Consider the following 288,358-nt stretch of genomic DNA (forward strand, 5'->3'; position numbering starts at 1 on the left):
ACGTGCATCGCCTATTTGGTGCTTCTCATCTCGATTCAAAATCAGACAAGGTCCCCAACTTCCATCTTGCTGTAGTGAGCCATGACCGGCGTATTCAGGGGTCGTTAATGGGGAGACTGTTCAATCAGTAATGCTCTGGCGTCCCATGGAATTAAAGAAGAAGCAATCACTGACAGACAGAAGACTATTACGTGCAGTCAGCAGATTTCATAGAGAGCAATGACTGTAGACTCTTTTCAGACAAGGCATGGGGCATGAGATGATTCCAACTCTGTGAATATGTGTGTGTGTGTTTGTGTTTGTTTGTGTGTGTGTATGTGTGTGTGCGTGTGTGCTAATGCACTGCACTTTCATTTTGAGTGTGTGTATGTGTGAGAGAGAGAAAGGTAAAAAAGAAAGGACACAAGAAAAGAGTGTTAAAGAGTGCTTGCACATTTTGTTAAATTAGAATGGCTGTAAATACTGATTTCCTCAAAGTGGGTAATGGGTCCTAAAGACAGTACCTTAATTGCTATCTGCAAAGACCATGTTTTACATTAAGGACCATTACAGAAGAGCTCTAAAATCAATACAGTTCAATACTGTAAAAAATAAGTACCCAAACACTTGTTGCAGTATTTCACACCCTAGTGATTCAGTGGTCTGTATGGTTTTTGGTGCTGCAACAACATACCCTCTGCAGTTACGTGGTTTTCTAATTCATTAAACAGCAAACTCGACATTGTCTCTTGGTTTTGTATTGTAAAATAAAATGGGTACAAAGCACTGCTTAGAACCTTAAACCGATTTGATGACCTGCTCTTGCACTGTAAATATCAGTCAGCATGGGGCTACAACATGGGGAACAGATTTTTAAACAAATTATCTGTTAATTAGTGGCTCTTGACATTCTACTGCCTTAAAAAGACCTTCTTATGAATAACCTATGTTGCCATGGCACTTTGAGGTTAAGTGTTTTTCTTAATGATTTTCAGTACCTACAGTGAGTGAAATGAGAGTTCCATCTGATCACTGAAGAGTCGTTTGAAGAGCCCTTTCTTTTAAGATCATCTGCCATAGAAATGTATTTTGTTTCCATTATGTCCCTGCTGTTTTATTAGTTGCTTTGTAAAATCCCCCTGAATGAGGTAGTTTACTCTCTTTTTGTTATAGTTTTGTATAGTCACCCTCACATATTGTAACCCTCACTTGGGAAAACAAACCACAACAAACCAATCTACTAAAGTTAGACAGGAGAGATTGAGCAGAGGACAAATTATCCTTTTCCATTTAGTTTTGATAATTATTCTTATTGCAAGATAACAAAAACAGGCCTTTCTGGGTTTTTATAGCCTCTGTAAATTGGTTTGTTATGATGAATTCTTCTCTTTCAGGGCTACGGACATTACTGGGATGGAGCACCCACATTGGTGGTGGACTGACCTGCTTTAGCTACTATGCTTGCATCTGTCTGCTCTAATATCAATCTGAATCTTATCACATGTGCATACAATGAATCTAAAGCAACCTTCTGCAAGATTCTTTACAACTCACTGCATCTTCATAGTAAGGCATCATTAAAAATAACAGCTTTAAACTCATTTTGCTGACACACTGACATATAGTGGAGGATAATGGAGGCTCTAGCATTTCCGATGTCTGCCCAGAATATTGCACTATGTGACATTGTTGTTGCACTATGTGACATTGTTGTTGCAGTAAGGTTTAAGACCTTTCTCATCGGTTTTAGACAAATTGGGGGCCTCCTTCATGTGAAATGGGTACCAAGTGCATTGAAAATTGATGAAAAGGGCAATCACAAAGTGATTTAAGGGAATTGTTGAAGGCTCCACACAGAGCAGTGCAGCATGCTTGTAAGAAATAACAAAACAAAAGCGGCCTCTCTGTAGATATACTTGGGTGGTGCTTCCACAGCCATTTTTAATGCACCCATATGCAAGCCGGGCCTCTCTGTTTCCGGCTACATCTAATCAATAGACAACAACAATTGAAAACACAACAGTACCCTTAGGAGTTACGTTCAAATTATTATACCGCAACACAGTGGAAATCTGTTCAGCGCATAGCACTCTGCCAAACAAATGAGTAGGGGATGCTGATGTCAGTGAGTTGTCAAACAAAGGTGGATTTTTTAAATAATTTCCAGAATATTAGCTGCATTGTGTAAGCTGCAGGACAGTGTTTCATGCTAACAAAAAACAAATACATTTCACATAATGACAGCGTCATGTGACCAGCATAATGCCACTAACACTTTAATGACATGAAAGATAATATAGTCACTGTAGTCACTCATAGAGTTACGGTTACATATGAAATAATAAAATGATGCATGATATGATGCATGATATTTAAAAGCATACACAAAATCATGTTAAAAAGAAGAGATTCAAAATGCAAAATGATAAAGATATTTACAGAGAAAGAGAAAAAAAGAGCACTCAACAGCAACATGTATTTTATACAATAAAGCAACTCATCACACAAGAGGTATGAGATCCAAATATGTCATCTTGACATAAAATCTAAAGTTATTGTAAGACACTTTGCAATACTGGTGACAAGAGATTACACACTAGAAAGAAAGATATCATTCTCTTAGCCTGCACTTATTTTGTCATGACCATCACAACTTTCAGACAGGAGCATAACACCATCAGGCAGTTGACCTGCCACCCACCATTCAAACTCAAAGGGTTCTGGCAGCTGAGGCAAAGCTGCCAACACCACCTCTCAGCTTTTTACCAAAAACTGCTATAATTGAGTGGCAGTGTAGCACAAGTCAAGCGGTGTCACTTTAAGAATGTAAATTCTGTTAAAGACTGTTAGGCCTCCCTGCTGCTGCAGAAGTGTGGGAGACGGCGTCCTGGTTTCTGATGGGGGTTTGTGAGGGACTGGCAGCAAACAGCTTGAAGCATCTGTGGTGCTTGACATCTGAGGTTGAAGATGAATGATGTTTTAACAGCATTTTAACATCCCTCCACACACACACACACACACACACACTCAAGCAACTTATTACTGTGGTAGAGGGGGTTGTAGAGTTATTCCCAGCAGCTTTCACTCTTTGTCGTGCCTGTTTTATTAAGAAGGGCTGACATTAATGAGACAATTTTGGACCTTGGCACCAAATCCTGCTATCTAAGGCTGACACGTTTCATTTACACGAATTTATATTACTTTTGTGTAAGCCACCATAAGAGATCCAACGATTCAATCCCCCATGTACCAACAGTCATTGTTAGACTTAAGACTAGACATAACTTAATATAAAAGAAAGCTTAGAGGATGAGGACATCTCAGACACTAAGGGTCTATCTTATGACTGGCACATCACAGCTCCAGGCAGAACACAATATTTCATTGCTAGTTTGTGACCAACACAGTTATGATCTTCCTGTTCAGCACACACTATGTCTAATGGCCCCATCTTTTGACTGGCGCATTGTGGCATTAGGTGTTACGCAATTGTCTTTGCTAGTTTGTGGCCAACGCAGTCATCTTCATCCTGCCAGGTGGGCAGGTAACCTGCCACAGGTTGTCTTTAAATAGAAAATGAGCCTGTGCACCCACAGGTGTTTCGGTGAAAAAACAAGGTGTGGTCAGGCACATCGATCACAGAGTGCTATTTTGATGCCACTGAAAATGCCACTGATCAAGAAAAAAAAAAGTGCACAGTATTTCCAACCATGTGCTTCAGACCACACATTTCAAGAGCTGTGTGCGAAAAAAAGGACTCAGATACAGGATAGCGTTCCTGCGTTACCCATGCCATTGACAGGCTTCTGTGTGTGCAAGAGTGAGAAAGCGGAGTGGGGGAGGACTGTCAGACTGGCTAAGGAAAAAGTTGCTCCCTCTGAGGCCCATGTTGCAGGAGCAGACACGCCGGGTCCCAGGGGAGCGTTTGAGCTGCTGCTGTTTTGAGATGCAGCCACCAGTCCTGCAGCCACGCTTCCCCTGGATTTAGCCCGAGGGGAGATCAAATGCGAAGCACTGGAGGGACAGTTCTGCTGAGTGAGCCATGGCGCTCACACCAGCACCTTCATCTAAAACCATTAAGCAAGAGTCCGTTTAAACAGATCCCTTGAGCTGTGACTCTTATATGACAAGTGACGATATGGATTTGAACTGACTTGCTGACTCATCCATACATCAGAGCTCAGCTTTGTCCAATCTTTTCACCCAGATTTCCATATTGATCTAATCTCTGTCAGAATACCGCAGTCTGCATTTATCTCACAGATCTGAGTCACTAATCCTGCTTTAGAGCCTTGCATTATTATGCAGATGTAAATCTAACACCGCATGTTGCTGTTAACACACAGGAATTACATTAATTCCATTCATTAATGAGAATACAGGTCTCACCATTGAACGGTAAATGATTACAGACTTCCGTGTTCCATGTTCAGCCTCTTTCTTTAGTGTATGACTCTTACAAGAAGAAAAGATATTCCCCTCCTGGTGAGAAGGTTCTAGACAATGTGATTACCACCCCAAAAAGCTTTGATTTCCCTCAATAGCCTGCTTCTTTGTTCTCTGATGCAGCTTTGATGGAGGGGGTTGCTAGTGAAGCAGGTTCTTGGGTAGCTCTGCTGCAGCAAGTAGATCTCGGCGAGGAGAGGAGTTGTTTGCACCGAGCTGTCAGGAGGAGGTGAGATGTAGAGCACTCCTCTGCCCTCGATGGAGCTCCTCATCAGGGCTTAGCTGAGCTGACACTGGGGCAGGAGAGGCCAGGCCGGTGCGGAAGCACGGAGACGGGGGAGGAGGGATGCAGGAGGAATTCAGATGTACAGCCAGTTAAGACAGGTCAATATTAGTATGTATGGATGGACACACAAACAAGCAAACAAACAAACACAAGGTTCTCTAGGGACGTGCAACCCCTCAGGCAGAACTACACCAGTAGAGTGAACCTCCTGCCCAGATAATTCTCACCCATGTTGGCAATACGGTTGAGAAGTGTATGCCAGACACAAGCAAGTGACAGAACTGTGTCACACACCAAGTCACTTATGGAGATAGCAACACCCCAAAGTCACATCAGTTGTCCACTCCATGCAAACGGAAATGAAATCAGATAGAGGAAGACAGCGTTTCTTTACAATAAAGTTTATTTTCTTTGAATGCTAAACATTTTGTTATCCTGTAGGAGTTAATTACATAAATATAAAAGTACAATCATTAGTATAAATGTGCAACTTGCACCCAGAATCGATTTGCATACATTATAATCAATGGTACATCACAATGCAGGCAACATGGGAACTCTGTCGTGAGAACATGACAGAGGAGATGGGTGAGCCGTGGTCCCAGCCCAAGAAAATCAAGGAGTAGATTGCTGAGCCAAATGAACAAAAATAGTCTCAGGCTCCCCGAAAAAAAAAAAAAAAAAAAAAAAAAAATTGAATAATGCAGACTAAATCCAACAAGGTGACCTGCAAATGGCATCCTATTAGGGATATACAGCAGTGTTGGCCTTCATGCTACAGCTAATGGCGAATCACTGGGACTCTGTGCATGAGGAACAGTAATGGATCATTGGTTGTTCCAACTGCCCTTCCAGCTACAGTTTCAGCGCAACCAAATACTTCAAGGTGCCTCAACCCAATGCCATGCCAACTTCTGATGAGCCATTTAGGCTGTCGCCGAGAGGAACAGCGCATTCAATGACCAATCACATTCAAGGGTAAAACAACAATCAGGACGTGTGGCTGGAAGTTAAATTTAAACATTAAACGCTGATGATATTTGATATGTTCAAAAATAAGACAGACTATTGACATGAAAATTATGACCTGAAATGAAAATCTAGCTACACCTAACTCTTTCGTTCCGACATACTTTTTTCAGGCTTTATTAAGTTGAAACTGCCTTGATGAGTAAACGCTGTATTAATCAATTTACAGTGGGTGTATGATAACATAATTTCCTGTTGCTAGCCAAATCATCCTTAATCATTTTGAATGAAAGGCTATATGAGCAGTGAACAAATGTTACCGGAGAAACTGGCACAACTTACAGATATGCAATATGCAATATGTCCACAGGAACATACTGTAATATACCGTAATCACACTGTCCACCTGCAGGGAATAGCTGATTGTATGGAGTGTTCTTTTCTGGTTATGATAGAAGACATTACAGCATGCAATTTGATTTTATCATTTAGTCAAGAAAAAGGCAATGTTTTGGGATTTTTCCAAATCCAATCTAAGGTTAAGCTACCCAGGTTTGACTAATGAATCTATAAGGAGACTGAATTACATACCACAATCCAAGCTTATTAAAAAATGGAATTTACAATTTTATTTGTAGTCTCTGCAAGTTCATTAAAATCAGAACTTTTTTCAAACCTTAAACCTGCAAACAATAGGCTAACAGATTTAATACTCTATGGCGTTTGCTTTTTCTGGTCATAATGGGTATGACATGCTTATCAAAGCCTAATGAATTGTTTGATCATTCTGTTGGCTCAGGATTTCAGTTTGTCTTCACATCTTTTCTTTCTCACACAATTTCTCATTAACCTGCTTGGTAAATTAAAAAAAAAACTCTGTTTGTCCTGCTACCACCCTGTAGATCATGTTAAATCCTGACAAACTGAATCTAATATTACATTTACATGAAGACATTTGGAAGAACTGTCTCTTGCATTGACAAGACAAAGGGGCTGGGAAGAAGAATTAAGCAATGACATTTTGGACTCTTCTGGCTTTAATATTGCTGTAGTAGACTGGGTGACAACAGGCATGATGTATCTACACTGACTGCTAAGGAATTAGCAGTTGAGAGAAATAAATGCTTGAAATGATATTAAGACCAAGAGCAGAATGGCACTCACAGACATGTACATATTCCCATGCCTCCCCACTCCTTCCACAGAAGAAATGGAGGACCTCAGGACAGTTGTATCCATTGCAATCAATGGAGATAAATTTTGCAAAATGCAAAATGATTGTATTATACAGAATAAACTAACTATACACATAACAAACAGATTCTGGTCAAGGTTTGAGATCTCTCAGTACTGTATATGCAAGGGAGGAAATAAGGCAATTGATAACAAGCCATGCATTTAAATGGACCCTCTTGAATTTAAATATTATGTTTATGCCTAATGTTTTAAAAGGTTTATGCATAAACAGGCTTGTGAACACATGTAGGCTGCTTCTGTGTTGTAATCTAAGGATGTTTACAGTATAGGAATCCATGATGAGATGCATGTAAGTAGTATTCCAGTGGACTGGGTCTAACCGCACTCAACCTAACCCAACTATCATTATGGATGTACTCATTTTCTGTCCCAGTAATCCCTAATTCTTTCTCTCACTCTCTCTCTCTTTTTTCTCACACACACACACACACACACACACACACACACAAGACGTCACACCACATGTCATCTGCAGTGCAGAATCCTGGAGACAATCATCCCCTTACTGCCAGCACATGGCCGGTCACATCATGGGTACTCCATATGGGACAGGAACCAACTGACAGGAACAACGATCAAACTCTCCCTTTTCACAGCAGTCCGACAGGAAACACTTTTGTTGTGGGACACCCCAAGTCAACACACAGGAGCTCTCTCAAACAATCTCACAGGAGCGCAAATCACACCCAGCATGCAGCACGCTGTAATGACCCCACAATAACATGATAAACAGTATCTGAACATTTGTGACAGTGGAGGACCTTTGTCACTGACAGGGGTGTATTGTGAATGCTCCACATGTGATAATCCAAATATAACACACTGGGTACAATGTTCTTCTAAGGGACATGTGTCCATGTGATTTGATATACATGTGTAACTACAAGAAGCATCCATGTTAACCAACATATGTGGTTAAAAACACCAACACTGAGCACAGTGACTGTGCCCCTATCCCTTTTGTCTGATACTTTATACAGGTTTATAAAAATATATACTTATAGGAGCCTTTTTTTTCTAAATATACAAGTATATCTCATATGGCTTAACCATAACTGGCATGCAGGAAACTACACCAAGCCTGAAGTTTCGACTACCTGAGGTTTTTTTTTCATCTTTTCTTTCGTTGCTTTTCTTCCAGTAAGCAAAAAAAGAGTGAAACGTAAATATTCATGTCCGTCTGCGCGGATGCTTAGAAAAACAGAATAGCTATATTTACTCCTTTGGCCTTCTCACAGCGTTCATCATTCTGGTTGCCTCCCCGTGGCTATTTACAATGTCAGTACTGTGGTTCTTTTTCCCTTACTCTCTTCCATTGGCGAGTGATGGTTGATAAGTGTGGCAGGGACTCTGGGGTGGGTGAGTCTGTGAGGGGACTGTTGAGCTTAGGCAGGCAGGCAGGCAGGCAGGGAGAGAGGCGTGGGTGGCTCCAGGGGGAGGAAGGACGGTCGGGGCCCGGGGAAGGCTGAGCTCTTGGCAGAGAGGCTGAAGACTGAGAGAGGGACTGGACTAATGGGAAACTACACAGCCTGCTCCAACTGCTTTCTGGGTCTCTCTCTGTGTGTGTGTCTTAATCTTTTCTTCTCAAAGACAAGCCCTGTGTCTTCTATTCATGCCAATCGCTCCCCTGGTTTTCTTTTAGTCATTCGTTTTTATTCACATCTATTCCTCTCTTTACCACTAACCCAATTTCAACCCCATCCCTTCTTTATCTTTCTCTAATGCTCTCTCTCTCTCTCATCCACTTTCTCCCACTCTCTCTCTCTCTCTCTGACTCTGTGATTCTGCCTGAAATGCTGATTTTCCCTCTCTGCTTGTTGTTATTCTGTGCCGCTTGCCAACCTCACACATCGCATCGTTAGCACATCTCTTGTGTCTGCTGTCTTTCTTTCCTATTTTTACGGCCTGTTTTCTGGCAAAAAGAACAACGCAAGGTCACTGATTGCAGCACGCATCAGACCAGCAGCGCTTCCTATACAGACAGCCTCTATACTACGATGTGCCCACACAGTGGCATGTATATCACAGAGAGGAGAATCACTTTGTGCACATTTAGATCCAAAACACATTCGGATCTTCTTTTTGGTGCCTCTGAACACAATACTCTCTTTTTGAATCTCTTTTTGTCACATAGCAACAGGCCGGACATATTTGGCACTAAATCACTCAAATCTGACTTGTCATTTTCTGTCTCATCTCATTCTGACTCAAGTTTTTAAGATGAATCATTAGCTACATTCATGGAAATGGGTCTCATTTTTTGTATTCTTTCTGAATTATTCTGCTGAATATGAAGCCAAGTAATAGTATAATATGGATTATAGTCATGGGTTGGGAGACATTTTGCCCTGTCCTCAGAAAGGGCTATAAAAGAGGCTTGGGTCACGTTCCCCCTCGCGTCTCTTTCATTTAAAGCCACAATCTTTACAACTTTAGGAAATCATTACTTGGCTCTAAGGACTCCCAGGCAATAACATTTCAATTATAACATTTGTTCCTTTTTCCTAAATTTGGCAAACCTGCTGATTGAACCATATGCTGTGGATTGAGACATATGTTTGAAACATCACAGCTTGCCAAAGCCTGATACAATTCATAAACACTGGATCATTTGTGAAACATAATTACCCATATACCACTTCAAAGATGTCAAAGCCTTTTCTAGCATTTCCTACTGGAAAGTAGAAGCCTGCACTAAGAGCTAATGATCATAGTTATAAAAGGTAAATGAGAGACACCGCATCCCATTAAAATTTAGATTACAACATCGATTCCCCTTTCAGCTGCTTTTGTCAGACCTTTGTAAAAGCAAAGGTGTTTGCCAATTAAAATAAAGGAATGTCTCTGCCATTATAGGAAACCTATTCCCCCATTTCAAAAATTCAAAACGTCCGAGAGAACATCTCCAACCTCTGCCAAGGAATGATAAATAATCTGACCAAAAGTGCAGATGGAATGCAAAATTACAGACAACCTCCTCTCACTGATTGGGGAGAGAGAGAGAGAGAGAGAGAGAGAGATGAGATGGTTAGCTGAGGGAGCTGGAGGACAAGGCGGCTACCTCGTGCCAAATGATTTAATTACTCAGCCTAATCAATTTTATGCTGTGCATAGCAAGAAGGACTCCATGGGGATGCGGTGATCAATGAGTCCGAGATAGGCAATGTGTGTGGGTGTCGCCAATCAGTGTAGAACCTGGACCAAGGCAGCCAGTTAAGTAATATAGCAGCTTGAACTGTGACACTTGTGTTTCCAAAAGTTGTTCAGGTATATGGCTTTAGTGATGGATGTTTGTCTGATATGTATTGAATGTACTTCACTGGACTTGAAGCTTAAACCTTTCTAAATGGTAGTGTGAAACTACTGAAGATTAGGCCATTGTTATTTCGCAATTACGTAAAGCAGTTCATTTTAACTAGCAACTGGGATGGTTTGGGCTGTTTAGATGGCTTGCATGCATAGTCTAAGTAGAAAAGTCTAGTGATGAACCTCTGTGTTTTCAACATGGTGCATGAGAAGAGAACATACTTATACACACCATTGTACACACCATTACCATATCAGCATTATATCATTCTGCCAATATAATCAATGCCATGAGCCTCCATTAATTAAATTAAATGAGTGGAGATAATTGGCTTAGATCAAGTTCCTTTATGTGAACGGACAATGTTATATAAGCACTGGGTGTGTATTGTGGTGGCTTTGAATCGGAGCTGTGATGTATTGGGGGCACCACCATTTTGTCCTGAGGCTATTCCACTGTGCTCTCTTGGTGCTCTTGGGATATGAGAGAATGTGATCATTTCCTCAGGTTACAGGGTTTTGGTAGGATCACACTACCCCACACATCAGTCATAGACACACCAGCAGCATTTTCTAATGAAAGTATCCAAAACAGTTCATGCAGAACATGCTCCACCATTGATCTTTACAAGGCAAACTCAGGATGTATGTTTGTCATGTCTTTCTTTTTTTTTCTTTAAGAAATTAAAAAAGTTCATTACAAAGCTTGGCTCTATCCTTTAGGAGAGGTGTCTACGGTGTTGAGATACAATTGAAACTGTTTTTGTTGTTAGAGTTAGGAATAAATAAATGAATAAATAAACAAATAAATAAGGAATTGTTCCATGCCTGTAGGTTTTTAGGGAGTTCCTCTCGGTCACTAGTTACTGGTCTCAGCCAGTCTGTTGTTCATGATGCCAAGGGCTCCCACCCCACCCGAGAAGCCGTTCTGCCGCGAGCCGCCGCCCACTGTCCGGGGGTAGCCGTTGGCCGTCTCGGACAGCTGCTTCTGCATGAGGGCCAGCGACACCTTGTTGGAGGCAGCCAAGTCCCGCATGGAGATCATCTCCCCCGAGAGCCGCCGGCCCTCCGTGTCGCTGTCGCCGGGCCCGTCCGAGTCGTTGGCGCGGCTGATGTGGCTGCAGCGGATACGCGAGCCGGGCCGTATGGCGTTCCGGCGGCCCAGGAAGGCGTTGGGCTTGTTGCAGCGCTGGCAGCACACCTTGCCCAGGATCCAGTTGAGCACCTGCTTGATGACGATGGAGATGACATTGAAGAGCGAGTAGATGCAGCAGACGCCCAGCAGGATGAAGAGGAAGTTGGCCAGGCGGTAGAGTGCCTGGTGGTCGTACTCCGCGTTCTGGCTACTCACCAAGTCGCCGAAGCCGATGGTGCTGAAGGTGACGAAGCAGAAGTAGAGCGAGTCCAGGTAGGCCCAGCCCTCCACGGGCGTGTACATGGCGGAGGCGCAGCAGGAGATGACGATGGCCGACAGGCCCAGGATCAGCATCACGTAGTAGACGGACGGCTTCCAGCCGGGGAGCGCGCTCACCGCGAAGTCTGTTGAGATGCCCGGCGGCAGGAGGCCGCTGTTGCGCATCCGCCGAAGCCGGATAGCCTTCATGACCACGGCCAGGAGCGTGATGATGCGCTCCAGGAAGAGGTTAAAGAAGAGGATGGTGGCAGCACAGCCCAGCAGGCCGTAGAAGATGAGGAACACCTTGCCGGCCACCGTCACTGGCGTGGTCATCCCGAAGCCTGCAGAAGAAGGGAAGAGGAGGAGGACATGAGGAGGAGAGCAGAGGATAGAAGAAGGAAAAGAGGGGGAGATGACAGGAGAGAAAGAGGAGAATAAAGAAGAGAGAGGAAAAGAGGAGGAGAGCAGAGGAGAGAAGGAGGAAAAGAGGACAGCAGAGGAGACGAGTGTGAGTTAAAACAAGCTTAATCCATGAATGAGCAAGCTGTGTAAGCTTGGGTTCCTGTGGCAACATTGGCAGAGCAACACGCTGGTAATGCCAAAGTCATGAATTCCCAGCTCAGAATCTTAGCACCCAAAACAACATACCTTTTTTGTTGCCTAAAAATCGCCTTCAAAAGGATTAAAGGGTTATGGCTAAATATAGGAAGAGAAAGAAATGGGGGGGGGGCGGCATTGTTATTCATGTAGAAATAAACAACGGTAAACAAATTAAACAAATCTAAAAGAAGCTGAATGTGAGAGTAAACAATTTAGCTAAGCACCCTAAATAATTCAAATATCCTCTGGTGATCCACAAATTAGCTCTCTCTCTCTCTTGCCCACTCTCACTTAGATGAGTTGTGTTTTTGTGACTCAATTAGAGTAAATCAGGCAGTTGAGCAGTGGAACCTGGGCCTGCACTGTGGAGAATGCCGATGAATGTGTGTGTGTGTGTGTGTGTGTGTGTGTGTGTGTGTGTGTGTGTGTGAAGGTGAAGGGAAGATAAGGTCTTAGAGGACTGGTCTATGGGTCTTCAGCTCTGTGAGAGCACCCACCACCATCACCACCACTACCACCAGCATCACCAGCGCCATCACTCTCCTCCCTCCCCAGCAGACAGGGGTCAGAGGAGAACGCCTGACTCTGCAGCTCCGCAGCAGGAACATTAGCTGATGAGCTGAAGTGAGGGGGGTGGAGGTGTTGGGACAGGGGACCTTCAATATCAATCTAAACCAAACAGGAATCTCAGAACACATACAAGAAATAACTATTGAATGTAATGGACTTCTGATCATAAAGGCCTCAAAACATACACCCACCCACCTCAATATGGCACTCTTGGTCTGACCACATGAATCAGATTAAATAATATCTATTTTTAACTGAACAGATTGTATGGAAACATTTGAATATATTTTATCTGTACACAAAAATCTGGAGCTGTACTTGGGCATGATATTTTGAACCTGACCCAAGCGTAGCCGAAACATGTACTGCCTGACCTTCTCCTGACCTCATGACCCCATGTTCTCAACCTTGACATGATTATGGCCTAACAAAGTTTTGTTTAGACACAATTACACACACTCACAAACAAACAAACTCCAAATAACAAATGCATTGCCAAATGACACAACATAATCCTCAACTCTCACATAATCTCACACTCCTCATTCCAAGCTTGTCATCTGGCATCCTGATTCCTGTTTAATTTGTGAAGCATCACTAACTTTGTTAAGCACCCACCAGTGTAAAGCATGCACAATCACCACAGGTACATCACACAGAGCTTTTAAACGGTCTGAAAGATAGCAGACGTACCATAAAAACATCTATCTCTCCCGAAAGGCAATGAGCCTTTATCTCATCTGTTATTGTACACACACTGCATGACGATTGTTGCTGATTACATGGGCTTCGTCATAGCCGCTCGCCTCGCAAACCCAAGCAGGTGCTTCCACATGAATGGCGAGTGCACATGTGCAATCTTTCTGAGCCAGAGGCCAGGCCTCTCCTGTCTAATGACTTGAAATTGCTTCCCAGAATGTCGACTCGAAAATTCGGAGCTTGTCACCTGCCCTGGCCTCGATAAGAGACTCGCTAACCCTGCGTGAGGCGGCTGAATTAAGGCGATGTTTAATAAAGCGCCCCTCTCCTCCGCCTTTCCTCAGGCTTTGCATTTGTTTAAAGGGGGAGGAAAAAAGGTTAAGTTCGAAGGCGCACAAACAACACACCCCTCTGCCCGGGTTCTCATTACAGACTGAGTAACCACTGGCACGAGTCATTGATTTTCGTGTGCCGTTTTCGAAGCCATTACCTCAGACCAAAGTGTCAGGTGATGTTGGGGGAGCGTGAGATGGAAACATGAAGCAAAAGAGACGGCTATGGTCTACACCTGAGCCGGCCAAGGTTGAGAGTTGCATCCCTGGAAGATTTAATTTAGCAGGCTTACTAAACACTTGGTGACATAAAGCCTCACCGCATTTATAAGATCCCATGCTTTATTATATTGTCCCCTCTGTGTCTTCTGAAAAGCAATCACGTGTAACTATTGTTAAAGAGAGAAAGAGCCAATGGCCGGCATAAGGCAAGCCAGGTGACGCAACATAATGCGATCCAGAAAAATGCAACTACACTTGACATCATTTTCCACAAGCTGAAAAAAGACTTTGCTTGTTCAGAACAGTCTTTCCAAACCAGCTGGGATGAATCAAAAGCTGGCATTCAAACAGCAGAAAAGCAAGCCTCCCTCTATTACTAACATTGACGATGAAGGAAAATGTATTTATTAGGGTCCACTTAGGCTTGCAACCAGTACAAATGAAATCAGGCTCTAATGCTTAATGGCTGTCATGAGTATAATTAAACCCTGGAGGATGCAAACAGAAGGAAAAAATGGAAATTATTCCATTATAATTATTAATTATGAGGCCTTTGACTCTGTGTGGAGACTTGAGAGACTTACAACTTCACACACAGGCAGTAGTGAAAAAAAATGAAGAATGATCTGATGTAGATTACAGTTTACATACAGTGTCTCAAGTGTCAATTAAGCAATCGTCTATCCCTACGAAATGAGTAATGCTGAATAATAGTGTGTTATGCCAATAACCAATCGTTAGAACTTCCCTTACACACACAAACACTGGGAACTGACATCACATGACCAAGAGTAGTAATTCTGTAATTCAAATCAAACCCATCTATTCAATTCAGATGGCTGTGGTGTCACAAGATAGCTATTTGTATCCTATGCAGGGAGCAGCAAACAGTGTTAAATGAGTTTCTGAAACTCTGTAAGGAGGAGATGACTTAACTGGAAGATTGTTCTTCAGGGCCCTTTGTAATTGATTGATTATGCCATCTTGAGTCTGTACACTTTGGCTGTGCTGAAAAACCATAGCCAATTGTATTATGTATTGATGGCGTGCACAGACCTGCATGCACTGTGGCTCTTCAATGGCACCTAAATGCTCTTCTTTCTCTGCCGGTCCTCCACTCATTTTCAGCTAAATGGCAGATAAGAGGGCTTTTATGAGCCGCATCTCAATGAAAATGGCTACGCCCCCACAGTTTATCTTCCTGCTTGACTGCATGCAAAAATAATCAGAGTTCAAAAGACAAAATGGCCCTGGGAAAGGGCGTGTACGTGTGTGTGTGTGTGTGTGTGTTGGGGGGCAATAAAGCTACACCTAAAAATAAACAAATGCTATAGAAACCACTGAAGACATGAGCATATTCAGCTCTCTGGTATCGGTGCGGCTGTCAAACTCTCTGAAGACTAGATTTCTCTCAAAAGCAGCAGCCGTGTCATATTGTATCTGGGAGTAACAGTGGGGGGCCCGCCCATCAAAAGTTAACCAGTCCGGAGGAGTTTGCTCTGTGCACCTAAAACAAGAAGAATCTATTTTTAATTGATTTTAACCACCTGTGATAGAGATCAACTTGATTGTGTCGTATCATTTTATTTCTAGCAGCGAGTAAATAATTGGCTGGCAGAAAGCATAAAGGTGGTGTCTTATCAAAGCTGCAATCACAATTGCATTTCCATCGACCTGGAGCGACCCATGGCTCAGCACAGAGACAGAGGCAGTCTGGGGGGAACGCTGCGCTACGGGCTATAAATACAAGAGAGAAACACAAACTGAGGAGAGGGGGCAGAACCAGGCGCAGAGAACTAAGCCTTGGCCTTTATGTTGTGGACTACACACATCAGTGTGTGTGCGTGTGTGTGTGTGTGTGTGTGTGTGTGTGTGTGTGTGTGTGTGTGTGTGTGTGTGTGTGCGTGAATGAGCCTAAAGAGCCTAAAGGTGAGGTGCATGTGTGAGTGTGAGTGTTTGTGTGTGTGTGTGTGTGTGTGTGTGTGTGTGCGTGAGCAAAGGAGAGGGATGTGTGCAGAGAGACTGAGAAACTGATCGCAGTATTCTGACCTGTTGGAGCTATTAACTCACTCTCTCGCTCTCCCTCTCTCTCTCTCTCCCTCTCTGTAAGTGTCTGTCTGTCTCTCCTCACACTGAATGCTTTCCTAGAGCCCAATGAATGCTGAATCAGCAACATGCTAATCTAGTGCCAGATGATAAATTACAGCCCTGCAGAACCACTCCTGTCAGACCCATGAGGACCCTGGTCAAACTACCTTTCTGAAATTGTTATTATTCAACGATTCCATAAAAGCCATCATATATATGCATTAGTTCAGCTCCTTTGCATTGCAGGAATGTAAACGCTCATGCATGTAATCTACATATGTAATGCACTGTATGTCTATACTGTGTATTCACTGTACATTGCGTGTATTGTGCTGTCAGTGATTGAGTGGCTAACATGAGAGGATTTCTCATGGATTTCATGGGCCATGACTCACAAGGCTAGACTGCACTGCTAATAATGTAAGCATTTATGCATGTGACATACACATGTAATGTATGTTAACTACAGTATGTAGTGTGTATGCACACACTTGTGTCCAAGCAGGTCAGTGATTGAGTGGCTAAGATTCAGCATAAGTGGCATTAAGTTTTCATGGGATTGGGGTGCTGTGATCCACATGGAAAAGCAAGGCCAGAGCGGCCTCATAGCATGGTGCTGAAAATAGCACAAGCACTTTAGACTTCCCCACCAGCAGATATTCAAAGGCGCCCAAGGCGAAACAAAACCGTGCAGCACACACACGCACACGCACACACACACATACAAACACACACACACACACACACACACACACACACACACACACACACACACACACACACACTGAACTCACTAACACTGTCATTTAGCCTTTTTCAAAACTTTCCAAAGAAAACAAAGGGAGAAAGAAAACAAACCAAACAAGCCGCAACACACACGCAAGCATGCACACACACACACACACACACACACACACCATATCTAAGCGAAGCAGTTTGTGTCTTTAAAAAAGCTCCCTCATCCATCCCGACTCCCCTGGGTATTCAGAGCTGCAGCCCTGAGAGAGAGAGAGTGTGAGAGAGAGAGAGAGAGTGGGGGGTCAGTACTGATGACTGGGTTCCTCTGACGAGCAGGAAATCATTAGTCACTGACTGGCCTGGCAGGGGTCTGCAGCACGCGGGCACACAGGGCACAGGGTGGCACAGGAGCACCCGGCCGGCGGGCACGTCCTCGCCATCTGCCCATCACAGTATATGCCCATCACTGACATATGTGCATGCACACGGACACACACACACACACACACACACACACACACACACACACACACACACACACACCAGCATGGGCACAGGTACACACACACACACATTATTCATACATCCACACAATGGATGTCATACAGCACACATGCACAAAATTCATACTTTTAAATGCAGCCACCGTCAATGTATCACACTATTCAATACACATAGACAGACAGAAGCACGCGCACACATGCACAGAAGCCTAACCTTACACACACGCAACCATTAGTCATAACACGCAGACAGTTTTCCTCCTGAAAACGAATACACACACGTGATGTTGCTCTTGTCCTCTAACTGTATTTCACGTAGAGTGCCTTGGCACATTCTAAAACGAGCCAGCCCTAATGTCTCCTTCCTGTGCCAGAGCACACGTGCGGTGTCACACGATCTGGAAAAATCCCGACTCCCGTTTGTGTCATGGGTTGCTCTTCTTCAGTCATCCTTCACTCAACCTCAACATGAATCTGCACGTGTGTCAACACAATAGGTCTTAATGGGATTACTATGGTAATCAGATGTGTGCTGTCGTCTCACATATAACACATAATTGACTTTTGAAAGTGTAACAAAAGGCAGCAGAGAAGCGCATATAGCAAGTCAAACACTGAAGGTCCCTGGAGGAGACCGACGATCGACGTTCTGCGTGGTGGGGAGATGAGAGAGGGTGGGTGTGGGGAACGAAGACTGGAGGGAACCAGAGCAGGGGATAAGCAGAGCCTGTCAGGTTTGCTGTGATCGTTGCGTTCAAGAGTCCAAGTAAAAGTGTAGACCATAACTGTGGCACACCAAACAGGTCTCTCTCTCTCTCTCTCTCTCTCTCTCTCTCTCTCTCTCTCACTCTCTCTCTCACTTTTGGTAAGGGTCTGTGAAATTGTTTCAGGCTAGCTTAGTTTTATTATGTGTATTTATAATGTTTATGTATATACTGTATGTTTACTGTATGTATAATGTGTATGTGTATATTATGTGTATAGTAAGTAAGTATGTATATATACTCTTTTGATCCCGTGAGGGAAATTTGGTCTCTGCATTTATCACAATCTGTGAATTAGTGAAACACACTCAGCACACAGTGAGGTGAAGCACACACTAATCCCGGCGCAGTGAGCTGCCTGCAACAACAGCGGCGCTCGGGGAGCAGTGAGGGGTTATGTGCCTTGCTCAAGGGCACTTCAGCCGTGCCTACTGGTCGCGGTTCAAACCAGCAATCCTCCGGTTACAAGTCCGAAGCGCTAACCAGTAGGCCACGGCAGTTTTATTATGTGTATTTATAATGTTTATGTATATACTGTATGTTTACTGTATGTATAATGTGTATGTGTATATTATGTGTATGTTTATGCCTTACATATTAATTCTAATGTAACTTAGAGGAATTCCTGAACATCAGATTTACCTACCAACAAATGTATAGTCTCTGAAATGGCCTGTAAAATACATTGTGTGTATGCAATACAAATCCAGACAATTTCATACAGAATGGAAACAGAGACTGGATGTGCACAGACAGGTGTATTGTATTTTACACTCTCTTCCCCATGTTCCTCACTCTCCAACAGTTATCAAATCCTGCTGGCCTGCGTCTGTCTGATTTTTATTGTCTGTTGGCATTCAATTTGCTATCTGTGAGGACCCTGCTGCAAGTTCTAATGGTCCATGCTATTGCCATTCGAGGAATTGTTTGTTTTTTTTGTAAAGAATGAGCCTTACCTCCAGACATCCATGAACATTCATTTATTTTCAGTTCATTGACATTGTTCCTGTTGCAGTTATGGCTACATATGAAATCATATATATTATATGATTTCACAGGGAGAAATCATATAATATATATGATTTCATTCACAGGGAGAGTGAATATACATTTCCTTACACATTACTGCACCTTTAAACATTATTCCATGGTCCTTTTAATGTCTCATTGTAATATCATATACGTAGATTCTATTGAGTGGGTTTAGCAAACAGGCTTTTCTCAACATAATGGGATCGTTTTCTATGATACAGCATCTGTCTGCTTCTGAAACAAGAGCAACCACTAACAAAAAGAGGCACAACATTACATCTCAATCGATGTGCAAACTAAACACAGTTTGTTTGCCATGTAAGCACAATGCTACAGCACCAAAGTCCATCTCAAATAAACATGTACAGAGGCTATTTGTAAACCTTTATGTCTACCTAACCCAGCTGGGTAAATTCAACAATAACTCCATTAATCTCAACGCCATATCCAAGTTCTGTGTCCTGGCTTTTCATGTACAAACCCAATGCCTGAAGGTGAACTGTCACTCACAAGTGGCAAACTGTCTTTAAAACTGCGGGCTCTACGACCGAAATAAGACACTCCATAAGCCACCGGGTCATGTCTCCGGTACACTGTGCCAGTGTATGCACAGGGTATGTTTAAACAGGCACGCCAAAGTACAAAGGAAGCCAGTGCAGTTGGACAATACAAACACAGCTGCCCAAGGGGTGAGACCTTCTTTGGAGCGTCAACAATCACACTTAAATCAGCACGAGACCCTTTGATGTGGACCAACGGCCGTGGTCTATCATAACTCTGGGTGGCAGGCAGAGCAATCACGCTCATTCAAACCACTGCCGTACAGAATAATAGAGGCTGCAGGCACTTTTGAAAAGAGCAAAATAAAAAAGAATGCGCATGAAATATGTTCTTTATTTTAGCACGTCCTCTTGTGTGATATGTGGAGCTGGACTCTGCAGCGCGGCTACTGGTGTGAGTGATGGAACAGAGACAGGGGGGTAAATATCCTCTGACAGGAAACTGCAGGCTCCTTGGTGCCAGTCCAAAACAAGAGGGCTACCAAGCAAATTCACACCCGCTGCAGATATGAGGGATCATCTTATTGGAAAGGGGAGAGGAGGAGGGGGAGGAGGAAGAGGAGGAGGAAAAAGCAAATGCCAAACGGCAAATATCTCACACCAAGCCACGGGAAAGGGGGAGAATGCGGACTATCGATCAGGAATCTCTCGGCAATAGAAGGGTTGGAGTCACCCATCAGCAGTTTGTGCAGACACTTTCACCACCCTCCCGCACTGAGACGCCGTCAGAGGAAGATGCTTCAGGGCGTCCTAAAAAACAGAATCTATATTCCTGCAACCCGCTGAAATCTGCAAAGTACCATTAACGGTGTGGCGTGCCAGGACCCTTGGGCGAAAATGAGAGAAAAAAGTTTTGTGAATAAAAGGCAAATATGCTGACAGGTCTTGGAAACGTCCACTCTAACCCTCCAGGCTATCAGTTATGAAGTTAAAGGTTCTTTTTTATAACAACGTAATTTAATGATTTATGTCCCTAAGTAAAGGGGTCTGAAAAGTAATCTATGCAGACTTGTGAGAATAGAGAACACTTTCTCTATTCTTACACACGTACACTCACACTGACACAATTAAACACATACACACACTCACTTCTCTCTCTCTCTCTCTCTCTCTCTCTCTCACACACACTCACAAACACACACACACACACCCACACAAAGACAACTACATACACCCAGAGAATAAACTGCAGTCTCAGAAGAGGGACCTTGGCACTGTGCCCTGTCACTTCTCATCAGATTATGTAGTAGCAGCCCGCGTTACGGGAAGAGCTCCTTCAGCAGCTCTGCCGGCTCCTGTGCGAGCTCCCAAACCCTCTGGAGCCTTTCCCACGGCCTCATGTTGTTGCTCTTTCAAACGATATTGCAACAAGGCTCATTGGATATAAAATGATAGGACAACTTGTCTAATTAAGGGACCCCCCTTAATTGATACTTTATTTTTTTTTATACTGGCTTACAGTTTTTCACCATCATTTTCACGCTTGTTCAATGTTCTATCCACTTTAAAACTTGCACCTGTGCGCATTTGGTTTCTGTGCGAAATGTGATACAAAACATCTCATACTTCAACGAAAAAAAAGCGATGCAGCAAATGCCATCACCAAGCAAGGTGTGGTGAATTCTGTACTAACACAAACTACTGTAAACTGCACTACTGAAACTTAGAGGCTTGACTGAAGCAATTTAAAAAATACAGTATTTGAAACTACTGAAAATAGACACAGCTGAACTGCATTATGTGAGCCATAATGCATCTGTGAGCCTCACAGCAGTGGTCAGTCGGAATGAAAATCAGTGCAGGTTGGAGGGAGGTCCCCATGAATATGCCGAGTCTGGTGAAACACTTGCCATCTCTGATGACTCCACAGAGTTGGGGAATGGATCAGAGCAGAGCCAAGAAAAAAGGGGTGGAGGACAAGGCAGAAGGAGAGGCAGTCTAGATCAATTTAAATGGCCTTTAAAGCTTGGGTGGCACTTTGTTTGTGTGGGCGCAGAGGGTCACCTGTACTTAACCAAGCGAGACTCTGTTTAACCTTCAGACCCAGGATGGTACAGCCAATAGTTCATTTAGTGTACAAATGCTGAGTATCCTCGCTAGAGACAAACTACCTGACTAAGACTAAGGAAGAGAGACGTAGCTTTCCCCTTCCTGCTGTTGTTTGGGTCCTGTTATTATTGTATTATTGTAGCTGTCCCACCCAAGGCTTTGTATACAAATAGAGTTCAGGAAAACATGGCTCTTTACACCCTAGCTTGTATAGCTTGGTTGAGTGACAACTCCAACATCACTGTCATCCAATTAGGGTGTCCTAGATAAGGGCGTGTCTTTTTTTGTAAATGTTTTGCACTTTTTCACTGGGTCGCATTTTTCACCATTGTATTTCTTAAACAATTCTACAACATTAAATCGTCAGTGTTTGGTACGCAAGTTCATTCTGGTTTTTTGTGTGCTCCGGTCCTTCCCTGGGTTCAGTCACCCGAAGTGACCCAGGACCTGCTGCTGATTCTGTGGTCCTGCTCCGTGAGACCCGATGGGCTAGAGTGTGAGTGTTGCTCATTTCCATCTACTTAGAGTATTTAAACTTAGTTGTGTTTTTGGCACCAGACAGATGTCAGTGCTGACAACTCCCAGATAATGTCCCTTATTTCTCTAAGGCATAATAATCAGAAATAGAAAATAGAATTTACAAGGGAGTGCAGTCAACAAGATGATACGTCATTAAATATGTAATTCACTGTCAAACAAAAAAAAAAGAATGACAGCCAAGTCAATTATTTCAAGCAAACCCAAAGGCATTCTGTAGCCAATTTGACTGAATAATAATAAAAAGAACAGTTCCTTAGGTGCCAACGGGACCTGTTATCTCTCTTCATCATTTAGATTTTTTTGAAGTGTTTATTAAAGTGCCACCTGTTTTCAGGAGCATATGCCCTGAGTTGTTAATTTAATAACGATTGCAGCAATCTGTAGCTTGTGTGATTATACCAGTCTCTCTCTCTCTCTCACACAAAGACACACACACTCTCCCTCTGAACACAGTCATCATTTCTAATTAATGCAGCGATAGGCTGGGCACAGAGAAGTGCCCTTTCTCACAGAGAGAGAGAGAGAGAGAGAGAGAGAGAGAGAGAGAGAGAAAGCAGAAGCTGATCTGTTTGCCCCGGAGCAGGTCTGGCCATGGGAGGCACCCCTGGGCAGTCTGTGACATCTAGGGGGGTCAGGAGAAATGGAGACCAGCAGTTACATCTTTCCACCAACACTATCTATCTCTCTCTCTTTCTCTCTCTCTCTCTCATTCAGCCATACTTGCTCTTCAGCTTTCTCTCGATCCCCACCTTTCCATTTTTAACTGGTGACATTTACAAGTCCACTGTTTGAACAGCGCATCCCAGGAGACGTGGGAACAGGTGGGGAGAGGGCACGGGACGCTGGCACACTGGCACAGGCCTGACGAGACGCAGCCGATCAGCAGAACCAACTCCACACTCCTCTATCCAGACACAGACAGAGCTTCCATTTTTACAATACAAAATATACATACCTTGTCAGATATAACACAACACTCTGCACTCATTGCAAGACAAACGACCAGTCATAGTTTCTTTATTGATGCCCATCACGTTCCATGTCCCATACGTGTCCAGGCAGAAGGAATCATACCCTCCTGAGAACCAAGAAAAAAAAGTGTCCAACAATTTTTTGTTGTGTTTTCCTTTCTATTTAGGATTTTAAAAAACATCTTACAATTTTTATTTTTTTTAAAATTATTTTTATTTTAAATTTTATAGCATGTCCCCTGTGGTGGACAAAAGGACCGTTTTAGTATGAAAAGGTAGCCATGAAATGGACAAATTATGCTTTTAGTGGTATTAAATTAAGGGTAAACTTAACCAAATATAAGGGAAAAGGTTATTTATCCTTCTAGACTACTTTATTTGCCTTTTTGGACAGTTTTATCTTTTTTCTGGATTGTTCATTTTATTTTCATGTTTTTCTTTCATCTGCGATAATTCATTTTTTAGTCTTACTCTTCCTCGCTATCTTCTTGAGGCACAGGTTCATAGTCCTCATCTCTGTTTCACTCACTCATCACCTGAGAGCTCCAAATCCCCCTCATTCATCCTATACAAATGATCTCCTAAATTTCCCAAAAAATCTAAATATTTTGGTCCTGGTGTCCATTATAATGGACATTCATAAAGTCACTATTATTTCAAAATGTAAATAACTTAACTTCTTTCAAAATTAATCATATGATTCCTGGCATTTTCATTAACAAGACCATATATTGCCATCATAATGAATGCTTAATAAGAAGACACTATTTGACTTATCTCTCCTCCTTCCATTAAATGTGCTTGTTTTGATGTCAACTATTTCTGAGAACAAGAAAGAGGAGGTTCCCAGCAACCCAGCCAATAACATGATATATCATTAGAAAGCCCAGGATCCTCTTTAAAAGACCACAGGAATTGATAGAATAGCTCAAAGGGGTAAAGGGGTATGCATCTAGAACTTATGTCCACTACAGAGGACATAGGTCTATGGATTCATCTCAGGAGGATGTGGTGTCCTATTGATGTCCTTTAAGCAGTGGACAACTTAAAAACAGATGGAATTATTCACTGTCGTTAAGAAAGCATCCCTGATGATCCACTGGCAATACCTAACAGCATCCAGCCCCCAGCCTCATCAGGTTTTTATTGAGCAGAGTTTAAAGAGATGGCAGTGTAGTCACAGATGTCATTCAATCTGTCTGTCTGTCTGTCTGTCTGTCTGTCTGTCTTCATACTTCTTGGAAGGAGAAGCTTTGGACCACTTCTATAGGCAAAACCCTGTATTGAGTTAAGAAGCACTCCCTAGAGCTATTTCTGAATGAATTAATCCTCAAATACAGCCTACAGTTGGAGAGTCAGACTATCTGAGCTTCCTTTAAAGAGGCTTTGACTGCATGGTATGGATGTCTCATGTGTTTCGAGGACCAGGCATACTTTCTTTATAAGACCCTCAGTTGTGTTCAAATGGGTAGTTCATATTTGCACAATTTAATGATATAAGATACATTTTTCAGAGAAAATGTATTATGTATATGTGGATATTTTAGTAAAACTAGCTCATAGAAATCCCTTTTCCAGATCATAGCATAAACTGGCTTACATTTAACACATGTAAGAGTCAACAATTTTGCCTGGGTGAAGGTTAGCAAATTTTAATTTGGTTCTGCAGATTGGTCTGGAAAGAAGTCCTTTGATGTTTTCTTTAGAATTGAGGAAACAACTGCATTTAAGACCTTCCTTTACAAGAAAGCTATGTTTGCTGCACTTCTGAAACAATTTGGTAAGACTTTATGCTGCGTTCCATTTGTCCACCTGAGTTGATTGGATAAATCTGTCTAGACGGGCCAAATCCACCAATCAGATTAACAAAGCGTTCTTCTAATGCCATCTTTTAACATACAAGTTAGGTAAGTAGCTAACGTTAACGTTTTTAAACTTACCATTTGTATGTGACATGAACCTCATCAACGACAATCCCCACCAAGTTTTCATGGTAGGCTACACTTCTGAAGAAAGCATATTCCTTCCTGTTAAGCATATTCCTCCCATTAAGTAACTAAGATTCAGGGCTACCAAACACTAACTGGAATTGGCTGTGTCTGTGTCCTTCATTCCTCCCAGCTACACTGCAGAGACTTCTAGATTCCTAGCTCCCCATGAGTACTTGAATATTCGGATAAAACTTCAGCGATAGCTACTTTATGCTCATCTCATCCGTGGACGTCGCCATGTTGTTTAGATTCAACAGTAGCTTCTCGTTGCGTCACACCTATACCTGCCTCAAAACTAACGCTGGACGTTCGTTTGGTGAACTGCTCCAAATTTTCTCTATCGGAGAGATGCCACAAATTTTACAAAGGCATCGAACAAGATTCAGCCAATCATAATCAAGGACCGGAACTATCCATTTTAGAATACCAAGTTGTTTTTCCGAGCTACTAACAGGAAGTTGCAAATGGAACGCCCCCTGAAGTTCTATCCCGACTCATCAACTTGTTCAAACCCCGAGTACCCCTGTTCGAATTTCCAAGATGACTGCGCCCATTACTGTAACAATAAATGAGAGCCATAGATATGCACTGTTTATTAGCAGTTCTGTCCGATTTGTGTCTCATTAAAGCTGCAGTTGGCAAGTCTGACAGATTAAGGGGACTTTAGCCAAAATCTTTAATGTTTAAATTAAAGGCTCTGGGTGGAGGTAGAAATGCTATTTTTTTTCTAAAACCGGTTGATTTATGTTGTTCTGGCGGAGCATAGTGTCAGTTTCAGTGAATATGATCAAAAAAATCTTGCCAACTGTAGCTTTAAATCAGTTGTAGAAACAATAGTGTCCAACCTTTATACGTGGCTATGTTGCTATGATGTTTGTTTGTGTAAAATACTGTGTAATGCTTTGTTACAAACTGGTATTGCTATATCTGGTAAAAACTGCTAACAACAGACAACTGATAACAAACAATAGCATTTTGTTTTGTTTTTCTTGTTGACAACTGAAACGCAACCAGCTCCGGTGTTTACATGAATGGAACATCATTCTGAATCACTTGTCATTTTATGAGACAACTGGAACATGCATTAATGCCCAAATTTATGTTTAATTTCACAGCTGGTTCTCCCTGTAGAAGTCATAAAACAGGCGTTTGGACATTTGGAAACGGGTGCCAATGGGATCCTTTCAAAACGTTAGCAGCATCTATGAAAGGACAACTGGGAAGTATACCCAATCATTACATTGTATCAAACTGACGAAATAACTAGAAACAACACTCCACTATTTTTCCACTAGATTTTTATCCACTAGATTTTTACTGCATTTACTTTTGCTCTCTTTTCGGTTTGTGCAGAGAAGAAACTTGCAAGAATAAAAAAGAAATAGCAATTTAGACCAATGTCCATCCACCCTACACAGAGTTCTCATATGCAGGATGTCACTTATTTTCACAGAACTGGTGTTTACAAACACTACAAATACATTTACAGTAATCTTTTCCCATATGTGCTTTGCACATTTTGGATACATTTTATATCAATTCAAGTCTTCCCTACTTCAAGCTTTGTGCAAATCTTTGTTCTGTTTTAGAGCTTTCCCCTCTGCCTCTGCAGTGCTCCCAAACATGCTCTCTCTTTAGCATGAATCTCAGCAGCCTAATTAATTCGTTCTCATGAAACGCAATGATACCCGCATGCATGTGTTACTATTCCATGAATGGTAATGTGCCGAGTTTTCATTAAAAGGGTCAGCACACTGAAATCAGCGTGATGGATTAAAATGAAATGAGAGTGAAGGAGAGGGAATAAGTCAGGCAGGCAGGCAGGCAGAGAGAAGTGCAGGTTCAGATCCATCCCTCTGATTTGGAGCGATGGAGAGAGTGTCCAAGCTGAGACCAGGGGGGGAGGACAGAGGGAGAGAGGGAGAAAGGGAGAGGAAAAAGGAGAGAGAACAATGATGCATGATCCAATCACAGGGTGATGTTCACACCGCCGTGACCAAGTGGCTACTATAAAAGAATGAGAAGGGGGAAGGAACAGGGAGAGAGAAAGAGAAAGAGTGTGTGTGTGTGTGTGTGTGTGTGTGTGTGTGTGTGTGTGTGTGTGTGTGTGTGTGTGTGTGTGTGTGCATGTGTGAGTGAGAGAGAGACAGAGAGAGTATGTGTGTGTGTGAGCAAGAGAGTGAGTGTGTTTGTTTGTGTGTGTGTGTGTGTACGTGTGTGTGTGTGAGAGAGAGAGAGAGAGAGAAACAGAGAGTGAGAGAGACAGGCAGGGAGGGAGACAAGAAGACGAAGTGAATTTTGACTGTGGTGGTTACAGAGATAGAATCTTGGATATATATTTGTGGCCCTGGACCCGGCGGCCATAACAAAAACATTGCTCCAAACCAGCAGCCTCAGGCTTGCTCAAGACCTGCACACAGTAGCATTTGCCACCCTGCAGTTTCACTGACGTTCAGCTCAGGCTGCGCTGCCAAGTATCCAGTATATGGGAAGTATACTCGAGAATAGAGGTATTGTTAACGCTAATGCTTTACAGTTGACTGCACCAGTGTTCCTGTTATACATAATATAATAAATAATGTCATTTTGGAGAGTATGTGAACTCAGTTCCTTGACTCAGAACTTCCAGCATGACAAGGTACGTCGACATAAGGGATGCCAAAAAGGCAATGAAATGGAATGAGGATTACATGCACAACCAAACGAAAATGACCACTACAGTCCTTAAATTTGGACCCTACATGACACTGATGAAATGATTTCGAACAAGCTGTTTTGACGCAAGAATCAGTTTCGCCCCTTTCTTGTACAACAACAAGTCTCTCAAGCAGTAAACAGAAACAAGTTTAAACTGAGAAGGTTTTTATACCTGCTGTGCTAGCCAGGGCTCCAGCAAATCAGGTGCTCACAGCCCATGGACTCTACCACAGCCGGCTGAGGACTAAGCACCTGTAAAAGCCTGCAAAATCCTGCCTGTGGTAAGACAGGTGTATCAAACACGTTCCCGTTCCACCTGGTTAAGTCTCTCACCCTGGTCATGCCAAAGGGAATGCCGGCTCCTCAAAGGGGAAAAAAGCACCTTGGCCATGCGGGCTTAGAGGGAGAACTGCCCGAATGTCTTTCTTCATTTCACAGCAATTCACTGCAGAGCTGACTGACAAGCATTCCTTTGGGAGTTAGAAGAGAAGAGAATGAGAGAGAGAGAGAGAGAGAGAGAGAGAGAGAGAGAGAGAGAGAGAGAGAGCTGTCATTAATTCTGGGCGAGGTAAATATGGAGCTACGTCAAATCTAAGAGTAAGTTTGGAGCCAGAGGATTTTCTCCTCAGCCGCCAGCTGAGTTAGGAGAGCCTCCTTCCCCCATTTCAAAGTTAATCTACACCTTTCCACTTTTATAGACTGCTGATGAAAATAGGCTGTGCACAGCGAGGAACTGCTCTGTCTCTACATACGGCGTGAGATACATTTTGGAGCTGTACTAATTTTTGTCTGAAGGCTCACCAGGACCACCCTCCCCCTGAGCACCTAAAACTCTCACCCAGACCAAACTATGACAGGATACGGCAATGGATGTACCTCACCAATTATTCTCCCTGTCACAATGTCAAAGCACTGCGTAGTGGGAGAGGCAATGAAAAAAAAAGCATTCCACCCCCCTCTATTTGTCTGATTGTGGTGGTGACAGCAGGAGCAATAAAACACGTGGCCAGACTACAAGGCTAGCTGGACACAATGCCAGACAGCCGTGAGCATTCTGTGAGAGAGTGTGAGAGAGAGAGTGAGAGAGAGAGAGGGAGAGAGAGTAACAAAGCCTCAGACATCTGTGGTCAAGGGGCGCAGGAGATAGGGCACAGGGCTCGAAGAGATAAGAAACAACGCGGCCTTGGGTCGGCCACAGGACAAGCAGCACACTGACATACAGAGCCGAGCAGAGCAGGGAGGAGCAGGGGGAGGGCAACCGAGGCTTTCATCTTTATCTCCCAAACACACTTGCCCGGTGTATCTGGGAATGGATGTGTGGGGATTCTTTTAAGCACTTGAGTTTGGGGTCTGCTTTTAAAAACGTGGCAGAAGAGGTCCAGGAAAGATGTGATCACTGGGCAATTCAGATAGCTTTGTAAGAAACAGTGCACAAGGTTGTGTTTGTGTGTGTTTGTGTGTGTTTGTCTGTGTTTGTGTGAGTGTGTGTGAGTGTGTGTGTTTGTCTGTGTTTGTGTGTGTGTGTGTGTGTGTGTGTGTGTGTGTGTGTGTGTGTGTGTGTGTGTGTGTGTGTGTGTGACAGAGAAAGAATGTATGTGTCTATCTGTGTCATCCTTTCAGTTTGACTTGAGTTGCCTGTAAACAGTGTTTGTACAAGCATTGCGTTTGTGTCGAGGTCACCTACACAAATTCTCTTGACACTTTATTTCATCAGCCGGTATAGGCTGCCATAAGTGACAATGTTACAAATATTCAACAAATCTTCAGCTTATCACATCAGCCTACAGTAACTCTGAACTACACCCTGGTTATCTGTCAACTAACCCTCCCTAACCCAGAACTGAAGCCTATCTCCACTGCTCTCTGTCAGCAGAGCATCCACAGATGGCTTGTCGATTGCCTTTGGTGGGGCATCCAAATAAAGTAGGCCCCAAACTCCAGAGAGTACTGTATGTCTCAAGCACTGTGTCTATTAATAGACATGTTGTTGCTTCGCAGTCGCAGTAATTAGCCTCTGGACATTAATGACGTTTCCCAGTTTGACAGTCTTGTGTGCTCCAGCATGATTGATAGAGGGAGCCTGGTACAACACGATTGGACTGGATACATAATTCCCAGAAATGGGATTCTGACTGCATGCAGCATTGTCCGCATCTCCTTTTAGTGACGTCCTACTGTCGACTAATCCAGTGGACAAGACAAACAAGGGACGTATTTGGTGATTTTACACAAAAATAAAAACACAGGAAGAAAAAGGGTTCACATGTTGATTGAGCAGACACTAGCCGCCATATAAATGCATATTTTATGCTCTGTCAGCTGCTATTAAACGCACAGAGCAAAAGCTCCCGGAGAAGATTTACATAGCAAGGCTATACACACTCATGATCGCATCATGAGTAAATACTAGGCCAATCGATCACTTCAAACACACACCACTTTCAACAGGAAGCATATTAAACGCACTCAGCCACTCTTCTCAGAGCTGTGCATGGTGCACAAACGCTGTGTATGTCACCAGAATATCTGCCCAGGGAAATGGAAATGTGAATGTGACCCCATAACTTCAGATTACCAACACATTATTTTAGCAGTTGATCTATAGTAGGAAGACAGGGCACAAACTCAGCTCAATCTCCCAAATCTTCCATTGTTTAAGTGGGAGTGGAATAGTCTGGACTCTTAAAAAGTCATCATGAGAGGCGAAAGCATTAATCTGACATGGATGATGGTGTGTTCTGGAACAGACTGTACTGAGGCAGACTTAAGAGGTTGTTGGGTTCGGGTTTTTACGGCTGTAGATTGTAAAGATGTCACTCTCTAAAGTTGTGGATGAAGGTAGTTTTCTGCAGGGTGCGGTGTACCAAGGGCAGCATATGCAGCACTGAGAAAGCCTCCCTTGTACCCTCACATACCATATGCACACACACACACATGCACACACACACACACACACACACACACAGAATACACTCTCATCCTGGAGAGCGAAGAATTGCTCTCCTATGGTGTTATCAGATGAAGATGCAAATTAACACTGAAATCCATGCATCAGAACAAAGCAATTGAAATAGGAGGCTCTAATTTTGGCTTTGTTTGTCCAGGACACACCATTCGCTACACCACTAAGAAGAATGGCTCCCCACCAGCTCAGAAGAATCCAGAAGCATCTCAGCACAACACCCACCCACACATATCCTTAACCCCCCTCCCTCAAAGCATCCCCAAAACAACAATATGCAATGGACCAGCTAACACATGTCAAGGCTAGCTGACACATTCACTCACAGTCTCGTGTGCACTTGCAAACACACACACACACACACACACACATACACACACACACACACACGCACACACACACATGCACAGTGCGTAGTGTGTTCACACATGTCAGTCCAGAGGAACTGCATGGCATCAGCACCTCTGGGGAGTGACTCCTGCCCGTTTGTTCAGCCAGTCACGGTTTGACAAGGCCCCTGTGTTTCACTTTCCCATCTCTCTCTCCACTATCATTCTATTCTTATCTCGCGCTTTGTCCATTTTTTCCAAAACGCTGAATGTCAGTTTTATGAGTATACAGGGTTCATGTCAGCTGTCTCTAGGAGTGTGTGTGTGTGTGTGTGTGTGTGTGTGTGTGTGTGTGTGTGTGTGTGTGTGTGTGTGTGTGTGTGCACGCGTGCACATTTGTGCCTGTCTACTGTGAAGTGAGTCTGCTGTCAATTTCACTGGCAGTAAAAAAAAAGCCAAAAACCCTTTCCCTTCTGCAGGCACAGTAAGAGCACACAATCCCCTCCACCTACTACAGACACAGATAGGGTGAAAACAAGGGGGAAGAGAGAGAATATGTTTCAGAAAGGCTGCCAGTGTTTCTCTCTCACACACACATAGACAAATAGGTGCGCGCACACACACACACACACACACAGTTAATAGTCTACTCCTACTATTCCATTCCCACTACTCAAATCTCCTGCACTTGATCATTCATCAGTTCTCAGAGGAGGGACAAATTGCCGTCTGTGGACTGGGTTGGAAATAGACCACTTGAGTCCAGCTGACCAGGCAGAAGGCCTAGGATTGCCTCAGCTACTGTTAACCATCACTGGCAGACGTTTTGAGAGCTGGCCTGACCTGGGACTACTAAGACCGATTGCTCTTTTGTGACCTATTGCACGAGAATTGTAAATGCTACGCAAGCAGACCAGGGGAATGAATAATGACCCTGTTCCAGGACCTGAAGCACGGTGCCAGCTCTGCAGCTATGATAGGCCACAGGAGGTAATGGAACCCAAGCCCAGACCATGGGCTGCCAGATTAACCAGAGAACTGCGCTGCCAAACGAGCGGCAATGCAAGGGAAATAGCACAGCAACAGGAAATCATCATGTATCCTGGTGTAAAGCCAGTGGGGAAAGTAAACATGTAAACCGGGATCTGTTGTCTTTTGTACCACTCCAGCACTCTGCATATGAAAGAAAACATAAGAAATGTTGGAGAACACATCTTTGAAGAGGGGATGTGATATACATGGCGGATCAACAAAAACAACTGTGCTTGCTTAAAAAATGCCTAGCCACTACAACTCCCGGACCACCTAGCACAGAGAAGCAAAAGCCTGAGGAACCACCTTGAAGAGATGGTAGTTCTGGGGGAAACCTGTGTGCTCTCCCCCATCTCTCAGGTGTAGCCCAAAGGGGCATTCATATCAGGATAAGGAGACTGATGGCAGAGGACATCTCCTGTGGACAGAGTGGGATGGTACTGAGAGAGAGAGAGTAAGAGAGTGAGGTGGATGCCTCAGCTGTGCTGTAATGATTAGGGTCCATCCGCTCAATGGTCCCCCTGGGATTCAATTTAATTCACACTGATGTAAGCCCACCGAGTCCACAATGTTTGTACGTCCTCCTGCTATATTTAGAGAGGCCATGTCTTGAATGAAGGTTGAGAAATCCCAAGGACATACTTGCCTTAATTTTCGTAATGTGCTAAAAATCATTAATGTGATTTCACGGAAGAGCCTGGAGACCAAGGTGGAAGGAAGGACACTGTGCAATGCATTGTGCAACACCTGCCATTCAATACAACAGTCCTTCCTTAAATGATATAACCATTAGAGATAGCTGTAATCAGATGAGCTTATTATTCAGTTTCCGAATCATATAAATTCAAATAACCCGGGCTGTTCAGGCAACATCTTAAAAGTAACGAAAAGAATGATTGATGAAACATGGTGTATGAAGATTGTAACTCACCTATAGTTGACACCACTGTCCCAACAAAGTAAAAAGCTCCTGTAAAATCCCATCTTGGTCTTAAAGAATCAACTCGAATGCCGGCGGCGATAGCAGCCTCGTAGTCCCGGAGGAGAGCGTTCAGATCCTGCAGGCTGATGTTGAATGTCTCGCTGAAGTTGAAAAGTGCCTTGTTCCAGCGCCCGTGGGCTTGGAGCTCCGAGGGCCTCTCGACTGCGGAAAACACCGCAGCACCGCAAAGCAAGTAGAGTATAATTAGGATGGCAAGAAGCAAGAAGCGGCCGTTGTCTTCGTTTAGGTGAAGGGAACGGCAGCCTTGCAGTCGCAGTCCAGGCATTATCCAAATTTCAGCACCACCAGCGCAGGGGACAGCGACCAGCTCAGCACAGACGGAGGGAACGACATTCGCTTGGATCGCACTTAAGTAGCTTACCTTGTTCCTCCCCAAAGTGTTATGGCTATAGACAGTACAATAATAGTACAGTACACTTACTATTAGTTGTACTACTATTAGTATTACTACTTAGTCTTAGATTGCTTAGTCTACATTATAATTTAGTAAGCCTAAGTCATACCGCTATGGGGGAAAGCTCACACCACTTGTAGGTTTATTTTTTTTAAATCAATACTTTTCTCGCATGCCGGAAAGAGTCCTATCACATCCTTAGTTATCCCTCGGTTCCAGATGATCACCGAACAATGCAAAATTGTTCGTGATGGTTACATATCCAAGAGGAATTTCAAAGTGTTGTCTATTAAATCCACTATGAATAAAAACAAAGGATCCTCGCAATGTTATTGAAGTCAGCTGAGTTGATGTCTTTACCATCTAGCATGCCACCGATGAATTGACCGCCAGCTCATCCTTTGCTTCGCTGCACCAAATAGTCTCCTCAGAAATCATGTCACTTTTGGTCGCAAGCCTTGTATTCAACCCGTTCGATTAAAAGGTTTGTTGAGGGGGAAAGAAAAAATAGTTGCGCTTCACTGATCCGGGTACGTCATATTTATTATTCACATTTGTTAATTCTTCTCTTTTCCCACAAACTCACTGTGTATCTCTGGCGGGATCTATGATGCGGATATAATGCGCAGCCTGGTATCCAAATGTAGACGAATTCGTCTGTTGCATTAAATATTACATCTCGTAACAAAACTCATCGTCATCCGGAGTCCAGTGCCAGGCTTGCCTCTCCCATACCAGTCAACAAGGCAAGCGGTGAAAAACACCAAAAAGAGCGAGACTTTCTTAAAAATTCAATTCAGCACGCATGTGTTCGGATACTTGTGTCTGATTGCAAAGCAACACAATCGCGCCCCTTGCTTCCATGAAGTGAAGTGAATTCGTTGGAGAAAGCGAGTAATCTCACACGGTGTAGGGTACGAAAGATCGCCTTTCCTCCTACCGCTCCAAATGTGTGTCTTGACCGAAATCCAAGGGAACTCACAGTAGAGCGACATGGTTCATGGTAGCCTATCGCTAGTTTGAATCAACTCTTCTGTTGTTTCCGATAATAGGTGTTAATGTGACACCGTGCTACTGCACCTTGTCTTCTGAGTTGTGTGGGACTGATATGATTCAGATGACAGACCCTGCGCTCCCAGAAGACAGAATCAACGTGTTGCGTTGTCCCTCATATCTCTGTCAGACTTTCTCTCCAGAAAAACCGTTCTGAAATAAGTAAAACTGATGAAGGCGCATCTCTCTCTCTCTCTCTCTCTCGTGTTCAGAGCCAAAGGCGTTCCCAAATGCGCAAAAAGACGCTTAGCTGGCAAGAGTGGCAACCATTTGAAATCATTGTATTGGCCTATGAAAAAAGGTAAAAATTGAGAGTGTGGGACACCAATACAAAGACACAGAAGTAAGAATATCAAAATGGTTTGACCAATTTCACAAATAGGCTCATCAAGTGGGTCCGACCGTGTTAGGTTACAATGTCATTTTAGTGATCTGCAGTTATTTGATTTACCGTGTCTGACGGTGGAATACTTTCAATAGAATAGACGTCAGTTGACAAGACTCATTTAGGCTATTTTTTTAAATGAAAGTTACAATGATCAATAGTCAATGGTCAATTTAAATGGTAACATATATAAACCCAAGCATAACTGTCCAGTGCTTTCAGCGCAGATCAATGTCATGCATTGGCAGGTAATTTAGAACATACACACAATTATATCTATAGGTCATCGAAAAATACGGGATAGTTTGACAGGGACATTGGATAAAAAGTACTCCGGAGAATAAAACCTTACATAACCCCCCCACCCACCCCCTGCAAAACATGCCTGTGTTCTGCAGCCTTTTCTCAAGGAGGGAAATAATTGTAGATCACAGGAGTGCAATCCAGCAAGTTAATGAAAATAGCTGAATCAATTATGTAATTAAAATGCCTTATCTAATAAACAACACAAGCACTGTGAGACTACTTGCTCTACTTCTTTAGATGCAGTATATTACTCAGAGGGTGTGAAATTAGCCTTGGATGCCCAGCCATATTACAGGCTTAACAGTACTAAAAGGAATGGCTGGAGGTGGAGATGGCAGAGGGCATTTCAAAGCAGACTCCTATGCCAGGATACCTTGGGCCAGGCTTTTGTTTGGGGCTGGAGGGGGAATTAATTAGACTGCTGAGGGATGATAGGCACAAGAGCTACAACAAGGAGCGAGTCCTCTCTGATTGGTCCCCAGACCACGGTCTCATTACCCCATACCACCTTATCTCGCTCCCATTGACTGCTCATGAGGAAAAGCCCATCACCAGGCAAAGAGAGACGCCTTTGAAGAACAAATACAGATATCAAATGGCTGGGCAGACGGTAATTACCCTATTCGTTTATCACTTCACATCTTTCAGGTAAGATAACCACACACGCACGCACACACTCACACACACACACACACACACACACACACACACACACACACACACACACACACACTTTAATGGACAGTGGTGTATGCAGACTGAGGTGAATTATGTGATAATGTTTGTGTACTGGACAGTGCTGATTCAACAGAATATTTGCTAACTCCAGCCTGTGCATATCACCAGCAACTCAGAGATGATGGATGACAAAAACCCTCTGACAAATCCAAAGTATGAGAGTATCAATGCATCATCACCATTCAATTACAAAAACTACATGTATATATTGTAATGCTTGTATATAAGATTTCAAAATAATCAAATAAATGCCATTTATGATGATAGTGGAATTACCTATAAAAATACAAACGCTGAAATGGTGCAGCTGAAGAGTTCTGGCGCAGCATATGGAGCAGATGCCTAGAGATCAGAGCCTAGTTCACGTCAGGCTGATTTTGGCTGCAGGTTACAAAACACTGAACCATCAACGGCTCCCACTGGAAGGAGATAATGCCCTGCATGGCAGCCTCCACCACCGGCAGATGAGGAGGCATAAAAGTTCAGTCATTATAGTGCTCTCAGTGGAGAAGTACTGTGTAAATGTGGGCCATTCACCATTTACCTGCCAAGAGGTCCACATGGTGTTATCTAGAGAAGAGGGAAATCTCACCTTGTGGAGTGAGTTGATGGGACAGTTAGCAGCCTCTGAAGAAAGAACCAATATGCATACAGAATCCATGGATGAACATCATCTGCAATCTGAAAAAAGAGAAAACAAACATCTATTTACATCCTGCCCCCATGTGTTTGGGGCTGCCAGACTCCAAACTTGTCTGGTGTCAGTTTTTGTCTCTATGCTTTTGTCTTTGTTCATGTGGCAGAGTTGTCAGAATGGACTCCTAGCATATGTCAGCATCAATCACCTGTCAAGCATCACTCCACAAGATGCACTTCCTTATTAATTACATAAGAAGAAAGCGTCACACCCCCTGAGACAGACAGCGAGAGAGAGAGAGAGAACTGTGGAGACTACTGCAGAGAGAGAGAGAGAAAGAGAGAGAGAGACAGAGAGAGAAGAATATTGATCCAGGAGCTGTTGTGAAGTGTCCGGTGGTGTGGAAATAACCCTTGGCGTGGGGCCATGGTGAGAAAGAGAGAGTAACAGAGCCTGAGGCAAATGATTTGCCGTTCACCAGCTGAGCGCCACGTCTAAGGACTCGCCGTGGACTCATCCTCATGGGGTCAAGGGTCAGTGTAGCGTGAAGACATCAATGAGTTGCTGAAGTCCTGTGCGTGTCAATACATTTGTGTTCTTGCTGAGGGAACCAAATTCAACTGCCTTTTATATTAGTAGTTAGTAATAGTTTAACATAAATCAAAATTATTATATATTCAACTATTAATGAATCTTTCGAAGTAGTATTTCCCTACTGTCAGCAAGCTGTTTCTGGTGGATGTATAATGGTTCATTCAATTAGGCTTGAGTACTTTCAATCTGTTTTACTCTCCATGATAGTGGACATGCACATGCACATGTAAAAACATAATGTGTGTACACAGTGTGAATGTTAATTGCTATGTTAATCACTTCTTACACTTACTTTATTTTCATACTTCAACACTCATCAATTATCCATGAGATGTCTTCTGTACACAAGATGCCAGGAATAGGGAGGTTCTGACTGGCATCTTTAATGTGACAAAAAAAACCTTAGATATTATCTTCACCTTAGATATTATCTTCACCATATTTCTTAGAATTCACTAAATCTGAACTGAACAGACTGTTCAGTTCAGATTTAATGAATTCTAAGAAATATGGCTGTCCAAAACTGCAACCATTTATGAGGGATGGAGGTACAAGATATATTTCATTGCAGGTGATCAGGGTCAAACCTGCTCAAACCATCCACACCCTCCGGCAAGTGGAGGTCGAGGAGTGCATTTCCTTTCCAGGGAATTGGTGACAATTCTGGCCAAATTGGGATTCGGTCGTCTTGAGGGCCAATTAAGCTTGTTTCACTCTTTTTTTGTCAATAACATGCTAGAGCAAGCTGCAGATGGGTGTGATGGCACCTCAGGCAGAAGGGGATGTGCTGGAATTCAGCCTCTTGATTAGACATATTGATCAGTATTCTTTGATTTCTCTGTGCTTACTTGGAAGTGCACATCTACTAAGGAAGAGTGGGGGTGATCAACTCCCTGGGGGGCAAGTTCCTTCTGTGTCATTTGTCTTGCTTGCAGATAGATAATTTAACAGTGGCCTCCACCATGACACACTGACATTCAAACTGATATATGCTCACATCGTTCAAAAATGTATGAAATATCATATGGACATTTTAATAATGACCTTTCAAGCATACATGGATATGAGAACATGGTCTTTGCCATTACTGTTTCATTTTGAAATTCTATACCGGATTGAAGCAAGCCTGAGGCAGCCTTTAATGAAAAACATGAAATGTACACTAACTGCACACACACACACACACACACACACACATGGACGGACAGACGCACAGACGCACGCACACGCACACAATATTCAATATTCTAGATATAACACTAGCATTTAAAGCAACTCTTGGAGCAGCCTAGTGCAAACACATCAGCCCAGTCAATGCACAGCCTTACACAGCCTGGTGATGTGCTGTACTGTTCTGTGGCTTTATCAAAGAGCTGCCCCAGAAAGCAAATTTATCAGTGGAGCAAGTGAGAGAAAAATGTGCTCTCGTTCTCTCTCCAAGCTCACGTGGTTAGGTCACACAGTGTTCCCTCGATTTGAATTGAGGCTTTTGGAGAGCCACCATTACCCAAAAGCACCTTGCTTGCCCTAGCTGCAGCATATGTGTGATGTATGTCATTAGGACCAGGTCGTCCTGTCTAGTGCCTGTTCTAAAAGCAATGAATGACAAACTACTGACAACACCCTGCTTAGAGTTGTCTCTTCTTCTTCTAACAAAAGTATCTACTTGGAAATAGAGTACACGCCACTGCTGCATACTGTGTATTTACATAAAATCATTTTTATATTTTATACACATTATATACTGTAAGTATATACGACATGAATGACATGATACACCACTTTGTGGTGATCTAAAGAGGCCATCAGATGTTTAGGAACCTTTCATGGTGTCATGTCTGCGGTTCAGCCCCTGGCTTCAGCGACTCATCTGTCATGGGGGTATCCCAGGGCTGGACCTCACTGGATATGATAATCACATGGTGGACTGCTCCACTAACCACACCACTCAGGGAGCTGTGCGGCTGCCTCATCAGCACCACTCACTCTTTTTTCAAATAAGGGAGCATTTAATCTCAGAATGAAAGACAGAGGCCATGGGAGAAATAAGGCAGGATATTCAAGCACCTGAAACGGCAACGGAAACATTTGTCGAGAGCTTTTTGCGACAGCAACTGGACGTTAAAATGTCGGTGAGGAATTATCGGTGGAATGTCTTAGAGGAAAAGGCGATAAAGGCCACTGGTGCCATTTTTTCCAGACCTTACATCAAACTGTTATCTGGAAAACAAAACTTCAGTGGCTTTTGTTTTTTGTTCTGCCAGTACCACAAGGAACACTTAATGTGCAGTGTAGCCACTTCATGTGTGGAGCACAGTAGCATTATATACAACAGACCTCCCCAGAACAGAGAGGCAATAACCTGTCCAACCAGCTGACTTTCCAGGATCAATTATCATCCGAGGGTTGAGGTGACCAGATTCCTATAGCACCGAATAAAGCTATACATCCCATTATAAAATCCTGTCTCAGCTCTTTGAAACTATTGTTTATCTGGTAAATGTTTTACTCTAAAGAATGTAGTTTCCTCTTATGTAGTCCCTGTTTACCAGATATCTTTGTACTGTTGTCTTTTTGCATTTGTAATATTTTGCTACTTTCTTAGTCCTACACAAATAAATTGAGGATATTAAATCAATGAAGACACAGATGCCCCCCCCCCGTCAGCACAGATAAATACATCATTAGGTGAACCTGCTTTGAGTTTTACTACAGAATAAAACCAGCAGGCTCCAGGGCTAAAGCATTTCTTGTTGAACACTGTGGACAGAGGCCTCCTCTTAGACTTCAACAGCTTCTAAACCTGCCACATCTGTTCACTGAGATGAAGCAGGAGTCCCAAGAGAGACGTGGCAGAATAAAGTGCTAGACAAACAAAGCATTACTTCCTGACAAGCCAAATGCCTACAACACAACCAAGCATGCTTTGGCTGTCTAATGGGCACACGTACGGCTGGCTGAGCTCTCCATATAGAGCTCTCTAGGAAAAACCTAGCTTCTTTACTATGTCATCTGTAATCTAATATACTGTGTGTGTGTGTGTGTGTGTTTGTGTGTGTCAGTATCTGTGGTATAATTAGAAATGTGAGAATGTTACTCTTTATTGCCTCTCTGCCTCTTTTGATGTTTGCCTTCATTAACGTCACGATCTAAAACTTCCACACAAAACCCCCCAGCTATTTAGCATCTTACACCATCAGCATCATCGTTGTGCATATTTTTGTACATCCCGACAGACCCTCACTCACTCTCAATCAAAAACAGCTCAAGAACAGATGAGGATCCCTGGGTCTGAACAAGAAGGGATACCTACCCAGGATAAAACTCCAACAAGGGACGGGATTATGTTCGCGTGACGGCTGGCTGAGCTTCTGCACTTCCTTCCTCACATCCTCCTGACCGAGGCCCCATGTATCTAAGGCTCCCTAAAGAGGCACATTTCACGGTCCACTAGCGCTACCCTAAACCGCGCCTATGTATGCGGGACTGGAGGCAGTGTTCCCTGTACCGGAGAGTTTATCACTCCGCAAATGTCGATTCTCAATTACGCCACCAGCAGCAAGCTTCAGATGCTACAACAATGAGTCTCTACAGAGCTAGCACCTTATCTACCGCCTGTGAGAAATAGAAGGGCATAGGGAAGCAGGGTAATTGAAGTCACTTCATTGAGCCAATATCATAATAAGGTTTTTACTTACTGGATAATCACTAGTTTCCTTTATAACTAAAGAATGTATATGCACCATGTGACATAATATGCTATATTATAGCATTGTCAACATAATATTTCGACACTAGCCTATAAAGAGTAGAGGTCAAATGATCAACATGCTTCCCATACCTCATCTCCTTTCTCTATTCTTTTTGTACATTTTTATACAAATTCTTTAATCCAAACTACCTACTTTTTTAAAAGAAATACTGTTTGTAACATTCCTTATACAGTTGCATAGTTTACAAATTTTTGTAGTTATGTGCATGTATGTTGTGTTTGTAGACAGATGTTGTATAGGGTGTGTGTGTGTGTGTGTGTGTATGTGTGTGTGCTTGCAGTGTAAGTGTGAGTGTCCCTTTCTCTGCTCCACTGGGAATACCAGAGATTCACTGTCACCCCCTACTCCTGTCCCCACTTCTCTTTCCATTATGCTCTTCTACATCCTCTGTCTTTCTCTCTCTGCTCTCCTCTCTTTCCCTGTCTATGTCTCTTTTTCCTCTCCACTTTCTTGTCCTCCTTGTCCTCCTCCCCTCTCCTCCCGTGCTCAGCTGTCTAAGGGCCTCTCCAATTTAGATGCAGGTTAAAGATAGCTGCCCGACTAGCGTGTGCCAGCAAAAGATCTGAAAAAAAAAGAGCCATATCTGGAAACAGCAGGGCTGCAAGCGTCCAGCAGCACAAACAGGATCAGGGCAGTACAGATCTGTGTCTGGAGCTCTCCGCGGTGTGGGCTGCCGGAGACTGGCTTTCATCCTGACGCAAGGGTGACTGAGAGTGGTGAATTCTGGGACAGCTGGAGGTCCAGGTCAATGCTTTGGATCCAGTGTTCAGATATGCTCTGTGACCACACTGATGACATTTTTTGGAAATAGAACATTTTTTGTTCTGTTAGCTAAATGCACCACTTTTGCCTAGTTTGAAGAGTTTGAACAGCAAGGCTAAAGACAGCATATGACTTGCAAGAAAAAAATCAAATTAAGACAGCGAATTCAAATAAAGGAGAATGTTTTTTCATAGTTTGTGTTCCCTTTTAACTTAATCAGTGACAGGATAACTCTATTATTAGTACTCCCGCCCATGAGAAGGAGAAGGTATTGTAACTGTCCATCTGTCTGTCTGTGTGTGTGTGTGTGTCCGCTTACATAGCTAACACTACTGGTCCGATTAACTTTGCACTTTCAGTGGTGCTGCATTTCACCGTTTCGTAGATCTTCCAAGGCTTTACCGTCCTATCCGTTTTTCATTTTTGAGAAGTTTATACTTTTTGAGATATTTGTAATTAAAAGTGTATTTTTCCCCCATAGACTTGAATGGGGGCTGTGATGTCATAATAGAGCCAGCTGCGCTCGTTAAGTAGTTCTCAGAGCAGTTCCCAGGCTAATCAGAACACTGGCACAGGTGTCACCTGTGAGGACTCCAACTGTCTCAGCTTCTAAGCATACAATCTAGCTCTACCTGAACTACACATCCTGTTAAAGTGTTTCCTGTGTGTCAAAATGAAAGTCCCAGCCATATCTCATGCATTCAGCATTATATCTCCAGAACGGCTTGACGTATATGCTTCAAATTTGGTACGAGTGTTTTTATGGACTCAAAGATAAAGTGAGTTGATGTTGGAGGTTGAAGGTCAAATGTCAAGGTCAAAAACACCTTGAGTGTGATATCTCAAGAATGCCATGTCACACAAGATTCAAATTTGGTTACTCCAAAAGCACCTTTGCAGGTATCACAATTACCCTACCAACCAGCTAGCATCAAGCTCAACAGCCCCACCAACACCCTAACCAGCAGATTGCATCCCCTCGTGTAATTCCTCGGAATTGCATTTCTAGTTAAGACACATTTAATTTCCTCTGTTAAAGAGACAGATCCTCTGAACTTATTGTATGAAGGGGCATTCTAGAGGACACTGAATATATATTTCCCATGAGAAGGCCAGCCAGGCCTAACCCAGTCCATAGTATAGTATAGTATAGTATAGTATAGTATAGTATATAGTATATAGTATAGAATCTTGATTGTCCTATAAGGATATTCTTTTTCACACACATCATTTACATTCCATGCAGGATATACACAGCCTCAGACATATCACATATAACATAACACGATTGTCACAGGAGTTTGTTAAGTGCAGTGATAGCTGAGGGTACAAAACTTTTCTTAAAGTGCGCATAATATTGGTGCTATAGGACATGATAGTGATTTCTACAGATAGTCTGAGCTTGATCACCACAGGCCAACTGAACCAACATCACTGTGTGAGTAAAAATATCTTTACAGTACAGTGGCAGGGGAGACTGGCGACTTCCACCAACTTAACTGCATGCCCACTGTAAACCCTCAAAATCTCTCTCCCCACTCATGACATTATGCTAATCAGACACCACTCAGTCCTAGCATTATTATACTCCAAGACAGAGAACAATGTAGACTATATTTGGTGAATGCAACGCAGTTTGAGGATTAAAACTGACTTGACATTTTATATTCCACTGGAGCCTGTTAATGTTTTGTGACAGAAAACCATAATCCCACCCCCTAAATAATTTCAACAACGGCAATGCTGCCAGTGTTTGTCTGGGTGTTGCTTAACTCAGAGAGAGTGGAGAGAGAGAGAGAGAGAAGGTGGGAGATTTGTTTGTGAGCAAAAGAAAGAGGCAGAGGAGGTTGAGAGAGAGAGAGAGGTGTTGAGAGTGTTACAGAGAGATGTGCAAAAATATTGAGCTTCATTGTTGGGATTGGCAGTTTTGGAATACATTGGGGAAGAGAGCAGTCAATAGTGTAGAAATCCATCCTAACTCACACCATGTGTTTATGCATCTCAGTAGGGGGAGGATGCACTGGCTGTTCTCACAGTCAGACCCCTGCAAGGACACTGTGCACATCTCATAAATATCAGAAAGAGACAAGACAAGAGGAAAACAGAGAAAGCCGAAAACGGCATAACATACTGTATAAGAAAACACGTTTGTCTTGGGAGAGGGAAACTGCAGAAACCTGCATGACATATAAGAAAACACGTTTGTCTTGGGAGAGGGATACTGCAGAAACCTGCATGACATATAAGAAAACATGTTTGTCTTGGGAGAGGGAAACTGCAGAAACCTGCATGACATATAAGAAAACATGTTTGTCTTGGGACAACTAGAAATGTAGAAATGAAACTGCAGGTGCTTTATCTGCATGCTTGGCATGTTGCTTTTTCATATAATTCAGAAACAAGGCTAGAAGAAATGCTATGGGAGGTGTTGCCTTGAGCAATGCATGCTCGAGTAGACACATGCTCCAGGTGACAAATTGTAGAATGCAGAATGCATTTCTTCTGCTGATGACACAACAGATAGTGCTTGAGGTCCATTATCATCATGTATTCCTTTGTCATTGATTCACTGGTAGAAACACACATACGCCTTTTGGTGTTATAAGCCCCCAACGTTGTCTTCCAGGCAGCGCTGCATCGAAGGCACTTGGGTTAGGGTTAGGGTTAAGGTTAGGGTTAGGGTTAGGTGCCTTGAAGTTGACGGTCGCAGCACTGCCTTGAAGTCGACGGTGGGGGCTTAAAACACCATCGAGCCACACATACACACCCACACATACATACATACACACACACACACACACACACACACACACACAAACAGTATAAGTATATATATATATATATACACTCTTTTGATCCTGTGAGGGAAATTTGGTCTCTGCATTTATCCCAATCCGTGAATTAGTGAAACACACTCAGCACACAGTGAACACACAGTGAGGTGAAGCACACACTAATCCCGGCGCAGTTAGCTGCCTGCTACAAAAGCGGCGCTCGGGGAGCAGTGAGGGGTTAGGTGCTTTGCTCAAGGGCATTTCAGCCGTTCTTACTGGTCGGGGTTTGAACTGGCTACCCTCCGGTTACAAGTCCGAAGCGCTAACCAGTAGGCCACAGCTGCCCCCAAGTAGGCCACGGCTGCCCCCATACAGTGGTGTCGGTGAAATGAGGATTAATAAAACTGTTCATTGCCAAGATGCTACAAACAGCAAACACATTAGATTGGTCCTATGTTCTTTCAAATACCCATGCCTACGCTTTCTGAGATGGCCATTGGAATGTAATGCTTGTGTGGATTTGAATTTCACAGTATAGAGAGCACAAAGGGGTCAGTTTAATTAGCCACAGTTGAAGGGATCTTCTCTGCACCACATGGAAGTCAGTAATCTATTCCCAACCATGTGACCTTCCTAATCAAAACCCATCACCCACTCGCCACACACAAAACACACACATGCACATGCACAACCTTACACATACACATTTTCCAATGACTACAAAAAATATTAACTGAATGAAAATGTCTGCCCACTCAAGCAGGTACTTAAGGTTTTGCATAAGGTATTTGCATTTGGTTATAAAATATATAGTGATTGCTCCTTATAACAAACTTAAAATAAGGGGATTTATATTGTGCATATAATTATATGGTAAGGAACAATCTAGTGCACAAATTGATTAATTTAACAGATAAAACTGCCTCCCCATGCAGTGGCATTACAAATGCATTATCTGTATAAATAGAACAATTTGCAGGCCAATAGAATATCTAATCATGTTTAATAATAAGCTTTTATACAATTGTTGTGCTACTCACAAATGCTGCCCTTGGCTAATGTGTCAAAATTTAAAAGGGGGAAATAAATATCAGCCACATAAAGCTAATTGGGTGTGTAAACACAGACACAAAAACAGGCATTCCCTCTTTCAAATTTTTTCTCTGGATTTCTTCCCACCCTTTCTCTGTCTCTAACAAACACAGGCACCACTGTTCGAGATGAACCCAGTGAACATACACACTCACAGACACACCAACACACAGATCCCGTCTCGTCATGTTTTCACCTTCCGCTGCTGGGGTGGCTAGCGCTAGCGCTGCAGTGCACAGCAGTGTTAGCCTCTGGGACGTTGTCAGATTACTTTCCTCTCACGTCTACTAATGGGATCTACCCTCCATACCCCCCCTCCCACCCTGAGGAAGGCGAGCAGATAAAAGTTATCATTCTCCACAGCCAACAGCACTACTTTTAATTACCACACCTGCACAGAGCAGCCCCACAGCAGCCGACAGGATAGGCGCGACAGTGGCTCTAAAATACCCGCCCCCCAGCGTCCTAAACTTTGAGGAATGACTGGAACGCACGGGCCCCATAGTGACTGCGAGGTTTAAACACTAGATGCAAGAATGTTTTGCTCGACAGTGTTTCTAGGCAGCGAACTCTGTTTTTAATGAGCTCAGGTCAAGGCAGAGGTGTACTGTAATTAGGGGGAGAGCGAGCCTGGAGAGGAGTGACATGACAGATCCGTTTTGAAGGCGAGGTGTTTTGAGGTTTGTTATACTCGAGGCCTTATCGAAGCATCTGTCTGACAACAATTTGACTAATTAAAAGTGGCAGGGTACTACTCACACAGGTGTAACCAGACACAGATACACATACACACACAAACACGCACAGTATAAGCACAAATGATCCAGAGATATTGATACGGCTCTAATTATGCAGTACAACCTCCTGAATCAATATTTAGATTGCAACACATCACACACATTATCACACATTACCCTAGACGGCTCACAGCGTGGCTGCCTGCCCAGAGACGACATTCAGACTGTTTTATAAAACAAGAGTGGGAAGGCAGTTAGAGGATGTTTACTGAAGAATGATTTCATATGGATTACGGTACGATTCAACCCCATCCACTGGATGGCCTGTTCCTTGATGTCTCCCTCCCCATCCCCATCCCCACCCCACTCCTATGTGTCGTCCACCCCAAACCCTCCCCTGGTGTCGTCTCCTCTCTCCTGCCACCGCTGATCTGAAGGGCAAACGTGGACATGTTCTGATCTGCATGGACGGCACGGTTTGCCGTGCGCTATCACGGAGCACAACCTTTTGACAAGCGGAGCCGAAACGACGTCACGGCAGAGATGTTTCACCAGATGGCCCGGCAGCTGCCACGAGCTCCAACACGCTCCGCCTGATTTTCAGTAACGAAAGGATGTTGAAAAAGACTGAAAAGAGATAGAGGAGGTGAGAGACAGAAATAAAGCGAGAGAGAGGAGGATATATAGATAGATGGAGTGATAGAGAGAGAGAGGGAGACGGAGAGAAGATCACCCGGTCGTAACGAAATTTAACCTCCCTTGACGTGATGAATCTTTAATGGCGTGGCTTTGATACCCTCACACTCTCACGCTGCCTGTCGGAGGGGCCCGTGAATTATTGCCATTAAACATTTCATTCAGAGCAGAGTCATCTTTCTGCCACAGACACCCTGTTTAATCCAGTTTGCTTTTGTTTGCCTGAGGTAGCTGTGGAGGGGTAAATACGTGCGCGTAGGCATAAAATAAATCGATGCGGCGAAGTCAGTCTATCCGCAGGGCCAAATTCATCATCGCTTGGGGTTCCAGCTCAGACGCTGCAGGTGGAAAGAAAAACTACGTATCCCAGGAGGGAGATAGAGGGAGGAAAAAAGAGGAGGAATGTGTTTTTAAAGAAGGAGGTGGGATCCTCCAGTCAGAAGCTGGTGCTTCCTGAGTGAATCATGGCCGCAAGGTAATGCATTGCGATAGCCTTGCACCTCAGCAGGGGGAGTGGACTTTAATGGGCTTACTGGTCACCCCCAGCACACAGAGCAATCCTTACTACTCATTTGTATCCGTGTGTGTGTGTGTGTGTGTGTGTGTGGTGGTGGTGGTGGTGGGTGTTTGACCTTGGCCACAGTGGCGCAGGAGCCAGTAACGGGTCTCGTGACTGCCGTTAAGCGTGAGTCCTATGCGCAATGTGAGCGTAGCGTACGTGATGCACAGCGGGCTCAGACGGATTGTTGTCATTACGCGCAGGGCTCCCCGGGGCGCCGTTTCAATCGCTGTGCTAAAGTATTACCTCACAATGGATTGGGGCTATCGCTCCCACGCACCCCTGGGCATTGAAAGGGAAGTGTCACAGGGAGGCTATCTACCTTCCCCGTTATTCCACACAAGAGATTTCATGTGACTGCTGACCGCACTATCAGACAGTATGTCGATTCAAAACAGCAATCTTTGGAATCACTGAATTATGAAGTCATAAGCTTTACCAAGCAGTGTTTGTTCTACGTCTTTACTCCATCCTCTCACACCATCTCCTTCCCCCTCTGTCCCTCCAGGGGGGCAGTGGAGGTTGGGGGGTAAGATGGCAGGGCAGGGGTGGGGGTAACATTCTGTTTCAAACGGATGAGTCCACTGTGAGATTTTTGGTCTGTATGACAGTTTCATTTTGTTGTTTCATCCAATGGAACAGTTTCATTAGTGTGTGTGTGTGTGTGTGTGTGTGTGTGTGTGTGTACATTGTGGAGGGATGGCCATGACTGCCATATCCTGAACACTACTACACACAGCAACACACACTCTTTGTGTGCAGGGACATTCTCCTTTCCACTCACTGCAGGCCTTCTCTCAGGGTTCCATTTCTCGACGTTCCAAACTTCTGTAATTAGACTATGGCTATCAAGATCATATTAGAAGGAGTGGAATGGTGACATTGGTCTGTGTAAAACGTGTATAAAAACGTCCAATTTTGCAGGGGACATCTGTTATGGTCAGCTTGTGTGACCACACCATGAAGAGCAGAAAGTTTTAGAAAAGGTTAGTCAGTGAACACTTCCATCTGTTTGTCAATGTGATACATCCAGGCCTATAGACAACATAAACACAATTGAAAATACCTGAGGAGCCTGAGAAAATACAGTATCAGAGGTGACCATTGGTCCAGTCCCACTAGCTTTGTCCAGGTATTTGAGATTGGTGGTGCTCTAAAGAAAAATAAAACACTTCCTTTTCAACATACACTCATGAGAATGATTTGAATGTTTTGTCCATAGACTGTGTTCTAGATATACAGTCTATGGTGTTGTCATTAAGTAGCTATTTTTTATCCAACACAACAGTTAAATGGGAAACAAAAAGGCTTCTGTCTTACCTTTCTGGCCATCAGGTCTTTCATCATCTTTTCACTGCTGATAGCCACAGACATAAACGCAGACTGCAGGGCCTCCTCTCTCTCCCTCATCTGCCTCTCCCACTCCATTCTCTCCTGGATCCTATTCCTCTCATGGGATAAAGATTCCATTGTTTATCCAGATTTCTACAATGGCAGAACACGGAACTGTCATAACAAATTCATACCACAGACTCATAATAAAGATTCACATCCATTAGCCTAAGAGTTCTTTACAGTAGCCTGCAATGCATCGATGTAGATGGCAGGCTATTTTATGGTATTCCGAAGTTACATTTCTTTTCAGTACTTAAGGCTTTATTTGTATTGTTTCGTATTGAATCAATTGTTTGAAATGAAGTTGGGTTGTGTCTATTAACCATTAACTGTTCGCATCAGGTTGCCTTCTACGTAGTCTACAACTTCAAAGAAGCCCAGTTCAGGTCCTCAGAGATGTGTACTCCCAGATACTAACTCTCTCTACCTTTATTCCATCAATCAAGAGAGGGGTGTAAGTCTGCAGCTGCCTCCTTCTGAAGTCTACAATTACCTCTTTGGTTTTGCTGACATCTACTGTAACTGGAAACAGTTTGCCTGACACCAGGCAATCAGCCTCGTCACCTCCTCCAAGAAGGCAGTCTCAACGTTGTTGGGAGATGAGGCCCAGGACTACTGTATCACCAGCAAACTTAAGGATGGAAGTTGTAAGATGACACAGTCATAGGTGTAGAGAGAGTAGAGCAGTGGGCTCAAGGCACAGCCCATCCTGTATTCAGAATGATGGAATTAGAGGTGAGATGGCCTATTCTCATTACCTGGGGTCAGCCAATAAGAAAGTTCAAAACCCAGTCACAGAGGAGGTGTTCAGTCCAAGGTCTTTGAGCTTAGAGTCCAGCATGTGAGGAACAATGGTGTTGAAAGCTGAACTATAATCATTAATAGCAGCCTCACATAATTCCCTTTTCCACTATCAATATGCCTAAGGGTGGTATGAAGGACATGAGAGATGGCATCCTCAGTAGATCTATTAGATCGGTAAGCAAATTGCTTTGTGTACTATCATACTTCCAGTGAAATGAGAGGTCTAGGCTAACAGCAAAGACATGATTGGAGGGCTAGTTATGTTGCCAATGGTGTACAGATAGGAGATAATGAACAGGCCAGCAGCTCACCAGCACCTTGGACAGCGACCAAACCACAGCCCATAACAAAAGCACACAGACAGACGCAGACTTAACAACAGGTCTAGGGGTGCATGGATGCAATGTGTACAGAGCATATCTGAGATCTGAGGGAGAAGTGCAGATTGTGAACAATCATCTAATCAGCTCCTCTGCACTGCCCGCAGTCCACACACAACCACGGCACTGCAGTGGGTCGCAACACCTCAGTAACACTTATGGCTGTGGATACCAGTAGTGCACTAACGAATCAGTCTCATACCCATGTTTTCATTTAACAGCACACGGAACTTTGTGTCCCTGGGGAGTCTCCATTCTACGCTTTCTGATTATTTGGCTACACCTCGGTGAGCTCACTGCCGCTATGTTATGGAGACGGTCTCTTTCCTACTGTGCCCCATGTACTCTGACTGTACTCTGACTAGAAAGAGCTTGAAGGCAATCTGTGGGGATCTGCAGGCTGTCTGGCAGCCCCCAGCGCCGGGAGAGGAGGATGGCCACCACATGGGATCATTAGAGAGGCAGAGCTCAGTCCTCTTGAGCTAATATGTGTCAAGGAGGAGTTGAGATTGTTGGAGGGATGAAGATAAGGGAGAGAGAGAGAGAGAGAGAGAGAGAGAGAGATGGAGAAAGAGAAAGGATGGAGAGAGAACGGGATTCTTTCCTGAGGAGGTGGCACTTTAGTAATCACCATACACTCTAGTATGTCTTACTCCTCTGTCTTATAATTACAGAGGTATTTGATGTTGCTCTTTCTTCCATCTTTCTCTCAATTGCCCTTGACAATACATGTGTTGAATACCATATTGTCAACTGGGATCTGCAGTCTTGCTTTTATATAAAGACTTAGTCACAGAGCAGCTTCATCCCAATACCAAGACATTACATTATTTAGAACAGTCATAGAGAAGTTAATTCATTTTTTCATTTATGGAACACTCAACCTAAATGCACAAAAACAGTTGTGTTTGGAGCTCTCGGTTAAAAGTGAAATAAAACATCCACATTTACAAAGGGTGCTCTTTTAGACATGTCTAACTTGGGTAAATGATACACAATGAACAAGATTCAAGATTGAAAATGAATCACCACATTAGAAAGGGTGCCTATCTAAGAGGAATTTAAAGATAGACATCTGTGGGGGCTTGATAAACACATGTCTAATGCAGTGGTCAGGGCAGTTGACCAAAGGTGTACACTGCAAACACTCAAGCTTGTTCGAGAGGAGATAGAAGAACAATGTCACCCCATGATGGGAGTTCAGACTAGTCAGAAGAGTCTAAACATCCACATTCACAAACATTCACATGCTGAACCTAACATTGTCCATCTATACATAACCCCCAACCTACCGCAATGCCCCATAAAGTCTGCAAGACTTTTCCCCCCTCAACCCATTACTAAAGCCCCCCACAGTGTGCCACTAGGTGCAATCTAAAGGGCACGGCCCACTGCTGTCAGTTTAAGCCTGTGCTCCATCATGTGCCCCAACAACGACCAGGGCAGAGAATGACAGCTCCCATTACGGACACAGCTAAGGACACAGCTGAACAACAGACAGCGACGTTGGAGGGAGCCAACACCACACATTAGGGGAGAGAGGAACGAGATAGAGAGAGCTGCCTTCCACAGATAAAAGAGCAGCTGTGACAATTCCTCTCTGGATCGATCGCCTCTGTCTCAGTTTGAGACTTTAAAGATCCTGACAAAGGACTCAGGCACCTCCTTTGAGCCACCCCCCTACTGATTATAGCACCCCTCGAGCCCTGGCTTCTGCTTGCCTGTGGCTTTTCAGACAACTTTTTTTACAGCATGTGGGGAAAGGTATCTATTTATGTCTCTATATAAAGACTCTCAAATACCCTGAGGCTCTGAGATGGACAGGTGGCCTAAGTGGGACTAAGTAAGAACAGTAAGAAAGTGATAGAGGTCGATGCACTCCTGAAGGCCACTTTTACCGCTGAGACTAAGATACTAAATACTCATTCCGTGCCGAGCAACTTGCTGAGCTGGCATGACTTCCAAAGTCACTGATCTTTAAAGACCATTGTCAGGTGAGGTTTGGATAGGCTCTGGTTCAACCCCAGTTAGGAAAGAGTCAAGCTTGACCTTCCTTACAGGGCCCATCACTAGTCTGTGGAGACATTTCTAATAATTTATTGCTCATGCTGCTTCAGTGCAAGCAGCTCTCTCCTCATTATGCATGATCATCCTCACGTTGTGCTCATTAGCAACGTGTCCACATACACTTCATCATCCGGACACAGCCATTTATTAAGTCCGTAAACAAGGAGTGGACAAGAGACTGGTTCCATAAACCACTCAACTCCACAAGCACCCACCGTGCAGTAGCCATCCAATTTCCTACTATAGTTTCGTTACATATTTTACTGCCAAGATAGACCTGCACCAAGTATTTAAAATGCACTTCTTAGAGCAGCATCATGATATATTATGTTTTGGAGTGCTGAGACACAAAGAGAGAGAAAAAGGTAAAAAAAGGAAGTGCATGAGAGAGAGAGAGAGAGAAACATAAAAATGAAGGAAATGTTGTATGAAGATTAACACTGTCCTCAGCTCTGACTGTGCACCGTCCATTTCACAGCTTTTACAATATGTGCATACACTTGCAGCTACCGCCAAATCCCCTAAAAAGGTGCCCTGGAGGGCCTTCAGAAGCACAGAGCCTCTGAGACATGGACCACGCTCCTCTGAATCACACACGTCCGATCACCACAAAGCACTGAAAATAATGACACCACTCAAGAACATTACACAACAGACTGGCCCAAGAATATGAACCATGATGTTGTTCTTGGTTATTGTTAACATTCATCATCAGCATGCTGTTTTGTTCCAGGGGCCAGTGTTTGGCTGTTTTGAACACGTGTAGTCGTTTAACCGTATTCGACCTGCTTGTCCCTCTTCATCATCTCTGATGTGTCTGCTGGAAAAAAGAAAACGTCAAATGTCCCCATGGCAAAGGGTACGGCATCAATCAATAACTTACCTTCAGCTTGGAAAAAAACAAGGTCCACCCCCACCACCGAGACAAATGTGGGTTTGAGTTTAATGTTATTAGGCAATGTCATTAGAGACTAAATACTTAACCGTGTTTTTGAGATGTGGCTGTTCGGATTATTGCACTAGGAATGATATGACAAATTGTGCTGACAGTGATGAAGCGGAGCAAACCCACTCGCTTGCTCGAGAGACTCCCTGTGGGTAGAAAAAAAACATTTTTTTCCCCTCTTCCAAAAACAATCCTTGAGAAAAGAAAATAAATTTGGACACTGGCCGGGCACTCCAGTGTCTGGCTGATGCATTGATGTGGACACCCCAATGCATTACGTAACTGACTGCTGCGTGGCTCTCGAAAAAAGCACGTGCTTGACGGCGAGTGGCATCCACATCCATTTTCCACCGCACAGCTGTTCATGTGATTAGAGTAGATCGGAAACCCATGAAAGGAAGCCTTGGTAAGAAGGTGTGATTCCTAAGTAGAGGTGATACCTTTGCTAAGCACCTTAAGCTGTTAAGCTGCCTCTGACAGCACCTCCTGAATTCATCGCAGAGTGACTCAACTGCATCAATTAAGAGGTAGTGTTCCCATCTGTGAGTCTTTTGTTAGTGTCAAGGGGAAAAGGGCTCTGTTAGAACCGAGCCGGGGGGAAAAGCCTACTAAGGGGAAGAAGAAAAAGAAATCAATAAGGCAAGACCAGCTCCCTGCTATGTATAGCGTGTCCTCACTCCACCTCCCAAACTCCAACTCCTCCTTCGCTCTCCTGATTAACTTTGTTTCTCCGGCACCTTTGGGGAGGTGCTCTGGAGTTTGCTAATGATGAAGGCTTCAGCTCTCTCCCTCTCTCTTTTTTTCTTTCTTTCTCTCTCTCTCTCTCTCTCTCTCTCTTTCTCCCTCTCATCTGGTGGGGAGTGAGCCATTTTAAGAGCTGTTACCTAATGCCCATCTAACTCCTGAATTCATTACTTGAATGGCTTGATGAAGAGTCATTCAATAGCTTTGTTTTTTTTCATAACCTCTGCCTTCCTGTGGAGATGGCGGTGGTGAGTTCCAGACAGCTAATGTGTAATGTGAAGTAAAAAACTGTAAAAGTAATGTGTTCAGGGTGGCTTCAGGTACATTTGGTGAAATGAACAACAATTACCACAGGGAGTAAAGTGCATTTGGCATGAGACAAAAAAAAGTTTCAGACACTCTCCGCTAAAACCTCACCTCACCTCCCCTCACAAAGCTCAAATGGAGGAACACCCTCTCTTCTACTACCAAGGGGAAAGTCATGAGAGAAAGATTTCCCATGCTCTCCCAAGGCATCTTGTCCAATCACACATTTTTCAAACAGTGTGAAATCTGCTTAGAGAAACAGTGTATGTCAGAGTAAGATTGTTGCCACTTTTCATAGTCTCTCTTAGGACTGAGGACAAAAAGGATTACGAGTACACCAATAATGTAAAAAGACAGGAGCAAGGCTCAGTATAGAAAAAAAGACATTTGATGAGGCCATATAGACTTAAATATCCAATAATCAAACAAACGGTCCACTGGTTTTCCAGTAATTGGGATAGGAATTGTGTTTAAATTATTCACACTTAATTAGTGATTTCTGCCGTAGTGAATGTAATGCTCAAATATTGCAGGATTTGTCATTTTCCCGAAATACTGTTCTTCAATGAACCTTAATGATTAATACGTCTGCTGTTTACAGAATTGTTTTTAAAGTGCTGACTGGACAAAAATGATTCATCCATACTCCACAGTGTTTCCAGGGCTCCCTGTATCTTCAAAACATGTATCACAAGACCCAGATTCAGTCTCTTTCTCAGCTGCTCCTATACCATTCAAGATGAGTTACAAGTTCACTGAACTCTGTTGGAGAAGAACTGCAGGGATCTACTGTAAGATTGTATGGCATGTGTGCAAGTAGAAATGTACAGCTAAGATAGGCAGAGGATGGAGCCAAACTGCTGTTTGGTTGTCCTTGAGTAATATATTGCAGTCTCCTACAGGCTCAGCATGATAAATAACCTACAAAATATAAGCTATAAACCACTATATTTTAAAGTATGGTGATCCAGTTCAGGATGTTTCTGACCTCACTCTATAAGGACAAACATTATGGATTTATCTGAACTAATTATTGTAGAGAGTGCGCAAACAGATGATGCATCCTGCACAGAAATGTGCGATCAGGAGGTCTTGGCTATTAATTTGCTAAGGAGACGCCTACTCAGCAAAAAATGGGGAAAGGATGAAGTACCATAATTTCTCCATTATTGATAATATATTCGCCGCGGGCGAGTGGTTCACACAAGGACGTCTCTATTCAAGTGCTTCAGGCCGGGGGGTTACTAAGGTGAGAGGGAGGTATGTGCTGGAAGGTAAGAGGACACAATTAGATTGTCAAGAGATATTCTGCCTGCCTGTCCATGCCTAAACACATATGCAATGACATGCAGTACAGCGTATGCACACATAAGCAGAGAGCAGCCTGTTGCAGAATCCCCACGATGGACCAATTTAATTGGGCCTTTTTTACAATAATTCACAAAATCCCTTCTTCAATGTCAAAGTGAAAGCAGATTTCTACAAAGTAATGTAAATTAATTAGAAATATATAATACAAAATAAGCAATTCCATAAATACTCATCCCCTTCAAGTGAGCATTTAGTAGATGCAAATTTGGCGGCAATTAAAGCTTGGAGCCTGCATGATATAGGTCTCAATTACATGTAGGCTTGCACATCTGCTGGATACTGCAATTTTACTCCATTTTTCTTTGCAAAACTGCTCAAGCTCTGTCAGGTTGGAAGGGGATCGAGTGTGAACAGCCATTTTCAAGTCCAGCCACAGATTTTCTAAAGGATTGAGGTCTGGGCTTTGACTCGACCACTCCAGAACATTCACCTTGTTGTCTTTAAACCATACTGTATGCTTCGGCTCATTGTCTTGCCAGAAAAGTAAATCTTTGTAAGTTGTAGTTCTCTTGCAGACTGAATCAGATTGTCCTCCAGGATTTCCATATATTTTGCTGAATTTATTTGCCTTCCAGGGCCTGCTATCGAGAAGTATCCCCACAGCATGATGCTACCACCACCATGCTTCAAGTTAGGGATGGTGCATTTTTGGTGATGTGCAGTGTTTGGTGTCCGCCAAACATAGCATCTAGTCTGATGGTCAATAGCTCAATTTTGGTCTCATCAGACCAAAGAACCTTCTACCATCTGACCTTGGAGTCTCCTACATGTCTTTGGCCGAACTTTAGCCAAGATTTAATAACAGCTTTGGCTTTGACTGGTGAAGAACTCTGCTGCTGAAGCTTTCAACTTCTTCAGAGCTGTCATAGGTGCCTTGGTGGCCTTCCCCACCATTATTCTTCTTGAACGGTCACTCAGTTTGTGGTGACGACCTGCTCTTGATTTGTACATTTGCCATATTCCTTACATTATATGGATTTCAATGAACTCCAAGGGATGTTCAGTGACTTGAACATTTTTTTGTATCCATCCCCTTACTTATGCTTTTCAATAACCTTTTCTCTGAGTTGTTCATGGTGGAATTATAGCCAGGAATACTGACTGACCAGTGACTGGACCTTCCAGACACAGGTGTCTTTATATTACTATACTATCAACATTCACTGCACTCAGGCAATCTCCATTTCACTAATTGTGAGACTACTAGCACCAATTGGCTGGACCGCTATTGATTAAGGTCAGTCACTTTAAGGCTGGTGAATATTTATGCAATCGCTTATTTTCCATTTTATATTTTGAATTAATTAACATTATTTTATAAATTTGCTTTCGCTTTGACATTAAAAAGGGATTTTTGTAAATTATTGTAAAAAAAAAGCCAAATTAAATTATTCAAGATTCCATTTATAAAAGCAGTAAGGGGAAATATCCAGCAGGGTGAAGACTTTTGTGTGATCATGTTGATTATGCCATTGCATAAAAGACCCTTAACAGAAAACATCTATTCTCCGAGACTCTGCAGCTGTGGTGATACAAATCTCATAAATGCTCTGTCTGAGTGGTGAGTGGTGACATCAGTCTTTAAAGGCTGATCCTTATATTAGCATGCTTCAGGGTGATGGAAATCACAATCCCTGGCTAACACTGGCTCCCCATTAAGCTCCTATTCACTACCTGTCTAGATCTCCTATTGATTACGGTACTCAAATACCATGGCAACAACTTCATTTTGTTTTAACCTCTATTGTTAACATTCTAAATGTAAATGAAACTAAACTCAGAAATTGGAGCATACCAGGAAAAAGAAAATGAATACTCAGTAGGCTTTAGAACAATCATTTTTTCTCAGAAACACCACTGAAATAGTGCTAAACCAGATTGGAATACAAATTTGAATGAATTAGTTGAATGAATGGGAACCACACATGACGGGTTACAATTTACATTAAAGGAAATGTGTTTTTTTACATTAAAGGAAAAGTATTTCTGTCAAATGAAAGTTTCTGGATGTTCTCAAAAATTGACCAATCATAAACTATCATTGGATGACTGAGATCGTGAAATCCTGAATAGTCGAAAGCAAGAACACTCAGATAAGCACTGCATACATTTAGACATCATGTCACAGTTAGGTGACCAAGGCCGAAATCTTCATCAGAACACCATTCTTTGACTCAGCAGGGGAATATTATACATATTACATTTTGTTTGTTATAATATTGTAACCTTATGTTGCAATATAGAGAAGAAAGCTCAAGGTGAGAAGCTGTTTAAATGGCAAAATTTTAATGTGCCATGAAGCAATTTCCAAATAAGTGACAGTAACAGGACGCGCACACACACACACGCACACACACACACACGCGCATACTCACATGCACACACACACATAAGCAAATAAGAAAATCTAATGCCTTTACTGACAGACTATGTTTTTCTATTAATAAAACAGCCTGTAATTTAAAACTGGTCTTTGTTGTGTTGTGCTGTTATCTCCTCGTTGCTATTTTAGTATCTTGCTGATCCACTGTATGCATGAACACCAAATTCTAATGAAGTGTGGAATAAGGCCAATTTGGCTCAGTGTCCTCTTTACTAACTGATAGAGAATGATGCAGTCAAATATGTGAATATGGGAACAAATGACATACACTTCATAAGGAAAGTAAAAATATAGTGATTATGGACCAACACCAAGCGACCACAACTATACGCACAATTCATCCAACTTAATGACAGAGCTTATCAGCTTGGACAATGGCAATGTCTGTGAGCTAAGATAAGTGCCGCCATGCAAGCATCAATCAATCAGCCCCGTTTCACCAGTCCCACTGATGCCCTCTTACATGACCGACTTCAAGATTTCGGTTCCTATATCATTAGCGGTGGGTGTCACTGTAGCCACACCACCACCCAGCACACCATTTAAGAAACACTGCTTTACAACTAACAGCAGGCTGAGAAGTCGTTTATCATCTAAAATTAATAGTCTGTCTGACCTTGTGGCCTCTGAGCTGACTTTCAAATGTCTTTTAGTGGGGGGAGATCTTTAAAGTAGAGCCCTGCGTTTTACATAGAAAGCAGAATGGGAGATGAAGCTTTTTGCATTTTATTTTGCAAAGGTTCATTGTGCTTCCTTATCCTGTCACAGGATTCACAGCCTTAGCTGTGTCTTTAAATCCCCTGTCAATATTGTGTCTGGATGACAAGAAAGTCCTCATTAAGAGCACATAGGCAGAGCTAACAGGGCCATCTCGAGGCCTCATTAGCAGAGCGAACCCTGCTGTCTAGCATTCAACAGAAAAAAAAAACTCCCAAAAAAACTGTCCCATCTTCTTGTCCACCCCATCGCACTTGAGATTCGGCCAGCCCCTGGACCGTGGACAGTTCCATCTTGGAGGAAATGAGCGAGCCAGGGGCCTTAATGCCTCAGAGAGCCACAACAACCAGGGACTATGAAAATGGAACGCATGCATCAGCTGCAGCGGTGACAGACAGACATGGAGTGGGTGAGGAGGAGGGGGAGGTGGCTTCTGGCCTCCAGAATAGCCAGTGCCTGTCTTCTCATCAAGGAAAGAGAAGAGCAGCGGCTTAATGAAGGCTTGGGAGGTCAGCCAGCATATATGGCAAAGCAGGTCTGCCAACTGTCCAGAGCCAGCCTTTAGTAACCATGCTGCAGTATTCTCTTTTTTGCCATCCCCATGTTTTTCACAGTTTTTTTAAAAAACGTACAAAGTACACAGTACATTATATATGCCTACCTACCTCGGTCTAAAAGGCAGTGTGCTGTCCATCGACGAGTGCAGGAAAGAGCATGAATAATGGTAAGCCTTCTTACACATGCTTTTAGCTGGAATTAAAAAAGCTGTAGAATATGTGAAAGCCAATTATGCCACCTTCCAAGGCCACAACCCATTGTGGAGGTATTAAATTTGCATTTATTTAAACCGCTCAAAGGCGGATTTAGTATATCTGGAACTCACAGAAGTATGGAAGAATATTAGACTCAAAAGTTTTGTACGTGTGTATCACGTTTTGAAACTGTAGAAATTATTTGTAACTGTAAAATGTATCTGTACAAGTAATTGTCAATATCACAAATATGCCCTACAGTTACAAATCTATTCTCACAGTGCGGATGGGTTTTACAGCTACAAATCATCCTACAGTTAAAAATATTTTACAATTACAAATATATTCTACAATTACACATCAATATTCTACGCACAAAAAGCTGCTCTACAGTTACAAATCTTTTCTACAGGTGTACAGACTTTTGCACCACCTTAGGGATGAGAAGTGTCTCATATGTATTGTGTGTGTGTGTAACAGGATTTGTAACTGTAAAAATGATTTGTGATTTAACAAAAAAATAACACGAACAATTTTAAGTATTACTCATATGTCGTTCACTTACAAATATATTCCACAGGTATGAAATATTCCACAGTTGCTGTCTTTCAATTACGAAACTATTCTGCCATTACAAATCTTTGCTGCTTGCACAAGTATTTTCTACAAGTATACAAATCATTTTGAGACTGTTCTGGCGCTTCCTGTTGAATAGCCAATGGCGATCCTCAGGTTTGGCTAGCCAACCATGAATCTCAGTTCACTAACCAATCACAGAGCAGGAGCAGCGCCGTCGTTGTCTGTGGGTGCAACCAAACCTGGAGTCAACGTTTGGAGCACGCAATTTTCCTGTATTCCTTGAGGTATGTTGGTAGCCTACACCACACAGACATGTTCTATGTCCACTATTCCTTGTTAATACAGCCAGTGTACCTGATATACGGGGCAACGAGGTGAGATCAATCAATGGCAACTAATGTGGGCAACAGACAAATAACTATTATATATAGCAAGCTACCGCTAGTTAGCCAAATCCCACTCAATCAGTCTGTCAGTTTAAGCAGCATACAAGTGCTAATGGAAATGTAGTGTGTGGATGGAAATAAATAACAACACTCAACATACTTTTGAAGACATTTTGTTTCAAGTTTGTAACAAATGCGGTCAAAGTTTTAAGGGAGTTTGTCAGTCGGTCATAAGGGAGGCTCAGCAAAAGCGAGGCAGGTGACTAGCATTATTATCAAGAGGTGTGCTAACCATTAGGCCTCATTATGCCAGGTCTACCTCAGATTGTGAGGTGCTACTTTGGACTTGGCGAACTCTTATAGTAGGCAACAGAAACTCTTTACTGCAGAAAAACCCTAGTAGGGTTGATGCTCAACAGATTGCTCTGGAGTTAGTTATAAGTTAATAATAAGTATCCATTGATATGTGTGACAAAACATACCAACTGGTGTCAACATCAGCTAGGCTATGTTGGCATTTTCTGATGGTTCTTCATGACTGATCATAAGGTACAAAATAAATAATACAGAAATATAGTGCTGGGCATTGGTAGACAATCATATTAATCTGTCTATGTATCTATTTCTTCTGTGTAAGCAGTTTCTTATGGATCCCCAGTTGCTGCCTCCTTCTGAAGCACAGGTGGGTCATAAAATATATTTTACTGTCTATGAAAATAGGTGCAGCCCGATGTGAGTTTCAAAAGCATACCTTTTGAACTTGTTGACGGCAGTATTCCTACTTAAAACAACATCCTCGGATGTGTATGTTTTATATTTTGTAAAAGTTAAAGAGAAATCACTACTATTCTATCTTAAAAAGTCAGTTTATTTTCAAACGTTTTTGTTGGTTCCTGTCAGTGATAGATCATTATCTATGATAAATTTATAGTTACTCTCTACACTGGTAGGTTATTAGAGGCTGAAAACCAGACTGGAACAGGCTCTTCAAAGGCAGCCTCTGGACCTGGACTATTTAGAGTTCCTCTGTACCAGTGAGTTGAGCCTAGTTCACTGAGTACTCGCATGCCATTTCAGAAGAGGTAAGCAAAGTCTGTTTGTTTTTGTGCAAAATAAGTACAAACATTACCCCTGTTTTCAGAATACTTTCAGAAGGTGCCATTGAGTCCTGCCGTCCTGCTAAAATAAACTTCACTGACAGTTTTTACATATTTTTCCCCTCACAAACTATTAGATACCAGAATACAGTTGTTTTGTACTGTAAAAATAGTATTAAGTGTTGATTTATATATATTTAAAACAAAAGAGGAGACGGCAGAGCCTCATGCTTATAATCATTAATTAATTGTAAAATAAATCATGGACCTACACCAGTAATCCTCACTATTTTTCTCACAAGAGACACATTGGCAGGGCAAAATCAAAAGGAGAGCCTCTTTTACGACAACGTACTAAGTCACCTTTGCAAATGTGCATTTCTATATATAAATTGGACATCCCACAAAAAAGAAATAACACAGCCAATACATTTTCATTTAAGACCAATCATCTAATACTGGGATGAGTGGAAGCTGGCATGCGTGTCCTCGACTTTCTTCATGCTGTAATTTTAGTAGCAGGTTTGACAATACCCCCTTTAGGAAGCACCATTAAGGCTTAATAACTTCCTTTCACCTTCATTATTGTATTTGGGTGAAGGGAGATGTATAATTAAGATGTTTTTTGTTTTCACAGTGCAGGATTGTATGTTTATGAAGCACATTTGAAAAAAAATATTGACTGTTACCACATACAGTGGGTCCCATTCAGAAGTGGCCACTTCTTTCGCGTTTTCTGTGATTCATGCAGCTGTGTGAAATGTATTACAACTTATCGCCACAAGGTGGCAGTTTAAGTCCACTGTAGCATTTGTAAACAGGGCAGCGGAGTGCATTCAAAGGTGTTGCAGTGGCAGTGAGATACTGTAAGCAGAACGAAACTGAAGATCACCTCGTTGAAGTCATACAGTAGACTAGGCTAAATCAGAGCTTGCTTTTGTTTTTATCAACCTGGGGCCAGAGATGATGGCCTTTGGCGAACAGTTTAGGCATACTCAAAATGAGTAAAATCAAAAGCACTATACAGATGACATGAAAAAGGTTATGATGTATGGATTCCCAAGTGTCCAAGCTTCCAAATGGTGTATAACATAACTATGCTTCATAGCAATATGGGATTTAGAATGTTGGGGGAAGGAGGGTAGGTGTTCTTCATAAGGTTAAAATATTGTTATGATACATTTAACAGGTCATAGGCAGACGGGAAAAGCAGGCCATAAAAGAGGGCTACAGGATACTGGGGTGCTCCCAATGATAACAGAACGGCCAGAACTGGCTAGAGTTCTGTTCCCACAAGGTGTCTCATCTCTGATGGATCCTAAGGTATTAATGTTCAAGCATGTAAATGGAGGAAAACAACTGACAGAATAAAGTACATCATGACTATGGTACAGTGCACAATAGTATTCCAAACAGGGCACACTGTTTTTGTTGCAGATGATTTTTTGAAAAAGAGTGGTTTGACCAGATGCGAGGAGGTTGGCCGAAGATGAAATGGAAGACTGCCGTGTCACAGCCTACCTCAGACAATACGTTGCCGTGCCTACCTCAGACAATACGTTGCCGTGCCTACCTCAGACAATACGTTGTAAGTGGTATGACAAATATTTCCTAAGACCCCCAGATTTTGAAACCTGGCTGATCAGAGTGATTTGGATTTGATGAGCGATCTGTACTTGAACCAATCGCAGACTGAAAAATATGTGAAAGTATTTTTTCAAAAGTATCTTTTGTGATTGTGATGACTACATTTGCCATACACTCTATTCAGTAATATAGCTTACAGTGCCCTCCACATTTGTTAGCTCCCAGGAATCACAGATGTATGAAATGTTATAACTTTGTTCAGTAAATCACAAATATTATTTTCTTGTGGTATTATAAGTATATAGTATAAGTATATATACTCTTTTGATCCCTTGAGGGATCTATGCATGTATCCCAATCCGTGAATTAGTGAAACACACTCAGCACACAGTGAGGTGAAGCACACACTAATCCAGGCACAGTGAGCTGCCTGCAACAGCGGCGCTCGGGGAACAGTGAGGGGTTAGGTGCCTGGTCAAGGGCACTTCAGCCGTGCCTACTGGTCGGGACTCAAACCGGCAACCCTCGGTTACAAGTCCGAAGCTAACCAGGCTAGCATTGTATAACAAACAAACTACTACTAAAAGTATTTTCTGATATTGTCTTTTAATTCTTACAGTTTCTTTAGAGACATTGAAAGACTGGTGGTCTTCTGGACGGGATGGTCTGTTGGCAGGGGCAATGCTGACTGTACTTTGAAACTCCCCCTAGGGACAAGAATGTATGACACCTTCAAAGAAGCTATGAAAGCAGCGCTGAAATAAAGCAATTATGGTTTTGGCTTGATCTAGTGTTGTTTTCTGCAAGTTCAATGCAGTATAGTCAACAATTTCAGTGTTTCAGACGGTGACCAGAGTTCCAGTTGTTCAATGAATAAACTATGCAATGAGAAACTGTATGACGATTGCTATTTTTCCTAGTTGTATATTTAACTACAATGTGTGCACCATATGCAGTAGCCAGAAAAGTTGTGATTTTGTTTCTCAGCTGCCACAAGGCACCTATCCCCAACTTGCTCTGAGAAACTGGCTCTGGTAAGAATTGATGTCTAAGTTGCTTTGGATAAAAACGTAAGCCTAATGAATAAAATTATTTATTGAAGTTCACATATCCCAGCATTAGGGAGTAATATTTAAAAATGCAATTTTAAATTTATCAGACAGGACAGGGGAGAAGTCTACAATAATGGTGTTCAAAGACTAGAATACAATAGACCTAAGAAACACATTTTAAAGAACAAATATAGGAGGGAAGGAGATGTATTTTCTATTCAGTGGTAGGCTACATGTTCTCCATGTTGATGTAAATAATGGTCCAGTGATCCAGTGGAGTGATCTTGAAGGCCCTTGATAAGAGATATTACATCAGAAAATACAAAAAAATAGTAGGCCTACTCATTGCTTATTACCTTGCTTATTGTCAGAGGATTCAAACAACGATGCATATTTACATGCACACTGAAACACTGTAGAAAGAGAGCATTCTGGAAAAGCATGATTGTATTTGTAGTAGCTTATCTGCACAGGTACAGTTGGCAAATTATCAAAGTTAACAAACCATCAGAAATGTAAAACGATGACTGTAATTAACATAGCTGAAGTCGCCCATTTGAAATGTAAATAAATTGATAACTTAATTACCTAGGAACAGCCGAAAGATAACTGATATAGATAGAGAGGGGAAACATTTTGTTAACGACTTGCCCCCTGTATCAGGTACACTGGCTGTATTAACTATCAATGTACCTCAAGGAATATAGGAAACTAGCATCGGAGCCCGTTCCTTAATTAGACATTCTCTGCTAGCGTGCTCCAAGCGTAGACTCCAAGTTTGGTTGCACCCACACAACTATCCACGACGATGGCGCTGCTCCTGCTCTGTGATTGGTTAGTGAACTGAGATTCATGGTTGGCTAGCCAAACCTGAGGATCGCCATTGGCTATTCAACAGGAAGCGCCAGAACAGGCTCAAAATGATTTGTATACTTGTAGAAAATACTTGTGCAAGCAGCAAAGATTTGTAATGGCAGAATAGTTTCGTAATTGAAAGACAGCAACTGTGGAATATTTCATACCTGTGGAATATATTTGTAAGTGAACGACATATGAGTAATACTTAACATTTTTCGTGTTATTTTTTTGTTAAATCACAAATCATTTTTACAGTTACAAATCCTGTTACACACACACACAATACATATGAGACACTTCTCATCCCTAAGGTGGTGCAAAAGTCTGTACACCTGTAGAAAAGATTTGTAACTGTAGAGCAGCTTTTTGTGTGTAGAATATTGATGTGTAATTGTAGAATATATTTGTAATTGTAAAATATTTTTAACTGTAGGATGATTTGTAGCTGTAAAACATCCGTAGAATAGATTTGTAACTGTAGGGCATATTTGTGATATTGACAATTACTTGTACAGATAATTTTTACAGTTACAAATAATTTCTACAGTTTCAAAACGTGATACACACGTACAAAACTTTTGAGTCTAATATTCTTCCATACAGAAGCGGATGTAATTGTTGCAATAATTGTCCTGGGATGTATGAATGTCACAGTGCTAACTATCATAACATTTTCAACATACATGCATCACAAGCACATGCCTCCTGTCCAGTTGTGATTACTGAATGTTTTATGAGCTACTTTACACTGGATGTAGCCAGTGTACAAAGGACTTAAAGAAAATGACCACAAAAGCTTTCACTATTTTGTTTGTCTTTATTTGATTTTCCACTGCAACTATTTACTATTAGCTAGCTTAGAAATGTTAAACATGTTGAGGCCTATGAACAGGCATTGGTACTGTTACAGTTAGAGAATTATTTATTACAATATTATAATTTTAGCATATTGCCTGTCGCATTGCGCATAATTCAAATTAGGGCCCTTAATGATGTTCATGGTATTCACTACAAGATTCAGATGTAATTGTATTTAAATGTAGACAGCTTGGCTGAGTTAAAAGTGTTATTCCATTTATCATCACACTTTGAATATTTTCTATGGCATACCTCATGTTAATGCCAAACTGAGTTTTAGCCTACGTATTCTCCTTAATGAGAGACGGCAGGGGGATGCACAGTATAAGTATGCCACCTAACCAGAGTAATAAGGCGATAAGCAGAGGCTTTGGTGCCTTTGTTTAGCATCTAGAAGATCATTTGTTGGGTAAATGGTGTGTGGGTCAAGCGGAGCATACATCCTCATTAGGCAGAGTCTATGTGTCCTCGCCTCTGGGTAAACCACGAAGAAGCAGTGGGGTGTTTAAGGCCATCAGTCCAGCTTTGGATGCCAACTTCATCACATTGGAACCAGCAATGTTATTATGGCTAGATTACCTGGGGAAATAAGCAGGAAATCCAGTGGACACATAGCAAGTTCTATGCGATGCCTGAAACAGCTCTCTGGACGGGCACTTCATCCATACCTGCTGCCTGCCAGGCCGCAGTGGGAAGCGATTCTGAGCAACATGAGAGCATAATTGCTGTGTTTCTGCCTGCCTGTTCGCAGGTTTGTTCTTGTTAAACTTAAACTAACCCATTATTCACTGGGAGATCAACCCTGAAGTGCACTGCAGTGCATAGAGAAGAGATTATTTTCAGGTGGCACTCGAAATCCCCTTGAAACAACCACTCATAGAGAAACAGCTGGTGCAATTTTCAAGATATTAAAGGGTGGAGCATGTGAAGTGTTTGGAAAAAGATCCAGTCATACTGGAGGAGAGATCCAGGACGTGTTTATCATTACATATGGGCATGAAACAATGGTCTACCTGATTCTAATTACAACACTATACTAATCTTTTTTTATTAGTTCCTCATAAGCATAGATGACTCAAATGTTTTGTTAAACACATCCTCAGTGCTCCTAACTTCTTCCTAATTGGCATTCCCAATTGAAGCAGGGTTGTGTTTTGTTTTATATATAAATTTTATTTTTTGTCTCCCTCAAGGTTCACTCACACCCTTCTCAGCATATTTAAAGGGCTGCTGAGGAAAACCATGTCAGAACAAAGTGTGAATAATTACCCGTGTGTCTTTGTATCAAAGTGTGTGTGTGTGTGTGTGTACAGTACACTAGAGAGAGAGTGATAGATGTAGAAAAAGGGAGAGAGAGATGTGGAAAAGAGAGAGCAAGCGAGAGAAAGAGAAAGAGAGAGGGAGAGAGAGAAAGAGTTTCATAGTTGGTTTCATATGCCTACCTGATCTGATCTGCATAGGCTGCATTGATGGAATTCCTTCCAAATGAAGGTGATTGGATTTTCTCCAGAGGCCCTCTTCCCCCAGACCATGGAGTGAATCCCAATGAGTCCCCTTCATCAGAATAGTCTAATTTCTCCCGTTTTCAATTTGTGGTCTGACGTCTGCCCCTCAGCTTCTTACTCTAGACCGGTGTCATGAGACTTCGCTGAAAGGCTGGATGAGAAAGGAAGGAGTGGACACAGTCACAAACAGGAAAATTGGGCCGGTAGTTTTTGCATAATCATGTGCATATAGACAGACAAACTGCACTGACAACAAGTCCTCCTTCACAGAGATAATTAATGGCAAAAGTGAAATCAGAGTTTGAAGAACAGGATCAACAAAAAAAAATGCATATAACTGAGACATCGAAACACTGGGCCCCTTCTCTGCAGGGTTAGTTTTCATTGGGTCTTCCGTCTGTGGTCATCATTGGGACTTTGACTGATCCTTGGTCCTTTGGCCCGTGTTTTATTCTCATCCTCGTTCACTCCAGCTGCCCATTGCAGCACTGATTCTGGTAGATTAAATTATACATAACGGATTACAATATTACACTTCCTAGCATTGTGGCTTTTTATTTAGCCAGCTAGAGGATAAAAAATGACAGCCTCTGGAAGTAGCTTTATGGCAGTGGGGAAGGCCTGGGAGGTGGTCAGCCAGATAAGCCCAGCAGATTTGTGATCTATGACACACACACACTCTCTCTCTCTGACAGCCTGGTGATAATGGGTTTAAAGGCCTAACGAGCATCAGAGCAAACTGTGATCAGGGGAACGGTGCCTAAGGGAATAGGAGGACATGAGGTGACAGCCAAGAGCCCTCGGCAGAGGCAAATCCAAACGCCAGAGCAGCAGTCGAAGATTTTACTGTGTCAAAATAGACAAGCGACAACGACATCACACAACTGTTCAAAATCATTCAGCAAGCATTTTTTCCTTAAACTTATTTTATTTTAATGTTTGCGTTTGTTTACATACACAGGACGGTGCTGTTGTGCCAGTCAAATTTCTATACTTTCTATTGACTGTGCCAGTCAAATTTCAATCAAAAGTATTTCTTATTCTTATTACATTTGCAAAAACTATTACAAAAGCTACTCTTGTTAGTACAGTGGCTAAGGCCAGATTTTTACCTGAATCGTTCAGTTTTTGCAGAAAGCACGAAACTTGGTACAGGTATAGTACTACCCCTAGTGATCAAAAATTGAAACGGACCCCAACACATAGCGCCCCCTAGTGGCCCCTATCTTGACTTCAAATACGGCCACCAAAATATGCCCTTTTTTTCTACATTTATAATGCTATGCTGCTTTTAACACATACTATGACGTGTCTATAGCCATCTTTCAGCATTATGAAATGCATAATGAGACAATCATGCATAATTAAAATGGCAGACATGTTGGATTTTAAGGAAGTAGCCATACATTCTGACACCGAGTCAAAAACTGGGGTGTGCGTTTAGGCTATGTGTGAAGTTTCGACTGTGTGACTAAACCCTGCACTTCCCTGGGCTCAATCCTTCTAATTTGCCCCCTAGAGGCTGGCATGCTAGCAAGGAGGCTAAAACCCATGGAGGCTAGCGTCTGTCAAGTCTCTTAAAGAAACATATGCTGCCTTTTGGGAAATTAGCTATTTTGTCTTCTAGCCTAGAGTTAGATAAATTAGTACATACACCCAGTCATAGTTAGATAAATTAGTACATAACCCAGTCCAACACATCCTACTGTTAGCCTAATTCAATTGAGGTGGGTGGGGCCAATTAGCATATACTAAAGTTTCTTTTAAGGCTTATTGTGATTGTTTGAAAAGGTCTATTTTGTTTTATTGTAGTTTAACATTTTGCATCCCATAAAATGATTATGCCTGTCAATGAAGCTAATTTAAATACGTAATACCTTATGACTTTAGCTCCCTCCTGGCACATTAGGACTCATGCTAGTCAGTGAACCAGCACTTTTAGGACACTTGCTAGTGCATTCAGCAGTGCATTGGGTGTGCTTTGTGGTGGAAACACCAAAAGCTCAAGACAGGTAAATTTGAGTATCGTCTGCATAGCAGTGATAATCAAATTCATGGGAGCGAATGGTCTCACCCAAGGAAGTTTGTAAATAAAGAAAAGTAGGGGCCCTAATACTGATCCCTGAGGCACGCCTGTGGTGAGGTCATGTGCCGTTTAAGGTAGGATTTAAACCAGTCAAGGGCTTTCCTAGACATCCCAGTTCAGTTAGTGTAGAAAGGAGAATGTCATGGTTAACAGTATCGAAGGCTGCAGATAAGTCTAGTAGAATGAATACTAATGACTTAGCAACTTAGATGAGGACTTAGCTACTCTCGGTCACAGACAGAAAAGCAGTTTCAGCATAATGACTCTTGAAAACAGACTGCATAGGGTCTAGCAGGTTGTTCTGATATAGTCCAAGACTTGCTTGAAGACCACTTTCTCCAAAAACTTTGACAAGAAAGGAAGAAGGGAGATATGTCTGTAAAAACAGGAATGTTAGAGGTGGTGGCAAATGATACATTTTGCATCTTTATCCTCCTTGACTAATTTTTCACTAGTTTCACATTTGGCTAGGGTCAGTGTCACTACTGGTAGCATAAGCCAGTACCTGGAGCCTACAAACGTTGCACAGGTAGTCCAATCCCTCCAGAATGGCACACCAATACATTCCATTGCCAGAAGGATTGCTGTGTCTCCCAGCGCAGTCTCAAGAGCATGTAGGAGATTCCAGGAGACAGTTGCTCTAGAAGAGCTGGGAAGGATGGTAGAGGGTCCTTAACCCAGCAGCAGGACCAGTATCTGCTCCTTTGTGCAACAACAAACAATAGTCTGCCAGAGCCCTACAAAATGACCTCCTCCAGGCCGCTGGTGTGAATGTCTCTCACCACACTGTCAGACTTCATGAAGGTGGTCTGAGGGCCCCGATGGCCTTTGGAAGGACCTATGCTCACTGCCCAGCACTGTGCAGCTCAATTGGCATTTTGCCATAGAATACAAAATTGGCAGGTTCGCCCTGTGCTTTTCACAAATGAGACCAGGTTCACCCTGAGCACATGTGACGTCTAAAGATGTCTTGGAGAATGTAATTCTGCCTACAACATCATTCAGCATGACTGGTTTGGTGGTGGACCAGTGATGGTTTTGGGAGGGATATCCTTGGAAGGACGCACACACTTCTACGGGCAAGACAACTGCACCCTGCTCTTAGGCATCAGGATGAAAACTTCAGACCCATTGTCTGACCCTGTATTGGTGCAGTGGGCCCCACACTCCCCTGACTTAAATCCGATTGAACACCTCTGGGACATTATATTTTGGTCCATCCAACACCGCCAGGTTGTACCACCGACTGTCTAGGAGCTCAGTGATGGCCATGTCCACATCTGGGAGCAGATCCCCTAGGACACCATCCGCCGTTTCATTAGGAGCATGCCCCGATGCCATCAAGCATGTCGGGGCCATACAAACTACTGAGTACCATCATGAGTTGCTGCGCTGAAATTCAAGCAAAATAGACTAGCTTGCTGCATCATTTTTTCCACTTAGATTTTCGGGGGGTCTTTGATTTCAGTCCTCTGTGGATTGATCATTTTCATTCCCAAATAACGAAGTGCCATCCTTTTGTTCCTAACATATTACCCAGTCCATATCAGTTTGAATCCTAGAGCCTCTAAAACTGTAACTCGGGAATATCCCAATACTCTTTCAGTAAATATTGAAACAATAGAGTGTTTCAATGAAATGTGTGCAGTGTCAAATGTTTTGAGGAAATTGTCACATAACCAGAGCTGCTTACTTCCTGGTTGCACCTTGAGAAGAGGATGACGGCCTCACAGCTCCCAAATAAAAGGTTTTTAAAGTATGTTAAAATAAACATAGGACAAATATTTTTTGTACACATGGTCTTTAAGGTGTCTAGTTATGATATATACATTTATAATTATTCAAATGTCTTTGGTGTGTTTGCAGAATGAGTAAACATGTTAACGGTCACAATAGTGACCGGTGGGATAGAATGTTGTATCTAGATGCACACATACTTCTACACCTACAAACACACACACATACATACACACATACAGAGACATACATACACACACTCACACACAGATACACACACACACACACATACATACTCACACACACATACACACAGATATACACACTCACACACACATATTCACACACACACACTCACAGACATACACAGACATACACACACACACACACACACACACACACACACATACACATATTCACACACACAGACATACACACACACTCACATACACACTCACACACACACAAATATACACACTCACACACACACATACATACACACTCAAACATACACACACACACACAAATACACACACACTCACAGACATACACACACACACACACACACACACACATTCACACACACATACACATATTCACACACACAGACATACACACACACTCACATACACACTCACACACACACAAATATACACACTCACACACACACATACATACACACTCAAACATACACACACACACACACACACACACACAAATACACACATACACACACAAATACACACACACACACACAGACATTCACACTCAAGGGGACTTCACATTGCACGCGACATGCACTTTGCCTGCTGCTCTCAAACACCCACCTGCAGATACACACACACACATATATATATATATATATATACACTGTCATAAGAAATGTTTACATTATTACTAGGAATTCTGTTCTGAGGCATCACAAGCCTCAAAGTTCATGTACTGTATTGTTTGCGTGTTTGGAGGTATAACTGAGAGGTCAAGACAGACCTGACTGCAGCTGACGTCATCTTTGAAAAATGTTGAACTCCACTGAATGATCATTTGCTTATTAGTACTGGAATGACAGCTAAAACATTTTGCTCCAAAGCTACATGTATTTTCAAGATCTGTTTACAGACTCCGAAGTCGCAGACCCAGAGACATCCTAACGACGCATGTCTCACTTCCCCCGCTGGGTTCTCATGGGACAGAAGTGTGATGGATGGGACAGAAGTGTGATGGTGGAAGACACAGCTTATCGAAAGGGGGACAGCCCTTTGATCTGATATCCAACACCACCCCTGAAGACCCCAGCAGCACAGTGTTCCTGGGAGAGCAGCATTTGGAAGTCTTGACGAGTTGGGAGAAGCAGGGGATTCGGTTGATGAAATGTAAGATTTGGTGGATGAAATGGAAGAGGAGCCATTGAAAGATCCTGGGGGTGCTACTGTTAATATAACTATCAACAGTATTGAGATAGGGGATAGGCTGGCAGTGGTGTATGATGATCACTGGTGGTTAGGAAAGTCCATTGATGTAGATATAGAACACCAAGATGTGAAAGTTGAGTTTTTGCATTCTTGTGGTCCTACTGCCAATTTTCACCCTAAATATAGGAGGAGGGTAGCCTAGAAATCTAGACGTACCCTAGCAGCTGCAAATGTAATTTGTAGCCAGGGTAGTCTAGCAACTCTCTGTTGGCTTGTGAGCTGGAAAATCAAACTTCGATCAGGCCAATCATATCGTGTGTAGAGTCGGTGGGCGGGCTTAACATTATGATGACAGAGTTGCGACGGTTCCACATGAATTCCTTGCTACTTGAAAACAAAGAAGATGGGTGCTGGAAAACAGCGGTCTTTGAATCGCGACTGGAGTTAAGCTTTTTTTTTTAAGTTGGCAAAAGTTTGATCAACTAGCCAACTAGCTCCACTGGTGGGAAAGCGCATGGGACTCATGAGATGTAGGCAGTGTTGGGAAGGATACTTTCAAAAAGTATTCTGTTACAGAATACAGAATACATGCCCAAATAATTTATTTTTGTAAAGTATTCAATCTGAGTAACATATTCTGAATACTTGGATTACTTCCGCATTGAATTGCAATGCAGCCATCAAATCCTGCTTACTAAGCAGGCCTATTCTGGTGTGTTCTTCTGTTCCAAATGGCTGAAGTGTTAGGCCCACATAGGATAATGTAAAGTCAACTATAAAGTCAAAGTCAACCTGATACAACTATAAAATAGCAAGGTGACCAGTAAAACTACAGCAGGCGACTAGGCTAGGAGGAGGGATGTCGGTTTCTGTCCAGTGAAAGATTTTGAAACAGCAGGGATAGCTTGTCCCCTCCAAGCAAGCCAGACCAGCTCTATGCCATAGCCCCTGATGTTATGGACTTCATAGAGCGTAGGCATGTTCAACACCTCTTGTCCAATGCCCAAGTCCCGCAGGTTAGACAAACTATTATATATAAATATTTAATACTTGGCTCTACACCAAAGGCAGTAATGATTTACTTACTTGCTGAGAGAAATTGGAGCAAATCATAGAACTTACTTGCCTGAGGTCCTGTAGAAACTCTTTCTTTGAAGTTTGATACCATTTCCCTTGATACTGCCATGTCAAAACTAGGTAAATATCTTTAATCAGTTTGATTCTCGATTAGTTTGTCAACACCGTCAATTGTGTGTCAACCCCGTAAGATGGAGGTTTTTCATCTTTATGAAAAAAAAAAAATTTATGTTTCTTTTGTTCAATTGAGTGTGTTCATACATTAAAACACCAACTTATCTACATGCATCAGTGTCGTGTGTGCACAAAAGCACTGATTAAAAAAATAGTGAACTAAATTAAGGTAATTTAAAATGGCTTATTCCAAAACAATGTAAAACTAGATGTACCGCATAGCGGTACAAAATATGACCGCCGCGCAGTCCTGTACATCCGTTCCGCGAAAATAAATCACACTTCAATTTGTCTCCATATTTTACTCCATCCCCCACTCTTGAAACTTTTGTGTATGCTTGTTTGGCATGCCTGAGTGTGTGTGTCTTGGCTGCACAGAGAGTAGCCTACTGGTGCTGAAAAGGTGAATAGATTGTAGAATAGCCAAAGAAGATGTAGCATTGTTATAAAACCTTTAACATCTCTAAACAATCACAAGTAGGGCAGTTCATCACAGTTCATCCATTGCAACTGGATTGATGAAAGGTCACTTACACCTGTAGGCTGTACACATTGTATTTGGGAAAAGCAAAAGGTATCAGCATAATGTTATTTATTTATTTATTTATAAACAAAAACATCTCTATCAGTTCCGTGCCGTTTTCAACAGCTATCAAAAACAAAGGTCGTTTTTGGATGAATGGATTTTTTGTGAATGTTTCTTCTTCTACATAAGATTTTAGTCATCTTTAGTTCATGTAATACTTTATTGTCAATGCACAAATTAAGTAACAGTAGTCTGAAACGTTATTGTTAATGCACAAATTAAGTAACAGTAGTCTGAAACGAAATGCTGTTTTACATCTAGTGGTGCAAATAACTGACATGTCCAAATGGGCCTTGATGAAATGCGTCGCTAGACTGTTCATACACATTTTAACGGGCCAAAGTTGAAGAGCTGTTGTCCGTTATTGTTCGTGCAAATATAGGCTGATTCATGTTCCCTTGCATTGTGTAACTGAGGTCCAAATAAATAGCGGGCAGATCAGGCTGGGTTCACCAAGCCTAGTCCATAGGCACCCGATATTGTTCACGCTCTGGCTATTCTAAATGCAAAAATGCATCAGGGAGTTATGACAAAACTGTAACTAACACACTATCCTAATAGAAAGCTGTTAGCTTCCCTAAGCTACAGGTAGGCTTATAAGGTAGGCCTATTTACAACATAAATGGTCAATAGGCTATGCTGGCGACACAAATAAAATCTCCTTTGGAAACCAATGGCTTACGCCTTACAGTATCAAGCGGACTTAAACTGCCATATCGTGGCGAAAAGTTGTAATAAAATTCACGCAGCTCCATGAGTCAAGGAAAGCGCGAATGAAGTAGCCACTTCTAAATGGGACCCACTACACAGTAGCTTAAGGTGTGTTGCTAAAGCAGCCATAATGAAATGAAGGTGTCATTGTTTGGATACTTCACACACACGTGCTTTTTAATTTCACAGACTACAACTACCAAGCTGGAATCAAAGCACATTGATTCCCCTCTCACACCCTGCACGCACTTAAAACAAAATAAACAGGCGTCTCAGTCTCACTCATGTATAGGCAAAACTGTATCAGACCGGTGTAACGTTGGTAAATCTTCCAATGAACAGATTTTTTTTGTAGCACATGCAACAAATGACAGTCGAAAGATACAATTACAGTGCTGCTATCAATTTGCTTGGTATAACCGCATTTATAGTTTTCTACAAATGCAATCAATCAAATTGGCCTCCATCACTCAACCAACGCTAACGGTAACATTACCTAGGTCCTTATTGATATTATAAGATTAACGTACCTGCAGTAAAAACCAAGCATGTCCGATAAACATCCTCAGATTTATTTCGGCTTCATGAAGAAATGGGAATTACATTTCATGTGAACATCATCCTATCCTTATTAGACGTTCTCTGCGGTAAACTATAGTCCTTGTAGGAAGCGTCCATTGTTATTCCAACCCACGTTTAACTTCTAACAAAATTACGTCTTACTGCAACGATGCGCCATCTAGTGGACAAACGACTACTTGAAATGCAGCCATGATGATGATTGTTATGTATGTAGCTAAATGTTGTGCTATATAAATAGTGACCACTAGGGCGCATCAGTGTTCTGTAATTGGTTGAGTTCTTGTATGCAATAAACCAGTCTAGAAGAAGTGAGTGAACCAGCAAAAGCGTGTGAGTGTTGCTCTGGTGCGAATATAGAATTGTCTATATAAAGACATTAGGAAGCAACATAACATAAATTGGCGACGAGTTGTGTAGTCCTGAAGACTTTTCACTGCATCGGCGAGTGAACTGCCGATGTTGGTCACGCGTTTGGACAAAGAAAAAGAACAACCACGCTGGAAGCACCTAGCTAGTGAGCTTAGTGCTAGCTGTTAGGAGGTGATGAGTCGGTCTTCTTCCGAAGAGTCTAACGTTACAGTGCAAGCCACTAGAAGCAGACACATCATGGCGGGAATAATTGGACATATGGATCCCTTTGATGAAACCGGTGAGCAGTGGGCAACGTATATTGAACGTTTTGAACATTACATCCTGGCAAATGAGATTAGGGATGCAAAGAAAGTGCCTGTGCTGTTTAGTGTGCTGGGACCGGCATTATGGACTACTTCGAAGTTTGGTTGCTCCTAACAAGCCTGGGGAGATGGACTATGACCGTATTGTGAGGGTGTTGCAGGCCCATTTCGATCCAAAGCCGCTCGTGATTGCGGAGAGATTCCGGTTTCACAAGCGAAATCAGGGGGAAGGGGAAACAGTTGCACAATATGTCGCGGTATTGAAAAGACTTTCGGAACATTGTGAGTTCGGTGCTTACTTGGAAGACGCACTAAGGGACAGATTTGTCTGTGGACTTAAGAGTGAAACTGTACAGAAGCCTTTGACTGAGAAAGATCTCACGTTTCAGAAAGCACTCGATTATGCTGTATCTGCAGAGACAGCGGCGCGCGACGTGCAGCAGTTAAGTGGCTCGCTCAAAGTGAACGCGGTGTTTTCCCCAAAATGCCGCCGTTGCGGGAAAACTAACCATACTGATGAGGACTGCTGGTACAAATATCGTGACTGCCACCAGTGTGGGAGGAAAGGCCACACTAAGCTCATGTGTAAGAGCAAAGCCAAAAGCAACCGAGACAGAGAATGGAAACAGAAAGTGGAAAAACCTGAACAGAAAGGTAATGCAATTAAGCGCAGTCTAAAAGATAGAAAGAAGAAAATTTATCACGTTGAGGCAAGAGAAGATCAAAGCGAAAGTGAGGAAAATAAATCTGACACTGACTGTGAGTTGGGACTGTATTCCATGTCACAAAAAGGGAAATATTCACGAATATCAGTGCTGCCTGTAGTAAATGGAAAGAAAATGGAGATGGAACTGGATACAGGGGCTGCTGTGTCTCTGATTCCACGGGAACAGTACAGAAGCATGCTGGGCCAACTGCCACTGCAGCCCACTGATATCATGCTCAAGACATACACTGGAGAGCCTTTGGCACCAGAAGGGGTCATCAAGGTGCAAGTAAAGTTAAACAAGCAATGTGCTGATTTGCCCTTGTATGTAGTTAAAGTTGATGCACCCGCACTGTTTGGTAGAGAGTGGCTGAGAGTTATTAAACTGAACTGGAAAGACTTAAAGACTGTGCATGCAATTGAGCAGAGAGAGAAAGACAACTTGGAGACGGTGTTAAAGAGACACTCTGCTGTTTTCTCTAAAAAGCTAGGCACAATGAAGGGAATTAAGGCCACATTGACTATTAGACCTAACAGTGTACCCAAATTCTGTCCACCACGAATAGCGTGCCATATGCTCTTCGACCCTCGAAGTTGAGGCCGAACTAAAACGACTGACTGAGCTTGGGGTGATCTCACCAGTGGAGCATAGTGATTGGGCCACGCCCGTGGTGCCTGTCAGCAAAAAGGATGGCACAGTGAGACTTTGTGGAGATTTCAAGGTCACCCTCAACCCAGCTCTGTGCGTGGATAAGTATCCAATTCCACGTATTGAAGACCTTTTTGCCTCTCTAGCAGGAGGTCAACGATTCAGTAAGTTAGACTTATCAAATGCCTATCTACAGATGGAGGTAGAAGAGAAGTCTAGGGAGCTGCTGACTATCTCTACACAAAAAGGGCTATTTCGTTTTAACCGCTTACCGTTTGGAGTAGCATCATCGCCCGCTTTATTTCACAAAGGCTATGGACCAAGTGCTTCTCGGACTGCCGTACACGCACTGTTACCTGGACGACATCCTGATCAGTGGTCCTGACGAACAGACTCACCTAAAAACTCTGGATGCAGTCCTGGGCAGGCTAGAGGAACAGGGTCTGCATCTCAAGTCAGAGAAGTGCCTGTTTTTCCAGGAGTCCGTGGAATACTTGGGCCATATCATTGACGCAGCTGGACTCCACAAATCACCAGAGAAGGTACGTGCCATTGTGGAAGCACCTGCACCAGGTGATCTCAGTCAGCTACGTTCGTTCCTAGGGATGCTGAACTATTACGGACGTTTCATTCCCGACTTAGCCACTGTCATGAAACCACTGAATGAACTGTTAAATAAAGGGAAGAAATGGCAGTGGACGTCAGCCTGTGAGTCAGCATTCCAGACATCTAAAGCACTACTTGTATCACAGGAGGTATTGACCCACTACAATCCTAAGCTGCCAGCCAAGGCGTGTGATGCTTAAGCCTTTATGGGGTCGGAGCTGTGCTCTCGCACGTCATGCCTGATGGTGAGGAAAGACCAATAGCCTATGCATCTCGAACGCTCAGCAAGGCGGAACAAAACTACGCCCAGATCGAGAAGGAGGCGCTAGCGATAGTCTTTGAGTAACGCATAAAGTTCCACCAGTACCTCTATGGTAACAAGTTCACCTACTCACTGACCATCGCCCGCTGACCTCCATCCTGAGTCCATTGAAAAGTACACCGTCAATGGCTGCCGCCGAATGCTGGCGCTGGGCTCCTCCTGTCAGCACATGATTATACCATTCAATACCGGAAAGGTACATTACATGCAAATGCCGATGGACTGTCACGGTTACCACTCTCCTACACTCATAAAGAGAAGTGGGGCGCAGTAGAGGTATTCTACACATCTCAGTTGGACACACTACCAGTCAGTAGTACCGAGATCAGATGTGACACCTTGTCTGACCCCACCTTGTCTCGTGTCTTAGAAATGGTCTCAACTGGTCGTTTTCCAGCTGCAAAGGGAGCAGGTGAAGAGATGTCGCCCTATCTGTTGCGCCGTCATGATCTCACAATACAACAGGGATGCCTTATGTGGGGTGTGAGAGTGGTCGTGCCACCTAAACTGCACCCCCGGGTTCTGGAAGAGCTACACTTAGCACATCCAGGTGTAGTGAGGATGAAGAGCTTGGCACACAGTTATGTTTGGTGGCCTGGCATAGACTCTCAAATTGAGCTCAAGGCCAAATCTTGCCACTCCTGTCAGAGCGTACAAAAAGAGCCTAGGCTAGCACCTCTACACCCTTGGATGTGGCCCTCCAGTCCTTGGGAAAGGATACATGTGGACTTTGCAGGTCCATTTGCAGGTCCATGGACCAGGACAAATGTACTTGGTCGCTGTGGATGCACATTCTAAGTGGCCTGAGGTGCACATCATGGACAGCACCACTGCCAGCATGACCATTCAAGTGCTCAGGGGCCTTTTTAGTCGCTATGGCATTCCACACATTCTTGTGAGTGACAACGGACCACAGTTCTATGCTGAAGAATTCAGTGTGTTCCTGAAGTCCAATGGAGTCAAGCACATCCGGCTCCAGCCATACCATCCTGCCACCAATGGCTTGGCCGAACGCTTTGTGCAGACGTTCAAACATGCCTTAAAAGCATCCAAAGGCATAGCACGTGTGCGTCAGCGACTTGATGCGTTTCTACTGACTTACCGAGTCACCCCTCACGCAACAACGAAAGAAACGCCGGCTATGTTGTTCCTCGGGCGCAGGCTGCGTTCTCGACTGGATTTCCTGAAACCCAGTGTTGCTGGAGCAGTTCACAGGTCACAGGATGCCCAACAACAACGCCGCCAACGTCACTCTAGGGCCAGACAGTTTGATGTTGGGGAGCCGGTCCTTGTGCGTGATTATAGGAAAGGGGAGGAAAAGTGGGCACAAGGTGTTAGAAAAGACAGGACCGGTGTCGTACAAGGTAAATGTGGGATCACCAGGGGTATGGAAACGTCATGTGGACCAGATGCTGACACGCCCGGAGCCTGAGCCTCAGCAGACTGCGGTGAACCTTCCTGTAATCCCACAGGTGTTACTACCCCAGAGTGATAGTTGTACCACAATGCACCCTTATACACCTCCACCAGAAAAGAATGATGATCAAGTTCCTGAGATCATCAAACCATCAAATACACACCATTCCCCTGAACCACCACCCACGGGACATAACGCAGGTAACAGAGACTGTGAAACGCTTATCCTGTGAGGATCACAAAACCACCAGTACGTTACCGTGATGAGTGAACAGTGATTAGCTCACAGAAGTTTGTAGTACAGGTTGAGTTTTGGAACATATTGTTTTCAACATAGTTATACCGAAAGTAAGATAACTCCTCATTGTTATTTTGTTGTACAAAGAAAAAGAAAACTGTACAAATGTACTTTTTATGTTGTGCACGGAAAAGTGTAACATTTAGGTTGTGTTAAAGAAAATATATTTTGTGTTAAGGGACAACCTATCTTAGTGGGGAGGAAATGTTATGTATGTAGCTAAATGTTGTGCTATATAAATAGTGACCACTAGGGCGCATCAGTGTTCTGTAATTGGTTGAGTTCTCGTATGCAATAAACCAGTCTAGAAGAAGTGAGTGAACCAGCAAAAGCGTGTGAGTGTTGCTCTGGTGCGAATATAGAATTGTCTATATAAAGCCATTAGGAAGCAACATAACAATGATGAATATATATTTTGGCTTTCTTTTAATCCTACTGAATTTGTAATTATGTAATGGCCGTTCTAATACCGATAGTATGTGGGTGCCTGTGTGTGTGTGCATGTGTATATGTGTGCACCGCCATCTACAGGCCAATGAGTGTACAGTCACTAAATGTACACATAATCAATTTTTTAAGACCCCCATGGATGAAATTCTATTTTAAACTTGGCATACCCCCAGAGAATGCCAGGTCAATCATACAAATAAAATTTGGTGCAGTTCTGAACATCTTAACTGAAGATAGGGGCGATTAAAGCAGAATAATATTGCATTTTCATTTTTTACCGGGAGGGGGCAAATCACAAATGAGTGATTATGGGCCAGATTGATGTGGGCCCTTGAGACCAACATACCATAAAAGATTCTTCATCCTCGGTGCCACGGTTCAGGTAGTTATTTAGGAAAAACTGCTTTTTTTGCGGTTCGGGGCCCAGCACGGGGAGGGGGGACTAAACTATTTTTTTCCGAAAAGTCTAGTGGGGCTACATACCCACCAAATTTCATGTGTCCCGGTGGTTGGGTGTCCCGGTATCGTTGACCAAAAATTCAGGAAGTAGATGACGAAAAAAAAAACAACAAAAAAAAAACGTTGACAATCCCTATATGATCATTTTCGCTAGCTTCGCTAGCGGCGGTCATAATGATATTAAAAGTGTATACAATGCAATTTATCACTAAACCTTGCTAAAGCACACCATTTCTACACACTTAAAGACTTTACAGTGTTGTTGAATTGATCAAACACACACAAAAACATATTTTCATGTATTAGACGGAGTTGACAAATGACAAGTTACTAAGTCAGTAAATGTCAATTTTCATAAAAAGTGGTTAATAAAAAAACCTGTTCCTTTTCAGGCATGATAGATGAGATCTATGTTTATGATGATATCCAATTCAAATTAATGTAGTATCGATTTTTTGTTTGTCACTTTTCAAAAGTGCTTTTGTCCCGTATCTCAAGGGACAAAATAGCCTATATATATACGCACACACACACACACACACACAATATGCACACTAACTCTTACACCCCATGCAGATACACACACACAGACCATATATACACTAACTCTCACAACTACATGCAGACACACACGCACGCACAGACATACACATTCAGGGTTCTATTTTAACGAGCTGAAGCTCCTGGTAAATAAACAAAGTTTACATATTTTTCATTATTGCCATTGGTCTCAGTGTTCATATCAGTTTGAAAACTCCTGTCAGAATACCTTTATTTTAAACAAAAAAGCAATTTGAGCAACCTTTAATTGAGTATTCGCATATTATCCCACCGGTCACAATTGTAAAGTGATAAAATTGAAAATCTACTTTTCTACATTTAAAAAAAAAAAAAAAAATATTGATTACTTCAAAGGGTTGCTAATAACACATGATTTGCATATTTGCATGTCTGGGAAAAATGTGGGCTTAAATGGGTTAAGCAGCTGCCAATTAACCAGGGATGCTGCTAAATAAAAATAAACACTGCAAAGCACCCCTATGCCAAATTAAATACTACCTACCACCACCATCCTGCTCACTGGAGCTCTTGCGCCGGTACTGTGCCAAGGGAAATGGCGAATTGCTGATGGAGAATTGCAGATCTCAGGAGAAATGAGAGTTAGAGATAATCTTAAGAGGACATTTATTCTGTGCCATCACTGTAAGTTCCAGTATGCTGACGACACCTTGTCCTCCCATGCCCTTCAAGGCCTCTGCAAAATGGCTTTCCAGGAAATTCTGAAGTTTGTTTTCAGCCTAACTCTCACTTACTGTGTGTGTGTGTGAGAAAGAGTGATAGAGAGAGAGAGAGAGAGAGAAGGGGGTAATCACTTTCCTTGTTTAGCCTTTATTCTATTTCATGTGCACAAAATCTAATAGCACCAGTCATGAGGACAATGTGTCATTTCACACTGAACTCTTGAAATGCCAGCATGTGCCCATGTTATCTCTTGTCTCTGACATGACTTTCTTGTGAAGATAATGCATATTTCCCTATTCAGATTCCTCCGAAGCCTGGCCAATTCTAGGTGCTCCCCTTTTTAACATCTGATTTATACATACCACTCTTAAAGGTCTAATGGCTCCTTTATCTTTTTTTCTCCTCTTGCTCCCTTGGATCTCCCCCATGGCTACTGCAACACAACACCATACGACCCACTGAGGTCCTATTTATACAACTGTGTGATATTGCATTGCTGACAGATGCTACCCCAACAATGCAAAGAAACACTGCAGATGAAAACACAAGCCCCACAGCTCACAGGGCTACATGCATATTGTAGCACACAGTGTGTGTACTGTACATCGTGTCATGATTCATCCTAGAGACAATGGTGACTCAACATCTCAAACACTGCTTGTGTTATTTTTATCCAGTTTTGAGTTCATGTTGATTGGGCCTTCTTCCATATGTGCTTGCAAACATATTCGTTCAGAAAGTGAGAAAAGCTGTGTCATTTTCATAAATGAACAGAAACAATACTGTTGCTGTAATATCTAGGAGTGTAAGCTTTGTCAGACAGCACATGTAGCCCACATGTGTTAGAGACAGCATGAGTGAATATGTGGTCAGGAGAGAGAGAGAGGCAGAGGGGGGCCATATAGATCAGTATTAAATAAATAAATAAATAAATAAATAAATAAATACATCCACAATCTGAAAAAAGGATATTTTATCTGAAAAAATACAGAGACCTAACATAGGCGTGCATAATTATACAATGACTCACAGTATTTTTAGCTGTGTCCCGTTTCAGGAGTATGGTTAAGAATAAATACAATATTTACATCTGTACATTGCGGCTGGGGATGTCCGCCTCCTTGTTGTCCCTGTCAAGCTTGCCAAGTCGTGGACACCTCAACAGGCACAGGCCAGATGAAATATACAATTGAAAAGAGGGTGGGAATAGTGCAATATCATATACTGTAGACTGAGGTTTAAGATTAAATCTAAATATAGTGCAAGGCAGTTCAGTGCAATGATAATGTATTAATAACAATATTGTAACTGTAAGATTGAAGTACACATGAGGTAGATATGCAGAACAATGTTGATGACTTTGTTCAGTGCAAGGGTGGGGGCTGTTTCTGAGTGTTCAACAGAGTGACTGCTTGGGGGAAGAAGCTGTCTTTGTGTCGTGCTACCTAGCACTGGTCTTCTGTGACCGCATAGACCGGACTTGGCTGGACCAACATTTTTTTAAATGAGAGCCCAAAAGAACGGAATAAGAGGTAAAAGATAACTGAGGAGATGGACACCTGAGCTCTCTGACATTCACTGATGTGCTGTCCAAAGAGCATAGACAATCCGTTAACAAATATAAGGCTAATGAAAACCAGAGTAGGTTATATTATTTCCAGAAGTTACAATCACAATCACACCACTAAAGGCCTCCATGTTGCCCCCCTTCTCCATAGGCCTATACCAGGTCCTTGTTTTGCACAAGAACATTTGTTTCCCTGGCTGGAAACTTCATGTGAAGTTTTTATATATATAAGAAAACACTTTTAACATTTGACATAAGGTGATCTTCACCTACATTTCTTTGTTCTTTGTCATCTTCAAAGAATGTTATTGACAGACAAACCAGACTTTGGACATCAACATCAGCAACAAGACGACGTCTGCTCTCTGCCGGTCAATGTTGGAAGTTCGGGAAACGTCATTATAAGGGACCTATGTAAAAGACATGGAAACATTCGTTATTTTAAAACTTACCCTCACTTAAATGCATTCAAACCATGTAACTAAAAACAACAGTGCGATTACTTGTTCAACTGTGAGAAAGGTTCATCAGGTCAGGAGCTCAACAGACAGTGCCAGTGCGTCTAAAATGTTTCCGGTGTGTTCAAAGGAAATCCAGACTCTCATTGGCTAAAAAAAGCCGATGACCGAAGGAGTCCATCCCACATCCGTTTCACTCTGGTGGCAGATTTCCCGCGAAGACTGTAGCATGCTTGCATGTTGTCGAGAGTGGGCTAACCTGCATTATGCAAGATCTTCTTAACGTATATCCTCGAAATAGCTATTAGAGAATATACGCAAAATGGCGAAACAGAGTTCACTTTTCAACTTTTTTACTAAATCACCGCCTGCTGCTAAAAGTAAGCCAAGTCCATCACCTGTCGAGGCTGATTTGCCTTCCTCGGTGCAGAAGTCTAACACATCTCCAAAAGAGGAGGCCAAACAAGCAGCAAAATCCGGCAAAAAGACGCCGGCAAAGCCCAAGGCAACCTCAACAAAAGCAGGCTTAAATAACTTGTTCGGGAAAACAACTCCTTCAAATGTTGTTCGAAAAAGGTGAGTTTTTCAATTGTGCTATTCGTGATAATTTAGCGATGGAGTGTGGGGATTGGCACAATTTACTTTAGCAGTTTTGTTGCACACCTGGTCGTAAGATAACCAGTAGTGCTAACCTGGTTGCTGCCTATGTTGTTTACTCGTGAAGTGATTAATATTGCTTTTTGAACTGAACGTTTTGTTGGTGCGGTTGTATGAAAGTTATTGTTTACGTGTGTCACCCATGTGTGGTGGGTAGCATAGTGACCTTGTTGACTTGTAGATGGCAAGTTAATGTACGAAATGTCGATTGCAATGTTGGTCAATAGATAGCTAAGTGCCTTGCTAACGATGTCGCAGAACCAGATGGCTGCACAGTGACCCATATTGAGCATTTCCTCCTGAGGCCTGAGCCGATTTGCTGGCGGGAATTTTAGGAAAATTTAGAAGAGGGAGGGGGCTTAGTGCTGTGGTCTGGCCATGAGTTGTATTTTTTGATTGCACGGCCCTTCTCTTAATGACTGCGTTACCTGGTTGGCACGGCACATTTGAGACATGTTTAGTTGTTTTACTTTGTGTTCGATCAAGTAATGTTTGTGTTGCACTTGGTCTTTTCGAGGGGCGTTATCATTTTCTTTGCACGTCTTGTCATTCTTGTGCAATCTTGTGATGGTGGCAAAAATACACTTGTTTGTTGATCATGATTTCTCTGTTTTACAGCTGCAAAATTCAGGAGTTTAAGCTACATCAAACTAGTAGATATATGGCACTTACGAATACAATATGCTTGAGTGTAGCTGTAATGTTTCTAAGAATGCATCTTGCTTGTTCGTCTACATTCAGAGTTGTAGTCCTCTGTAGGTCCTCTCAATCCTCTCAGGCCCAGTCTGGTCTCTAACACATTGTTCTTGTGTAGTCCATCATGCACCTTCAGTGCCGGTGGTCTGGTGTGGACAAAGCTGGAAGGGCACCCCTGGTGGCCCTGTATGGTGGTGCCCCAGCCTTTAAGCGGCCAACAGATGCGGGGCAAGGGCCGAGACCAGCGCCTCCATGTCCACTTCTTTGATGAGCCCCCAACCCGAGGCTGGGTCAGCACCAAATATGTGCGAGAATATCAAGGTAAGTGTGCTGAAGTGTACAGCAGCATTGGAGTACATTTGTGTAATCTACCAGTTTATAAATCCAAAAACTCACTGTAGATGTGTGACTGACTGAAAATATAATCTTGGGTGTAGGTTTGTACCACTGCTTTTATGATTAGTAAAGTATCAGGTAAGTATGGCGTGTTAAGGGTTAATCTGAGAGTGTTGTTGACCTTCAACAAGATAACGATAACCGTTGTTTACCGTTTTGTCCATGCCAGGTTCAAACAGCACTGAGGCTAAATCAGGAGGCTTGTTCTTCAGTGGGAAGCCTGTGATTCGGCGCGCCATGGAGCTGGCAGACGCTGCCATGGCCAAAAGTACAGAGGAGAGACTGAAGATGCCACTGTGCACAGATCCATCTGATGATGAGGAAGATGAGGAAGATGAGATGGAGGTGAGGCACTTCAAAGAACAGGTGGATGGAGGTGGTGGTGATAAATAACTTAGTACTACATGATGGTGCTATTAATAAAAAAATATATAACACGATTTTTCACGTAGATCTCCGTTTCTCGAGGTCACCGGGTACTGTCGTTACGAAACGATCGGTTTTACGTAGCTCGAGTTACTGCAGCAAACAGCTAAAGTAGCCAGCTACAGCGCTACACTCTGGGGGCATGAACATGGGGGCTCATGAACATTAGTGTAGCAACGTAGCTGGCTGGAAGCTCTAACTGTTGGCTGCAGCAACTCAAGCTAGTTAAAACCAATTGTTTTCATACCGACAGTACTTGGTGACCTTGAGAAACGGAGATCTATGTGAAAAAAAATTACTAGACTTTGCTATAGTATACCATAAGTAGTAGCAATACATACAATATGTACTTATACGTTGCATGTAGCAAAGACTCCAACTTGAGATGTTGGCATATACACATTAAATGTTTTGTTGAATTTAAGTAGACCACTTTATACTGCAGGTTGACAACTCCACCGTGAGTGATGAGGCGGAGTCTGAGGAAGAGGAGGTGAAGTCCGGGCGACGCTCATCCCGGGTGGCCACTGAGAAAGGCCAGAAGTCCAAACGGCGCCGCATCGTGGTGGCATCCGACAGCGAAGACTCTGGCGACGAGTTCAAGCCCGACAAGGCGGAAGGCAGCAGCGAAGAGGATGAGGACGGTGCTAGCAGCGGTGAGGAAGAGGTTGAGGAGGAGGAAGAGGAGAGCGAGCCAGAGACCGAACCGGACAGCCCCGTCAAGCCCCTAAAGCGCAAGCGTCCCACGGAAAAGCCCGCGAAAGCCAAGCCCAAGGCGCTGTCTCCCTCAGAACCACCCAAGAGAAACGTCTCAGCCGCCTCATCTGCGTCGGCAGGTGCCAAGTCCAAACTCTCGGCCTTCTCAGCGCCGACCACCTTTGACAGTGAGAGCAGCGGTGCCGGAGGAATGGAAGGCGCCGTGACCGTGTGGGACCACGAGAAGCTGGAGTGGCTGCAGGAGGGCCGCAGGAAGGACACGCGGCGGCGGCGGCAGTCCGAGGAGGACTACGACCCCACCACGCTCTACGTGCCGGACGACTTCCTGAACCGCACCACGCCGGGCATGCGCCGCTGGTGGGAGCTCAAGTCGAAGATGTTCGACGCCGTGCTCTTCTACAAGGTGGGCAAGTTCTACGAGCTCTACCACATGGACGCGGTCATCGGCGTCAACGAGCTGGGCCTCACCTTCATGAAGGGCGCGTGGGCGCACTCGGGCTTCCCCGAGATCGCCTTCGGCCGTTTCTCGGACGTGCTGGTGCAGAAGGGCTACAAGGTGGCCCGCGTGGAGCAGACGGAGACGCCCGACATGATGGAGGCGCGCTGCAAGAAAATGGCGCGGCCCACCAAGTTCGACCGAGTGGTGCGCCGCGAGGTGTGCCGCGTGATCACGCGCGGCACGCAGACCTACAGCGTGCTGGACGGCGAGCCGTCCGAGAGCCACAGCAAGTGCCTGCTGAGCATAAAGGAACGGGCTGAGGGCGAGGGCGGCAGCGGGCAGTCGCACACCTACGGCGTGTGCTTTGTGGACACCTCGGTGGGCCAGTTCTATGTGGGCCAGTTCCGCGACGACCGGCACTGCTCACGCCTGCGCACGCTGGCGGCCCACTACACACCGGCGCAGGTGCTCTTCGAGAAGGGCAACCCGTCGGCCGAGACACGCAAAATCCTCAAGGCCTCGCTGTCTTCGGCCATCCAGGAGGGACTCAGCGCCAGCTCGCAGTTCTGGGATGCCCAGAAAACTCTGAAAGCCCTGGCCGAGGAGAACTACTTCAAAGAGAGCGCTGAGAAGAGCGAAGACTCTGGAGGCGCCGCCCTCCCGTCCACACTGAAAAGCATGACCTCCGAGAGCGATTCGTTATGCCTTACCCCTAAAGAGGGCTATGAGCTCGCCCTCTCGGCTCTTGGAGGTTGCATCTTCTACCTGAAGAAGTGTCTCGTGGACCACGAGCTGCTCTCCATGGCCAACTTCGAGGAGTACGTTCCAGTGGATGTGGAGATGGAGAAGTCGGAGGGATCGTCCAGCTTTTTCGCCAAGACCCGCCAGCGAATGGTCCTAGATGGGGTGACCTTGGCCAACCTGGAGATTCTCCAGAATGGATCCACAGGTGGTCTGGAAGGTACTCTGTTGGAGCGTCTGGACACCTGTTGCACACCTTTCGGCAAAAGACTTCTGAAGCAGTGGCTGTGTGCTCCACTGTGCAACCCGTCCTCCATCTCGGATCGACTGGATGCCTTGGAAGATCTCATGGGCGTTCCGGCCCAGGCGTCGGAGGTGACCGATCTCCTCAAGAAGCTTCCGGATCTTGAGAGACTCCTAAGCAAGATTCACAGCATCGGCATGCCTGCGAAGGGCCAAGACCACCCCGATAGCCGGGCCGTCATGTACGAGGAGGTGGTCTACAGCAAGCGCAAGATCGTTGACTTCCTCGCCGCGCTCGAAGGGTTCAAGGCCATGCAGGAGATCGTGGCCGTCCTGTCGGCTGTGACCGAGGGGTTCCGCTCCAAGATGCTCCGCCAGGTGCTGGTCCTGAAGACGGACGATGGCGAGGGACTCTTCCCGGACCTCTCCCCCGAGCTGAAGCGCTGGGACACGGCCTTCGACCACCAGAAGGCTCGCAACACCGGCGTCATAACCCCCAAGGCCGGCTTCGATCCGGAGTACGATCAGGCCTTGAGTGGGGTCAAAGACTGCGAGAGGAACCTGCAAGAGTACCTGGACCGTCAGAAGAAGAGGCTCGGCTGCAAGACTCTCTCCTACTGGGGCACCGGCAGGAACCGCTACCAGATGGAGGTCCCGGACAGCGTGTCTGAGCGGAACATCCCGGAGGAGTACGAGGTGAGGTCCACGAAGAAGGGCTGGAAGCGCTACTCCACCAGGGAGATCGAGCGCTGGTTCTCCGAGCTGCAGAGCTGGGAGGAGAAGAGGGACGCCGCACTCAAGGACTGCATGAGGAGGCTCTTCTACAACTTCGACAAGAACTACAGGGACTGGCAGTCGGCCGTGGAGTGCATGTCTGTGCTCGGTATGATAAAAACGTCCGATCTTTTACACACACACACACACACACACTCCTACACTCCTACTCAGACACTGAGAGAAAGTGGAACACACTCACTCGCGGTCTCATTCTCACAGTCCAAAGATTCTAAGAGATGGTCACGGTGGTGAATTTAATTAGCTCTTCCAAGTGTGGAGTAATTACTCCATAATGAGGTCAAGCATAAGTGTATGAGTATGCAATCCATCTGTGTGGAGGAGGAGGACGGGGACAAAACTGTTTGAATGGGCAGATAGGGGAAGGGTCATAAATATATTATGGAATTTGCCCCAGCTGTGTCAATAAGTGTTTGTTTGGCCCGAATGATTTCCCACCTCTTGGCCCTCGGCCTCTTTCTGTTTAGTGCCCTCCAATGGGCTGTTAATGCGGTTCTAGAACAGGCCATCGCTAGCAGAGAGGCTTTCCTTTGAATAATTGATATTGCCACACTGGCGCCCTTCATTCAGAATGCAAAGAGTGCACTGTAGCCTTCAGTGCGGCGCTACTAGTGGAAGCCGGGCTGTATTTGCCCAGATGATGATGATGATGATGATGATGATGGTGATTTATCTCGGTGAGCTATCGAAAGCGGCCTTTGGCCATTAATTAGCTCTGCAGATGAAGCGAAGAATAAGCGCAAGGGGGAAGACGTGTGTAGTCATGTCTTCGATCCTGAGAGTTTAAAATGAGAGCTGTCGACAGTCGAGAGCGGGAGTCTCTTTTATGAAACTGATCATTAGCCTCGTCCCCGTCTTCGCTCATCTGTTCTCATTTAACACAGAGACTTTAAATATTCAAAAGCTCCTTCCGCCTCCAGGTAGAGGAATTATGGCAGCACATTCTATGGTGACTGTTGATTGCGCTGATCTCTAATCTAACTCGGGCTGCCTCTTTCGTGTCTTATTAGTCTGAATTGAGTAGACATGGCTGGGGCTAAAAGGATACGTGCTCCATTAGTTGGTGAGAGAGCAGTGCAAGTCAAGGGGGTATTTGCTCAGCGCATGCAGAGAGAAGGGCCTTTATGTGGTCTGTTAATTAGTTTGGATATATATATTTATACTCTTTTGATCCCGTGAGGGAAATTTGGTCTCTGCATTTATCCCAATCCGTGAATTAGTGAAACACACTCAGCACACAGTGAACACAGTGAGGTGAAGCACACACTAATCCCGGCGCAGTGAGCTGCCTGCAACAACAGGATGTATGTGCGTGGGATTTCTCATTTGTCAAGTTTAAAGTCAGTGTAAAATGTGGCTACATGTGTTGGTTCAAATGGTGTTCACGTTGCTGAAGGATAAGCCTGTATGTACATTGTGTGTGTGGCAGATGTGCTCCTGAGCTTGTCGCGGTACAGCCAGGCAGGAGACGGGCCCATGGCCCGGCCGGAGGTGCTGCTCCCGGGGAGCGACCAGGACGCCTCCCCCTTCCTGGACCTGCGGGGGTCCCGGCACCCATGCGTCACCAAGACCTTCTTCGGGGACGACTTCATCCCCAACGACATCTTCATCGGCTGCCCGGGCGCGGAGGAGGACGAGGGCCATTGGGCAGGGAAGGAGAGTGCAACCTGTGTGTTGGTCACTGGACCCAACATGGGGGGCAAATCCACACTCATGAGACAGGTGGGTCTCCACAGACAGGACTGTTAGTGAGATGCTGTGGTTGGAAATTAGTTTGCTAGTATGTAGACATTCTTTGTTGGCTATGCTTTTGATACGTAATTATGCAGCTTTTGTGCAAGTTTCTTACTAACCCTGTTGCTCTCACTCAGTTGAAGTTACACAGTAAACAAAGTTACACAGTAAACAAACATCTCTCACCACCCATACCTTTCAGATGTCCCCAAAAGTAAAGTATTTGTGTTGAATAATAAGGCTAGGTTATCAGTCATTGGTACCATATTTAAAAACATGTTTTCCTATCAATACAACTTTTCACTGGTTGGTTTTTGTCAACCTTCATGCTTGATTGTTGCATACCCTACACCCACCACCTGTGCCAACAGTTTGTTTGGTGAGGCAGGAAGGAGACTGTGGTTTAACACAGGCACACTGCTTATCTTAGTTGTACCACAACAGGCAACAGCTCTATAGTAAAATATATACAGTTCATATTGACAGTTAGGAACAGTCAGTTGCTAGTTATTTTCATAGCTTCAAAATGATGAAACACTAGCCTGGCGAGCCAGACCCACATTAAAATGTAGGGTCTGGGCACTCACCGTTCGCAGTGCTCAGTCCGAGGGGCGGGATAATCAGTTGTCTTTCAAATTCCCTCTGCACGCAATAGGATATTTGTTTTCAAGTAGCAGGGAATTCAAGCCAAACCGTTGCAACTCTGCCATCAATCATTATGTTAAGCCCACCAAACGACTCTATACACGATTTCAATGCCCTGATTAAGTTTCGATTTCTGGAGCTCACAAGCCAACGGAGAGTTGCTAGACTAGCCCTGGCAGCAAAATTTGCTGCCGCTAGGGGCGCGTCTAGATTTCTAGGCTAATGAAACACATTTGCCTTAAACATTTTATCCCTATGATGTATTCGTCTCATGTTGAATCCCTATTCTTCTCTGCGTATGATAAAATTTAATTCATTATGAAATCAGTTTAATATTAACTCTTCATGTAGCTTCCAAATGAACGTTCAGTCGGTAGGACCAATGTACCTTCCGCAAGAGTGGTGTTCCCCCTGCCATTGGTTGATTCCCTCTCTACACATCAAACTGGTGTGAGCTTTCTGACACAAAATGGCTGCCATGTGTCACCCAGATGGGTGCTACACATTGGTGGTGGTTGTAGTGAGAGACCCCCCTTCACAGCAAAGCGCTTTGGGTAGAAAAGTGCTTTATCAATGAAATCAGGGATGTAGTGGTAAAATAAGAGGTGGGTAAACTATGATTTCTGTGATCACGAGGTGGACTGCGCCATGCTTTATTGGATTTTTAAAAAAGGCATTCAGAACATGTTTGATGATGGTGGAGGTTATTGTCCAATGTTTATAACAATATCAGTGGTGGGCAATTCCATGCAAAACTGTCACGTCCATAACGGCAACTAAATACCATGGCATTGTGTTGGTGTTATGGGTGTGACGGTTTTGCGTGGAATTGCCCTGGTATTAAATGGTTCCTAGAGTATACATATCGTGAATGTGGATAATACAGTTTTTGAATGTTAAAAGTTGCAATTGGTGAATAAACTCTTGAGGTAAGAGGTAGATAAACTCTTTCTGAAACTTCAGAGGTGGTTAAACTGTGTTTTCTTGCGTTTAGCCTCCACTACATCCCTGAATGAAATGTGTTGTTGTTGTTGTTTACCAACCTGCTGACTCCTTCTCTCCTTCCCGTCCAGTGTGGGCTGATGGTCATCCTGGGCCAGCTGGGCTGCTACGTGCCTGCCGAGTCCCTGCGCTTCACCCCCGTGGACAGAGTCTTCACCCGCCTGGGGGCCTCCGACCGCATCATGGCTGGTGAGTTAAAAAAAACACAAGCCGGTGGTTGTGCATCAAAGCATGGTACTGGCAGTGCCACATACAGATCAGATCACTCTGCTGTCTCTCTGCTGGTTTGATTCCACTATCGTGATGTTCACCAACTACACAATGATTGAATGTAAGTCTTAATATTGTTAATATTGTCAGTCACTGCCTTTGGGAGACGTCATTTAACTGTTAATTATAACTATTGTAAGGTTCATTTTCTGTAAGTCACTTTGGACAAAAGCGTCTGCTACATATAATAACCATAACCATGTAGTTGTAGCTGCGTCACATTTCATGTCTGGGTCCTGCTCAAGGTTTAACTTACCATTCAGGCTTTTGGCTTTCAACAATTATTAGCGCTATAAAGGAAATTAAATTGAAATTGAACATGCACATCAGTGATGCGTGGCTGTCAACAATGATTGAATGTAAGTCTTCTGACTGAGTTGGAATGGCCTGTGGGAGAGCAACTCTGACTCATTTCTGTGTTCCAGGGGAGAGTACCTTCTTTGTGGAGCTGAGCGAGACGGCCAGCATCCTCCTGCACGGCACCAGACACTCCCTCGTGCTCCTCGACGAGCTGGGTGAGGCCATTAGCAGTCATCCTGGCTAACCTCTGTCCTGCCTAGATACAGTCCTGTTTCCGTGTGTGTGTGTCCTAACGCCATTGTTTGTGCCTTCTGTGCAGGTAGGGGCACAGCCACGTATGACGGCACGGCGATTGCCAGTGCTGTGGTGAAGGAGCTGGCCGAACGGATCTGCTGCCGCACGCTCTTCTCCACCCACTACCACTCCCTGGTGGAGGACCGCGCCCAGGACCCCTCTGTCAGACTAGGCCACATGGTGAGTGCTGACTGGCCTGGAGGGGACACCAAGGACATGGTTTAATGACAAACCTGACGGAGTTAATTAGGTACTCCTTTGGTAAACCTCTTACACGAGGAGCCCTGCAGGATTGTCCTTTCAAAACAAAGCCGTAGGGCTCTTCTATTTGGTTTACCCATTTGGGTCTACCTACTCAGGTTTGTCATAAAACCACATACTTGGAATTCCCCACAGTTCACTAATGTCAGGGGACCACATTCAGATATTATGGTAACATATTCATAATGATGAGATTTTATATTTCAAAATCATGATTATATATGATTACAGTAATTTGGTCAGACTCGCCATTCCACGTATCCCTCATTCTGGATGTGTACTTATTGGTAAACTTTTGTCACATTACTGTAATTCTGAATCCAGACAGCCAGCCCTTGTGTTAATGTGCAATGACCAAATGGCGCATTTGAATGCAGTTGCACCAACATGTCCTTTTTTTGGTTGTTTTGTTTACACTAGTTGTACATGTTTGCCACAAGGGGGCATCATAATGTAGGTTATTGGCCAGGGATCAATTTGATATTTTGCATTGAACAAGTTGATTGAACAACGATTGAAGGCTGCTAATAGTATTTTAAGTGGTAATCAAATAATCATAGTTAAGGATAAGGTGTTTTCTAGTATTAAAAGAATCTCCATCATCCAAATATTTCTGGAAATGCATGTCGAAATTGACATCCTGCAGCATACTTTCTTTTTTGCCACTGGAGGGCAGTATTTTGTGATCATATACAATTACTGGTATGCAAGTGTTGAAGGACTGTTTGTCTCAAATAATCCATCACCAGAACGTGTCTAAGTGAACAAGCCCTAAGAACAAACTTATACAGTCATAGGGCTCTTTGGGTAAATCTAGAAGTTGGCTGTAGATCATTTGTCAACTCTTGCCAATTGCAGATTTGTCTCTGAACCATGTACTTGGAATACCCCACTGGGTTGTAAGCCCAATATTGACATCATGGCATCTTCGGTCTTGTCTTCCCCCTTTCCGCTACCTTGACAGGCTTGCATGGTCGAGAATGAGTGCGAAGACTCCAGTCAGGAGACTATCACGTTCCTCTACAAGTTCATCGGCGGTGCTTGTCCCAAGAGCTATGGCTTCAATGCTGCCAGACTGGCCAGCCTCCCAGAGGCGGTCATCCAATCTGGCCACAGGAAGGCCAAAGAGTTTGAGAAGAGCACGGTCACCCTCCGGCTCTTCAGGTAAGAACTATGTGTGGATTCTCAGTAGTAGACAACAGTGTGATTTGCTTCTGAACTTATCACATATTATATATAGATTGATTGTATGATTGCAATTTTGAACAGTTCAACCACTCATTAATTTGCCAAATCATGCCCCACTTCTCACACTAACCCCCCCCCCCCCACCCCCTTTCTTCTCTCGCAACAGGAAGCTCTGTGCATTTGCTGAGGATCCCTCTGCCGGCTTGGAGCAGTTCAACCCCCTAGTTGAGATGATTGGCAGTCTGTGATGGAAGCATGCTTGCTTCCTTCCACTGACCCCACCCCTCCCATGAGTTCTGTTTCCATACTGTTTTTCTACCCCCATGTATCACAACATTCACTACTGAAATGATCTAATAAAGTTTATTTTTAAAAATGAAACACTTTCCTCTTTGCCTAGGAAATTATACCCTTTTTGATTAATACTAACATCTACATAATGGTTATTGAATACTCCACAATATATTAAGTCTAGATGTTATGGAACATGCATACAATTCAGGCTGTATGAGAACCCACAGTCACCAAATACACTTGGATTGGGGGAGGAAAACCAAAAAGAGGAAAACAAAAAAAAAAGCAAAAAAATAAAACAGCTGTCTAGATATTCGTCTCAGCTTCACTGGAGCAGAAGCTTCTCTTTGTAAGAAGACAAAAAAGAGAAATATCTCCAGCAATGTGTACACCAATGGGAACCGACGCCATTTTGGCCAGCCCAGTTGAGGCTAGATCAAGGCTTGGTTCTGACATCAGTGCTTCCACGAGACTGGCCCTCAAAAGTTGACTACACAGTCAGGCTGATCTTTAATCACAGTCAATTCTGGAGGATAATCTCACTTTGGGCATTTCAGAGGAGTGTTCTAAACACACGCACACACATCAGTTCACCAAAAACCAGGAAATGAAAGGAACAGGATTGGGGACAGGGCAAAGGGTGGGCATTTTTTTTTTACTAAATCTAAACACACTACAAAAATGTTTATAGGGCCAAGAAAAGTGTCACACCACCAGTCTCGTGAAAACACTGTATTATGCTAAAACGGTTAAAATCCAACGTCTCTTTTTCTTAACACCCCCCCCCTCCCCTCCCTTTTCCTTCTATACCAATAAATTCAACATTGCTGGAGGGCAATTAGTGTTATCCATTGCTTCCCTCCCCTTACCCCCAATAATCTCTTTCACAGAAAGAACTTACACCCTGCAGCATGAGTACAATTACAGCAAGTCTAAAGTATAGTAACCCCACCCTCCCTCCCTCCCAACCCACCCACAAATTAATATATTTAATAAAATAAAAGATATTCAAGTACATTAAGATTTTTGCTTGAAAATACAAAACTACATGAGAAAGCGTTAAAATCAAAATCTCAATAACATCTTTTCTTTTTAAAAAAAAAAAAAAAAAATGATGAACCAAAAAAAAAAAAAAAAAAAGTGAAAAAGCTGAAGTGCTGGGTCATCTGTCCGTACTTGTACACACACACGCTCACACACACTTGTCCATACTTGTACACACAACAGGGCTGCTGCTCGGAGGGCCGGCGGCACACGCATCCTCGGGAGATTCCACTTCCTGTCGGGAACCATCTCCCAAGTGACTTGGGGACAGGACTTTGGGGTGGGTGTGAAGGGAAGGGGGGGATAAGGAATCTCTCTCTTTCTCTCCCTCTCCCATATACCCCTCAGCCTCCAGGAGGGGAGGGAGGGCGGGCGGGCGGGGTGGGTGGTGGGGGTGCTGAGCGCCGGTTACACACCCAGTTCTGCATGCTGACAGCTCCATCCCATTGGAAATCTTTTTTTTTTTTTTTTAAACTTGGGGTCGCAAGAAAAGAAACAGAAAAAAAGCCAAGTCCACAGCAGAATGCATTCTTTTTTCTCCCCATGACTTCTGTTTTGTTTTAAATATAAATGTCCCCTCTGCTTGCTTTGTCCAAGTGGACATTTTCTTTTTTTTTTCTCTCTCTCATTAATTTTTACGTTGAACAAGTCCAAGTGACGTGTAACTGTTTTACATCTAGCTTGTTAAGCCCTGTGAGCTGGGTTTGGAGCACGCGCATGATGGGCTGGGGAGAGGCGGGGTGTGTGTGTGTGTGTGTGTCTGTCTGTCTGTCTGTGTGTGTGCGTATGTGGTGGGGGAGCGGGGGAAGAGTCTTGGAGAGGCGTCAGGGGGCCAAGGCCTCGGGAGCTCAGTTGTGCTGCAGGGTGTTGGACTCGATAGGGGGCGCCGAGTCATAGAGTGTGTCCGTGTCGTGCGTGGGCTCTCCGGCCAGTGTGCACGGGTTTGACAACGTCCCTGCGCCGCAGTCACAGAAAAACCTGGCAATAGAGACAAGGCAGGTGAGTGACTATAGCACTAAAGTCAATCAGGGGAAAACATTTTTACTAGTTACTTTACTTTCAACATAATTTCACTTTCAATTAACTTAAATGTTTATTTAACTTTGAAAGTGTGAAGCATAAGGCCTTGTTCACTTTATTTGAGGATACCACTGGAACCACTTGCTGAACATCATTTGAGGAAGTAGGGGAGAGGACACTAACCTATCATGCCTAATAAACTCTACATCATGCCCTTGGTGGCACTTCTTGATGCAGTTCACACAGATGGCGTTGCGGTCTGTCGTGTTACAGGTGTGACACCTGCAGGGAGAGGAGATGAACATGAGGTAGGGCCAAATTCTGCCAACATTTAGAAGAGGTTGACCAGAAGAAGACAAGGGTGGTTACCTGTAAAAATCGTGCATTGGATAGCTGGTGTAACTGGAAATCTTGTACAGGCACTGACCTCTGCTCACAGCCTTCTCGATAGCATCTTGATTGTTCATTATTTTATTATCTGCAGAGATGGAGACAGTGAAGCAAGCGGGACATTAACGTCTGCTCACTCAAGATATGCACGTCTCATTACTTTCAGCATTTCTACGTAAATATACAGAGAAAATAATCTTTGCTTTTTACCTTTCATAGTAACATTGACACCAGATGCTAGAAACAACCCTCCAAAGCGATTATTGAAAATCTGATTGCCCTCTAACGTCGCCGTAGCATGATTTGTAATCTCGATACCTGTTCAGGGAACACAATGCCAGCTTTTACTTACAAATCAATCATTTATTAGATACAAGTGACATCACCATGTTTAATCTCATTCCATCCTACCTGCGGCGAAGCCATCAAATATCCGATTTTTCCGTAATACGGGATGACTGTTGGTACTAATAAGAACTCCGGCCTGAGCGTTCCTGAAGATGTCATTCTCCTCGAGCAAACCTGAACACACACAAAAAAGTATCAGTACTACTCCATCCAGTAGGTTTCTAATCTCTCCCAATAGATCCATTTGCTCCCTGCGAGAGTGTGCCAAGCCATCTTTGCAGACAAATGGAGAGAAGTGGCTTGAATCTTCAAGTCAGAGAGACCAGCCGGATGTCTCCAGACACTGGGAGAGCTGACTAGGCTAGTTGAAGACTAGAGGGCACACTTAGATAGGGGACCAGAGGCACGTTCAAATTTGGCAAACAGTGGCGAACGTTTGTGGTGAACATGTTTTCTCTGAACAGTTCAATTCGAATGATTTGGTGTTAACATTATATTGTAACGGTAATTGCATTGTTACCTTCATTAAGCTCACTCCCAGTTCCACTGTATGTTCGTAGAGAACTACCTCCGCAGATTGTGTTCAATTGTTCGCAAACGTTCGCATCTACGGTCACCCTGGAAGCTCACCTCTTCCGCCGTTGAATATGCAGATGCCTCCATCCCTCCCGTCGTGGATTTTATTCCTCCGTAGCGTGGGGTTGCTGTCCGTTTTGATCCACACCCCAGCCATGGCGTTGTCAAAGATCTCATTGTCTTCAATGAAACCCAAACCTAAGTTGAAGAAAAGTTAAGATATTCATCGACGGTGGCATTGGTGAAATGGCACAAAGCAGAAATGATTCTTACCAGATTCTTCCCAAGGCCAGGGGCAAGACTTTTTGAGCACTGACAAGAGTGTTTGGGCTCCAGGGGAAAATAAATTCAGAGACTAATATGATAGTACTCACCAGAGTTGTAAACAAGGATGCCACCATTTTGCCCTCCCCAGATCTTGTTTCGTCTGATCTTGGGGTTACTGCCAGTTCTGTTTATTGAGGAAGAGCAGACAGGCATTAGCAATCGATCGGCAGCAAAACAGATATTTATGATGAAGTAAAAATCCTCATTATGACTGTTGCAGGATCATCACTCACCTGATCTGGACACCAGAATACATATGATTGTAGATGTCGTTGTCCTCTAAGACACCATGGCCGTTGTCATAGAAGTAAACACCAACCTGCGTGTTTACATACAAAAACAAATATTTAGCATGCAAATTCATTAGTGCACTACAGATAATTCCTTTGAATGAAACACAAACATGGCACACACACACACACACCTGTTTCCCACTGTGGATACGGTTCCTCCTCAGGACTGGTGTACTTCCTGTGGTCACCCACACCCCGGCTAGCGTGTTACTGTACACTTCATTCTCCTCGATCACACCCTGGCCCTTCTCATGCTTCAGAGACACAAGAAAATCAGTCTTTACAATCTTACGACAAATTAAAAACAGATCTTCCATACATAGTATAGTAAAGTTATGGTAAAGCTTGCTTTTTACCCCATGCTGAAGCGGAGGCAAACTAAATTTCTAGATTGCATGTTTACATACCACGTAGATGCCTCCATGCTGTCCATCGTGGATCTTGTTGTGCCGGACAATGGGGCAGCTGTTAGTCCTAATCTGGATACCAGCTAAGGCATTGCCATAGATATCATTGCTTTCTATAAGCCCCCGTCCATCGCCAAATATGTAAACTCCGCCTTGGTTCCCATTGAAGATGGCATTACCCCTGTGTATAGTAGACCAACTTTAGTCTTCCAAAGCGCCATAAAGTACCATTCATACTTCTTGAACAAACCCATACATGTTGTACTAGACGGAAACATATGGAAGCAGTGCCATTCCTCTACATGAATTAAGCCCAGTCCTGAATTAAAGATGAACTTCAATAGAAATCTCCATTGAAAGAAACAAATCTAGAACTAAGCCTTGGACTAGGCATTATCCATGTATGGGAAAATCAAACATCAGTCATGCATATACAACAGAGCATAAAAGATGATGTTATACTAAGCACCTGATGGTGGGGTCGCTGTTGGAGGTGATCCAGACCCCAGCAAAGTTGTTTGCATAGATCTTGTTCTCAATGAACTGGCCCCGGCCCTTCTCGTGCACGTAGATGCCACCTGTCTGACCGTGGTGGATCTCACAGCGTACGACCGTAGGGTTGGCGTAGGCCTTCACCTCGAAGCCCGCTATCCGGTTCCGGTGGATGTTGCAGCTCTCGAAGTAGCCCTGTGAGGGGGAGAGTGTGGTTTAGTTTTCAGAGGTGACTTTCTTTTAGGGAAAGGGGGGGGGGGGTGTTCATCCAAAACTTCAAAGTAACAAAACAGCACTTGGCGGATCTCCATAAATTTACAATTTACTCCTTTTTGGAGGAGTTGAATTTTCCGGCACAGGATTAAGACACTTATGTAACTGCTGTGGTAGAGGGGTCCGTCAGTGATGAGGATTAAGCTTCAGGATAGCAATGCTTGCCTCTTCAAGGCGATTAAGCAGTATACTACACACACACAAACAAACAAACAAACAAACAAACAAACAAACATGTTCATACACAGCCCCATGTCCCCACACACACGCTTTGTGCATCTACTGCTTTCTGAATGAAGAAGAGGGAAAACGCCACTCAAGATCCTAAAGTCTAAAGCCGTTTGTTGTCCGCCGTTGTACGCACCATGCCATGGTCAAAGGTGAACACGCCCACGTCTCGGCCGTGGTGGATGTGGTTCCGTCTAATGATTGGGTTGCCATGGTTTTTCACCCAGATGCCAGCTAAAGCATTGTTGGAGATCTCATTGTCTTCATATATACCCTAGAATAAGAGAGGAGGGGCAATTATTAGCTTGAAAATGGTGTTCTACTGTGGCCATTTAATACAATACATCGTAAACACAACACACATTTGACTGTGGAAAGGAATTCAAAACCTTTCAAATTTTTAAATGTTTTCGTATGCATCTAATTTTTCTTTGTGAGAAAAAGAATGAGTTTGTCTTACCTGTGCGTGGTCTGTGATGTATAGGCCAACGTTCTCACAGTCGCTGATGTTGCAGTGTTTGATGGTTGGACAAGCGCCCTGGCCGCTTACGCACACGGCTGAGCCCACTGCAGGGACACCAGAGCACACACACACACACACAGAGCTTTGGCAAAGGGCTCACACCAGTATGTTACAGGGGATATGGCCAACACTCACACTAGCATAACCAAAAATCTGTCCTAACCAAATGCTCAAATGACACAGTATACCTGACACAAATGAAATAGATCTGGGTTTAATGCAGAAGTTATATCGCACAATAAAATTATAGAGAAGAATTCAGTTTAGGCTGTAAACAATATGGTATTCCAATCTGGTCTAGGCTCCAGACTGCTTCAAACTTAAATAGTCAAGGTCAGCTAGGACAGACACAGAGAGTAGTTGTTATTCATACCGGTGCAGGTGCTACGGATGATACAGTGGTCGATGATGGGACTACAGTTGACCGTGATCTCCAGGCAGTGATGAGCGTTGTGGTGCTGAGCTGACTTGTCATCAGGGTTAAACTACAGAAAAGACAGACAGTCACACACAGACAGATCAGGATTTAGCGCATAGAGGCACAGCCTTATTTACCTACTGTTTATTACCACAGACGAGGATAAAAACATCAATTCTGTAACATCCAATGATGTTCACAACCTACCTTTATGGTCATATAGCCCACGTACGCGTCCTCAGATCCCTCCATAAACACAAATGTGGAGTCTCTTGTGTTTTCAATGATGACTTTATCAGCTACTTTGCCTGGGGCTAAAATTAGGGACAATAAATAATTGTGAAATTAATTAAATTAAAGTAGTGCGTGTACAGAGGCAGTGTATTTACAGACCAGGAAATGATGTCATGAATGACTATGTCCAGGCCACACCACATACCAGCTCCTATCATTGTGATTGGTGACTCAATATAAATCCACTCATCCGTGTAGATCCCCGAGTGGACAAATATCAGGCCATCAAAGTGGGCCTCCTGGACCCCTCCAAGGGCATCCTCGATGGTGTCGTAATACTGGAACAGCAAGATAGGGAGTGGTGTTAGTTAACAAGTTACTGACCAGTATGAGCTTCAGAAGACCACGACGACCAAATACCACAACTCACCAGCATGTTCTCCCTGCCTTTGTATCTGGCTGGGTTGCTGTAAAAATGTTCAGCGAAGCCTGGCTTAACATGTGCTCCTTTGTACTGCACAAACAAACAAACAAACAAACAAACAAACAAACAAGCCTGTTAGTTGTAAATAATGTTACTTGAGAGCAACTGTGAAACCCTCCACCTGTAAGGCTCCACCTGGCTTTTAGATCACCTCCACAAATGAGGAAACTAGCAGGCTGATCAGGTCTATAACTGAGCAGAAGCAAAACTAGTGGGTGTTTACAGAGACGCATACCAGCTGCTGAAAGCTCTCCTTCCAGGGGTTGGGCTGTTCGTACTCATCGGGGTTGATCTGGTAGAACTTTCCAGACTCGGGGTGCATCATGGGACGTGTGTACTCAAACACATCCATGTAAAGCCTCTTCCTGTAATGTGTGTGCGGACAGACAGACAAACACAAGGTAACAAAGAATAGAGATATGAGAATAGAAATAAGCATCTGGAGATATGAACACGTACAACGAACAAGTAAAGCAGAGTAAATGATACTGCAGTCAAGCAGAAGTCTCACCATAGGATGGGGTCGTTGGCCAGCTCAGTGAAACGCTTGCAGACACAGGCAGCCCGACAGAGGTCCTGCTCCAACAGGTACGAGAAGATCTTCAGGACCACCTCGTCAGGTAGTCTCACCTGGAGATACTGCTCTGCTGGTGCAGCTGAGACGGGGAGGGGAATCATTCAATTGGACTTTGCAAACAAGGGCTGACTCGTATGCTATGGATTTATTGGCCCCTATCCTTACAGAAACTTTAATATTTATCATAACTGTTTTGTTATGATAAATTTTTACAGTTCATTGACAGAGATATGACGGAGATTTTGCATGATGACTGGACTGTATATCTGTAGCAGCACTGGTTTGATGTTGGTGTAAATTGTGAGAATTTTTTTTTCTGTGTGTGACAGCTAACACTAATCCTAGCTCCTTACCTGGCAGGTCTTGCGATTTTCCACATACTCTGGCACGTTTGGCTCTGTGACCAAAGTTCTCTGTGGTTGAAGTCGAGGCACCCTGTGAACACAAAATATGATTAGCTACAAACATCCCTTTATCCATCGCCATATGTTCCATATGTTCAGCCTACTTGGATTGACATGACCAGGCCTTCCATTCAAAAAAGAATTCATGAGGTGATGCGATCACCGCTAAGTTAACGGATTCAAAATGGTGCAGGTGCTGACTGATTTTGTCGGACCAAATTAGGCCATTACCTCAAATGGCCTTTATCTAAATGTCAGTTGGTTTTAATGAAGCGGGGACTCCAAATGAGTTAAATAACAGATTGAAACATCACCTTTGCAATGAGAGAGATAAATCACCATGGCAGCTGAGTCTGGCTCTCTCTCAGACACCAACAGTAATGAATTCAGGAGGATAGGGAGAAGGGGGTTAATTCCACTCTCCATGTTATCAAAGGCCCGAGTTTTTCTAACAGGACTTCACATTTATCTGAGGCCAGAATATGTTCTAAAAGGATATTTCAACCGTTAAAGGCTACAAACGGTTCCGGATTTGTAATCCCTGTGCAGTTAACACAGAAGCTAGTTGGAGCGGGACTATAGTGGCCTTTGCCTGAACTCAGACTTGCCTCCATGCTCGTTTTGCTCATGGGACAGGCTGTTCTCTTCGGTAGCAGTGACTTCCTTCGTAGCTGGTACGGACTATTTTGAGCTGCCGGATTCCCAGATTCCTCTGCCACCATATCTGCTGGAACCTCTTCATCTGTGAACAAAAAGCATGAAGCTCATCCTGTGTGTTCAGCAAAGATCTGATGATCATCACTGTGCTCCATAGTTAGGTCTTAACCTCGGTGTAGTCATGACTGGTGTAAACCCTCTCCCTCAGTCCTCAAGCTAAAAACCAAACAAGCATGAACATGGCTTAGTCACAGAAATTGTTACAGACAACAAACGGTACATTTACATGTTGGGGGAGGGGATTAAATGATTGTATTAGTAACTAAAACCGCCTTACACATTACTATCAGGGCTCTACAGTGCACCCATTTTACGCATGGCGTGAGTGCAAAAAGATATTTAGGCGCAGTGGCACTGGTTAATGACTTCTAAACATGTCAATCTTTGTCTGCAAAATACACCGCAACATCGATGCAGCATAACAACTACACCTCCCATCAACGTTAGCAGTTTCGCAAAACCTTAAGTGTCTCACTCGCTAGTCGCTTCTATCAAATTCAAGGGTGCGCGGAAAAAGTTTGGCGGAACGTTAGGCTAGCCAGCCAAGTAGATCTAATTTCTTCAATCCACTTAATTCATCTGGAAAATGTAAATGTACCAACAACGAAGAAAGATATAGGAGCAGCAGGATGAGATTCTGAAAATGCAGTGAGAGAAGGAAAGGAAATATGCCTTTTAGCCCAGTTGAGGGATTGACTGCAATATGCAAAATATAGCTGTAGTGAACAGAGACAAAAGTAGCCTCCGATAATACTCCCGTTTTCTTCAAAGGTAGAAAGCTACAGACAACTCCAGGCTTCCATGCATGCTTGTTTACACCGAATAAAAGCTAAAGTACAAGTAACATTTGCCTTCTGTCCCCCATCAATGCAGATATTTCAAATAAATATAAATATCCTTGATTAGGCTACGTTTTGTGGAAGAGAAAATGGGCTGTTTTAGTAGTAGTTTCGGGCAGTATGCAGATAGGTCACCATGGTCATATTCAGATTTACAGATGGAATCACAAATAAATAAATTACATTTTGCAGGATACTTGATATACAAGCTAAATGCAAATATGGCAATGCATTATATAATTTGGAGAAATCCGGACGATTTTTACATGGGTCTTTCATAGATCGCTAGACGTCACTAGGTACTGTCGATAGTAGTGTTGTCACGATACCAAAATTAAGACTTCGATACGATACCTGCCATAAATATCACAATGCTCGATACTGAAACGATACGATGGCGAAATCCTAAGATATCTGGAAAAGAAAGGACTCATACCTCCTCCAAGTGTATTGAGTCATTTGTGTTGAATTCGGTGCACTTTTGTAGTGTGCAGGTCAATTCTGGGTTCTAAACTTCCTACATAATTATTATTTTTTATAGTCAGTAAAATAGTAGGCCTACTTTGTGTAATTAAGTCCTTTATTGTTTGTTATAGTTCATTTACATTGTGTTGTGGCAATAAAGTAGCTTTAAATAGCCAAACTAGGCTAGATCAAGGTCCTTGTTGAAATTACTGCATGCAAATCACTGAATGCTATGCAGAGGGGCCTAATCTTTAGGCCATCTGATGTACAGTATAGGCTACCCTAGGCCTTCCCGTGTTCATGGGATTTTTTTGACAGTTGCAAAGGGATAAATGTGAGGATAGTCTTCTTTGCGCCCAGTGTACAAGTATGACGTTCCAACCACTCAGGTCTTTGTCAGATAGGCCTACACCATTACCTGTTGCAATATATCTGTGTGCATTCCTACATTACGTCTATTTCTTTGATAACATGATTTGCTACCACGTAACAATAAGCCGCTATTATTATTAGGACTCAACAGGCTTTGGTGGTATTATATGCTGTGGGCTTTAATTAGCGCATTTAGGTAGCCGTATCACACCGTATACCGGTGTATATTTTCGTTATGATACGAATTTTTAATATACCACCATACCGGTATATTTGATTACACAATGTTTGGAGCAGCTGCGCCCGTAGCGACAGTGTTTCAGGCGGGACTTTTCCTGCCTTACGCATGGTGCCACTCGCGAGGCATAGTGAGGGGAAACACAAAACACAATAAGTTTTTCCCCTGAAGTATGACCCTTAAGGCTTAATTTCTCCTTAGGTAAGGGATTTATTTAAGGGTTTTGCACAGGATACCTTAAATTGTTTCTTTAGTTAAGGAAAAATGTTAAGGGATACTGCATTGAAAGGGATTTACCAAAGATCCTTGATTACTAGCTCCCCTTTAACCCTTTCTGGATTTACCGTCACGAAAATTCTATTGTGATTGTTCAACAACTAGCTGGCTAGTAGGTGATGTCATTAGTTAGCAACCAACCGAACATAGTGAAGTTTAATGTTCTTATCATTCATCTCACCTTAAGAATATTCGCTGAACAAAGCATGTTATAGACATGCACTGAGCAATACTATCTGGCTAGTTAGAAATTATCCTGACTCATCAGTGCACCAAAACAAACTTTTTTTGTTAATGTTTTGCCTAGCGAACCGAACCGAAGCTCATGGCAGGCTAACAAGACATCCACATGAAGTTAACGTTAGCCTACCACTAACGTCATGTAAACCACACAATAACAATAAGGCATGTTTCTGATAGGCCTATTTGACAGAGTAAGCATATTAGCAGAGAGGTTTTATTTTAAATTGTATCATTTTCAAAAAAGTATAATTATTGCAAGTTGCACTACTTTTTGTATTGGTTTGATACAAGATGTTTGTGAAATTTGCACAGTAAACGTTCTGTATTTTGACTGCAATTGTCTTTGCATTCTGATTAGATTCTTAATTAGAATCATGAGTGGCTCTTTGTAAACAGCATCATTTTCTGGGGCCATGCAAAACTGCATTACCACTAGAGAGGAGTTATTCTACATCATGACAGTAAAATAGACCATCCTTAGTCAGTGTACTGCAGCAATACCGTGATATACATTTTTGGTCATACCGCCCAGCACTAATCTGGGCAATAATTATTGAGCAAATAAACAAAGTTATGGCAATGTTATTCTGGCGTGAACATTGCGCTTTCATCACGTTAGCACATGATAACAGCTCATTATGTCTCGTCAAAATTCATTGATGAAGGAAGGTTCGCTTTATCCCAGAGAACCATACTCGTTTAACTTAGGCTAGACTAAAACAGAAGAAGAACTTGGCACTAACCATGTAGTCGTGTTTTCTATAGCATATTCGTTAACCTGTCGTTCTTTGAACTCTTTAAAAATGTTGGGATATGTCTGCGAAGTGTTCAGCCAAGTTCCATGCGTAGCCTACTGCTTTTAAATGACTTTGAAACATATTTTACAAACGGGCCTCTGTGTACCTGATGACTTGCCTTCACTATTCGCGATGTATCCGAAATAGTTCCAGATTTCACCTTTTGTTTTATCCACGCGCACTCACTCACTCAGAGCTGCCTGCTTGACACGCCCACTTGCCTAGATGCGTGCAAGGAGCAGTGAGAGCAGCACAGAATGTTATTATTTTAATAAAGTATCGATTCTAAAAACGTAGGAAATCGTATCGTTTTTTTGCGTGAAGGCATCGTGATATCCCTTTTTAGTATCGATACACCGTGCAACACTAGTCGATAGGAAATAATACAACCAAAATCGGTGCTACCGAACTGGAGTAGCTGCAGCTAATAGCCAGTGCTCCCAGTAAGCTACAATGCTAGGTGTGGGGGCATCATCTAAATGCCTCTTAACAGACTCAAAATGTCATTTTTCTTTTTTTTTTTTGTCTGTGTTCCTACATTTTTGAGCTTGGGTGCTCAAGTGCTACTGGAAAAAATGTCCTTTCCAATTTTTTCCTACATGTATGCGTTCAATTGGACCCATACTGGACTAGGCACTCACAATTCTCTCCCTGGGCTTTGACCTGGAATAACAGAAGAAATGATGGCGTCTGGCTTTGGTAACACCACTACCACAAGGGATAACGTAAAGAGTAAAGCATACAGCATGTACGAAATGTACAGAGCTGTAAAGTTATCCAATTTACTGTGACATGGCCAGCTAATTTGTTTGTCAATAGTTTTGATTTGCGATGTAAAAGGTCAACTGTAAAGAGCCCTTTTATCAACAAGCTGAAAAGAGCTCAACTTAAACTGTGCATAAACATACTGTGTCCTAAACTTATAGTGCTCTGTAATGCTCAACCCCCTCAATTCTTGCCATGAACTGTGTGTGTGTGTGTGTGTGTGTGTGTGTCTGTGTGTGTGAGTTTCAAAAGCAGCCTTCCGGAGGCCCCTGACTGACAGCAGTAATATTTGCCCACATTCCTTCCTTGCACAATGGCAGTTATGAGTAAGTGCCGCCCACGCTGACTGTCAGTGACTGGGAGGGCTGTCACTCCTTCAGCCCCAAGGACAAATGTCGGCTGCCCCCACCTCCTCCTAACGCACTCACGCACAAGTGGCCGGGTCATCGCAGGCCTACCCACGTGCCTTCACCTCAATAACAGAGCAGAGACAGCGTGTAAACACCGCAGGCCTTGTTAAGAGAGTGAGCCACAAAGACACAAAGCATCTTTCATCATTGCTGATTACATGAAAAGAACTCTTCAATGACACTAGGGGAGGGGATAGGACAAGTGTTCCTGTAGACGTCCTCATCAAATGCTCCAGGCCGGGTGAGACACAGGCATGGGAGTGCAGGGTTGGATTTCCCAGCTCTTCCCTGAAGAAGCCCTTCATGCCAGCTGGAGGCTCCGCGTCGCTCGGCAGCTGCGTGGGAAGAAGCAGGTGAGGGACAACCCTAAAGGGCTCTGTAGAGGCCCAGGGGTTGTTTTTGGAGAGGGGGGGATGGGGGCCGTAGTCTGGACACTACACTGGCATGCCTTTGATGACCGCAGAGTGCTCAACTCAGCCGGACACCATTCCTTCAACGTGCTAGGTGACTACCTTTAGGGAGCAGTCGCATTACGAATGTCCGCACTCATTCAACTCCCTTCAATCAAAAGCAGACAGAAGACAGACCAGTTGGCTACTTCCGTTTTCACATGGGCCCATATGCGTTTCTGATGTGAGGGCAAACTGCAGCAGCTGGTAATGGAACGTGGTTAATCACAATCAACCAAGAGCTCATCATAACAATGAGCCTGATGTAACAATAAATCCACTTGATGAAGGGCTAGAAATGACTAAGTGCCGGTGCAATTAGTGCTCAAAACACTCAGTCTGGGGTATAAATAGGCTATATGTTTTCCTGAGAACTCCTTGATAAATCTCATGACAAAGACAGCAAGGCAATCACTGAGGAGCAGAGGAGCTACAGGCCTTCATACTGCCATTTCTATGCACTGGCAATCCTCTGCACTAAACAGCACTGCACCCTATTATGATTAGGCCATTTACACAATTATGTGTGTGAAGGGGAGTTCTAGCCTTGATTGTGGGATACTCTCTGCCAGTTTGCCGATGTTGCTTCCATCTCTAGCTTCTGTTCTGCCTCCCGATCCCATCAACCAGTGGGGTAGGAACAGCAATCACTCTAATCACCTCTGAACAATGGGGCAGCGGTTTCATTAACCAAGATGGCATACAAAAACACCAAGTGGGGTGACGAAAGCATCGGAATTATCACCGAAAAAAAAAAACGGGTTGCTTGCTTTTTCACAAATGTTCATTTTCTTCCTCCCGTGTTGTCGGTGAAAGCAAAACCGCCTGTGTGTTTCCTTCAGTAAGAAATCATTTCACGGAGGACAAAACTCATCAGGCCGGGAGGAGAGAGCTGATGAACTCCCGCTCTGCTTCTCTGCAGAGCTAATAGAGAGAGCAAAAAAGAGTCCAGAGAGGGAGGGAGAGGGAGAGAGAGAGAGAGAGAGAGAGAGAGAGAGAGAGAGAGAGAGAGAGAGAACATGTCTAGGCCTACTCTAGCAGACTTGCGGCCATTTTGACTTCATTGAGACCATTTGCAAGCGCGAGAAGAGACACGAGGCCACCATGCCTCCGAGCTGCCTGCTATCAGAAATCAATGTAATTACTCAGGAGAGGCGCACAGCTAACCAGGTTAAAGCGGCATACAGTTTCACAAGGTCACTCGCTAAAGTGGACGAGGTGACCCCGTTTTTAAGTGCTGAGCTGCACCTCTGTAGGAAGCCACTGATGATCAAGGAGAGGCAAGCACACAGCTGTTCTTGACTGAAAGGGAATCCCCAAATAAAAACTGCATTCCCATTTCCAATCTAACACCCTTGAGCATGCATGTTTCCAGTCCACTGGAGATGTATTGCATTCTCTGCTCCAAACAAATCACAAAAAGAATCATTAACTGTTAAGTCATTCTAGGCTATTCTCTACTATTTATGAAGTAGCCTAGGCATATATATTTGTTTTAGTATTGTCATTTCCTTAGCAGCCTTATCTATAGTCAAATCCATTCCATAGTAAGCGCTCTCAATGGAGAGCTTGTTCAGCTCCTTTAGAATGCTGTAATTATGCAAAATGCCATAATTCCATCCAGTCTGGTTCACGCTTGCCTGCATCCTGGAACGCCGACTGCACAGCAACCGGCTGCCGTCACCCGGAGAGGGGACGGACTGGCTTGCTGTCACTACTTAGGGTTAAAGCCAGTGGGATAAAACAGTAAGCCGTGAAGAAGCATCCCAGACAGCTGCCTAACCTCTGACCACTACAGTGCAGCAAACGCAAACCTAAATCATTGCCGTTCACAGAGCAGCGACAGAGAGAGTGAGCGCGAGAGAGAGAGCAGAGGAGAGAGGGGGCAACCACAGATGACGAGGTGGCTCACTGCCAGGCACTGGAAAGCAACACCACTTCACGGAGAAAAAAAAAAATGAAGGCAGACAGCGGAGAGGGAACAACTGAGTCAAGCAGTGATGCACTGAAGTGCTTAGCATGTGTGAGTCACTGCCGTACTACACAACTGGCTACACGGCCAAAAAGGTATGGGGATGTGTGTAAAGAGCAAGCACTGGTGTGAATGAATCAGATATCCAAATGGCCACCACAACTGAGAAAGGAAACTTCTAAAAGGGGATGAATTCGACATACCAGATTCTAACCCCTACACTAGAAGTCATCAGTCACAATATTATAACACACCACCATCTCCAGGCAATTCTCTCAGGTGATGCCCAGAGTTGCAGGAAATTATAGCAACATACACAATTGGTGTTTGTAACTGGACCTATAAGTTGTACCTAAACATGTGCAATAAATCAAATTAATCAATTAATCATCAATTATGACAATCAACAATATAATTGAAAATTATCGCATTCCTGCATTCTATTTTGCAACAACGCATTTTGTCTTGAGTTATAAATCCAGTTTATCTTCAATAGAGCCTATATTTTTATCACATTTAGAAAATGGATGATGGATCATTATTGATTCAAATAATTATGATGATTTTTCCAATAATCGATCAACCCTACATAAAACACACTCCACCTGCAGACACATTACTTATTTGTTCACATGCCATTCTTCCAGTCCTTTAATAGCAGTCAAACAAATCACTGAATGCAGACCTGAGAGCCAATCACAGGATTTAGTATGCATTATTCTTGACCAAGCATCATAACCTGCCATTATAACCAGAGGTGCTCTTAGCAAATGGTTTCTAATTACAAGCCTAAATGTACACTATCCACCATACATTTTTTTAAACTCCTGGCAACTCCCACAAAGGCTTTTGACCAAATATAGGCTAACGCACATTTATAATTGTACTAGCACTAGCTCTATGTATAGCAGACATTTCATTAGTACAGGGCTTCCTAAAAGGCAGGTTGGGATTGAAAGGTTACCTGGCTGGGAATTAAAGGAATTATCCGGAGTAAAATGCACTTTAGATCAATTTACGGATGATTGGGAGTACATACGTTGAGGTGACATCCAAATCGTGTCATTCGGATGTGTTTTGAGAAAGTTCGATGTTACCGTTTTTAGTCAAAGCTCGTTAGCGTGGAAGTGAGAAGGGCATATTATTTAGCCGCTACAAAACGCTATTTTTATACCTCTTCTACAGTTCCAAACAACATTGCACTTACGTGGTAGTGAGTAGAGGGTCCCTAAAGTCCGTAGGAGTCGATTGCCAAGTGTGCTCTGGAAATTCACAATTTCGTCACAGTTTAAAAAAAAAAAAAAAAGTCCAGTCCATACAACTTCATTTAAATTTCAAAAGAAATACTGGACTTTTTTTAAACGGGCGTAATTTTAAATTGTGAATTTCCAGAACACTTGGCAATCTCCTCGGACTTTCCCCTAAAGCTGGCAGCAAAGATGGCAACATTTCGAGGAAAGGTACTGGCTTGATGAAATTCATTCTGGACTCGCTATCCGACCACATAAAGACCTCGGGATACTTCGGTTTGGCTTTAGGGACCCTCTACTCACTACCACGTAAGTGCAATGTTGTTTGGAACTGTAGAAGAGGTATAAAAATAGCGTTTTTGTAGCGGCGAAATAATATGCCCTTCTCACTTCCACGCTAACGACCTTTGACTAAAAACGGTAACATCGAACTTTCTCAAAACACATCCGAATGACATGATTTGGATGTCAACTCAACGTATGTACTCCCAATCATCCGTAAATTGATCTAAAGTGCCTTTTACTCTGGATAATTCCTTTAAGATATCACAGTTGTTTACTTTATGAAACCACTAGCCTACTAGATTCAAATTAAAGCTGACAGTGGCTCAAACAGAAGGGAATACTGCAATGCTAAAGTGCAACCCAGACATAGCAAAACAACCTTACAACTCAGATGTCCTTTCCAAACCTGCTCAGCATCCAGTGTGGACAAAAGAAACGTCATCTAAAACCACCCATTCAGTTAATTATGACCGACACCACGCTGTCTGAGCTGAGGCGAGAGATGATGAAGCAGAACACACAAAAACACTCTTTTCCAGGCCAGGCAGCGCTTAGCTTCCTGCAGCAAAAGAAATTGCATTCCTGACCTATATTAAGAACAATGATATGGCATACTTCTAACCCACTTTCAACTTTTTTTTTAAATAGCAATCATTCAAACAGGATGACTTGAGATCTTTCATCATCTGCTTGCCTCCATGTATACTACTTATCAACAGAAACTCAAATCAAAAAGAATCCTAATACTGTTCCACCTGTCTGTCCCTCACTAACATAACACTAGAGCACGTGTACCAAAGCAGACATACATAGACCAGGCGCGCTCAGATCATCGAGGTGTACGGGCGCCGTGATCCCATTTTACCTGCAGGTGAGCAGGGGGACGCCATCCATAAGGCAAACAGGCGACCATGCAAACCCCCACCGGTGGAGTCACCAAACGCCAGCCTGTTGCTCAGGCAGCAAAGGTGCTCTCCCAGGCTACTCGTCCAGTAACCACTACAAACACTACACACCACACCACAGCACAACACAGGGCCTCATCACAACAGAGACAACAGAGAGCTCCACGTAAACATACGTATGCATCACCTGGGAATGGGTGATTTTTGGTGACTGACCTAATGAACTACCTAACAGGCATAAAAGTCTGCATTCCCAGCACATTATTTAAAGCACAATAGTGCCAATAGAAATTCTGGGCTGCCCTCAAAACATCATAGTCTGTGAAAGCTACCCCTCATCCAAAATGCATGATTCTAGGCAGTTGGGGATATTCCGAGTCAATTTTTTTTTTCGGGTAGAAGAAAACTGAACAGTGTTTCAAGAAGTCTTGCCTTAAGGTCTTACTTTCGTTCGATCTGGTTTTGTCTCTCAATGTGAGAGGGTAGTCTGTGCAGCTGCCCTGTCTGACAAAAGCAGGCAATCCTCCAAGAATGGACAGGGGTAGAACACAGAAGACGGCAGGGCTTGAGATGACAAAGGGGCTTGGTGCTGTGCTGAGCCCCTCGGTGGCTCCCTATTGTTTTAGCCACAGGAGTACATCATAAAGCTGATCAATGAGGGGAGGTGCATGCACTAAGGGCTCTGCTACCATCTACAACTGAATAGACCTGTCTCTCTTTCTGTTAGAGTGTGTGTGTGTGTACATTAGGGTAGACTAGTCAGTTGTCAACAAAAACAAAGATTTTCTGAAGGGACTGGTAAGACAACATCAAAAAAAAAATAAATAAGTAACAGTTCATATCATCCCACTTCTGTCTACATAAGTCTAATGAAATGTGTCAATTTCATAGTGGACAGTAATTCCAACCAAAACTACCTGTAACGGCATAACAACGAATCAGTGAACTACAAATGTCTTTTAAACAGTGTTCATTTTGTTGCTCGCTTGCTCGCTCATGAAACAAACACTAGAGCTGGGGTGGGCAAACTGCGGCCCGCGGGCCGGATCCGGCCCGCCAAGCACTTTCATCCGGCCCACCAAGCATTTCATTTGGTTATCAGGCTGCTCCCCATTTTTTTCCTGCGATAGAGACGACGTTGGTTAGCTTTACTGCAAACTGCTTTTCACTCGCCTTAGAGAACATTATGTCAATGTCAAAACATCATGTCAACATCATTACAATCTTTTAATTAACAAGGGCCCTAAACCTACATTAACAATGGCACTATGGCAAACTTCATTCATTCTTCATCATACATTTCAATGACACCGAGTGACATTATCTAAACTCTTACAATTTTGTCACCGAAGTACTGTCTTTTTAGACTTCATTATCTGAGGAAGATCCCAGTTAATCTGCATAACCCATGGTCTCCAGTTTCCACACAACAACAACAGTCTTAAAATCACAGTTAACAATTATTTTTTTAATAAACGAAGAGTCTATCGGAGTCGGTGTTGATGGGTCAACTAGACCAGCGTCCGTCCAGTGAGCATGACCCTAATCCAGACTAATTTTACATGGCTTTCTTTGGAGCGATTAGCCTGATACATTATTCAACCCAATGACTACTCCATTTCAAAATATATACTTCCACCCATTCCTAATTATATCAATCAATGTCTGCACTATTTCCAGGACATGGACAGACATTGTATTTTACACAAAAGCTCACAAAAGCTCATATTTGCATCCAAGCCTTAATCCACATTACCTTCTGAGCAGCGCAGGGATCAGTCAGTTGCATGCCAGAGACAACCCCATCAGTGGCTGAGAAAGCTGCTTTTTGGTCAGTGTTGGCACAAACCTGGCTTGGTTGGGGATGGCAAGACACGCCACTTCAACTAGGGCTGAACTGAGAGTGGGAATCAGGGGACTAAATCAATATCAAAGAGGGCTAGCCTACACACAGAACTGAATGCACACCTAGTCCACCAAAGAACATTAAGGAAGTCATCAATGCCTGAAGCCTTTTAGATGGACTTCATCAAATAGTAGCCATGTCTTCTTTCTCGCACAGTAGCCAGTTTAAGACAACACTTTTTGCCAACATAAGGCTCTTTAGAAGTTCTGAAATGTTAAATTCATATTTGTTTGTTTAGCAGATGTTTTCATCTCAAGAGACTTACCGCACAAGGCAGTCACTAGGGCTGCATGATTTGGCGGGTGACAATTGTGCAGCCCTGGCAGCAACACATTTCATTAGAATGCTGACTGAGGGCACTGCTAGCACTGTGGTCTAGCCATTAGGATACATGAGCAACATTGTTCACCAGTATTCCACACACAATCAGGTGTGCATTACAAACAAATCTACAAATGGCAAAACACAGCATTCTATAGCATGAGACATCACGCTCACTTAAACTTTATGCTGTCAAGAACGAGATACAGTCCTGTCTGTATTACAGAAACATAGGTCTATCCTTTGCGTATTTGAAAAGATTAGGCTATACAACAACCTACTACTGATTTCCCTCTCTCTTAAAACGATAAACCACAATTTTCCTCACCCTAAAAATACTCATTACATAGGCTGAGCCCTACTTGACAGCTGTATGTAATCCTGTCAAAACGGAGCATGGCTGGAAAAGAATACAGGGGCATAACGTCACAATGAGGGTTCCAGTTTTGAGAGTAGAAGACTCATGTATATTCAAATTAGTCTGGCCTATCCCAAAGGATGTATGAAATTCAAATTTGCATGATAAGCAACCAGGGAAGAAAGACTGGTGTGGAGGTACCTACCCTTCATCACCATAACCTTCTTTGTATTATCAATGTATACCAATGACAAAATTACACGTTGTTTTGGTCTGTCATTTGACTAAAAAAATGCCCCACACCAACCTTGATGAGGTGACCTGTTATACTTGTAAAACAACAATCAGCAACCAGATAACACCGCTTTGTATACATATTTTAACATGGAAACTATACACACACTGAGTGGCAAACAATATGTCAATAGACCTCTGAAACCCCTTACATACCTCTAAAAAAAGGGTAATGGGACTTCTTGCATAACGTGCTTGTCTTCAGTTGCGACTTAAACGAGTGAGTTAGGTCATGAGATTTTTTTTTTTTAGGTTTACTAACTTCCAACTCACAAACGTTTACACACAGTAACCATGGTCTAGCGGACACCAATTTGCCTTTGATCAAGTTGTGCATCATGCACAAAAATCTGTCTGGATGATTACTATCCAAGATTACCTGTAGCATACCATGTTGCATTAAGACAACATTTTAAGACGAATGGAGCTATGGAGTTATGACGGACTTTCAGCAGCGTATTTATGGAGACTAACAACATTTCCAATGTCCCGTGTAACATTAACATTAAGCTACTTGTAAATAATAATTTACAGAAGTTGTGACAGTTGCCTTACTTTAAAATGTAGCGAAGGCATATAGACCAATTCAATTGACGATTAAATTTTATTAAAATAACCACTGTTAACATTTGTTTGACAAAACGTTTAGTTACTGGGAGTCAACACAGCTTCTCCAGGTTAGATCATTGCTGACGTTTATTGGCACCCAAAAGCAACGTTAGCAAATTAGCTAACGACGTACGTTAAGTGAAAACTGATTAATGTAACATTACGACTAGATGCACAACATAGGTGACTGCTGTGTTAACTGGCTACTTGGCAATGTAGCAGACAAATGGCAAAAATGAATAAAATGTGGCTAAATAAACCATTTTAAATCACAGAAGAATTATCGTTAACCTTAGCAAACATAATGGTGGCCAGCTTCTGCATGTTCCGTCAACTATCCGAAGTTAGCCATCCTAGCTGACCGACGTGAGCTAATAACGTTAACGTTAACTGGGTAAAATAACGTTAGGTGACAGTGATGTTCCATGTAATTAGGCAACTTTCGGTATGCAGTGCGTAAACGGGTTAACTGCGTGTTGCTTAACGGCTGATCGTCGTTACCTAGTTTGATCATTGCACCGGTTGGGCATGCTAATTCGTTAGCATAGTAAATTAGCAGACTGATCAACGTTACAGCAGTGCGAAATGTTTGACTAGCATAGAAACTAAGGAGTCAATCCATCAAGTCGTTATGCTATTTAAGTTGACGTTACAGACACTGTGCATCGCCCAACAAAAAACAACAAACGTCCGCTCTGAAACCTAATTCACGTAACTGACCAGACCACTGCTTTTCCAATTACACTTTTTACACTCCATCCTCGCTAAAAAATGGCAGCTCTTTCCTCAGACCCAGCGCAGTAAAAGCAGATTTTCAATGGCTACAGCTCGGTGGCTAGCATAGCTTCTAGGGTTGCGCACCGGCTAACATTAGCAATATGCTAGGGCAGGTCTACGAGTCAATGTTACTGTTCATAACCATTCAAAAAAGGAAAGATTTGAGGAACGCTGTATATAGTTATGTGACAGTTCAAACTCGTGAATGAGAAAGGGGCAATTAAAACATACAAACATGAATCAGAAAAATACCAGATCAGTAAGGATTAAGAGCAAACCAAGCCAAACAAAGCGCGGCCTACGCTAACGTCCGATTATGGAGAAGCCTCGGTGTTTCCTACTGACTCCAGATTAAGATTAATGGTTTGTCAACCCGCAATATACACACATTGTAATGTATAATCTGTACACACATGACAAGACGCAATCTGTCAAAGTACTAAAACTGTTAAATTCCGAATCAGACATAAAGCGAAATGTTAAAATCTGTGCTGGTTTGGCTACCTCTTTCCTGGTTGTTCCTTTCCGGCTGCACCGGGCGCGGCCTCGACACTCGCCTGGGTCTTCGGTTGGTAGCTCTGACGGAGTTCATTTGAGGGTTTTAGAATTTGAAAGAAAACAGAACCCTTGCCAATGATTAAGACCAAGCTCAATTTTTTAAGTGAAGATTAGAAAAGGTATAACATTGCACTAAAACGCCCCGTTGTAAATTTAAGGAAGATTTGATCAAAGTGTTTTTCCTAACACTACCCCCGTAACACTCCGCTCAACCCAATCTTAGCCTTGCAGGAGGAGCCATTTACTCTGAAGCACCAAAAGACTGAAAAAAAAATCACATGGGAAGAATCTCCACCAATTGCAAAGCGCAATTCATGCTCCTCTCTGGCGACTGCAAATAAAAACGAGACTCTTGGATCATGATTCTCGTGAGATTGGGACAGAAATAAAATGCAGAAATATTGTGGGACCATGTCAGTGAGGTATGTTGGTTTTGTCTGAATGGTAAACTAGTCTTTTTAAACAAAACGTTGCAATGCCTTTTTCGCCTCTTTGACGATGTGAAAATACCGGAAACTGGCCATACAAATAGTTAAAAAGGGAGTCATCTGGTTAAATCTGTGGACAGGTTCTGACCATTGTTAGGTGTCTCACATTCACAGGGTCTACTCGAGATAGTGTTGAGTGTGCTTTGTTCATGTACAATTAAGCAGGTGTTACACGAAATAAGCTGTTGTTTATCGTGTGTGTGTGTGTGTGTGTATGTGTATATATATATATATATATATATATATATATATATATATATATATATATATATATATATATAATATACACATTGCACAAGATAATATGTTTAAGCCATGTATATAGTGAAAACCTGAAATTAGCCCAAATAATTTCTGACTGTAAAAGGGGGCCATCTGACTGCAAGGTTCACATGTTGACCAGCTGATTTAGCTACCCTCGTAGGCAGCAGAACATTGCACTTGGTGGATGGCATGCAACCACAACCCCATACATAGGCCTACTCTGACCTAAAATGACTACTGGAAATGACTAAATGTTTGTGTGTAAGTGGATGATTGTTTTTTTTGTTTTTGTCAGACAATGGGTTGGAAAAGTTCTGATCACACTGAAAACAAAAACCTACTACCTGATTGTGCCCTTTTTGCTCTTCCCTGTCAAATAAATGACCACATTTCCAGAGTGTTGAGATATTTGAGAGCAAGCCCCACATCTTTTAAGACTGAAAATTCCTTAATTGGTGTGTGTCTGTGTGTGTGTGTGTGTGTGTGTGTGTGTGTGTGTGTGTGTGTGTGTGTGGCAGTTTAACAAATCTTTCTTTGAAGAATCGATAAACTACAAACTACAGATAAAGCCTCTGAATTTCATCTTTCACTATGTGTAAATATATCAAATACCCTAATTTTACCTCCTTTTTGTTTGCATACTGTATTTTATCGCCTCCATAACTAAGTCAATCTAAATAGGAACCTAATATTTCATCATTTTGTTTTTTATTTTATTGACAGCAATAGTGTTTTGCCAGACCTACATTGTTATATGTGGATTATGTTGACATAAAATTGTTTGTTGTTTCTCTGGAAAACTTTTACATAATTTCAGACCAATATTATTATAATACTCACTTGATTATTTTATCACATAAATGCGTTAATCAGTTATGCACAGTGATGTTCCCTCACTGGTCTTTATTTCAATAATGGTAGTCATGCTTTTATCCTCTAGATTGTATACAATTCACTAGTTCTGTTATTGCTGCTAATGCAGCAATATTAAGTAACTGACAAAATAATGATTGATTGAATGAATGGATGTTGATGATCTCAATGATTTGCTAGAAAAACATAAAGGACAGACACACACATGCTAACCACTTTAAAGTTACAAACCCCAGGAACTGATAAAACATAAATGTGGTTCCATGTTGGTGGAATGAGTTGCCCAGTTCCCTGTTCAATTTCCCTGTTCAATTTTAAATTTTATGTTGTTTTGTATTTGTGTGTCGCTTTGGACAAAGGCATCTGCCAAATCCATAACCATAATCATGTGCCTTATGCGTATGCATGTTCCTTCTGCAAAGGTCAGTGGGGTAGGCCCCACTGCATTGTTCTGTAGTTGTAATTCTCAATTTTGCCACTAGATGTCATAATGTAACAATGTAATCTGAAGAGACATAAACAACTTTTGCTGTTCAACGAGGTTTAACCTTTTTTTTTCTTTTCAGAAAATGATGTGACCAGCTTGAATGGTTGTAGTAAAAAAAAATGGCATTATCCAAAAGGTTTTTGTTATGCTTATACAGTCCTTAGAAAGAAAATTAAAGTTTGTAGCGGTTAATGACTCCACTTGTACACTTGCACACTTTGCAACTTGTTGTTGTCCTGAAAACACAACACTTCTGCTGCTCTTACATAACTTGCACCACTATGTCACTTGCTTACTTAGGTCAAACAGAACTACCTCAGCCATTTATTGGCCTGACTTTGCACTAATATATTGACTGTCTATGCACAATTTCAACCCAATTTTGCTGCTCTTATTTCTTCATTGTATGTGCCTTCTTATTTACTCATTTATCGTTTACTTGAATGTTATGTTGGTCTGTGTACTTAATTGGTAAAATATGTCTTGTCTTCACCGTGGGATAGTGAGAAACATAATTTCGATCTCTTTGTATGTCTGGGCATGTGAAGAAATTGACAATAAAGCAGACTTTGACTTTGACTTTAACTTTGACACAATGGCATCAGAGCAGTAACAGGGAGGTGTGTCTGTCTGTCTGTGCGTGAGTGAGTGTACACGAACACACAAAGGCATGCATACAAGCGTGGGATTGCACACACAGCAGGATGTGGCCAAATGACAACCGTCAGAAGAAAGAACTTCCCATGATTGAGAAAAGAAGAACTGAAAGTTATTGTTCCAAAACATGGCCACTAAGATAAAGAATTGTGCTAACATGTGTGGGTTGTTTGATCTAAAGGCCAAGATCATGCCTCTGGCAATACCGTAGGCTCATGGTTTGTCATAACAGTTTAGCTTTCTTTACTCACAATCACAATTTAAAGGCCTTCAGTATAAGGACATAATTGTGCAATGCTTCAGTTGCCATAACCAGCCAGCTAGGTGAATCAATATTTAGGCTAACAAAATGTTTCCTGTAACATTCTCAACCATTCACAGCAGTGCTTTAAACAGTATTTGTACATAAAATCCTTCCACATATACAACCAGCCTACCGTCACTCTATATATCAACTAACATCTCTGTGATCAGAATTGCTGCCATGGCAACGCTTTTACCCAGTCATCTTAGGCATGTGTCCAGGTCACAATGTCAAACATCATCACAGGAGTCATGTTATATGAGGAGGATGTGGCTAAGGTGGTGCCCAATGTTTATTGTGTGATGATCGCACACTCCATGGTGTGATCTTTGTGAAACCACAAGACCATGGAGGCCACAGGGTGAATAGACAGGGATGTCTTTGGCCAGTGGCAGTGAGTTGAAGCTCCCTTGTTTGCTGAGTGCAATTGCACAGTTATATAGAAGATCCTGTATACCTATCTCTCTCATGTCTCCACCAGTCTTTCACACACATAGATGTATCACATTTGTCCTAGGCTTTTTTTCAAATTCAGGAATAGACTATATTTTTCTGAAAGGTTAACCTAGAAACCAGAGGCCTATGCAGAAAGGCAAACCGTAGTTCCCAACTTTCCAATTTAGGAGGCACTTTTTCAAGATAATGGGCATGTCAGTTCTATGGCTGATAGACTTGTATGTCTTGGCAAACTTTGGTTTAGGCTCCACAATTGCTGGTCTCAAAATCTTTAATACTGATTGCTTTAGTATTTCTGTAACACCAGAATTCCTGTCACTCATTAACTCGAACACCTCTGAGTTTATGTGTGTCATAATAGTCTTTGTGTGCACCCCAGTGGCTTCCTTCTCACCCCAAAAGGCCATCTGTCCTGAGATATAGGCTAGTAGCCATAAACTCATGGAGGATGCCCTTCTGAGTGCTCAGTGCTCTTTCACCCCACACACGAAAGTTACTGGGGTCATCTCAGGTCACTCGCCCCTGGACATTACCCACTAGGCTATTGTATCATGTGAAACCTGAAACTTAAACTGCATCCATAAAGGGGTGGGTCAGTGTGGGTAATATTTTAAATGTGTTCAATTCCATCCTAGGGACTTTTTGAAACCATGATATTGTGGTCTCTTTCACTCTCTCTTTCTCTTCCTGTTTAAAGTGAATGTGTGTGTGTGTGTGTGTATGTGCACTTATGTGTGTGTGAACAGCTGCTTACCTTTCATCGTCCAGTGTGATTAGACTGGTGGTAGTCTGTGATGATGGCAGTCTTAATGACAGTTAGGCCAGCAGGTGACTGAACACAGGTGGAGGGAACTCACTCACTATCACTGTCTGTCTCTCTCTCTCTCTCTCACACTCTCTCTCACACACACACACACACACACACACACACACACACACACAGTCAAGCACACTCCCTGTCTTACACATACTCTCTCTTTCTCTCTCTCTCTCTCTCTCTCTCTCTCTCTCTCTGTCCACGTGATTTGTGGGTCACCTCTACTACCACTCTTTCTCATTCCTTACATCTGAGTGGCTCTCTTCAGTGTGCGTCGCCGCCGCCACCACCACCAGCGGTAAGGGACAGAAGCAGTCGCTCACTGTGCCCTTGTGTCCCGCCAGCCTGGACCTGGCCTCCCAACGCCCTCCCTGTTTGGGCGGCTGTCAGAGCAAGGGCAGATGGCTCATTACCATAAATAGGACAGATAGAGAGAGAGAGAGAGTGCATGAAGGGAGTGAGAGAGGGAGGAGTGGAGGGAAGCTCGCGCACCAGCCATAAGGACCCTGCCATCCAAACCCGAGGAAGTGGGAGGCCGTTGCTAGGAGCGAGTGAAAACAGCTCTGTGATCATACAAAGCAAACCAACCCTCCCCACCCCACCCCACCCTAACACACCCTGCTCCAAGCCTGATTCTAACCCCTGCCCCCACACACACACGCCTGCATGCACACACACACACACACACACACACACACACACACACACACACACACACACACACACACACAGCAGCCACGTTTTTACTGCCTCCTCTCACCGTGCACTTGGAGTCGGTGCCCGTTGCTGCTGGTTGTGGACAGATGGCCAATGGGCCCCACTGGCCCTGCAGCTGGGTGTGGTGTGATCCAACACAGTGGGATCTGGCGCAGGGGGAAGTCACACCTTCTCCGGTCTGTGCCGCTCAGTAGCAGGCGGGAGCCACCCAGCACCGCGGCCGCTCTCACTACAGCTAAGAATAGAACCACACTTGTTGCCTCCTAGGTTTTATGACATGTCAGCGTCAAAACAAACACACAAACAAAATGACACTCACTCTTTCATGCACTGATGACAGCAAATGAATCAGATTTTGAAAGGTTGTATAACACAAATCAGAGTGACAAACTACCTGTGTAAACTCTCATTTCAAAGCATTCAAAATAATTTATTAATGTACCAATTATGTAGTGTAAGACAGCAAAGCTAGATTTAAGTTAGTCTCTTACTAAATATAACAGCACACACATACTATATCATCAATATAACACCTAAATAGTCATTGTTCTGATTGGTAATGATTGCTACACATTTGAATAAACAGATCCCACAGAGAAACAGACGGTGTTTGCTAACTGCTCCCAACTGTGTGTGCATTGGTGCGCTGGAGGAAAACCACAGCGTTCCTACTGTTGTAGCCAGCTCATTTAATCCACATTGATCGTGTTTTGTTTGTGGTGTAATGCATTCATGCCTCGTGCTTCAACAAATCGCCCTGAAAATCATGATAGCAAATGTGAAGACATTAACTAATGGATGAGAAACAGAAAAACAGCCAACGGGTGGCGGAGTAAAATTGCGGAGTGGCGGAGTTGCTGCTCACTCTGGGGCAGGAGAAGCGGCGACGGCAGAGAAAGTACAACTCAGCAAAAGCCCACAAGAGAGAGGGACGCCACAGGACGACAGTGAGGCCATGTGGAAATGTGGGAAGAAAGGATGAACGAGGCAAGAGGAGGGGAAGGGAGTGCATGGGGTGGGGATGGGGCCGAGGGAGGCAGAAGAAGAGCAGCGGCTCCACTCTCTCTCTCTCCCTCCCTCCCTCCCTCCCTCTCTCTCTCTCTCTTTCCCTCCCTCCCTCTCTCTCTCTCTCTCTCTCTGTCCCTCTGCCTTGCCTGAACACCTCCCGTTCAGTGGTGGTTGCGTAGGAACATGGGGCCCAGGCTAACCTGCGGCCACGCACAGTCCTCGCTTCATTAGCCCGGGCTCAACCAGGCGGAGAGAGAGGAGCACACGCTCAAGTGCAGCTCCTCACACACACACACACACACACACACACACACACACACACACACACACACACACACACACACACACACACACAGATACAGCAGCAGCAGCGGGACTCACACCCTCCACGCACAGCCAGGGTCCCCTTAGTCCTCCCTTAGTGCCCACAGCTCACTGAGACCACAGATAGAGTGAGAGAGGGGGGGAACAGAACAGGAGGGCTCTTTCATTCATTTGCTTTTTAAATCTTCATCTTATTCAGTCAGTATTTATTGCTCTATCACAAGTTTAATGTTGGACATAAAATCCCTTGGGGATCTTGTATTGATCATGCAAATCTGACTCTTAAATTGCACGCAGTTTTGTATTATCATGCTCCCTGCACATGAGAAAATACTGCCGTCACTACATTGGCCAGATTTGCATTCTTAACTCTAAATACATTCTAAAATGTAAAATGAGTCGAGATTCTACGCACACAAACACATGCGCTCATATACATTTACCCAGTGTTATTATTCTTGCATATGGGGTTGGGTGCCGGTTGCTGAGACAATGGGCTGCCTTCGCATGTTCCCCAGCCCACGCCAGGGCTGATGGTGCCAGATGACATTGCCAGGCACAACATCTCGATTGTCCCCCAAGACAACAGTGTTCTTATGCTGGAGGCAGAAGGGTGGGGGGTGGGTGGCGGTGAGAAGTAGTGTGTGTGTGTGTGTGTGGGGTGGGGGGGTGGAGGAGGGTCGAGTGCACAAAGTAATCAGTGTTGCTCTGACCGACTGCTGCCATTTAAAACTGTGTGGCTTCAGAGCTCCTATTTAGGGGAAGATGGCTCCCAAGTATAGCATAACTTTAAAGTGGGCCACAGGGGTCCTGCCGCAAGGCAAGACGAGGACATATTTTGCTGTTACCGCAGAGCTTGCATCTTTAAAATTAATGTTGGGGAAGATAAAAGGAGTCTCATCAATGAGTAAAGTGTCTCCTCCCCCCCACTCTGTTTTTTCACAGTTGATCTTTTCAGGTAATTGACTTCCAGAGGTGTTCATTTGCCTGCATGGGGCAGTCATTACTGGTGAAAAACATAATTTACAGGGGCCATAAACTACTGCAGGATCAATGGGCTAATTGAATCGGCCCTGCAAGTGCTGTATTGTGTTGCAGAGCTGTTTGCGAGGTCTTTTGTTAGGGACACACTCTAGAGTGATGCAGTTTTAGTGTCCTACTAATGACAGAGGATCATTTTAAAGAAAAATAGCCAAGAGTTTGAAAGACTTGAGATAAAGTGAACTGTATTCTCAGAACTGTGTTGCACAGAATTGTCTCACATAACTTTTTTGGGGTTGTAAAGCTAGGTTAATGGTTTGCCCAGTAGATAAGGGTCCACCTATAATACTGATAATAATATAATAATAATTGTGAAATGTGATATAGTTAATTTACCCTTTACACTTTAATTGAACACTTCCCCACCCCATCTCATTGACAGAAGATCAAACAACGCAAATCACAAGAGATAACCTGGTTGAGATACAATGCATTTACAACATGTGTGGTTAAAGCTCAACTACTTTTAGGGTGTCACATAGTTCTGTGAATGCTATCATCAGATGATGTTTTCATCTACAATAGTTGAATTACACAAACAAACAAACATGCACACACTCTCTGTCACGCACACACACACACACACACACGCACACGCACACGCACACGCACACGCACACGCACACGCACACGCACACACACACACACACACACACACACACACACACAGTAAAAAGTGTGATCCAAATAGCAAAGTGTTCTGTGTTGGTTTTGGTTGAATCGGGAAGATTGGGATGCTGGGTCCAAGGAGTGGTCTGGTGATGCCTGGTCACTAGCAGAGGTTCTCCTGCATACGAGGCAGATCAGAGTCGGACCGTCCTTCAGTCCATCCGTCTGTCCGTCCATCCCTCCAGTGTGCTCATGTTAGGAAAGGTGGCGGCTGGACGGTCTGGTATCCCACACACACACACACACACACACACACACACACACATAATGACCAGCCCAAACAAAAGTGACATGATACACAGACAAACTAAAAGAGTGAATAATAAATAAAGCGTATTCCTAGCTCTTAAACTCATTCTTCCTCATTCTTTTATACCCCCATGCTTATCTTGTGCATCTCTGATTTCCTGAGCCAGTGTCTGAATGTCCTTCGCTTGCAACAGAGACTCTAGGAGCTTCACTAGTAAACGTAGTGTGAATTTCCCACCACACAACAAATGAATGTGATAAGCAACAGGTCATGCCTTAAATTAAGTGTTCAATTTCACACCCTGGCCTTCAAAGACTGAGGCAGGCTTATTAAGGTCTTTTTTTAATGCTGTGCACTTCACATGATTTTGTTTTTTGAGAAAAAAAAACTGAGTCATAAACACAGCACTCTGTTTATTTTTAATCTGACTAAGTAGGTCAAATCGATATGAAATTGCCCTTAATTAAGAGGGATGGCTCATAGTATTTCCTCTTAGTCTGTACTCATTGAGCATTTTATTGCACCAGCATTGAGAAGGACCTCTATCAGCCTACAGATAAGGGAGAACCCAAGCCTGTTGACACAATTCATAAGGCCTCGACACTCACAAAGGCCTGTCAAACAAGGTGCTTCTGTAAGCAAACACACTCGACAGCGTTGTTTAATATTACTCTCTGTGGGCTGTGGGCTGCCCGGGGATATCAGTCCACTCTTTACGAGGAGAAACAGTGGGGCTGTTGATGAGAGTCAGTTCAAACAGTGGGGCTCTCAAGAGAGTCAGTTCAAACATGGCCATGATCCTGGTCTCCCATACTTGACTGGCTTTTGGAGTTATATTCATCCACAAGGTTTTGGTTATTTAGGATTACATGAGATGTGTCAGGGGTTCGATCTCTACCTTCAATCCCACAATACCTCATGTGGAATGGAATGTGATGATAATACAAGAGAAGGATCTCTCAAATTACCTCAGTCATATTTCTAATTCTACAAGTAAAAAAAGCGAACAAACAAAAAAAAACATTAAATATGAAATATCCAAAAGAAACATGAAATACCCAAAAGATTTGAATTGGGAGGCAGAGCACTCATTTGTGTCCTGACATGTCATTACGCTTGATAGCTTTGAAGCTCTTGCCAGTGGGTAAATGCAAATAGTGCCTGTTTACCCAGTCTGACACCCCTGAGACCTTTATCTATGAAAATGGACCTGCTAGGGCATCCAGCAGGTATATAGGTATGTATGGAGTATGAATGGGTATGGGTGTCCTAGGTATATACAGGTGCATGGGTGTATGAGTAACAGAATGTGAATACCATGCCTGAGTAGGATTGTAAATTGATAATAGTTAATATGTCTGTACTGGTATAAGCAATTTCTGTTACATGTATGAAATCAAATAAATATAATTACATAAAAAAAAAGAAAATGGACCCAACCGCTGGAGAAGTGAGGAGTGGTGGGTGTGTACCTGGCAGCTTATAACACATCAGAGCTGTGCTTTCAATTTCAGTGCACACTACTCTATAAAACTATTTGTGATTCCAAAGGCACACTAAATAAAATTAGAGCACCTTTGTGTATAAAACCTTCAGTAGATGTATATCATACTTTGACCAAAACAGAAACCTTGAAGTGAGAATATCTCATTTCCTTACTGTATATCCAATTTTGCTAAATAAATAATAATAATAATAAAATACATGAATTTAAATGCCTGGATGGATGTAGGGCTTTGTGTCTTATCCAGTTTTCCCAAAGCACACACAATGGCCATTCGACAGAGTAGCTCTGACTCAGAAGATGCTGAAGACAGCTGATGAGCAATATAACCCTCACCTGTCCAAAAAGATGGATGGACAGGCAAGGGGTAATGTCAGAGTGTGTGGATGAGTGCATGTGAGTGGCAGGGGAATACATGCATCATGCAGACAACACACACACACACACACACACACACACACACACACACACACAGAAACATCATCCTAACCGAGGCCAGACAATCTTGAAATGCAATCACTTTCACAATCACTCCCTGTTGGGATCTCAGTTACACCCCTGCATAGAGGGATTAAATGGACCTTTCTTATGATTAAAGAATGCAAGAAAAAGACAGAATTGGCATGACAGAAAAAACTCATTGCATTGTACATAATTACCACAGAGTGTTGGATAAATACACATTGTCTGTGGGGAGGAATGCTGGTTTTCTAAATTATTGTTTTCATCTTACAACTACATTAAAAGGTTGTTTTGAGTCATTAGTTTGAAACCACTGGACAAAGTGACTTAGTAGTTAAAAGAAGGGTGTCATTGATGTATGTGTTTGTGAGTGAGTGAGTGTGTTTGCGGGGAAGAGAGAGAGAGAGAGAGAGAGAGAGAGTGTGTTTGTGTGTGTATGTGTGTGTATGGAGGGAGGGTAGCAGTGCCTGTGTTCTCACTCCAAGAAGGCTAGCAGAGCCAATAGGCAAACGATAATGAGAGCGAGCGAACAAACACAACTTGTCAGTAATGAAGTGTTTTACAAGCTTGAAGTGCAGTGTGTGTGTGTGTGTGTGTGCCGTCTGTGGATGTGAGTCTTATCTATCGAGCCCGGACAGAGGTGTGTGTGTGTGTGTGTGTGTGTGTGTGTGTGTTTGTGTGTGCGATCCCCGGTGCTGGCGCTCCCGTTAAAACAGCCTGATTCATTTTCTGCATCAGAGGGTCTCAGTGGGGTGGCGTCAGCGCAGCCAGTCCAGCTCTGATTTATGGACCATTAAAGCAGCAGGGGCACCTGACCACAGCACCACCACAGCCCGCCCACTCCACACACACACACACACACACACTGATCTGCTCACGAGCTGGCCCATAGAAAAGAGGAACTGCTCCTCAAGAAAAGATGGGCTCTCCTGGCAGTCAATATCTTCATTCATTCATTCATTCATTCATTCATTTGTTCATTCATTCACTCCGTTTGCAGGTCTATTTGATTTGAAACCTCTCTATTCCAACTCACTGCGGACACCTGTAATGCTATACAATAGCCTATCCAATTGTAATTGGACATTTGTTAAAAGGTTCTGTTCATTTATGCCATCTATTTCACTGCACTATGCATTTACAGTCTGTTCTCTTTCCATTTGTGTTATTAAACACAAACAGGTTTCTCTGTACATGTCTCTGTTCTCACAGTCACAAAACATATGGACCATATCTTTATTGACCACTTGTTCACCTGAATTCCTGTTTTGGTCTGAATAGGGCTGCATTGAAGAGGGCAGGTACAGAGGCAATGCCTTTCTTTCTGATGACACCTTAACCACTGTTGCCACGGCGATCACTGTGTCTTGTCCTTCTCCCTTATCTGCTGGCGCTGCAGTTTCATCTCTCTGATGGAATGATCCGGAGAGTGACAATGGAAGTGCCCTACACAGTATGGTGCTATCTTGCCAGGTACCGCAATAACATTGAGGAGGCATTAAGCAAATTGAACAGAAGATAAATGCCATGGAGCAAGGTTTTTTTATTTATTATTAATTACATCAAATATCAATACATTTATCACAAGTATAGACACATGTTCCTATTGACAAGCATTCACACACAAATAGATCTTAGTGAGATTTTACATTACATACAGACATGGCCTAAACCTGGACACACAAGATGTCACACATACTGGTATGTGCAAACAAAAGCACCTGCAGGCCTCCTGAGAAATTCTTCTAAGCTTCATTTACTGAAGTCATCTCTGCTTAGGCACTGTCCAGACCCTGTTTAACCTGTTCAACAACAAAATGTAACTTCTGGTAAAACAGGGTGTGTGCAAACTGAGAAACACACAACAAAGTGCCAGCCTAGGCTAAATGTCATGGCATTTAATTTGCTGCTGACTTTAAGAGAATGGGTGAAAACTTCAAAAATTAGATCATTCAGAAAAAATGAGGAGAAATCAGGAGGTAAATTATGTTGGATTACTATAGGCTGTGAGGTTTTTGACTCCACTGGACAGCTGGGTAAGCTATGTAGGCTACAGAGTCACATATCACTCTGCTGTTGAAGTGACAGTTTAGTGTGAAATCACAGATGCTCCACACCAGTAAGGCCAACATACGCAAGAATGTGTAAAATAGAAAGATATCTGCCTCAGTCAATAATGACAACAATGGAAGATTTTTTGTGCGTGTTTACTATTTCTTTCTTTCTTATTTTGCTTTAAAATAGTATTTGTTTTCCTTTTACTCATCAATGGCTTTGTTTCGAAAGACAGTGAGTCCAGGGGGTCTGACATAAGGCTTCAAAACTGGGTTTACCCATTTTCAGCAGTAAGATTACATAAGGGAGAAATGGAAATGCTTGGATTAAAAGCGTTTGACGTCACACGTAGGCCTTGGCTGTGGTTACCCTAAATGGATTCCCCAGCAAACGTGGAACAAAAACCCAGTGATTGTCATCAATCTGATATTGCTTATTACATTATTTTATCTTGCTAAATCCCAAATTAGCCAATGCAGACATACTATTCAGTCTATCATCGCCTCCACTTTAATGCATTTGCAATGCATAGGGCAATCCACATTTGCTTAATGAATTGTTATTTTACATTTCTAAAACAACTGAAACACTATCACGGGAGAAATGTATAATTGAGCCGTAATGGCGTGCAGTGAACATTTCACCAGTAGTTGTGCTGTGCTGCGGCAGTTGCCAGGGGGATGTCAGAAGGGAGGGGGTTTGATTGGCTGAAGTAGGTCTGTTGCCTTGGCGACGGCGCAGGGTTTGGTAGCGTTGCCGTGCGGCTCGAGCGGCGTGATCTGTTCGCCGCGCGGATGGAGGAAGCAGCTGCTGCTCTCTGATTCAGTCCAAGCAGACAGGCATCTAAACGAGAGCACACTAAGTACACAACCTGAATTACATTGCTTCACGGGACAGCGTGTATGAATGTAAGTACATAAACCATTGTTTTTAATAGAGTTTTGAAGTCAGTAAACCAAACACAATTTATTTTAGTTGTACGATAACTGTTAGTGCTAAGGGGAAAAGTGACTCATAATAACGCAACCAGTTCTGTCGTTGTAGCAAGCATGGTAGCCCGGACGGACATTTCCTACATTTCTTTTATTCAAGACAGTGACCTGGGGTTACATTTAAAGATTTATCTATAGTAACACATAGGCAATGTAGTTGAGTATCCATTGTTTAACGTTTGAATAACAAACAAGTGAAAATAAACCACTTTCCCGAAGTGTCCATGTGGTTCGTCGGTCGTAGCTAGTTAGCTGTGGTGCTGCTAGCGAAGGAAAACTTCTTTTGTGGTCAGTAGTGGTGGCGGAAAGCACGAAAGCGTTGACTCATTTGAGTGTTCGTGTGGCATACGTTATTCTTTGCACTTGGAACAGACAGTAATGTTACTGCTTCACCACATTTCGTGTTTCAGATTTTTTTAGCATATCCTACCTACCCAACGCGTAACTGGCTCGCCAAGCGCAGCGTGCTGTAAAACTGTTTCAAGTGAAATAAATAACGTTAGGCTTTTCTATAATCATTGGTCCTGCACACCCATATATCAAGGCTTATCAAGTAATGGTCATTTAAAATATGGAACATCCAACCGCAACTTGCATACTTGGACTTTATGTCGTCTTTCAAATTGTTCATCTTGTATAGCGCCTGTCTAACTGTTTGAAATGTCTTCTCGTCTAATCCAAGCCCGACAGATGTGTGGTGCATCTGGTGTTATAAAACTGACAATGTAACCAGCTCAGCTGATCACTGGAGCCAAACTGGGGCAACTTTGTAGCTAGTAGCCTATGTGGTCGGGCAGAAATGCGAATTTATATGACTGATTTGTTCGTATGATGTGGCTGTTGTGGACGTGTTGTTGTAAACCACGGCATTCGGTCATAACAACTTTGACGATGCCCTTGCTATGGTGATTTTAAAGTATGGTTATTTCTCCTTAGAGAAAATCAAGTGTTTGGAGTAGTTTCTCAAAAGAAAATGTCAGGGATTTTGGTTCGCTTCCAAAAAAGTACCAATTTGATGCGCTACCTAATTTTCATGGAGTGCCTGTGTTGTAGGCTACACAGTTTATCGACATCTAAACTCAGGCTTGCATGCACTAGGTCTAGCGAACCCTGCTCATCATTTATGAATTAACTTAATTTATGATTAGTTGTTATTTTCGAAGCATTTAATTTAATGCAGGTTGAAACTGTCTATAATGGTGGTAGTTTTTTTTAAACATTCTTGATGAAGAGAATGCTCTGTATCTCTCAACTAAGTCATTGCAGTCACTGTAGCAGCTGATTTTTCCCTCCCTGGTTTAGGCAGATGACCCTTGACCTGAAGCAATCTGTCACTCTGATAACTTTCAACTAACGCAGGTTTTCGCTAAAGTTACCAAAGCAATCGCCACAGATTTAGAGCTAACTGGCCATAGAACTACTTGATCAGTAGGCCCCAGTTCTATCTGTTATGAAATCTGTTAAGACATTGGCATCCTGTTTTGTCAGTTACTATTAATTACCATACAGAATGTATTTGAGAAATGTCAATGATTACAATGTTAATATGTGGAATTTAGGTGTATGACACGTCATCATAACACCGCAATATTACAATTAGTTTCTTCTTTTTTGTATCATTGCCACTGTGTGTTTGTTCAGTTAAGTTTAATTCACCACTCCCACCCCAACCACTGCCAACCCTGAAAGGTTTTCTGATATAACTGATGTATGAATGTATGAAAGTCCAAAAGGTTAATGGCTGGGTTCACTGGGGGAAACAGAGGAAATAGTAGGCAAGTCCTTATGGAATGGATTTACAGGATTGCCCTAGATACTAAGCAACGTTTGAATGAAACTGCCTCTTTGTCATTCCGTTGTCTAGTTGGTTTGACAGAGGTGGAGCAGGATGGGGGAGAGGCTAATGGCAGAAGAGATGGCCCCAGTTATCCTGTTTCATTCAACAGATGTTGTTTGCTGACAACTCTGCTCCAGATAAACGGCAAACAGAGGAGAGCAAAGATAAAAGAGGAGAAACCCAAATGATCAACCTGTCGTCCTTTTTACTGCCAGAAATTCAGGCCCTGGGCAGTCCCTGTGTTTGTGTGTTGTGTGAAGTCTTCAAACCATCTGCTGGGCTTTCTGTGTGTGTATGTGTGTACGAGAGTGTGCACGTGCACGCATGCACTGATGCACATATTATATTCACATGCAAATGCTATGATGCCGTCGGGGTAATTATTTGAGATCATTCCTTAACTCAAGATTCACCCTTATCAGGGGTTGAGTCATGGGAATTGCCCCCTGCAAAACATTGTTTACAGCCACACGCTTTTCATTGCCACAGACCTTTAGACCTTTACAACATCTGAAGACGGGAAAAAAGCTGTCATAAGCAAAAGGGGTCACTTCCACCAGAGCTTGAGAGAGCAAGGTTAATTGGGTAACCAGCATAGGAGCGTTAATTGCACTAGGCTTTTGCCTCACATGCAATATGGTGAGTCGTGCAATTTCTGGAATGGGGGGTGGTTGAGTTAAGGGGGTTGGTTGCAAGACCCGCAGGTCGAAAGCCTGTGGCCATCCACATCTGGGTGCCTCAGTGCACCCTTGGAAGACCACCTCATCATTTGAAGGTCGCTACAGCATGCCTGCTTAGCCTCTCTCTCTCTCTCGCTGAAGTGGTTGGTTGGGAAAGCTACTTGCTTGAGAACCTGGCCACTCAGTGACTCGAGATTGCAAGGCCTCTCTTCATTCTGTCCCCTTTCAAAGCAGTGGGGAGGATCAGTGCCCTTTAAAAGCAATTAGCACTTTGGGGCAGCATGGGGAAGTGTCCACTGGTCAGAATGTGGAGTGATTTTTTTGGGGGGGGGAGTTAGTGACTGGTACTGCTGGGGGAGGCTGCTGGTTTGCAGCCCTTTTTGTGTTGTTGGCATTGAAAAATGAGATGAGCCTGCAGGAGGAGGGAGAAAAGCCTCCCGTTTCACTCCAGGTGAAGTGGCAGCACTGACCTCTCTAACCCCTCTTTGCTTGATTTAGTTAACGGGAAATCTTGGAGAGAGATTTTTTCCTCCTGCCTCAGTCAGTCGTCACATTGCCCCAAGATGTAATGTTCTCAGGCTATACCTTGTTTACCTATGGATGCATAGATGAATGTCTCCTTTCAGGAGAAAGAATGGAAACATTATTTTGACCTTTATTGAATTTCTGACGATGGGTTGTCATTTATGTCTTTACGTGACAAAATGTTTTGACGGGAAGACTATTGTTTACCTCATGAGAAACATGTTTTGTTGTTGTAGTTTAATTTGCATAACCTATGCTGTATGGCTACCTGTTTTTGTTTATTTGTTCCCACATTTTAAAAAATCTGTTAATCTGAGAAGTGTTTGTGGAGGGATGCAACAAAGCCAGCACATTTCTGCAGACGCACCTGTGTCTAGGTTTTGATAGACAGTCGAGCCACTGGATTGGGGATCGTTCTTTTGAAGTCTGTTTTCATCACTGAGGTGCCACTGCAGAATTTGAACAAAGAAACCTGTCTCTACCATGTTATTGGGGGAAAATTGGATCGTTTTTTATAAAGAAAGTGGAAAAAATGAAGAAATTATTTTTTAGAAAATAGTTGTGGTGCTTTATTTGAAGAACCACAGTGGTTACTCGTCTACTGTGTGTTCAAGATAGGGGTGGGCGTAGTGCAAGCGGTGTCTCCTGACGTCCATGTCAGGTTTCTCTGGTGACCACTCTGAGCCTAAACTGCAGCCTCTGTTCAGCCTCCATCAAGGCCCCAGCGCTCATCTGCTGATATTATCTGGCCTTTGTTGCGAGGTGACTGCTCTTAATGACTGCAGCTGCACACATTTTTCATCGTCTAGCCCGCCCCCCTCCCCTCATCCCCATTATATATTTTTTTGCCCAGAGCAACGGACCAGGGGGAGGGACATCCCCATGAGCTTGCAACGCTTTAGTTGTCTTGGTTACGTGACATCAGCGTGCTGTAATTCAATATAGGTGGCTGTGCTCTGAATTTGGGTTGCAAATTTTGCACTGCTCCCCCCCCCAAAACCTCACCCTGCTTCCTGCTAAAGAGCACATGTAATTTTGGATCTGATATTTTTTTGTTAAAAATTGCTCCTCATCATCACAGTGAAAGTTCACTGCGTTAGCGATTCCTCATTGATTATGGGGGCAGTTTGTTTTCCTCTGAGAGGTCTTTGGGGTGTGTGTGTGTGTGTGTGTGTGTGCGCTTGTCTGTGTTTAGTTTATCAGTGTTTTTCCCAGTCACATGGGTCGTTTGTATGGCGAGCGCGAGGAGGGTCAGCTTGTTTGGTGGCGCCCGTGAGGCGACTTCATAGTGTGTGTTTTGCATCTCCGAATTGGTCACAGTCCCTGTGCATTGAGCCTCTTGCAGCCTGTCACAACTCTGCCCTGGACCCCTCCCATCCCTTCTCCCTCAGTTTCCCTCCCTTTTCTGTGCGCATCCGTCCCCCTGTCTGAGCATGGCCGAGAGGATTTAAGATGTGTGCTAGCAGCCAGCGCTCTCACTCTCTCCCATTGTAAGCAATGCTAATGTGACCGTTGGCTTGATTGAAAGAGAGGGAGAAAGCGCGAGGGAGAGGACCTAGACTGCGCCTTATGTCACAGGCAACAATGGCTCTTTGTTTGGACCGCGCTTGGCCGAGTGAACGGGTCTTGTTTAATTGAGATGGCAGTGTGACAGCGGACTGCCTCACTTGCCTAGCGTGGGTGATGCAGGTCAGGAGGGGAATGGTCGGGATGTGGTGGTGGAGATCCCACATCCCACAGAAAATTAGATGTAACCACCAGGGGGAAGATGTGATGGACAACAATCAACTACTAAAACAAGCAATTTGTTCAATTGCCACATTTTTTTTCATCCTGTTGACTTCAGTTGTGCAGTTACGTAGGTATTCTGTTTGAGGTCCAATAGACAAACTCAGGTGTGGCTTTGGGGTAAACATGCTACCACAGATATTATATTTTTTCATAAAATAAGAAAAGATATTGGATAGTTTTGCTGAGCAGACTGTTTAACTGGCAGACATTGCCTGTTTGGTAGTGAACAATCTTTTAGTTATAGTGTATAATGTTATATTATATTATATTATATATTGTGGAAGGTTTGTTCAATTTAATTTATCTTTATTTGAATAGAAAGACTGGAGGAAACTGAAAGAATCAGATTGGAAGCCATTCAGACAGTGGCATTTTCAGAAATGAAAACATCACACTCACACACGCATCTCGTGCTTGGCCACAGCTGACTCCGAGGCAGTCGGTTAAACAACTTTGATGGGATTCGAAAGGCTGTTGTTTTTCAGTGACATGTTTTGAGACGTACTGCGCCTGTATTGAATTCTGCCCTTAATCCCTAAATCCTGAGCTCTAAAAGGAGAGGCCGCTGGAACTATGGACCCTTTCAAGAGAGTTCCATTATCAGCATCATAGTTGGCCCCACAAGGCTTCCTTTTTAACATTCCATATGTTATCTTAATGCAGAGGAAGTAGATTGGGGCCCAAATAGAACGTTCAAGCATTGTTTTTGTTTTTATTGTTGAAAGGGTCTATATGTTATCGGAATCCCTCTAATATTAAAATGCATCAGTTTGGGGCATAGCAGGATGCAACACTTGCCTGTGTGACACATGTTTTAGTCAGAAGATGAGAGCGGGGAGGATCGAGCAGGTGCGTCGTCGGTGTGTCACGCTCTGATTACTAGGCTCGGGGCGTGCTCCACAGTGGGGGAAAGTTGGTGGTTTCACAGCTCAGAGGACCTACTTTTTTAACCTTCTCTTCACATGTGTACGTGTGTTGAGCACAGCTTCTTCTAGTGTGTGCGTACAGGCGCGTGCGCGCGCCATGTGTGTGTTGACAGATTTTCAGTGCTCTTGCTGTGTGTGTAAGCGGCACCCGTTCTGCCTCTGCTGGAGAGCTGCTTGTGTCCCAGAAGCACACCGCTCCGAGGCACGCAGCCCGCCTGAATCTCTCCACATTCCTGACCTCAGTGCCTGGAACCCTCTATTCTCAGCTGTGATCTCGCTCCAAGATGACTGTCATCATCTCTCAGGATGCATAAACATGTTGTGTGTGGTAACGTATCACGTTTAAGTGACATAGAAGTATTTGGATTGCATTTGTTCTCTTTTCAGGAGTAAATTGCAGGGTCTATGGCTAAGTGGGACTTGTGTGAGTGTTTCAGAGTCCATTCGTTGTTGCCCCATGTATTAGCCGAGTCTGGAATGCGGCCAGTGGACTCGTCCAGAGAGAAGCTGTAGTGCTTTTAGGAAGAATTACCAGAAAATCCCCCCCTCAGAGTAAATGGAGCCCTGTTTGAGGGGGCAGGTCCTCCCCTGGATCAGTACGCAGGCCAACACGCTCGGTCAGTCTCCATGAGGTGCTTAGAGGGGAGGTTTACTTGTTTGAAAGGGGGGGGGGTGGAAGACAAAACAAACACTCACGGGGGGGTATTGAACTTCCTCAAAGATATGGTTGACGTTTCCTCTTGTTTTTCAGCCTCTCTGGAACACCCTCACCACCATATTGTGCAGTGAGATAAAAATTAAAACAACAGCTCTTTTTTTCTTTATCTGGGCTGAGCGAAGGGGGAGCGTACTGGGCCTGAATGTCATGTCAGCTTGCTGGCTGGCCTGTTCTACCCATGCTGCAGATGCAGAGAAGGCCCATTCCTCAATGTAAGCAGGAGGGCTATTTTAGTGCCGGCTAAGTCAAGGGGCTGCCATTAGATAAATGTGAGGGGTGAGGAAAAAAGCAAAGGCTCTCTGTTGATTATGAATAATGAGGCTCCAAATAGTTTTGTCACAGACTGTCGCTCGACCTTTCTGTCCATGTGTTTGGTGTTGTTGATCAGAGCCCCCAGTTGTCCCATTTAGCATGTGGTGGTGGCGGTGTGCGTGTGTGTTTATGGGGATGGGGATGGGGGTGGGTGGGGGGGTTTGTGGTGGCCCTCCTGGTGAGTCACATGACCTCCTGCAGTCCTCATCCGGTGCATAGACCCAGCTGACACACAGCGCTGGGTGCCTCAGCAGCAGGCCTGCACTGGAGTTCTTCGAAATCACCAGGCTTGTTTATCTAGGGTTGAACACGCACAAGTTTGGCCTTGGGGTGGTGGTTTGTATGCGTGGGTTGGGGTAGTAGTTGGGTGGTTGCTATATTCAGTCCCTAACTGTGACATGGGGGGTGGGGGTAGGATGGGGAGTAACCTTCTCTTCGTGTCAGTGTCAGGCGACCCATGAGTGCGTATCTGAGCCTCCTCGGTGTGACGTTTACATAACCAGTCGAGAGGAGAAGAGCACGCAGAATCTGACCTCGCGGGTCAACGTGAAACCACCACACACCACCCTGTTGATCTAGGCCAAAGTTAAACAGCTCCAGACACAAAGCCTGCGTAGTCCACTGCTGAGATGATAAAGATATCACACTGGAATGTGAGTAGTAGTCATTGTTTCTCTGTTGCAGGGGAGTTTTTTTTTTTTTTTAGGCAGTCTGTGTTGATTGGGGAGAAAGGCATGTCTTTGCAGAGCAAGACGTCACTTCAGCTCACTTGGTGTGTTTATCTTGTGAATTTCCGCATGTGTGCGTAAGGGTTATGACTAAAAAGTGTGGTTACTGTTTCCAAAAGTGAGTGTTATTTAAACTTGTTAAACTTGTTCAAAGTTTTTAAAGTTTAGCGGTTTTGTTCCGTTAGCGTAGTCCTGGCGCGTTCCTTCGCTTTCTCTCTCTCTCTCTCTCTCTCTCTCTCTCTTTCTCTCTCTCTCCCCCTCTCTGTCACTGTCTCTCTCTGTCCTTGTGTATTGTGTTAGGTCAGGGCTGCTGTTGGGACGGACGAGCTACGCTGCGTATCGCTAGCCTCAGCACTTCTAGACAGTATTGATCTCACTCCATTATCTGCTCTCTCTGCAGCAGACTGGAATCACACCCGCTCTGTGGGGAGCCGGGGTCGCCGCGCATCCAGTCCAACGCCCCTGTTATGATAACCTTGTGAGGGTTGGATAACTTTCTGTAGGCTGCGCTGTGCGTTGTCTGCATGTCTCTGTCTGTGTCTCTCTCTCTCTCTCTCTCTCTCTCTCTCTCTCTCTCTCTCTCTATCTCTCTCTCTCTCTTTATCTCTTTATCTCCTCTCTCTCTCTCTTTATCTCCTCTCTCTCTCTTTATCTCTTTATCTCCTCTCTCTCTCTCTCTCTCTATCCTCTCTCTCTCTCTCTCTGTCTATATTATACATGCTTTTTCTTCCTGTAGTCTCCTGGATGTTGTGTCAGAGGTTACTTTTCCACCACTTTTATTTTCAGTCTGTCAGTTCCTGTCTCGTCTCTCTGTCTGTATCTGTCATTGTCTCTCTGTCTTTCTTTCCTCACTATTGTCCTCTCTCACTCTCACACTGACTGTCACTCTTTCTCTCACACGCTCTTTTTATCTGTCGGTCTGCCTCTATCTCTCATTGTGAATTTCTCTCTGTGTGTGTTATTGGATATGATGGCTCAGCTCATAAGTAGATCCTGTCACTGATTAATTGACCACCCAGTAATGAGTTCTAATGTCTTAAATGAGACAATTAAAGCATGTGGGCACATTGTTGTTTTTTGTCACATGCGCTTGAACCTGTTGCTGAAGAGGAGCCGAGCTAAAAAGGGTCGTCATTTCATTTCCCCAGTTCTTTGTTTTCCCACACGCAAGCAAGGGGTGCCAGATGCAGCCGTGTGTGTGTGTGTGTGTGTGTGTGTGTGTGTGTGTGTGTGTGTGTGTGTGTGTGTGTGTTCGTTCGTTCCCAGGCTCTCAACAGACAGAGACGCTCCTCGTCTCCTTCATCAGCTCACTGCTCTCCCCTACCCAAACCCCCACTACCACTCTTTTGCTCTCTGTCACAAGTGGCCCATTATGGTGTGCCTGTCGGGTGGCGGCGGCACCCACTTTGATGCCTTTTGATAAGAGCGATGATAATGACGATAATCATAACAAAGCTGATAATTGACTGGCGGTAATCGCGTAAAAAGCACTTTGCCGCTTCGCAGACGGCCCGGGTGGCGGCTCCGTCTCTCCCACCCCTCTTCATCTCGTGCCTATTCAAATGCCAAGAAGGTGTGTGTGTGTGTGTGTGTGTGTGTTTTAAATGGGCAGAGAGCTCTGTTCTACCCCTGGCTCGACACGTGTTAATATGTCAGGGCCTGTGTGGATGAGCCAAGGTGAGGGGGGTTTTATGTCGCTAATCGGGATTAATATACCCCGCGCTGGTTGCTTAGCAGCTGTTGGATACACTGGGAGGCGGCGCTCATATCGCTCATTTGTGCATTTGTGTGTGTGTGTGTGTGTGTGCGTGTGTGTGTGCGTTGGTGTGTTGGGGGTGTACACGTGTTTGTGTATGTGTGTTGAGTTTAAGATTCTATGACACTCTTTCACTATCTCCTATTCTTGCCAGCCTGATGAGAATATGCTGCTCTAATAAAGTCAGACACTTAGTCATGCTTGTAAACTTGAACGCACGCGTCTCACCAGTTAGTCATTTGTTGTCACATTTTGACATGGAGCGCGCCACTCTACCGAAACGCCACTCTACCGAAACGCGCTGCTGACGCGCAGGAGCTCAGTGGAGACGGGTGATGTCTCTTTCTCTGCGCTGGAGCCAAGCTGCAGCCATGTTTACCCCTGTAGAGAGAGATTGACTGTGGGTTGTTCTCTTGTGTGTGTGTGTGTGTGTGTGTGTGAGAGAGTGTGAGTGTTTTTTTCTTCCATGTCTGAGGGAAGCTCTTTGTGAAGCATCGCTTTAACGAAATCGGGCAGTTCTGTTGCCGCCTGACATGTCTGATCGCTCCTTTTTTCTGAGAGTTGTGATTCATCGTAGGCTCAGGACGACTTATTTATTAAAATACTGTTTCCATGGCTCCTCTCACTTCTTGCACTTACCATCTCTCGCTCCCTCTCTCTTTCTCTTACTCTCTCTCACCCTTCCTCTGCCTCTCTCAGGCCTCATTGCATTGATTTCAATGGGCACTCCTTCCTTTAAAGGCAGACACTCTTCCCTCTATCCCCCGGGGCCAGCCGTCCTGGAAGCCTCAGGCCCTTCCTGCTCCCTGTCTGAGTATATCTAGTGTCTGCCTGAGTGTATGTAGTCAGGGCTGCAGACCCTCTCCAGAGTTCTGCCTTTCCCTCCAGTGGTTTAAGACTCTCAGTCGGGACGTTGGCTGGGAACCAGGAGACGGTGGTGGGAGACCTGGTGTACCCCTCTCTCTCTCTCTCTCTTGGTCTCATCCATTTTTTCCTGCACCCCTCTCGTTTTTTTTTTCTCTCTGTGTCCCTCGTCTGTCTTTTTCTTTCCCTCTCCCTCTTGTTCCCTCTAGCATGCAGTAGGTTACGTCCTTAGCATGACCCACTTATGCATTGAAAAGCCAGTGAAAAAAGCCTTCCGAGGTTCAAAATGTGTGCCCCCCTCCCCTCCCCCAAATCCAGCCCAGACAGGGACGTCTGGTGCCCATGCTGGGTGTGCCAGTGAGGGGGTGGCCTGCCCGCTTGGCTGGCTGGGTGAGCATTCAGGGAGGTGTGGATGCTGATAGTCAGAATGAGGGCAGGGTGGAGGACCCCTTAGCTCACTCGCTGCTGTCTGTCACTGAGTGTCTGTTTGTGGTTCGCTCTCGCTCTCTCGCTTTTTTTCCCTCTCTGTCTCTCTGCTTCCCCCCCTTAATTGAAGTGACAGCATGGTTGTCATGGTGACATGCAGGGCATAGATTACAGCTTGGTGTGAGCAGACAGGAGGGGCATCACACTGTACTGCCGGTTCATTTGACCAACAGCTCTTTCTTTCTCTCTATTCATCCATTCATCTTTCCCCCTCTCTCTATCTCTCTCTCACTTTCTTCCTACCCTATTTCACCATTTTTTTTCTCAGTCACTCTCACTTATTCTTTTTATTTCTTATGCCATGTGAGAACACAAGCAACAGTATGACTTGGTTGGCTTCGTGCAAACTCAAGTGCTACATCATTATTTTGACTTTTCTGAAGTACAGTGCTGAGGAATGCCAGTGATTTTCTACAGAATCCCCCTCTATGAATGGGCCCCCCTTTTGTCTGTAATGACTTAATGGCTTAAAATTAGCCAAGGCTGCCGGCAGCATTCAGACTGTCAAGCACTCCTCTTATTTAGCCTCATTCATTTCACACCTAGACGGGAACCGCGTCAGCTGGCCTGCATTTGTTTTTTAAATCCCATCTTCTCACTGGCTGTCTTCTGATCCTTTGGTTTCTGTGCTGAGGAGGCCTTTTTCTTTTCCTCACCCAGAGGCAGCTGGCTGACCTCTCCTACTCGTACAGTGGAGACGGAGAAAGGGAGAGCACGAGGCTTGTCTCTGGAAACCCCTCCATTAAAGTGAAGCATCCCCCCCCTCTCCATCTCTCAGCCTCACCCACCCACCCACCCCTCTCCTCTTGGTTACGGCCTCTCAGTTACAGCGGCTCGTTTCATGCTCGTCAGAGGCTAACGAGCAGCTGCGCGGAGACTCGAGAAACGAGGTAGGCGGCGATGAGAGGCCGCACGAGCGCACGAGAGAGTCATCCCGGGCCACTCGAGCAGGACTCCTCAAAGAGAGCTGTCTGCTTCAGACTGGAGCACCAGAAGGAGGGGAGAAGGGAGGAGTGGAGAGAGGAGGCTCTTCATCAGATGCTTCCTAGATGCTGAAGGGGGAGGGGGGGAGGCAAAAGAACAGGGGGGCAGAATCGGATGTCACTGATACCAAGTCATAACAGGAGTGTCGCTCCCTAATCAGTTACCTTAGTTAGTCCAATGCAAATCATGTTTTCAGTGTCTTAATAACAAAATACCTTGCTGTGCAGTTGTTTGCTCCCATTTCTTCAAGTTGTCACGGTCATTAATTCTTTTCTTTGCTTTCCTGTGCTCCTGTAGACCGTCTTGGTTTAATGGGTCCAATCATCGGGATGTCTCCGGATAAGAAAGCCGAGAGCCCTGGGGTGGTGGCGGAGGAGCGTGCGGGGAGGCAGGCCCCGTGGGGCGGTGCGGGCACCCTGCCTGAGGCCCAGTGCGGCGCGTCCAGCCCGCTGGCCACGCGATTGGACCAAGCAGCGGCCGACGAGGAGCTGACCAACCTCAACTGGCTCCACGAGAACCTTCTGCAGAACTTCACGCTGGGCGGGCCCGGTGGTGAAGCTGCACCTGGAGGGGGCGGCAGCCCGCTCTTCGACATCGAGGGCGAGCCTGCGCTCGGCCCGTTGGCGTCGGCGTCCTCGTCGTCCTCGGGAGGGGCAGGCCAGAGCGGGGAGCGGGACTCGGTGAAGTCCAAGCCGCCCTTCTCGTTCTCGCTGCTCATCTACATGGCTATCGAGCAGTCACCCAGCAAGTCACTCCCCGTCAAGGACATCTACGGCTGGATCCTTGAGCACTTCCCCTATTTCTCCAGCGCCCCCACTGGCTGGAAGAACTCGGTGCGCCACAACCTGTCCCTCAACAAGTGCTTCCGTAAAGTGGAGAAGAATCTTGGGAAGGTGAGTTGAAGCCAAAGAGTTCTGGAGAAAAAGAAATGTTTTTAGAATCTACAGCAGAATGTTAGTGATCCGATTCCTGTTCTAAAACTCTACCTAGTGTAATACCTCTATTGATTGCCACATACCACAAACAAGGGCCCTCCTTTAATATTTATTCAGTGAGATAGCCGGCCAAACTGTACTTTGTTTAGTGTTCTAGTAGATGAGGTTTGTGTTAAACCACTTAATCACTTACGATGCAACGGGAAGGCTTTTTTCTCCTATTCTTTTTTGGTGACCTTTTTATTGGGAGGAATTGTAAGAGGTGTTGCTTTGAGAATGACTCATTTGTTGCTGTAAGCGTAGTGGGTCTGAGTGTTGCAGAGGGGCGTGACATAGTGACACAGTCTCACAGCAATGACTGTACAGAATTCTCTCATGCTGCTGCTGAGGTCTTTAGAGGTCATCATGGTCTATGTTGGTGCACCTGTAATGGATAGCATGCAAACATTCACATGACTAGAATGTAGTGCTGCAAATATCTATCTATGAATAGTTTGTGGCATCTATTTCACGCTGTCACGAAAAGAAAAGGTAATCGTCAGATTAACCGACTGAAAATAATTGCTAGTTGCAGCCCTACTTTGTACATGTGTGTTCATATGTTCGCGCTTATGGTTATAGTGTGTTCGCCACTGGACATAAATTAGCACTGTGGCTATGGTGTGTTTGTTTGTGTCCATATGTTAGTACTGTGGTGTGGTTATGGTGGGTTCACCACTACATAAATTAACCCTGCGATTGTGATATGTTTGCCAGTGTCCAAATGTCAGTGCTGTGGTAGTGGTTTGTTTACTAGTGTCTATACAGTTTGTCTTGGTGTGTTTGCCAGGGTTAATACTGTGTTTGTTGTCTGTTAGGTGTGTGTGTGTGTGAGAGAGAGAATATGTGTGTGTGTGTGTGTGTGCCACTAGTCACTGTGTTCCAGTGTGGGGGCAGTGAGTGCCAGTAGGCCCCTCAATGGCCCTCCTCCTGATAAGGCTGGAATCTGGTCAAGGTCGCACAGCCTCCTGCTCTCAGAGGAAACACAAACACAACCGTGCAAGAGCAGCCTCTCTCTGAGCAGCCACGCTGGCTAAGGGTCAACTCGACAGATATGCACTTTTAAGGTGCTAATATCGATATCTAATTGCTCTGGATGGCCGACAACTATTTATTTACATGAAAGGAATCAATGTTTGCAAATTCCTTCTATATGAGAAGCAACAGGCAATATAGTAGCACCATTGAGTAGCCTAGTTAATCATTCATCAAGTAGGAAAAAAACATGTGAAAAAAAAACTGAAGTGAAAAAATACTGTCCACTGTCTGTCCAGACATCACAAAACAGTTGAATGTTGTAGTTGTAATGCAAGAGGCAGACAATTGTCAGACAGCTGCATGTGCCATGCAATTTGACCAGTGCACATACTCACTGACACAAAAACAAACAAATACACACGCTCACACACAGCACTGGCACTGTAATAATGAGAAGGCAGCGGATCAGTTGATCAGTAGCACACACACTCGTTGACTGCAGGTGGCTGATGGTGAAGTCAACCTTTAAAAAGGCCAAAGAATAAAAACAAACCAGCCCCACTCTTCCCCCAGCTGCATGTGCAGCGCTTCCCACAGACGGTTAACCTCTGTGGCTTTGCTTCAGCCCAGTTCTCACAATTAGGGAGAACTTTGTAGGTTGCTCCATGAGTAAAGTACAAAGTCAAAGTTCATGGCTCAAAGTCCCAGAGAACACAACAAGTTGTTTTTTAGCCCAGAGCTTCTGGAAATGTGATTAAACAACAGTGACTTATCACCCCCAACTTCACTGATCAATATTGATCATTGATTCCTGATCATAGTGAGTGAGTCAATGTGGGGGGTGGGGGGTCTTGGCTCCATTAATTTGCTTAGCGGTGGACTTTTGAGTGACAGTAGGATGGGTGGGAGATAGATACTGTGTGGTCTGGGTTGGCTAGTCATGTAAACAGGGGAGTAGTGTAGCTATTGGACCGGAGCATCGAAGGCGTTTGAGCACCAGTTTTGTGGTAGCACAGCAGACAGCAGCACAATGCTTCTCCTCTCCCCCTGGGCTTTTGGAGAGAGGCAGGTCTTTTTGTGAAGGCACCAACTGAAACCAGAGCGCTTGTGGGCCAATTGTGAGCTGGTGAATGCACTCGGCCTGGCCACAGCGCCCGGTACTGAGTCACCAAGAAGCACAGCGGGGCTGCCCGCACCACACCGCACACAGACCCGCCAGGGGGACAGCTTTTTTTCCAGCCCAGGAGGTGTTGGTGGCTAGCGCTGTAGCAGCCTCACTGTGTGGCGGGCGGCGTGCGCTGTGCTATACCGCACCATCCCAGCCAGCCCCATCCGTCTGCCTGCCGAGCGAGCACTGCTGTGGGTTTCAAATGACACTGCCTGGTTTTGGTTGCCGCGGCAACGCTTCCTCCTTCCTGTTTATGAGTCGACCGGTAATCTGAGTCAAGGTTATATTCCTCTCTCAGTCACTCACTCTCTCTCTCTCTCTCTCTCTCTCTCTCTCTCTCTCTCTCTCTAGTTGTCTTTAATCCTTTCTCATTCGGTGGCATCTCTGTCCATCTCCCTTGCGTGGGTCCTTGTCTCATCCCCTTCATGTGTCTTCTTTTTCACTCATCCATCCATCCTCCCTCTCTGTCTTCATCTCATCCTCCCTCTCCCTCCCTCCCTCCCTTTCTTTCTGTTTCCCTCCCTCAACCTCCCACTCCTTGCAGACAGGACTGGAAAAGCACAGAGAGATAAATGATAAGAACACTGTGCACTCCCTCAGACACACACACACACACACACACCTCTGAAAAAACACAGTTTCCAACCACAAAGCCCTTTTCTCCTCCTGAGCCTCAGCATATATTCCCCATACATTTGCAACAGAGGCCACTCTCTTCCGTTCCAGCACAGTCATACATCATGTGTCTGAAACACACCTAAGATGCACAAGAGAGCCGATGCAGGCTTGGCCGCTGTCCAGCCCTCTGCTATTTCTCTGCCTAAACAGTGGATCGAGCAGAAGCATGAGTCTCTGAGCCTTTTGATCCCGAGATGAGGACATAAAGCGTGACCTGTGTCCATCTCGGCTCATTTATTCATTAACATTTATGTCACGCTATCATTTTGAAGCATGGAACATTCATGATCGATTCAGTAATATTGATACATTTGTTTTTCTTGAAATTTCAATATAAATGCCTTTGAATGGGGAAAGCACAGTTATGGCAACTGCATGACAGCTGTTACTCCACTCTTAACAGCACAGAGGTAGCTAAGCATGTAGTAGGTCACTGTTTTCTATTAGCATAATTGCTTCTGCATTCCAAAAATATCTTCTTGCAGCATTCACAGGTATGCCTGCACGTATAATCAAAATCCATTCTTCATGTTGGTCATATTCATATTGTTTATATTTTCAAATTCATATTGTTTATAACGTACGCATACCTGGTATACCACCCACCTCTAATTTCGGCGCGCAAACCCTTAAGTATCCGCTGCAGGCATGCAGGCAGTGGCTGGATTTTCACCCACGTCTCGCCCGCTCAGGTGACCACATGGTGAGTCACTTGGCTGCGGCTGCAGTCCCCCTCCATAAGGTTCACACCGCTCGTGCTCCTCCATTTGTATGCTCTGAGCGTCTGCAGCCACCAGCGCGCAGAGGAGAGCCCCCTGTACATTCACGCTACCTTTGGGGGTAAAGATTGTGTTTTTTTTGCTGTAGCCTGCCGCCAATGCCTTTGCCTCGCAGTTGAGAGGGTGACATTATCGGCTGTCATCAGCACTGAGCTGCCAGGGTGACGAGAGAGACGTTTGAATGGTTGAGCATGCGCTAAAGGGCTTTTTGGGATTTGGTGATTTTATTTGTCAGGGTGGGAAATGGAATTCTGTGTTTTGAATGAATCAATTATGTTTGATGCATCGCCAAACCATAAACATGTACATGTATATGTTTGCCTGAGCAACAACAACACCTTCTATATGTGTATCTATGCAGGGTCATTAAATAGCAATCATGTGATGTACATTTGTCTAAAAAATACCTTCACTTTCACAAAGTATTATTTTGGATGTTTATGTAGTTTCAATACTTTGCAATACGCTTGAATTTTGGGATTTTTGTTTTTTAAAGGGCAATATTTTTTTTTGGGATTTTGGTCATGGTGATTTTATTTGTCAGGGTGGGAAATGGAATTCTGTGTTGAAAAAATGCTGTGAGTAGAAGTGAATCAATTATGTTTGGATATGCACATCACATAAACCATAAACATGTACATGTATATGTTTGCCTGACAACAACACCTTCTATATGTGTATCTATGCAGGGTCATTAAATAGCAATCATGTGATGTACATTTTTGTCTGAATAGAAAAAATTTCAACCTTCACTTTCACAAAGTTATCAGTTTTTTGGATGTTTATGTAGTTTCAATACTTTGCAATACTATGAAAGGAAATGGTTGTTTTGTAAAAAAACAATCATTCCATGTCATATTTGGGGCTAAAGACCGTGGCCCACTGGTTAGCACTCCGGACCTGTAACCGGAGGGTTGCCGGTTCGAGCCACGGCTGAAGTGCCCTTGAGCAAGGCACCCAACCCCACCGTTGTAGCAGGCAGTTCACTGCGTCGGGATTAGTGTGTGCTTCACCTCACTGTGTGTTCACTGTGTGCTGAGTGTGTTTCACTAATTCACGGATTGGGATAAATGCAGAGACCAAATTTCCCTCACAGGATCAAAAGAGTGTGTGTATATATATACTTATACTTATGTCTGCTTTCTCTCCCTTCCTCCCTCTCTCTCTCCCTCTCTCTCTGTGTGCACACTCGCTCCCTCAGGTGAACGGGAAGGGCTCTCTGTGGTGTGTTGACCCAGAGTACCGGCCCAACCTGATCCAGGCCTTGAAAAAGCAGCACTTCCCTACCGCACACGCCTTCTGTACACCACCCGCCTCCCCGCCCAGGTAAGTCAAATGCACACAATCCAATAGTACTTATTAATGCCTATTTACACAGGAACAACCCAAGAGGTGCGTGTGTGACGGAGTGTTAGTTTTTTGAATGAGGGAAAATGTCTGGTCTGCTAGTTAAACACCTTGGAAAATAAATGCCTTGAGAGCTTCATGTGTGTGAATTCCTGTTTCTTTATGAATTTACCGACTTCAAATACAGTCACACACAGAGTAAATACGCACACACACACACACACACTTTTTTGTTCAAACAGGCTGGAATGGTCCAAAGATGTCATGGTACTGTCTTGACAACAAAGCTGGTGTGCTTTGATCCTTATCCTCTGTTGCCCTCGAGTGCTCACTCTTTCTCTTTGTCTCTGTCTCTCTCTGTGTGTGCATATGTGTGTGTTTGTGTTTGTGTGTGTGTGTGCGTGTGCGTGTGTGCGTGCGTGTTATTTTGACAGTGCCTCCTCGCCCCCGCGCCACCTCCTCCTGCAGGGCTGCTCCCTCAAAGGTGAGTCTCTCCTCCCTCCCTCCTTCTCTCCTTCATCTTCACCTCTGTCTCCCTTCTTCTTCTTTCAGTCCTTTCATTCCTCTACCATCTCTCCTCTTTTTCTTCCTTTTTGTCCTCTCCCTCTCAATGTTCTCTCTCCCTCTCTCTTTTTCTCTCTTCTCTCTCTCTCTCTTCTCTCTCATCTCCACTCCTCTCTCCTCTCCTCCTTAGCTCAGGTGTTTGGGAGCGTTGGGCCGAAGCTCCCGCTTGCGTTTGCTAATTAAGACACACAGCATGTAGATCCGTGCATCTGTGCCCGTTCTGGAAGCGAATGCACGTGGCCTCATTTACACCGAGCTGACGATACAGTCACGAGCAGCACACACACACACACACACACACACACACACACACACACACACACACACACACACACACATACATTCTAACAGTACGCTCAGTTTGGAGATGGGGGGGGGGGGGTTGGGCTATGTTGATCTGTGCATATGATTGTTCACATTTGCTGTGTCGTATGTGCTTACAGTATGTTCACTGTGGGTTCATGTTTCAGCATTGCAGGTCATGTTTGCCACTGTACACAGCCATACCACTCATGTATATATACCATACACATGACGCTGCGCCTGCATATATATACCATACACATGACTCTGTTCCTGCATATACCATACACATGACGCTGTTCCTGCATATATATACATATACCATACACATGACCCTGTTCCTCTTTGGTCTTGTTCAGTACAGGGCTAATGTTTAATTTAGAGCACTGGGAGGAATGCTGTCTGTCTCCGTTTCCCGCTGTTGCGTTCTCCATCCTTACACATCTTTGTCACTCTCACTCTCTCTTTCTTTCTTTTTCTTTTCTCTCTCTCGCTCTCACTCTCTCTCTCTCCCCCTTACTTTCTCCCCTCTGCTGTAACCTTGACTACGGAGGCTGTGGTGTTCTGCTCTCCACTCTTGTCTTGTTGCCGATGAATAATTCAGGTGCCTTGAAGTGTGGCATGGGAGTTCAGAAAACCTGCCCCCTTTGCACACACACACACGCGCAAGCACTCACACACATCAGTTATGTCAAGCATGCATACCCAAGAAGCTGTGCAAATGTATACATATGTGTGTGTTTACACACATTCTTGAAGTGAGAAGATAGGCGTGCGCAGTCTCCCACATGTGCAAGACAACACACACACACACACACACACACACACACACATTTTTTCTCTCACAGAGTAGAAGCCTGACCGCCATGCATGTTCTCTCCTTTTCCAGAGTCTGACATTGATGCTGCCACTGCCATGATGCTCTTAAACTCGGCCCCCGGGCACCATGCTGACCGATGTAAGAGAAGCCATCCTCTCCTCTCTCTCTCTCGCTCTTTGCCACCTCACACTCTGCTACCTCCTTGCCTGCATTAAACGCATGGCCCCATGTTTTTTTTGTTTATTTTTTTTAAACATTTCACATCCTTTATCCACTCAAGTTTTTTTTTCAGAGTTACTGCAGATACACTGGGGAGTCTCTGTCTGTCTGTGTGTGTGTGTGTGTGTGTGTGTGTGTGTGTGTGTGTGTGTGTGTGGTGCCAAAGAGTTTTTATATTTACTACCAGTCAAAAGTTTGGAGACCAAACCACTTCCATTCCACTCCATTATAGACAGAATACCAGCTGACATAATTTGCATAATTTTTTTACTCAGGGCAGCAGTTTTCAGATTACATTATGTGCTTACATAATTGTAAAAGGGTTCTCCAATGTTTTCTCAGTTAGCCTTTTAAAATGATATCAGATTAGTAAACAGAATGTGCCTTTGCAACATTGGACGAATGGTTGCTGATCATGGGCAATGTAAATATTGCATTAAAGATCAGCCATTTCTTTCTACAACAGCCGAGAACCCTTTTGCAATTATGTAAGCACATAATGTAATCTGAAAACTGCTGCCCTGATTAAAAAACAATGCAAATGATCTCAGCCTGGTATTCTGTCTATAATGGAGTGGAATGGAAATTTCTAAGTGTCTCCAAACTTTTGACTGGTAGTGTGCACTACTCACAAAAAGTTAGGGATATCTGGCTTTTGGGTGAAATGTAATGTTTCAGTACAGAAAGTACTGAAACATTGAACTGTTGGACATACGCATTCAAAAGTTTAGAGAAGGTCACATTAAGTTCACTTGTAAAGGTTATAGTGGATTTAGGTTCATCCTGAAATTTTACCCGAAAGCCGAATATCCCTGACATTTTGTGAGTAGTGTATAGACACCTGCCTGTGTCTGCAGATGCCTCTAAGCATAACTGTATGTCCTGGTGTCAAAGCCCCTTCACGTCACAAGTGGCCTCATTAAGCACGACACATGCTAATAGGTCTCAGAGTCATAGGTGTTCATCAGGCTTAATCTCCCTGTTATGGAGCCACATGTTGATGACTACATCCTGAGCCAAAAGCAGGCATGCACACAGCTCTTGCAGCTGATGGCATATATTGATTGGCACCATCGCCCTGCGAAGCCGAAGCTGGTGCCAGGCTGGCATATTCGGTTACAGATGATGGATTTATTCAGAGGGAATGTCAGGGTTCCCAACAGAGTTCATGACTGAGGATCATTTGTGTGATGGTTTCTAATCAACCGCTGATGCCTTGTCTCTTTGTTCTCTCTCTCTCTCTCTCTCTCTCTCTCTCTCTCTCTCTCTCTCTCTCTCTCTCTCTCCTTTTCTCTTTGACCCCTCTGTCTCAGGTGGTCCTGACAGTCCACTGGACCTGTCTCGTCCCGACTCAGTGCTGGTGAGCAGCGACCCTAAGCAGGACCACAACTACAGCAGCGTTCCCGTGCAGCGCTGCGCCTCTCCCGCCTCATCCTCCTCTTCCTCCTCCTCGCTCTCCTCCTGGACGAGGGTGGCCGCCGTGCCCACCGGCAGCCCCGCCGCGCCGGGAGCGAGGGCTTCCACAGCGATGAAGACTCGGACGCCGAGCCGGACACGTACCCCGAGAGCCCAGAGCAGCGGAGGGGCCCCCACGGGCGGCCTTCGTCTTCGCCTCCGCCGCCCTCGCTGAAGGCGCCGGCCAACAAGCGGGCGCGGCGCGAGGCCAAAGCCGAGCTGGACGAGGAGCTCAAGGAGGCGGCCGGCTCCCTGCTGCACCTGGCCGGCATCCGCACCTGCCTGGAGGCCACCTCCAAACATGCCGCCAGGAGCAAAAAACTGGGCAGGAAGTGAGGCGCGTGGAAGGTGTGCGTGTGTGTGTAGCGTGGCGTGGCGCCCGTCTTTTGTGGGAAAAGAAAAAGGAGAGGCTAAGGCCTCCTCTACAAGACGCAGCCTCTTCCCACCCTCCCTCCCTCACTCTCTTTCTCTAGTTCTCTCTCTCACTCTCACTCTGTGCTCCTGTGAACACTCCACAGATTGCCCTTGACTTTGTGTCCTGGTGTGCATCCTTCCCTCTCCTCTGATCCGTGAATTGTCCCATTTTTTTTTTTGGACCATCATGACTAAAAATCAAGAAAAACAGAAAAAAGTGACAAAATGGAAAACGGTCCCTCACTCTCAGCCTCACCTAGCTCGACCATAATGACAACAAAGGCAATAGAACCATTCCCACAGGAGAACAAAGCCATACGGGGACTTATGTGAGGGACCGTAAAAGACATTGATGCCTATCCAACACAGACCATCTGCCTTGCAGTGGGTTTCGCGTCGTGTCAGAGTTCAAGGATAGTGTTTTTTTTTTTTTTTTTTTTTTTTTTCTTTTGGTTTCATTTTGTTTCCTCGAAAAAGATGGACTACAAGATGTTGCATGCTTCCTCTTCAAATCGGTGTCCTCTTCCACGTGAATCTATTTATACAGAGAATGAGTGCATGTCTGTGTTATATAAAGCTAACTTCTCCTGGCCACTGTTCATTCCCCATTACCCACGCTAAAGAAGCGAAAAGACAAAAAAAAATGTAAAAAAAAAGAAAACAAACAAAAAGTGAAAAGTGACCACCTCTTTTTTCGTCTGAAGTGTACTGCCTCACCTTCCCTACATCCCCCCTACAATATGAGATGCAATAATTATAATCACAAAAAACCTTTTAACCCTCGATACTGGTCTGGGTTGAGAATGTCACTGTCCTGGACTGTTGATGTCAGAAAAAAAAAATGTCTTTTTGTGGCGGTTTTGTTTCTGTTTTGTTTTGTCTGGTTCTTGCTTTGGATCTCCAGCTCCCTTTCGGTGGCTACGGGTCCGTCTCATGGCTGCCAACAATCACAGTGTATCCATGGAGAGGGGCCTCTGCTCTCAACTACTCAATGGACTTGATGGGTGAAATAAAAAAAATAAAAAAAAAAGTGGCAAAGACACTCAATGAACAGCCACTGCCTGGAGAGCTCGCTTGGGGGAGCAGGGGAAACGGAGAGGAGAGGGCCGATTCTCCCCGCTCCAGCTGAGAAGATCCTTACCCCCCTCACCCCTCCCTCTTGCCCCCTCTGGATGGGAATCCACTGTCTGTGCTCTTTCTCTCTCTCTCTCTCTCTCTCTTTCTCTCTTTCTCTCTCTTCTTGTTACTGTTGTCACAGTTTCTTCTCAGTTATTTTGTTTCTATGTGCAAACTGAGACTGATATTCGTGGCAAACCTCTTAATTTGGTTTTCTGTGTTAAACCTATGCAAAAAGAAAAGGCAACCGTGGTAGCTCTTGTTCAAAAAGTATGACCAATTAACCTTCTGTGTGTGTGTGTGTGTGTGTGTGTGTACAGTACAGTCCCAGAGCTAGAGCTGTGGTGCTGTGTCAGAGACGGAGAGGGCCGACACACACAGGTGCACAGCTCCTCTCTGGGAGGGGAGCTGGGAGGAGGAGCAAGAGCATCTGCTTTCCCGTTTCCAAATGGGACCTCATCTCTGGGACCCCAGGGATGTGCACCACACAGTGTTTAGAGCTCAGTTGTGGGACGTGTGTGTGTGTGTGTGTGAGAGAGAGAGATCCATGGCCGGCAGCCTGGACTCATGTCTCCCTCTTTTTAATATTCGACGCGTTTATTTTTGGTTTCACTGTGCTTTCTCCGCTCATCACACTGGGTCAGGATGGAGCTTGTTTAATAATAATAATGATGAGGTGATGGATCACTGCCAATGGATCACATTTGATTAGATGAAAGTTAGAGAGGAATGTGTGTAGTGAGAGAAGAAGAACGGAACAGTTCTGTAAGCAGAGCAAAAAAGGTGGATCTAGTGATAGGTACAGTAAGAGTAGATTGCACGTGCCACAGTGAAGTGGGGTGGAGAGTGAGAGGGAACTTTAGACTCTCAAGGATCAGGGCTTCAGAAGGGTGTTGTCACTCATTAGCCAAGTAATTAGCCCATCTGAGTGTCTATCAGCAACACAAGTCCCACTGAGAAGCATTATAGTGTCAAATAAATCCCAGTAGTCATGGTTTATTTTGTGCCATAAAGACCCTTTTTAAAATTCATTATTGTTGCCAAAACATTTTGATTTGCTGCCATGTACATTTTCTCTGCAAAGGCTTTCTGATTTGTGGATCAAACTGAAGACAACTGTGCACTTGGTGATGAGCTTTAGAGTGATGGAGTGTGATCTGCTCAGTTCATGGTCTCTACATTGAGATTCTGACTTCTGAATTATTGTCAGATCCTGTTCTGTCGCATAGGTTTGTCTTGGCAATGATTTGCAAGTGAAGCCTAGTTATGCTGGTCAGGACAAATTGTATTTTCTCTCAGCATCACAATGGCCATACTGCCACAGATCAATGGTTTTGCTTGTCATTACATGATGTTTTGTCAGATGCACTGTTTGGGTGGGTCTTCCTAACCGAAACCATTACTGCCAGGCCTCCTGTGTGTCAATAAGCAGGTGTGCTAGATTATTAAAGAAGCTATTGTTTTCAAACCTTTTTTTCTTCTAATTATTCAGTTATTTGCCAACATTTTACAAATTAATTCATGTGACCTGATCATCCTGAATCGACTAATTCCAGAATGACGTCTGGGTTTTTGCTCATTAAGCTCATTATAGCTTAATTTCTGACCATTGTTTGTCATTTGATGTTATTTAAGTCAAAGCTAGTTTAACTGCCAACTATTCATTTGTTTGTGCTGCCACATTGCAAACATATGTTTGCAAGTCTGTCAACTTCCACAGAAGTCTGTTAGCCAGAGTTGATTAGGACGAATAATAAATAATGTTCATTCATAGTACATGGGTCTGTGTGGAGATGGCCTCACATTGGTCTTGCCAGTCTTTATGATTGCTTGATGGAGTGATTGAGATTAGGGTGTGTATTTTGTGAGTTGAGACAGTGCTGTTCTTGTAGATGATGTAAGCACCCCCATTTGCAAGGACCCTTTGCCACTCACTCATTAATTGCTTTAATTAAATTAAAACAATGCTTTGAGTTTTATCAAATGCCCATTCACCATTATGAGTATCATTACCTTATCTCCCTCTTGTTTTTGTCATGTTGAACTAACTTGAGCTGCCAATCCAGTATCAGTTTGCGTCTGTTGTCCAATGTCTGTCAGACAGACATACCCTTGAGTTTTGTATGCTAACCTCTGTTAATAAAATGTTTATAAAGTTTATTTTCGCCAAAGATATGCAATTGCATTATATATGGTATTACTGAATAAAAATGTTCTTGTTTTAACAGAGTTGCTACTTTGTCTGTCCATGTAAAGTGTATATATTTATATAATCAAGTCATTAAAGCTACAGTGTATTCATTTTATTTGGATACAATTTGATATCCAGGGGGCATCTTTAAGCCATGGCAGTCATAGTGGCTGGTCTTCATTCCAGATATTCTTTTTAAAAAATAATTTAAGTCCAGGGGTTGGACCCTTATGCTATTGGTCAGGCAGAAGGCAGGTGAGGAACTAAATGATGGAGTCATCAACAGCAAAAAACAAAACAAAAAAGTCTGTTTTTTTTTTTTATATATCAGCCTTGAATATTAATACAATATTACTACAATAGAAATATGTGGCTTTACATCATTTACAGCAATTTCCTAAATTGAGGTAAATTTGCACTTGTTGCAAGCCGTCTAATGTGCAATTGTTTATAATGCATAAGCTATTCATCTATTCAATTAATTCAATACAATCTATTCATTCTAATAGCCAAAGTAAAATCTTTGAGACTTTGAGAAGACGAGACTGTAAAAACGGTTGGGAATCTTGGGATTTATTATCCTGACCTGTATGTCTAACCATCAACTACATCCACTTAGACATTGTAAGATGTTGAGGTTTAGTTATAAAAGACTGCTCCAGTGCACTACTGCTCACCCGACCGTCTCCTCGTTATTTTGTGTGGACATGTCCACACTCGAGGCTTGTGTCAAATCTGGGCACCAGCCACTCCTATTTTGTTTTCTGAATGGTGCAAATACAAACATGGAACAGACGTTAGTGAGGCCACTGCTGTGGTGGGCAGTGTGCTGCTGCAGCTGCGCCCATGATAGATGTCCCATCACATGTCCCAACAAAGGCTTCCCCTTTCGGCTAATTAGTCATAGAGGGGCCCTACTCTGACAAAAACACGCGACCCTGAACGCGAGCCTAGTCTCTGCCTAGCCCGGAGGCGCAGTCAGCCCTGTCTATTGTTCATTAGCGCTGTGTGTCTGGTGCAAACGGGGGCCTCCCCTCTCCCTTTCCCTCCTGACTAGAAATCAGAGCACCCGTCCCACCCGCGACCCCCTCCCCTCTCGCTTGCCACGCTGCCCTGGCAACCACACCACGCCAACAGTTACCAAGCAACCATGACTGGGCTGGATCCCCAGGCTGCGTGCTGCTGGTGAGTACAAGTGTGTGTAAGTGGAAACCGTGCAATGCTCTGTATGTGTGTATCTGTAAGAGGACACTGCACAAGGCAGTGGAAGAGAGGTTTGGAAGTGAAGGAATGTGAAATATTTTACATACGTTGGCATGCTCATGTTTTTTTTTTTGGCAGAGAGAAAGGCTACTACGAAGCTCATCCATACATTGGCTGGAATATCTTGTAGGAAAAGTTGCAAAAGCATAGCAACATGATATTTGTATATTTCTATTCCAAACATTTTCACTGTGAACTGCTTTTGTACAGTTCATGTTCAAAAGGAAACACTGCTAGTGTGTGATATTTACACATTCAACCTGAAACATTAGGTCTCAGCTGAATCAGATGAGTGAAGGTCTATGAATGGAGCACCAATCTCCCTGGCCTCACAATCAGATGAACTCAGTGGGGAGAATCTCTGACGTTCCAAATCTGCCATCGTGGCGCAATAACTCCTCCTTAGTCAAAGTGAGACACCTAGTGGCTAAAATGACACTGCATTTTTGTCAAAACTAAACTGTGTTGACGTGAAATTACATTTCCCCTTTTTAGAAAACAAATCTACCAGTCAAAGGAGTGATCATGTTTTGTATAACTTTATTAGACATAAAATACAATGCTGTATAAAATCATATATGGGTGTTACAGGAATAAATGACAGACATAATTTAGCTTGGAAACAGCTGACCAGTAAAGAGAAACAGAACACATACAACACATAAAAAGACATGAAACAGACAGAGAATGGAGACACTTATTGTATTGTATGGAGCAGGTTATTTATTAGTTGGCCAGGATCTGTCGCTGTTTCTTGATCTTGGCCTTGTCCTGGGCTTTCTGACCGGGTCCTTTCCCCTCCTGCACCTGGGCTGTGCGGGACACTGTCGACACGCCGTCCACAAACTTGGTCTTGTAGAGCACGTTAGCGTTGGTGAACATGCCGTCCTTCAGCGACACTACAACAAACTACAAAGACACAGGAGAATGTAAGTTTCCCTCTCAGTCATATTAGAAGGTCATAAAAACAGAGGAATACTGTATTGGTCTTGAATAATACCAGGCTCCAGACACACCAGATGGCCGATTCCCATTACATCTAACTTTATCTGCATCAATTCCAGCTAAGTGGTTTATTGTGAACGCAAAGCATCAATTTGCTTCAAGTGCCACTCACAGAGGTATCTAATCATGTGGTCTTCGACTCCCTTAAATGGGAAATCTGACTTGTACTCACAATGACAATGCACTGTGGTCTTGATGCCGCCCGAGTACCACCTGTCAAACTGTGCTGGCTAGATTCTCCGGACTCACGCCTCAAGTCTTACGGTCAGTCCTGACATGACAGAGCCTGTCTGAGTTCAGTGTTTGAGACAGTGGACAGTCTCCCAGCTGTGACACGGGTGCCAAAGAGTGTGCGAGGAAGAGTGTGAACGTGCGAGACGAGGCGGCACGCACCTGTGAGTGTGTGAAGTGTGTGCGCAGCATCTGGCCGATGTTCTGTGTGTGAGAGAGGTCCAGAGCGGCGTCCACCTCGTCCAGGATGTAGATGGGAGCCGGCTTGAACAGCAGCATGGCCAGGATGAGAGACAGGGCCACTAGAGACCTGCAGGATTACAGCATAGAAGAGGAAGACATGAGTAAACCTTTTTTTATTATTATGAAATTATTACATTTCATTGATTCAGCCTCTGGCTCCCCGAGTCTAGAGGCAGTAGGATTTGAGAGGAAATCTCTGTAAATATATATTTTTGTCCCTAATAATGTCCAATTCTTATAGACATAATTAATGTTTCTCTTCTTCAGTTTCTCTTCAAAGGTCTATATAGCTGGTAGACACTACACGATTTTGGCTCAATTTTATCCCTGATTCAGTCTAACCCAGTCGGACCAAATTCCCGTCCTATTTGTTGTGCAGTTTGAGCAGGTTCACAAAGCCCATCAATGTTCAATGTACCAGTTCTGGACTGTTAAGAATGTCAGAATTTGTGTTGGCTGTGTTACAGTGTTATAAGCTTGAACACAGTAACCGCAACAGATTGAAACGATTATTGCAAGTTACCGTGTAGTTGTAGTCCTCGACTGCTGTTAAGCCAGTCTGACGCTTAGTTTTGACATACTGACATCATTTTATCCTTGACATAAAGAGTTTAACATTTATTTATTGAGGCTCATTAGCTCACCTCTGTCCCCCACTGAGTTCTGTCAGGTTCTCCTTCCAGGTGTTGCCCAGAGCCACCTTAAACTCCAGCCCGTCCAGAACCCCACAGCCCTCAGGCGGGGCGAGCCGCGCGTCAGAACCGGGCAGCAGCATGGAGAAGATGGAGCCAAAGTCCTTATTCACCTTGTCATCAAAACACCACAACAGAGCACATCCATTACCTGAATCAGCCTAATCAAACCTTCAGTAATATCACTGATCCTGGCTAGAGTATCTTCTTCGGAGTATCACAAAGTAAAAAAAGCAAGACGACGGACATTAAATCTGCCACACCTTTTGCCAGGCCACATTCAGAGCCTCATTCTTCTTCTCATCCAGTTCCTGAATGGTCTCAAGGATCTTGGCCTTGTCATTCTCCACAATTCTCTTCTTTTTCTTCAGGTCATTGTACTAAAAGGGGAGAAATTAAAACAATTTTAATTTAAAATGACAAAAAGACAATTAAAAGGCAAAATGTTCCTTGTGCGTACTTCTTTGGCTATTTTGTAACAGCTTTTATGCAACAATACAGTGTAGCGCTGTAGCTGCCTGGCTACTTTAGCTGTTGGAACTAGCAACTCGAGCTAGGCAAAACCTGATTGTTTTTGTTCGTACCGACAGAGTGACCTCGAGAAACGGAGATCTATGTGAAAAATCCAATATCTCCTTTAAGATGATCAAAGCTTTACAAAATTCACCAAGTGTTTTTGTTTTGTGGGCTTGATTGTGTTTCAATTCTTTCTGAGTGCAGTCTGATGACTCTGATGAGTCAAGAGTGCACTGTACTGACTTTGGCCAGCAACAATTAATTAAAAACAAACAAACAAACAAACAAACAAACAAACAAAAGGAGTGAAGAGTGGCGGTGCTCCTCACCCTCTCCTCGGCCTCGCTCAGCATGTTCATGGCGCGGCGGTTGACGTTCCTCTCCAGCTTCTCCTTGGTCTCCTCCAGCTTCCTCAGGCGCTGGCCCGCCTCCTTGGGGTTGTTGGCCTTGAAGTCGTAGGCCGAGTTGGGCTGGCCAAACAGGTGCCGTTCCGAGGTGATCCACTCGTGCTCCGCCAGCATCCGAGCGACCTGTCCACCAAGGTCAAAGGTCAGGAGTCATGTAACTGAAGTAACGTCTCCCAGCATCTGAACTAAAGTAATGAACTGCTGATCTGCCAACAAAATGATCATCCTAAATACAGGAGCCAAAGGCTACCAGCAAGACGGTACAGGCGCTATCCGCAGCTTCCATTTCACATCACCATCCATGTTAAAGGGTAGCACCTGACTAGAAGTAGGTGAGCAGAAATTATACCCAAGTGTGTACAGAGCTAATGTGGTCAATGTGCATGTGTGTGCCTGTGCCTGTGTGCATGTGTGCGCGCGCGTGTGTGTGTGTGTGTGTGTACGGACCCTGGCCTCAGCGTCGGCGCTGTCCTTCTTGTGCTTGCTGATGTTGTGCTCCAGCTCCTTGATCTTGAGCTGGGCCTCGTTGTTGTGCTCGCGCAGGCGGTTGGCCTCGCTCGTCTTGCCCTTGATCTCACGCTCCTGGCCCAGGATCACCTCCTTCTGCTGGCTCAGCTGCTCCTGGGCCTTCTTCACCGCGTCCTGCACATGCATGCACACACAGTAGTTTTACCATAGAGGAAGCAGCATTTCACTCTGTTGTATCATGGGAATTATGACAGTAAAAAAATAAATCAATAAATAAAAATCAAGACTTCAATTTGATGATTATAATGTTTGTGTCTGTACTTTAAGATGGCCATCAGCCTAATGCAAGTTCATCATCTATGGTATTATGGGTTTAGTCTCCCACTAAAGGCGCCTCCTTCAGGAATTCTATTTTAATATTTCAGCTGTTTGAGAATCAGTTTCCTCTCTTTTCATTTGGAGTGAACACTCCACTCAGTGCTTTGTCCTCCTGCTGTGGTCTGTACCTTATTATCAGCGACCGCCTCGGACATGGCATCGATCTGCTCCTGGATGGCCTTCATGGCCTCGTCCACGGCCTCAATCTGCTGCTGGTAACCGGCCTGCTCCCGCTTCAGGTCCTCCAGCTCCAGAGACGCAGTTTCCACTTCCTACAGAGAAGGCGAGAGACAGGGCCAGCCAGACAGAGAGACATTGAGAGAGAGAGAGGGAGGGGAAGGAGGGGGTGTGGAGAGAGACAGAAAAAGTAAAAGAGACAAAACAAAATGAGAGAACCGGTCAGTCTGCTGTGGACATGATGGACTGGGAACAGGAAAGAAATAAACTGCCCCTCACAAATTTGTTTGCCTGGCCTGCAATATTGATTTTTCCTTTCAAAGTGCTTTTTCAAGACCCCATGAGGGTTTCTCAAAGAGCATGAAGAATGGGGGGGAGCCAGTTTGAGGCTAAAGTTGTAAATAACAGCATGAAGAAGCCCTAAACACACAGCATTTTTAAATGCATCAACACAAGAGCAGCAGGGTTTCGCCATGCCTACAGCTCCAACAACCCTCAAGGCTGAACATCACCACCTTAATAGGACCCAGGTGATTTACTAATGTCTGAAAACACTTTTAACAGGAGAGAGTTATGCCAATGGGTGAAGTCCTTCATGGGAACAAATAACAATAATACACCCCCCCCCCCACTATGTGATAGCTGAAGAGGTCGGAGAGTGACTGGTGGAGCAGATGAAGTCTACCTGCTGTTGCTCTTTGAGCTTCTTGTTGTAGGCGTCCGCCTTGCTCTTGGCCTCGTTGAGCTTCTTCTGGGCTGCCTTCAGCTCCTTCTCCCGCTCAGCCTCCTTGTTCTTCATCTTGTTCTCCAGCACCTTGTACTTCTCCTCGGACTTCTTCTGGACCTCTTTAGTCTTCTGCAGAGTGGCCTCGCTCTCCTCTATAGGACCACAAACATGGCCTCGGTCACTTAGAGCCAATTTTTTAAATGCCAGATATTTTTTAATAAAAAAGGCCTGTTAACATAGTATTATGTGCACAGTATTAGATCAATGATGTTTTTTTATTTCAAATTGGTTGTCAAAGAGAGAGGTCTGAATATGCAAGATAATACTACTGAAATATTACAGGGTAACATATTTTTGTAATTTTAGTTACATCTCCAAATAAGATTTAGTGAAATCATGTTCTCAGATTTTGAGACAAATCTGAGATGGTCAAACAGAAAGCATTTGCTGAACTGGCAAAGAACGACCAGCTTCAGATATGTGAAGAATAGGCCTAACGCTAATGGATTAAGGAAAACAGTGGGAGGGTGCTGCTTGAGAGTCTGTACAGTACCGATGGTCTTCTGGAGAGCATCCAGCTCCTCCTGCTGCTGGTGGAAGGAACTCTGCTGGAGTTTAGTCTCCAGGATCTGAGCCTCTTCGGTCTTCAGGTCGAGCTGCTGCTTCAGGTTGCGGTACCTGCAGGGCAGATGTGGTCATTCAAACTTCACCGCATGCCAGCGCAGCTCAACAACAAACTGAAGACTAGAGAATATGACGTCATCCCTTTCCAGTTGCTTAAGAGGTCAGCAGCCAGTCTCCAAATCATAAATATGATTGCTAGCAAAATTCATAAAGATATGCATTTATAGTACAGGTAGATCTTTATTTTTATTTCCTTCACTGTATCCCCTGTAGTTGGATCTGAACAACTGGGGTAAAAAAAAGCTCATAAAACACTCACTTATCTGCAGTGCCTCTGAGGCCAGCGATCTCCTTCTCCACACTGGTCAGCTCGGCCTCCTTAGCGGTCAGATCATCCTGGACGTCCTTCACTTCAGCCAGTTTAGACAACACAGAGGCCATCTGGGGCCGCGCTCCTACAACACAATATCCAACTTTAGAAGACAGAGGGTACCGAGAGAAAAGTCCCTCTCTACAAAACCAAAACGTGTTTTAAACACTTCCTGAGTGTGGCCATCGGACATCTGAAGAAGCCTCTGACTACATATAATTGTTTCGGAATGAACACCGCACTATGTTCTATTAAGATTTAAAAATAGGTGAAAGGCTAAGCGTCAGGGCAACAAATACACTGTACTCTCTCTAAAGTTTCAAACTCTGAATTATATTTGAACACAGAGGGGATGGAGGGTTTGGGTCACACCTCCAGTCAGTGTTCCCTGTGGGTCAAACACGTCTCCTCCGAGGGTAACGGTTTTGGTGGTGACACGCTTGTCAAAGGCCACCTTTTTAGCGTTGTCCAGAGTGTCGCACACCAGCGTGGTACCAAAGACATACTCCATGGCCTTCTGGAGTTCAGACTCGTAGCCCACCAGGGACAAAGCTGTGTGGACGTTATCCGGACCCACCTGAAGCAAAGCACACAGGATTAAGAAAACATTAGTCATTTGGATGGAAGCATGTGAATGTGGCATAAATAAAATCAAGTAATAAAGTCAAGTTGTTGTTTAAAAAAAAAAAAAAAAAAAAAAAAAGACCATAGAGTGACCATATTTTGCAGCATAATTTTCAGTACTTAATTCATTGACCGTTACTATAAACAAACATTGTGCAAACATACCAGGTCCTTTGCGTTTTTCACGACATTTGCATTCAGAGTCCTGGCTGCTATTTTGTTGAGGGGAATAATTGTGTAGCGCCGCTTCAGTTCCCCCTTTTCCAGAAGTTTCTTGCCAGTGACCTAAAAGGAGAACATTCACCCACATGTTCATGGTTTCTGTTGGGCTGGTGCACTGACGAGGCACAAACAGAACTGATCAAAGTATTTGCAGTGACAGGATTATGAGGAACTGGTATGCCAAGACTCTATGAGTTGGCCAGTTATTATATTAAAGCTATATTGCCTTCACAGCAAATTTGAAGAATATTATTCGAAGTGGATGCTTTAACACCTGCATTAAGGCCCTTTCACACCAAATCCAAATTTTCAGATGAAATGTTTGCACGAAATCACACAGGTAATTAAATATGTTTTTTTTATTAGTCTTTAAACACCAAGGGCGAAATTCATTCAGCCTCAAATTTATTTTTTAATTGCAACGAATTTGTGTAAAGTCTAAACAGAACACATGTATTTTATTACCAACCTTTATTATGATTATGATTTATAATGATTAAGGGCCTTTATTTGACAAGACCCCAATTCACTTTTGACTGGAGAAAGATACTGGAGAAGGATAGGCCCTACTGGCTTAGAGTTTTCCATAGACTGACCTCATTGTCGACAACAACGTTGTAAAGCCTGCCTCCGGCAACAACCTCCAGCGCTGTGGCAGTGGACACATCTTTAACCGAGAACAGGCTTGCCACCAGACCCTTCACCTTGCTCCTGTCCCAGCCCCGCTCTGGGTCTCTGCACAACACAGACATAACACATCCTCAACCAACACAGACATGAAAAGACATCCTCAACCAACACAGCCATGATCAGACAACCTCAACCAACAGACATGATCAGACATCCTCAACCAACACAGACATGGAAAGACAACCTCAACCAACAGACATGATCAGACAACCTCAACCAACACAACAGACATGATCAGACATGATCAGACAACCTCAACCAACACAACAGACATGATCAGACAACCTCAACCAACAGACATAATCAGACAACCTCAACCAACACAGATATGAAAAGACAACCTCAACCAGCAGACATCAAGAAGACATGTTCAGCCGACACAGATATGCTATGCATGCTCAATCTAAACAAATATGATGACATGCTCAACCAACACAGACATGAAGACATGCTCAACCAACTGATCTTTCAATGATGGTAATTTAAAGGTGGTACAGAGTGCAATATTGCAGTCATGAGCTATTCATCCTGTGCAATAGTAAAAGGGACAGACTTACGTGTACTCAAAGCGGAGGTTAGGGAACTGGCCCATCAGAGACTCATACTTCTCCCTCAGGTGAAGGACTTCTTTGGACAGCTGTCTCTTCCTCTCAATCAAACCCTCCTCTTTGCCATCTGTCCAAAAGCAGAGACAGTCAACAATTAATAAGGATAGATTCCAATTTCAATTCACCATTGGAAATTGTGTGAAAGTAAACATTTTGCCACTTTTGTGTATGTACTTTGTACTTTTATTTAGTGTTAAAGCTAACATACCACCCTGTGCTCTTACTAACTGGATGGCACATTATTGTTCGGGATAAAATCTCTGTCTTTTTCTATTGGCATTTTATCATGGTAAAACGCCTCATTTACTTACAACCAGCAATAGTCAGGAGCCAGGGCTTGACTGTTTTAATACAGACCTTCATAGTTGAGCTTTTTCATTTCAGCTTCAAGCTTGTCCTTGGATTTCTTGACCGCTTCGAATGAGTCCTGGTCTTTCTTGTAGCCGCTGTCCATCTTCTTCACCTGGGCCTGCTTGGTCTTCAGCTCCTGCTGCGCATGCTTCAGACGCATCTGGGCCTGGACACACAACGCACGCCAGAGCAAGAAGAGCAATTAGCATAGAAGCGCTCATGGCTCCACACACAAATATAACAAATATAGCGGCCAAACCAATATCAAAGAGTAGTTACTTCTATACTCTTTGCCAATATTCAGTGTGGTCATTCAAAATAAACCTTTATTGACAGGAATACTACTTAGAGATTTGCTATATTATATATCGTTAACAATATACTGGTAGAATTCCTCCCCATGATAGATCATATCACAATATTAATGATATAGTTTAGGACATGTGTATGACAAGGTGGGCTTGAACAAGCATGACTAAATGTGAATGAAGAGTTTAAACTAGAGATGAGGAAGAGGAGTTCATTGATGATGGTCAGGATCTAGTTTTACTTTTTTGTGTTTGCACAGCTCTCAAGACTGTAAGCGGACATGACTTGGCCAAGAAAACAGTGATGAATAGTACTATTTTCATATTGTCATTTGTAGTTTCAAGTCTACATCGCCCATCCCCTAGCACCTGTGTGACGCACCTGTTTGGACTCCGTGTCTGCTTTGCTCATGTCGTTCTTGCAGGCCATCATCTGGCCCTGCAGCGTGGCCTCCTCTCCGTCCTCGTTGGTGGACAGGCCGGCAGAGACGGCGCGGAAGTGCTGCTGGGCGGCCTCCAAAGCCTCGGCATCCTTCTGGCCCTTCTCCTGCACTGCCTTCAGACCCTCCGTCGCCTTGGAAACCTCCTTCTCCTTGGAGGCAAGCATCTTTTTGTCCTGTGGGTGGCGAGGAAATGCCAGAGTTCGAAATAACATGCAAAAAAACAAAAAAACACTCGAGGAAGCCAGAGTGTCTAGCAAGTACCATAAACCATTAGGTGGCTTCAACTTGTAATGGCCACCTATTAAAATGATGTGTTTTCTAAGTACTTTGCAATAGTGTATATACCGGTAAATGGAAATGACGCTCATTGAGCCTGGCAAGATACTGCCGCAAAAGTACTTGCTGTTAAAGGCTGACTTTCACACAGAAGTTGGCATCAGCAATAGCCTAGAAATCTAGACGCGCCCCTAGCAGCAGCAAATTACATTTGCTCCCAGGGCTAGTCTAGCAACCCTACATTTTAATGTGGGTCTGGCTCGTCAGCAACAAAAATATCTAGAATGTTTGTGTTTTACTGTGATTTACACAAGCTGTGCATGAATGAACCTGTATTTTACAAATGGTAATTGGGATTGGGAATAATTAGCCTGACGAGCCAGACCCACATTAAAATGTAGGTTCTGGGCACTCACCGTTCGCAGTGCTCAGTCCGAGGGACGGGATAATCAGTTGTCTTTCAGATTCCCTCTGCACGCAATAGGACAGCGGCAGCGCTATAAGTCCCATGCGTTTCCCACCAGCGGAGCTAGTTGGCTAGTTCAAACGTTTGCCAACTTAATAAAAGCTTAACTCGTGTCACACTGTTCGCCAACAGCAACATCCATCTTATTTGTTTTCAAGTAGCAGGGAATTCAAGCCAAACCGTTGCCAATCATTATGTTGAGCCCACCTAACGACTCTATACACGATTTCATTGGCCTGATTGAGTTTCGATTTCTGGAGCTCACAAGCTAACGGAGAGTTGCTAGACTAGCCCTGGCAGCAAATGTAAATGTAAATTTCTAGGCTAGGGAATAATACCATGAAAAGCAAAAAAACTATGTATGGGCAGAGGGCCAAAGACACATCGTGTGGTGTGTGTGTGTGCGTGCGTGCGTGAGCCTTTGGTCACTCACCTCCTCCATGCTCTTCACCAGCTCCTTCCTCTTCTTGGTCTCGTCCTTGAGGTTCTGCTTCTTCATGTCCAGCGCGCTCTGAGCCTTGGCGTCCACCCTCTGCACCTCAGACAGGTTATCCTCCAGAGACTTCAGAATGTCCGCCCACCTCCTAAAAACACCAACAACAAAAAAGACAGGACAGTGAGTTTGAGTTCCAGTCACTAATACTGCTTCCTTAAACTAACACTTTGAACTTTGGTTTATCGTGACGAAAGTCCCATGTCAGTTTAGAGTTTCAAAGATACGCAAGACCAGCCTGACCTTATCTCGGTTGTTCTCCAGCTCCTGGATCTCCAGGGAGAGTGCCTTGACTTTGCCCTCGTTCTCCAGCATGCTCTCCTTCAGTTTGCCGATGGCATCCTGCATGCTCTGGAGGTCCTCAGACGACTTCAGCTTGGTCTCCTCAGCGCACACAAACTGGTAGGCCACATACAACCTGCTCAAGTGTTCAATCTCACGCATGAGCTTCTGGTACTCCAGGTAAGATGATCTTTCCTGAAAAGACATTCAGAGAAGAGGTATAAAGGTTGTCTTGGACTAAGTCTTAACTTTGTCACAATATGTTGTAGTGTGCTGTGTTCATGTCTGAGGATTCAAAAGAGGATTTCCCCACCTCCTTCAGTTTCTGCATTGCTGGAGTAATCTCCTCATCCAATATCTGGGGAGCAATCAATCACAATGCCAAATTAGGGGCATAGCCAAAACAAAGGCAAAGTAAGCATAGGAGACTGGTGCTTTTCTGATACAGGCATAACTTGCAAATGGATGTAGAATGATAATGCATTTCCAGGCATAACAAAAGACGCAGATCTGGAAAATCATTTGAAAACTAAACTCTTTGTTTTTGACCACAGATTTGTCAGAAATCGCACCGTCTGGATTTCCTTGAGTTTGGCCTCTTTCTTCTCAATGGTTTTCTGTGCGCTGATCTTCTTGCATTCATACATGCGTGTTCCAGCCGCCTCCTCAATCATGGCAAGAATCTAACAGAGAAAAAACATTTATATGAAATGATAAGTCCTGGTCATGGCTTTCATGGACCATTGCTTAAATGAGAAGGCATGACTCACCTCAGGTGGCTTCATGTTCAGGACCTTAGTGATTCTCCCCTGAGAGAGAGATGCAACATACATTATGTTATGCTGTCAACAAAGGGTATGTAGTGACATGAGGATTGTTTGTGGAAGCTTATATCTTGCCTGCATGATAAGGAAATGCGGGTTGTTCACGTTGAGGCCAATGGAGCAAAACAGATCCTGGACTCGAGTATTGTTGGCGTTCACCCCATTGATGAGATATTTGTTTCTTCCCCCGATTACCACCTACATAACACAACATAGAATGATATAGAACACACACCATCTGATGAACTAGGGTTAACTTAATGTCTACGGTCATATTTTACACCAATGTTTCTTCTTATGACTACTTTACTACTCTTACCTGTCTGGTTATAGTGATTTCATCATGTGTCTCAAATCCAAGTGGACTCTGCTTTTTGTCTGAATTGTCAAAAGTGATTGACACAGTGGCTTTCGTGATTCCAGCCAGTCCATTCTTGTACACCAGATCTTGAAGGTTGGTTGCTCTCACCTAAAACATAGAAAATAGCAGGTGTTTGAAATATAAATACACAGTTTTTCTCCCCATTGCTGACCATCAACAATGACACTTACAAGAGAAAATAACATCTTATTTCCTTATCTGCAAACTTGTAAATCAACAACATTGCTGTCTAATATTATCACTTTTCTAAGTTGCTTTGGTGATGCCAGTGATGGTGGGGTCTCGAAGAGCATTTCTCGAAATAAAACAATTTATACAAATCGAACCGCAATCATGATTTTGAGTCCATCAGAACAGGTTGTTTTTGTAGAAATGTTGACGCACATGACCACACCGTACTCAATTTGGCATGCTACTACGAAACCCCTCACATAATGAATATTTATTTTACATTAGTAAACATTTTGTGCTCTGTAGAGCCCAATTCTTTCACACAAACATACGGGTATTTGTGGGCGTTCGAGGGCGTTTTTGGAAGGTAACCAGGTACGCCATGCTGTTGGAGGTGCAAACAAACGCTGCATCGCCATTGAGATCACATAGTAAGGAACTGGCTCAAGGGTTATAATTTTTGTCATGTTTAGCTGTATAATGAAAGCACCGTTTTATAGCTATCCATGTGTGTTCACTTTGCTGGCTTACAACAACTTGCACCACTATCAATTTGGTCAAACTATTTTACAACGGGTATTTGACGTCTTTAGAACAAAAAAATTTTGCTGCTCTTATTTTAAACTTATTTACTTACTTTTTGTTTTTACTTGAATATCGGAGGTGTCAAATGTTGACCGTGGGTTACGTAATTTCCAGTCTATTTTTGAGGTGAATCTTTGACTTTGACTTTGACTTTGACTTTAGAACACTAAACATATATCGGATGATAGTTTTCTATTTTATATCTCCTATGATATGCCAACCAAAAATCCGATATTGTTTGCACCTCCAAGTGATCTGTGACGTACGTGTGTGTGACAAAAAAGGTGAAGTCACAGATGAAGCATAATGGTTGTCAAACAAGAACAACTGCTGTAACTCATGAAAGGACCTAATCAGAGCTATCTATATGGCTCTGGACCTAATGTTACATAAAGAATATACATCTACATATCACACGTTTGTAACGTTAGGCCCTAACGTTACTCCATTTACAGGAATGCGCAAAGGCATTGCCAAAGTGCTCAAAAAAAGAATAACAAATTGCTAATGTAATGTGACTAGATAATGTTTGAACAAACAGGTTTGAGAAATTCAATTTTGAGAATGTAATATTACCAAAGTGAGTGCGGTATCACACAACTCACGTTGGGCTAGTAAACCAACGAGTGACAAGTGAATCGGCTAGCCAGCGATAGCATTATTGTGCCTCCCAATAACGTTAGCCACATTGCCATATCGATACAGACTAAGGTTGACGTAAGTGTAAAATCAAAACTTACCTGAGATAAATTGGATATTCCAAGGAGAAAGCATATTGAGTCCAAAATGTTAGATTTCCCGCTGCCATTTAACCCAGTGATTGCATTAAAAAGTGGATCAAATCCGTTGATTTCTGTCCTCTCTGCGTAGGATTTGAACCCCTCTAAAATAATAGATTTTATGTACATTTTGATACGAGCTTTTTAGTTCCGTATTGAGTCCGTTGTAGCTCACCAAAGACAGGTTAAACCTTTCATCCAAATCCTCATAAATATATGATCAAAAGACAATATTGTAACCACACTTGTGCAACAACTACGTAAACACACCGTCCTAAAGCTAACTTTTTTCGAACTTGAATTTTGGCGCCAGGCGGCATGAAGCTTCAGTGCGGTCCTGTCTCCGCCTGCTTTAAAATTAATTAAAATCTTATCTCAGTGAACATTATTTCGGAAAAACACATTTAATTTCGATATAGAGAATATTTACATGTAATGTAATTCAAAGTAGTCAGTAATATCATAAAGTTTTAAAATACTCTATTTTTAAGCAGGCCCATTTGTCTGAGCAAAAAGGGGCTTGAATGGCAAAATATTGCTCCAGACTGCCACCTGTTGACAGCATGAGAGACTGAAAAATTATTAATTAAGCCAAGGGCTACTTGCTGCAGTGTAACTGTGCATCTTTTTAAAAACGTCGACAGATGTACATTTTATGCATGCTGAACATTTATTTAACAATACATAAGCCTATTTTACTATGCATTCTTTATTTCTTCTTTTGAATACACACATTTACAAGTAAGTAGGCCTTTTTGTATTTACAGTACATTTTCAAGGATGAGAAGCAACTTGCTGTATAATTAATAAATAAATAATTAAATAAATGTAAATTTGTAGGACAACAGTAAATGTAAGCAATTACACAAAGCCTAAACTGAGCTTGTACAGATTATCAGGTTGGACACGAACAATGTTCTATGGCAGTTTTCATGATTGACTGTGTACATGATTGCATCACATGTAATATGTTCTGTTTTTTCTAACTTAACAAGGTTCATACAAACAATGTACAGTACTATTTTATTATAAAACACATTCTTACAGTGTAAAAATACAGCAATGGCCAGGTCCAGTGTCCAAGTCAAGGAGAAAGGTTTGAACCCTGTATAATGCTAATATTCTGCTCTAGATTTCTGACACCTTTTCATCAGTGGTGTAACAGAAACATTAAGGAGCAGGGCACATGGAGAGCCACACAAGGTTGACAGCATAAAAGCAGACTCTCATAAGCACTGTGCAGTCTCCCTGGTCAGAGCAGACGAAGGCTGGTTGGATGTAATTCTGGTCAAAGTTCTTCAAGGTGACTGGAGACTGGTCATGTGAGCTGCTTAGGGCAACCAGAGAGCGTGCAAAGGAATACTTTGCAGCACAGCTGACTGCCCTGACAAAACGAATGGAAGTAAAATGCATAAGGAAGCATGGGTCATCCTAAAAAGAGAGCAAAGGGAGGAAGAAAAGTATATTTAATGGACAGTTTGATTTTTCAGTACTATTTTCAGTGCTATCTGAGTCACAAATAAAGTGTGGCACAGTCTAATACAGTTGAATAAATTCACTGTTTAAAACATATCAATAAATAGAAAGACAGATAGATAAATAGATAGATAGACAGACAAGTTGAGGCACTCACTATGTCAGGATTCCTTCCATCAAGCAGTACAAGGTCCTGCAAAAGCCACACCTCAATTTTCTGGTAGAAGTCCACGAAATGAGACCGTCTCAATCTTTTAGAGTTACATGACTGATGTTTCTGGCATTGCACCACAGACAGCTGGACCTCCTTGTTCTTCAACACTTTAGCCACCATAAAGACATTAACATTTTCATTCCTGTCTATTTCTACATTATTATATAGACATACTCTACATTTATGAATTTCTGAATACATTTTTCCTAAAAGATATACTAAACAATTCATGTCAAAACAAATTCACACAATTGCTAGAAAGTTTTTTTTTTCCTGAACCTTTTATGATAGTTAATATAGTCACTGACTGCCTTTACTATGGGCATTATAAATAAAAGTGATAATTTACCTGAGACACAGAGGAAATGTCTGCACTGCACTGGTTCCTCGATCTCTATGAAGTCTTTCAACGTCTGTCCCTCTGGCGAGAACAGACGCTTCTGCAACTCCTCTTTTAACAAGGAAGACATTTCTAAAAAAGAATGAGACACAACCAACAAAAAGGGACTATTCGCCTTCAAGAGGACACAGTTGTTTCTGAGTCAGGATCTTTTTTGTGGAGGTTCTCTGTCTGCCTTCCTCTTTTTCTCTCCCTCTCTATAATTTTCTCTCTCTCTCTGTCATGGATTCATGAATATTTATTAAATTCCCCCAGAGGACCAGGAGAGAACTTTGGCAATCAAACGTTTCTTCCATCTATAGCTTTATTGCAACCTCAATTAGGGTGCATTACAATCATTTTTATCATGGCAGGATACAGAGACGTGACCTCCATTAAGAATTTACTGCCATTAGCCTGCATTTTGGCAGTGAAATTCAAGACAACAGAAGCAAGTGCACATGAGTTTGTTTGAAGGATGCACAAGCATCATGCCGGAGAACATTAACTCATTAAAAATATCTATGGACACCTTTGACACCATTATTCAATTGTACACTCTGGTGTCAAATAATTGAATATCTGCTTTCAGGGTGAAAGCACTTTGGGTATAATGTGTTTTACCTGACTGTGTGTGTGTGTGTGTGTGTGTATTTTCTTTTCTCTCCACAAAACATGTAAATAAATCACATAACTATCAAACAGGCTGATATGTCACCTTAATATTGATCTTATTCAACTATGGCCTAGTTAAGTTTGTCAGGTGGCTATTGAATGCAAGATTTGTCATATTGAAGATTTTGTGATCACAGTATAGTCCATTGTCAACAAATGAGGCTAAGAAATGGTTTGTTTGGGTGTTTGTGTACTTCTAGCACTGAAGGCCAGTTTACATGTGTTACATTTGTTAAAAAAAATGGTGAAAAGCTGAGAATCTACGTTTACACATGTATCCAATACAGCCAGAGACGTTGCCCACTTGTGTTAAGATTCCATTGCATCACATTCATTAGAACTCCCATTGTGCATTCCTGACGACCTTGGGAAGTGGTTTAATCGGCACTGTGCTTTTTTACACCTGTTTAGAACTGACCACTTGTGATCTGATTACCCAAGATGCATGTTAAAAACAAAAACAGTGTCTGAGAGAGACCAAAGGGACAAAACAAGTTGATGATTGTTCAAACAAAATATTGTTGTGCTTGTTTTATATCTGTTGCCATAACAGAATTCAGAATTCATCACTTTGGAATTATGGAAATAATGCCATAATTTAGAAGTAAACAACTATTTCATTTATAAGTAATCATTGCTATACTAGGCTACAAAAGTGTCTGAGGAACTGAAAAAACATTTGGGAACAATGCAGGTGAGTGAATTTAGACCAATATTATTTGTAAACAATGAAAAGAAATGTCTTGCCAACATTTGTTTTAATTACAGAAAATAATGCTGATGGTTTAGGCTACTTTTTATTTTGTTGCGAATCACTCTTGACAGTAAACGTTCATTATTTATTTATTTTTTTTTTTTTTTTTTTTTTAAATAACCAACTAACGCTGAATAAGGAAGAGGAGGGAGAACATTGTTCACTGATTTCCAAAGGACCAACACATGGAAATGAATATCTAGACCCAGTAACTGATAAACTGGATGGAACAAATTATGGTATTTTTAGAATACACTTGACACATGGACACAAAAATAAACTCACACATTTTATCTGTACTTCAGACCTGCATTAGACCTAAATGTTTTCCGAATTACGTAAATCAATTCTAATTATTTTAATGGGAAAGTTGTGGAGGACTATATAAGACCAGATGTCGAGGAAGAATTAGGATATGATGAAGAGGAGGAAGCGGAGGAGGAGGAGGAGGATGGCATCTACGATGACAACTATGATGATGACATCGTTAGCAAGTATGGGAGGAGACAAAATATTTAGATTGAAAAAATATATAGCTAGGTATCATTGATTTATTTTATTTTTTGCCAGGTTTAGTCACTGTCAGGTGTGGCAGCCGAAAAGAAAGAAAAGAGAGACATTTGGGCAGCTGAGAGAGATAACAGGAGAAGACTATGTAAAAGAGGTTACCCATGCAGGGAGAGGGGTCAAAGTTTTACTTTTCCTCTACAGGCCAGGGTCTGTATTCATGAGGCAAACAACACCTATAGCTAAAGCAATATTAACAGTTAAATTACTTTTTAAAGTCCATAATTCTGTTTTAAGTTATATGATCACTCTTTTGCATTTCGGTCCTCTCTTCTTCCTATTATGGTTTGTTCTGCTGAGAATGATATTCTCTCTCTCTCTCTCTCTCAGGATTCCATTGTGCTTCCTCATGAATCACCACTTCTTAAGACTGGCTCCCAAATTCCCTGACACCAAGTTCCTCAGAATTCTTGACAGCAGCTGTGTCCCAAACTATCCAGAGAGGCACCTCCCTACGGTGTTTATCTATGAAAATGGCTGCCTGAGGAATAGTATGATAGGTGAACAAGAATGTGGAGGCAGAAATGTTCTTGAGGAAGGTAAGAACACTATTGGTAGTGGAAAAGTAAGAGATTATCCACAAGTGACAATTCTGATTAGAACTGAAATAAATAAAATTATGTTACATTCATTTGGAGTCAATGTCTTTCTCCCTAGAACTGAAATGGCTTCTGTATTTTGTGGGGGCCATAGACTGAGAGCTGTTTTCTTCTTGGTTTGGTAATATACTGCAGCACTTTTTCAAATAAACAAATACATAATTCAAAGAGGACTCCGTCTCTCATGATGCAATTTGAGACAGCTATAAATGTATGGGTCAGGGAGTGAAAGTTTTACTTAGGCCGACATTTTGTCCACCCGCTCTAAAGGTGAGGTAAAGTAAAACAACACAGTATCCCATTTTCGTTTCCAATTCCCACTGTCATTCACAAAGCACAGCTGATTGGACTGCATTCATGTCTGCTGAGTGTAGGCCTACTGCTCCAGATGTGCATCAGATATGACAATGACAGAGAGAATAATTATTATTAGAATTATTTTTACATCATCAATAGCATAACAGCATAAATAGGCCTTCTGAACCCTGGTTCATTGACCTGTGGACCCAAAGTGAACTACCAGAGGGCATCCTCATCTTAAAAATGCATCAACTTCAAAATAGTGGAGTGAGGATGTCACTTCACCCTATCAAAACTCTCATAAACCTAAACAGAAATAGGCCCCAACTGAGTTAATTACATCATCTTAATAAACCATTTCCATTTTCGTTTTCAGTATTATATCTTCTTGGAGAAAGATAGTGCTGACATCATTGAATATGGCCCTCCCAATATGAACTTTGAACTTCAATGAATTACAGCGGGATATGCCAGTTAGCTTGCTAGCTGGATAGCTGCTAGCATAACAAAATCTGATGGGAGCTACGAGGATAGGATAGGATAGGTGGTACAGGAGCCACCGACATCGGCATTTGACCCATTGTCTGCCAAGACAACCAACATTACAGTTCTGTCACGGCGAATACTTGTGAATGATGGAATGCAATTGTGGATTAAGACATCGAAAAGATCGATGGTATTACTGCCATACCTGTCAGATACAGGGACACTGAGATCAATTTGTTGGCTCTCTAACAAATGTCGATGTACTTCTAGCGATTCTAACTAGCTATAACTAAGCAGGCTAGCCGTCGCAAGATAGACAGGCTGCTAGCATTCATATCTGTCTCTATAATGTTAGCTTGCTAGCCATTCTAAACTTTCTTGTCATTACCAGAGAAAACGGGCTCTGTCATTACCATTTCAGAATTTCTCGCTTATTATTCGTACCCCTCTTCTAAGCGGCTAACAGGTGATAGCTGTCATTCACAAGATGACCGCAAGCTAACACTAATCCAGCTGCCCAGGTAGTTTGGTTGGGACCTTAACGCGTTAATACGCTGACTTTACAGAGAAAATGGGTTGCAACGTTAGCAAGCAATCTGAGATAGTTGTGTAAACCTATTAGCCGGACGATTCTTCCTACCTTTAACGTTACTTTATTTTCATAGCAGCAGCATTTTGTTAGTCGGGCAGACATAATTTATGTTTGGACATCACTAATGTTAACTCCTCTTACAGTCACACTGTAATGTTAACTTAACATTTCGTTTCGGTTAAGATTTGCTCACCCTAATTTGTGTTAAACGCGAACGTTAGGCTGACTAGTCCGACATTACTAGAACTAACTGTTAGCAATTTGATAATACTCCACATATCTAATGTTAGTTAGCATAGCGAACTGGCTACCGTTAAATTATCCACCATAACGTAACGTCAGATCATCTTGCTTCCTTTTAGTCAAATGATGTGGATATGCTGTATCTAGTTAAGAAACGTTAAATCCATTTTCACAAATCGTCGGTTATTTCAACCTCCGAAGAAAGGAAGATAACATTAGCTACACAGCCAACGTTTAACAACGTGTTAGACAGCAAAATAGTCAAGTTAACAGTAACAATAGCGAGCTAGCTTCACTAGCCAGGGTGCCGTGCAGAAGATATGGCAGCAGACCTTCAATCAAAATATACCAAACTGGCCCAGGAGTATTCAAAGGTGAGAACCTGACTATTCCCCCCCGTTCGAGCTTGCTATTGCTATCGTAGTTTGTTCTGCAGACCTTCTAGCCCTGGCTGCATATTTAGAAAATATCACACCTAACGTTAACGTTACTGATTGGCGCAACAGCGTGGCTGGGATAAAGGATTGTTATTTTGTAACAGTATAGTTAAAATAATGCAAAATACAATATGTATATATGGATATAAATTAATTATAACTTAACTGTCTAAAAAGTAATTGGTAAACCATAAAACGTGGCGAATGTGCTTGCTCTGCAGAGACTGAAACGGTCAGCTGACATCACGGGAATTCAGAGCGTTTCCTTTTGACTTTTGAGCTTAGCTTTTATTCAAGTTGCTAGAGAGTTGAAGACAAGGCCCTCTAGCACAAGACTGTAGACCCAATAAAAAAAGCTTGTGGGAACTCAGTTTTTAGCTTTTTAAATATGATTTATTGTGTTACACACTTTAACTCTCAATGTTGCTGTAGACTTTCTCTCTATCACACACACACACACACACACACACACACACACACACACACATCCTTCCACTTACTTGAGACAGGAAGAAGGATCAGTTGTGCAGGCTGATGTGTCAGCATAATATACCGGTAGTCATAATTGTTAATGTTTCTCAATGGTTGTAGCTCCGGGCCCAGAACCAAGTCCTGAAGAAAGCTGTGGTGGATGAGCAGGCCACCTCTGCTTCAGTGAAGGTATTTTCATTCCAGACAGCTCACTGTCATGACAATTTTATAAACATCCTCAGTGTAGACAAATATATATCATTATTTTTTCAATTTCTTTCTTTAAAGAGCTGTTTGTTCAAAAAGTAAGACATGAACACACAATGTTTAAATTCATTAAATGTGTTGTGAGAGTGAATAAAATCTTATTAGACCCTGTTGTCATGTTGTATTTACATTTTATAAATATGTCTATTGGACCACCGCCATCACTCTCTGTGTGGATGTACTCGTTGTCTACAGGATGAGCTGAAGCAGAGGGAGCAGAGCCTGAGGAAGGTGGAGCAGGAGATGGACAGCCTCAGCTTCAGGAACCAGCAGCTGGCCAAACGGGTGGAGCTGCTCCAAGAGGAGCTGTTGGCCTCTGAGGCAAAGGGCAAGAAGAGCAAGGTGAGGAGGAACTGGTGGTGGAGGAGGAGGAGGAATAACCCTGAGTTGATATAGACATGTCACCAATCAGGTCAGAAAGCTTAGCATGACTGCTTATGGAACTAGGTTTATACTTTTTTTTTTTTTGCTTCCCCCCCAAAAGAGTAAAGGAGACTCACCCTCCCAGCCGAACATGCAGACTCAGATTGTGTTTGATGAGGACCTACAGAAGAAGATTCAGGAGAATGAGAGGCTCCACATTCAGGTGTGCACAGTTAAAGTAGTACAATCCCAGTAAACCGGTATCAGTTACTTTGCATTATCGAAGTAGAGTCTCGCACTAGCCCTGCGGTGTGCAGTGATACCGGTTGGTTCTGTGTGCAGTTCTATGAGGCCGATGAGCAGCACCGGAGGCAGGAAGCCCAGCTGAAAGCTCGCTTGGAGCAGCTGGAGAAAGGCTCCGAGCAACACCAGGCTGTGGTTGACGGCCTCACCAGCAAGTACATGGAGACCATCGAGAAGCTGCAGAGTGACAAGGCGCGATTAGAGGTGAGAGGAAGAAAAGAGAGGTTGGGCGTGATGAGGCGGGCGGGCAGGCAGGCAGGCAGGTTTTGAGGAAGATGGAGAGTGATTCATACACATATATCAAAAGATTTTAGTGAGAAAAAGAGTATCTTGTGAATCTTTTTATAACCACATTGTTCCTGGACGGTGTGAGTGGAAATTCTGTTTGCGGTTTGAATATCTATAAGACTAGTATCAGCACTGAGAAGTGTGTCACATGATCTAGTTCAGTGATATGGAGATGAGGATACGTCTTTGAAGAGGATGAATGGAAACTGAATCCTCTGTAATATGATGTCTGATGCTTTGCTGCTTCCGTCTTTGGCAGGTTAACGCACAGACATTGGAAAGGGAGGCCAAGGACTGTCGAATACGCACAGAGGAGTGGTAAGAAATATTTGGTCTCAAGTAAATACATTGCAGAGCTAAAATGAATTTAGGTGTGGGCAAGGTTGTTTAAGATTTGAAAATAGATATTTGATGCTGAAAATGGTTAAGTGACTTTATATGAGTTTCTGATAACTTCAGGCACAGCAATTGTCCTTGCTTTGAGCCATGACATTGTAATGATAATGTTTCAGAAAGCGATCCATGTTGTGTTTGTCCTCTTGAACGGTTATCCATTTATATTTTATTTTTGTGGTGGTTTGCTACCCCCACCCCATCTCTCCCTCTCCCTCTCCTGTGTCATCTCTGTCTTTCCCCTCCCCAGTCAGCAGCAGCTGAGAAAGTACCAGATGGAGCTGAACCGGCAGCTGAAACAAAGCAGCAGTGTCATCCAGGAGAAAGTGCCCTTCAACGACACCAGTCAGTGGTTTAGCTCTGCATGACAGTGCTCTCTTGTGTACAGTATGCGGTGTGAAGCTTGCATGGTCAAACCTGTAGTAGCTTTTTTCAGTGGCATTTCGGGAGTTCTTAAACTGCTCTGTTGTTGTGCATTTCGGGAGTTCTTAAACTGCTCTGTTGTTGTTTTGGAGTGAATAAGTGGAACTGAGCAGAAAACCGTGCTTAAAGTGTGTGTGATAAGCATGTGTTTTGTGTTTTTATTTGTGGTTTTCCTCCCTTCATTAGAATTTAGTGATTACAACAGCTTGAACGTTCCTCCACACAACCGGAGGCACCAGGTGAGTTTGTGTCTCTCTTCTTCTCCTCAGCAATAGCAATGGCAGATTGTACCATATGTACTGCATGCAGAGGGAAAATTGATATTGACTGACCGACCATGGTGTCCTTGGCTGTGATCACCATGTTCAAATGTTATTGCCTCGTATTCAAACTTGGAAGTCTTTGTTATTTACGGAATTGAGGTCATATTAAAGACCCTAATCAGAATATCCCTGGTGGTGATGGAGGCTCTTTGAATATTTGTATTGGTCCATATAGAAATCAAATAGGCAGGAGATATTTAAATCCCTCAATCCCTGTTTTAGTTCCTGTTATCTGGGAGGAACTAAAGAGACAATAAGTAGATTAATAGTAGTATAATAATAAGTAGACTTTTTAGTTATTTTCCTGTTGGGATGTAATGATGGAAGATTATGTTGCTGGCAGTTCCTGTAATCCTAATGGTGATGCTGGTGATTGCATTTGTCTTGCAGCTGAAGGCTCGTGATGTGGCGGGACAGGCCCTTGGGTTCGTCCAGAACCTGGTGGCGGCCCTTCTCAACCTCCACTCCTACACTGACCAGAGGGTGCACATCTACCCCCTGGACTCGTCCATAGAGACCATCTCCCCCCTCAACCAGAAGGTGAGCAGACTCTAACCAAAACATCCCGCTGTTGTAGTTCAGTGCAAGAGTATCTGATTCTGATCTGTTGTTATATCCTTTTTGTCTGTTCATTTTCCAGTTCTCACACTACCTGAACGAGAACGCGGCCTACGTGCGCCCACTTGAAGACGGCCTTTTGCAGCTGCACCAAAGCATCACGGAAGACACTGTAACCATGCTGGTGAGTCCTGTCATCACATGCTTTTTTTTTACGGTGCACTAGGGGGAAATGGAGCTTTATCTCTGGTACACATGCTCTTTTTATCTGTAGGAGACGGTTAACAAACTGCAGGACTTCTCAAAGTACTTCACCGCCTACACACACTTCCTTCAGAAGATCTTGCCCTACCAACTCAAAAGGTAAGCAGATTTGGCAGAGTGATCTGTGTGTGTGTGTGTGTGTGTGTGTGTGTGTGTGTGTGTGTGTGTGTGTGTGTGTGTGTGTGTGTGTGTGTGTGTGTGTGTGTGTGTGTGTGTGTGTGGGGTGTGTGTGGTGTGTGTGTGGGGGTGTGGTGTGTGTTTGTGTTAGTGATCCTTTCCTCCGCCCTTTCCCCCAGCCTTGAGGAAGAGTGTGAAGCCCCTCTCTGCAGCACCTCCCTCACTTCCAAAAACCAGGAGCTGCAGAATGACATGAAGAGAGTTACCTCTGTATTTGAGAAACTTCAGACCTACATCAGTTTACTGGCCTTACCGAGTAAGTCACAGTGCGATGGGTGAACCCCTTGGCCTTCTTCATGACACCAGTTTTGTTTGTCTCTTTGCCATTTTATATTCATATACTTAAAATGAAAAATGCATCAGCTGTACTGAATTTAGCATTTTGTTCTGTTCATTTTAAATTACTTCTCTTTACCAGATGGATCCTGTTCCATGCATAGATCCCATTCATTGAAAACACCATAAGTGCATCAGAAGAGACTTTCTTTTATATATAGCAAAAAGGAGTCGTACTGAATATTGAGGCAGCTGTACCAAGTGCGAGTGTTAAAGTGTGTTTGTTGTTGCTGACAGGTTTGCAGGAGGATGCCATGCCTCAGAGCAGCTCCAGCGCGGTGTTCACCCAGCTAGCTGCCTCCCTTCACAGCCTTCACGACGCCATTAAAGGCAAGTCAGCGTGCAGAAGCACTTAAGCCCAGTGGCTCCCCTGTCAATCACAAGACCTCCTCATACACAGCAGGGCATTTTGGGTAGTGTGGTAGTGCTCTCGTAAGTCCTGTATAAGCTCTATGCACGACTCCATTTTGGATTTGCTTGTGCTGGCATATCAACTTCCTGTTTACATTAAAACATTGGCAAATATGGCTTTTTTTCTATAGTCATTGTCTTCAGGACCTCGTCTCACAGTAATGTAGACCGACTTTGTGAAAATGTTGTGTGCCATTCTCTCCAGCAAATGGGAAAAGGGTGTAAAATGTTCTTAACCATAATCAAGCAACTGATATTACTGAACTGGTTAGATAAATTGAGCTATGTTATTCAACTAGCAATAGCCTACTATATTAAAACTGACAGGCCAGTAATCTGTAATTTTCTGTCATAGCCTACTGTGTACAGTGTAAACAGGAAGTTGATTGCCCAGTAGGAAGCGAATCCCAAATGGAGTTGTGCATAGAGCCCATTGATGCTTTTAGGGATTGCACATACATCTTATCTCTAGTTGAGCAGATGTATAATTTAATCAACATTTGCACTGTGTTCAACACCTTAACAGAAACCAATTGCTTTTCTCATGGATGTTTTTATTTGGGTGAATGACTTTTGTTTTAAAAACAGCTACTGTAAATAAATCACGAACTAAAACACATAGACCCCCATCCTCTTGAAACCTCCAGTCAGTGCAGTTTTGACACATTTTGTTGAACCAGGCCAAATCGGAGGAAGGAGAGTTCTTTGTCTCTCCATGATATGACTTCCATAAACAGATGGTTATTGTGTCGTTGGCCATCAGTGAGTGTGCCAACCGGAGAGCCCCACAGTGACATTTGAAACAAGCGCTGGCTGCAGACGTCAAAGGGACACTACTCTGTGGGTTCTGAATGCAGCTGCTGGACATTGCTGGCATAGTGGCCCGTTTGGCCTTCCTTGATCCCAGCCGGATGTAGTATTATTACTGATGATTCTACTCAACCTGCATCAGATTTCTACTCCACTTCCAGTTTGTTTGCCTTCTAGTAATTGTAATTCTTCTAAAGACACACACACACACACACACACACACACACACACACACACATATATATATATTAGTATTTGTCACCCGCCCAATACATTATGTGCTAGGGGGCATTTCATTCAGCTGACTGACTGAGTTCCCTCTGTTCCCGGCTCCCTCCCTCTCCACCATTCTCTTCTGTTCCGGGCCGACCCCAGAGATGTCAAAGCATTACAGCCAGAAGGCCAGCCTGGAGCAGGAGCTGCCCACGGTCACCCAGAAGCTGCGCACCACCAACGAGTGCCTGCTGTCCTCACTGGGCTCCCTCACAAACAGCACCCAAAAGGTACGCCCAGGACATCGGTCAGCGGCAGTTGAGTAACGACAGTGTTTGGTGGAGTGGTCACTGTGAATGGCAGACTGGCTGACACGTGCGGGAGAAGAATTGACGTAGCAATAGCGTGTTTGTGACAATGGACAAAAGAGAATTGTTGAGTCTGTAATTGTGTCACAGTATTGTGCAGATTTTAGCCACTAGACTGAGGAACTGTAGCAGCTAAGTTTGGCCAATGGCATTGGCTGTTGGTTTATTTCTCACAATAGAAAGGCCCTTTATTGCTCTCCATTTACGCTCTGTGTAAACCACGTAGGTTTCTCCTTGAAGGATTACGATCTGCCATATAGATACTAGCGTTTTGTGGAGACTTTTACAGGGTCAGAGGAGAGACTAATGTTCAGAGTGGTGTTTTATGGGAGGCCTTTTCCCCCGAGGAGGTTTTTACATCCGAGAGCTGAGAGAAGTCGTGACCTTCACCTGACCTCCACCTAGGTCAGCTGTGGAACGCACCCTCAGTGGAGCAGTGCAGTCAGCGACCGCTAATGTGTATGCTGCTACAATTAGCTTCTACTGTAATCATTGGAACTGACTATACCAGATGTGATGGCTGTGCACACATTCGAAAAACAATTAGACCAATCTTTTAAAACAATTTTTACGCCTTGTGAACGTAGTGCTTCAGTTGTGCGCCCGGTGTAGTCCGACGGTAATAGTCAACGGCCCAGTCTCAGCAAGTGGTCCAGTCTGAAAATGGCAAATGCACCACAGACTCAATAAGTGACCAGCTTATACTGCACTTTTAGCATGCTGTCCAAAACCTTCTATAATCTCTATGCATTTCCTATAGTCTCAACATACTGTAACGTGTGCGTGACTGCTTTAGTTCCACTTTGTTGCATAAGGATAGCGGTCGTGATATTGACGTGGCCAGTTTGGAAAGTTTCCCTCTGCCTTTTCTGGGAATGAGGTCCTACGTGTAAACAGCTGGCTTTGTTCAAGATTTTATAATTTATGAGTCTGCACCACAGCTGCTGTTTTTTGTCGTAGCTCCATGTGTTTCAGAGGTAGAATGGTATGTGTGGACAGAAAGGTGACTCTTTGTTTTGATCTGTGGGTGGGTGTGTGTGTGTGTGTGTGTGTGAGAGAGAGAGAGTGTGAGTGAGTCCCTTTGCCAGGTCCAACGCTGGCTTTTTGATACAGTGATATTCCAGACAAGAGACTCCCAGCAGCAGAGAGAGCAAGGAAAACAGTGTTTATCTGAGAAGGGAGTTAACGGCTGCAGGGGGAGGATGGCTGCCAAGACTCCACTTGGAGTGTGTGTGTGTGTGTGTGCGTGTGTGTGCTCTGCATCTATGTTCAGGTTGTTAGTCCTGAAAGATAATACTGCTATTGCACATGAATGCACAGAGAAGCAGATACTTTTTGCGTCAATTAAATTTAACAGCCATTTATGTTGAAAGTCCATAAAGTCCTTCCCACAGTTGAAAACACTGCGGTGAAGTGCATGCGTGGTAGAGTTAGTACATCGCTGACTGATGACGTGTGTTTCCTGCAGATTGCGACCTTCTTCAGCAACAACCTGGACTTCTTCACCTCGTCCACCGGCTACGGCCCCAGGGGGGGCTCGGGGACCCTCAACCCGGTACAGGCAGAGAGCATGCTGGGTAACAAGAAGCAGGCATCAGCCTACATGCAAGCTGTCAGGAAGGTCAGCTCGCCCTGAACCACTTTCCATTTGTCTCCCCCGCACTCGACCCCTCTCTTGTTGACGGGGACAAACACACAGTCTCATTTACCGGCTCAGGGATGTAATTAACCGCCTCTCCCCTGGCTCCCTTACAACTGGCCCACACATGTCGGCCACTCTTCAAGGGGCTTTCACCATCCTCCTTTGTTTTTGTTTAATTCCTCATTGACGTTAACAGCTCTTCTAGATCAGCTGTTTTATTAGCTGCTGCCGCTGCCGCCTTGGCTGATTAGTTTATGGTTCACTGCTTTGCCTTTCGTTTACGTAACAGCAACAGTGACCAGAAGGGCAGAGAATTTGTGTTGTCACGTTCCGTTATTCTAGCAGGTTGTTGAGTGGAGTGTTTTTTTGTGGCTGGTGTGTGAAAGCATCGTGGGTGTTTTCCTCCAGGCCAGGCCGCAGTCTGTCCCCTACACCGAGGCCCTAACCAACCGCCACGTGCTGACCAGCTCCACGGAGAGTCGAGAGGGACTCACACAGCAGGTACGGTGACCAGCGTTCAGCTCCCCTGACCTCTGATGGTGTTTGTCACCACAGGGGTGCTGCTAAAGATTGCCTGGTGTTTAGTGTTGTATTTTACTGCAGAGTCCTCTCACGTGGCCTGATGGCATGCCACCATATTATTGACGGGACCACATTACTAATGGTATTGATCATCTTGTTGGGGTTTTACTCCCCCCCTCATTTTGCATGGAGTGGCCCAGTAAAACGTTGTTCATCATACCAGCGGTGTTCATGGCATGCCAGCTTGTTTACATAAACATGTGTGCTTTTTTGTCATTCGTTTTTATTTTGTGTTATATATGCAGCCTGTATTTGAATGTACGTGTGTGTGTGTGTATATGTATGTACTGTATCGTAAACGTGCTAATTACCAACCATTTTGTTCGAAAATTCTAAAACAACGATGCTTTTTAATACTTCAAAATAACATTTGTTAAATGAACCTTATATTTTTCAGTAGCCATAGGTGTGTAGATTTGAACAAAATCTAGTTTGGTTGAGTTTAGTGCTGGGCTAGTGGGTACTTATTACCAACCTTTCTCACTGCACATCAACGGTTAGCCCGAGAATTCTCGTCGTCGCAATTCAAAATTCCACTGGAGGAATTGTACGCGGATTTGTACGCAGCCTTACAACACTGTTTACAGCTCTTGAGTCACGGTAAAATTTAATTTTTGGTACATAGCTAATTTAGATAAAATTAGCCATCTTGGTTTGTATAGAAATGAATATTAAGTGACACATACACGTAAGAGGTTGGACATACATGACGGTTGGTAATATGTGACGTTCCTATGTGTATGAATACACTGATTCCAGCACAGTGCAGTGATTTTTGTGTGTGTGTGTGTGTGTGTGTGTTTGTGCAGGTGCTGCAGTCTCAGGAGAAGATTGCTCGTCTGGAGCAGGAGAAGGAGCACTGGCTGCTGGAGGCCCAGCTGGGCCGCGTGCGGCTGGAGAAGGAGACCCAGCGCATCACCGATCTTGAGGCCCAGCTCTCCGCCGCGATGGGGGGTGCTGCTCCCACCGCCCAGGCCCCCGTCACCCCCGCACCCCACGACAGCCCCGGCTCGTCAGGGTTTCAGGACCAGGACTGTGAGGAGAGAGGAGCTAGCAAGGAGGCCACCCAGAGCACGAGCCTGGTTTGTGTTACACTGGCACAGACACATGATTGAGGAAAGACAGGATACCATCACCACAGTGCATTGCTCCTGTCTCCACTGCTAGACAGGGCAGTATATGCTGCCTGCTTAATTGGTCTGCATGCAAACATAGAACCGTAATGCCCTTCATTGCTGTCCTGAGAGCACGGCAGTTATTGCTGTGTTGTGTTTCTGTGCCTGGCGGGTGCCTGGGTGTCTGTGGATGACAGCAGTTCCTGAGTCCTCACTGGATGCTAGGGGAGATGGAATCATGTGGTAGTTCTGTTTATGAGCCCCAGGATTGTGATGTGCAAGCACTTACAAGAGTAATACCATGCATTTCCTCTGCTATTGGCCTGTAATTTGCTGTTATAGATTTCATGTGTTATTGGTGTTTCCTGTTTAAGAGTAGTTGGAGTTGACCGTCTTTTCTTCCTTTGGTCTCTACAGGTCGGCATGCTGACCACGACGACTTGCAGTGAAGATGTAAGTCTGTAATTATTTTGAAAACAAAGCTATTTGGCTAGTGGTGAAGTGACCTGGGAACATATTTGGGCATATTCAGCTTTGACCTAGTATTTTCATAATGTAACAAAACAAAAAAGCCAGAGATATCTCCGGTGTCTATTGTCTACTACAGTGGTCTACAGAATTGTAACTGGTCCTGTGCTGACACCCCTGTGTGTGTGTGTGTGTGTGTGTGTGTGTGTGTGCGTGCGTGCAGGTGAGTGAAGAGGAGTCACGAGAGCATCTGATTAAGTCCCATTACATGTCGCGAGTGGCCGAGCTCACCTCCCAGCTGCAGATGGCCGACAGCAAAGCCGTGCACTTCCACGCCGAGGTAAGGGCACTGCCATGCTTTTTCATTTTCTTTTTAAAATCCTCTTAATGTTTTATTGCTTGTCAGCTTTTTTTTTTTTGGTTGCCTCACTCACACCCCTAATATTACACCTTGCTTCCGTATGGAGTCCAGTTGACTTTTGTAATAAATATTTTTTAAACTTCTGTTTTCCCCTTTTGTTCCTCTTCCTTTTTCCGCTCCGTCTTTGTCCCATCCTCTGACTCAGCGGAGGAAAGACTCTGGTGCATGAGCTCAGAAGTAGGCCAGGTGCTGCCACGGCTTTTGTCTAAGCTGTTGTCTTTGGAACGTGCGCTCACTAGGCCATGGCCCTTTGGCAGCATGGATGTTTTTCCTTTTGTGCGCGGTGGCCAGCCAGAAGGTCTGACCTCATAGTATCCCCAAAACAAACAAAAGAAATCACCCAGGGTGTAGGCAGTACTCTTGTAGCAATAATGACGACTGGTAATGACTGTGAGTAAGAGGCGTGGCGCATTCTTCTGTCTGTGGTGTGGTGTTGTGGATGTCAGGGCCGGCTGATTCTGAGTCAGCCACTGTGGCTTCTCTGATGAGTAGCTCAGGCGACAGGTACTGCATCTCCATGCAGAACTAGGGCTCTGACTTTATAACATACTGCTTTAAAAGCAACACTATGTAACAGTTTGCCCTTTTTTTGAATTTTTGTAAGTAGCTCATTGTATGATCTGTAAATTAATTTTGACTGTATATGGTCATATGAAGGACAGATGTACATGCCTGTCAATACAAAATGGTGGAGCATGTCTGTGTTGGTTCATTGGTCTTTCTTATGTGATGTATATGTTTTTGTAAATCATAATGAATGATTGTTTAGTGTTGAGATGTGCTTATGTGTCGTGTCCCATAGTGTCGTGCCCTGGCCAAACGGCTGACCATCGCTGAGAAATCTCGTGAGGCCATGACGGAAGAGTTGAAGGTGGCCAATCAAAACATTTCACGACTGCAGGTACAAACACGTGTGTCCGTAGGAGAACAAAACACCCAAGTTCCCACTCAACTCACATAACACCATCTCCCTCATCAGATATCACACACACAGACATTCTTACAGAATGAAACACTATGGGTCTGAAGTCTAATGGTGTGTGTTGTGCCTGCAGGATGAGCTGGCCACGACTAAGCGCAGTTATGAGGATCAACTGAGCATGATGAGTGATCACCTGTGCAGCATGAACGAGACCCTGAGCAAGCAGCGCGAGGAGATCGACACACTCAAACTGGGCAGCAAGGTCAGCCAGTCACCAAGTGCACATAGATGGAAGAGGGAAACCACATTTCATGTTTCAATGTTTAGTAAAAACACCTGCATTTAAAGTGTTATTGAAGTTTTCATAAGAATCGATTTGAACACACCAACCTGTATAAAATGAAAGACATTTTTTGAAATTGCAAAAAGCGTGACATAATGTTGCCCACGTGTTATCAATGTGAATTACCAAATCTGGGGTTGTGCTTGTGGAGCCATGAAGGCATACAGCCGGTGTCGTATTTCTGGTGCCAGAGTGGGGCATTACTGCGCGGGCTGCTTCCGCACTGATGGGAAAATCACCTGCCTGCAGGCTCTGGGAAAGCCATTAGACCAGTGGCAACTTAAGTGACAGGGGCTGTTGTTACAACCATTCAGATGAAAGGGTGTGTGTTAGTGAGTGTGCTGGTGTTTCAGCCAGCTTTCATGTTGACGATCTGAGTGAGGTGAGTTGCCTGTGCCCCAGCTCACATAAAAAAAGCTGGCAGCTGTGTTGGCCAAGGAGTTTTTAGGGATTATTGAAGTTTTGGGTGGAGTATCATTACATGTTCTATTCTGTAGATACTTTCATCCATAGCTACTGCTTAAACCCCCATTACCTGTGTTTACTTAATAGACTTTAGGGTAGTCACAAAATTATACTTGCACAAATACCAATATGGAAAAATGGGGACAATTATGCGCTGAATCAAGTTTTGGTTTGTAAAGCTTTTCATTGACAGATCCTAATTCCTTTAGTCTCATATGACTGTTCTCATACATTTTCTTTGTGTATCCATTTACAGGGAAATTCTAAGAAGAATAAGGGCCGGTAGTGATGCACCCGGTCCCAAGGACACCGCGAGGGAAACTGGAGGGATAAGCTATGGGGCCATCCAGCACTGTCCTGCCATCGGCAACGAAGAGAAAGAGAGAGAGAGAGCGAGAGAAGGAGAAAGAGTGCGAGAGCCCACTCTCCTGCAATTCTCTCTATCTTGCTGGGGTGCTCTGGGGAGTGAGTGTGTGTGCTGCTCTGCTCTCTTCTAGAGGAAACCTGATTTATTTTTTCTTTTCTATTTCTCCCATCCGGTTCCATACACGTGTATGAACTGTATTTGTGAAGTGCTTCCTGGAGCTGGCAGGAAGCAGCTGCCCACTGCTCAGCACATGACGCCCAGCACAGGAGGGGCCGAGCCTGAGGAAGTGCTTATAGATTCAGGGGCCCCAACGCTTTACTTACTTACTGTTTGAACGTGTGTGTGTGTGTGAGAGAGGGGGAGTGAGTGTGTGTGTGTGTGTGAGAGAGAGGGAGGTGTGCGTACATGTGTGTGTGACTGAGAGAAGAGAAGGAAAATTGTATGAATTGTGTGGCTACACACACACACACACACACACACACACACAAACGTGGGATAAATTCATGTCAAACACAAGGACTTTTGTCTTGGGCATTGGGTGTGGGATCATTTTAATCATGTGAGCTTGTGGTGAGAATTCATTTGTTCATTTACATGCGTGACGGAGGCACTGTTAAGGGACTGGCAGTGACAGTTTTTTTGTATTAATGTATAACTTGTATAAATTTTATATGCAAAGATAGTTGTAGATGAGAGCAAATATGTACAATGAATATAAATGCACCAGTAAGTTCATGAAAAAAAAAAAGAATAGATTTGCCTTTATCTAGTTGGTATGACAGAGAGGAGACTGATTTGGACACACACACTTACAGTACCTTCCAATTGTTTCTCTCAGTGTGTCTGGAGAAAGCTCAAATAGCCATTTGGTATTTGAGGACTAGAGGCCAAGGGAATCTGGAGAAAAAGAATTGATGGGCCTGTTATTCAAAGTACTTTTAAAGTAGCGCTCTCATAACTCAACTGTTAATGGCTGTGCACTGACTTCTGTCTTTAGAGAGGCAGTTTGAAAATAAAATAGGGATCACCAATGGATCAAAAAGGGTTACGTATGAATATACACCTCTTGGGAGGGGGGATCATGTTTAATATGTGTCGTTCAGTGTGCTTTTTCTTTCTTTAAAAAATGTACGTGCTACATAGGCATTTTATTCAAAAGGCTCTGAATGTTTCACTGAACCAATGAAGTTGTTTCATGTTGACGTGTCGGAAAACAAACACCATCACTAGATGTGCAAAGGAAGCAGTGAAAGAGTCGTTGGAGCTGCAATGCTGCCGATAGTTTTTTACACCAGTGGTGATCTGACGTTTGGAATAGAAATACATCTATTCCATTTCATTTTCTGTGTGGCTTATCAATGCTAATTTGTGTGATGGTGTGTTGGCAAACTGCACATTCTCCCCCAGTTAATTGAAAGAGTTTCCTAACAACTCATATCATCGTTTACATGTGAAGTCAGATTACTGGCAAGATAGTTTACAGATGACATTTTCCAGTGAATTTCCATGCTATTCTTTTTTTTATAGGCACAGAAAAAGTTAACCACTGTGAGAACACAAAATGTGAATAGATTGCCAACACACCTCCTTTGAGTGTCTGTGCAGAGAAAATGTATGTCATTCAACTAAAATTTCCAAAATTAAATTAAAAGTGCTACTCAAAATCTAATCTACTTTGTTTTTGTTCATCAAACGTAAGAAACCCTCTTTCCATTTTAAGTCTAAAATAAGGTTCCACTCCTCAGCCTGTTCAATGTGGGAGTGTTTACTTTGAGTGAGCTTGTTCATCACAACTGCCTTTATTAGACGTTAAATGGCCAGTCAGCATGTGAGAACAGGGAGAGTAGAGAGGGGGCTCTTGATTCCCCATACTGATCACATTTGCATGGCAGACTGCCAGCGCTGTGCTAACTCTCTCACCCCTCTGGCTCTTCTGTGTTTGTTTTTGTGTTTGTTTTGGGCATGCTCCCAAGGGGGCTCTACACTGACTGTGTTGTGGGGTTGGCAGGGATTCCCTCCCTCCCCTCCCACTCCCCACTTTGCTTTTCTGTGGGAAAGAAGGTCCAAGGAAGGCCCCCGGTACCTTACCATCATGGGCACACTCTTGTAATGCTGTGGCCATGATGTTTGCTTTCAGAGACTGGTTTGTGGTTAGTTAAAGGATGATAATGATTGAACTGTGCTCAATGGTTACACTTCAGGAGTTCAAAATCACTTTTCTTTTGTACTTTGTTAGTATATGTACATAGGAAGTTGTGTATATATATAACCTATATATGATATATTGTTGTGGCTCATGTTTGAGACTGACTGATGTCTGTAAATGTGTGCAACACGGTAGAGACTTGTGGTGAAGCGCCACGTAGCACCACACCAATACAAAAATTACTACTTTGATTTAAATTAATGGAATGGTAGGACATTGTATCTGTGGACTAGAAGCTTCTGTGTTGATATTTGTCTATTTGACTTCTAACATGCTCTGCTGAAGATCAGATGGGATGGGATGGGGAAAACCCCATCTGTATTCCCAACCCCACCCCGGCAGTGACCGTGGTTATTGGGCCCTCTAATTAGTTCTTGCCGTTCAGCCGTCTCTTCTCTAATGAATTACAGTAATACTTAGATACTCTCATTCCTTGTCCCCCACTCATTCCGTACTTTTAATTGCTGCTGTATTTTGACTTTGGAGTGTGGTGAGGGCAACAGTATTTGACGGTCTGGATCATTAAACTGTCCTCTACTGTGGGGTAGATGAAGTGAACTGTTCATCTGTCAAACTAATGAAAGTAGGCTGAAATAAAGAAAGGCGAAGAAACTGAAAGTAGGCTGAAATAAAGAAAGGCGAAGAAACACCTCTGGAACAAACAATAGCAGACAGCCAACGCAAACCCTGCAAATCCACCCTATGCCATTGCCTATGCAATTTGCAACCTCTTGAGATCTAGCTGGAAAATGTTTTTTTTGGAGGATAACAATCACTGCTTCACTCTAATGAGATGAAAAAGAAGAGACAGACCGTGTCCACATTGTTTGTCTAGATGCTAGTCGGTCCACTAGGGAAGTTTCACACAGCTTTCTGGTGGATTCCGCTAGACAGTCGTCACCAGTTGGGAGGGGGAGGTTGATAGGGTTGTGCTACGTTGGCTACAGTCATTCCATCGCAGAGCCTCTTGTTTGGCTGGGCCTCTCGTCAGCCCTGGTTAGCGAGGAGAGACGGAATTGCGAACAGCATTGCAGCAGCTGGCCAGACTATCTCTGCCATTTTGTTTGAATCCGGTCAATTTCGGACCAGGAGCATCCGCACGAGGAGTTGGCAACAACAGCGGGACAATGACTTGAATTGTACTTCGGTTCAAGCTCGGCATTTTTTATATTAAGTAAGTTGATGTCTCGTTTTTCTTGAAAAGTTAAATGACCCACTTGAAGTAAAGAAAACTTATAACTGACTGCGCTGTGGACCGCACTCCACACGCATTGCCTACCGTTAGGTTACTTTGTTTCGTTACTGGTTGACGACTAAACAAATGTCTCTTCTCACTTTTATTTACCTAGCGTAGCACAGCTTGGGGCGTCTGAGGATTGCAATAGCCTACTTGATATAATATTCCTTCTATTCCTTCCGTATTATTCCTTCCTCAGTCTTGAGTTTTGGGTGTGTTTTTTTTAGTAACGGTAGCCTATCCCGTATTGAAGCAAGTATACTTTCGTATTAGCTTACAGACGTCATGGTGTTATTTGTTTTAACAGCTGTTTTGTGCTCTATCATCGAGGGGAGAGAAGTTGTAACGCTGGCCATGACGAGCATCATTATCCTTTCGTGACCGTTTTCTCCTCCATCAGTGTTGCGTGGGTTGTTTTTGCCCCGGCTCAGTGAATCCAAGCATGCCTGAGTTGTTTATACCACAGTCCGTTCTAGAGTAGCCTAGCCTAGGTAATGGTAATAGTTTCCATGCTTGGGGGATGTTGGGATTTGGGATGGTTGTTAATCTCAATATTTAGGCCATCAGTGCCATTTATCTACTGAATATGGTCCCAATCAGGCACGGTCAGCTGTTAGCAGTCGTCTTTAGTTTATTTTCACATTAGCAGGTTTCTGCCAAGCACCAAATATAATCTTTATGGGTAGTTTTGGAATTAGTCGCAGGATCACAAAAGCACAGCATTTCAACCTTAACCTCAACCTTTTAAAAAAAATTCAGTTCAGGCCTAATCGGTATAGTGTAGCCTAATAAAGGAATAATGTAACTTTGCTCTTCTCCAGGATTTTGAATTGTCATATCTTACAAAATTTGGCCTATGCCAAATACAAGTCTATTAAGTCGTGTAGTCCATGATGTCTAAGTGTTTAAAATGACCAGATGAATCAGGCTACTGGCAATGAACTCTTAAGGCTTCAGTTACTGTATGAGGAATTTTAGCTGCTTGGAAACAAGCAATTACAGGACTATACTTAGCTAGTTGGCTTTTATAGACTTAGGTAGGCCACCATTAATCAGAGTATTTGAAAATCTACAGAGAGGAAAATAAACATCCTCCCCTGGTGCAGGGTCACACTCAGTTCATCTGAATTTAGAGAGGGGATGTAGTTGCACGCTGCAATGTTGTTGGCATGTTGTCCTTTGTAATTATCTAACAGGGCAGATCTGACGTGGCTTTTGAAGATGGCAATTTTATAAAAAAAATGGTTTAGAAATACAAATGTAACAGCTTGTGTAGATATGTAGGCCTTATATCTGACCCTGGTTTCATACTCTTGGACATTCTTCATGGACATTTACTTTATATCAGTTCCATGGGATTTTCCCATTTCATGTCTTAATAGAACAATATCCATCACTGACCAGTAATTGTTGTCATGCGGACGTAAATAGAGACAAATGTAAGATGGGAGGGCCATTCTTGCTGAAATTGGCTAGAAGATGAAGGCAGAAGTATGAATATACTGTGGGGGAGTTATCACAGATTGAGGCATGAAGCACATCCCATGATGGAGATGTCACACAACAATATTTGGCCATTAATACAAAGCTACTCATCCATGACAAATAAAGGGAGTTGTTCTTGTTGTTGATGTTATTAATTTAGGCCCTACTAATCCTTCTCTTTTGTAGGACATACCTTAATGCCTAGTAGGCCAACTGACAAAACATCCAGGGCCAGTTCCCTTTGCATCGATTAAGCCTGTTGTAGTCCTAGTCTAAAAGCTTTTCATCAATGAAGTTTTCTTTTTATTGAAGGACACATCTTAACCCATGTATAGGAAACCCACAATGTTACACCTGCACTTTTCAAATGTCTACTCTATTTCCCCTCCCATATGGAGTAGACAGAACCAAATAATGGCAATTTGACTTAACTTTGTGGCAAAGCTTAAGCTCTCTGAGTTTGTGAGCAGAGGGGCACATGGGTTTATTCAGAACTATTATTAACTGTAAGATGAACTATTTGTTTCATGTGCAAATGTGCAGTAGTGAGAAGAACTGGCATTTCCTGTGCGCTTGGTGCTCGTCCCAGCGGAATGTGAGGAATGTCTGTTTTGGTCTCTAAAGATTCTGTAACCTCTCATTTATCTGCCCTCCCTGTTCAGGAGAGCGGCAACTGGCAGCTGTGGAACTGGGTCAGTGCTATTCCCTCCTCTGTTTTCACTCTGGGGAAGGTCTGTTGGTTTTTCCTCAGAGAGAAACATTTTTCCCCTCCTCCAATAAAGGCTTTGCATCACACTAGGCCACAGTCTCTCCATGAGTTTTGAGGAGATTTGAAAGATCTTTGCTGCTTAGGGGTTAAGGTCATAGTTCAACATCCATAGTACACTTGCTTATTTATAGTCCCGTCTTGTAATGTGACCTTATCTAGCAGAGTGGCAGTAGTAAAGGAGAGGGTTTAATACTACAATGCAACTCTTTATTTGTTTATGCGGAAGCACATTTTATAGGGATTTTCTTACAGTAAATAGCCCTTTTAGGAACTTCTGTTTATAGTTTGTTGTGCCCCTATACGGAGAGCACAAAGATTAAAGGATGTACACAACTCACACTTTGGACATATTTTCTTCCATCATTGATAATCATCATAATTACTGCCTTATATTTTTGTGCAACTCAGTGAAGCTTGGTGTGCTGTACACAAAACAGGAAAGACATTTTGTACTTTCCAACCAAGCACCTATCTCTTTGGGTTTAAATGGGCTGAATCTCCTATCTGTACTGTATTCCATGCTTGTATGTTAGATTTCCTTCTGTTCTTTGTGCTGATATTTCCAGTGGTTTTCTTTTTTGATGGCACCATTCAGACATTACTCAGCAGTCACCAGCTGATTCCAGCGGCTATTTTTAAACACTTCCACAATCTGCCGAGTTGAACTCACGGAATGCGGTGGCATTGGGCATTTTCCCCCTCTCTCCTTCTCATTTTTTTCCACGCCTGGCCTCTGAGAAAGAACAGTCCTCTGGTCCTCCAGATGTTTTCACTTAGGCCTGCTTGGAGAAAACTGGTTCAAATAAAATATTAACATGAAGGGCAGACAAAGGGAGCAAAGGCTAATGCTGTGCCATTGAATAATTAAATGTAGTTAAACCAGCAGTCATAGGAGAATAGGTCAGAGCTGGCAGAGTAACAGAAGCCAGTTGGTCTCCTGGTATGAAAAACTGCAGTTGAAAGGCCCAGAAATGTGCAGAGGGGCACATGTGCAAACATAATATCCCTCTGTGACGAATCTGGTCTTTGCTTATTTTAAAGTGGCCTGTAGTTCATTCTATGGCATTACCAATCAGATGTATTTAAGGGATAGAAACAGTAAACATGGTGTATGAAATAATCATGTCTCTAAGCAGACTACTACACTTTGAGATTTGTCTTTTTATGCTGAAGCACTGTGGATTTCACCACTGCCAGCAGACTGTATGCATATGGTGTGACATCATACACTTGTAAAGAATGGCCTCATACTTTAGACACCTACTTGAGGAAAGCACTTAAATAAGGGAGTGTGCACACAGTGTACACAGTTTATTCACCATTCTATGATTAGCAGGGTCCATTGTGTATGAATACACACATCAAGCACATAAAAGACCAGTGATGTTAGAGGCTTTGTACCTAAGTCAGCCAAAACATTTATTTTGGATTTTGGTTTTCAAGGACAATCACTGAAAGATCCTTTAAAGGAGTTGTTTGAAGCTACTGAAAAGGCAAGCCAATGGTTATGGCTGAGGTGCTCTCACTACTTGGGGTCAGGTAACCCTGCTAAAACCTCATTTGACTGTTTGATATGCGAGTTCTTGTCACTGTGTTTCTGGTATTTGTTGACGTCTGGTTGTGACGTGTCCTAATAACCCATGATGAGTGTGGAGTGGGGTGGGTCTGGGATGCCAGACACTGTTGAGCCTTGACTGTTGAAGGTCTGGTGGGGTCTGATTTAACAAAACAAAGATGAAGGAACATCCATGCCTGCTTGAAAACACCAGGTCTTGAAGGCTGCTCTGTAGATGATGTACGTCTTTGCTGCTTTGGCTCTTTGGTTGGGCTTTCAGGCTGTTGGCTTTGCTTAGAGTGCGCTTCACCAAGGTATTTATATCTTTGGGCATTTTGCGGATCCCGGGTAAAACATGCTGTGTGTTTGCGACTGCCACCAGCCAACTGTGCATTGCTGTTGTATCCTGCATCAGATTGTGTAATGATATAGGCTGGGTTGTTGATCGGCCACTGTGAGAACCGTGTTTCCCACAGAATTGAATTAGCGCAATATGGTTATGATGCAGATTTAAGCATGATTTAGCCAGTCGACTTTTATGCCAACAATTGCAGGATTGTTAATGTTTTCTTTAAACATGCATGTAGGTTTGTTGAGACAAGGGAAGGTTGTGCAAAGGTGCGCATAGCTCTACAATGAACGAATTCCATCCAATTTAAATAGTACAACATGGAAAATCATTGTGTGGTGGTCAATGTTGATATTGTGGTGGGCCGCCACAAAATAAGTCAATAAGTCAAGGAAACACCAGATAAATCCCCTACCCTATCCTTTGTATCTGAAATATGGACCCTTTCAACAAGGTAAACAAAAACAATGCTTGAACATTCTATTTGGGCCCCAATCTACTTCCTCTGCATTAAGATAACATATGGAATGTTAAAAAGGAAGTCTTGTGGGGCCAACTATGATGCTGATAATGGAACTCTCTTGAAAGGGTCCATACATGTGGATATTGAATTTGTGGATTTCACTTATTATGCTGCCTAATGCCCATATGCCAATCTAACATAGACTCAACCATAGGTTTAACAAAAAAAAAAAACACTTTTCTGACATGTATCTGACAAAATCATTACTGTGTGGTTTTAATGTGGTGCCTGTTCTCTCTACAGATTATCATACAGACTACAAGCATACGTCACTGGTTGCCACACAGTGCTGATGCCAACGGACCAAGAATGTGCTCAATGAACCATCCCAACTGGGTCACCTTTGAGGATGAGGGAACCCCTGTCTCCTCGCCTCCAAAACCGCTACAGACCTCATCCTCCACCCCCAGGTCCTTGCCACGCCCCAATGGCCTCAAATTAGTGCTCCCGCCCCCGGGAGATCAATCATGGAGCTTTAGCGGTGCCCTTGAATCCCCCCAAATAAACTTTGGCCTGAATGGCAGCATGTGTGTCCCTAGTAACACTCCTATGTGCACACCTGTCAGAGAGACTCCTACTAGTGCCTCCCCTTTCAATTTTGGCCCTCGGGGACAAGACCTCTTCAGCAATGTTTCCAGCTCCCCCTCGACAGTTTTATCGTCCTCAGGACTAGGTCAAAGTACAACTCACCCCTCCTCAGAGAGCTCCACCAGCCCTTTCCCCTCATTTCAGAATGACCTGGGACACTGTAATCCCTTCTGGGGCGAAACTAGTCACAATGCTGACTCTGGTAGCTCTTCGTCGGATTCAGAGTCTGGCTCAACGTTGCCGCGGTTCTTCATCAGGACCAAGGAGGGCTATGAGCCACCCCCCGCCTCCCACCTTCAGAGCTCCTATTCGTACATCTGCCATAAACTGGAGCGTTTACGCGCTGTCGAGGGAGATGGAGAGCAGGAAGACGACACAGAGGACAGTAAGAGGACAGAGCCAAGTGTGGAAGAGCAGAGAGATGAGGGAACTGGGGGGAAGCCAGTGCTTTCTGTTCCTCAGGGATTGTTCCGCAGCCAGAGGAGACATGGCTGGCCGCTGATGCTGAGGATCCCAGAGAAGAAAAATCGGATGTCTTCCCGTCAGTGGGGACCCATCTACCTGCAGCTGTTGCCTGGTGGAGTCCTGCAGCTTTACTACGAGAAGGGCCTGGATAAACCCTTCAAGGAGTTTCAGCTCCTGCCTCACTGCCGACTCTCCGGGCCCAAGCTGGAGAGTTACGGCGAGCCCCGCAAAATTCACGCTGTGAAGATCGAGCATGTGACTTACACTGAGCGCAAACGCTACCACCCCAAGCCCGAGGTGAGTCACGAGGCAGAGGTGGAACAGCTACTGAAGTTTGGCACCACAGACCACGCAGACATGGAGGACCTCATTGTGTCTCTCGAGGAGGAGTTGCTGAGGCTTCCACCCCTGCACCAACCTAGGAAACACTATGAAGAGCAGGAGATGTCATTGCAGATAGCTGATGACATTTGGATGAAGTTTGATAAGGATGGAGCCACACTGGAGAAGGCAGCCATCACAAGTATCCACTGTCTGGCCTTCCTGAACGGTCCTGGTGAATGCTTCATGGCGCTGAACGACGAAAAGCTGCTGCTGAGGGACTCGAGCTACGGGTCTGAAGAAGAAGATGATGTTTGGATGGAAATCACAGACTGCCACTTCCACAGCTGCGTAAAAGAAGCTGAATTTAACAACACACGACTGGTGAAGTTCTCACCTCCGGATGCTTGCAGAGTGGAGCTGATGCGTTACAAGACGTTATCGTTTGCGTGCAGTGACCTCCCCTTTTCCATAAAGGCCTTAGTTACCGTCCAAGGGGCTTATGTGGAGCTGCAGGCCTTCCTTAATACGTCGTCATCTTTCCCATCCATAGGAGTAACAACTGAGGGTCAGCCTTTATGTGAAAACGTAATGATCCGGGTGCCTGTGCCAGGGGACTGGATCAAGGTGTCCCGCACTGTGTCCTTGCTACGGCAGAGGTCCCTAAAGTCTCGTATGAACAGAAACACCTGTCTTGGCTCTGTCAATATGCCTGAGTCTCATCCTGTCATGCAAGTGTCTGTTGGCACTGTCAAGTATGAGAATGTGTATGGAGCAATTGTTTGGAGAATTGACAGACTACCTGCTAAGAATATGGGTAAGACACTTTCCCTCATTGTTGGTCTTGACAGCGTGATCTTTGTTTTCATCACTCGCTTTACATTACTTTAGTTGTTTCTACATTACATTGTTCACCACTGTTCACAAAAGGAGGAGATATGATGTTTTTTATTTCTTATTCTTAATGAAAATATTTCCAACAAGCGTGTCAACTCTGAAAGAACACTGAAAAGATAATTTGCCTAATGTCAGGTTTGTAAGCATTTAATTTCTGTTGTATTACCTGAAGAATTTATAGAAAGTAAATATAGAAAGCAATATAATCTTGAAACAGAAGATCAAGATGCAGAGAATGCAGAAAAAGCTTGTTTTAAAATAAAGCTGACAGATTTTGTTGTTGCATAAATAACACATTACCCCATTAAAACACTAGACGTCCTCCCATTACCCTTCCCACCGCCTCTGTTATTATATCCGTTGTTGTTATTATATCCTTGAGGCCTAATCTCTTTTCAGAATTAGTGACTGTCACTGAAATAGACAAGACTTGCTGAAAGAAATTGCTGCATCCCTAGTTGTTCACTTATTCTGACAAAATGGAAATCTAAGAGGTTATTTGTCCACATATCAAAAAAAGTGAAAACCCCTGGCATAACCATATGTGAAATAATTTGGCATAAAATGCTATTGTACACCCCCTGCTGGTTTTAAGGCATTACTACAACTCAAAACATGCTTGCTTCTTGCAGCACTGAACCACCCACATTCCCTCTCCTGCAAGCTGGAGCTTGGGTCTGACCAGGAGATCCCAACTGACTGGTACCCCTTTGCCACTGTGGAATGTGAAGTTGCTGACGTAGTTGCGTCCCAAACGAGGGTGAGATCTCTTGGCACAGAGAGTGACATTCAACCACAGAAGCATGTGAGCAGTCGAGCTTACTATCACTGCCAGGTAAGTGTGCACGATGAAGTACAGTAATGGTTGCATAAGTTGTTGAACATGGTAAGTTACATTACTGCTAACAAAAAAAAAAATGAAAATTGAATTTACTAATTCAATGTAGTAAATTTACTATCATTGAAATACTACTTAACTATACTACTTCACTCAAGTTCAAGTGTCATCAGCTGGGTTGTGAAATAATAAAGACTAATGCATAGATGAGGAAAATATGGCAGGGATAGCAAAAAGAAGCCATTGTTAGAGGATCCATACTGATGTTCATTAAAGCTATGCTTTTTTCCCTTTGCAGGTGGAGATAGAGAAGAAATGGATCGAAACAGAGTCTCAGAGACAGTCAAATTGCATGATGCAGTAAAGATTCAGGAGCAAGAGAATCTCTGGAGCAAAGATGGAGGACTCTTTAAGCTGGCTCTAATATATTCTTTCTGATAACTGACGAAATTGGACCCAGAGAAACATAGCTGTAAAGGCTTTAGAATCATGTCTCTTGGGCGCATCGTGTTATTTAACACCTCAACAACATCCAACAGAATTCTGCCTATTCTTGAACCAACCATATTACTCCAGCATGAATACAAACTGTATTTTACATGAAGACGCCACAAACTGGTGATATTTTTGATGCATGTTATGCAAAGTTTATATCCCCACTCTTGCAGCTGCATTGCACTTTACATTCCTCTTTAAGACATTTGATTGCTTACTGACAGGGAACTTGAATTATTTTTTATATGAAGCCTAGAAATAATGTACAATGCAATAACAGTATCACTAACTGACAATAATCTTTAGAGACCAATTGGCTTGTATTTAGACACAGGTTGTTTTTAAACATCTTCTCCTACATTTTAAATGCACTATGTTAACCATTCTTTCTGCAAGTACTGATAAAATTAGCAACTGAAAGTCCATAGTCTACATGAACTTGTGTATAGTGCTAAACATAGTAAAGCCAACAGAATTGATCTATTGTATTGTATGAAATTAGACTACAATGTTTATTCTCAATAACTCAAAGAAGCTAATAAATTTTTTATTTGCAATTGTGTTATTTTAATCATGCATCACAAAATGCCTTAGAGTGGGGGCAAAATTAGTATCAGTGAATTAATTTGCATAACTTTTAATGCAACCTCTGTCCTCTGAATACTGAGAAATCCTCAAATTTCATATAATCAATTTCATCCTAAGAATACAAGGCATTTTATCAGCGTTATGGATGTGACATGAAATGGACACACTTTTGTGATCTGTGAATTCTAAAGGAAACTGCCGAAACTATGATTATATGTACCATGGAGGAGACTTGAATGAACACAAAAAGTGTGTTTTTGAAACTATGCGTCATTTTCGTAATGCATTATGAAGGAAAAACTGGCGTTATGGATGTGACTGTTTCACGTTATGGATGTGACGTGTCTGAACCGGTCCTCGACAAACTACATAAAACATATAATTAAGTAGTGAATTTTGATATGAAACAATTGAAATAGTAATCATGAAAAACTAGCGATGAAATTATTGCTTCCTCAGTGCCCACTAAGATCCACAGGAAGAATCAGGACAACAAGTCATAAAAAATATAAAAAGAAATACATTTTTTTTTTTTTACCGTCATCAATTTTGGTCAGTGATTCGGGGTTACTGAAACACCAGGGAACATGAAACTTGGTGGCCACTCCCCCTAAATAACTAGCCCTACCTGAACCAAGGTAACCTAAGATGACAAAATATTTATGGTATGTTAGTCTCAAGAGCCCACATGAACCTAACCCATACCCACTCATTTGTGATTTGCACACATAAAGTACATGCACGCGCACGTGCACACACGCACGCACAGTCGCACACATACAGACAGGCAAGCACACACACACATGCACAAACACCCACCCACATGAATGCAGACACATAAACACACACACACACACACAGGCCCGCATACGCATGTGGGCATGCAAACACATACGCACGCACACACACACACATAAACACACAGGCACGCATACGCACATGCACACACACAGACACACACACACACTCTTATAAACAAAAGCAAACTCACATATGCACACACTCATTTACATGCACATGAGTTGCAGGAGTAGGAGATGGAGACAAATTGACAAGCGTGATTTATTTTTGCGAAGAGAATATGCAGGACTGAGAGGCGGTCATATTTTGTACTGCTATGCGGTACATCTAGTTTATTGCTGCCCTTACTCATGTTACTCTGTGGGTATTAGCTACAGAGGACCTGACACTTCAAATGCTGTCATATCGCGTCACATTTAAAATTAAACTGTGTTAAGCAGACGTGAACGGCAGGCTGAACAGATCTGCAACAGAAGGAGGTTGCTATGTTAACTCCAGCTGCAAAGTCAGCCATCTTCACCAGCTAACACGATAATCCAGTTACTGTACAACATTAGTATGACAGTTATAGGAAGATAATCGCTCAGATTTTCGTTATTAGGCCACTTGAAAATAGGCTATGGCTAATCACTGGAGGTATTTTAATATTATGTTTGTTTTGCTAATGGTTAGGCAAGGCCTCCCTGTGGTTTTGATCAACCTAATAATCTTTGAAATATCAATTGTAAACACTAAGTTGAAATGCGTTGAAACTGACATGCCACCAGAACAGACGTTTTATCGGCTTTGAGGTATAATAAAGTCCCCAGTCTTGTAAATTCACATCATGTAACATAACCTCACATCCATAACGCACCATTAAAGGTTTTAAAAGTAAGTAAGGGGCACAATTTGGTCATCACACTTTACATTGATATAAATCAGCTTTGCACAGACATTATGGACATTGTCGCATCAACACTGTATGTGTAGCATAAACTTTTCCTATAAAACGTTATGGATGTGACATGGCCATGGAACTTGCTGACTTAAAAAAACAAAAGCCTTACAAATGTAAGGAGTTGTGCTCTTAAAGGCAAGCTGAGCATAGACATTGCTCTATCATTCCCTTGTCAATCTGGAATTTGTAAAATGACACAATTTGTTTGAACATTGGGTCCATTTATCCACTTTTGAAATATGTATAATATTACCATGTAAAAAAAGTTGTTTCTGTATGGTTGCACACCATATTTATGATGTAAAAAGAGTGTCATTCTCCATCAAATTCAATCAGATCAGTTACAAACAATAAAATATAGACCTAAATGAAGATTTTAACAACAGTTCTATTTGCGTATGCACAACTTTTTTTTTCCATGGTAAGAATGACCTTTGCATGGAATTGCCCATATTCAGATATTCTTGGAAAATGAGAGATTAGGCAAAGTGAGGATCCATTGATTAGCTCTCTAGCAGTGAAAGGTGAACAGAGGAGTTTAAAACGGAAGCCTAAAGCAACACATAGCAGACCTAAATGAAATTTGATGAAGCACTGACATCACCAAACAAAGAGATTTCTCCTACATTAAATGAGCATTGGCCCACTAATAACTCTATCACGTTTCTGGGCTTTAAGAGATCTGCTTGTATAAAAAGATTTGTGAAATCACAATTGTTATTAGAGAAGCTTTAGTTTGGGGTAGCCTATGCTCCTATAATTCATGAAGGCTCCTTTTCATTGAAATGGTTTCTCAACCTGAAGCAGCCGTTTACAGATAAAGTTATATCCTTAAAGACTAATTGAATTGATTTATTTTTGTATTACAATTCACGAGGAGAGCAGTCATACAGCAAAATATGTAGGCCTAAGGCAAAAAAGAAAGACCAAAACTGGGAGTAAGTCATATCTGACTAGCAATGTTCCCTGTATGGGCTATGCAGTAAATGCAGAAAACTTTTAGAGTAATTTGTAAAGTGAGTGCAATATTCTCATCAAATGGGAAATGTGCTTACAGGACGTTTTGCTGTCACAGGGAAGTCTTCAAATAAAAATCTTCATCAAAATCCAGCTGACTACAAACTTTCTGTAGCTTGTTTTATGTCTACCAATTAAGTTAGGATCTCGTGGGCCTAGGCCTCAGCGGATGTGACCTAGCCTAGGCTACCACCCACACCTGCGAAAACCCAGGTTTCTACACCTGATGTTAATGCTGCAGCAGATACCATAAACCTAGCTTACTTGGTGAATGCCTCAGAGTAAAGACCAATGTGTGAGACCCTTTATTTAAACCATATTACAGTTGTACAAAATATTGTTGGACAATACGATAAGTTAATGTTATGAATGTCAGAATTAGCACCTCAGATCAGAATCTGAAGATTAACTAGCTGCCTTCAGCCGAAAATTTGCTAGATAGCAATTTATCAAACATTTGGGTCAACTCTAGGTAGACTATTATAGGTAAACTTACTACCTACTAATGTTACATTTGGACCATCGCCAAGGTGTTGGAGGACACTTCCAGTAGTCATGCATTCAAGCGCGAATGCATTGGTAAGTAAGCTTCGGATAACGTTAACAGTATCGCTAGGTTACATTCCATGTTCGCCTTTGAGAAGTTAGCAGTAGCAACAACCTCAAATTCATGGATCCCTATCAGCTCATAATGTTAACGTTAAATATAACACATTCAAAGTGACTTCTTATAAAGTCTCAGCCTACAACACAGTAGCAAACTATATTGACAGGGATAGACGTGTGCCCCCTCAAATTCTTTGTTTCCCTAGAAGCTATCTGTTTATGTTCCCGTTAATGTCACTCACCAAAATGTCAAAGGCTGTGCTCAGCGAAATAACTTTATCTAGCTGTTTGTAGGCCTATAGTAATTTAATCCCTCCCAGCTGTTCCCTTATTTCGCATTACGTTAATGATGCTCAATCAATATTCTTCAGTGCAAACTTTATCTTTCGGTTATCGACGATGTCATCGAAAATGTGCGAGAGACGTTTCTGGATGAAGGAGTGGAAGAGAGTGTCCTGAATGAACTTCGTCAGGTTGGTGATTTATGCATTTTGTCATTTGCCATAGTCCTACTTGAATGTTTTTAGCAAGGACAGGCTACCTATTGATTGCTTGGGGCCAATAGGCAGACCCCGAATTCAGACATTCTGTCTGCAGATTGAATAGCCCAGTAAATCAATTATGTTTTGGAATAAGGCTTACAACATGCTCAAAAAATACAAGGCCACTTCACTTTTCTTCTTTTGTAGTTGTGGGTGTCAAAGGTCATGCAGTCTAAAGCAGTCGAGGGTTTCCGAAAGGATACCATAAATCCATCAAACTTTGTTCTTCAGCTTCCTGCCAACTACACTCAAACCCTTCAAAAACAGTCTGGTTTGTGACACACCTTTGTCCACAGCTTGTATGCAATTTTAGACTTTTGTACATTGACTGCAGTGAACAATGTGAGAATCCAATACCTTACATTTTACATGTATTCATTTGCTGATTTGTGATCCAAAGTAACAGAAAGAGGCATACCATTCAAGCTACAGTGCAATAAGAGACCTTAGTGTAACAAAACATTTATTATTATTATTATTATTATTATTATTATTATTATTATCATTGTTATTATTATTACATTCAATACAAAATAACCAGATAATCACCATCCAGAGTTCAGTAAACCAAGGGAAGATTTCAAGATGGTAGTAAACCTAATATAGTGGCGTAGTGCAATCTTTAGTACTTTATGTACTTATTTTTTTTTTTTTTTAATTAATGTACTTATTAAAGACATTTGGACCATTTTAGTGGACTCCTGTTTATTCTGCAGTGTGTGTCAGGCTGGATTTGTATGAAAGACTTTCTGTGAGCACGTTTTCCATTTGATCAGAGTAACCCACTCACCCCTCTGTACTTGTGTAGACAAATTTTTTTGGCATGATTTGTATTGTTTTTCTCTACTGTATCTTTGCAGCCTCAATCATCCTTCCACCTGGACAGAATGTGCAGAACTACACAGCTAAGGCGGTATGTTCCATAAATTCCTATGAATCTTCTGGGAGAAGGTACAGTATGAGTATGCTTCTTGTTCTGGATGGCCCTTTATTGTTCTCTTGGTGGAATTTTTTATTTTCACTAAAACTTTTGTTTTCTGAAAATTAACCCAAATACAGCAGAAAAGGGCCTGCAAATGATCAGCACTGGCTGCCTGACTTGGTGTATCATACTGCTGCACAGCTTGCCTTCGGTCCAGTTTCCTAGTCTACTGTTAAAGACATGGTTGAAGTAGCCTTCTTTTACTATGCTTCATGTACTATGATTAATGACGAGAGTGGTCACCTGTTACTCAAGACTGCTATGTATGGTTTGCCGTTATGTAGGTTAGATGGAAATGTACATATGTATATCAAGATTGTTTCTAATAAGATAAGCATGGCTTTTGATAGATAAGCAGGGCTTTTGATATTAGCATTGTTGGTTTTAGAGTTGTATAAACCTTTGTCCGTGTTGCCGTTATCCATTAATACATGGATTGCCAGTGGATACCATGTCTTTGCCAGTCATGTCGAGTCCCTTGATCACAGTACATCCATGTTACTCGGGTTGAAATGCTTTATCTTTATTTTTCCACAATTTCATCCCATGTCTGATTGAGCCAGTGCAAGGTGTAATCTCAGATTATACAATTAGTTATTGGATATTATGTTGCATATTATTGGATATTATGAGCAGTGACCTGTTGGTTGCACACCACTCTTGACTATACCTACCTGATTCTGTTGTGTGTGTGTTGAGTGATGACGTGGGAGAGAGGTGCAGGGGTGCAGACCTAGTCAGTGCATGAATTCTGACCTCATGCTACCAGCCCCCTCTTCAGGAGCGAGCTCCAGGAGAGCCTCTGTTATGACTACAAGCAAGACGGGTCAGCCTGACACTGTATTAAACATACAAAGGAAACAACACCATTTAATTTAGATAAGGTTTGAAGAAAGCTGGAGAGAAAGAGACAAGAAAGCAGGTGGAAAATAAATTTAGCCCAAGAATATCCTCTGTCTTTGAAAACCAGGGATAATTTTTCTCTACTTTACCTCAGACATATACACACATGCATGTACACACAGTGGGGAAAAAGACTAATTCAGAAGCCTTTTGTCACACACCTGAGATTTGGACAATGGAGACTGTTAGGTGGGAAGCTTTACTCGTGTGCCCGTGACCTGTCAGCTGTCAAAGTGATCCCTGAGCATAATTATATGTCTGGCAGCAATATGACTAAGGGATTCAAGCATGTGGCTTCTGGTCCCCATTGTATTTCTCATGCTGGTGAGTGTCTAGGAAGATAAACCTGTAAGGGCTGCAAAGAGTAAAACCTGGCTTGAAGGTTCAAAAACACATTGACTTCTCATGGAAGTGCAATGACTTAGACCAGCCAGTAGGTGGGGGTGTAATAGGAGAACTGTCCGGTTCATTTGTCTGTAATAGTTCAGGGTATAATTGGAAGAATCTTAATCTCAGAAGAGCCTACTACTTGTAGTGTTAGGAAATCATATTTGTATAATTTTCAGACCAGGCTGACCAAGTGAGATTTAACATCAAACCATTCGGTAGATTAAGCACCAAATAATTTGTAGGGTGTGATTTACAACCACAACATGTGGTATCTGTTCTGCCTTCAAAATCTTGTATTGATCAATGCCCACTTTGTTTTTCTCAATCTCCATACTTGTGTCCCAGCAAATGCAGCTGGTTTGCTTATTCTTGCAATTAATGACCTTGCTTGTAATTTGTTTCTGCTTATGGCAGTTACAGATTATAGTGACTATGTCATTAGCAGTGCCTTGGGACTCGAGATGGATGGTAGCAGAGCTACTTGTGGTGCTGCTTACCTCATGTTGTTGTGTGCTAATATATCCTAGAGCGGCGCTGGTGCTGTCACTACGTTCTCTCTTCCACCTGGAGTTACGTATCCAGTACACATCCCAGCAGGAGTCACACTACAAACTGCCTCAGGTAAGAGGTGCATAAGATAACCTTCATTTAAATTCTATGTATAACCAACCCCTCCTTTGATTGTAGAAAAACATAAAATACTCGAAGGAGTTTTTGTGCACATCTCCCTCCTGTCTGTGAGGACCCTCACATTCTGTCTGACCCCTTTACACTGATTTTAGGAACAATAATAACAGAACCATATGGTCTTCAATTCAGAATGGATCCTGTTCTACTGTGTTGTTTATGCCAGCAGCAGCATCCATCTTTCTTTTCAAATAGCAGGGAATTCACACGGAACTGTCTCAACTCTGCCGTCATTATGTTAAGCCCGTCCACCGATTCTATACACAATGTGATTGGCCTGACCGAAGTTTGTTTTTTCCAGCTCGCAAGCCAATGGAGAGTTGCTAGACTACCCTGGCTGCAAATTACAGTAAACTGTTATTTTGCCTCTAAATAGTGATTTCACAGTTGTATGACTGGTCCTTTTGCCATGGTTTTGTTTGTGTCCTGCCAGGCCATTTCTACAAAGTAAATGTACCTGTGGTGGTGACTCAGGCCCCCAGATCCAACCGTGTATTCACTCAGCCCGCCGCGCAGCGAGCCCCCCCTCGTCTGCCCCCTCCTCAGCCAGACCCCAGCCAAGCCCGCCCCACCATCCAGCAGGCACCCACCCAGACCTCTAACCCGAAGTCCACTCCAGCAGCCTCATCATCTACCGCCTCTGGGACCCAGCCTGATGGTCAGGCAAGCCAGCCGCCACAGGAGCCTCCAGCACCTGTGGATGATATCCAACAGGCTCCAGTTCCTCAGTCCGCCCCACCACCGCCTCCTGTCAGTCCCCAACCAGTGCCGGAGAGCCCCGGGGACTTCACCCTGGAGGGCATCGAGTTTAGCCCTCACCCCGAGGGGACTCTCAAACAGGAGCAGGGCCAGCTGTTGGCCTGTGAGGTGGGGGAGGGGGCCAGCAACAGCCTGGACACACCTGAGAAAGAGGTGAAGGAGGAGGCTCCCGACGGACTTCCTGTGTCAGACGGCACAGCGTTCTCCAGCCTTGGGAGCCAACTGGATGAAGCCATTAAGGTAAAAGATATTTTTTTTTATTTTATGCTAAACTGACTTCACACAGTGACCGGGTCATGACCTATAAGCGGAACAGTTGCTAGAGGTTATACCATGTCATGTGAAGTTATACTTAGTAGGACAAGTCCTTATAAGTGATTCACTAGCAGCTAAAAAAAAAAAATCATTACAACAAAGCTGAAGGGAGGTATAGCTGGTTGTTTTGGTGCTCATCTTTGTTGAAGGTACAGTCAGCGATTGCACAGGAAGTTGTGTTTGTTTGTGTTTATGTTTATATTTTCAACTTATTAGCAAACACTTTTGTCCAAAACAACGCACATATTTTACCCAAGGACCAAACAAAACATGCCAGAGAGGTATCTCACCCCTACCTTCAGTGTTCCTAGAGAAACTCCAGGCAGGGTTTTGTGTTTTGTGCGGGGGCAGGCTGCCTCCACTTTGTTTCCAATTTGTTTTTTTTTGTTCTCCTCAAGGAATGGGCAGCTAGCGGCCGTGAGATAATGATGATTGCTAGGGGGGTGACGACATCTCGCGTTATAAAAAATGTCACAATGTTTCTCGTCAAAGTAAAAATCTGACAAGATCTCGTGCCACAAGATCTGGCAATACGAGAATATGACGAGTCTGACTAGCATGGAAGATGCTCCAGCCACTTTTACTTTTTTTTGTGTGTAGCAGCATTTTGGGTACCTGCTGGAAACCTAATATCACTCATTTACACCGTTTTCCCTAAAACACTGTAGCAAAACCGCTACTTGAGCTGCCACTGCGCTTATTTCAGTCTTGCACAGCTAACTTAAATGTACAAGGTTCCTGGATCTGTGTTGAATCTACACAGCCTAATACCCTCACACAAATGGTTCTCCATTGAAACTAAACCAGTGGAAGTGTCTCACACTTGGTGGCCAGTGGGTTACAGTAGCTCGGCACGGCACTTCAATGGGAGTTGAAGGAAAAGTAAACAAAACTACATAGAGGGAGTGATATCACACTCTTAAAAAGAGCCACACCACTTTTTCTTTAGGGAAAATGGCTGCTACACAAAAAAAGTAAAAGTGGCTGGGGCATATTCTATGCTAATTTAGTCAGACTCGTCAGTCATGCTGGCTACAGCTGGATACTTCACCACAAGACAGATTTTAACCTTGACGAAAAATATCTTGACATTTTTGTATCGCCAGATCTCATGGCGCAAGATCTTGTCACACCCCCTTTCTCCACGGGACAGAGTTTTATCTTGACGAGAAATATAGTGACATTTTTGTATTGCCAGATCTCGTCGTACCCCTAATGATTGCTGAATGTGACAAAAAAAAAATGTATGGGTTTGAAATCGCTGACTGCGCCTTTAAGTGGTCTCTGCTTCATCTGTGTTAAGTGGTCCGTCCTGGTGTGTGTTGATGTTCAGATGGAACTCTTGAGGGACTTCAACTACAGTGGGCTGGAAGACATAGTGCAGTTGGACGGGGCTGGTGATGGCAGCTCCGAGGATGAGGACGTGGACATCGGGGGGCCGGTGGGAGAGAACGACTTTCTGGGCATGATCAGTGCGGAGGCCCTGCATGTACTCGAGGAGGCTGGTGGCAGCGATGACGGCAGCAGCACCTCGAGCAGTGACATAGAGAAGCAAGAGATTATAGAGGAGGTAATAGATAATTAGTGTGTATGGGGAGTGGACCTATTGAAATGAAATGAAAAAGGAAATGGGTAGTAACAGACAACTATTATCATAAGGTAGGGTTTGAGTGTATGCTCTGGCACAAAGCATTAATAGGGCCAGAATTAGAACAAAAGTGCATACTTTCATATTTTACATATATTTTCCATGATTGCCTTATAGGGTCTTGGCAAGATGTTTTTTGTATTCTGACTTGATTGATTGATTGTGGGCTTGCATCATCCTCAGTCATTTTTTTTAATATAGTTTTACAATGTTTTGCCTCATAGCATATCAGAACAGCCCAGCCTTCATTCATGCAGGCCAGTGTGATTTCATAACCGTGACATAATATATATAATCCTAGCTAAAGTCAACGTATTCAGATGGTATTTTGTCTGTTTCATGAATAAGCTAAAGATACAAAAGATGCTACTGATGAATGTGTCATGGATTTGGCCAATATGCTGATTTTTTCCATTAAGCAATATATACTGTTAGTTGAGATGAATCACTTAATATATCTCTATATATGAAATGGAAAGTTATTACTTTTGCAACTAAATGCAGAGATATCAGTACATTCTCCTGGATATTCTTTAACCTTATCCATTTCTTTTTGTAGCTTTTAGCATTAGCTCAACAATCCAGTCATACATTATTCTAGAGGGCAAATTACCATGAGGTGCAGGTTTTGCACACAGACATGAAGTTAGACGTTTTAGATGTGAAGGCTGTTTGTGTTGTGTTAAATATATCATGTAGATCCAGAATTGCATATTACGTATTACATTAATACACAGGATTAGATGTTAAAATCCCTTGTGCCAAAATCCAAGGTAAAAACACATTCAGAAGCCCCTGCTCAAGTTTAACTTTAAAAAGCACGCTACCCACAAATCCGCCAACAAATGGTCACAAACACAAGACAAATGGCCCATCCAACAGCAGTATATAGTATGCGGCATGTCATTGGGGTTCAATGGGCACCCTCATTCACCAATGTTTCGTTAAGTTTCGACACCTCATGAAGGCTTAACAGTGAAACCAGCGTCCTGGAGACACTCCCCTCCATGCTGCCATCATATTACCACATTGAAATATCCAATACCCAAAATACTCTTAACCAGCCCAGGCATGGTTAAGGTTGGCTAGGTTGGTCCGTCCCGTTGATATGGACTGAACCATAACCATAAAAACCCTGGCCAACCAACCATCTAGCCACAGCCCATCACAAACACAAAACAAATTAGCCAGTTAGCTTAGGCCCCATCACAAACACAAAACAAATTAGCCAGTTAGCTTACCCCCCATGTTGCCACTATATTACCACAATAAACAAATACCCTTAACCAACCTAGGCATGGTCTAGGTCGGCTAGGTTGGTCCGTCCCGTTGATGTGGACTGAACCATAACCATAAAAACCTTAGCCAACCACCATCAACCTAGGCACAGTCCATCACAAACACAAAACAATCGTATAAACTATCTATCGTATTAGTAAACTATCTATCGTATGTGCTAATGGGTAAGAACATGTTATTCCAAGATCGTAACATGATTGTTGTCAGCTTCTCTGCCCATGCTGTTGTTGCATGTGGAAAGCCTACATAGAACGGCAGTTATTCACACACAAGGAATGAGCTGTCACACTGCTTCAGCTACAAGCACTCCTAATGTGATCATCCAAACCTTCAATCTAACCACAGCTGGACCCCCTGAACTCAGGAGACGACGTGAGTGAACAGGACATCCCAGATCTTTTTGACACCGAGAATGTCATTGTTTGCCAGTATGAAAAGGTAAGTACCATGGCTCTGGCATTGAAATGTGGAAAATGTTGTGTGAGGTGTATGTATTGTATGTGGCTGTAGTCATGCGTGTCTTAAGTGTAATACAGACACACATTCTATATTTGTGTTTCAAATTGTACAGTCTGTCTACCATTAATAAATGATCTGCTGTTTACAAAGTCTATCATTTCTGGACCAGATTCATCGCAGCAAGAACCGTTGGAAGTTCAACCTGAGGGACGGAGTCATGTGTTATGGGGGAAAGGATTATGTGTTCTCCCGTGCCATTGGAGAAGCAGAGTGGTAAGGGTTTACCGAAGACATCATAACAGCAGCGAGGCCTTTGTAGATCAACACTCTGAAAGCGTGACCAGGAAAATACGTATCTGTAATAAGCAGAAATTCAGAAAATTTGCCAATTTATGAATGACTAGTTAAAGTGGTGCAGCCTTAAATGAACATTAACTAAATACATTATTTACGTATTTATTAACTTTAACTTATATTTTGTTAAGAAACTATTTATTTTTGGGAGCTCACTCTGTATAAGCTATCACCTAAGTTCTACAATATGTGATTCAGAGAGCCAGCGTGATTGAGACTGATGAGAAGAATGTTTATTTGTGTATGTTTTGTTTATTTATTTACATTTATTTTTGTGCTTATGGTCTTATTCATGAGTGTTTTTCTAAATGAACTATTTGCTGCTCTCAATTCCTTGTGGTCTGTTTATGAGTGTGTGATTTCTGGTAAAGACCTTTGTCATACACTGATTATTAAGCTTTTCAGAACGCGCACACACTTGTGGATGTGGTTGTTTGAGTTCTATTTTCATAAACATCCCATATTCCCACTCCTTAACCCTGCTCAACCGTTGAATCCTTACCAAGATGTTGCTCCCTCAACCCATACTCTTCATCCCTGCATGAAAATAAATTCCAACTATTAAGTCCTAAACTGAAAGAAAATGTAAATGAAAACCCCCATTGAACAAAATCTTTTAATCTACAGTAGGACATGGCTCAACATATGGGAAACTGATGACGTATGGGATTATTAAGTAGCACCTTGCAGGAGCCTACCATGAAGGGTCATTAGTAGTAACCAACCATAAACAGGACAGGTGATGGGGTGCTCCTTTATGTGGATACCTGCATGGTTGTTTGTATTCTGTGCTCCAGTGCAGATGACCTGAGTCACCTGACTTACAGAGTTCCTATTTGGTTACCTGCTGTTGTTTTTTTTTTTTGTGTTGATTTGCCTTCATGACTTGGTGACGAATCAGCAATTTGTCTTAATGTGCACAAATAGTTAAATACTACTATGCTTTCAGTCCGCCCGTTTGTGCATCACTAAACAATTAAACAAAAACGTCCTTTAAAGCACCATAATTGGTACCAATTTACCTTTACCTACCATGAACAGCGTAGTTCAGAACAGTTATTTGTGTGTGTGTGTGTGTGTGGCTCTGGCTCTGAGGATGTTGTGGAGTTATACATGGCTGACCATGAGCTCTCTGTGGCCCTGGCAGATTAAGTTGGTCAGGTTGTTCTGCAGTATCTCACTGCTGATTGTTAAAAGCTGCTCTTCCGTGGAGGAGGTTTCCCTCTTGCCAGACATGTCTGACTGTAGGCCAGGCAGTGTGTGCTAACGGGCCTGTGGAAGCCCCATTTATCATGCATATGAAGACAGACTTCCAAAAACACTTTGGATGTTGTTTCTCAAATGCTAATTTAGCTGTGTGCAAAAGATGTGTATAGAAAAATGATTAGACTACTTAGACTTTCCTAAGATTTAGAAAGTCAAGCTAGCTCCCCTTATGTTTTGTATTTAAGAATCTACAGATGTATGGAACACTGGTCATTTTTTTCAATACCATATTACAAAAATAGTATACAGAAAAAGATAGCTACATATATACATTGTATTGACAGCACCAACGTAGAAAACATTCATTTCAGTAGATTATGTCCATAGCTTTGTCAGTAGAGGCTCATAGTCATGTTGGCCCTTTGCTGAGGAAGCAGCCCTGCATCTTGATGTGGTATGCATAAAACTGTAGAGAGTGGTGCTTCTTGGATGGAGTCTTGCATTTGGGTATACTTGGGTGAGGACTGAAGCCCTTAGCCTGGTACAAACAGGCCTTGTCTTGACAGCAGCCACAGCGGCTGAGCAGTTGGCAAATGTCCTGCCGGAACGCCCGCGTGAAGATGGTGTAAAGAAAAGGGTTGCACAGCGAGTTGATGGGGTAGAACAGGACCAGCAGGATCTTGGAGTGGGAGACGGTGATGAGGGGCATCCACAGCGCCGCTGAAATGGCGAAGAAGGAGATGGGCGCCATGCACAGGAAATTCGTGAATATCAACACGGCCATTCGCTTGGCGATCTTAGTGTCCCCGCTGCGGCCCGCCAGCTCTGGGTTGCGCACGCTAACATAGATGCGAATGTAGCACGTGCACACCACCAGGAAGGCCACCACGTTAAGCAGGAGCACCATCACCACGTAGCCCTGAGCGGCCGGGGTCTCGATGTCCATGGGCAGGCAGATGCTCACTTTGGTGTAGCTGCTGACGCCCAGTATGGGCAGGAGGGCCACCAGGAGGGAGAACACCCAGCCGCCGGCGATCATCAGGGCCACGTGCCGCAGCTTGAGCCTCCGGTCCATCTCCATGGCGTGGGTGATGGTGTGCCAGCGCTCCAGGGTGATCATCGTGAGCGTGTAGACGGAAAGCTCGCTCGCAAAGACTGTGAGGAAGCCGGCCACTTGGCAGCCAGGACCCGTTTGCCAGTCGGTGGCGTGGTTGTAGTACTCCTGGCGCGAGTGGTAATCCATGGCGGCGATGAGGAGCAGGTACAGACCCATGCAGAGGTCAGCAAAGGCCAGGTTGCACATCAGGAAGCGGGACACGGTCAGCTTCTGGTGACTGGACAGCAGGATGAACAACACAGCCAGGTTGCCCGCCACAGCAAATATGGTGACCACCCAGGTGACGGAGCGGAGGAAGCCATAGCCCAGCAGGTCCTCGCAGGGATTGAAGGCATCAGGCTCCGGGGTACATGTGATGGGAACACTGCTGCTGACACACAGCTCCAGGTCTGGGTAGTAGAAGCTGATGTCATCGGGATCAACCAAACCGTCAGTGGCAGTCTCCCTGTGGAGAACATGATTAGATGTGTCAACAAAAAGGTTATAGGGTATTTCATGAAGTGAATTATTGTATATCTAAAAAAGGAAATGGTGAGACAACAAATCACTGTTCTACTGTTTGACAAAAGTCACAGACAAATATATGTACATACAGTACATACACCAACATGAGTAGCAAGAAAAATGGAAGAAATGTAACATGCACTTCTATGGTAAGGGCTTGTTAATTGTTTGTATTATTTGCTGCCACCATCCTGGTATTATTTTTTTCAATTCCATCTACAATTAAATACATTGCTTACATGTCTGCTCCAGCATCTTCATTACAGAGCCTTGTCAGGTTGAAGAAGGCTTTTAGAGGATTTTCTCTGTGAGGAGGAAAAGGGAAGTATTAAGCAGCAGACGGAGTAAAATGTGGAACAATCTAATGCAAAACCAGTTTTTTTTCTCTCACCTTGACTCATAGGATGAGTGAAATTGAAATGTTTGGTAGAAGATGACAAACTAATGAGCCACTAGGTTGTACCAAAATGATACACTTCAAAAATCATAGAACAGGTATTTACAACAGACTTATTTACACTTTTGTGTGTTTATTTGTAAAACAATTGCATAATAATTTCAACATAAAAATGGTCTCTCGTCCCTTTCCATTGTTTACTGGTGTATTTAGGATCATCTGGGCCTACTTGGAGACCTGTGTAAGCGGTCAGTGGCCTTAGGGACTTGAAGGAGACCTGTGTAAGTGGTCAGTGGCCTTAGGGACTTCCGTGTACGTGGTCAGTGGCTCACCTGTTCCGTCGCCAGGTGTGGAAGGCGCAGCAGTGGCTCGAGTAGGTGAGCTGGGCCTCCTGTAGGTTCTGTAGGTTCTCCAGTGGGGGCAGGGTCTTAAGAGCAGGTGTGGAACGTGCCGTCAGCTTCTTCACAAGCGTCAAACCACGTGCAGGGAGTGAACTCAGAGCGGTGGAGGACACGTCACTGTACGAAACACACACACACACACACACACACACACACACACACACACACACACACACACACACACACACCATGTACATTATAACCACAGCTATATGTGGGTAGGCTGATGGCCAGAACCTAGGCCAATATGAAATTTGGATAAGGCAGAAACAATGGAGAGTGGAGTGATAAATGTAAACTACCAGCATTGCCTGTGGCACTATCTTTGTGCGACCATGGTTATCATTGTTTTTACAGAACCAATGACACTAACAAAGACTTGAATATGACCTTGCCACCTTTTATGTATCATATTTTTTATAATACTGATTATGAACTCATAACAGGCGTATTCATACAGATTCTACAGTAGGCTATGTTAGGGACTTCACTGTAATTTCATGATCCCTGTAACCCTGAGCGTAATTGGACACAAATTAATTGAATATTCATTGAATATTCAGAAGCACATTTGAGGTTCATTGCATCCATGCTGTGTGCTTCTCATAAAATCACTATTTCCTTACAGAGCTGTTGGTCCACTTGCTCCCTCAAAGGCATCTTCATGGATTTTGTGAAGATACCGGTTATCTCTCAGAATCCTAAAGAAGAGACACAAAACACAAGCCACAATTACACACAGTATACAAGACATGTCAGAGTTTATATATGGGTCATTCCATATCAGTTCAAACCGCCTTGACATTTCTGGTCTAAATTTCTTCACCATGTACCTTCCTTATAGACTGTTCCACATTCAAAATCCCTTTTGCCAAATGTTTCAATGGGACATCAATGGTTGGTAGGACCATAATTCCAATGTGATTAGAAATCTACACATGATACTACCGGAGTGCAGATTTTTAGGGAAAAAAATGGTTTTGTTGAGAGAGTAAATTATTTATAAAAATAATAATTGAAAAGGCATATTAGCAACAATATTTTGCATGATATTTATATGAAATGGGGGATTGCGAAACAAAAAGCTGATGGTGTCAAATCCAATATTTCCGTGCTGAATTGATGTGGAATAACACATATGTGTCTTTTTGTTTATCCTTTACAAATTAGTTTATTGTGGTATTGAGAGTAAAATACCAAATATTCAGATTGAGTTTGAATGGAACAAGTTTTACTCCATAGGTATTTCACTGAAATGCACTAAAACGTTGAAAACCAAACTATTAGTGAGAAACCATTATAACTTTTCCAATGTAATTCACATGCAATTTAGGTCACTGATAATGTCTGTCTCTGTCTGCGAGTCTTCAGCAAATATTTTGCTTAACTCAGATTTGAAAATCAATGCTTTGTCTGTGTTGATATTTTGTGTTGTGTTGACTATGTGACAAAGATAAGTCATATCTCAGTCACTGTAAAAACATTGATTGACACTCAAATATGAATGTGACAGAGACAGTTGTCTAGAAACTGGAGCGTTCTGACAGGAATAGATGGAGATGTTGCCTCGTACTTACAGCGTCTCCAGTCTGGTTCCATTGAAGGCATAAGACTTGATTTCCTTGAATCCATTTCTGACAAGATTACTGAAAATATGACACATAAACTTAAGTAATCAAAGGAACTGTAGATAAATAGTCAGTGTTTGAAATACTAATCTGTATAATGTAATAGAAGGGAAAAGGTAGGCCTAAACCACTGACTGTAGAAACAGATGTTTTCAGACAGATGCATCTCTATATATCTTATGATAACATTATGAGCCTCTTAGAGGAGAAAACAAATGTTTACTGTGATCCAGATATTGTTCAGTTATATTGTATCTCCAGTGTTAATACTGGACCACCTTCATTTTGACTCAACAAAATTGTAAAGAAGGGATCAAATTAAAACAAGTTTCCTTTTAAGTTTTGATATTCACTAACATCTACAAGGCCATAATGATAATTGCATAGTAAGTACACGTCATATTAAGCAAGAATATATTTTTTTTATCTTATCTCTTTAAAAAAAGCTTTGTAGTGTACTTACATGTAATTGTACTCTGATATGCCTGAGAAAGCATTGGATGGGATGCTCTCCAATCTCATATTATCTCCTAGCTCTCTGTAAAAACGAAACATGTTCTCAGAGTTCAGTCAAACTGTGTCTTTAAACCAAAGATGTTAAAGATCATTGGGATGATTGGATAACGTTTCTGCAATCTTACCAACAGTTTGATCACATTTATTGTAAAAATTATAAATAGGCAGTAGCCTACATTATTGGTAGCATGGGTGAACCCAGATGAATCTTTGAGCGAAATTGAATTTGAATTTCTCTCTTAGAAATCGGAAGTGAACAAGGCACTCCCTGTCCAATTCTCAATCTCAATTGTGAATCACTCTGGTGTTAGCCAGGCTACCATAGTGGACTAACAGTCTGTAGACATTCGGTACTCACAGAAAGTTTAACTCCAGTGTAGAGATGAAGGAAAGATCAGGAAATTGTGTTATTCCTGTATTACAAATACTCCTGGAAAACAATAGGAGGTACAACAATCAGAAAAGGTGTCATTGTCACATAGCACAAATGTTAAGGAATAAGTAGGCCTAGATATACTTACAAATATCGTAGTTTGGGTATATCAGTGAAGGCTCCACTCTCAATTGACACAAGATGGTTCATGTTCAGTATTGCACTGAGAAAACAAAACAGACCAACTAAATGTTAGATGACCATATATTGGTATGAGATGTGATGTTCTGTTTTTGACCATTTAAAGCAACTGTGTAACAAGTTCCCAACTAGAAACACTGTTGAAACTAAACTTACATAGTCGTTTTTGGAAGAGTAGAAGAGTATGAAACACTTACATTTCTGTAAGGGTTTTCAAAGAAAGGAATGCCTGGTGTTTTATCCTTCTGACCGAGTCACTTTGAGCGATTTCTCTAGTGAAGATACAAATTAAATATTAGATACAAAAAGAAGATACAAATGTCACTGACTTTGTCATATATCACCATAATAATACATAATCATTTACACTGTAGTATTTTGATTGCTTTATTGTACTCTTTTTAGGGTGAAGCAAAGATTACAGAACAAACTAAGAAGCAGATTCTTGGGGCTGACGTGAAACATCAGCCTTCTGCTGCCATGTACTTTGTCATTAATAATAAATAAGACTTTTGTATGGTATTTTAGCTATTCTAGAGTCATAGTAATCAAATATACATTTGTAGATTATATCCTACTCTATAGACAGGGTTAAACATCTATAAGTTTAACTATCTCATTGAAGACACCTGTGTCATGCCCTTCAGTTGTTGGTAGGTGGTCTTATTCAGCTTGCTCTGACACACACACGCACACACCTACTTTCAGTAAACAATGAACACCATTTCAATTATATCTTGGACTTCCAAACGTCCTTGTGTATGGTAGGTCTCCCTGCATGTCAGCTTTCTGAAGTAATTATCCCAATTAGCTGCTCTCAACTAGTGCACCTCTAAAAAGCAATTACAGAAGAGGCCAATCTTCTGCTCGAAAAGCTTTGTCGGCATTTACGTCACAAATAGGACTCTGTCTGTTAAGACTATTTTAGTGTTGCTTTTTGTGGACACCTCATACAGTGTGACATGGTCAGAGGAGCACCATGGGGCACAGATGTTGTACTGCATTTGTTTTCTCTTGAGAGAGTGATATGAGTTTGAGCTTTGATGAGCACTCCACTTAAGGCTGAGGGAACAGCTGGACACAGTGATTTCTGTTTGAAAAGTCAGAGGGCCTGCCCTCAACCCTGTGTCTACAATTGTTTAAAGTGCCCATATTATGAAAAAATCACTTTTTCTGGGATTTAATGTGTTATTGTGTGTCTCTGGCAGCCTAGAAATCTAGACGCACCCTAGCGGCGGCAAATTAATTTGCTCAGCCTGTACGTCTAGCATCAAACCATAGGGATTTCTATTGGCTGACGCCGTGGACTTCATCCAATCACAGCGCTCTATTTTGTTAGAGAGTCTTAAGGCGGGCTTAACAGGATAACGACAGTCCTGTGACGGTGAACAACAAGGAAGGTGGCTATAACGAAGAGCGGTTGTTTGAATCGGCGTTGGCGTTAACTTTGGAGGAGTTGGACTTGTGCTTTTCTTTGAAAGTTGAGCAACACAATGCACTTAAGTAATTCCTTTCAAGAAGGATGTATTTGCCGCTTTTGCCGACCCGGATACGGATATGGTCGTAAGCGCTGGCCTATTGCATGTCTAGGCAGTTTGAAAGACAATTCTCTGCCCGCCCCTTGGATTAAGCGAGGTAAATGATTCGATTCCAGACTATACATTTCAATGATATAGGATGGCCCGCCAGGCTATGTCTCTGGTGCTTCCACACGCATACAAACTTGAAAAAAAAAAACACCCATGCTTTGAGTGAGATAAGGGTTTCTGGATGTATCCTGCCTTCAGCCTCCAGGGTGAGCTGGTCAAAATCGGCAAGGCTTTTGACGTCACAAGCCGAAACATTTCAATATTTCCACCCACCACCTCCTTTTAGGGCAATTACGTTACGTGAATATAATGGAAACCTATGGAACTTCATCGAAGTGGGCAGGGAAAAGGATTTATACTTACTAAATCGTTGAACAAACGTGAATAAAAGGCACAAAATAAGGATGGTGTAAGAGTTATCTGTTTGTTCATGGGATTCATTCTAATTCCATCACTTACATATTTCCTACAACTAGGTGAGATAGCTAAGCTTATGTTGTAGGCTACTGAAGTTCCACTGTTAGATAGCTAGCTAGCAAGCTAACCGTTTTACATAGAGATTATGGTAGGCTAAGTGTTAGCTACGGGCTATACTATGTAAAACGAAGGTGTAGTAGATGTTAGGGGATTTTGAATTGGCGTTGTTTAGACGTTGCATAATCAACACCCCACCTCTCCACACCAAGCCTACAAGTTCAACTGTTTTTTAAGCCTACATATCTCAGAAAATAATGTAGATACAAGCTTAAACCTTTGCACATAGTTAGGGAAAGTTAAGACTTTTTTTCCGCCAATCTGCAAAAAAATGTATTACCAATAGCTTTTTTTACTATGTGTTCCTATAGGTGTCTAGTAACACCTCCCAATTTATCCACGGCTAAATCCTCGGGGAAACACCTGGAGAGCCCATCAAGTTTGGGGTGCCCAGAGGGACTGGGCGAAAATAATGAAAACATTTCCTCACTCCTGTTTTCTTCTGGCTGGTTGATGTTCTGGCAAGAGTTACCATGACAGTTCCAACAAGCAGAAATACACTTGACTCCTTGCTTTTTACAGCAGCACCTGAGAGTTGCAGCTGACAAACTTCAGAAGGTAGTCTGGTGCAATGGGATTTGGTGTGGCTGGTGCATAATCATCCACACTCAAGGATATCTAGTGATGGATTTTGTAGCAGTAGCCAATCTCTGGTCTGGATATATGCCCTCAGAGAGTGCTATGCTGCACCTCCTGTAGTTGGAGGTAGTTTCTAAGGCTTGACACTAGTTATGTTGTCCTCATGAGTTTTACATGTTGCTCACTGTCCACCCTCAACGTTGGACACTCTTTTCTCTCTCTATCCATCTCTCTCTCACACACACACACACATTTATGCACATTGACTCTCTCACAAACACATTCACAACCACACACCCACACATCAATGCACACTGACTCTCTCACAAACACATGAAACCACCCACCCACCCACACAAACACATATGCACACACTTAAAAATAAAATTCACACCTTCACTGATACTGTCTCTCTCTGTCTCTCTCTCTTACACACACACACACACACACACAAATACACACACATGCAAAATGTCCTCTCTCACACACACCAGGGCAGCCGTGGCCCACTGGTTAGCACTTCCAACCTGTAACCGGAGGGTTGCCGGTTCGAACCCCAACCAGTAGGCACGGCTGAAGTGCCCTTGAGCAAGGCACCTAACCCCTCACTGCTCCCCGAGCGCCGCTGTTGATGCAGGCAGCTCACTGCGCCGGGATTAGTGTGTGCTTCACCTCACTGTGTGTACAATGTGTGCTGTGTGTGTTTCACTAATTCACGGATTGGGATAAATGCAGAGACCAAATTTCCCTCACGGGATCAAAAGAGTATATATACTTATACTTACTTATACAATTAGCGGGGAGCCCTTAATACATCTGGGCCCAGGGGCCCTAAAGTTCATAATCCGTCCATGCCTGGTCCCTACACCTGAGAACCACTGATGTAAATTTTTTTTACTGTACGGTAATAATGCTGAATGAGCCAAACAAAAATTTCCGCAGCAAAATTTTGGTTGGCCCCACCAAATCTCACTCCAAGGTTTTTTGAAAAGTTGGCAGCTCTGTTAGTGTGTAATTTAAGTCATAACGTCTACGGATTCTCTGGTGTTACGTTGAAACTATTTAGAGTGGTGTAACCCGATACATTTTAGTAGCTCGTAAACTTCAACGTAGTGCCAGTTTACGTTACAACTAATCTAAGATGGAACTCACATTCAACTAGTGCAACCGCCTGCAGGATATAGAGCGACCAACTTTTTTTGAGCAAGCTTTGATTATGCGTGACACAGTCTCAATTTGCGGGACGCATGAATTGGGCTTCAAATGCTGTGCGCGGATGCGCTACGCGGGACGGGTGGTCACCCTAGCTCAGTGGTCCCCAAACTTTTTCTTCTGAGGGCCAGCTCGCTATGCCTGGCTCTAAGAGAGGGCCAGAGACTCGGAGTATATCAGTAACCATAAATATTTTAGAACTGTGAACAACAGCAGTCTACCTTAGTTGAATATTCCATTACATTTAATCATAGGCTACTGCAATTTAATACCATTGTTAGCTGTGTTTATATTGCCATCATGCCATATCAGTGTAAAATGTAGCTCAAATGAAACTACAAATGAAAATACTAATAAAAAGACGTAAGCATTCCCAAAAGTATTAGCAGGGAGTCCCAAAAGTAGGCTATATTTTATTCAAAATGTGTGAACTCTGAACTCTGTGTCTTTGCCTACACAGCTCAAGTTGTGAACAAGCAATATCCTACAAATAATTTAAAGTTCAACTTCTCAAACTATGAGAGGTTTATGAAGTGCTGACAAAAACATCTGAAATGACCACTTTCACTCACCTTATGAGAACTTTGTGAATTGTGAATTTGAATGAACATTTGAACGAGTGGATAAAAAATAGAAATAATTATCCCAGAAAGACCCAGAAATAAGACTTGAATAGAAGTTAATTAGTTATTAACAATTAATTGATAAACCTTTAGAATACTTTGAGCACTAATGCAGTCAGCATAGGCCTCTTACATTGTTTGCAGGTAGGCCTACATTTCATTCCGTTTTCGATGGCAAACGCGAAACAGCGCCAAAACAACCACCAGTGGAAAAAAAGAGTATTACATGTGTACAAGACTCGCCATAGAGAATGAATGGGGGAAATTACGGAGGTTATAGTTTGACGATGTCATACTCCTGTGCGGGCCAGATGATATACCACGGACATGTTTTGGGGGGCCACCCAAAATGAGGTGGCAAGCCGTAGTTTGGGGACCACTGCAAGCGGTCGATGCGGCGTCTATGTATATTATGTCTATGTACTTCATGCCTATGACGTAACTAATCTATCTTGCTCCACTCTAGAATCTTGCTCCGCTTTAGAATCTTTGATCAAAACATAGGCGTCGTCAACGCTGTCAAAATGTTTGCTGCACAGAGGTTCAACAGCAAAAGTTCAGGCAAGTTGAATGAACTGCACAAACGGACGGTAGACAGAAAGACTACACTTACATTCTGGATACATTGAGTAACCCTTTGAAAGAACTGCTTTGAATTTCCCTCAATGGCAGGTGTACAATTCGCCTGGAAAATAGATGAGATAAGAAGAGATAGAAAGAGACCCTGGTCACACTAAACTGAGTTGAAGCGATAAAACAATTGGAGGTATAACGATATGCCAATATATTAAAAGTATGACAAGTTATCCATTCTGTGAAAACGAAAACTTACAGTGCAGATGGTGAATGTCTTTGCGATTTCTCTTGTGTTTCTCTCGTGCAGCATAATTTCTCCAGAGTGCACTGGCAGACCAGTGGACACTCGAATGTCCAAATAGTCCTCACGTGTTGGACGCTCACCAGCAAAACCAGCAACCACACAGTGCGCAAAAGCATACTGAGCAGTCCCTCAAAACTTTTCCTTCACAAACCTTACCCAAATTGGCACAAAGCTAAGCCGCACAAGTTCTGCGATCTCAGTGTCCGTCCTGTCTTTACACGAGAATTGGCAACTAGCGCTCAGAGCGCCGCACGCTCACTTCGGTAAAGTTAGACAGAAATGGCCAGATTCGCAAGATTCGCGTTTTGCGGTTCAATAAATCATAGGAGAAATGTTTTCATTGCACAATAGAGAGCTCTATCTAACCGTAGTAGGGTAGACAACAAGCTACAAACCGTTTTCATCCGAAAGAACCGTGTACATATGTGGATAAATAAAACGCATCCCTGTGAGCATTCTGCTTTCAGCCGAACGTCTAGGGACCGTCTACAAAGTGCAAAAACGAAGGATACAAATAGGCTACATTTAAATAGCTTCACTGTTATTGAGCCTAGGGCTTCCAAAATCATAACACACAGTTAGTGCTTCACTAACAACACACTATACCTGCCAATTACAGGAAAAACTGACTCACCTTACTTATAATATATTTTTATTGGGGGTAAAATTCAATAGCTTCACTGTCATTGATCCTAGTGCTTCCAAAATCACAACACACATCTAAGGCCTCACTAGCAACATACTACACCAGCTAATTATGGAAAAACAGACTCACCCTATTTATAATCCATTTGTAATGGTTGAAAAATTCAATAGCTTCACTGTTATTGAGCCTACTCCTTCCAAAATCAAACACACATATAGGGCTTCCCAAGCAACATGCTACAGCAGCTAATTATGGAAAAATTGACTCGCACTATTTATAATATATTTTTAATGGGGGTAAAATTCAATAGCTTCATTGTCATCGAGCCTATTGCTTCCAAAACCACAACACACATCTAGGGCCTCACTAGGAACATACTACACCAGCTAATTATGGAAAAACGGACTCACCCTATTTATAATATATTTTTTATGGGGGGAAAATTCAATAGCTTCACTGTTATTGAGCCTAGTACTTCCAAAATCACAACACACATGTAGGGCCTCACTAGCAACAGACTACACCTGCTAATTATGGAAAAAATTACTTGCCATATTTATAACATATTTTGTATGGGGGGGAAATTCAATAGCTTCACCCTGTTGGAGCATAGTGCTTCCAAAGTCACTACACACATCTAGGGCCTCCCTATCAACATACTACACCTTCTTGTTTTGGTAAATTATGTTCAGCCTAATTATAATATATTTTTATTGGGGATAAAATGCAATAGCTTCAGTCTCACAACACACATCTAGGTCCTCCCTATTAACATACTACACCTGCTAATTTGGGAAAAGCTGGCTTAGCCTATTTATATGTTTTTATTTGGTAAAAAATTCAATAGCTTAATTGTTATTAAGCCCAGTGCTTCCAAAATCACTTCACACATCTAGGGACTTCCCATCAACAGACTACACCTGCTTGTTTTGGGAAATTATGCAGCCTATTTTTAATGATTTTGTATTGGAGAATAAATTCAATACCTTCTCTCTTATTGAATATAGTGCCTCAAAAAGCACTCCACAAATATAGGGTCTCCCTAGGAACATACTACACCTTGTAGTATGGCAAGACCTGGCTCGGTCTATTTTTCATGATTTATTTCAGAGGAAAATGTCAATGGCTTCACTGTTATTGAGTCTAGCGCTTCCACAATCCTTGTACACATCAAGGGTCTCCCTTCGGTTGTACTAAACATCTAAAGTTTCTATTGTGACAGCCCAGCTCTAACATGCCAGGTCTGTCTTTCTCCATGGATGGCCTTGCCGCTTGCCTTGACTTTTTCTTCAATAAAGATTAATGAAAGATAGGCTGATCAAGAATTTACCAAAGTAGTAGGTGTCGCAGATAGGGAGACTCAGGATGTCTGGAGTGACTTGGGAAGTGCAAGACTCAAAAATAGTCAAACTATTTACATTTTTCAAATAAAAATATATTATAAATAGGGTGAGTCCATTTTTCCATAATTAGCTGCTGTAGTATGTTGCTTGGGAGGCCCTAGATGTGTGGAGTGATTTTGGAAGTAATAGGCTCAATAACAGCAAAGTTATTGAATCCCCATTAAATATTATGTTATAAATAGGGCAAGTCATTTTTTTTCTAATCAGCAGGTGTAGTATGTTGTTTGGGAGGCCCTAGACGTGTGTTGTGATTTTTGAAGGAGTAGGCTCAATAACAGTGAAGCTATCGAAAATGTCCCCCATTAAAGATATATTATAAATAGGCAGATTCCATTTTTTTCATAATTAGCTGCTGTAGTATGTTGCTTGGAAGGCCCTAGATGTGTGTTGTGATTTTGGAAGCAGTAGGCTTAATAACAGTGAAGCTTTGAATTTCTTCCCCATTAAAATATATATTATAAATAGGGCAATCATTTTTCCCTAATTAGCAGGTGTAGTCTGTTGCTAGTGAGGCCCTAGATGTGTGTTGTTATTTTGGAAGCACTAGGCTCAATGACAATGAAGCTATTGAATTTTTTTAACCATTAAAGGTAGATTATAAATGAGTCCGTTTTTTGCATAATTAGCTGGTGTGGTATGTTGCTAGTGAGGCCCTAGATGTGTGTTGTGATTTTGGAAGTACTAGGCTCAATAACAGTGAAGCTATTGAATTTTCCCCCCATTAAAAATATGTTATAAATAGGGTGAGTCCATTTTTCCATAATTAGCTGCTGTAGCATGTTGCTTGGGAGGCCCTAGATGTGTGTTGTGATTTTGGAAGGAGTAGGCTCAATACCAATGAAGCTATTGAATTTTACCCCCAATAAAAATATATTATAAATAGGGTGAGTCTGTTTTTCCCGTAATTGGCAGGTGTAGTGTATTGCTAGGGAAGCACTAGCTGTGTGCTATGATTTTGGAAGCACTAGCTCAATAACAGTGAAGCTATTTAAATGTATTTGTATCCACTTTCGGTTTTGCACTTTGTAGACGGTCCCTAGAAACTCAGCTGAAAGCAGAACGCTCACAGGGATAAGTTAAAAATGTGGGATGTGCCATGATGGACACAGCAACCATGTCCTGTGTGGAATTTTGGCTTTGCCTGTATGGTCCATCGTTGGAATGTTTTAAAGCTGTGTTAGAACTCTGACCATGCCGCAGGTGCTCACTCAGCAACCCTTTCTCTCTTGTCTTGGTATAGGCTGCTCCTCTAAAAAATTCAAGCTGTACTCCCCAAAGGAGCCACCCAACGGTAGTGCCTTTCCCCCTTCCACCCAGGCACCATGCTGGACAGAGATGTGGGGTAGGTCTGCTAACAGAGCCCAGTGCTTGTGTTAGATAATCATCAGCTTATTACTTCCTCCGAGATAGTTTTTTAATAAGTCATCAGCAGATATCTCTTATGCCCTTTTTCTACTGAGTGCTTGTGTAGAATTGCATCAGATTTAACTGCATGTTTGTGGCTTTTCAGTCCCACACCAATGTACCCTCCTACATACTTGGAGCCGGGAATAGGGTAGATTTTTGTTTCATGGTGATACGTTTTTATAGAGTAGCCAACTAACCAAACACCCCGTCTACCCAGAGGGGTATTCCAGAAAGGAGGTTTAACAAACACTGAGATAAAACTTAACCTCTGGGTTGTCTGAACCTGTGGCGACTAAACCCGAGCTGTCGGTTCCAAAACACCGGTTACCAGTTAGTTCAATCAACCCTGTTTTAGATAACCTAGAGTTGTGCGCGTTCACGGCGAACTTATAAAGGCATCATCTATTGAGAGTCGAAATCATGAGTGAAACCGGCGAAAGGAATTGAGCACAGTATTTTTTAGAGGCGGAGTAGTCGAGGCTTACGAGGAGGAGAACTGTAATAACAAAAAAAGAGCACCTTGCTTGGCAGAGAATAGCCTAACTGACCGTGTAAATGCGTATGTTTAAGATAGCCTATTTAATGTCAAAAGAACAATTAAATAATTCACTGGACATCACGTATTGTATTGACTGCTTTGAATGATGCTTAGCCTAGTTGTCACAGATTGAGTGGGCCATATAATTCTTTGAGAATCCCAAATGTAATTTTCTATTTTAACGCGGGTCCTGCAGCTGTGGGCCAAGTTAAACTTTTGCGCTCCATCATCGGAAGGGTGAATGTCGGAAGGCATGGGTAGCCTATTGGACACATTTCGGTGCACATTTGGAAAATTTAATAAGTGATGCTGACCTGCCAGTTGGTGAAACTACACTTTAATGATCCTCGTGGGTTTGTGTCCAGGAAAACGAATGAAGTTGCGCAGGAACTGCTTTAGCACAAGCCAAACTTTACGCACCGACCGACAGCTTGCCGATAGGCTCTGCGTCTCCAACACTACAAAAACTCCCAGTCGGAGAGCGTGTGTAGCCTATTAAAAAATATGTTATCCCAAATGCCATCAGCATTCTTAACCAAACTTAGTGACAATATGCATACCCGGCTGAGCTGTACAGCTATATTTAAACTTATTTATTCATTTTCTATAGGCTATGTTTCCCCTTTTTTGTACTGTACTTGTTTTAATTAGCCTATATCTTCAATGTGTCTGAGATGTTGTTTGTCCATCTGTCTGGTGAGCCAAACACAAATGTCCATATGGTGTAGGCTAGCTAGCTAAGATTTATTTTATTCTATTCTAATCCACCATGCGTAATGTAGGGATGGAGAATGCTTTTCAAGTAGCCTATATTTAGGATTCAGCTGAAAAACTCTAGCGCTCTTAAAAAACTCGTTTGGAAAAGAATGGATAGGCTATCATGTGATGTCGTGGTCTTATCGCCCTCTCACGGTGAATTGCACGGATGAATATTATATGATTTTGTGCTTCTTTGTCAATCGGACCTTCGTCAAAATGAAACGCCATTGCGTGACAAGTGTAAAAATAGCGGCCTGATTGAACATGCACTAAAATAACCGAACATAATTTAACATAACCTGAACAAAACCTACCCCCTACCAGGTTAAGTTCAGAGCCTATGTTACCATAGTTACTTACATAGCCTGATCATTTTTTAGTTTTCTGGAACTGAAATCCCAGGTTTACTCTGGCTTTACATAACCAGTTCAGTTCAGAGCCTATGTTACCATAGTACATAGCCTGATCATTTTTGAGCTTTCTGGAACTGAAATCCCAGGTTTACCGCTAACTCTGGGTTAACATACCCAGTTAAGCCAGTAAACCTGCTTTCTGGAATACCCCCCCTGGTATACTGTTAAACTGTTCAATCTCTGTTTTCTTAGGAGGCACACACCGTATGGGAACCAGACAGACTACAGAATATTTGAGCTTAATAAACGGCTACAGAACTGGACAGGGCTGTCACTTTTGTAAAAAAAAAAAAAAAAATGTTCGATTTTTTTTTTCTAAAGACGTTTCCATTTTCAACGCCAAATATGCCAATCCACAAACAACTAGGCATTAGGACGAACGTAAAGAGGGCGCTTGTAGACGCAAGCCAGCATTATTTCTGAAGTTTCGTGCACAATGACAAACAGGAGTGCAACATTCTCGAAAAACAATAAGCCGAGTGGACTGCCATTACATCAGTGACAAACATGACTGCAGGCTTCAACGTAGCTGTGTCTGTGTTTACGATTAGAAATGTCAAACAAATTTCGCCTACGTAGAACTCGATTGCACAGTTTGCATAGCCTACCGCTTTGTTCTTCTCCATAGTTTGATAGGCCTATACCAAAAATCCGAAGTACTTCCACATCGACTCCTCAAGTTATTAGGGCCTATCACTCGTCTCTCTACATGTCCCACAGGTTGATCGCGTTGTCCTCCATTTTTTGGCAAAACACGAGCAGCACAGCAGCTGATTGAAACAGCCATTTCCGGTGCGTAAAATTGGTGGGAATTTTCTTTTTAGCTTTCGCAATGCTTACTGCACTTCGGAATTCTTTTATATTCTTGTTTGTGAATTTTGTTACATCTATCTTTTTTTATTTGTTTAATTCGTTTAAAATTAATAGTGTACATATTTGGTTAAAATCGATTCCCTGTTTTAGTTTTCGAAACTTGTGTTGTTTGGTCCAATCGATTGTGCAATCGATTTTCGAACGTAAAGTGACAGCCCTACGTGACAGAGGTAAGACTGTTGTTTGAAGAAAAAAAAAACATTGGCGTGGTTAGAAAACAAATGTGAGTAATGGCAAGTCTAGTACTGTGAACTGCTAATCTTGCATTTTTAGTCATTTGACACATAAGTATGTTATGTTTATGTTATGCTCCCAATGAATAGATATGTTCTCGTTTGGTTAGCAAGTGATGCTATCAGTTCAGTGAGAGAGAGGCATAACCAAGTAACACATCTGGGCCAGCTTTGATATTTCATCTCTGTGTTTGGTCTGAATTCACAGGACTGTGACAACTTATGGTGGGATGCCTTCACCACCGAGTTCTTTGAGGATGATGCCATGCTCTAACCTGACCCTAGCCAGATGAATTTCGTTCCGCTTAGCTCCGCCTAGCTTCACTCACATCCATCTTGGACCTCTTCCATTGAGAGTGATTTCTGCAACCGATTTTATGGTACAGCCAATCAGGACGCAGGGCGGGAGTTTCATAGATGTGACATAGTAGAAGCGACTGTGAGACTGTTATTAGCGTCACGAGTTGGCTTCGATGTGAGTGGTTGAAGTAGCACGTCAATGGATGACGGACAAGTGGCTTATTCAGTCATATGCAAGCATTTTTTGATTAGGCCCAGCCTTCTGAAGCAACACTTCAATGGATCGGTTCCAGATGGATGAGTGAAGCTAGGCGGAGCAAAATTCATCTGGCTAGGGTCAGGTTAGCCATGCTCACCATTACGTTCTGTCTGGAAGATGGGCCCAAACGATATAGTAAGCTTAAACTAGAAAATGTCATTTCGAGGAAATTACCAGTGCAAGAAAATATAAAAATACTGTATATTACCATAAAATGCAAAACAAACTTTTATTTGGAAACAGTTGGCAGGAGTCATAGTTAATAACAACTGACAGTTGAAATGTCTAAACAGTTAAATAGTTGAGTAGTTTAAATAGTTAAATTATTTAATAGTGAATTATTGTAGTGAGGACATTTATTTTGAAACAGTTGTGGGCAGAGGAAATAGGAACAGAATCTGTAGTCTTAATAGAGCCAGATTGTATGCTTAAAGCCTGAGACAGAGTATATAGTTTAAAAGTTGAATTTAGATAGTGTAATGGATGTTGATAGACAGAAAGTTGAATGGATGTTGATGGGCAGATTGTTTAATGGATGTTGGTCGATAGTTTAATGGGTGGATGAGTGAATAGTTTGAAGAGGATGAATGGATAGAAAGTTGGATGGAATGTGCCTTATATCCTTGTAGAATGGAGAGACACAGAGAGAGTTGGCCTAGTTAAGCAGAAAGCAGTTGATACAGGTGCAATCAGTTTAACTGGCCCTTTGATGGGTCCTAGTAGTGAGCAGCTGGAAGTTGATACAGGTGCAAATCAAGTTAATTAGCCCATTGTGATGTCATCAGCCCATGTTAAGGCTACGTTTATCCGGTGACGATGAAAAGAGAAGACGCAGAAGTGGCATGTCTTCATTTTTTTATTCGCGTTTAGACGAGCATTCTCAGGGGGAAATCTTTGTTTATATGAAGACGCAAGAGTATGTGATATTCGATTGGATATGCATCCCAGACCGCTGGGTGGTGGTGTGATAGAACCCCGGTACGTCATGCGCAGACATTCTAATTTGACAGTTTAGCCAGAGAGGTAATCAAGGATCTTTGGTTTAGCCGTTTAGGCGGAGACATAACCCGGTCGTCTTCAAAACTCTACACTTTGGAAGGAGTCTTCAGATTTTTGCGTCTTCAAGCCCCGATGGCGGGGTCGCCGTGTAAACGAAAGGCACTTATGATAAAATATTTTGTCGTCTTCCTTCGCAATCGTTCTCGTATAAACGGCCCCTAGGTCTATGGTCTACAGTTAAAGCTGAATTAGATGCAGAAATTTGGTGGGAAGAATAATAACAATAATAATAATAATAATAATAGAAGACTTCGGATAACAGAACAGTGCATTTTCATGCACTGTAATAATGTTCTGTTATCTACTACGCCATTATGTGCTATTTATCACCTATGTTATTCAAAGAAAGAAAGTAATAATTGACATTGATCAGTAGTTTATTTTAAAAATAAAGAAATTAACAACGCCTACAAGTTAATTGTAATAACTGAAAACAATTTATCCCCTACCTCCAACAGCTATTGGTCGGACATTGATTCCCCGATACTTCCGGAGTATCTTTGAAGGGGGAGCTAGGCCTACAGAGCTTTTTTATGTTCTGAAGCATCCTAAGGAGTCCTTTCACAACAATTTTGTGTCTTTGGACTGCGATCAGTACACATCATGGTCACACAGAATGGAAAGCCCATGTTCACACAGGTATAGCACCACCATTGCTGTTAAATAAGACCACTTTGTTAATGTATCTCTGAGATTGATCCTGTCAACACAATTTTAGGAATTGTAAACAAATGGTTTATCTTAATGTGAAATAACTGTTTTGATAGAAGACAAGTACAAGCAATAAAAATAATGTTCATGTTTGACGATATGATAAGGATCAAGACGTGGCACTTCAGCATACGGCAGCATCGCGAGGTGGTACCCCGCAGCATCCTGGCCATGCATGTAAGAATCTCCAACTGTGTAGATTGTGGGTTTCATTGAGGCCCAGGATCCCCAGATGTTGGAGCAGCTGTCAAAAAACATCACACGATGCGGCCTCTCCAATTCCACGTTAAACTACCTCCGAGTAAGTGTGCTTTTAAAAGATATTCCAGTGTCTAGTATGTTTGTTGAATTCTAGCAGCAGCATTATCCGCAGTATTGCTTTGTCTAAATCATTGGGGTTAAAAGGTTAAAGACTAAATTTGGTTTTGTATCTCAGATTTCAGTTTGGTGCACTGACCTAGAGACTGGTCAGACCAGTTACTCATGTGGTCGTGGTGTTTGTTCCGCATAAAAGGAAGACGGGGGTAATTTGTTAACTTTAGAAAGCAATGAATTGCTGCAGAAAGTAATTTGCTGTCATCCTTCTCCTCCATCAGCTGTGTGTGATCCTGGAGCCCATGCATGTCCAGGCATAAGACCTACAGCCTCAGTCCCCGAGACTGCCTCAAGACCTGCTTGTTTCAGAAGTGGCAAAGGATGGTGGCTCCACCAGGTAATGGGAATACAAAATACAGCCTCCTCACAGCTCACTTTTACAGTGAATGCACAATGAACAACAATGATGTTTCCAGCTTTTCGTAACATATATTGTGCGATCTTGCGGGATTGTAAATTGTAGGAGTGGGCATGTGAATACTTAGAAATTATAACTTAGAAACTTAGAAATTTCTCTCTAAAGGAGTTTCAGAACTGATCAAAATCTAAAAAGGTGCCAAAGAGCCATGTGACGAGAGCCCTTTATGTCTGAACCTCCCCCAGCCGAGCCAGCCAGACAAGTTCCCAATAAGCGGCGGAAACGCAAGATGTCCGGCGGCAGCACCATGAGCACGGGCGGCGGCAACAATAACAACAACAGCAAGAAAAGCCCCGCCAGCAGCTTTGGTTTTGCCAGCCAGGTAACTGTAAGCTGTGTTGTATAAAGTACTAGAAAGCAATACTTGAGTAAAAGTACAAGAAATCGACTAGAAAAAGACTTTGGTAGAAGTGAAAGTTACCTTTCAGAATATTACTTAAGTAAAAGTCTTAAAGTATCTGATATATACTGTACTTAAGTATCAAAAGTAATTTTCTGATATTTAATGTACTTAAGTATTTGAAGTAAAAGTAAAAAGCAAGCGGTTTTATTTTGAACTTTATTTTGGCTTTCTTATAGTAAAGCATAAAGCATATTCAGGCTTCCTATATCTTCTTAATCTCACTCATCGAATCAAAATCACATTCTTTTCAGGCACAATTCTCTTAAGCTCAAAGAACAAACAGCATATTTTTAGAGCTGACAGAAAAAAACAGAAACAGAAATTTCACTTTTGTATGAACTTCAGGTAAAAATTAAAAATAAATTATTTCTTTAAAAAATGACCTGCTGGTAGGGAAAACGTTTTGGTCATGTGATATGAGCATTTCTAGGGCTTACTCCCCAGGTCACCATCTCACTCTCTCACACACACACACAGGCCACCTATGTCCAGCAGCTACTAATATGCCAGTCATTAGTTGAAACTGAAAAGGTGTCTGTTCTCTGTTCATCTTCAAAAGAAGCTGGTTTTCAAATTTGCCAGAATTCAGTGCCTGGGACCGGCCCACGTTTTCCATAGTGGTGGAAATTGGATAAATGAAGCCACATTTCAGGTCTTACTGTACAGTAGTTTTTATTAGTACCATGGTTCAACAAATGTGTAAAGGTTATATAATAATTCACTTCAACTGAGAAGTTAACAAAAAATATTACACTATTCCACAAGTTAACAAAAACAGAAAGAAAGAAAGAAAGCCTATCCCACGCTTCCACAAAGAGGCATATTGAACTAATGATTAGGCTACATGTTTTTTGCATGAGTAGGCTATATTGTTGTTTGGTGATTTAGCCTACTCCTTTACTACACCCTCTTCTGAGCAAACAAGGCATATAGGTTTATCATGTAGGGTAATTGCTCTTTCTTACATTAAATAACTTTAATTTATCCTCCCTGTAGTCATGGCCTCCTCATCACTAATTTCGGGCTCATCATTTTCAGTGGTCGACTGGTTGATCTGCTGCTCAGTCTCTCCTGGCCTCTTTCTACCATCCATCCATCCTGACGCTTGTGTCTACTATAGGGCCGGCTCGGCTATCCGTATCTGAGAAAACTTTTTGGAAAAGACGGACTATATGGACCCAACCAACTCTTTTTGGGAGGGGAGAACTCCCTCACGTAGGTTACAACCCATGCAGAGGCATTGCATTGGTGTCATGCATAGAATGCGGAACGTGTCCTACTTGATAGACTAACGTAACAAATGTCAATATTTTTTTCCTCGACCGGCCCAAAAGTGAAGTGGCCCACCAGGAATTCTCCCAATTACCCACCCCGCGGGCCTGATTCAGTCTTACTCTTCTTGGACTGAAGACAAGTCCTGCGATGCTAAATAGCCTTTCACAGGCCGCTGAGGCAGGTAGCGGAGTGTTCAGCTTCACAGAAAGCTGCCAATGTACAGAAACATTTCTTGCAAATACGGCCACGGGTAGTCACAGAAGTCTGTGCCCCCAGCCTAGCTGCTTCTGAGACCGTCCGCGGAGCTGTAATGGCCTCCCAGGATGACTGTTGTTGATCCAAGGTGTCGGGTGCTTCACTGACCGTCTGGCAGTCGAACAGGGTCATGGCTGAGTCGGCCCTGCAATGGGCACTCCTGAGGGAAGCGAAAGTGATTGTTACTTTTTTGGGCATTTTTGATTTACCTGACAAGTTTTATATAGTGCATCAGTAGACAAAGGAGGTTTCTCCGCGCTTCTGTCAAACAATCCGGTGAAACCAGGCCAGGACTCTGATGAAGATGTGACTACATCGAAACGTTAGTCGTATGTTCTACACCTTTTACTAAATAAATTGAAAATTAAGAAGACATCTGAGCTTTATATAGTGCATCTCAGCAGTCCTGTATCTAGATACAAGTTAAAAGTGTTAACAGGTCCAGTTATGACAAAGATAATGGACAGGTGTGGAAATCCTGTTGAAATCCCACACAAATGGGCCAATATGTAGCTCCATGGTAATTCCAGAGCTTTTTTGGCACTGAAAGCCCCTCACTCTCCGTCAGTCCTCTGCTAAGGTCTTTTTTTTTTTGGGTGGGGAGCCGTGAGGGGAGCCAGCTGCCCTGTCCACCCACCCGACCCAACCCGGTGGCGGGGATAATGTTTTCGCGGCCCTTCCTGTCCTCTGCAGGATGTGATGGTGGTGGGCGAACCCACGCTGATGGGCGGGGAGTTCGGGGACGAGGACGAGTGTCTGATCACGTGGCTGGAGAACACACAGTTTGATGCGGCCAATGGCATCGACGACGAGGACAGTTTCAACAACTCCCTGGCCCTGGGCGCCAACAGCCCCTGGAACAGCAAAGCTCCCTCCAGCCAGGAGAGCAAGAGCGATAACCCCACCTCCCAGTCCTCCCAGTAGACTACTGCACTTGCGTGGCGGTGGGGTTTGGAGAGGGGGGCAGGTGGTGGATTGAAGTGGGGAGCAAGTGGAGGTAAAAACAAGGGGGAGAATTTGAAGCCAGGGGAGGTGGTCACTACTAAACGACAATTGACATATTCATATATTGTGTGAGTGTGTTTATGTGTGTGTTTGCGTGCATGTGTGATATGCGAGTAGAATCAATACAAAGTCCTCAAAACCGGGCCTCATGGTCATTGCTCACTGTTCTGTAGGGTCCCTATTGATGGAGGTTTCCATTAACAAGCTTTTGATGCTCAGATGTGCGTTTGGGTGTTTTATAGAGCAAAACTGCAAACTCAGCTCTCGCTCCTCAGCACAGCACACTCCCTCTCGGTCATTCAGCTGAAGTGTGTGGGTGCTTTTGAGTGTGTTTTTTTAAAAACTTTTTTTTATTTTTTATTTTTTATTGTGGGTGGGTGTGTATTGATTACCCAAAGCTGCATCCAATGGCTGGGTCCAGTGTGGTCCGGGTCTCTGACTAAGCAATCTGCCTGACATGGGCACTCTGGTTTTTGTTGTGCTCACTTCACAATGAAGGATTATATATTTTATTTAAATCGCTTTTAGTAAAGACAAAAAGTATTGTGTGCACTTTAGATAGAGAGAGAGAGAGAGAGAGGATAAAAAAACACTTTTTTTAAAAACTCAACTATTTGTTTTGTAGGACCTGGTTGGAACAAAAACCTGTACAGTGCCGGAGCTTGAGGACCGGAGTTGAGAACCACTACCTTTTAATCTGAAAACAAACAAATATTAAAAAAATGAGTACAAAAAAGCTCAAAGCATTAAGATTGAGGTACTGGAGTTTGGGGCACATTTACCCTGATCAGATTGAACTGACCACAAAAAAAGTCCCAGACTCAGCAGAAGTGTTCTTTTCTTTCTTTTTGTATCTTTTACATGGGTTTTGTTTTTTTATTTTTTATAACAGTTTTTTAACAAACGAAACCAACTAGCAAGCAAAACAAAACACCCTGAATATTCTTTGCGCTGTTTTCACTGTTTTCTCAAACTATTTTTCTTATAATGGTGGACTCTGTTCTTTTTAGTCCTCTTAATATTAAAACATGCAAAAAACATCAGAAAAGTGTAACTGGAGAGTAAAATCTATAAATGTGTATAAAAGCTATTACTGTCAAATATTTTGTAGCATTGTTCTCATAATGATTATGTAATTACATGGTCTGTGTATGTGATTTATCAGACAAAATCATGAAAAGACTATCTTAAAGGTGCAGTAGGTTTTTTTGTCAAAAGGAGAATGAATTTTTAGAATTTTTAGTCTCACAACAGTGTGATTTCATTATTTGTTTTGATGGCATGATGGAGGAAACATTAAATAATGGGTAAAATAATAACACATTTTAGAATGTACAGGAAACTGCTGTAAGCTTCAGAAACAGCATTTCAATTATTTCTGAAGTGCGTTAGAACTGCACATCATGAAGCCTTTATTTTTGAAGAAAATTGACAACAAAAATTCCACACTGCACCTTTAATTGTGACTTTAAAATCAGACATCAGACATTTTAAACATCATTGCTTTACTCTATTAAAAGAAGTGTAAGTCATAACCTGCATGTTCTATTCCCCACACGCGTGCAAGGGTCCCTCTTAACATGACCCTCTTGATTCAAATTGCCCATAGCACTTTGTTTCCTGATCAAGCTACAGGAGAGAAAGTGGCCGAATACCTCCGAGTTGACTTCATTTGAAAAGATTTTTTTTGTGTGTGTGTATGTGTGAAACTAACCATTTCTTGGATGTCTTTGTACATCCTATTTTAATCTCCCTTATTTTTATTATGTTGGAAAAGGAATCCCACTCCTTTTACACTGCTGTTAATGGTCTCTTAAGGTAATATCTGCCCCTGATGGCAAGATCCTTTAAGATCTCCTCTGATACATTTGTACAAGAAAATCATTTGTGTGGGAGTTTTTTATTATAAGCCCCCCCCCCCCCCCTCATTTTGTAATTTCAATTTTGTGTATTTGTGCTTGTATATTTAAGACAGTAGCCAGTTTCTATACAACTGTACTTCAGTGTTTCAGTGTATTCCTCTTTAGAACACCCTAAAGACCATCCCTGTCTTGTGTAAAAAACAATAACATTTTTGTCAAATAAAGAAATGTATGAAGTTCAAAAGTAAAGGGTGCAGATACCATTCACGTCAGAAGTAGATTATAGTTTTTACTTCAATGTACAATGTATTTATTTTTTTGACTTCATGTCATTGTATTATTTCTGGATTCAGTATGTCTTTCTGTAAAATATGTCAATATTTGCTGGGAATGAATTTGATGTTGCTACTCTTCGACAGGGACATTTGTGTGTAACCTGATCATTTATTAAGCACCAGGGGCCGGTTCCCCAAAACGTTCTTATCGCTAAGTAGTTCTTAACCTATTCCTTTACCTCTCTCTTAACGTTATGGCACAATTCCCGACACGTTCGTACGCTAAGTATATCTTCTGTAAGTCACACGTTCGTAAGGTTGGTCTGGACCATTCGTAAGCTCTCTCTTAGCGTTATTTGAGCTCTCAAGACGCTAGTCGCCGCCACTGTGCAGCAGTCTTTAGAAATCAGCGCAGCGCAGTACAAGTCAAACTATGGTAGGCCGACAGTATGTTGACAATGTTGTGGCTCAACGATGATTTTATGTTATGGACATTTTAAAGCAACACCAAAGAGTTTTTTTGTACCTTAAAATAATGTTTCCAAAATTGTTTCAGTGGTTCATCAACTCGTAGCAGGGTGAACGGCAATTCTGCATTCGCTTCGCGGCCCTCTATCGGCTATAACCGCACTATGTAAGTTTGCCAGATCGAGTAGCGGATCTGTAGTTCGATGCAATGAGACATGCAAAATATTCTACCTTGTCTGTGGACATCGTTATTTTGCAGAGCCGGTGCTGGATAAACAAATAGCGTGCGTGCGACAGAGGGAAAGTTCTTTGGTGTTGCTTTAAGACTAATAATAAAATATGTTCGCAATGGATGCAGGCCTATTTATGAAGTTTACTTTATTTGGTATCAGAACTAATATGGTGGTAATTAGCCTAGGCTATTTAGTAATGTCATTAAAGCGTTCAAATTGGCAATCACTTTTGATAATTAAAAGCTGGCAAAGAATTTGCCTCTAAATGGCTAAGATCTATAAATGGGTAAGCATGGTGGTGTCCAGTGAGCGACCAACTAGGCCTATGGCAGCGATCCAACGTGTCCTTGCATTAAATCAAAAACGCTGTGTAGTCCATGTCGCTCCATAGCTCTTTTTTACTGCTGTTGCACAAGTTATTTCGAAAGCTGGAAAACGGTGTCACCTTGTGCAAGCTCACCTCGTCCAGCAAAACGTCAAGTTCCTCTGACGAGAAGCTTGGTGCCCTTTTTTATGTTGCTTCCCCACCATACTATATCTAAATCTCTGTTCATTGTAGATAGGTTGCTTTTTATTGAAAACATTAACCAATGGCAATCTTTTTTTAAATTTGAACCTTGAATTTCCCCTGGGGATCAATAAAGTATCTATCTATCTATCTATCTATCTATCTATCAATACCGCATTAAACAGAAGTAACTGCAGCTCCTTGCCAATCAATTATAATTGTAAGGTACCTTACCATTAATATAAAAGTGTATTACATCATTTTAAGAAGTTGTTAAATCCATGTCAAGAAGCGGCACAAGTGGCACAACGGGATAAGGAGGGTGGATGATTAGCGAGGGATAGGCCTACCCGGTTAGCCTACCAGTCACAACATATCGTGTGAACATATTACTGACAATTTGATAATTAAGTGTGCTTGCAAGCACACTTATTGTTCTTCTTAAGTTTTATTATTATTATTCCCGTCTCCCTAATTTTTTGTCAGCTCTAGCGTCTAGGCCCTTTGAGACAGAGACACCGTTCCGAGTATTATTAAAAATGTTACAAGTATGCAAATTCCTATGTTTACGGGAAATTAGGTTTTACTGGGTTGTTTTGTTGTAAAGACATGCAAGGCATTCTGGGCCATGTAATAGACAAACAGTGGTCGCAGCGTTAACTTGATTTCCATAATGTATTAATATGAATAGGTGTTTCTGTAAACCTAGGGACAATAAACAGCCATCTCTGTTACAAAAACGACCAGGTAATCGCTCACTGAAGAGGAAACTATGATAAAAACATTGTTTTCCTCAATGCATGGATTTGACGACAGTACAAGCCGGACATGTCACGTTAATGTTAAATACATCTGAGCGGCTAGGTGGCAGCGTTGTATTACATTTCACATACATGCGGTGACATCATTAGAATTATGTGAGCTTCACAAGTAAGGAAGGTGCAAATATTATGTAATTTATAATGGGAGAAATTATTGGAAATGTTATTTCTTGTTTATTCAAATTGCAAACCACACACATCCATTCGTAATCACACGTACACATACTAAAAGACTCATTTAGTTTATTTGATGTTGCCTAGCAACCCAGCCTTCAGAGCAAAGATTGTAGAACAGAGCTTCAGAGAGACTCGTTTTGAGTTTGTGGCCAAGTAGCCTAGTTCTACCTAAAATATCGGTTTCCATGTGTATGTGCTGGATGGCGTGCGTCCTTTATGAAAGTAAGTGTTTTATAGAGTTACAGACATAATGAGTCATGTTGTAGTGGTCAACATAAATGTGCCCCTTCTGTTATTAGAATGCTAAGCGGAGAAGCATGCTAAGCAGATATTTAGTATCATTAATTTTCTTGTGTGGCTAGCTATAGGGAGATGTATGTTGCTAATTGGGATTTATGTTGTTTAGCGTAATGCCATGGTCATTTGATATGAGATGCGTGCACTCGTAACTTCGTCACTTGTAACTTTAGGACTGCTATATTTTTTTAATAAAAGTAATTCACGAAGCACTTTAGCCCTAAATGTAGCACCTAAGATTAGCTGAATGAATAATGTAAGACTAGGAAGACTATGAGGTCTGGATGGAGCAGGCTAATCAGATGATCATTGAGTGGCAGTGCAGTGATGCTGCCAAGCGGCAGCGTATCGTTGAGAGTTTGCGTGGGCCTACTGCAGACATAGTCAGGTTCTTGAAAGTCAGTAGTCCGTCTGCTACTGCTACTGATTACTTAGCTGCTCTTGACACTGCTTATGGGTCCCCTGAGAGTGGCGTCAATCTTATGACCTAATTTCGCCATGCTTTCCAGGAAGATGGAGAGAAACTTTCAGCTTACTTGTACCGCCTGGACAAGCTTCTCCATCGTGCTCTCTCTCGAGGCATTGATGCTGCGGACTTGAATCATGCACGCATTGAACAGCTATTCAAAGGTGCGCTCACCAATGATGTAGTGGCTCTGCGCATGCGGGTGACGTACAACTTGAGAGATCCACCTTCCTTTTCTCAGCTGAGTGAGAGAGGAGGAGCACTGGGTAGGAGCGAGAGAGAGTGCAAAGGTTCCTGTGACTGCCACTGCTATTGTTCCCCGGGTCCCTGTGACTGCTGCTGTCGCTGTCCCTCAAGTGTCTTTGACTCCGGTGACGTCTGAGGTGGATAGCTTGAGGAAAGAGGTTAAGGAGTTGACGTCTCTAGTGACTCAACTTTTAACCGCTTCCCCAGTCACTCCTAGCACTACGCCAGTCACGCAAAATGCTTTGAGCCAGAGTACTTTCACGGCTGTTTCCCCGAGGGTTGTTTCCTCGAGCCAGCCAAAATCTGCTGCATTTTCTCCCTTGCCTGGCATCTTTTGCTATAAGTGTGGGGTTGATGGCCACACCAAGCGAGAGTGCACAAGTTCTGAGAACCTTAGGTTGGTTAATCAGAAACTACTTAAAAGGACACGGCAGCAGGAAAACTCCCCCGGAGCTCAGTGAAGGAACGGCACAGAGCTCCATCACACAAAACACGTTCCGCTCATTGTTCACCTCCAATCAAAATCAGCCAATCGCAACTGCCATCTGGGTTAGTGGGGCCCTCGGCTGAGGTGCCCGTGCAGATAGAGGGTGTTTATGCCAAAGCTCTGCTCGATAGTGGTTCTCAGGTCACCATCTTGTATCGTAGCTTTTACAATACCTATGTGAAGCACCTGCCACTGCAGTCAGTGGAAAATCTTGAAATATAGGGTTTGAGCTCTCATCGATACCCATATGATGAATGTTTACCTCTCAGCCTTGAGTTCCCTGAAGCGGTTACTGGTGTGCCTCAAGTAGTGGACACTCTGGCTCTTGTGTGTCCTGACCCTCGGACGAACGAGGGAATAGCCATTTTGGTTGGCACGAACACTTACTTGGTGAGAGGAAGCTGTTCCATTCTTGTCGCGAACAGGTCGGAGATGGGTTTCTTAACACGCTGACCATACACCCTGTGATGAAAGAGGTTTTTGAGTCCCTTAAGCACACAGGTGTTTCGCAGGAAGGTGTGGAAAAGCATGGCACAGTGTGGTTCACAAGAGCTAAGCCTGTTGTTTTAAGGCCTGGACAGGAGCTGCAGCTCTCAGGACTGCCCAAGTTTCCTGGTGAGATCCATGACTCTTTAGTCCTTGTAGACCAGCCTGTTAGTGCTGATGGCGCATCAGCCCCTGAGCTCGAGGTTAGGTCTGAAGTCCATCCAGTCTCTGCTGTGTTGGGCCGTCGTATCATGGTAAATGTGAGGAATGTTTCTTCAAAGGAGGTTCTTGTGAAGAGAGGTAGTCCTCTGGCTCACATTTTTCCTGTTGACATGGTGCCACAGATTCCAGCCACCACCTCTAAGAATATCAGTGAACTCTCTTCTGCTTCTTTTGACTTTGGCTCTTCTTCCATGCCAGAGGCGGCAAAGATTGAGCCTGACTCTCGGAATGTTGGTAATGTGTTGGTCATTACAGACCACTTTACGAGATATGCTCAAGCTTTTCCTACCAGGGACCAGACAGCTGCCACAGTTGCGAAGACTGTGGGAAAAATACTTAATTCATTATGGGCTGCCTGCCCGTATTCACTCCGACCAGGGTAGGGATTTTGAAAGTCGGTTGGTGAAAGAGATGTTGACCATGTTGGGGGTGAAGAAGTCACGTACGTCCCCGTACCATCCTCAGGGGGATCCCCAGCCTGAGAGGTTCAATAGAACCTTGTTAGACATGTTAGGCACTTTGGAGTCCCACCAGAAGTCAAAATGGAGTCAGCACATAGCGCATCTGGTTCATGCTTATAATTGCACTCCAAATGAGACTACTGGGTATTCGCCCTATTTTCTTATGTTGGGTCGGGAAGCACGGCTCCCGGTTGATGTTTGTTTTGGTGTGTCAATGGATAACCGCTCATCCTCTTCACATTTGCAATATGTGGCAAAGATGAAGCAGGAGCTACAAGCTGCTTATCAGTTAGCTCAGGCATCTGCTGACAAGCTGAATCATAGTAACAAAGTGCGCTGTGATCAGAAGGTCCGGTATCACTGCCTCGTTTCCGGGGATCGGGTGTTGATTTCGGAACCTTGGTTTGAAAGGGAAGCAGAAGTTGGCAGATAGGTGGAGTTCTTGTCCATATGTAGTGGATAGTCAGCTTTCTGACCTCCCTGTGTACAGGTTGAGGCCCGTGGATGGTAAAGGACCCATCAAAGTGATGCACCGCAACCACATTTTGCCTTTGGGACAGGAGGTGAGATTGGGCCCCGTGGCTGATACTTCTCCAGCTCCGTGCCCAAGAGCTGTGAGGCATAGAAGGGTTAAGGAGAATCGTAGTGTTGGTGTCTCTGAAGTGTTGCCGAAGATCTTAGACAACATAGCTCTTCTGATTCAGATTCGGAATATGGCTGTTTTACTGAGGATGCAGTGGAAAACGCTCCTCTGAGTGCTAGCACAAAGGTCCGTCACCTTATACCAGAGTCCACTGCGCCGTGTGTCTCCACCCCACTTAGAGGCCCTAGGTTAGTGCACACACCTAATGATTTAGTCGCATCTCCCCTCAACACTGCTCTCCCCATCTCTCCATACAGGTCCCTTGAAGTAATAGAAGACGTAGCAGCTGCAGGCCAGGATGGTAGCTGTCCTGATGGTCCTGTAACTACCTCTGCAGCTCCCTTAGAGTCAGTGCCCCTTGTAGTGCGTAGGTCACATAGGAAAAGGAGGCCTACTGATCATTTGACTAATGGCAAACTGGGAGTGCAGAGCAAGCACACGCTAGTAGTATCACGTCTAGCATCAGAGCAGTCTTCTCATGCCTGGTGGTGTTCTTCACAGGCTCTTTGTAGTACAGGTGCACACAGGCCATTTCTTATGCTGTACAAGAATGCCATCGCACCCATAGCTGGTTTTTAAACTAGTTTATTTGTTCTTTGACTTTGTTTATTAATTTGTTTGTTTGTTTATTACCTTTGTTTTCGTTTTCACCTTATACTGTATGTGTCCCAGCATGGGGGCATGCTGTTTATTTGGTGGGGGGAGAGTGTAAGCACCTGTAAAATATGTTTATAGTGTTTATCAACGCACTGTTTAATTTTTGTTACTACAATGACCATAATGCTTTATGTTTTTGCAATATGTTGATATGGAATTTGGTACAGACCAATCAGATTTGTTTGTTCTCTGTGATTTATTTGAATTTTATATCGTCCAATGATAATTTATAAATGTTTAATGCCCGCGAAATGGTGAGCTGTCTGAACATTCGAACGCCTCAGGAGAGGAGCTGAGAGTTCAGTCCCAGTCAGAGTTCGGAGGAGCTAAGTCCTGTTTTTGATAGGCTACTCCATCAATGCCATTCTGGTGTGTAGTGCTATGCCCACTGTGAATCTGTATCTGTGTATCCTGTTTTGTCGGAGGTCTCAGGATCACTGTTATTCTGTCCACTGCTGTGTTGCGGCAGTGTTGACATTTAGAAGCTCGCGTTTTTTTGGGCTGTTGGCAAGCTAAGGCAGACGGCTAGCTAGGGGGCAGATAGCTGCTGCCGCCTTAGCTAATTCACCTCTGGGACTTGCCTGATACTTGTCGGGACTCGTTTTCTTCCTCCGGTGCTGGGCCCACCGGATGTCGACAACCATCACGGACATCTCCTGCCGCTACACTGCTGACGTTGAGGATCCTTGTTTGAGGTTGCATCTCACTGCCGCTAGCCAACGCTGCAGGGGCGCATTCTGTTCTCTGGTGCTGGGCCCACCAGAGAGCCACCACTGGCTGCGACTGCTAACGGCTAGCTTTGAGGACGACTGAGCGGTAACCAACCCCAGGGTCGGCTGCGAGCTGATTCGCCAGGTCGGGACGGTGGATCGTGAGTAACTTGAACCCACACTTACACTGTCGCACACACACACACACACGTTCTCTCATTCTCGTTTGGATCACCGGTGAGTTGGAGGGCCGTTCAGCGGTTGCTGTCCTGCCTGCAGCTCATAGAGCTGCCACTTGTGCACCACCAAGCTCCAACGGCCAGCGAAATGGGGGGTTGGGGCTATCTTTATTTTAATAAGTATGGGGTTAATACTATATTAATGTGATTATTCTTGTGATTATATGGTATGTTGTTTGTAATGTATCGCTGACTGTTTCTTTCCACACTGGTCTGTTTAGCTTAAGCTAACATAGCATTATATGTTAATCTTTAACATTACCATTCGTTAACGTTCGGTTTTATCCTAACATTACCCTTGAGTGAATTGTTCGCTCCCTGACATTTGTCAGCTTTTGGGTTGTCACGTTCACGATGTGGCTATTATTAAATAAATATTTGGGGGCCAAGCAGCGAGGACCTCATTGTGTTTAAACGTTTTCCTATTATTATTATTATATGCAATGGGAGTCTATGGCAGCCCATAGAACCGTATGGTAAAAAGTTGGGAAATTTGGCACACTGATTGGGGACGGTCCCATGATTCATGTCACCAAGTTTCATGTCGGCAACTCGAACCCTCTAGCGCCACCAACAGGCCAAAGTTGGCGCGTTCATGCACGTAACTTTTGACCTGTTGGTCCGATTTTCAAAAGTCAGGTATTGTTGGAAACCAAGCCGAAGTTCAACGCGCACCCTATGGCGTCATTTTCCGCCATGATGGATTTTTTCCGCCATTTTGGATTTCATCAAAAACACTTAAAATGTATCAGGGGTCACATACTTTCTCTGATTCCCACCAAATTTGACACAGATCATCTTCAGACCAAGCCTCACAAAAGTTATCACTTTTTGTCTTGAAGTATTACCGTTAAGCCCGTAAAAGCCAATCAAAATTTCTTGTGAAGCCGCCAAACAGGAAGTGAGCTCATATCTCAGCAACCCTTGCATGTATCAAAACCAAACTTGACTACGTTGACTCATGACCCCATCTGGTGACCTTTGACCTCTAGGGGGCGCTGTAATTCACAAACATGCCTTTTGGCCTGTAGCTGCTGCTGTGCTTAGAATTAAATTGTACTAGTGGTGTCTGGTAATACTGTGAAAGGTCCTTAGGTCAACTGAGAGCAACTTGTCACATCAATATAATTTATTCGGCCGCCATATTTGATTTGATCAAAAACACCAACAATTTCGGACAGGTCACAAATTTCATCTGATCTTCACCAAAATTGGCACAGACCATCTTCAGACCATGCCTTGTCACTTCATTTATTTCTGTAACAATTGATAGAAGCGTTCGCCCGTCACATCCAATCGAAATTTGTGGCAAAGCCGCCAAACAGGAAGTGAGCTCATATCTCAGCAATCGTTGCATGTATCAAAACACATGGTACATGGACTCATGACCCCATCAGGTGAATGCCGAAGAAATTTTGTGACCTTTGACCTCTAGGGTCACTGCAATTAGCAAAAATGCATTTTGCCTTGTAACTTTTGACGTGCTAGACGTGAAACTTGCTTTGACAGCTTATGGCCATACGTCTGATTGCAGCATTGAGCTAACAGCATTTCGTTGCCATGGTTACTCCGGCCTATCTGCTTGGCCCCCTCATTGCTGCTTGCAGCTATATTTTATTATTATATTTCTTTATATCCAGGGTGTATTGGCAATTCATTTAACTACAGTACATTCACTAGTCTGATTATTATTTTCACATTGTTATTTAAATTCTGTAGAAGTGCATAATACACTAGCCTAAGGTAAGTGTAGTATTTTTACAGTGGAGGCACCGCGCTACTAAATTTGTATTTATAATTATTCATATTCATATTTACCATTTATAATCCTACTACACAGCTATACATTTATATTTATGGTATCAGGAAGCCAATTCACTATTCCACCGCTGAGAATTCAGGATCCCGTCGCGCCATTATTTAGTGTAACTAAGTTAAGCTTTACTGTGCTGAGTGGGCACACCCGTTAAAAAAGGGGTTACATATGTATCAGAGGTGGGAAAACCTGGATTCTGAAAGTAAAAGTCCTACCATGTACTACCTGTGCACTTAAAAACAGGTGATTTTTTCCAATTATCCAATCTACCTGGTTGAAGTGTTGTGATAATTAGAATGACCAGGTTTAGTGAATGGATGAAACAAATTTGTAGTAGACTTTTACTTTCCGATGTTGGGTATTCTCACCTCTTATATAAATGAATACCAGTCACAAGACAGCAGAGGGCACTGCAAGGCACTTTTAAACATGTCACGTTATTCACACTGCATACCCTCACCAGCTTTAAAGCACTGGTGTAATGTGTTCTTGATCAAAATTCAGCAGATAAATGAACAGTAGCAGAGTTATTGGATATCTTAAGGATTCTGCCATTGATAATTCATGTACGGTATCAATAAAAAATAATTTTCACTTGTAAAGTATTTGTGGTGTCTTCAGTTCATCAGTCTTGTCTCTAGGGGAAGCGATATTGATGCTATTTACATGTGGAGAGATATGGTAGATCAGCGCTAGTAAATTTAACGTGGTGGTTGAGATTAATTCATATGTACAGAACCATAATATAAAATTGTACTCTACATGTACTAAGGCAATGCGAATATACTAAGTTTTTTTATAAGCCAGAAAGAAAATGGGCAAATTAATTCCAAATATTTTTGATGGTGTGTTTGAGGCTACAGTTGAAAACATACAGTACCAGTCAAAAATTTGGACACACCTACTCATTTGACGGATCCGTCTCTCACTTTTTTTACATTGTAGAACAAAACTGGAAACTAAGAAATAGCACATGTAGGGTTATGTTGTAAACAATGTAATGACTACATTTCTCACACTTTCTATCTCTCAACCACCTTAAGTTAGGCATTGGGAATGGTTTTCCAACAGTCCTGAAGGAGTTCCTATGCTGCTTTTCATTCACTCATGTTAATCGAGCTCATGATGTTATGATGATGCCGATAGTGTCTGAAGAATCTGATTCATGAAACATATGTCATGTACAATACCAATCAAAGGCTTGAATGAAATATATAGTCAGGTAGAACCCAGGATAGGTGTGACATAAGGTACTAATGCATTTTTTTTTGCATAAATTGATAGTTTAGGGGGTGTAGACTCAGAATCTGACGGGTGCCGCTCTTCTCAAACAGAAATCAATTATGTCAATAAAAACATGCTAAAAATGATTTCAAGTCCCTCCATAGAACATAATAACTGTAAAGCCTGGTAAGGTCACAACGCTGAAATGGTAGCCTGAGCAACAAATTGTATCAACCCTCAACAATTAGTCAAATAGACAAAGTTATAAGGAACAAAGTAGAACTTTCTCAGATTCTGAAAGCAACTATATACAGAACATGTTGCCAGGCTGGCCTTGTACACATCACAAACATCAAATGTCTCTTCCAAAAAACATTCATTCAATCAGACATTTCTCCCTCGCTGTCATCAGTATCCTCCACTGAAAGTGTAGCCATCTTCAAATTTTTATTTGCACACTGTTTACCACCTTTGCCATGGCAGTAGGTGGTGCATGGTAGTCCATCTGACTGACAGCAGCAAGAGGCCCTGGAGCATGCTGGCACTGCCTTGCATCCACAAGCAACAAGCTGTAGAACTGTTTTGGGTGCAATATCAGTGTTGCCATGAACAGGCACAGGAGGTGGGGTTTTGTCAGCTGCTCTCCACAGAAAGACTTGCAGCCATGCATGCTTGATGTGTTCCGCTGCATATTCTCTTGTTGGAGGAAGACTATTTTAGGAGGGTCTCTTTTCTTGGTGAATAGCATGTATCTCAAGTTACTGAGGCTTTCAACAGTCTTTCCATATAATAGTAGAGGCAAGAAAGGAAATCCATTCCTGCCTTCATGCTCATCAGCTTCTACAGTACTGTACATTTGTAAAATTCTTCAAATCAAGATTCCTCTTGAGCATCAAGTTTTCCCTTTGCCATATGGATATGACACACTGAAGAGCACTGCTCTCCCATGCCCACAACCATGGTTGAAGTGCCCTTGAGCAAGACCCCTGCACCTGACCCCTCACTGCTCCCCGAGTGTAGCAAGTGAACACTAGTGTGTGCTTCACCTCATGTGTGCTCATTGTGTGCTTCACCTCACTGTGTGTTCACTAATTCATGGATGGGATAAATGCAGAGACCAAATTCCTTGTATATGCAAGTATACTTGGGCTATAAACCTGATTTACATTTGTTATTATATTTATTGTTGTAATTCCAAATGATACGTCTCATTCCTTGCAATACTGGAAGAAATAATTTTCTTGATTCTGTCCTCTCCTCCTGTAATCAACTTTGCAGTTTACTCTGTAATTAAGGGGGCAAATTCGAGGACTATTATAGTTATGTAATGTGCACTGCTGACTAACTGGCAAGTACCTCACAACTCAGACTAGTTTGTATCAATCCTGGACTGTGGTGTCTGTTTTTAAAGCATTAAAAAATGTTAGGATGAAAAATATTGTTGTCTGTAATGGGGGAAAATCCAAGGACAGTTATAATTAATGTGCTAACTACCTGGGAAGTACCTCACAACATTGCTGTCTGAAATTCAGCGACTGATTCAAGGGAAATTAAAGCTAACGTGCTAACTAACCCGCAAGTTGGTGAACTAGGGTACATCAGACTTGCTATAATATTTATATTAAAATGAATTACTATTGAATGATTGTATTCCTGTATGTATTAAGCTACATGGCAGTTCCATAATTTATTTAATTTAATACCAAACATGACACGATTTAGAGGTATAAGCTATTATGCAGCAAAAAGGACCTTAAGGTCACTTTGCAAAAGGTATTTTGTTCTCTGGAGGGACCTAAACTATTTTTTTCTACTTTTTTATGGTCAAAGCTGATTTTTGTATGAAAAGAGCTTTAATTGATACCATACATGATGGGTTTATATGTTAATGTCTATTTAGATGATTTTATATGATTAAAAAAGGGCTGTGGCAGCTGATGCCATTTTAAAGAAAATGCGGAGCGGCACCAGTCAGATTCTGAAAGGACACCCCCTTACCTATCAATTTATGCAAAAAAATTGCAATACTACCTTTTGTCACACTTATGCCCAAATTCCACAAAGTTCTACCTGACTTAATATACTTTATATTGGAATCAGATTTTACAGAAGTACTGAGATGTCAGTTTTGTTCTACAATGTAAAAATAGTGAGAAAAGACGAGACGAGATCCGTCAAATGAGTAGGTGTGCCCAAATTTTTGACTGGTACTGTAAATGACTAAACCTAATAATGCATCCTTTTCTAAGAAGGTTGAGGTATGGTTTTCTGCCATTTGTTGATGCGTAGTAAATCAAAGATTCATTTGACTTTTGAGTTGTCCTAGACCCCAAATCCTGGTGTTCATCTCACAAAGTAACACTTTTGGAGAAGTACTGTTTCAGCATACAGATGGCACTCTATTGTAGACATTCAAAATAGGTGAGGAAAAAAAACAAGAGAAGTGGTGGTCTTGGGCGTAGTGGTTAAGGATCTGGGCTAGCATGCAGTAGGCTGAAAAGTTGTAGGTTCACCCCTCTTCCACCATGGTGCCCTTGAGCAAGGCACTTAACCCTGAGTTGCTCCAGGGACATTGAGCCTTGTAATAAACAGTACCCTCCAGAATTATTGGCACCTCTGCTAATGTTGACTAAAAACCGGTATAAAAAAAATCTCACAATGAAAAAAAAAATTGAAATTGGGGAAAATCACAACCTTGAAGGGAAGCAAATTTATTTTGAGAAAAAGGAAAATCTCATAAACAAATAAATATTTTTAACAAAAACACGTCGCTCACAATTATTGGCACCCCTGCTTGTAATACTTCTTAAACCTCCCTTTGCCAATAAAACAGCTTGTAATATTCCCTTATGACACCCCATAAAGTTGGAGAATACAAAGCAAGGGATTTAAGACCGTTTGTCTTAAAATCTCCCCAGATAAATCTCGCCAGATCGTCCAGATTCCTAGGTCCACACTTGTGCATTCTCCTCTTTGACTCACCCCACTGTTTTTCTATGGAGTTTTTTTTCTATGGACTGAGATGGCAATGTCTGAAGCTTGATTTTGTGTTCAGCAAACCATATTTGTTTCGATCTGGACCTTTGTTTTGGTTTATTGACCTGATGAATGATCCAATCATGACCATCCTTTGATGATACCATGATACCATGCACCTTAATTAGGTTCCCAAGGCCTTTGGAAATAAAAACAGCCCCACAATAGCACAGCCCCTCCACCATAATTCTCATTAGGCATGGGGTTCTTTTCATTATAGTCATTCTTCTATGTATGGCAAACACACCTAAAGTGTTTCTAGTTAAAGAGCGCAATTTTAGACCACACTTCCAGACACTGTAGTCAAAGTCACTGTACCATTCAGTAACTCCTGCCGTTTACATTGGTAATTAAATGACTAGACAGGCTTTTTTTGGGGACTTGGTGACCCCAAGATGATACCTTTGTCTGTAACTCTCCAACAGTGGTTCTTATGGAATTGTTTGCCTATCTTACCATCCTCCACACTGTGCGTGGGGGCAAAATGGTCTTTGTCCAAGCATGTTTAATCTTTGTTTTAACTGTAAATATAGGCATTTTCAACAAAGTACCTAGTTTTCATAGACATTTTATAACAAATGTCAACACACTTTCTTTTTATTTAAGTTTAGTGTATTATCTTGTCTTTCCCATGTTGAAAAATGACTAGAGGATTTAGCCTCTGTGTGACTTTATTTTCATACCATAGTGAAAAAGAAAGTTATGAACTACTTCTGAAAGTTCACACTCTGATTAACTTAAATAAATTGAAATTAGATAGGAAAATGCTTCTGTTTGGTTTTGTATATAAGATTTTTCAGGGGTGCCAATAATTGTGAGCAATGTGTTTTTGTTAAAAAATATTTATTTCTCTATGATCTTTTCCTTTTTCTCAAAATAAATTTGCTTCCCTTCAAGGTTGGATTTTTCCTATTTTTCATTGTGAGATTAAAATAAATCACCAACAGATTATTTTGTATACTGGTTTTTAGTCAACTTTAGCAGAGGTGCCAATAATTCTGGAGGGTACTGTAATTGACATAATGACATTGACAGATACAAGTGTCTGCTGAATGAATACATGTAAATGAATGTAAAGGCCATCCTTACAATTAGAAGGACTTTACATCACAATCATGTTTGCATGAAAGAGCGTAGTGCTTTAGAATCTTTGGTTTGCATTACTTGTTTAGAATCAAAATTATTTCTAACATGGAACAACTTTAGAGTGTCTGGTTTCTATGGGAAGGAGCAGCCGGTGGTCTAGCTGATGCCTGGTGCTTTGCTGAGTATTTACTTGTGTCTGGAGCGGGTTCATTGGTTGAAGCACCAGGAAATGGCCTCCATTGAGTGCTGAATTGTGGTTGCGTGGTGATTCAGGAGCTGAACCATTAAAAGCTCTTTCAGGTAAATATAACCATATCCTTGTCCAAGTTGAAAATGTTAACGAGTCTCCAGGTGAGATCAGTGTTTTTTGTGTTGTTTTGAACTAAGAGTTTAGACAAGTGAGTTTGAATACTATTTCCAATGCAAATCAGAGACAGTCTATCTCTTCGCAGAGGAACTAGAGTGCAGCCAGAGAGGGTTCAAGCGGAGCGAGAGGCGCAAACGTTTGACAATTTCCGCGTTCGATTATTGCAAGGGGGAGGGGGGAAATCCCCTTTATGCAGACCAGAGTAAGCCCTTGTCAATAGCCCTTTATGCAGACCAGAGTAAGCCCTAATGTCAATGGAGACTTGTGGAATTTTACCAATAAATTGGTCATTGTGTCTTTCTGGATTTGTTGGGTTTTTTTTGGAAAATTGTGTCATAATCTGTAAGTGTTTGGGATCATTTCAAGCCTATTAGTGTAATTTTTTAGTGTTCGGATTTGTAATAAAATAACTTAATATTAGACCATGCTGCTGCCAGTTACTGTCCGGTTGTTAGCATGCTAGCTAGCCTCTTAGCTAAGGTAACAATTTAAACGGAGAAGTGTAATTTCTTTGAAATGACAACTAGCTGAATAACACTAGGCTACTGACATTAGTTAAAGTGGATAGTTTATACTCAAGCGAATTTGCAACAGTATATTAAGTTTAAGCGAAGTCCTTCAACTACTAGTCACTTGTTAGTGCATAGCTGTATTGCCATACATGGATTTCTATGGAACGTCACGAAAACATGCGTGCGCAACCAAGAGGCAGAAAGCACCATAGAACAGCAAAGATCAATGCAAAAGAGCAAAGGAATAAAATGAGTTTTTGTGCTGAAAACTGCACCAAATCGAAATCACGATATGGTTAGAGAATGTTAAATATGTTCAATATCCCTAACGGAATGCATGTCTTAGCAAAAAATGACAAAATACGATGTTATATTAATAATCCAAATGAGCGTCAAACTTTGAAATATAGTCTGAAATGAGATGTTAATATAATTGAGACAACAGGGTATACAAAAAATCCGATTGTAGCTTATAGCAACCAACTATTTAGGTTAAGTTTATAACGTTGTGGACGGCCACCAAGCGTCTTCTGCCTCACGGCTGCGCGAGCATCTAGTTTTGTTGGTAAACGGGAAACCCTGTATAGCTACTACCAGAGCCATATAAAGGTAGAGTTGCGACAATGGGTGTTCAAAATTCGTTAAGGTCACGTGGTTCATGTAAACTTCAAATAGTTCCCGGAAATGATTGACAATGGATTAGAATGCATTAAATAGGCTACTGTTCAATGATAGACAGAGCCACGATTTTGGTTAATTGACAATATTTATAACACAGTGTAATTATTGTGTAAACTATGTAGTTATCCTACCATTACAACAATATTAAATTAAATTCCAGACCTTATATCTTAGCCTGCTATATAAGGTGACGTTTTTTTTTCCGCCCTTTTACGTATGTGTCACTTAATATTAATTTCTGTACAAAATCAAGACGGGAGATTCTTTAGAAAACGCAATTGCACCCACCCCATAAGTGTATCTAAATCATCGCTATATAAAATAAATGACCTCGTACAGTGACTCGAAAAGCTGTGAACAGTGTTTTTGAGACTGCGTGTAGCCTACAAAAGTGCATGGAGCTCCTGTGAAATTTTGATTGCAACGAGAAACTGTAACACAGCTAGTCTAACATTACTTGTTTGAGCTTTCTACCCCGCGTTTCCTCTGGTAGTCACTGATCTGAGCTAATGAGCGAATTACCTAGCCAAGCCCTAGCCTATCGATGGCAGAATAAAAAAAGTTTAAAAAGTTTTTAACATCTCCAGTTTAATGGTGGGCATTCTAAGTTAACCGTAGCATTAGACCTACCTATTTAGTAACCCCATGGTAATGCGAGTGATCATAATAAAATATAAAACGTGACATGTAAGTCTTTCGATAAATAACCAGGATATGAACTCATAAACATGAACAGCATTTTGTCATCGTTTGTCATTCACCGTGCTGTGAACAGCAGATGCTAGGCTAAAGAGCTTGAGATTCAGACAGGTGAGCACCTGGAAATGGTGTGCATTGTGTCAGAAAATAGCAATTTGATCAGTGATCATGCATCATCAGCGCAAGCTTGGTTTGAAACTTTCTGGGGATGGGGATTTTACACGATCCTTCATCACTGGGCTAGTGTGCCCTGCTGTGTTAATATGACCTGCTGATGCTAACAGCTGCAGCTCCCTCAAATCTAGGTTCTCTCATGCATAGGCTAGCTTTTGCCAATGAAAATGAATGCAAAATAAAAAAAAAACAGTCCTGCTCTAACTGAAGAAAAAGTTTACGTTACCAACAATGTTAACAACAAACTCAGTTTCACTGCTACAAGTAGGCCTACAAAGTTGGCTGTAAATATGCTTCTGTCATATTTAACGAACCAGCTAACTTTGTGATAACAAAAATCTTACCTTTTATGTGTTTAGTCCACTGAAAGTTATCCACATATCAAACGATTAAATCCACAGTTATGGAGGAATTGTTTTGGGAAGCAGTTGCACTTTATGCCACTTTAAAATTAAACCATTTTAAATCCATAGCCTAGATGAGCATTGCATAACGTTACAACTATGTTGACATGATGGTAAAGCTAAATGCCCAAGACACGATCCGCGTCATAAAAGTTGTAGGCTACAAAACGCAAAAAAACTTAATGACAGCTCGTTTGTGGTGTTGCCTAGTGCTGCCTAATTGAAATGGTATAGGCAAGGTTTATCTTATATTAGGTTTTTATGTGTGGCACATTTATTGGGCTTTAGCCTCTTTTAATTTATTTGATAAGGAACTGATAGAAACTGAGCAGCAGAAAAGCTGTCATAGTCGATACATAAATAGTTTATTATTATAATTAGGTTATTAATACTATTACTTTACTACTATTACTGTTGTTACTGTTATTATTATTATTATTATTATTATTTTTTTTTGGATGAGCCAATAATGTAAATCTGAGTCTGAAATGTTGGCTACAAACAGTCTGTAACTGCACTGCTGCTATTATAAATTGTTAACTTTCGGGAACTATTTGAGGCTTCCATTAGCCGCCTTTGTTGAAAAAAAATGGAACATTAGCGTCAATGGAGTTGTCGTAACTCTACCTTTATATGGCTCTGGCTACAACCATCCACTTGTATGGCGTTTTAAGCATAGACAGTAAAAGAAATGGACGAACAGACTCCGTCGTTTTCAATGGGAGGGCACTGAGTCAAATAGAACGATTTTTCAGTTGGTCCCCCCAGTACTGCGCAGACTCACACTTAACTTTGTGACGTTAGCCATAGAATCTGAATCATGTAACTCATATGATAGATACACAGAAATTCTTCTCACACTTCCTTCGCCTTCAAAGTCATCAAAGTTAAACATTTATTTATGTATTATTATTAATCTCATTCTCACCAAGTCGTGTTAATGTTGAAGCTACCATACATGATCATCTTCAAAAACAGTCATGCTAAAACAAAACAAAGTTATAGCCTTGAAGCTAATCTTCTTTCCACTTTTCGTGACTAATGATTAGTGCCGTTTTTAAAAAATGTAGGTTTACTTTTTTATTATTATTAGGTTGCCTCTGTGTAATCCTTTAAACATACGGTCGTGTATGCTAGGTTTTGCTTATGAGTTACCGTCATAGACAGTAAGGTGGACTGAGCTTCTTATCCAAACAATACGGTTATCTCACTATGGCGCGAAAGAGAGATTACGTCAAAGCTAGCTTCCCTCCAACCGAACAAGTTAACCATTCTTCTTACGGGTAACCAACGTTACGGACAAGGTAGTGGAGTCTGTTTTGCCTTTGTAGTGTTTATGTGGATTACACAGAAGCTACAATATCGGCACAGGATATATGTCATATGAAGTTATGGTATTTCAAAAAAGTCCTAGAATGAATGGACTTCTATGGGAGTTAGCAGAGAGGTGGTCCCTCCAGCCTACGTCGATTCTTCTACTTCCGGGAATTCGCCTGCCCCCTTGGTTTTAAGCTAGCATTAGCTAGCCAGCTAGCTCGGTTCACATGACTAATTAAATTATTTATATCATGTCCTAAAGAATGATTCATTGGTATTATACATGATTATAGACAATAATATTCTGAACACATTTATGTTTATCTGTTCTTATTGCTTATTAAGAGAGAAAGCAAAGATCCTTGATTACTAGCAAGATAGAGCAACGTAATTCGTTACTATGGGAGCAAAACGGGACAGTTCCGGTCTGCATAAGTGGGAGTGTCACCCTACGTCACTAAATAAACGTTCTCTCTTAATAAGCAATAACAACAGATAAACATAATTGTGTTCACAGTATTATTGTCCATAATCATGTATGATACCAATGAATCCTTCTTAAGGACATGATATGAATAATTTAATTAGTCATGTGAACTGAAATAGCTAGCTAGCTAACGCTAGCTTAAAATGCTATACAAGTGGATGGTAGTAGCTATGGCAATACAGCTATGCGCTAACAAGTGACTAGTAGTTGAAGGACTTCGCTTAAACTTAATATACTGTTGCAAATTCCCTTGAGTATAAACTATCCACTTTAACTAATGTCAGTAGTGTTATTCAGCTAGTTGTCATTTCAAAGAAATTACACTTCTCCGTTTAAAATGTTACCTTAGCTAAGAGGCTAGCTAGCATGATAACAACCGGACAGTAACTGGCAGCAGCATGGTCTAATATTAAGTTATTTTATTACAAATCGAACACTAAAAATTACACTATTAGGCTTGAAATGATCCCAAACACTTACAGATTATGACACAATTTTCCAAAAAACCCTCAACAAATCCAGAAAGACAAAATGACCAATTTATTGGTAAAATTCCACAAGTCTCCATTGACATTAGTGCAGCAAGGGCTTACTCTGGTCTGCATAAAGGGGGATTTCCCCCCCTCCCCCTTGCAATAATCGAACGCGGAAATTGTCGAACGTTTGCGCCTCTCGCTCCGCTTGAACCCTCTCTGGAGAAAGTTTATTTAGTGACATAAGATGACACTCCCACTTATGCAGACCGTAACTGTCCCGTTTTGCTCCCATAGTAACGAATTACGTTGCTCTATCTTGCTAGTAATCAAAGATTCTAGAGCGCTACGCTCTAGAATCTTTGCTAGTAATCAAGGATCTTTGGTGCAGCTCTGAAAATTGTATGACTACTTAGAGGTCATCTGTTCTCCTGTAAAGAGCTTTTATAGCTTACAATCATTTCCTTGTTGCCTACCCCTGTTACTGGAAATTCTCAAGTGTTTACACCACAGTAAAAGGTGACTGGCAAGGATGTTTAATGTCATTGCCCCTTAGTAAATGATTGTTTGTGACTTTGTTTGAATTCATCAGGGTTTTGTGTGAACACCCTATCAAATGGAGAACTACTCAATACATCTTTAGAGTTGTGTCCTAATTTCAGCAAGTTGGTGTAATTTATCCACATATGTACACGATTCTTTCGGATGAAAACCGGGTTGTAGCTTGTTGTCTACCTTGCTACGGTTAGATAGAGCTCCAGGGGCTTGCAGAGACCTTTGAAGGGGCAGGGGCTCAAATAAAAAAAAATGCACATGGAACAAAATTTTCAGAAAACGTGTTTAACTTTATTTAAAACTTAATTTTGATTACAACCCAATAGAGAATACATTAGGCTACATGCAAATTATATCAAAATAAAACATCTACCATCTTATTGATTAAATTCAAAGCTAATTTGAATAGCCTAGAAATCTAGACGCACCCTAGCGGCAGCAAATATGTTATTGCCTAGTCTGGCTTATCAGGCTATAATTTTTATGTTTATCACAGTGAACTACCACCATTAGCAAGCTGGTGTCTTGCAGATTCACGTGCTGTGCGTGTGGCCACTGAGTGAAATGACGCGTAATGTAGCCTACTGTAAACAGAGAACGGCGTGTGGAATTGGGTTAGTTAAACAACTACAGTAGCCTATGTCGTCGGCTTATGACGATTTAGAAAAGGTTTGCCTACTCTGTTTTATGAACTAGGTCTACTAAGCTACTATAACATAGTAACCTAAACAGAATATGTTATGAACGTTCAGCCTTAGATTTTCGAAGCTGCCAGGTTATTGAAATGGATGGACCATGACATGGTTAAAACGGGTTTGAAAGCCTACTTCATTAAACATGAAACAACTTTTAAAAATGTATTCTCTATCTCTAAGATGAATACTATTGTATGTTCAGATAGGCTAACTGCCAAGTGACCTTACCGTGCTCCCAAACGTCCCATGCAGCACTGTGCCTGCGTGCACCTTCTGAGAGTTCACGGAATGTATGACGTCACGGATTGGTGGCCGCAAGGCATCAATTAACACAGAAAATTTTTATTTTTGTACATTTCTAATTTCACAAACTATTAATGAGACATTTTAGCGAATATTCACGTTGGAACTAGCGGAAGTATTACAAATTTTAAAAAGTAAAAAACGGGTCTTGTCAAAAGGGCACTTGGACATCAAAGGGGCAAAAGGGCAGGTCCTAGAGCCCCTGTAGCCCCCCTTCTCTGCACGTCCCTGAGAGCTCTCTATTATGCAATGAAAACGTTTCTCCTATGATTTAATGAACCGCAAAACGCGAATCTTGCGAATCTGCCAATTTCTGTCTAACTTTTTTCTGTCGAACTCGCACGCTCGACGTCACCAAGTGCTCGCAAGGTTACAAACTTACCCATTTATTGAGTGCGAGGGTCAAAACAATCACAGTCAAACATATAAAAGACGTTTCACTCTGCGTCTGTCTCAGATTTGAAAGAAATGTACGATTCTGGTGTAATGGTTTACACCTTCTGAAATAAGGAAAAGAAAATCACTTGTCCTTGTTCATATCCCTTCAAATCTTGTCCAAACAAAATTCAGCTCACAGAGAGAATTGTCTGCTTGCGGGATTTGAGCATACAACAACGAAGTTCTTCACATGCTCTGTAGTACAGCTTTGTCTGCCTGGGCTTTGCCATCTCATCCACTACAAGTCCTCTGAACATGCAGCAGAACCTCTGTACGCTGATAATCAGTCACATCTTTCGACACATGCCATTCTGTGAATTGGTGCCTTGTCAGATCAGATATCCATAACCGTTTGGAAACATGGTGGCGAAGAGTCGACATGTTTATGACTTGAATGTTAAGGAACTTTTCATATAAGTCATATTTATGGTATTTGTGGTACATGAGCTATAGTGTTTATTTCATTCACAGGTGTTTCAAGCTGTTTGGTATAGCGTCACCTGCAACTGCCATGGATTTGAAGATCCATAAATGACTGATGCATTAATTATTCATCTCTCCATAGTTATGACAGGGCACTGACTTCAGAGAAAGACTTTTTTTTATCACATTATGGTTTATTTCATTATTTCACCAATTTCCCACCAGGCATAAAAAATTATGTCTATGTTTTTATGCACTAAAATAGCAAAGGGCACATTGACCGACAACATGCATGGGATGTCAAGTCACTCAGGTGCCTGGTCAGGGAACGTGCACAGCACAAAAGCCTGTCACACCAGAAGCCTTATAATGAGCCAAGCTTTCAGCCCTGGCACCCAACCGAACCTCCAATCTCTCTTCACAAGTGGCCTATGAGTGTATATTTGTGCTGCTGACCTGCAGCTTACAAGTCTCAGTCAGCCAGACAATGTTCCTGTCTCTTTCTTGGTGCCTGCCACCCCTACATTACCAGATGTGAGATAGGATGCTGCTTTTATCTGCAAGGGGGGTGTTGTTAAATAATCAGTCTTGTTCAGGCCAGTGTACTGAATGAATATCCATGATGGAAAATCAGTCAGCCAGGCAAGTGTCATTATAGGGAGAAAGAGAGAGAGACAGAAGGGGAGAGGGATGGCTCCCTATTCTCCCTTAGCTAACCATGTGGAGCATGTGAGGACTACAGCCACTTTTATCTGAGTCCATTTTGTGGCACCACGTAGAACAATGTCTCGCTCCAGGGGGAGTTGTTCCCCCATAACCACGGTTGCCTTTGTGCTTGCTCTCAGGTGCCAGACTCTGGGGGTCACAGTGAGACAGTGTCTGTTACTAATGGCACAGTATTGATGAGCGCAATTGAGCTGAAATGTCTGCGCTCTTTATGGGGACTCATCATGTTTAGATGACTTCTGTTCTGATCCCCAAAAGAGAAAATGGGACAATACATGTTTGAGTAAGTTTACCAGACTGCCTCCTGGGTGACTGACTTGGTGTTGTTTTTGTTGCCTTTTTCTCTATGTTGTGTTTCTCTGTGGGGCATCTCTCACCTCTGGCTGAATGGCTGTCGACATTTTTCTTGTCCCACTGCTGGTTGTTACACGTGGGAACCAGGGCAAGATGAAGAGGTCTGTGGAAACCTACTCACGTGGATACAGCTACCCACCTGTGCAGCTAATGACACACAAATGTGCTCTCTCTCTCTCTCTCTCTCTCTCTCTCTCTCTCTCTCTTTCTGTCATACACACACACACACTCGTATGCATACATACAAATACCAACACATTGCCTACATGCACACACATGATTTCCAAACGCAATCAACAATTTCGTTGGTACCATTAAAGTTACCTTGCATGCTAACTGATATATGATATACGTGTGGCAAAATGTTTGTCAACTTTGGGCTATAAAAGTTTTTATTACAATTTTCCATCACCTGGAAGTCTTATTCTGTGAATTGCTTAGGTGGCTAGAGGAAATAGATGTGTTTAATATTCCACAAATTTGAATGGGCTATATATAAGAACTAGTTCCCCACAAAACTTACCTAAAATTTTCAAAAATACACACTGTTTCTTTTAACAATTCACATAGGCTAAATCAAATCCATTTCTCTGTCAACAAAAAGTGGTTTTGGTAATGTTTTTACCTCCCATGAAGGCCAGAGAGGGAACTGATGGATGGGTAGAGCCCTGACACACACACACACACACACACACACCATCACACACACACACACACACACACACACACACACACACACACACACACACACACACACACACACACACACACACCATCACCGTCAAAGTCATAATTATAATAATGTCCTTTTATCAGTTCTCTTTACACTGGGGCAGAGAATGGTCTTACATTTTAATGAAGAATGGGTAAACAAATCCCAGTTGAAAAGGTGTGCATTATTATGAATGATTAAGCATGCCTTCTTTTAATGCTATGTAACCTTGAGGCTGACTCGGCACAGAGAAAAGAGAGAGGGAGCGAGGGAACGAGAGAGAGAAAAAAGAGAAAGAGAGAGGGGGTGGTAGAGGGACACACACACATTCCATGTTACCAAATCAGGAATGCAGAAATCCTTGGACCTCAGTGCTCCCAGTGGTTACTTAAAAATACATGTAAAAGGAAAGAAAAATCCATACCAAACAGCATGGCTTATAGATAAGTAACATAAATATATGTAATATTTACCTGTCAGTAATATGGTAGATCTGGGTAGTTGCTACTAGTTTTTCAAACCCACACATATGAGTTATTTGTTCACAGCACCAATGGCTACAAAAAGTACTTTTACATGTATTGAAGTGTATGGGATTGCTGAAATGTCAGTGCTTATTAAGAAATAATTTGGTAACACATTATGGGGTAAGGGTACATTAATTAATTCAAGATTTATGCATGACTTAATTCATGATTTATGCATGACTTAATTCCTTAATATCTCATGAATCATGAGGAATTGACATGAGTTCATGGTCTATCATTTGTGACCGTGAGAACAGACACGCTCAACTTCCAAATTTGGAAGTTGGAACAATTTCAGGTGTGAGTTATAAAGAAACTGTCTTTATTAATGTGGAAAAAAATGGATTATCAAGCTTTTTCTCATTGCTTACATTTATTTAGACCATGCACATTTCGGCCTAAGCCAACACTGATGATGGCTTAGGCTGAAACATGTCTGTGTGGACATGGTCTAAATAAATGCAAGCAATGACAAAAAGCTTGAGAGTGCGTTTTTTTTTTTTTTTTTTTTTTTCACTTTGACTATCATTTGTGACCTCATGCACAACACATCAGCTAAAGCATTAGGTACGGTGGGTACATTATTATGGATTATGATTTATTAAGCATGATCATGATGATTTATTTTTCTGCCAAAAATGTGGTCATCACTTGCATGGCACAAAATGCAACTGTAACAACTCTACTGAGGGGCGCAGCAAACCACATGGAAGCTTCAATTTATTTTGGGGGAATATAACTGACAGACTCAAACAGTTTCTGCTTTTTAATATAACAAATGATGCATTCAAGACACTTTCAATCAAAGGAAATACATACGTATCACATACTTCTGTAGCTACCACTGTTACTTATCACAACACTAATTTGCATTTAAAAGACAAACACAATTGTTTGGCTAATATCAAACAAATCGGTCAGTTAAGTATTTTCAGCAACACTATATGCAATAAGTTATTCATATATCACACACGTCACTTTGAAGAGCCTGGTTTCAGGGATGCATGCAGTGGTATAGTCTATGTGATACGCAGGACTACACAGTAAACCCACTTAAAAAGCATCACCATCTCAGTACACCCACTTAAAATAGGCAAGGATACGTATTTACATTTGGGGTTGATCACTATACCCACTACAGCTAACTACTAAATCACAGTATCCACAGCTCTAACTAGACTACACCACTGGATGCATGGGAGGATGGAGGGATTCAGGGAATACTGTCATTCACATTTTCACTATCATTCACTGTCATTAAGTATTCCTGAATACTGGAAACTAGAAATAACTCCCATCTGTTATGTGTGTCGTGCTAAAAGTCATTGTTGTAGAATTCACTTGACAAGTATTTTTAGTTATCCTAATTTGCCAGCAGGTGGCAGTATGACCCTTGTAATGCTGGACCTCTTCCTCCTGTCTCCCCCATCTTATGGTGGATTCCTGCAGAGCCAGCCAGCTGGCCTTTGATCACTTATTCATTCAGATCCAGAGTGGTGGAATAATAAATGTGGTGAAAATGGGACATGGGCTTGTTTACCTCTCCTGTGGATGTGGGCTAATTACAAAGTGGCTTGTATTGTGAGCAAAAAAAAAAAGATTTGAAAAATAAACTGTCCCTGACCTTGAAATGTGTGATTTCAATTGCACTATAACACAAAATTAAGCTTCATATGTGCCCTGGTGACCAGATGAAAATGGCCAAGCTGCACAGATGTTCAGTGCTACCCAGACCTGATGCAGTGACTAGTGAAATGTGTGAATATTGTGTAAAAGAAAGCAAAAAATAATCTAGTCTGACATGTACGTTCACTTAACATGTAAGTTTACTAACTTCTACCACATGTTCTCTCAATGCATGTGCACAAACCAAAACCCACCAAAGTCTCAAACTCCTTCCATGTGCTACTGTATGTGTGCATAATGTGTATGCTTGAGAGTGAGTGCACATCTTACCGTGTGTAGCATTCATCTTACTATCTTTGAGTGTGAGTGTGTGTGTAGGCTTATGTTTGTGTGTACACAACAGTAAACCATGGAATTTTATTGGACTGTTTCTGATAACATTCAGCTAGACAAGACATGAAGATGGTGCACATTACTAGGAAACTCTTGGATTTTTCCCAGTCTGTGCCCCTGCTCGAAAAGCCAGTGTTGGCGAATTCAGAGCATTACGTTAACGTTAGCCTACATGGTGTCAGTGTAACGTAGCCAGGCTACTCTTACACATATTACAAATATTTGGCAAAGTCTCCTGGTTCAATTGTTTCCAGTTTCATAGAAACGAGGGTGTTAAATTTGCAGTGACTACAAAATCCAACCTACTGTAATAACATTAGGCCTTCCAAGGCATTGCGTTGGATGTTTCTCAATCTCCACTTGTTCTCTTCACGTGTGTGGCAGCTAATCCATGTAGTAAAAAGGGATACCCTTTTAAAAGGAGGCCTAAAGTTGTTTTATATAAATAGGATCGCTATGACCGTGATGTAGAGGAAAAGAAAGTCTAATAGTCTCTCTCATGTGCTCATAACTTAGGTTATCAGGTCACTTGCTCATGATTTGCAGGTACAAATGAGGTAGGCCTAGCCTATTGCTTGCCATAATGGTAATGAAAAATATATTACTAGTAGTAAAATATTCAAATATTTTGTGTTAACCTTACTCAGCACCGAAACCTGTCAAACTTTGTTCAAAGTCCTTCATCACATGAATTAAGATTAAACTAATTTAATTTCTGAGCACCACAAAGTCAGACCTCAGCAGCTTTTTTAATGTAAGATTGTTCTTAGGTCACATATCAATCAAATCATAACAACTGCAATGGTACGGTTTTTAAAATCATGTGTACAGTAGTACGCCTAAGTGTAAATGTATGTGTCTAAACATGCTTTAATGAGCTTACACTTTAATGAGCTGAATTTGAGCTTACAGTTCTTTCACCAACCTATGTGTTTTACATTACAGTTTTTCTCAGTCGCTTTGGTGCTTTTCTCACATCACTATTAACATTTGCACAGCAGTTAGTGTATTTCTCAAAACAATTTGTGCAAACCGAAAAACCTAGTGAGCTGCAAAAGCACGTCACTTGCTCAAAATGGATAGTCCATTCCTCAAAAGCAAGTATTTATGTCAATGAAACTGCCAGTGTCATCAAAATGAGAAGTCTTGACACCATCGTTTATGAACAAGATAGTCAAATGGCTTTGTCATGTTTTCATTAAGACAGTTTATGCTCTCAGTGTTTCCCATGCAAAAAAAGGTCAGAACTCGGTGACACTACCTGAAAATGCTCAAGACATCACTATACAGTACTTGTACAGCCATTTGAAAACTACAGTAAAGTTACAAATTGCTATAGTTAGGGGAGTAAGTGAGTACAAGACACTGAATATGTACGTTTCACAGTTTTACTGTATATGCTCTTTGCAATTTTACAGCATTATGACAGAATTTGATAACTAGTTCACCAATTTTGTATGTAATGACTCAAGCAATGAAATGAAGACTATTAGTTTTATTGGAAATGACTATTAAGCATCCATAAGTATAGTTCATTTTGACTGACATGACAAAGCAACTGATGTACAGTATGTTCAAAAGTATTTGCAATTTGTTCAGAGGAAGGAGAAATTGCTACTATGATGTGCACAAATGACTAAATGTTGTGGAGGTTGAACTAATAGTTATTAGAATTTTCATTCTGATCTAAGAAAAGCACCAAAGCGACTGAGAAAAACTGTAACTTACAAAATAGATACTTTATCTTAGTCCTCAGATAGATGAGGGTTGCTGCTTGCTCTGTTAAGGTATTTCTGTCCCTTCCAAACTGCATTGAAATGGTATGTTTAGCAGCCAGAATTTCAAAATTTCCAGGGGGAGAAATCTCCGGCCCCCCTCTAACATGACCCCCCCCCGAAAAAAATTGCCTGATTGTGCCTTGTGCCCCCTCTGAATTTTGGCTTGCATGACGCCCCTGAATACACTCTACCTGTATTTGTCAAATGAGTAAGGGATAATGTATAGAACGCCGGTCATTATTGGGGAAATAAGTCCCGACAGGGCGAACCGGACCCCGACGCGCAGTGGAGGGGTCTTGTTCTGCCCTGAAGGCACTTATTTTCCCAATAATGACCGGCGTTCTATACATTATCCCTGTTACGACCCTGTGGGTCTTGGTGTTTATTATTTGTGTTTGTTACTTCTGTTGTGTGTTCTTCCAGGCAGATTGGCGCAGCTGAGGGGTGGTGTGAAACCCTCAGGATAGCCCGGCCCTTTAAAAGGGGCTGACGTCATTGAGCTCGCTCTCTTGCTCTCTCTTGCTAGCTGTGGGGATCGTTCATTGCCACCGTCGCTGCCACTAGGGCCAGCCTCGGGCCTTGCTCGTGCAACTTGCCGTCATCTTTCTCACTCCCTGGGGTGAGAGACCAGGAATGAGCGCCTGGCCGCCGAGGGTAGGCCTTGTTTTTCTTAGTTTAAACATTTTTCCATACTGTTTTTTTTTTTTTTTTTTTTTTTGTATTAATAAATACACCATTTACAGCACATAATTATATCCCACAAGCCCTAGACCGGGATAAGCCCCGCTTATTACACGGCTACTTGCCAAACCGAAACAAACTCCCCACGATATGACTCTTTAGCCTACATAGCCTAGGCTATAGCCTATTTGTTACCGTTTCATCGTGGCTTTTGGTGAGGAACAAATAGTTTGCAACAGCACACACTGAACTTGAATCAAACATTCTTTAGAACACAGCTGATCAACCGTCCACTTTCACTTTTGAATGAAGTTCCAGTCCTTGCGTAGTAATATGAAAGACGTGAAATAGAAGCACAAAACCCATTTTCCTTGACAGCGGTCTGTTATACTTAGCAACGGTCTGTTATTGAGAATTAGCAGACCACCGAACGTTGGGAAGGCCCATTCAAGTGAATGGAGCATTCTTCAGCATTATGAAGAGCCGTGTAATAAGAAATTATAATCTATTCATGTTTGGTATCATGATAAAGGTCTCCATGCGGGAAAAATAGTATTGTCAGAAGTATTGTCAAACCAGTAAAGTTAATGTATATGATGTTTCTGTAACCTGGGATAACCTGCTGCATTCTGATGAGATACGCCCACACCCCCTGCTCTCAGATAAGAGAAAAATGATGATTCAGGGATCTCCAGACGTAAATGTGTGAAAGGCCTCCTTTTCTTCAACCCACCTAACCCTTCCTGCAACATTTAAACAAACTATTTTTCTCCTACACACACAAAAACTGAAACACCATCACACACCTCATCACCTCAGTGAGTCCTAGCTGCTTATCCTGTGTGTGGGTATGGACCGCAGGGCCATATTTTCATCTCCATGTTAATTTTTATGTGATTTAAAGAATGTCTTTGGCCTAACACACACACACAAGGAACAGTGATTCCTCTTTCTCTTGCTCTTCTGCTCTGCCCCTGGCCGGAGGTCTCTCTCTCTCCCTCTCTTCCTTCTTTTGGGTTTGTTTCATTTCTTTATATTTAATGCTTTGTCTATCTGATGTATTTTACATTATAACTTGTTTTATTATTTGTTATTTTGTTAAGTTTACTTTGTTGACTGGCATCTAACTTGTTATAGTGTATTGCCTATTTTATTTTTACCTTGCATTACATTTTAAGTGATATTAGTAGTGTAACCTGCATTGTGTTGAACCTGCGTGATTCAGCCCTGCACACGCCCGGGCTCGAACCCGCGAACAGCAGCACCTCGGATCGGGAGGCGAGCGCGCTAACAATTGAGCCAATAGCCCAGGCTACTGGCTCGCATGCCAGCAGCACTCTTGAGGCGGTTTTACCAACGTTCCACAAGCACAGCTAAGCTAGCTGGCATCCGTTACACTCACCCCCCTAAACCTCACTCCCGATCCGGGTCACGGCACCAATGTAACCTGCGTTGTGTTGAACCTGCGTGATTCAGCCCTGCACACGCCCGGACTCGAACTCGCGAACAGCAGCACCTCGGATCGGGCACAGCTAAGCTAGCTGGCATCCGTTACAGTAGCATTTAAAGTTTTCTCGTTTTTTGCTTCTTTTTTGCTGGCTTTGTCATGACAAATGTCTGAGTGAGAAACTCCATCGCTACCTTGTTCCTGTACTAGGCTGAAAGCAAGACAATCCCACTGAAAGTCAAAGTCAAAGTCAGCTTTATTGTCAATTTCTTCACATGTTCCAGACATACAAAGAGATCGAAATTACGTTTCTCACTATCCCACGGTGAAGACAAGACATATTTTTCCAATTTAAGTCCACAGACAAACATAACATTCAAGTAAACAAAAAAGTAAGTAAATAAGTAAATAAGAGGGCACATATAATAATGAAAAAATAAGAGCAGCAAAATTTGGTTGAAATTGTGCATAGACAGTCAATAAAATACTAGTGCAAAGTCAGGCCAATAAAAGGCTTGGGTAGTTCTGTTTGACCTAAGTAATAAAAGAAAGTGGCATAGTGGTGCAAGTTATGTAAGAGCAGCAGAAGTGTTGTGTTTTCAGGACAACAACACCAAGTTGTAAAGTGTACAAGTGTGCAAGTGTGCAAGTGGAGTAGTGCAGGCGGCCATTGTGGGTCCAATGTCCAGGATGTTATGTAGCTGAGGGTGGAGGGGGGAGAGGAGGGAGAGTTCAGCATCCTTACAGCTTGGTGTATGAAGCTGTTGGTGAGTCTGGTAGTGCGGGGCGCGCAGGCTTCTGTACCTCTTCCCAGAGGGCAGTAGATCAAACAGATTGTGGCGGGGTGACTTGCATCACTCGCAATTTTGGTCGCTAACTATGCCCGGGTGAGGTGGGTGGTGTAAATGTCCTTCAGGGAGGGGAGTGAAGCACCAATGATCCTTCCAGCTGTGTTCACTATGCTGCAGGGCTTTCCTGTTGTATTCAGTGCAGCTTCCGCCCCACACAGCGATACAGCTGGAGAGGATGCTCTCAATGGTGCCTCGGTAGAATGTGGTCATGATGGCTGGTGGAGCACTTGCTCGCCTGAGTTTCGCAGGAAGTACAGGCGGCTGAGCTCTCTTCGCCAGTGATGCAGTGTTGGTGGTCAGGAGAGGTCTTCACTGATGTGCACCCCAGGAATTTGGTGCTGCTCGCTCTCTCCACCACAGCACCGTCGATGGTCAGTGGCAGGTGTTGGGTGTGACCTCTCCGGAAGTCAACAACAATCTCTTTGGTCTTGCTGACGTTCAGCAGGAGGTTGTTGTCCCTGCACCACGGAGAAAACGATAAAAGCAGGTAGACAGTCAGCATTTGAGCAGAGAATTTTAGTCTGTGTGATCGTAACAACCAAAAGAAGAATGAGAGAAGAGTGTCACATTGTTTCACAAATGGAGAGTGTCCACCCAGACTTGTGAGGATCAGGGCTCTGCTGACCATGTCGCCAGCATCTTTGATCCTTCCCTTCGATTTCTTCTTGGCCTTCAGGTACTTATTCTGTAAGATCTTCCAGTGCTGGGGATAAGCCAATTCTTCCTTCCCCACCATGTTCTCTATCTCCTTCCAGGACCGACCTAGAACGTCGAAAGGTGTCCATGTACTCCTAGAGGGATAAGTTGTAGAGGTTGGGTACCTCCTCACCTCCTCCAGCCTCTTGTTGCTTGGGTCAGTTGATGTCATCTTCTGTGGACATTTCTTATACGTTGGGAGTGTTGTTTTTTTCTTCTATATACTCCACTTGTGCAAACCACAGCCGCGGGAGTATGCCCAGGCGCTTACTATCTCTACATTCTCTTCGTCTGTATCCTCACAAAATAGCTGGAACTCACAGTGAATTGAAATTCACTGTGAGTTCCAGCTATCTGGTGTGTGTGTAATGAGTGTTAAAGGGGTGGTTCAGGATTTTGGACATAAGACCTTATTTCCAAGTAAGCAAGTGTGATATTTATCAGTGGAGACCGTTTTTCAGCCACGTTTCATCCAGTCCTTCTAATTGCAGAGTTAAGCAGGTGCTAGGCGCCGAAGTCAGCGGTATGTGCTAGCCTGCCACTGAAGACAGTCTTACCCACTCCAAAGTACACCTGAGGCAAATTCCAGACAATCGATGTAAATGTCTGTGTTGATAGAATAGTGTAAGAAATACAACTACCCTTGCATCGTGTTGCAATAGTTATACTTTGGTCCCTAAAGTTGTTAGTAGTCATTTTGCAACTCCATGGGGCGGACTGATATTACCAAGGCTACTACTAGGTATCCCCATTGGAGTGCGCTTTACTGTTTACACCCCGGTATGCAGTACTACTAACCGAACAAGTATAATTCCCGCTGCTAAGAAACTAGTCCCTCAAAATGTAATGCAATCGTTGAAATGCAAGGATAGAATAACGTTAGAAATAACACTGTCAATACAGACATTTACATCGATAGTCTGGCGTTATAATTTATTTGCCTCGGGTGTACTTTGGAGTGGATAAGACTGTCTTTAGTGGCAGGCTAGCACATACCGTTGACTTGCGCTAGCCTAGCACCTGCGAACTCTGCAATTAGAAGGACTGGATGAAACGTGTTGAAAACGGTCTCCACTGATAAATATCACACGTGCTTACTTGGAAATGAGGTCCTATGTCCAAAATCCTGAACCACCCCTTTAATGTGTTGTGTGATGTATGTTTGTTTATTTATCAGCATTAGCAGTTTTAGTTTGTTTATTTATCAGCATCAACATATCGGCACCTAACCCCTCACTGCTCCCCGAGCGCCACTGTTGTTGCAGGCAGCTCACTGCGCCGGGTTTAGTGTATGCTTCACCTCACTGTGTGCTGAGTGTGTTTCACTAATTCATGGATTGGGATAAATGCAGAGACCAAATTTCCCTCACGGGATCAAAAGAGTATATATACTTATATATGTAGTAGGTAGCAGCCAGGAGCACTGTGTTGATTTCTGTCTAGAAGAGAGAGAAGTAAGCAGGCCCGTCGCTAGAAGGCAAGCAAACCAAGCAATTGCTTGGGGCCCCGAGCTGGCCAGGGGCCCCAAGAAAACGACTGGTTAAGAATAAAATGCAACGACAAACTGTGAGCGCCCCTTTGATAGTCAATGCAGTAAAGTGCAACGACACTGTTACCGGCAATATCGGGATCCCCCTCAAGGGGGCCCTCTCAGTAGTCGCTGACAGCAGCCAGCCAGCCAAGTTTGTGATCTCTGCTGCCGGGAAAATATAAAACCTCGCAGTCATAATGAAGCAGTTATGCGTCCGGAAGCCAGAAAAGAAAGAAGAGAAAGGAAGAGGATGACAAGAAAAAACAAGATAGTGGTAAGTGATAAATTACACTGGATAAAATAGCTCTACTTGTCTTGTACAAATGGTGTAATGTCGCAGCAGGAAGGCTAGCCTAGCAAAAACATGTTTTATGTTAACTACCTGCCTGACGGCCCATGCTGCTTGTAACAAACTAGAACAGTTAGCGCAACTTTTTTTCCCCCGAACGGACGGAATATGGTTACATACTGTAATATGTTTATTAACGGGATAAGGAAGACGCAGATCTGTTCCAGAATCACTGTTTATCGTATTTAATGACATAACATTGCTATAGCTTTGTAATAGGTTTTGATGAAGGTGGCATAGCTTCTCTGCTATAGTCTACTAATCGACCCTGATAATCTATTTACCAAATGGGGGTTAGGAAAACTACACGATAAATTCCGTGCATCAAAGCAGACTGGAACATTAATGTCTAGCAGTATTCATGCACGCCAGCTGTTTACTGTCTTTAAAGCACGGGGTGCGTCTGTCTAATTCTCAAACAGCAGAATGCTTAAATGCTATGTTAAGATACAAGTAGGCCTGGGTCAATGTATAACATTAGCTTGGGATGTTTTTACAGTAAGCATTGGTAGTTGTGAAAGCAGCTGCATCCCTTCTAAATATCAAAATATGGAAATGCTAACATATCTTTTCTTTCTCCCTCAAGGTGCTTTGCTTAAATTTCTCAGCCCTCAGGCTCTTCCTAAGGATACCTCCACTGATGAAGGTAGAGTAAATTTCTCTCGCTGAGCTGTTAATGACCATTTCCAATATGCTAACAGTGAAATGGTCAAACGTACTTCACAGGTGATCTCAGATTTTTTTTCAATTATTTTCCCAGGTACACCATCAACTTCATCCTCCATTCATGAGAAAGAAGCTGACATGGGATTTTATGGTACGGTGGTGTTTTTGCAAATGTTCAAAATGTTCAAAACTAATGCACAGCATGTATATGCAACAGCAGTATTTGCACTGTCAACATTTTTTATTTATATAAAGTGTGGGTAAATTTAAACTGTATGGCTTTGCGTGCGGTGGGTGGGTGGGGGCCTCCATGTCCATTTTGCTTGGGGCCCCCAAATTCCTTGAAACGGCCCTGGAAGTGAGGACTGGTTAGGGTGTGGCAGAGCAGACAGCTAATGGTCTTGGCTCAGGCTACATTAATGTGTCCACATAGAACAACACAAGCCATACCCCTGCTATCAGTGACCAGTTTTCTGAACTAACATTGGATTATAATATGTTGGATTATGGTATCTTCAGTTCAAAACCAAGACGACTTGTACAGAACCAATAACAGTAGGTTAAGTTGACTATTTTAGTCTGCTCACTGCATGTGGCATGGTTGATTGCTGTGTCTGTAAGTGAAGAAGTTATGAATTATGCCATATGCGGTTTTCATCTTAACTTGTTATGGTAACATGGTGTATATAATGGTCTTCCTAGAGCAAGGAGCCACACTGCACTGCCAACTTGTTTGTGTTTCCAAGCCAGAACTTATTTTTGTTCCCTGTCAGACCCTGCTGTACTCAGTTTGGGCCGTTTTTTACTATCCATAGGTATCGGTATCTTAAAACTCAGCTTACTTTCACACAGGAGAGAGACCTAATTGCTACACTCAGTGTTTTCACATGACATTTCACTTAGAATATCCTAAACAACATTAGTGCAATAAGACGGGAAAGAGGCCAAACCACTCTGTGTGGTTTGAGTTTCACCTGTCCTGAGCTCAACTCACCAGCCAGCGCATTCACACAAGAGAGGGGCACATTCACACTGGAGAGAGGCCACATCACTTCAATGTGCCCACAATGTGCCAGTGTGGCAGCAACAGTTTTACTCAAAACTCTGGGTAGCCTACTCCCAGTCAGCCACACCTGCCCTACATACAGTTCCATCACACAGCGAGTCCATGTTCATTCACATTACCATCTGTTTCACAGCTCACCCACATCACTATATTCATCACTGGATGTTGCATCAATGTGTATCTAATTAACCCATTCACGCCTGATGCTGCATGACGCAACATTCTATCTCCCGCCTGTTGCTGCATAGCGCAACATTGAATCTCCCGCTGGTTGCTGCGTAGCGCAGCATGCTTTTTATTTCATGTTTCTAGGTGCTACAGAGGCTTAGATATTACATTTTGGTAGACGTTGACAATTTTTAGTATTTTTTCAGAAAAACCCTCAGGAAATAAGGTTATTTAGTCTATAATGTCATAGGATTCTATAGGCGTTTTTAGCAGGCATTTTAGGAGTAAATGGGTTAAAGGAACACCCAAAATAATATTTCAGTATTATTTCAAGATATCAACTAGCCTGGTCCTACCAGAGAGTCTGGCCACTTTCCATTGCCAAGCGTTAACTTCCTTGAAGGCGAGTACTCAGTTGAAGTTTAAAACTACTGGATCTGCCCAAAGCCACCCTGGATCTGCCATAACCAATCGCTAACGTTTGCTTGTGATGTATGTCATGCTCAAACTAGCGCACAACCTCAACGTCATCGTTCTCAGCCACCCCCTCTGTTCGCTGATTGGACAGGTAAAATTTGGCCTGAGAAAACCCGCGAATATACCGAAATCCCAGACGACATACTGAAGGGAAATAAAATTGAGTGGAAGTATGTAGGAGGGCAGAGCCAGGCTAGATTTCAACTGCAATGTACAACAAATAATGGATGCAATAAGAAATAATAAGACAAAAATAGAAATTGTATGTATTGCTGCATGGTTTAACACAATATCCCAAAACACAATGGTGCTTGAAAATTAACACAGAGTACTGCTCCTTCCTGGCTCCTCAAGGTTGCTCCTACTGACAGGCCTTCAACCTTTGGGTGAGAGAGGAGGAGAGAAATGACAGCCTTCGAGATTACACAAAATGCTCCTTCAATAACAATAGCCTCTGAATGAAAAAAGTAATTGACTGTCAAAGGGAGAGGGGAAAAAAATCACCCACCTATGATGTACTGCTGTCTTTTCCCTTCCAATATATAGTACATTATCATTCAGTTTTCATGGATTCAAGCTTGTGTTTCTAGACCAGACATGTCAAAGTCAAGGCCCGCGGGCCGGATCCGAATGAATTATCTACGGCCCCCAGGATGATATTTGATTAGTATTAAAACCGGCCAGCAGGCCACAGCTGCCGGCTGCTGTTTTGCACGCACCAATACTCCATTCCCCACAATGCAACGGTTGCCCGCACGAACTCACTGCGGCGCCGCAAGTGGGCCTCGGCTTCATTATTCATCAGTATTCAGTCAGGGCAGATGTCAACTTTCAGCTACCCCCCTCCCCAGTGTTGTGCCTGAACGCGTTCATTGAACGAAAGTTCATGAACTTGTTCATATTCTGAGCAAACGTGAACTGAACGTACTGTATTGCCTGATGAACGTTACTGTGAACTTGTTCATTCTGGTGTCTGTGAACGGCACGCTCTTTCAGTTTAACTTCGTTGAATAGGGTGCCAGATTTCTACACAGCCTTCCACGCGAAAACCCGGCTAAAATACACCGTAAAAAGGCCTTAAAGGAGAATTCCGGTGTGATATTGACCTAAAGTGTATTGAAACATGATACCAAGTGTGAACGTATGTCTCATAGCCCATCTCGGCTTGTCCCCTGCACTCCAAAATCTGGCGCTAGTTAGCCGATGCTACCAACAGCTTTTTCAATAGTGGTTAGCCGACATCGGGCTAGCCATGCAAATAAATCACTGTTTTACACCCATTTACGAGGCTCAATGTATCTCCACACTTCATTGGTAGACTTCCGAGGGCCCTGACATTTAAAGCGAGACATTGAGAACTTTGAAAAAAGCACTGGTAGTTCACTTACAAGGCGATTTATACAGACAGTATCTTCCGCGAAGTTTAGCGTTTGCAACCATCTTGAATTTAGTCACGATAAATCGAAAGAACAGCGGTAACAATGAACAGGTATGATAAGGGATCAGATTCCAAAAATAATTCAGTGGAAATGCATGGATTCCAGTTTCTTCCAGTAGCAGCAACTGTCTGTATAAATCGTCTTGTAAGTAAACTACTTACAAGTTCACCCTCAGAGCTGTTTGATGACTCAGTTTCTGCACTGACCTCTACTTCGCTCTCTTTGCTGGGGAGGTGAGACCTTGTAAGAGCGCCCTCGTGTTGGACTAGTGTCTGCAGTTCCTGTCTAAGCAAACTTCTATTCCGACTGGGGAGCATCTCCTCATCCGACTCTGACTGATCGCTGCTGGTTCCTTCAAAAATCCTTTCCTCTCCATGCCCCTGTGTGTGCTGTCGTGTCCGGGGCACTCGTGCGTGAGTGTGGAGGGGGCTGGTCGGTCTCTCGTGCACTTCAGGCAGACGGATAAGGCACCCTATAGGAAGCAGGTGATCTCTGTGAAGAACCTTTATCACCTTTTTCCCTCTCTCAGGCTGGAGACGATACACTGGTAGGTTTGGTAACTTCTGTAGAACAACATAGGGTCTAGAATCCCATCTTTGAGTTTTCCCTTTCCATTGTCTCCAAATGCACGGACGAGCACTCTATCTCCCTCAGCCAGCTGGTGTGGGCGGACACTTGCATCATACCGTCTCTTGTTTCTCTGGTGCACTCCATCTGAATTGTCAACAGCCAGGTGGTAAGCTTGTTTCAAGATGTCTCGTAACTTCTCTACGTACTGCTGATGTCTCACTTCCTCTTCTGCTTCAATGGGGGTCTCAAAGCACAGATCAACTGGAAGCCGTGCCTCCCGCCCGAACATCAAGTAGTAAGGAGAGAAACCGGTAGAGTCGTTACGGGTGCAGTTGTAGGCGTGCACTAACGCGGCAACTTGTTGGCTCCACTGTTGTTTCTGATGTGGCTGCAGGGTCCCCAGCATGGACAGGAGGGTTCGGTTAAACCGCTCGGGTTGAGGGTCACCTTGAGGATGGTATGGCGTCGTCTGTGACTTTTTCACCCCTAGCACCTGGAGGAGCTCCTTCACCAGCTTGCTCTCAAAGTCCGTCCTTGGTCGGAATGGATCCTCGCTGGTAGACCATAATGGACGAAGAACTTCTCTATCAGTACCTTGGCTACAGTCACTGCACGCTGGTCTTTAGTGGGATAAGCCTGGGCATATCGGGTGAAATGGTCTGTCATCACTAATATGTTGGGGATACCCCGGGAATCAGGCTCTAGAGACAGGAAATCAATGCACACAAGATCTAACGGTCCAGTACTAGTGATCTGGTGCAAAGGAGATGTTCTGTGGGGAAGTGTCTTCCGGACCACACATCGGCCGCAGTTCTTAATGTAAGTGGCGATGTCAACCATCATTTTCGGCCAGTAGAAACGGTCTCGTGCCAGTGCCAGGGTGCGCTCACTGCCTAGATGACCGGACTCATCGTGCAGGGATTTCAGGACTCTCACTGTATTTCTCAGGCAGGATCAACTGAAAAATGGCTTTACCTTCTGGCTTGCTGACCTTCCTGTATAGCAGCCCGTTCACAAACTCCAGTCTTTTCTCTTCTCTCCGTAGCAGGACAAAGTCAGGCTCAACGCCTGCTTGGCTATGCGGCCACACACTGTTTAACATGGCCTGCCTGACCTTACTGATGACTGGGTCCTGTTCCTGTGCAACTCGCAGCTCGTCAGCACTCACTTGCTCAAGAGGTCCTGTAGCAACTCTTGTGGGGTATGCATAAGCCTCGGGAATCGCCTGGGGGGAGGCTCCTAAGCTCTCAATGTATCTGGACATCAGGGGGGACTCACGGAAACTGACACGTTGGCACACTGCTTTCACTCCTTGCGGTGACAACCAGCCCTCGTCATTGGTCACATTCCGGGACAATAGATCCGCATTCACGTTCTCTCTTCCAGGCCTGTACTGGAGCCCGAACTCGTAGGTGGACAAGGCTGCTAACCATCTATGGCCGGTGGCATTTAACTTGGCTGTGGTCAGGACATAGGTGAGCGGGTTGTTTTCGGTTCTCACGGTGAATTTGGCTCCGTACAAGTAGTCATGGAACTTATCCACAACAGCCCACTTCAGCGCCAAAAACTCAAGTTGGTGGACTGGGTAGTTTCGCTCCGGGTTACTCAGTTTCCTACTGGCATAAGCAACAGGGCTTAAACCCTCTGGGTACTGCTGGTTCAACACCGCCCCTAATCCCTCAAAGCTGGCATCAACTTGGAGCATGTATGGCTTGTTGGGATCAGCAAAAGCCAAAACAGGAGCATGAGTGAGACAGTACTTGATCTTCTCAAAGGCCTCTGTGCATTCCGGTGTCCACCGGTCATTGAACGGCTCAGATTTCCGGAACAGGGGTTTATTGTCTTTCTTGGGTCCTTTCCCTTTCTGTGTGGTAGGGTAACCTCTCGTCAAGTCAGTCAGTGGGCGTACAATGGCAGAATAGTTAGCGATGAATCGCCTGTAGTACCCGCAAAATCCTAGGAAAGACTGCAGGGTTTTAAGGTCAGTCGGTTGCCGCCACTGGGCCACCGCCCTGATCTTCTCAGGATCTGTGGCAACGCCTGCTGCAGAAAGGATGTGCCCCACGTACTTGACTTGACTCTGGCAAAACTGGCATTTATCAATGGAGACCTTGAGTCCGTACTCTTCCAACCGATCCAGAACTTTGAGGAGCCTTTCCTCGTGCTCTTCTAGTGTCCGACCAAAGACGATGAGGTCATCTAAATAAACCAGGCACTGCAGCAGGTTCATGTCTCCAACCACCCGCTCCATTAATCTTTGGAACGTAGCTGGAGCTCCGGAGATACCCTGAGGCATGCGTTCAAACTGATAAAACCCTAACGGGCATATGAATGCAGTCTTCTCTTTATCTTGGTCGGCCATGGCTATCTGGTAGTAGCCGCTCCTGAGGTCCAGAACAGAGAACCATTGGCTGCCGGACAAGCAGTCAAGAGCATCATCTACCCTTGGGACGGTGTATTGGTCGGGAATGGTCCTAGCATTCAGAGTACGATAATCTATGCACATTCTAACTTTTCCATTTTTCTTTCGGGCCACGACAATAGCTGAAGCATAGGGACTCCGGGACTCTTTAATAATTCCAGCCGCCAGCAGCTCCTGTAGGTGGCGCCGGATATCGTCCAGGTCAGCAGGGGCAAGTCGTCGAGACCTCTCTCGAAAGGGCCGGGAATCATTCACTCGTATCTCATGCTCCACTCCCCTTGCAAAGCCCATGTCCCACTCGCTAACTGAAAACACTGCTGTTCTCTTGGCCAGCTGTTTCGCCAGTCTATCTTTCCAAGCAGGAGGAATAGGTGAGTCTTCAAAACAGAAAAGCTTTGGATCAAGCTGGCCTCTATCACTCGTGTCCGCCTTGACTTCAGTAACTACATCAGCTTGGTAAATACGTGCAATAACAGAGCCTTTGGGGATGGCTCGCTCTTTGAGGCTCTCATTCTTTATCCATAAGGACACAGCACCCTGCTGTATGTGTGAGGGGAGAAGCACACATGGCGGTGAGGTAACTCCAGCTGGCAGCAGGTTAAGCGCGTCTATGACCAGGATGCTTGGTTTCTCGGTGGTAACAGTGGCTTTGCAGACTGCACGGCGAGATTCACCAGCAGGAATGGTAAGTGACCCTGGACCGGTCCACTTCACATGCCCGGCACACTCGTGCCATGGGGAAGACGTCCTCTCACTGCTCACTGGTAGGGTGTTTACTCTCCAGACCTTGGCTGTGTGACTGTGTTCAGTGCGGATTTTCTCAGTACTAGGTCCATGGTTGAATGATCTGGCGTTGGTGCCTATGATCACAGGTACTTGGTCTGGGCCTGGAGGGTCAGGGCACACAAGTGCTAATATGGGCTTCGGCTGTCGACCAGCCCCATCTTCAAGGAACTCTACTGACACTGCCACGTAACCTCTGTAAGGGTAGCTTGAGTCTCCTAACCCCCAAATGGCAAGACTGGAAATGGGGTGAAGAGGAACATGGCTCAGATACTTCTGATACCACTGCTCAAAAATTATGGTCACTGTGGAACCACTGTCCATCAAAGCATTACAGCTCCGGCCCTCTATAATCACTCGACTCAAGGAGGGGTTACCCACTAGACCATCAGGGATGCTGGGAATTCTAGGGGTACTCACCGCACTCGTCTTGGCCTGGCAGTGTCTCTGTGCGGGCTCTGCTGTTCTGGATGGCGGTTCTCGTTTGGCTTTTTTCAAAGAGCTGATCAACTTGGAGATGACTTTGCTAGAGTCTTCTGCAGCCGTACACCTATTTGATACATGGCCATCTTCACCGCATCTGTAGCAAAAGAATGCGTCTTGGTTCTGATGTGGTTCAGCAGACCATTTCTGGGTGGCGCCTCTGGTGGAATCATATTGTCTTATGGGCGTCTCGGTGCTTGGTCTTCCCCTGTCAGCTCTGACGGAGTGCTCTTTAAAATTAACCGCCATGGTCTGGAGTTGGTGCTGTAAGTCACTCACCTGCTTCTGAATATCTGGGGAGGCACTCTTCTCAGCTCTTGCCCCTCTAGTGGACCGTATAAGCTCGCCATCTACAACGGCTGGTGGGTCGTGCTGAGGGTATAGGTTGGAGAGCTTTGCCTGTAATTCATCAACTTCTGCTCTCAAACGGGTTGTTTCAGATATAGCGGATGTGGTATTCTCTGTAGCATTAAACTGTCGCACTGATGCTTTACGTGCACTGGGAGTGGACTTGCAGCGGACCAGTTGTCGGTCTTCCTCCTCGCGAATCTCATGTAAGAGTGTAAGGAAGGTGGGAGGTTGGTGTTTTCTCTCTCTCAGGCGTAACTGCACCAACATCAAGTCTGACTCAACTGCTCCTCGCAGTAACTGCTCTACTCGGGCCCTGTCTCTTTGGGATGTGTGAATTCCTCCTTTCTGAACAACCTTGGTCAACGAGCATTCAATTCGTCTCAGAAAGTCTGACAACTTCTCTCCAGAGTGCTGCTGCATGGATCTAAAAGCAATATAAACATCTTCTCCAGACTCTGTGGACCCAAAGGCCTTTTCCAATGCTGTTAGGTAGTCATCAGGGGTGGCGTCAGGATCGTTGCTATGAACAGCCTGAGCTATGTCCAATGCTGGACCTCTCAAACATTCAATAATTCTTTTTCTTTTCTCCCGGCGGGGGAGTTCACTTTCGTCTATCATCAGGCGTGCTTGATCTAGCCAGGTGTCAAGGCTCTCTTCTCCAGCAGGGGTGGGAAGGACACCTGAAAAGACTCGAAGTCGTCTGAATGCGTGGCCCTCGTAGGGTCTTGTGGTCTTCTCAATGAGGTTCTCCACCACTTTGAAAAACGTGTCCACGGGTATGGAGGCTGGCACATCAGGAGTAGGGGGTTCTGGCTGGGTGTTGCCTCTTGGGTGGCGTGGTGGTAGCCTTGGGGGTGTGGGGTTGGTGCCCTTGGTCTCAAACACTACAGTAGTGACTTCATCATCTGGCCCACTAAGGATCCATGGGCTACCCCCAGCTGCTGAGTACACTTCACTAGGTAGGGCCTCTTTGCTAACCACCTCTTTGCACTCGCACAGTACTACCAGTCTCTGTGTATGTGGGTCACACAGGCGACCACGCACACGCACCCTACCCAAAACCTTTATGTTCTGAAGGGTGTTCTCTATTTCACCTACCTCTGTGTCATCAGGAACATCACTGACCACTACAGCATGACTAGGATCTACTCCCTCCCCTTTACACCAACTCCAAAGTAGCGACATCTTAACGACTGCCCACTGCTCAAGCCTATTTAAATGTGTACTAAACCTTAAAAGCCTACAATACTAACTTCCACTCACTGGATACTAAAATGATATGCTAAATTAATTTTAAAGATCCCAGTGGTGCCTCCATTTATGTAACCCTCTTTTGCCTCAGAGGGGTGTGCTAGTGTAACCTGGGTCCTAGGGTATGGTTCTCACCTTTTAAGCCTGCTGTTTAACCAGAGTAGCTTAAGCACCCCTACGGTATAAAGGTTATACTTTGCTCTATTTAACCAGTGAGTGGAGACGGAGTCAGTATAACAAACAAGAATGTATTATAAAACACAATAAAATCACACTATGACAATGCAAATTAATAAGACTATATGTACAAAATATCCAACTATGTATGCCCAGCTACTAGGCCAAAGTCAAATAGACTGGACCACCTTAAGGGTCAGTCTCTGCGGAAAATATTTAAACAGGATATCAAAAGTAACGATTCAAATATATATATAATTCTCTGTGTGGATAGAAGTTTTTAAAACTGTACACCAAAAAGTAGCGATTAACACGGTAAGTATAGATTAGTCAATAAAGCCCTGTGTGGAAGTACATGAACTATAAAACCATGCACTAAACAGTATGATTCAAAAGGTAAATATAGATTAGTGATAAAAGCCCTGTGTGGAAGTACATGTACGGTAAAAGCATACACTAAACGGTATGATTCAAAAGGTAAATATAGATTAGTCGATAGAGCCCTGTGTGGAAGTGCGTGTAAAACTATACAATACACAGTAGTGATTCACAATCTCTACTCTCCGTTTGCAAACGGATAGCAATAACGTTACCCTGAGATGACCGGTCACTCAACATACAGTAAACAAATAGACATTACATATAAAAGCCGGCAAAATAAAATAAAACCCCCGTTGCAGGCCTGTTTCAGTTTGTGTTGACAGGTGACGTGTTGTACTCACGGTCCCTTTAGTCACAAACCGTGCAGCAGAGTGTGGCTCTCCTTGTGTTTCCCGCCCAATAGGGCCGCGCGATCAACAAGTGGATTCGGTAGCTTATCTCCCTCGTAGCCGGAGGAACCACTGGCTTTCTCCTGGTCACCAGTGGCGCTATCCGGGTGGCGGTGCTCCCTCGACGGCTACTCAGTGGAACCACAGGCGTGCCTGGAATCCTGTGGCGCTAACTGAGCAGCAGTTAAACTAAAGAAATCTCAGCGAGACGTTTCTTATTACACGTTATGTTTACCTCAGAGCAACTGACTGCTAGCCTAACGTCACTCTTAGCTAGAAACTAGCAGCAATATGCTAGATTAATCTCCACAACTGAGGGGCTGAAAATTAATAACGTTAACGTCGTAACTAAAAGGTAGACACCTGTGCCGGCATATACCCCACTCGCTTCTTGAGACGGGGTTAACTACCTACTTTCACTGTAACTTACTATTTTTGGTAGTTACTTATATAGTCGGAACCCAAGCTTCTTGCGTCTCGTCATTTCTCACTCTCTCCCTCTCCTTCTTCTGTGTGCGTGTGTGTGTTCCACCCATAGACAGTAAAAGAAATGGACGAACAGACTCCGTCGTTTTCAATGGGAGGGCACTGAGTCAAATAGAACGATTTTTCAGTTGGTCCCCCCAGTACTGCGCAGACTCACACTTAACTTCGTGACGTTAGCCATCGAACTGAATCTTGTAACTCATATGATAGATACACAGAAATTCTTCTCACACTTCCTTCGCCTTCAAAATGTAATCAAAGTTAAACATTTATTTATGTATTATTATTAATATCATCCTCACCAAGTCATGTTAATGTTGAAGCTACCATACATGATCATCTTCAAAAACAGTCAACAAAACAAAAAAGTTACAGCCTTGAAGCTAATCTTCTTTCCACTTTTCCGACCTACGGTCAATCCATCGAAAACCTCTGTAATGATTAGTGCCGTTTTTAAAAAAAATTAGGTTTACTTTTTTTATTATTATTAGGTTGCCTCTGTGTAATGCTTTACCTTAACATATGGTCGTGTATGCTAGGTTTTGCTTATGAGTTACCGTCATAGACAGTAAGGTGGACTGAGCTTCTTATCCAAACAATACGGTTATCTCCCTACGGCGCGAAAGAGAGATTACGTCAAAGCTAGCTTCCCTCCAACCGAACAAGCTAACCATTCTTCTTACGGGTAACCAACGTTACGGACGAGGTAGTGGAGTCTGTTTTGCCTTTGTCGTGTTTATGTGGATTACACAGAAGCTACAATATCGGCAGAGGATATATGTTATATGAAGTTATGGTATTTCAAAAAAATCCTAGAATGAATGGACTTCTATGGGAGTTAGCAGAGAGGTGGTCCCTCCAGCCTACGTCGATTCTTCTACTTCCGGGAATTCGCCTGCCCCCTTGGTTCCACCCCTCTCCCCCCACCAGATCCCACCCACTGAGCAATCTGATAGGCGGAGAGTGGTAGCTGACATTTAACTGGTCCTATGATATTCCTTGTCTCCGTTATCAAGCTAGGTTTTCCCCACCATGAAAACTACAGTTCATCTCACACAAACCACAAAGTAGCAAAATGACAACAGTCCATTTGGGAGAATAACTAGCTATACCGTGCAGGTTAGACAATAATGCCTAGTGTAATGCCACTATAAAATGCCTTTTGTGAAAAATCAGTTAGCTAGTAGCTAGAGGGTTGTGAAGTAACCCTGGGCTACACTTGCATGAGGGAAACATCCCAAAACAATGGCACCCATATAATTGCTGTTGTTTTGAGAAGTATTTCTCATGCAACAACATGCAACAATGCAAAAACAATGAAACTATTGTAGGCCTAATTATATTTTACATTAGTAAAGCAGTACTCTAATGTGCATGTTTTCACAAACTTTTGTGAACAATCTTAGCACTTTAAACATTGACTGTTTTGAAGTGCATGTATAGCAATATAGTATAGCCTAAAAATAATAATAATTGTGATATCATTATGATAATTTGATGGGGGGTGGGAGGAGGGGGGTGGGTTCATGTAGGTGGGCCCTATGACCCCAAAGTATGCCTTGACTGGGCCTCAGGTCAAAGAAGTTTGAGAAAGGCTGATGTAGACGACAAAGCAGCAAGGAGGCATCGTACGATCATTTAAACAAGTTTTATGACAAGGTCGGTGAGGATGGGAAAAATCGTACATTTCTGTGCAAACTTTGCCCGCATTTCAGTCACAGTCATTATTCATTTAATCATTAAATAAAATACAGTACACGTCTTGGTTCAATAGGTTACGTGCAGTCATTTTAATATGTTTTAATAAACATTGAACCAGTCTGGCCCTCGGCTTGTAGCAAATTTGTTTTTTTGGCCCTCTAATGTATTTGACTTTGACATCCCTGTTCTAGACCATGGGCAATCCCTCAATAGTGCACTCAAGCAATCATTAATAACTATGATGAATGATAAGACACCAGGCTCAGGACTTTGGATCCCTCTATTGTGATACATGTGATCAACAATTTTGAAAATCTACACATCTTACATGTAACCAAATTACTCCAGGTTCTTACCGACAACTGTTATAGACACATCCGGTAGACCAGATGACCACTAAGAGAGGACTGTGGGAAAAGACCAAGCAGCCACTAAATTAAGCACGTAAGCAAGCACATGTGACCAGCTACACTTGTGTCTAAGCCTATTGAAATACTGTATTGATGCACCATGTACTTGTTTTTGATAAGCCTGCATAGAGACATAACAAAGCATGCAGGGCTCGAGTTTCAGTATGGCACAGCAGCACACTATTATACACAGCAGGGAAACCCTGTACACATGGGCAGTGATATATGAATTCTAAAATGTGCCAGCATTGCTTTTGTCAACTGTCAAAATGAGCTCTTTTGGCCTGTGTCCCTCACAAGCAGCCATAGCACATTTTAGGTTTATTCATCTGCAAACAGGAAATCTTGGTCCAGAATGTTTTTTTTTCTGATTTTTTTTCTAACCGACTCATATTCTGCATTAAAGCAAATCACATTATCTTGCTCCCACAGTGTTTCCCCGCAACACCAATCTCCGCTCTCTCTCCTTGGGTCAAGGCTTGAATTTTGACATAAGAGGCTTTTTTTTTAACTTCAGATGAATCCTTTGCCGTTTTATGTCGTCAGATGGTTCAGCTGAAGAGACAGATTTTATTTGGCATGAACAAGCATAGAAAAACCTCTGTTTTTGAAGAGCAATGTCACCCGCCACAGCTGTCAGTGCATGTCGCTGAAGTGATTATTACACTGTGAGAAAGACTGAGTGAACGCACCATTGGCTCCTATAAGTTGACTGTCAAAGTGGATTTGCTGTGCATCCAAAATGACTGAAGACGTTTTACCCACGGGATCAATACAGTCACTGCATTGCAGTCATGTTGAACTGCACTTGCATGGTTTTAATATGGCAGTACATTCTTACTCTGCTGTAAGTAAGAATGCACTGCCATAACTTATGGGGGAAAAATAGAGGCCATTTAAAGATTTGTAAAACTCTAGCATAGTGGACTTTGTGCTTAAATATTTTATTAATTTTCTTACGTTGTCTCTTCTGATCCTGATGTGTGTTAAGCTACAATAAATAGCAGAATACACCATTCCTCTACCACAGATGGTTATAGTCATCA

The 288,358-nt window shown here is 43.0% G+C and overlaps 11 protein-coding genes, 1 long non-coding RNA gene and 2 pseudogenes across 15 annotated transcripts; 9 read left to right on the forward strand and 5 right to left on the reverse strand.

Moving 5' to 3' along the window:
* Positions 1-10,904: 10,904 nt before the first annotated feature.
* On the reverse strand, positions 10,905-33,586 carry kcnk12 (potassium channel, subfamily K, member 12). The gene is made up of 2 exons (XM_048270594.1): positions 33,250-33,586; positions 10,905-11,980 (listed from the first exon to the last, which is right to left on the reverse strand). The coding sequence occupies exons 1-2, from the start codon at positions 33,584-33,586 to the stop codon at positions 11,103-11,105; spliced, it is 1,215 nt and encodes a 404-aa protein (XP_048126551.1). The 3' UTR covers positions 10,905-11,102.
* A 29,657-nt stretch (positions 33,587-63,243) lies between these two features.
* Positions 63,244-64,228, forward strand: LOC125311964. The gene is made up of 2 exons (XR_007196542.1): positions 63,244-63,336; positions 63,955-64,228. It is a non-coding gene; the product is annotated as an uncharacterized LOC125311964 (long non-coding RNA).
* A 13,264-nt stretch (positions 64,229-77,492) lies between these two features.
* On the forward strand, positions 77,493-80,362 carry LOC125311955 (annotated as a pseudogene).
* A 4,655-nt stretch (positions 80,363-85,017) lies between these two features.
* Positions 85,018-96,080, forward strand: msh6 (mutS homolog 6 (E. coli)). Its single transcript, XM_048269315.1, has 10 exons — positions 85,018-85,396; positions 86,292-86,494; positions 86,739-86,914; positions 87,441-90,018; positions 91,360-91,652; positions 93,383-93,500; positions 94,007-94,096; positions 94,201-94,355; positions 95,401-95,600; positions 95,791-96,080. The coding sequence occupies exons 1-10, from the start codon at positions 85,143-85,145 to the stop codon at positions 95,870-95,872; spliced, it is 4,149 nt and encodes a 1,382-aa protein (XP_048125272.1). The 5' UTR covers positions 85,018-85,142; the 3' UTR covers positions 95,873-96,080.
* A 936-nt stretch (positions 96,081-97,016) lies between these two features.
* Positions 97,017-119,007, reverse strand: fbxo11a (F-box protein 11a). 3 transcript variants are annotated; one of them, XM_048269317.1, is made up of 23 exons: positions 118,709-118,762; positions 115,696-115,836; positions 104,565-104,698; positions 103,906-103,987; positions 103,487-103,631; positions 103,211-103,340; positions 102,922-103,005; positions 102,697-102,829; positions 102,465-102,571; positions 102,213-102,324; positions 101,777-101,883; positions 101,453-101,590; positions 100,793-101,010; positions 100,324-100,504; positions 100,048-100,170; positions 99,857-99,942; positions 99,671-99,747; positions 99,351-99,494; positions 98,784-98,894; positions 98,583-98,690; positions 98,352-98,460; positions 98,166-98,264; positions 97,017-97,940 (listed from the first exon to the last, which is right to left on the reverse strand). In XM_048269317.1, the coding sequence occupies exons 3-23, from the start codon at positions 104,676-104,678 to the stop codon at positions 97,811-97,813; spliced, it is 2,538 nt and encodes an 845-aa protein (XP_048125274.1). In that variant the 5' UTR covers positions 104,679-104,698; positions 115,696-115,836; positions 118,709-118,762; the 3' UTR covers positions 97,017-97,810. The 3 variants fall into 3 exon arrangements, with proteins under 3 accessions (XP_048125274.1, XP_048125273.1, XP_048125275.1); XM_048269316.1 differs by lacking the exon at positions 115,696-115,836 and having other exon boundaries at positions 118,709-119,007; XM_048269318.1 differs by lacking the exons at positions 115,696-115,836; positions 118,709-118,762 and adding an exon at positions 104,783-104,801.
* Positions 119,008-137,988: 18,981 nt separating this feature from the next.
* On the forward strand, positions 137,989-156,777 carry foxn2a (forkhead box N2a). The gene is given in 7 exon segments (XM_048270139.1): positions 137,989-138,217; positions 144,035-144,630; positions 149,516-149,640; positions 150,096-150,145; positions 151,418-151,486; positions 152,881-153,017; positions 153,020-156,777. Coding segments are annotated over 7 exon segments (1,338 nt in total). The 5' UTR covers positions 137,989-138,195; the 3' UTR covers positions 153,359-156,777.
* Positions 156,778-158,529: 1,752 nt separating this feature from the next.
* Positions 158,530-171,649, reverse strand: LOC125312103 (structural maintenance of chromosomes protein 2-like). Its single transcript, XM_048270631.1, is given in 25 exon segments — positions 158,530-158,915; positions 159,405-159,552; positions 160,130-160,290; positions 160,441-160,557; positions 161,023-161,223; positions 161,548-161,742; positions 162,075-162,218; positions 162,809-163,002; positions 163,404-163,528; positions 163,794-163,929; positions 164,217-164,421; positions 164,634-164,753; positions 165,287-165,425; positions 165,938-166,055; positions 166,346-166,505; positions 167,030-167,263; positions 168,266-168,403; positions 168,405-168,416; positions 168,569-168,802; positions 168,921-168,965; positions 169,180-169,290; positions 169,378-169,416; positions 169,507-169,629; positions 169,751-169,900; positions 171,310-171,649. Coding segments are annotated over 25 exon segments (3,600 nt in total). The 5' UTR covers positions 171,478-171,649; the 3' UTR covers positions 158,530-158,732.
* Positions 171,650-172,114: 465 nt separating this feature from the next.
* Positions 172,115-173,508, reverse strand: exoc1l (exocyst complex component 1 like). Its single transcript, XM_048270377.1, has 3 exons — positions 173,388-173,508; positions 172,982-173,145; positions 172,115-172,779 (listed from the first exon to the last, which is right to left on the reverse strand). Exons 1-3 carry the CDS (start codon positions 173,506-173,508, stop codon positions 172,519-172,521), a joined length of 546 nt encoding a protein of 181 aa, XP_048126334.1. The 3' UTR covers positions 172,115-172,518.
* Positions 173,509-174,675: 1,167 nt separating this feature from the next.
* LOC125311533 (phosducin-like protein 3) lies at positions 174,676-176,186 on the forward strand. The gene is made up of 6 exons (XM_048269696.1): positions 174,676-174,786; positions 174,986-175,085; positions 175,217-175,340; positions 175,417-175,563; positions 175,744-175,952; positions 176,071-176,186. Exons 1-6 carry the CDS (start codon positions 174,781-174,783, stop codon positions 176,109-176,111), a joined length of 627 nt encoding a protein of 208 aa, XP_048125653.1. The 5' UTR covers positions 174,676-174,780; the 3' UTR covers positions 176,112-176,186.
* A 554-nt stretch (positions 176,187-176,740) lies between these two features.
* ppp1r21 (protein phosphatase 1, regulatory subunit 21) lies at positions 176,741-192,027 on the forward strand. Of its 2 annotated transcripts, none has more exons than XM_048269693.1 (22): positions 176,741-178,007; positions 178,662-178,730; positions 179,004-179,150; positions 179,293-179,394; positions 179,514-179,678; positions 180,022-180,080; positions 180,406-180,500; positions 180,765-180,817; positions 181,292-181,441; positions 181,542-181,643; positions 181,734-181,822; positions 182,020-182,156; positions 182,474-182,566; positions 183,833-183,960; positions 185,507-185,659; positions 186,089-186,181; positions 187,072-187,344; positions 187,795-187,830; positions 188,069-188,185; positions 189,069-189,167; positions 189,322-189,450; positions 190,253-192,027. In XM_048269693.1, exons 1-22 carry the CDS (start codon positions 177,954-177,956, stop codon positions 190,280-190,282), a joined length of 2,373 nt encoding a protein of 790 aa, XP_048125650.1. In that variant the 5' UTR covers positions 176,741-177,953; the 3' UTR covers positions 190,283-192,027. The 2 variants fall into 2 exon arrangements, with proteins under 2 accessions (XP_048125650.1, XP_048125651.1); XM_048269694.1 differs by having other exon boundaries at positions 176,741-176,988.
* Positions 192,028-193,444: 1,417 nt separating this feature from the next.
* On the forward strand, positions 193,445-202,648 carry LOC125311228 (stonin-1). The gene is made up of 4 exons (XM_048269080.1): positions 193,445-193,743; positions 198,731-200,678; positions 201,391-201,593; positions 201,895-202,648. Exons 2-4 carry the CDS (start codon positions 198,797-198,799, stop codon positions 201,958-201,960), a joined length of 2,151 nt encoding a protein of 716 aa, XP_048125037.1. The 5' UTR covers positions 193,445-193,743; positions 198,731-198,796; the 3' UTR covers positions 201,961-202,648.
* A 2,972-nt stretch (positions 202,649-205,620) lies between these two features.
* Positions 205,621-215,112, forward strand: gtf2a1l (general transcription factor IIA, 1-like). The gene is made up of 9 exons (XM_048269083.1): positions 205,621-206,016; positions 206,415-206,516; positions 206,733-206,856; positions 207,446-207,498; positions 209,388-209,481; positions 209,981-210,546; positions 211,955-212,191; positions 213,914-214,006; positions 214,197-215,112. The coding sequence occupies exons 1-9, from the start codon at positions 205,993-205,995 to the stop codon at positions 214,302-214,304; spliced, it is 1,401 nt and encodes a 466-aa protein (XP_048125040.1). The 5' UTR covers positions 205,621-205,992; the 3' UTR covers positions 214,305-215,112.
* Positions 215,113-215,170: 58 nt separating this feature from the next.
* On the reverse strand, positions 215,171-226,676 carry lhcgr (luteinizing hormone/choriogonadotropin receptor). Its single transcript, XM_048269081.1, has 11 exons — positions 226,094-226,676; positions 225,875-225,946; positions 220,922-220,996; positions 220,672-220,746; positions 220,509-220,580; positions 220,098-220,172; positions 219,584-219,652; positions 218,633-218,707; positions 217,938-218,123; positions 217,448-217,513; positions 215,171-217,149 (listed from the first exon to the last, which is right to left on the reverse strand). The coding sequence occupies exons 1-11, from the start codon at positions 226,255-226,257 to the stop codon at positions 215,997-215,999; spliced, it is 2,082 nt and encodes a 693-aa protein (XP_048125038.1). The 5' UTR covers positions 226,258-226,676; the 3' UTR covers positions 215,171-215,996.
* A 2,549-nt stretch (positions 226,677-229,225) lies between these two features.
* On the forward strand, positions 229,226-238,392 carry LOC125311231 (annotated as a pseudogene).
* Positions 238,393-288,358: the final 49,966 nt, after the last annotated feature.

The sequence above is a fragment of the Alosa alosa genome, chromosome 18, assembly GCF_017589495.1.
Source record: "Alosa alosa isolate M-15738 ecotype Scorff River chromosome 18, AALO_Geno_1.1, whole genome shotgun sequence".
Classification (NCBI taxonomy): domain Eukaryota; kingdom Metazoa; phylum Chordata; class Actinopteri; order Clupeiformes; family Clupeidae; genus Alosa; species Alosa alosa.

Coding starts and splice junctions, on each gene's coding strand:
- msh6 (XM_048269315.1), top strand. CDS start 85,143: ATGGCGAAACAGAGTTCACTTTTCAACTTTTTTACTAAATCACCGCCT. Junction 86,495..86,738: donor ATATGTGCGAGAATATCAAG/GTAAGTGTGCTG, acceptor TGTCCATGCCAG/GTTCAAACAGCACTGAGGCT. Junction 95,601..95,790: donor GTCACCCTCCGGCTCTTCAG/GTAAGAACTATG, acceptor CTCTCGCAACAG/GAAGCTCTGTGCATTTGCTG.
- fbxo11a (XM_048269316.1), bottom strand. CDS start 118,796: ATGAACTCCGTCAGAGCTACCAACCGAAGACCCAGGCGAGTGTCGAGG. Junction 102,572..102,696: donor AATCACAATGATAGGAGCTG/GTATGTGGTGTG, acceptor CCCTAATTTTAG/CCCCAGGCAAAGTAGCTGAT. Junction 98,461..98,582: donor TGTCAATGTTACTATGAAAG/GTAAAAAGCAAA, acceptor CCATCTCTGCAG/ATAATAAAATAATGAACAAT.
- ppp1r21 (XM_048269693.1), top strand. CDS start 177,954: ATGGCAGCAGACCTTCAATCAAAATATACCAAACTGGCCCAGGAGTAT. Junction 178,008..178,661: donor TGGCCCAGGAGTATTCAAAG/GTGAGAACCTGA, acceptor CAATGGTTGTAG/CTCCGGGCCCAGAACCAAGT. Junction 179,395..179,513: donor ATGAGAGGCTCCACATTCAG/GTGTGCACAGTT, acceptor TTCTGTGTGCAG/TTCTATGAGGCCGATGAGCA.
- LOC125311228 (XM_048269080.1), top strand. CDS start 198,797: ATGTGCTCAATGAACCATCCCAACTGGGTCACCTTTGAGGATGAGGGA. Junction 200,679..201,390: donor ACTACCTGCTAAGAATATGG/GTAAGACACTTT, acceptor TGCTTCTTGCAG/CACTGAACCACCCACATTCC. Junction 201,594..201,894: donor GAGCTTACTATCACTGCCAG/GTAAGTGTGCAC, acceptor TTCCCTTTGCAG/GTGGAGATAGAGAAGAAATG.
- lhcgr (XM_048269081.1), bottom strand. CDS start 226,257: ATGCTTTTGCGCACTGTGTGGTTGCTGGTTTTGCTGGTGAGCGTCCAA. Junction 220,747..220,921: donor TTGAAAACCCTTACAGAAAT/GTAAGTGTTTCA, acceptor TTGTTTTCTCAG/TGCAATACTGAACATGAACC. Junction 219,653..220,097: donor ATATCAGAGTACAATTACAT/GTAAGTACACTA, acceptor TCATATTTTCAG/TAATCTTGTCAGAAATGGAT.
- gtf2a1l (XM_048269083.1), top strand. CDS start 205,993: ATGCATTCAAGCGCGAATGCATTG. Junction 210,547..211,954: donor AACTGGATGAAGCCATTAAG/GTAAAAGATATT, acceptor GTTGATGTTCAG/ATGGAACTCTTGAGGGACTT. Junction 214,007..214,196: donor TTGTTTGCCAGTATGAAAAG/GTAAGTACCATG, acceptor TTTCTGGACCAG/ATTCATCGCAGCAAGAACCG.
- kcnk12 (XM_048270594.1), bottom strand. CDS start 33,586: ATGCCTGGACTGCGACTGCAAGGCTGCCGTTCCCTTCACCTAAACGAA. Junction 11,981..33,249: donor GACAGTGGTGTCAACTATAG/GTGAGTTACAAT, acceptor CTTCTTCTGCAG/GCTTCGGGATGACCACGCCA.
- exoc1l (XM_048270377.1), bottom strand. CDS start 173,508: ATGTCTTCCTTGTTAAAAGAGGAGTTGCAGAAGCGTCTGTTCTCGCCA. Junction 173,146..173,387: donor ACATTTCCTCTGTGTCTCAG/GTAAATTATCAC, acceptor TGGTGGCTAAAG/TGTTGAAGAACAAGGAGGTC. Junction 172,780..172,981: donor ATGGAAGGAATCCTGACATA/GTGAGTGCCTCA, acceptor CTCTCTTTTTAG/GATGACCCATGCTTCCTTAT.
- LOC125311533 (XM_048269696.1), top strand. Junction 175,341..175,416: donor GATGATGACATCGTTAGCAA/GTATGGGAGGAG, acceptor ATTTTTTGCCAG/GTTTAGTCACTGTCAGGTGT. Junction 175,564..175,743: donor CTTTTCCTCTACAGGCCAGG/GTCTGTATTCAT, acceptor TCTCTCTCTCAG/GATTCCATTGTGCTTCCTCA.